Genomic DNA, 219,737 nt, shown 5'->3' on the forward strand with positions numbered 1-219,737 from the left:
AGTAGTTGGTATTCAATATAACTTCATACAATGGTCAAGCACAATGAAAGGAAGTGCAGTGTACAATAATCATAACTCCATCTTCAGTATTTGCAGAGTAATTGCCCTTTATTTTTACCTTGTCTGATGCATAACTTAAAACAAATGTTTATTTAATGCAACTTCATACAATGGCCAAGAGCAATGAGAGGAAGTGCAGTGCTCAAGAACGGTAACTCTATCTGGACTTATTACAAAGTAATTCAATAAAACTTCATCAATGGTCAACGACAGTGAAAGGAAATGCAACATACAAGAACCACAACTATCTTTAATTGCCGACAACCATAACTCTATTAACATTCTTTTACAAGGTATTCTGTTACTAGTAACTTCCTCATTTCATTTTAGAAAGAGTTAAAGTTTTAGTCAATAGGGTATATCACTTACATGTGGGAGGTTCAGTGACAGAAACGCTCAATGAGGTTTTATATTTACATGTATTTAGAAGTATGAAGGAAAAAACCTATGATAATAAACAAAACAAATGATCCATCCTGGATGATAGGCAATCCTAAATATTGCCTGGTAAAATATGTCATGCACCAGTCTTGTTTACAATAACATTTGTAAAAATAATTATGGTAGAAACAAGAACACAAGTTGAATCCTGAACCAATTTTATTACACATAATTGTAAAAATTAAGATTGACATTCTTTAACAAATACAGCAAGGACCAATCTCAAGTGTTCCCTTTTATTAAAAGTAAAAAAGCACACCATAGTGCTAACATTGTGTTGAATTGTTTTCAGAAACTAATTCATGTTTTCTATACAATGCAATCAAAAAAAAAGAAAGATATGTAACGGTTTACATAAAAAAGAAAAGAAATTAGAAGTAAATAAAAACATTATGGTAATTATATGAATACCGGGTATATTCTACGGTAAGTTTTGCATGGTTTTCAATTTTAAGTGCATTGATTAATTTATGTAAGACGTGAAGTCTTTTGATGCTAAGTGGAGCTACTGTAAGTACTCAACATATGGGTATGGTCATTGTCCACTCTCAATAAAAATATTGATTTATAATGTCCAATCTTCATATATCTAATTATCATTACCTTCCTAAACTGGTGGCCCATATATATATAGTCGTGAAATATATATTTATTTATTCCTACCTACATACACTGGTGGTCGACTTTTTTTTATCATATTATGTCTTGATATATCTCATTATAGATACCTACCTACACTGGTGACCCATAACTACCCATAATTGCGTACTATCAAGTCCTCAAATATCTAATAATTAAAACCTATCTACACCGGAAGTTCACTATCAAATCCTATTTAGATTTGATATATCTAATTATTATTACCTACCTACATTGGTGGGGGATTATTATATCATATAACGTCTTAATATATCTAATTAAAAATACCTAACAACACTGGTGGCCCACATTAAATACTATCTAGTCTTGAAATATATATTTATTTATAACTACCTACATTGGTGGGCGATAATTTAATCATATTATGTCTTGATATGTGTCATAATAAATACCTACCTGCACTGGTGGCCCACTATTATATACCATCTAGTCATGAAATATTTAATCATTAATACCTTCCTACACTGGTGGGTCACTATTAAATCCTATTTAGCCTTAACATATATCATTATAAATACCGGCCTGCACTGGTGGGCCACTATTAAATCCTATTTAGCCTTAACATATCTCATTATAAATACCTGCCTACACTGGTGGGCCACTTGTACATACTATCTAGTCAAGAAATATCTAATAATTAATACCTACCTACAATGGTGGGCCACTATTAAATCCTATTTAGCCTTAACATATCTCATTATAAATACCTACCAACACTGGTGGGGCACTGTTACATACTATCTAGTCTTGAAATATCTAATTATTCATACTTACCTACACTGGTGTCCCACTATTAAATCCTATTTAGCCTTAACATATCTCATTATAAATACCTGCCTACACTGGTGGGCCACTATTACATACTATCTAGTCTTGAAATATCTAATTATATAAACACCTGCCAACACTGGTGGGTCACTATACAATTCTACCTATGCTTGAAATATCTAATTAAAAATTCAATGTTTCTCCTAAATTACTCAACGGTTAATCTTTTAGATATCGATATTCACTAAAAGGTGTCCTTACAAGAAGCTATTTTTTTATTTCAATTTTTCTAATCAATTTAGACCATAGATGTACTGCAATACTTTCATTTTAATGCAGTTTGTCTCATTTCTCAAATTACATAGCATTATTCTCTGTTTCTACTTTTTAAATATTGTCATATTTATTGGTTGCACCATAAAAGCACACATTTGACCATCAACATCAGGTAGATCATTGCAGCACCATAACCTAAAACAAAAAAGTTATTATCTTTATCAAGCAAAAGAATTAATGAATCGTCATTACGATAATAAAATAATCATTAAAAAACAAGTACTAAAAGTTAATATTAAGTGAATTAATTTTAACCAAAAGGACGCGGTAATGACATGCCCTACGGTCATCATCAGGAGCATTCCCTACGACAACCAACAGCGGTAAATGATATGACTATGCCTTACGGCCTCAAGAGAGGTAATGGCATTCCCTTCGGCAAAAAGGAGTGGTATGACATGCCCTACGGTCCCCAGCGGCGGTAATGTCACATGTATAAAGGCAACCAGCAGCAGTAATGATGACATGACCAACGGTATTGAAGTATGCTCTGCAGCCACCAGCGATTGGAATGATATGCTCTACGGCCACCTGCTGCGGTAATAACATGCTCTACGACCGCCTGCTGTGGTAATAGCATGCTCTACGACCGCCTGCTACGGTAATAACATGCTCTATGACCGCCTGCTGCGGTAATAACATGCTCTACGACCGCCTGCTGCGGTAATAACATGCTCTACGGCCACCAGTGGCCGTTATGACATGCTTTACGGTCACCAAAGCCTGTAATGACATGCTCTGCAGATACCAGCGGCGGTAAGATGTACCATTCGGGATATTGACGTCTTCTGCAGCCATCAGCAGTGGTGATAACATGCTCTACGCCCACTAGCTGCGGCAATGTCACATACTCTACGGCACCCAGCAGAGGTAATTACATGCCCTACTGCCACCGGCGCCGGTAATGACACATGCTTTACGGAAAACAGCAGCAGTAATTACATGCCCTATAGCCATCTGTGGTGCAAATAACTGCAGTAATAACACATGCCCTATGTCAACCAGAAATGGTAATCACATATTTTACACCAACCAGCAGCGGCATTGACATGCTATATTGCCACCAGCGACAGTAATGACACATGTCTTACGGCGACCAGCAGCGACAATAACAGACCCTACGGCCACCAGCGGTGGTAATGACATGCTCTATGGCAACCAACAGCGGAAATGAAACATGCCTTCCGACAGCTCGCAGCGGTTATGACGTGCCCTACAGCCATCAGCGTCGATGATGATATGCTAGGAAACAAGAAGCGGTAATGACTTTCCCTTAGACCAAAAGCGGCAGTAATGGCTTGCTCTATTGCCACATCGTCGGTAATGACATGGTCTGCAGTCACCAGCGGTGGTAATGACACATGGTCTATGGCAACCAGCAGCGTTAATGACATGCCCTGTGTCATTATGCCTCACGGCAGCCAGCTGCGGTAGTAAGATGCCATGCAGCCATCGGCAATTAATATTTCGTCAAAACGAATTAATATTTCGTAATTACGAATTAATATTTCGTAATTACAAAATATTAATTCGTAATTACGAATTAATATTTCGTATAAACGAGTTAAGTGCCGAGAAAAAAAGTGTCGAAAATGTCACATTAGGGGCTCCGTACATACGGCTGTAAGGACCCTCATAACATATATTCCGGTAAACGAACTCGCTACTGTTCTGGCGTTGAAGTTAATAACGCACATGAAGCCTTTCTTTATAGTTTGTTTTTCGGTATACCTGACACATTTGCCGAACTATATAGCTTCATAAGATACTAGTTTTCGGCATTATGTCTGATTTTTGCACAATTCTGCATTATTTTAACAATTCCGCATTATGGGATATATACGACGATTGTTAATATCGAATCAAAGCCAACTTCTGCATATTTCTTTCCCAAAATATTTCTTTCAGTGAGAGTATAGTTCATCTGAAGTATAAGACCGTTTTTATTTCTCATTTTTTCCCAGTTTTTTTACATTACAACTTGGATTTTGTATACCAGTACTCGCCTGTTCTTTGCAAGAATACGACTTGCGCTTCCATTCTAGACCGCGTATCAAACATATGAATAACGGATGATGTTAATTCAGACTACACTGAAAGAAAATTCTTCCAAATATAAATGAAATTCTAAGAATATTTAAAATCAGCCATCATAAAAAAATAACAACAAAAAAACCCAACGTACATGACGGTATATCTACATGTTTTTCTAATATTTATTCATTTACTTTCCTTTGAACAAATCGTATATTTTATTTATATTAGAAATAGCCTGATCATCTATTTACCGTGAAATTTATTATATATAGAGATAAAGTGTTCCGTTTTTGTGATTAGAAAACCTTTTTTCATCTTCCTCAATATTTGAATATATTATTAATATGTTATGTATTCATAAAACAAATTACATTAAGAAAAATTCCCATCTACAAAGCAGATAACGGTACATGGTAATGTATTTATACAATACCGGTGGTTGACATATTCCGACATATACAATAGGGAATGGCTTAATTTTCTGCGATTTTTAAATCTGCGGTGTCGTTATGAACCGCAGAAAAAGCAGAAATAAAGTTCCCGCAGAAAAAAAACTTATACGGTATCTCGTGCGCACGAGATACTATGTCGTGGCCACGAGATAAACGAGATACTACGTCGTGGCCACGAGTTTCTAAGTCGTGGGCACGAGATCGGTAGATGACACCTAATAATTTTGATGCCACTGGGTCTAAAAATCAAGGTCACAGTGACGCTAAATGTAAAATTATTGACCGATCAATAAACTTTGTATAAATGGCTCTTTTTACAGGCATTGAAAAGGGGGCATCCTTGTAATTATAGCACCAATGCTGGTTAATTAGGAAAATTTATATAAATAGTGTAATCTGATTGGTTATTTATCTCGTGCGCACGACTTAACTATCTTTGTGGCCACAACTTAGTAACTCGTGGCCACGACATAGTTTTCTCGTCCCCACGACATAGTATCTCGTTCCAACGACTTAACTATCTCGTGGCCACGACTTAGTAACTCGGTGGCCACGTCTTAGTAACTCCGAACTCGCGGCCATGACATAGTATCTTGTGCGCACGAGATAAATAAAAACACACACATGTCACCTTTGTGCCACCGTAGTCTTTTGTATAAACACAGTTTAATTGAAATTCAATGAAAAAAAAATCGACAAATTCATTCCGAGAAAATGAAAATACAACTTACTTTTTTGTTCTAGTGTACGTTGTATACACATGATAAGGGAAGCACTTATGTACAAGTAATTTTGCAGTAGAACTCTTCAATGACAGGAAAGAAATATCAACGAAAGAAATATCAAAGTAATTTTAAACAACAGGGCCATGATGGCCCTGAAATCGCTCACCTGAATAAAGAAACTCTCCATGACAATGAAAAAGTAATATTGTAAACAATAAACAAAATTAGATGTAAAACCTAAATCTTAAACTGATATCACAAAGGTCATATTTGTACCTGAAATAGTGAATGTGTAAAAACATTACTGGTTGCTATTGCTAAGGGAAAACAACAGTTCCAAAAGATGTGTACATAAAAGGAAATTAAATGACCCCCACGGGGCGGGGCAAATTTGACCCCAGGGCTTTTATTTGAACAAACTTGATAGACACTCACTAGAAGATGCTTCAAGCTTAATATCATAGCGCTAGCTATTTGGGTTTTTTTAAAAGAACATTTTTAAAGTTTTTCCTAAATACATACAAGGAAAGTCAATGATTCCCCGGGGTTGGGCCAATTTTGACAACAGGACTTTTATTTGAGCAAGCTTGGTAGACACTCCCTAGAAGATGTTTCATGCTTAATATCTTAGCCCTAGCTATTTGGTTTTTTTAAGAAGATATTTTAAGTTTTTCCTATAAACATATAAGGAAAATCAATGACCCCGTGGCAGGGCCAATTTTGACTCCAGGACTATCATTTATTTATTTATGTAAAAAGTTTACCAAAACAACTAAGTATAGTTATACCACGAAACTTATCAGGGTCATAAGCACAAGCCTTGTTTTTAAGTATTTGTAAAAAAGCACCTTTACTCCATATTTCTGGAAACTTTCAAGAATTTAGAATAACATTAAAAAGCTGACAGATAACAGAAATAAAGTCCTGACTGCAACAATGGTCAATTTCGAATTTGGTCATGGTTTGATGATAGCTGACAGAGTTATCCCTCTTGAACTTTGAAAAAAATCAGAAACTTTAAGTGAGTCAGGTAAGTATGTGAGTAATGTTCTTTTTGTATCTGTGTCAGGTCAGTGTGATAGTAGTGTGTTGTTTGTGTCAGGTTTATGATTGAGTAGTGTCCTGTGTATGTCAGGTCAGTGTGTGAGTAGTGTACTGTGTGTGTTAGGTGAGTGTGTAAGTAGTGTCCTGTGTGTGTGTGTGTGTGTGTGTGTGTGTGTGTGTGTGTGTGTGTGTCAGGTGACAGTATTGTGCTGTTCGTGTCAGGTCAGTGAGTGAGTAGTGTCCTGTGTCTGTCAGGTCAGTGAGTGAGTAGTGTACTGTTTATGTCAGGTCAGTGTGTGAGTAGTGTCCTGTATATGTCAGGTCAGTATGTGAGCAGTGTCCTGTGTATGTCAGGTCAGTATGTGAGTAGTGTCCTGTGTATGTCAGGTCAGTGTGTGATTAGTGTCCTGTGTATGTCAGGTCAGTGTGTGAGTAGTGTCCTGTGTATGTCAGGTCATTGTGTGAGAAGTGTCCTGTGCATGTCAGGTCAGTGAGTGAGAAGTGTCCTGTGTATGTCAGGTCAGTGTGTGAGTAGTGTCCTGTGTATGTCAGGTCAGTGAGTGAGTAGTGTCCCGTGTATGTCAGGTCAGTGAGTGAGTAGTGTCCTGTGAGTGTCAGGTCAGTGTGAAAGTAGTAAGCTATTTGTATCAGGTCAGTGAGTAGTGTCCTGTGTATGTCAGGTCAGTGAGTGAGTAGTGTCCTGTGTATGTCAGCACAGTGCCAGTAGTGTCCTGTGTATGTCAGGTCAGTGTGTGATTAGTGTCCTGTGTATGTCAGGTCAGTGAGTGAGTAGTGTCCTATGTATGTCAGGTCAGTGTGTGAGTAGTGTCCTGTGTATGTCAGGTCAGTGTGTGAGTAGTGTCCTGTGTACGTCAGGTCAGTGAGTGAGTAGTGTCCTGTGTATGTCAGGTCAGTGTGTGAGTAGTGTCCTGTGTATGTCACAGTGTGTGAGTAGTGTCCTGTGTATGTCAGGTCAGTGTGTGAGTAGTGTCCTGTGTATGTCAGGTCAGTGTGTGAGTAGTGTCCTGTGTATGTCAGGTCAGTGAGTGAGTAGTGTCCTATGTATGTCAGGTCAGTGTGTGAGTAGTGTCCTGTGTATGTCAGGTCAGTGTGTGAGTAGTGTCCTGTGTATGTCAGGTCAGTGAGTGAGTAGTGTCCTGTGTATGTCAGGTAAGTGTGTGAGTAGTGTCCTGTGTATGTCAGGTCAGTGTGTGAGTAGTGTCCTGTGTATGTCAGGTCAGTGAGTGAGTAGTGCCCTATGTATGTCAGGTCAGTGTGTGAGTAGTGTCCTGTGTATGTCAGGTCAGTGTGTGAGTAGTGTCCTGTGTACGTCAGGTCAGTGAGTGAGTAGTGTCCTGTGTATGTCAGGTCAGTGTGTGAGTAGTGTCCTGTGTATGTCAGGTCAGTGTGTGTGTAGTGTCCTGTGTATGTCAGGTCAGTGTGTGAGAAGTGTCCTGTGTATGTCAGGTCAGTGTTTGAGTAGTGTCCTGTGTATGTCAGGTCAGTGTGTGAGTAGTGTCCTGTAAGTGTCAGTAGTGTGCTGTTTGTGTCAGGTCAGTGAGTGAGTAGTGTCCTGTGTATGTCAGGTCAGTGTTCGAGTAGTGTACTGTGTGTGAGGTGAGTGTGTAAGTAGTGTCCTGTGTGTGTGTGTGTGTGTAGTGTCCTGTGTATGTCAGGTTAGTGAGTGAGTAGTTTCCTGTGTATGTCAGGTCAGTGAGTGAGTGGTGTCCTGTGAGTGTCAGTAGTGATCTATTTGTGTCAGGTCTGTGAGGGAGTAGTGTCCCGTGTATGTCAGGTCAGTGTGTGAGTAGTGTCCTGTGTATGTCAGGTCAGTGAGTGAGTAGTGTCCTGTGTATGTCAGGTCAGTGTGTGAGTAGTGTCCAGTGTATGTAAGGTCAGTGTGTGAGTAGTGTCCTGTGTATGTCAGGTAAGTGTGTGAGTAGTGCCATGTGTATGTCAGGTCAGTGTGTGAGTAGTATCCTGTGTATGTCAGGTCAGTGAGTGAGTAGTGTCCTGTGTATGTCAGGTCAGCGAGTGAGTAGTGTCCTGTGAGTGTCAGTAGTGTGCTATTTGTGTCAGGTCTGTGAGTGAGTAGTGTCCTGTGTATGTCAGGTCAGTGTTTGAGTAGTGTCCTGTGTATGTCAGGTCAGTGTGTGAGTAGTGTCCTGTGTATGTTAGGGCAGTTTGTGAGAAGTGTCCTGTGTATGTCAGGTCAGTGAGTGAGTAATGCCCTGTGTATGTCAGGTCAGTGTTTGAGTAGTGTCCTGTGTATGTGAGGTCAGTGTGTGAGTAGTGTCCTGTGTATGTCAGGTCAGCGAGTGAGTAGTGTGTCAGTAGTGTGCTATTTGTGTCAGGTCTGTGAGTGAGTAGTGTCCTGTGTATGTCAGGGCAGTTTGTGAGTAGTGTCCTGTGTATGTCAGGTCAGTGTGTGAGAAGTTTCCTGTGTATGTCAGGTCAGTGTTTGAGTAGTGTCCTGTGTATGTCAGGTCAGTGTGTGAGTAGTTTCCTGTGTATGTCAGGGCAGTTTGTGAGTAGTGTCCTGTGTATGTCAGGTCAGTGTGTGAGAAGTGTCCTGTGTATGTCAGGTCAGTGTGTATGTAGTGTCCTGTGTATGTCAGGTCAGTGTGTGAGAAGTGTACTGTGTGTGTTAGGTGAGTGTGTGAGTAGTGTCCTGTGTGTGTTAGGTTAGTGTGTGAGTAGTGTCCTGTGTATGTCAGGTCAGTGTGTGAGTAGTGTCCTGTGAGTGTCAGTAGTGTGCTGTTTGTGTCAGGTCAGTGTGTGAGAAGTGTACTGTGTGTGTTAGGTGAGTGTGTGAGTAGTGTCCTGTGAGTCAGAGTACGAAATATTGTAAGTAATTTTAGTGGAGTAGCGGGGGATCGAACTCGCAATCCCTAGATTTGTAGTCAGACAGTGTTACCACTGCACCACAGCGCCCGCTCTGATTTATAACTATTTTAGAATTCCCTATATACATTATCACATTAGTGACCAAGAAATTGAGTAATCATGCTATTGAATTTTCGCACCTAAACAGTAAATATAGCGTAAATGTCTAAAGTGTTTAACAATGGCTGACATTCGTATTCTTGCTCGAGGGGTTATGATAAAGGACTTTACACAAACGAGCAGTAAAAGTTAAATAAGTAAGATTGTTGATAGGAAATTAAAAAGTCCTTTTTCCGTTAAATAGAGCCGAAGTTCTAACATTGACAATAAGTAAGTTAAAACAAATACTTGTTGTTAATGATACATGAAGGTTTGAGACAAGTCTATTAAATCAAGTAAAATATATTTCTGTTCGCGAAAATTAGGTGAAAGAAAAATATGTTAAAGCAGCATACCTCCAGACTCATGCTAGTTTTTATGCAAATTTTGAAAATGCAATGTTAATTAAAAGTAAAATATTTTAAAGTAAACAACAAAAGTTATTTACATAATGCAAACAACACTTTCACGTTAATTACCAAATTAAAGTCATAATATGCAAAAAAAAGTTGTCACTGCATTAGTCACACAAAATAGTTTTATTTTTGTTAAAACTTTAGTAAATTTTTTTCTATTTAAAGTTTTATTTGTAATTAACATTTTATTTCCCATATACATGTAGTAATAACATGTAGTAAGTATTTTCTTTGTTCAGCATAATGTACTAGCAATCAGTATAAAAAGTGAAAACCTTGCCAAAGACCACCCAAGTCAAGACCACTCTACATAATAAATGCCACCCTTAATAAAGGTGCTCCACTGAGGAATGGTCGGATGTCACAAACAAATAGTAAATTTTCACGAACCCTGCATGTTAGGGACATTTAAACAGAATCAGTGATACACTGATATGTGTTCTTTGGCTTGGCAATTCGTTTGAAATATATATTTTCTCCAATGTCGTGGGAAAAGCGTTTAAACGCCTTTCAGTTTGCAAATCTCAAGTCTATAAATAACGGTCACGGGATGAGTCTCGGAATGACTAATAAGCGAAACGGAGAATTTTTTTTTTTTTTGTGTATCGGCAGCAACATAGATACTTTTATTTCCTCCAGAATTGAAGAGCATGAACATATATACAAATTAAATAACAAACATATATGCAAGATCACAAAAAGCAGAAACATTATATATAACATTGAACACATTGGTGAAATATTTTCATTTATCCAACATTGCAATATGCAATGCATTTAAAATATCACTTGTATGCACAAGTTATGCACATATGTTCCTGTAAGAAAAATCATTCAAAAGCAATTTCAATACATTTAAAGCATCATATTGTTGTAATCATGTTTTTTTACTCTGTTACATTGATTTGGCTAAGCCTACGGAGTTGGAAACTGACATACACAACTTTTCAAATATTCTATGTTAAATTGAGTGCTTTCGTGTAATTAATATTATGTATAAACTTTGTTATGGTTAAAATATCAAGATATCTAGGCTAAGACAAATTCTTTTATCAAGACAGTATGATGGGTCCTATTTCAAAGGTCACTTTGGTTTATCTGACAACCGTTCAGAAAAAAACACCGTTATACCTTTTATACAACGAACAAGACCTTGAGTATTGTAAGCATCAAAAAGCACGCGTACACGCACACACACAAAAATGTTATTCCAAAGAAAACGATATTGTTCTCTTCAACTCCGATCAAAGCACTGAAAGCACTGGCTAAATGTAGAATCAACCAGGCCTCATTATAGGACATTTAGGCATCAACTTTACTAGTAAATAATTTTTATATGTGTTAAGCGCATATAGTTAAAATTGTACAAGTAAAAAATCGATGTCCTTAGATAGATCTGAATTTTTTTTAATCATTTTACACACATGCATATTTATCCGCATTCAATGTTTGTTGATCACCAGATTACTACTTTTTTATCTAGACATTCAAAACTATAGGTAATTAATACCTTATTCGTGAAACTAGCACATGGTAAACATTATCATGAAGGTCTGAAAAGAGTAACAATCTGGCTCTATTAATATTATTATTATCATTATTGATTGTTCTGACTTCAATGAATGCTTTAGCAGATATCTTGATAACTTTCTGTATTATTGGAACGCCTCCGAACTAGTGATGGGTCAACTGATCAATGCTTTAATATTATCGATATATTGAAGCTTCCCAATGAAAAAGAAATTGAGAGCGGGATAAGAGAAAAAATGGACTTGAATAAAGATCAACGTTCACAGGACGCATCCCCCGACACACTCCAGCTACCATAGCAGGGTTATTGCCGTGACTAGTGAAATAAACTTAAAACCGATTATATAGTTGTTGGTCTTTAAACCAAACCTTCTTTCAAATTAAACGAACAAACAAACAAAATCATGATATTTGCAAGACAAACGTGAAGGGCAGATAAGTAAAAGTAACTTTAAGAATTCAGTAAGATATTAACAACCATTGCCTAAACTTTGTTTTAAAACACTTCCAACTCCTAGACTGTTAAGAATTCAGTAAGATATTAACCTCATTTTATACAACAACCATTGCCCAAATTTTGTTTTTAAAACACTTCCAACTCCTAGACTGTGTACAAACTTAGAAAAGCGGCGATGCATATCTTAACAAGGGTTTTTACTCATAATAGCCTGTTTTATCATGGCATACTCATTGTTAATAGTTTTGTAAATATTTTGATTTTATAAAAACCTTCAAAGTGTTAAGACACGAGTGACTGGTTTTAAAAAAATGCAATGGATAAATACTGATTGCGTGCATTTGATTGCATAAATAAGTTGGGAAGAGAACCCTACTTTTCCTGCTTTATAGCTCTTAAATATTTACTTTTCCCGTCTTTTAAAACCCTTCTTCTACCTCTTCTTTCTCTCTTTGTTATTCTTTTGTTTTCTTTTTGTTTTGTTATTTGCCACTTGAAAGTCTGAAAGTAATTTTTTATTGATAACTTAGCTGTGGCCCTTTTTTGCTTGGTCGTGTGTGTGTTGCGTTCATTGAATGCTACCATTCCTTGATGGTCTTGTTTTCCTTATATATATTCTGGAGATAAGGTGGGTGGTACTAGTAATTCGAAAATTTATGAGATAGTGTATTAAAGCCTTTGTAAATTGTTTCGGGAGTACAGGATTTCGTTTTAAAAAACATACAGCTACTTACTTTAGTATTTTAAACACATGAACGAAAAATATTACAGTTACATGCATTACAATAAATTCGTAAGTATTTCGGTTATAATGAATATACCGTAATTAAACGTTAAATGTCCCCTAAGAAATTTAATACTACGTGTAAGCACTAAAAAATAAGAGAGATACACCAGATTGCTTACAAAATCTTTATCGGCAGGCTTACTAGGTTCACTAAACATGATTGTTTAGAGTCATGATCATATGAATAGCCTGTTATCGAAAGAGGACACACCTTCGTATTTATACCCATAAACCAGGAAGATTTCAAGTAGCAGACAGAGTGTTCTTAATATTTGAATAGACAAGAATTTGATAAAGCTTTATGAAAGAGAAATCGGGGGTCACTATGCTACTTATTAAATTATTTACCCCTAAAAGAGTGTTTATTTTACTCGTTTAGATAATTTTCAAAAGCAAAAGTCCCCACAAGCAAAAACATAACTAGAACTATCACTAAATGTGATTAATACCCCCACAAGACTGCTTCGGAAATGAGGATGTTACTTGTAAAAGAATTGAAATATAGAGTTATAGTTGTGGGCAATTAAAGATAGTTGTGGTTCTTGTATGTTGCATTTCCTTTCAATGTGGTTGACCATTGATGAAGTTTAATTGAATTACTCTGTAATAGGTTCAGAAAGACAAAGAAAAGGAACAAAGGGCAATAACTCTATAAATACTGAAGATAGAGTTATAGTTCTTGTGCACTGCACTTCCTCTTATTGTGCTTGACCATTGTATGAAGTTGTTTTGAATTCCAACCAGTACGTGTTAAGTTATGCTCCTGACAAGGAAAAGTATCAAAGGGCAGTTACTCTGTATTTTGTCAAAATGGAGTTATGGCTCTTGTGCACTGCACTTCCTTTTAATGTCCTTGACAACTGTATGAAGTTGTACTGAATTCCAAACAGTAGTTTTCAAGTTATGCTCTGGACAAGGAAAAGTAACAAAGGTCAATAACTCTGTAATTAGTCAAGATGGAGTTATGGTTTTTATGCCCTGCACTTCCTCTCAATGTGCTTGACCATTGTATGTAGTTATATTGAATTCCAACTATTAGTCTTCAAGTTATGGTCCGGACAAAAAAAGCAATGGAAAAGCAACAAAGGGCAATCACTCTGTAATTACTTTAGATAGAGTTATGATTCTTGTGCACTGCACTTCCCCTTATTGTGTTTGACAATTGTATGAAGTTGTTTTGAATTCCAACCAGTTGTTTTCAAGTTATGCCCCGGACAAGAAAAAAGTAACAAAGGGCAATAACTCTGTAATTAGTCAAGATAGAGTTATGGTTCTTATGCACTGCACTTCCTCTCAATGTGCTTGACCATTGTATGTAGTTATATTGAATTCCAACTATTAGTCTTCAAGTTATGGTCCGGACAAAAAAAGCAATGGAAAAGCAACAAAGGGCAATCACTCTGTAATTACTTTAGATAGAGTTATGATTCTTGTGCACTGCACTTCCCCTTATTGTGTTTGACAATTGTATGAAGTTGTTTTGAATTCCAACCAGTTGTTTTCAAGTTATGCCCCGGACAAGAAAAAAGTAACAAAGGGCAATAACTCTGTAATTAGTCAAGATAGAGTTATGGTTCTTATGCACTGCACTTCCTCTCAATGTGCTTGACCATTGTATGTAGTTATATTGAATTCCAACTATTAGTCTTCAAGTTATGGTCCGGACAAAAAAAAGCAACGGAAAAGCAACAAAGGGCAATAACTCTGTAATTACTTTAGAAAGAGTTATGGTTCTTGTGCACTGCACTTCCTCTTATTGTGTTTGACAATTGTATGAAGTTGTTTTGAATTCCAACCAGTAGTTTTCAAGTTATGCCCCGGACAAGGAAAAGTAACAAAGGGCAATAACTCTGTAATTAGTCAAGATAGAGTTATGGTTCTTGTGCACTGCACTTCCTCTCAATGTGCTTGACCATTGTATGTAGTTATATTGAATTCCAACCATTAGTCTTCAAGTTATGCTCCGGACAAGGAAAATGCAACGGACGTCTGGACCGACCGACCAACCGACCACCGGGTGACTCCTATATACCCCCCCCCCCCCAAACTTCGTTTTTGGGGGTATAATGATATTTGATATTAAGTAGTAAAAACTGACATATAGAATTCATTTACCTGTGAAGCTGGAGTGAAAATGTGTTACTTAAAATCGCTAGTTTATCCCGTTTTTTTAGTGCTTTCAGCACTTTGATCGTATGTACACGTAAACTATATTATTTTCACCGACAAATCATTAAATTCTTAACAAGTTTCTAATAGAATCATAAACATTTAATATAACATACATAATGACAGAAGTACACTTGAATTTGATGTAATGTTCAAAAATGAGTGTGTTTGGAACATGTATGTATGATACTATCAAGATAGCCCATTGTACTCAGATGCCCGTTTGTGCCAGAATCAATTTTGCAAAGAGGGGCACCCGAGTTCTTTCTCCACCAGTAAAGCTGGAGAGTCGCCATAATGACCTACACTGTTTTTGTGCGACGTAACCGCCCCCCCCCCCCCACACACAAAATCAAATCAAATGAGACATGCTTTTAAATTTATCATTTCTTACAGGATGGAATGTCATTAATTGTATTTGATTTAAATACGAAATAGATAGAGTTATACGTTACAATACAGAGGGTGACAATGCGACAGTGCGATGACGACAATACAATAGTGCGATGACGACAATACGACAGTGCGATGTCGACAATGCGATAACGCAATAGTACGATGACGACAGGACGATAGTGTTATCGCACTGTCGTCATCGCATTGTCGTCACTGGTCAGCACTGGTCACTATACTAATATTGCTAAAATCACTTAAGTAATATCTATAAAATTGTAACAGCTCATCAGTGGTTTTATTGTTTTGTTAGATGTAGAATTTATTTTATTACATACTAATAGATGAAATATTGATGAAATAAAATGCGTATCTCATTTTCCGTATTTTCTCAGTAAAAAAATATTTTTCCCGGCAATGAAACATATTTTCCGTATTTTCACTGGTGTCTTGCTGGACTACTTTCTTCTAAATTGAGCACAATAAACAAAATTCAAGGGAAATCTTCCAAATTGTAATGTTATAAAAAAGAGAGAAATGTATATAATAAACAGAAAATTCAAGTTTTTTTCAATAAATACAGAATTTATTTTCATCTTGTGGCATGAAAATTATCATATTTCACTTGTGACTATCGCCACTCATGAAATATTTATTTTCATACCACTTGATGAAAATAAATCCTGTATTTATAGAAAAAACCGTAATATCATCTATATATAACTAACATTGTAAAATAAAGATAAGAAATTTACGTCAACGCATATTTTTTTCACTATAAGTTTAAATTAACAGCAGATTCTACTGGTCAGCATATTGTACTATAGCTAACTGATTCTGCTGGTGGACATAGTGAGATGATGTATCTATCATTTTACCGTATATCCATTATATTTATTCCGGAAAAATACCTGATTTTTATTGTTGTTTTTGTTTTGTTTTTGTTTTTAAAGGAAAACGTGCAAAATTCGAATTAACAACTACCTGCTGGAAGGTAGTGGAGGGTTAAGAATAACAAACTACCAGCTTGGTTATTCGAATATCCAACTACCTACCAAATTGACGCTCCTTAATATCTAACACGGAGCCATTTTTGTGCTTGGTGAACATAGCGCTTTTATATTTCTTAAAGATAGTTAATAAATATGATTAAATATTTAAAAAAAAACGTTTAAGATATACTAGATTCTGTGTCCACTTGTTTTATACATAGCCAACGTGATTTAACTCAAACCTGAGAAACTGCTAATGTACAGAGGAAAATGATATTTGCCGTGAAATACCTATTTATTTTGCAATGTTAGTAAAAGTTGCTTTGTGATTTATGCCATATTTTCTTCTTATACTATATGGTGTACGGTGCATTAGGTACACATGTATAGAAGAATCTGCTGACCGATTAACCCATTTACCGCATAAGCGTTTTGTGAAAAATGGCTGTTTTCATTGAAAAGCCTCCTGTTACACAAGTTCAATAAATAAAAAATGCTTTAAATACTGATCAAACTTGGCACAAATGTTTACTGGACCATGGCATTTGTATCTTAATTTCCTGTTATCATTGCAACGAGGGGACATTTCAATTTCACCATGTTGTGCTGATTTTTTTCCCATCAAAACTGATTTCAAAGTTCTGCAACTTCTCAATGGATTGGGATAGAGTGAAAGGCTTTTCAGCGTTGTTACACGTTACCTTAAGATCCTGATGCCATTTTGAGTATTTTACAAGTACAATTTTTTCTTAGAGTTGAGTAGGGTGGCAGTCCCCTTTCAAACCCCCATGTAGAAGAGGGCACCCCACCCCCTGGCACTCCCGATGTATCTTTTAGATAAGAAGGCGGCGCTGAAAAAAAAGTGAACCAGCCCGCATAGCTAGTTGGAGCGCGAGACTTGTAATCTTGACATTGTGGGTGGCCACTTAAAATGACTTATCAGTCTTTCGGATATTTTAAATCGAGGTCCCATGTATCACGGGGGAGAATCACGCCGTTCGTTACCCAAACAAACAAGATGGCGGATGCAGCCAAAAAGTAGGTTTTTCCCTTTTTTCTCTGAAATTCGTGATGTTCTGATGTTAAAGTACATATAACAACCTTCTCCACAATTTTTCTGGCACACAGGATTTTATTTCATGATGTTTCGTCCCGTACTTTGTCTGAAATGCGCGTCACCAGATTCGAAGCGAGAGAATTTTCCACCGGTTTGATCGTGGTAATGTACGGCTTGTTCTCTAAAATTCACTGTTTCGTTTACATATGTGTATATTAACTGAAACCACTGACTTTATAAAGTTGTAATATGTCGTCATCTAAGCATTCATGCCCATTTTGGCTAGAATAACCACAGAAAATATTAATATCGGGACATTTTCCGGAAATGATAACGTATGGCGCACAAAATATCAATGATAACGTACGGCGCTTTTTTCTGATTAATTGATTTTCTTTATAATAGAAAGGTTATGTTTACAAAACATAAGAGTATGTGTAGAACCAAATTAAGAAACTGAAATAAATAATATTAGTGTCCAGCTTTATTTGCCACCCAATGAAAGCGTTGTATTTCTTGAAAATTCTTTATGTAAATTTTCATAGAAGAACAAAAGTCGATGATATATCAAAGTCCGTTCATAGCAGCCTTCTATTTTTCATAGTGTGTCATAGAACCGCGTTTGTGCAAATCGACAGTTATAGTGACGAAATAAAGTTAATATTAATGAAGCCAAATAAAGTTTGAAACTAAGTATGTTTGTATTCATCCGTAGCTGTTTTACAGAAATAAGAAATATTCTCCGTCAAAGTTTCTAATTTCTGTAGAACAACACGGATGAACACTTACATATACTTAGTGTCAAGCTTTATTTGGCCCTTAATACGTCACTACGCGGTACTATGAAGCACTATGAAAAATAGAAGGCGACTATGAAAGGATTTCAATATAGTATCGACTTTTCTTCTTCTATGAAAATTAACGCGCAGAATTTTGAAGAAATACAGCGTTTTCATTGGATGACAAATAAAGCTGGACACTAATTTCTGTAGAACAGCACGGATGAACACTAACATATACTTCGTAAACACTAGTTTAAAGCCGCAAAAATCCCTGCCCTGGTAGGGAGAATTTTGTAGGCGTGTTTATCAGATAAATCATGCAAAGGACGCTGTACCTGTGCTAAAATTAGCTGATGTAAACAAACACTATAGCAGACGATTACTGATCAGCAGCTCCCTGCTAGAGTAATATTTCAAGTTTCTACTGGAAAGTTAACACTTCCACGTGTATTTGTTTACAACCTGCAGTTCATGACCCCATTAACTCCGCCCCGGGATTTTCAAATTTTTGACAGTTAACTGATTTTTTTTTTCACAAAGTACATTTAAGTGAATCTTTTGTGATATTTTCTCTGCCATTTTATTTCAAATGTTGCAAAGAAGTTATACAAAAAGTTTTTAGGCAAAATACTTCTTGGTTATTTTACTATTTCAAAAAAGGGCTGTTAGATGTGAAGCATGTCAAAAATACCATGAAAATCTGCCCCAGCGCCATCTAGTGGCTTAAATAGTCAAGTTGCAGGTAGTAGCGTAATAATTTTAAAACCGTTCTTTCATAAAGATAATGACGTCATCTAAGCGCATGAGCGGTGTGGCATTAAAGGTTTCAGGCGGGTTTTCGGCATGGATAAAAACATCGAAATCCAAATCCGATTTGAAACTTTATAATTAACATAGAAATTAATAAGCAAATTCCAATGTCACTCTTTTATTGCTGATACCTGCAATACTTTTTTTTACAGAAATTATTGTTTTTGTTGGGGCGTTTGTGGAAAAAAACGTCAGAATATGATAGGCAAATTCGATCTTGCATGTAATTGTTTTGATCAAATTATGAGGTTTCTTTCATTTACAATTATGAAATCCGCAATTGGTGCGAAGGGACCTTCATTTCATTTTTTTAGGATATGTGTATAAACATATGGTAATTGCGTTTATGTGTTAAAAATCGATTAATATACAACAATTTTGCATTAATGGTTCATGTAATGTATGTTTTTGTATGTATGTATATGTGTGTATGTATATGTATATACAAGAGACTTATAAGTTACTGGTTTAAAGATCAATTTTGAAAATGTTCATTATGTAACTCCTTAAGAAAATTTTGGCTGGTATTTACTTTATCAATCAAAATTGATCTTCTCCAAACTTTTTCATGATTTTTGATATTACGTTTATATGAACTGTTCGTTATTGTGCATGTTTTATGTCATCATCGGCTTTAAAGCCTATTGGAATAAAATAAAATGTCTACTGTCTACTATAATAAAAAAAATGTAAGGCTATGTAGGAGCACATTTGTCTCGGAGCACATTTGTCTTACGTAAGACCGATGCGGTCGCATTTGTCCCACATGATACAAATGGGACCTCAAATGTCTACCCCAAAAAACTCATTTGTGTGACAAATGTGCTCCGATCAAGTTTTTTAAGGGACAAGAAAGCACATTTGTCTCATGTGTTTTTAAGGGACAAGAAAGCACATTTGTCTCATGTCATTTTTTATGAATTTATTTGTCACATATTTCCCCATTTCTTCGTGAGACAAATGTGCTCCGAGACAAATGTGCTCCTACAGGCCTCCGTGGCCGAGTGATTTCTTAAAGTCACTTGCCCCTAACCGCTGTAGGTTCGACACATACACGGGGCGTCGAACTATTCATGCGAGGAACCAGGTCAGGGTCCAAATGCGGAATACATATCAGCGTGCGCATGTAATAGCTATCGCGTATGCACGTAATAGTATCGCGAGGCCACGTAAAAGCTATCGTGTGCGCACGTAATAAATAAGAAAATTTTATGTCCCCTTTATGCCACCGTAGATACTACCTTGTTTTTTGCTTAGATATTTCTAGTGCCATAAATCATTTATAAAACTTTAAGCATTGAAAATAAACGTGTCACAATTAATAACGATAAGAATAGACTTGCTGCATATGTGTTTAGGTTCTGGATGCTACACTTGTAGAAATTTTCATTGTGTCATGCAGCACAGGGATATTCTTTAACTTAATATATGACTCCTATGCAGAGGCAGGAAGTTTTTGACTGCCCGGAAGTGACCTTAAAACGGTATTATTAATACAGAAAACACAGAACAATGGCTGGTAGCCGGCATACAGATGGGCATACTTATTACCTTTTAAGAATTTTATGGAAAAATGTGAGACAAATGTGCTTCGAGTGTCCTTTCTATTGTGTGTCGAACACATCTGTCTCATTTCCGATTTGTCGCAAATATGAATGTTTACGAACACATCGGTCACACTTAGTGAGACAAATGTGCTTCGAGACAAATGTGCTCCTACAAGGCTATGTCGCGTAAATATATCTGATGTCATAGTGGCACAACGTCACGCTAAATGGTAGCGTTTCAAAATTAACCGCCCGTCAAATAAACAGAAAATTTCTTATTTACTAAATTCATTTAAGTTTTTCGCATAACATTATTTTCTAACTCATTCAATAAATTCATTATAGAACCTACATTCATTCATTTTACTCTGTTATATATTTTTCTTTCAATGAGCGACCAGATTGAATAAACACAGGCTCATCTCATCTGGGTGTAAGCTAGTCACAATCAGTTTTCGTTTTGTAAATGTTTGACGGGTTCAAATATTAAGATTACCTTATCAGAAATTTGTTAGGAATTCTTTTAGACTTTTTCTTTAGAAAAGAAAACATATCAAGCCGTCCGTACCTTTTTAACATTTATGCTCTGCTGAATGCGTTTCTTCTTTCTGATAAGGGGATAAGACCATAATTATCGCACAACACTGGCGAAATTTAATGTCAAGACAACACTACACAAATGTTTCTTGAAAGTGGAGGTTTTTCTTTCCATTCTGCATTTTATACAAAACATTCTCAAACTATACACGTATGTTTTAATTGGTATATTAACAACGGATATCTATTATGTCACCAGCTAGAAAGATATTTATATCCGATGGTACGGCATTGTTCAATTAATTATTTCTGACCTGACCAACATTTTTTTCAGATATCTATCATTTCCTACATAAAAATAATTCATTATCAGCTGATTGGACAAATGGAAATCCACCAAATAGTAAAATGCGCCGTACGTTATCATTGATATTTTGTGCGCCATACGTTATCATTTCCTGAAATGCCCCGATATTAATATTTACAGCAGTAAATCTAGTCAGAATTGGCATGATTGCTTACTTGACAACATATTACAACTTTTTAAAGTCAGTGGTTTCAGTTAATATATATATATGTAAACGAAACAGTGAATTTTAGAAAAAAAGCCGTACGTTACCACGATCAAACCGGTGGAAAATTCTCACGCTTCGAATCTGGTGACGCGCATTTCAGATGAAGTACGGGACGAAACATCATGAAATAAAATCCTGTGTGCCAGGAAAATTGTGGAGAAGGTTGTTATATGTACCTTTACATTGGAACATCACGAATTTCAGAGAAAAAAGGGTAAAACCTACTTTTTGGCTGCATCCGCCATCTTGTTTGTTTGGGTAACGAACGGCGTGATTCTCCCCCTTGATGTATAAACACTTGGCACGCTAAAGAACCAGGAGAAGCTTCTGGAATCTTTCTGTATCTGTAATTGCACTATCCTCCAAAAATCTAAAATGACTAATACTCTTCTGGATGACTCGCCCAAATGGGAAACCGGCGGCGAATATAAATATACGCAAATACACACACAAAGTGATCGCTTGTTTAATAACATTTCTCAAACGAATTCAAATGTTTGTGGATTAAATAAGGCATTGTTCGTATAGTGGGGCGGGAAATTGAGAAAATAGTGCAAATGGTGATACAAGCATGAAACTTTCCGGAAACCATCTTTAGACCATGTAGATTTCAAAAGTGAAGTGGGCCATAAAATATCTCTGCTATTTCAAGATGGCCGCCATTTTCAAAATGGCCGCCATATTAATCCGACATACATAATAGCTCATTCATTCAAATTCTTTTTACAGGCCTGAAACTTACACCAAAGCATGGATAAAGTTTCTCCTTTTCAAAAATTTAATCTAACAAAATGTCGCGTTTATACCTCTTCAGAATCCAAGATGGCGTCAAATATGGCCACCGATTTTGTGCAAAACTGTTATATCATTTTTAAAGCATTATTTGTTGCACAAATTATGTTTATTACCATAAAAAAGTGTTTAAACATATCAGAAATAATCAAATTATATGTTAATCATAATGAAAGTTAACTTTTTAAAATTTACTGTCTGAAAAATATGTTTAAAAATATCAAGAGAAAATTCAAATTTTTGCATATTTCTCTAATTTGCTTTTTTAAATTTATGCACAAAATTAAAAAAGAAAGTTACTTTATTTCTTACACTGTATTTGGCATTCAATTAACACCATGTGTTTATTGTAAAAATGTAAGAAAAACATAAAATATGTAGATTTTATATTTTGTGAAAGTGGGTGGGCTAAATTTATCCGTAATTGTAACAGAAAAGAATAGAGAGAAACGGCAACCCTAAAGAACGCCCAAAACGACAAAAATGACAATGTTGCAGGCTCGGTTTGATTGGGCCTGTTCATGGACGGTACTGTCAAGTGCAAACTACCGTCCACGCCCCCTAGCACCGGCTTAAGCAGAATTCAACATTTAAACATGAAACTGATGAAATTTTGAATTTAGAAACATCCGCAGATGTGTTAAAACAACAAAATAAAAATAGGTAAGTTCATTCTATTTCTTTGTTTTTTTTTTACTTTCTATAAATTCTTATGCAAATGTTCCACCTTAAAAAGTACTTTTTATTGGATGAAGGTATTTTTGTGTAAACATTCAGTTTTTTAAATTTGGTTGCCTGGTATTTCTTGTTTCAATATCTTTGATATTTATATTAATTGTTAATTGTTAAGATATATAAGAAGACAATAACTCAACTAAACGTATTTTAAATAGCAAACATGTACATGAATGTAAGGTTAACTCCTTCACAATTTTTATATTTATGCTATTTACACACGACTTAAAAGCCAATACAATTAGAAAATGATTTTTTTATTCAATGTCTGGACATACATTATAGTAAAAATATCAATGTTGATGTCTTAATTAACAAGCAATTATCATAGTATTGCAAGCAATCCATAAGTCCCCTACCGGTAGAACCCCATCAACATTCTGAAGGGCCATTGGCCATTCACTAATGTTTCAATTTTTCTCCATTTTAAGTAAATTTGTTGGAAAAGTTCTTTAAAAGTGATCACAGGAAACAGTTTTTATGAACAGACAGACAGACGGACTGAAGGACACTCTAAAGTTAATATTTGAAACATCCCTGTCACCAAAATATAACATTTTTAAAAGCAAAATTCTTAAAGAGGAGATAACTCTTGAATTAAAGATGCAATTTCATAAAAATTTTCAGCTCTTTTTGGCTAATCACAAATATTGTTATATTTGCCATGTTTTAAGCCTATTTGTTGCCAAGGCAACCAATATTTTTTCAAAATAGGAAGAACAGATAAGACATGCATAATCTCAAGACTGCCATCTACCCATATGTCAAGTTTCATAAAAATATTTCCAGTACTTTTTGAGTTATCACTGGATTCAGTTTATGTGTAAAATTTGCCATATTTTCAGTCTATGTGTTGCCATAGCAACCAGAATTTTCAACATAGGAAGAAAAGAAAAAGACGTGCATAATCTCCAGACTGCCATCTACCCATATTACAAGTTTCATAAAAATATTTCTATTACTTTTTGCGTTAACATTGGATCCAGTTTATGTGTAAAATTTGCCATATTTTCAGTCTATTTGTTGCCATAGCAACCAGAATTATCAACATAGGAAGAAAAGAAAAAGACGTGCATAATCTCCAGACTGCCATCTACCCATATATCAAGTTTCATAAAAATATTTTCAGTACTTTTCAAGTCATCGCGGGATCCAGTTTTGTGGACGGACGGACTGACAGACAGACGGACGGACAGACGGACGGAGGGTAAACCTAAAGTCCCCTCCGGTAAACCGGTAGGGGACTAATAAAGGTGGTAATAAGATCATATTGAGCGTGTCAATTATGTCATAACACACATAATTTGTGAAATATTGTATTAGAAACTTGCCCAATATCTAGTTTCTAAAAATTATTTCTCGCGAGAGGGGGCTTAAAAACCATATTCATATATGAGTCCATATTAACATAGTGACCTCTGATGTTTGGTTAACTTTGACCATCTTGTCCATGATTTATCAAATATTTGTAGAGTTTTACAAAATTACGATGATACATGATAAATGTCTATGATTCGTGTACTGTAGGTTTAGAGAAAACATATTTATTACATAAGTTTGTGTAAATTTAGCGATGCCCATTGCAAATCCATTGCAGTTACATTAGAATGCAGGAGAATCATACAAATTTATGTATGTTATATCATGCTACATAAACCAAATATTTTAGTTGTAGTCATTATAGTTTAGCACTAGATGTTTTTATGTGTTTTCCTATACAAGTCTATAAGCCTGGGTGGCTCAATGAGCATGATTCATTAAATATGCTAATAAAGACACAAGGTGATGCTACATGCTTTAGTATCTTACAGAGCACATTTGTCTCGGAGCACATTTGTCTTACGTAAGACCGATGCGGTCGCATTTGTCCCACATGAGACAAATGGGACCTCGGCCATTTTGAAAATGGCGGCCATCTTGAATGAGCAAGAGATCTTTTTTCCCGCCCCACTAGTAGGGGGGCGGGGTGAAAACACGTCTATATGAGGTAAGGGTTAAACACATAGTAAAATCTATAGACCAGTTACACTTATAGTGAAAACTGTTGGCCAATTAGATATCTAGAGAAGTATTATGTTATTTTGCCAGCAATTTCTTATTTATATAAAAATGTTAGTAAATATAAAAGATTCTACATCTCGCAAACCAATCAAATCACTGCTGAAAAACTAAAATATAAAAGAAATTTTGTTTGTGTGTTTTTTTGCCGTATTTTCTTCTTATTTTATATGGTCAGAAGATTCAACGTACTGTACGTCATGCGAAAAACTGCTAACTACTTAAACGTATTGTAGAATCTGCTGACCAGTTAAACATTTAGAAGAATCTGCTGACCAGTTAACTTAATATTGAAAATTGCTGACCACTTACTAGTATATTAGATATGCAGAGAAAATTAAGTTTACACGTACATATCTTATTTGTTTCACCCTATTAGTAAATATAATAAATTCTACATCTTACATAATATACATGTATATTAGAAATGAAATCCGTATATTTATTTTTTTACGTATTTACACTGTAAAAATTTGTTCTTTACTACAGTGAAACATATTTTCCGTATTTACACTTTTGTCTTGCCGGAGTACTTTCTTCTAGATTCAGCCGGTATACAAAATTTAAGGGCAAGTCTTTCAAATTGTTATGTCAAAAAGAGAAAAAAAGTATATAATAATACCACAACTCACGAAAAACATGTATTTATTTTCATACCACCCGCATTGTCGCCCTCTGGATTAGAAAGTATAACCACGATTGCCCTAACGGTATTCCGTAGTTTTGTCTAGAAAATGTCCATTTCGCTGGCGTTTAATTTTTCAAGACATCAAAATCGCTAGTTTGAATAGCTTTTATACAATTTTTCTTCGTTACACTCAAGTTATATAAACACGAGAGGTTAGAGTGTTGAGAAAAATCAATAGACATTTTGTACATGTAAATCTGTACATGTCTGGGAAAACCAACTTTCATTTATGCATCAAAAGCAAATGTGAAAATGTATTCTATAGCGTAATTGTCCTTAAAGGGTTGGTTAAAATGTAAATTATTGTTATTTTAGTTATAATATTTGTGATATGTATGGAAATTTTTATACATTTTTTTTGGACACAAAATTACCTGTCAGACCTCAGTGGAGCTCTGTAACACCGCACTTTGGGGTCAAACGCACTTTGGGGTCCGACCCCAAAGTGCGCTAAACTTCGCACCGCACTTTGGGGTCAAACGCACTTTGTGGTCAAAATCGAGAAATTGACCCCAAAGTGCGTTAATATGCTACATATCAACGCACTTTGGGTTCCAGAGGTCTAAAGGTGTAATCTGAGTTCTGCTTAAATACTGAGAACTGACTTATTTCCGATCTGCGACATTGAAATATTTGAGGCGGAGTTCAAGATGGCGGTCAATACTTTGATGATGCCTAAGTGATAAAAGTTTCATTAATTTTACCACTTGAAATATCCAAAAATTGTGTTCATATAACAAAATTACGGTGGCATAAAAGTGACATTTGCATTTTTTTTATGAATTTTGCATACATATTTTTATTTAAGTTTTGCATACATATTTTTTTTTTCAGTTTTGCATTCATTTTTTTTTCTTTTCTTTTTTTGAGTTTTGCATTCATATGTTATTGTAGATTTTCGTACATATCTTATTTTTCGTACATATTTTAGCCAACAAAACAGCCCTCACATCTCATAACAATCCATAGTTGAGTATAAAACTAGCACAGTGGTTTGGTCACATTTCGGCCCCTTTCTGGAATCGGTCCAGTCGTTTTTGGCCGCGCAAGTCTGGTTTCGCCCGACCTTTTTCGGCCCATTTTTTAAATCAGTAAATTATTATATGCTATTATAGTAGTGTCTATTTGGAAAGGGCTGTTGATTGGTTATCAGTTATTATTCCATGAATATGCACCACTCAACCCCACTCCCTGAGAATAGCGGGGGCATTGACTTTAAACCAAGCCGACGACTGGTAAAATCTTGGCCCTGCGGGGGATATTCAGATAATAATATTCCTGCCTTATGCCCCGGAACAGTGCATACATCGAAACACGATTCCTTTTTAACCCGCACTCCCCCTGGGGCAAGGGAGGTGGTTACAAATGACTGGTGTATTACAATAATGCACAATAAAAGATCTAAATAGGTCGTTATATTTCACTGATTTAGAAAAAAATATATACATGTATATATATGTATATATACTAAAAAGTGTTGTTATCTTTTTGATACCTCCAAAAATGAAAATGTTGGTATTTGCTTATGGCGTTTGCAAATGGGGTACTGTAATTTACAGATGGTGTTTACAAATGGTGTTTTACAAATGGCGTAATTATCCAAACCTCTACATTGCAATTCAAATTTGGCGTCATGTAAAAATTTGTACGAAAAAAGTAAAAAACAAAATAAAAAATAAAATATGTACAAAAAACTCAAATAAAATATGTATGCAAAACTAAAATAAAATATGTATGCAAAACTAAACAAGAGGGCCATGATGGCCCTGAGGTCGCTCACCTGTATAAAGGCACCCGGAGCGGGGCCAGTTTAAACCCCAGGGCTTTTATTTGAACAAACTTGGAAGACACCCATTAGAAGATGTTTCACAATGTTAAGTTTTTACTACACACATATAATGAAAAACAATGATCTACTACCCCCCCCCCCCCGTCAGGGCCAATTTTAATCCAGGGGCTTTTATTTGAACAAACTTGGTAGACACCAATAAGAAGATGTTTCATGCTAAACATCTAAGCTCTAGCTCATTGGGTTTTTTAAAAGAAGATTTTTTAAGTTTTTACTATACACATATAGTTAAAAACAATGACACCCCTGGGGCGGGGCCAGTTTTGACCCCAGGGCTTTTATTTGAACAAACTTTGTAGACACTTACTAGAAGATGTTTCATGCTTAATATCTAAACTCTAGCTATTTGGGTTTTTTCAAAGAAGATTTTTAAGTTTTTGCTATACACATATAAGGAAAATCAATGACACCCGGGGCGGGGCCAGTTTTGACCCCAGGGCTTTTATTTGAACAAACTTTGTAGACACTCACTAGAACATGTTTCATGCTTAATATCTAAACTCCAGCTATTTGGGTTTTTTCAAAAAAGATTTTTTAAGTTTTTGCTATACACATAAGGAAAATCAATGACCCAGGGGCGCGGCCAATTTTGACCCCAGGGCTTTTATTTGAACAAACTTGGTAGACACCCATTACAACATGTTTCATGCTAAATATCTTAGCTCTAGCTCTTTGAGTTCTTTAAAAGAAGATTTTTTAAGTTTTTACTATATGCATATAGGGAAAATCAATGACCCCCTGGGGCGGGGCCAATTTTGACCCCAGGGTTTTTATTTGAACAAACTTGGTAGACACTCACTAGAAGATGTTTCATGCTTAATATCTAAACTCTGGCTATTTGGGTTTTTTCAAAGAAGATTTTTAAGTTTTTGCTTTACACATATCAGGAAATTCAATGACCCCCGGGGCGGGGCCAATTTTGACCCCAGGGCTTTTATTTGAACAAACTTTGTAGACACTCACTAGAAGATGTTTCATGCTTAATATCTAAACTCCAGCTATTTGGGTTTTTTTCAAAGAAGATTTTTAAGTGTTTGCTATACACATATAAGGAAAATCAATGACCCCTGGGACGGGGCCAATTTTGACCCCAGGGCTTTTATTTGAACAAACTTGGTAGACACCCATTAGAACATGTTTCATGCTAAATATCTTAGCTCTAGCTCTTTGAGTTCTTTAAAAGAAGATTTTTTAAGTTTTTACTATATGCATATAGGGAAAATCAATGACCCCCTGGGACGGGGCCAATTTTGACCCCAGGGCTTTGATTTGAACAAACTTGATAGACACTCATTAGAAGATGTTCCATGCCAAATATCTAAGCTCTAGCTCTTAGGGTTTTTTTAAAGAAGATTTTTTAAGTTTTTCCTATTGGTTGCCATGGCAACCAGAGTTTTTAATGGAATTTAAATTTTTGAACAACTTTGAAAGGGGTCTACCTAAGGATCATTTCTGTAAAGTTTGGTTGCAATTGGCCATGTGGTTTAGGAGGAGATGTTGTTTGAAAAGTTTGACGCCATTTTGTGAAAGACGCACGACGCACAGACGCACGACGGACGCAGAGTGATGACAAAAGCTCACCCTTGAGCACAAAACCTTGAGCACTTTGTGCTCAGGTGAGCTAAAAAGAATATGTATGCAAAACTAAAAGAGAATAATTATGTATGCAAAACTAAAATAAAGTATGTATTCAAAACTAAAAAAAAAATATGTTCGACCACGGATTTATATTATAAATCCGTGGTGCGACAAACAAAAAAAACTCAAAAATATGTACGAAAGAAAAAAGCAAAAAAAAACAAGATTGCATTTGAGAAAAATGCTATGCCACCGCATTAATACAATACTAAATAGTAGTGTAGGAACAGATTTTTTTTTGTTTCTATACAATTTTGAAGATTGTCATAATGTATAGATCCCTGACCTTATAAATAATCTAATTCTTATTATCAGATTAGTGGTTAAATCTGTTGTTAATTTAATAAAAGATCAGAGTAGGAATATATCAATGCACGCGAGTCTAGTGAATTTGGTGGTGAAGGTCATATTTCACACTACCTAAATTTCATGACTACATCAAAGGACAACACAGTAAGACACTGTCAAAATCTAGGTCAGCTGAAATCAAAGTTCACTTTACATCTTAATCTGTGCACAATTTTGGTTCAAATTTCATAGCTGTACATCAAAGGACAAGAAAGTAGGTCACATCATCAAAATCTAGGTCACCTGATATCAAAGTTCAATTTTACAACTAAAACTGTGCACATGGTCAAAATTTCATTGCTGTACATCAAAGGACAAGAAAGTAGGTCACTGTCCCCTTGGGCAATGCAAAATTTTGGACCCAAGGGTTTAATTCAAAACAATCTTGATACAGGTCCACCAAACAACATTTCAAGTCAAATATCTAAGCTGTAGCTTTCTCCCATTCAGAAAACATTTGTTTTATTTTCTGCTTTTACTATGTGTACATAATGAGAATCACTGCCCCCGGGCAGGGCCAATTTTGACACCAGGGGAAAATTTGAACACCTTTGGTAGAGGACCTATAGATGATATTATATAGCAAACATCAAAGCTCTATGTCTTGTACCTTCAGACAAAAATATTTTTTGTTTTTTTACTTTATGTACATAATGAAAATCAATGACCCCCGGGGCGGAACCAATTTTGACCCCATGGCTATAATTTGAACAATCTTGGTAAAGGTTCACTTCGTAAAGTCTCATGCCATATATTTAACCTCTAGCCTATGTCAATTCAAAGAAGAAGATTTTTCAATTCAGAGAAGAAAATTTTTCAAGTTTTTATTTTATACATATAAGGAAAACTATCGCCTCTGGAGCAGGGCAATTTTAACACTAGGGGCATAATTAAAACAACTTTTGTAGAGGACCCATAGATGATATTATATACCAAATATCAAAGCTCTAAGCCCTGTACCTTTAGACAAGAAGATTTTAGAATTTTTTACTATATGTACATAGTGAAAATCAATGACCCCTGGGGATGGGGCCAATTTTGACCCCCAGGGCTTTAATTTGTAAAATCTTGCTAGAGGTTCACTACACAATGTTTCATGCAAAATATCTTAACTCTAGCATTTGTAAATGAAGAGAAGATGATTTTTTAAGTTTTTACTATATACATATAAGGAAAACCTATGGCCCCCGGAGCGGGGCTAATTTTGACACTAGAGACAAATTTGAACAACTTTGGTAGAGTACCTATAGATGATATCATTTAACAAATATTAAAGCTCTAAGCCTTGAACCTTCAGATAATAAGATTTTTTGATATTATGTATATATTGAAAATCAATGACCTCCGGGGCGCTGGCAATTTTGACCCCAGGGCTATAATTTGAACAATCTTGCTAGAAGTTCACTTCTCAATGTTTCATGCAAAATATCTAACCTTTAGCATTTGTCAATTGCTAGAAGAATTGTTTTTAAAGTTTACTATAAGTTTTTACTATATACATATAAGGAAAACCAATGACCCCCGGGGCGGGGCAGATTTTGACCCCAGGGCTATAATTTGAACAATCTGGGTAGAGGTCTACCAGACAATGCCTTATGCAAAATATCTAAGCTCTAGGCCTTTTCAAGAAGGTATTTTTAGTTTTTACTATATGTACATATAGTGAAAATCAATGACCCCCGGCGCAGGCCGATTTTGACCCCAGGGCTATAATTTGAACAATCTTGGTAAGGGTCTACCAGACAATGCCTTATGCAAGATATCTAAGCTCTAGGCCTTTTGGGTCTTTACAAGATGGTATTTTAAGTTTTTACTATATGTACATATAGTGAAAATCAATGACCCCCGGGGCGGGGCCGATTTGGACCCCAGGGCTATAATTTGAACAATCTTGGTAGAGGTCTACCAGACAATGCCTTATGCAAAATATCTAAGCTCTAGGCCTTTTGGGTCTTTACAAGAAGATTTTTTAAATTTATTCTTATAATTCCTTTTGGTTGCCATGGCAACCAGATTTCTGCATGGAATGAAATTCTTTGAACAACTTTGGAAGCCCTTCACCCAAGGATCAATCCTGCCAAGTTTAGTTGAAATTGGACAAGTGGTTTTTCACAAGAAGATTTTTTAAGTTCACTATATAATCTATATAACACACACACACACAAACAAACACACACACAGGTGAATCGCTATATGCCACCGCATCGCAGATGCTGCGGTGGCATAAAAACATCAAAAACAAAAAAAGTTGCAGATGTCACTTTTATGCCACCGTTCAAAATACTCTAGTACAGAAATTGTGTATTCCTAAAGTTAAAAGATGCTGCGAAAAATATCCCGTTCTGTCGGTCATTTACTTGATAACTTTTGGTGCCATGTTGAGCCCCATGTTAAATATGTTGGGAATGAAATAAAATGCAGTTAATATTTTTTTTCTCCAAAGAACTATAAATATACTCTATTGCAATGTTCTGGTGAAACATCAAGTTTTTCGATCGGACTATAAATAGTGATTTTTTACAAATACATTATTAAGCTATCAACACACTTAAGGGTTTTTGTAAGCTCCGTAACAACCGTTCGCCAGAGGCTTTTTTAATAGGAAATCTTACATACTTCTTTAGAAAGAGCAAACATGAATTTTATAATGTTAAAACAATGGTATCAGAGAAATGTAAGATGCTTGTTACCTGAATAAAGTAGCGATAAATGTGAAATTATTTTTCATAAAAATAGTCAAAACAATGTAGTATTTCCATATAAAATACTTATTCACTATAACTGTACTCATCATTGTCAAAAAGCAACAGATGAAAAGGATGGTTCAGGTAATTGACCAATGTGTATTTTTACATCAAAATAAAAAAGCTTTTAAGAAAAACAAATAAAAGCATAATGGGCCTTTAAAATGTTATTTTTAACCCTTGGGGGGGATCGATACCCAACACTCCCCTCTATACCCCCAGTGAGAATTTTACATTATTCTGAAGCTCCGCTCTTAATGTGCGACTACTTAAATAGTTGATATTTTAGTACTGCCTGTACGGACTACTACTTAAAGCCGCATCTACACCTAGTCAAGTTTCTTATGTGTCACATTTAGCTAAATAAATGGCTATTTTAACATATTATCAGGCACTTTTTTTACTGAAATGTCTTACTAAGATTACCCAGAATTTATACCTTTGTCTCTGCTAAGACTATCATATTTCTGTAAAAAGTGTAAATAACAAACGGGAAAATGATGCATTAAGCTAAAAACAATGGAGTTAATGAAAGGTGTACATTCTTTTAAAATAAATGGAAAATTTGAGAAAAACATATTTAAAGCTTATTTGGTGATTTATTTAGTAAAAGTTCTTCAATTACTAATCAAGACCATTTAAACCCCTATTGATTCAGGGCACATGTTTTGTGTCTATTTAATACCTTGTTTTTTGTTTACCATTGGTTTTGACTACACTATATTATTTAAACATAATGAACATAAATTTTCTCTGACCCCAAAGTGCGGTGTTTGCCTGATGTTAAAAAATGCATATGTACCTGGGGTCGAAATTAGACCCAAAAGTGCGTTTGACCCCAAAGTGCGGTGTTACAGAGCTCCTTGAAACACCAACCCAATCTTTAAACATAATAGAGAATCTTCTAGGTAAGAAACACTTGTCTATAAAGGACATGCTATGTTTCTTCTCTGTCAGCCTTGGTCACAGGTTTGACTGTGATTTTATCTCTTGAATACTTGTTTTTCGTGAAGATTTATCAGTTCAGATGACTTAACATAACTTTGCGAAGTTGAAACTTAGATGAAATCACATATAATTATAGCCATTTTCTGTCCAGACTAGACAAATTACATGTTTCCATTTCTGATCAATGTCTTAAGGTCTAGACCTTAAGACATTGATCAGAAATGGAAACATGTAATTTGTGAAGTTGTAATAAAGAAGCAGACCCTGCTTTTTTCAATAACATATATAAGCTTTCAAACTCAACCTAAAACGGCTTTTATACGGTCAATTTTGCTTTCCCTTTTTTCTATATGAATACGCGTCGGTTTCTATCGGAAGATAGACAAGCTAAAATCATGGACGAAGAGCAGAGAATAAATGAAAAATGTCTCACAGATTTACAACTTATTAAAATGCTTTGTTTCACGGAACAGTTCAATAGTTTCATGTGTTCCGTTGATATAAGTCTGTATTAAATCGACAACAAAGAAAAGACAAAAGAAAATGTGATATCTAAGTGAAAAAAAAATCTGTAAAATACAACGTTCTTTCAAGCGTCAATTTGGTAGGTAGTTTGTAGTTGGATATTCGAATTACCAACTGCCTATTAGCTGGTAGTAAGTTATTCGTAATTTCGTGCTATTTAACTGGTTGTAGTTGGTAACTTAATTAGAACACATCATATATTTTTAAACATATAATAATAGAAGGGATCAAGTTGGTTATTCGCACGAATTTCCAACTACCTACTAGAGGGAAGTTGTTTACAGAAAACATTACATGCATTTCTCTAAAAAAGCAACAACAAAAAACAGAAAATAATTTTCAGAAAAAAAAGTAAAAAATATGACATTGCACGCTTCCCCTCAAAACAGAAAGCACTTTCCCGGAATAAATATAACGGATATATAACAAGAAAGATGTGTGTTTTCAACAATGAAACTCCCTGTTTCGCTATGTCCAGCAGGGAATCCAAATGGGTATTCGCGCAAATACTCAAATACATACTACAAGGTAGTTGGTAATTCTGATATTGCATATATTCCTCTATATATTCTTTCTGAAACATATGTTATGCTTATACGAGGGCACCAAGAAAATTGTTGTGTAAATTTATTTCAAAAATGAACCAGTGGTTTAGATGTAGTTAAGATGTTGTTGTTTTCTAATTTAAGCTTTGGCCACCATTTTATTACACAGTCCAGCCTGTCACTAAGTGAGAGGTGAACTAATAAAAAGATGACAGAAAAAGAGAAGGAAAACAAACATTGACCTGGCTGGGGATTGAACTGTCGACTTCGATTCCCTTTGGCCGGGTTAATTTTGATCCTAGGGTTTTTATTTTAACAAACATGGTAGACATACACAAGAACACGTTTCATGCTAAATATCTAAGCTCTACCTCTTTAAGATTTTTTAAGTTTTTAATACATACATGTATATATAAGGAAAATCAATGACCGCCTGGGGCGGGGCCAATTTTGACTCTAAGGCATTTCTTTGAACAAACTTGGTAGAAATCCACTAGAAGATGTTTCATGCCAAATATCTTATCTATAGTGCTTTTGGATTTTCACAAGAAGCTTTTTCAAATTTTTACTATATACATATAAGGAAAATCAATGACCCCTGGGGCGGGGCCAATTTTGACCCTAGGGCTTTCAGTTAAACATACTTGGTAGACAGCCACTAGAACATGTTTTTTGCAAAATATATAAGCTCTAGCTTTTTTGGATTTTCACAAGAAGATTTTTAAAGTTTTTACTATATACAAATAAGGAAATTCAAAGACCCCCTGGGGCGGAGTCAATTTTGACCCTAGGGCTTTTATTTGAACAAACTTGGTAAATATCTACTAGAAGATGCTTCATGCCAAATATCTCAGCTCTAGCTCTTTTGATTTTTACAAGAAGATTTTTTTGGTTGCCATGGCAAACAGAGTTCTTTATAGAATTTAATTATTTGAACAACTTTGGTAGAGCTTTATGCAAGGAACATCCCTGCAAAGTTTCAACAAATTTGGCCAAGTGGTTTAGGATGAGAAGTTGTTTAAAGAAATTAATGACGCATGGACGATAGACGACGGAAAATGGGCCATCACAAAGAGCTCGCCTTAAGGACATTGTCCTTAGGTGAGCTAAAAACCTGACAGACGTATGATTATGTTATTTTGCAGCTACGGCAAATGTGTTTTAAAATGTATGCTGTGCTCTAACATGTCATGCTGGTGATAGTCGATTAAATTACCAACTACCACCTGTTAATAAGTTGAGAATTAGGAATAACATACTACCAGGTATAGTAGGTTGTTGGTAACTATATACCTACCAAATAGACGTTCATTTATGATAAAGTAATGCATGGTTATGATTAAATTTCCGTTTGTCGTGGCTGCAAAACAACATTATCAAACATCTGTCTACTCTCCTGCGCATCGGTCGAATGTTCCACTATCGCTCACTTCTTGGTACACACGTCATCTGTTCAATGAAAATGCGTATAAAGATTTTCGGGTGATTTGGAATTTGGAAAACTTTCATTGGTCGTTCAAAGTTCACTGTAAAGGTCAATATCATGAATCGACGCATTTCAAAGCAGCGGTCTGAAGTACCGTGAGTGTATTCAGTGAGCTGCGAAGGGAGCGTAACATCTGTCACGTTTCATAATAAATTTAAGAGCTCAGTTATAAGAAAGTATGCCGTAAAAAGGACCGAAAAGACTACGGATTATACTGAAATCAATGGATACCGGCTAAGATACATTCTAAAAGAATACACTCGTGTTCATTTTAAAGGCTTATAAATGTATGTTATAGCTTAATAAAGGAAAAGGAACGTCAAAACTATGGTAAATTATGTCTCAGACATGATCGTCATTTTTCATAAAGGAGTGAAGTTTCTGTTTTGTAAGATGAAAATAAAAGTAAGAAGGTCCTCGACTTTTTTCAAGCCAGTAAAGGTGTGACGACTGAAAAAGTCGCACCAGTCAAGTTCTATATCAAACTAATATCAAATTGTCCAAAATCCGTATCACATCCTTTTTGTTATTGAAATAACAAAGTTTTGTCAAAAAGTTAAAAATTGTGGTGCGAAATAAAGAGGTCATTTAACATGGTTAAAAACAATGCTAATTCTATAGGACTACTATACATCTGCAAAACCTTTATAAAACACGGTAAGCGACTCGTCCAATACTATTTGTGACAGCTATGTATTTGTGCAATATAATTCAGTATTGTACTCACCAAAGTACGACTCGTCCAATACAGTTTTTGACAGCAATGTATTCGTTCGATAGAATTCAGCATTGTTCTCAACTATGTATTATCACCTTATAGTACTAGTCAACAATGGTTAAAACCGCTCAAAAAGATTGGCTATAATAGCACAGTATAAAATAACTGTCAACAAAGTAAACATATCACACATTGAAAAATATTTAAAACGAACAAGGGTTTCGTTCTTTCTTCAGAAATGTTTATATCCTAGAGAAAGAGAACACACGTCATTCATTTCTGTAACATATTATTTTATCGACAACAGTAACATTTCAGCAATCGATCCTAAAATTATGCAAAATGACTGAAATAATCATTTTCATACAACATGTACAAGGTATAAAAGAAAGAAAATCTTTACTGAAAATCATGTATTGAGACAATAAAAGCAGAAAAAACCTTTGAGGTTTTAAAATGGACTGCCTCACTGTAACATGTTCTGTATGGGCTATATACTATAATAAGGTACTTGAAACAACCTATTTTTAATGTTCTATATAGGCTATATACTATAATAAGGTACTTGAAACAACCTATTTTTAATGTTCTATATAGGCTATATACTATAATAAGGTACTTGAAACAAACTATTTTTAATGTTCTATATAGGCTATATACTATAATAAGGTACTTGAAACAAACTATTTTAATGTTCTATATAGGCTATATACTATAATAAGGTACTTGAAACAAACTATTTTAATGTTCTATATGGGCTATATACTATATTAAGGTACTTGAAACAAACTATTTTAATGTTCTATATGGGCTGTTTACTATAATAAGGTACTCGAAACAAACTATTTTAATGTTCTATATGGGCTATATACTATAATAAGGTACTTGAAACAATCTATTTTAATGTTCTATATGGGCTATATACTGTAATAAGGTACTTGAAACAAACTATTTTAATGTTCTATATCGGCTATATACTATAATAAGGTACTTGAAACAAACTATTTTAATGTTCTATATGGGCTATATACTATAATCTTTACAGGTACTTGAATCAAACTATTTTAATGTTCTATATGGGCTATATACTATAATCCTTACAGGTATTTGAAACAAACTATTTTAATGTTCTATATGGGCTATATACTATAATCTTTACAGGTACTTGAAACAAACTATTTTTAATGTTCTATATGGGCTATATACTATAATAATACAGGTACTTGAAACAAACTATTTTAATGTTCTATATGGGCTGTTTACTATAATAAGGTACTTGAAACAAACTATTTTTAATGTTCTATATGGGCTATATACTATAATAAGGTACTTGAAACAAACTATTTTAATGTTCTATATGGGCTGTTTACTATAATAAGGAACTTGAAACAAACTATTTTTAATGTTCTATATAGGCTATATACTATAATAAGGTACTCGAAACAAACTATTTTAATGTTCTATATGGGCTATATACTATAATAAGGTACTTGAAACAAACTATTTTAATGTTCTATATGGGCTATATACTGTAATAAGGTACTTGAAACAAACTATTTTAATGTTCTATATCGGCTATATACTATAATAAGGTACTTGAAACAAACTATTTTATTGTTCTATATGGGCTATACACTATAATAAGGTACTTGAAACAAACTATTTTAATGTTCTATATCGGCTATATACTATAATAAGGTACTTGAAACAAACTATTTTAATGTTCTATATGGGCTATATACTATAATAAGGTACTTGAAACAAACTATTTTAATGTTCTATATGGGCTGTTTACTATAATAAGGTACTTGAAACAAACTATTTTTAATGTGCCATATGGGCTATATACTATAATAAGGTACTTGAAACAAACTATTTTAATGTTCTATATGGGCTATATTCTATAATAAGGTACTTGAAACAAACTATTTTAATGTTCTATATGGGCTATATACTATAATAAGACACAGGAACTTGAAACAAACTATTTTTTTTTTGTTCTATATAGGCTATATACTATAATAAGCTACTTGAAACAAACTATTTTAATGTTCTACATGGGCTATAAACTATATTGTTCTATATGGGCTATATACTATAATAAGACACAGGAACTTGAAACAAACTATTTTAATGTTCTATATGGGCTATATACTATAATAAGGTACTTGAAACAAACTGTTTTTAATGTTCTATATGGGCTATATACTATAATAAGGTCCTTGAAACAAACTATTTCTAATGTTCTATATGGGCTATATACTATGATAAGACACAGGTACTTGAAACAAACTATTTTTAATGTTCTATATAGGCTATATACTATAATAAGGTACTTGAAACAAACTATTTTTAATGTTCTATATCGGCTATATACTATAATAAGACACTGGAACTTGAAACAAACTATTTTTAATGTTCTATATGGGCTATATACTATAATAAGGTACTTGAAACAAACTATTTTTATTGTTCTATATGGGCTATATACTATAATAAGACACAGGTACTTGAAACAAACTATTTTAATGTTCTATATGGGCTATATACTATAATAAGGTACTAGAAACAAACTATTTTTATTGTTCTATATGGGCTATATACCATAATAAGACACAGGTACTTGAAACAAACTATTTTAATGTTCTATATGGGCTTTTTACTATAATAATGTACTTGAAAAAAACTATTTTTATTGTTCTATATGGGCTATATACTATAGTAAGGTACTTGAAACACACTCTTTTTATAGTTCTATATGGGCTATATACTATAATAAGACACAGGACTATAATAAGACACAGGTACTTGAAACAAACTTTTTCTATTGTTCTATATGGGCTATATACTATAATAAGGTACTAGAAACAAACTATTTTTATTGTTCTATATGGGCTATATACCATAATAAGACACAGGAACTTGAAACAAACTATTTTTAATGTTCTATATTGGCTTTTTACTATAATAATATACTTGAAACAAACTATTTTTATTGCTCTATATGGGCTATATACTATAATTAGGTACTTGAAACAAACTATCTTTAATGTTCTATATGGGCTATATACTATAATGAGACACAGGAACTTGAAACAAACTATTTTTAATGTTCTATATGGGCTATATGCTATAATAAGGTACTTGAAACAAACTATTTTTATTGTTCTATATGGACTATATACTATAATAAGGTACTTTAAACAAACTATTTTTAATGTTCTATATGGGCTATATACTGTAATTAGGTACTTGAAACAAACTATCTTTAATGTTCTATATGGGCTACATACTATAATGAGACACAGGAACTTGAAACGAACTATTTTTAATGTTCTATATGGGCTATATACTATAATAAGGTACTTGAAAAAAACTATTTTTATTGTTCTATATGGGCTATATACTATAATAAGGTACTTTAAACAAACTATTTTTAATGTTCTATATGGGCTATATACTATAATAAGGTACTTTAAACAAACTATTTTTAATGTTCTATATGGGCTATATACTATAATGAGACACAGGAACTTGAAACAAACTATTTTTATTGTTCTATATTGGCTATATACTATAATAAGGTACTTGAAACAAAGTATTTTTTTGGTTCTATATGGGCTATATACTATAATAAGACACAGGAACTTGAAACAAACTATTTTATTGTTCTATATGGGCTATATACTATAATAAGGTACTTGAAACAACCTATTTTTAATGTTCTATCTTGGCTGTTTACTATAATTATGTACTTGAAACAAACTATTTTATTGTTCTATATGGGCTATATACTATAGTTAGGAACTTGAAACAAACTATTTTAATGTTCTATATGGGCTATATACTATATTGTTCTATATGGGCTATATACTATAATAAGACACAGGAACTTGAAACAAACTATTTTAATGTTCTATATGGGCTATATACTATAATAATATACTTGAAACAAACTATTGTTATTGTTCTATATGGGCTATATACTATAATAATGTACTTGAAACAAACTATTTTATTGTTCTATATGGGCTGTTTACTATAATAATGTACTTGAAACAAACTATTTTTAATGTTCTATATGGGCTGTTTACTATAATAATGTACTTGAAACAAACTATTTTATTGTTCTATATGGGCTGTTTACTATAATAAGGTACTTGAAACAAACTATTTTTATTGTTCTATATGGGCTGTATACTATAATAAGGTACTTGAAACAAACTATTTTTATTGTTCTATATGGGCTATATACTATAATAAGACACAGGAACTTGAAACAAACTATTTTTAATGTTCTATATGGGCTATATACTATAATAAGGTACTTGAAACATACTATTTTTATTGTTCTATATGGGCTATATACTATAATAAGGTACTTGAAACAAACTATCTTTAATGTTCTATATGGGCTATATACTATAATGAGACACAGGAACTTGAAACAAACTATTTTTATTGTTCTATATGGGCTATATACTATAATAAGGTACTTGAAACAAAGTATTTTTTTTTGGTTCTTTATGGGCTATATACTATAATAAGACACAGGAACTTGAAACAAACTATTTTTAATGTTCTATATGGGCTAAATACTACGATAAGGATCTTGAAACAAACTATTTTTAATGTTCTATATGGGCTGTTTACTATAATCCAATAATGTACTTGAAACAAACTATTTTATTGTTCTATATGGGCTATATACTATAATTAGGAACTTGAAACAAACTATTTTAATGTTCTATATGGGCTATATACTATATTTTCTATATGGGCTATATACTATAATAAGACACAGGAACTTGAAACAAACTATTTTAATGTTCTATATGGGCTATATACTATAATAAGGTACTTGAAACAAACTATTGTTATTGTTCTATATGGGCTATATACTATAATAAGGTACTTGAAACAAAGTATTTTTTTGGTTCTATATGGGCTATATACTATAATAAGACACAGGAACTTGAAACAAACTGTTTTTAATGTTCTATATGGGCTATATACTATAATAAGGTCCTTGAAACAAACTATTTCTAATGTTCTATATGGGCTATATACTATAATAAGACACAGGAACTTGAAACAAACTATTTTTAATGTTCTATATGGGCTATATACTATGATAGGGAACTTGAAACAAACTATTTTTAATGTTCTATATGGGCTGTTTACTATAATAATGTACTTGAAACAAACTATTTTTAATGTTCTATATGGGCTATATACTATAATAAGACACAGGAACTTGAAACAAACTATTTTCAATGTTCTATATGGGCTATATACTATAATAAGGTACTTGAAACAAACTATCTTCAATGTTCTATATGGGCTATATACTATAATAATGTACAAAAATGTACTTGAAACAAACTATCTTTAATGTTCTATTTGGGCTATTAATAAGTATTATTAGAGTATATAGCCCAAATAGAACATTAAAAATAGTTTGTTTCAAGTTCCTGTGACATTTTCGGTGTCACATTCGTACAACTCGAATTCGCTATTCCTTTCATTATCTGTTTACATCAATATTGACTTCCATGAAAATAGGGGTGTCGATAATTCTTATATGACAGCATACTATTTATCAACCACCTAATCCATGTAATCAATTACTCTTTTTTTATCAGTTCGGCGTAATAGCGTAGTGGTAGATCGTTTCGTAAGTGTAGAGACCCTGGTTCGAATCCTTTAAAAGGCATTTTTCTTTTATTTATTATTTAGATATTCTTCAACGAACTGGATTTAGTTCCTCGTGAATTTCATTTACATAATGCTATTGAGAACTTTTAGTTTTACACACATTTGCATTTAACAAATTAAAATATTAAAGACAATAACGTCGTAAATAGGGTGATAAATAAGATAGGGTGATAAATAAGAATTGCAACTAACAAATATATAATATTATATACAAATGAGACAAAATTGTTATAAATGTTGCGAATGGAATTCCGAGCTTCAAAAAGAATAAAAATGATAATACAATTCAAACTGTTCAATGCTAGTTAAAAATCAAATACGTTCAATTTTGCTTAACCTTTATAAACTAAACTTTAAATTGTGCAAACATTAAATAAATTACAGGTTGATCAAAATTGAAATAAAGTTACGTATGGAGGACATATTACCCCAAAAATACATCATGCTTGGTGCCATCCTATCTTCATACTTTCTAAATGCAACTTTAGTGTTGCCATCCTAACTTTTTACTTACTTATTGCAACTTTACCAATGTTAACTTTTTACTCTAAACACACAAAAAGCCTACGAATATTTGTTTCAGTTTTTTTTCTTAGTTTGTTTTATTATAAACTTTTATGTGCTCGATGACATCCTATCTTACTGATTACAAAGTGTAAACTCTTTGATGATAACTTTCAGCTGGAGACAATGATAATTTTATGTAAGAAATACGTTGTAAATTGTAATATGTCTCTTGCTTTATGTTAACTGTGTAAGAACTGAACAACTTGCACAGCCCTGTAACACCGCAAAACGTCCGTACCGCAAAACGTACGTGTGTGGACGTTTTGCGGCGCATATCGTACACATGTGGACGCTTTGCGGTGCATATCGTACTTGGTACGTTTTGCGGCGAGAGTGTGCCTTTGCGTCGCATATCGTCCATATTTTCTGTATTAAAATATATTCATTATAAACGTTACTTTTATTGGTTCTGTCACTTTCATATTGTTTCAGGTAAAGATATGACGAAATAAACATTAAAGTGCAATATTTTTGTGATCCTATATAATTCTGACCTTTTTTTATTTAAAAAAAAAAAGAAATATGCTTAAACCGAATTTTTTCGAATAGATCTTTTTATGGAATGGAACAAAGCAGCAGCAGCAGCAGCAGAGATAAAAAAACGATGATATTGAAATAAATGTAATCTTATAGACATACAGAAAAGGACGGCTATACGGACGGACGGACCGGGGATTGGACTGAGTGAATGACAAAAATATTAAAATTAAGCTTTGCTTTGACAAAAGCTTTTCATATAATTGCATCAAGTAGTGGAAATTTATTTTTTGTGTTCTTGTTGACTATGGAGGTTTGGTTCTACCGTTCATTTTTACGGGGGATGGATTGGGGCTTTTGACAGCGTAGTCATATTTGAGCGAGAGAGCTATATTGTCATGTATTGAGATGGGGCCTTTAAGTCGCCTAGTCATAGTCGAGCAAGAGAGCTTTTGTCGGGGGGGATGGTATTGCTTTTAGCCGCCTATTCATATTAGAGAGAGAGAGAGCTTTTGTCGAGGGAGGGAGATTTTAGCCGCCTTGTCATATCTGAGTGATAGAGCTATTGTTGTGATGGGGGAGGGGCTTTAGCCGCCTAGTCATATTTGAGCAAGAGTGCAAATCGTTTTGTTTGAATGCCATAATGTAATTTTATAATTGAACAATGTTATTTTATAATTGAACAAAGCAAAAAGGTCATGGTGGCCTTATATCGCCCACCTGCCTTTAAAGGCATTGAATGTTACAAATAAAAGGCAAGTACATTTTCATGTACTTGGTCAGAATCTGCATGGGTAACTGATATCAGTACTCAATTCTACGTATGAAATGGTCATCAATATCCAAATATCTGTAAATGACAAAGATGTGGTAATTTAAGCAAAAAATATAGTAACCTTGAGGTCAAGGTCATTTCAAGGTCAATATTATAGTTGAACTTTTCAAGATGTCCGTCCTGTCATAAATGTATGAATGACATCTGATCATTGATAACAAAGAAATGGCAGAATATCACAATTCAATAATTTGACTTTAAAATATGTCTTTATTTTTATTATTCAAAGGCAAATAACTCTTGACATATTCAGTCGTTTTAGCTCATAAATGAACTTGATCTAGACCTTATTGTTATACATATTCTGTATAAAAACTTTAAGAATGGAGAAGAAACGAAAGCACTAACAAGGTGAAATATAGTGCGTTTTTGTTGTTGTTTTTTTTTGTTAGATTTAGCCTATAATCTAACTTTGTTGATATTTTATGGTCATAGATATTCTGTTGAAAATTGTCAAGATTGAAGAAGAAATGAAAGCGTTGGAGTGATAACAATGTGAAATATAATAGATATTGTAATTCAAGGGCAGATAACTCTGCACATATCGCTTAGGGTATGTGGATGCTAGAGTGGTAACAAGCTAAATTTGGACGGACAGACAGACAGGCGCATACTCAGGTGAGCTAAAATTAACACACAATAATAACTAATAATAACTGGTTAAAATTAACGAAAATTATATAAACCTCAGAATATGGACGTTATGCGACAGGACCATGCCTTTTTGCCGCAAAATGTACGCCAGAAAAATGTGGACGATATGCGCCGCAAAACGTCCATATACGTACGTTTTGCGGTACGGACGTTTTGCGGTGTTACACAGCCCATTATCTATCATAATGGTACGACCGATTAATGCAAAACTTTACAATAGTAGGATACTTCGTCATCGCGCACCTGCACAATGCTCCCAATCGGACTTTTTACCTGAAAACGGGATAAATTTTGTTTGGGAATCAGAGTCGGCGCATTTAGGAAAAAAGCTTTATCCCGTTTTAAGGATTAAACTAGGCAGTAAAACTTTTTAAACGTTTCTGAAAATTATATCAAGTACTATTTAAAAGCAAGTCTTTGGTGCGCTACATTCTATAAAAGCATATTTTACCTTCATTTTGCAGGTGCGCGATGACGTAGAATATCCTAATTGATTAAGTTTATTTGAACTCAATTCTTGATTTTGTTGGCAATTGTCGGTAGAACAAGGGTCATGTATATCAGAAAACAATGTTGTTATATATTTTACCTCAAGGAAAATAATATAAGTTTTCACTCATCACTCTGATTATTTAAAGATAGAAGCTTCATGATTTTACATCAGTATGCATTTTTATGCATGACGTGTGATTGAACATGTTTGACTAGGTAAAAAATATATATACATATATATACATGTATATGGAATGATCCGTGAAAATGGTGTAAATGAAAAATCAATACTTATTTATGTAAAAATGTAATTTTTTAGGACCTCTGAAAACTTTTCTTCAACACTCACTGTGTACATGTATGTATAGAAGCCGGTGACAAATCGTACAAAAGCAAGAGAACGCATAAATGGACGTATGTTCACCACCGTGAAACATTTACACCTAGCGCAACCCCTATGTTTTGCAGCTTATTGGTTGTGACTCGATGCACTGGTATCTCTAAACAATGGCTTGTTCGTAAGTTTAGAGCTTCTCCTTTACGGCAGTATAAGACAGTTGGTGGTGGCCCCAGAGACAATGCCAGAACCGCATTAACTTTCGTCTTCGCAAAGTTATGTTGTGTCATTTGAACAGATTGAAGCTTCGTGGAAAAAAGTATTTTAAAGTATTATAACTTGAGATAGTATTTACTAAGATTTTAATAAAAATAAAACTATTTTGCGTGACAAACGCATTAAGGGCTTATTTTGCCTATTTTGACGTTTATTTGGTAAATTACGTGGATTGAAAGTGTTGTTTGCAATATGTTAATTGCATTCTTTTTTCACTTGAAAATAATTTACTTTAATTTATAGATCATTTTCAAAATGTTCCTGAAAATTAGCATGAGTCTGGTGGTATGCTGCTTTAACTTTTTTCACCTAATTTCCGCCAACAGAACTATTTTTAATTAGTGAAACTAGATTTAAAAAAATTGACTTGTCTCAAACCTTCTCACCAGGTATGTGTTTTTAATGTATCATGAACAACAAGTTTTGGTTTCAGCTAAACTTATTGTGGCCCATTTTTTGACTATGAAAAATAATTAACGGAACAAGTGGCTAATTTGCTTTTTGGGACCCATACTTGTTTACCATCACGACCTTCATCAACAGACAAGAGGACATAACTCTGTCAAGGTTTTTGACAGAATTATGCCCCTTTTTGACTTAGAAAATACATTGAATATGGGTAAATCCACTTATTGCCTTAAACCCCCTTTGAGAATATTGCTTTGAAACTTTTAATGCTATTTCACATCAATTACCCCCATCTGTACGCAAGAGAAAGGTAACTCTGTCAAGGATTTGTTTTAAAAATTAAGGCTCTTTTATCGACTTAGAATCTTGGTTAAGTTTTTAGTACCCAGTCCACTTTTTGACTGAACTGTTTGAGATATTAATTTGAAAGTTGGAATACTTGTTTACAATCATGATTCCCAAACATGTCCAGGAGAAGGTAATTCTGTAAAAATACCTTATTCTCTCAAAGTGGGTTTAATACTATTAAATTTATTTAAGGCTCAACTCAGTTTTTTTTCTTCTTTCTTACCAGCCCTCTTTTGACTTAAACATTTCAAACTTTGCTGCAGTGTTCAAGGGTATCACACACAATTCAGTAAAATAATTCTTCACTAAATATCTTAATGCTCATGCCATTGTTCACTTTAAAAATACAGAGATTCTTGTATTGCCTTTTACTGCAAAAACTTTTTTTATTGGCAAGCAATAAAAAAAGTCGAGCGCGCTGTCTTACGGACAGCTCTTGTTTTATTGCTTGTCAACAGTCTTACTTATTTTTTATGTACTTGTGAAAGTTTTTTATCATAAACCCTCGAGCAAGGATACGAATATCAGCCATTGTAAAACACTTAAGACCTTATAGCTATATTAAACCATGAGTGTGAAATTCAAATTGTATAACGCATTTTTCTTGGCACTACTAATGATATAATGTCAGTGATAGGGAATTCACTCAAATAGTTATAAACTGAGTGAGCGGTGCGCTGTGGTGCAGTAGGTAACACTGTTGTGGACTCAGATCTAGGGCGGTGCACGAGTACGATCCGCCTCGTATCAATCCCTTATTACTGACACTCATTTTGCTAAAATTCAATAACAACGGACTTTGTAATGGCGAGCGCATCGACACACAGAGTTTCTATGGGAACATTGAACAACAGCTAGGTACTATGGCATCACGATGACTGAGCACCAGCAGAACACATGCTCACAAAATGCTTGACACACACACAGCTACACAAACTTCACATACACTCAGACCTGACATCACTACGCAGAGTACACATAGCTCCACCACAGCTCACATATCACTGACACAAACAGGACACTACTCCAACATACACTAGACATGAAGGGCACACATTGACGCTACACACCAGAGACCTGACATGGCCACACAGAGCTCCTAACTTCACACAACTGACCTGACACACACATGTACCATATACTTCAACACAAACCTGACCTGAACACACACAAGTGAGACATAACTTAAACAGACCTGAATTGAAGACTACATGAACTCAATACTGCACATGTAACTCGACTCATGCAATGACGCACACGGTACGCCTACCTTCACACCAACTGACGTTGCCAACACATGACATTACTTTCAAACACAACTGACCTGAGATACATACATAGAACATCTACACGCCATCCGTACGCACATAGTAACTGTCTAGACACAAACTAAGACATCACTCACAGTACTTAGACTATCAGACAAGACACAACTGACAGACTACTGACACACTAACCTGACGATGACACAACAAGACACATTCTCACACAATGTATCTGACACACAACCCTTAACCTAAGACCAGAGACAACAAGTCACACACAGGATATACACTCGACACAAAAAAGTCACCTATTCACAATCACTTCCCAAAGTGAAACATGACTCACTCGAGTTCACCAGAGCACCTTACTCACATTATAGATCCTACTACTAATACACTAAACTTTCCTAATTACCAATGATACAGCCGAACATGACTCAAACAAGCTTCTCAACCACGTGAAACAGACTACACACTAAACTGTCCACTAAGAAATAGCATGTATTTCCTGAAAATGTTTCGCGGATAACAATAATTTTCGCTTTTTGTCACAAACGTATACACACGGCATTTTATCTGCGGATGACAAATCATAATCGCGGATATGTAGTAAACCGCGATCTAGGCGAAGCTTAAGTCGCTACGCCCTCACATCCAGCAAGTATTTGTGTATAAGAGTATACGCATTTTGTTGCATTTACCTCTTGTCCTTTTGGGTGCTTTTAATTATTTTATTTTTTTGACAAGTCGCACATTTTCAATCTAGTCGAACAAAGGACGGTTGTTTCCGTGAAACACTTTCATATTTCCTTACCTTGTTCATTGTGTAATTATAAGTAAGATTTAGTCAGACCCGTTAGCTTTTTATTCTCATTGAGTCATAACTGACTTTATCTCCAAAATGTCGATACGTATTTTCTTAACATTATCGGACTGATAGTATAGCTTTCATTATAAACAACATAACAGCTGTTTATCAATGTAGCACTTGATCGCGATTGTACTTTTTTACAAAGGATTAAACCTACTCCAAGCAAATGAAAATCCAAGTCATTCAATGTTCGCAATACTGTAAATGCGTTTGTCAACGGGAGAAGCCCAGTATGACTAAGCAAGTGACCGTCAATAAAGCATGTCTAATTACATATAACTTTATTTTCTTATTTCAGTGATCACGTGCAAAAAGCAAGTATCAATAACATACATAAATATTCTTATACACATTTCTTCTAACACATTTGTTTATATGTTGTTTTGTAGTAAGTAGATTATAATAAATATTTCTTCACTTTTTATGTTATATTTGGTTGAAAGCTAGAATGTTCGCGATTTGTTATTAAGTGACAATATTCGCGGCGAATATAAAGTATCGACGACGAACATGCCACTACGCGCGTAAAGAACAGACTAACTTTTTTAACTTGCTCGTCGGAAATCTTATTTCATGGAAGTACAGTACGTTTTTAAACACAGTTTAACAGGACGTCACAACAACACTAACTCACACGTGAAAAACCGTGTGTGTAGCTCACTAACTACTATATGTCACCAACGACCGGAGACACCATAAACCCTGATAACATTGAATCCATAACTGGAAAAACTAACGATTCAAAGTTTTGATATGATCATACAAACATAAGATATTAAGAATGTCTATCTTGAAACACCAAACGGACAACTCCAAGTATGATCAAGAATGCTCACTTTGCGCAGTGATCACAAAGCATAGTGACTCGTGTAATTTTAATTTGTCATGCGAGTTGTTTAAGGTTGTTAAGTGCATCTCTAATATATTGTATTAGTAAGTTGTCAGCCGATGCAGCTATTCATATGTCAACTGTGTGTCGCAAGAACTTTGTCGAGTTGTATAATACGCGCGCGCGCTAGATGTGCATTCCATACTAGTCGAAGTCGATCATCGCGCTATGAGATACTCACAACAGTGTTGTTCGTACGATTTTTATTCCAAATAGATCTCTCTCGTGGGGACTCATAGAGACACATGTGTCTCTCTCAGTGCTGTATATATCAAATCTCGTTATGATATGTGTCCTTGATGCAATTAATACTCATGTGTGGATAATGGCACTTACTTGATCAATGCCTTCAAGTCTTCAAAGGATTTAATGATCATTCTGGGATGATAAAATTATTTTGTATGATAAGTATGATAACAATGTTTGTTCAGTCTTCCCATTGATCGTAGAAGTGGATGCCTTTCCTAAATTAAGTATCAACCCTGAGTCTTCACAAGTAAGTACATTGATGTGAGATATTTATGTAGAGATTCACCACTTCCAGTCGCAATGTTCATGTTTCACAGCTCTCTTGTGTTGCAGTACTACTAAGTAATGAGTATCATTAATTCCGCCTCCCACCTGGTGTCAAGGATTGTAGACTCCGAGCTCAGAGTATGATTCCTCAATTCAGAGTGAAGTATCTCTTCTATTACTTTATATGTGAAGATCATTTCAGATTTTACCGTAGTGCTGAGTAGAGTACGTGCTAATAATGGGTATCAATGTCACTTATTTTTGTCAAGAGTCTGTACTATTGATAAGAGTCATTATATCTCATCTTATAGTTTACTGAATTTGTATCGTTTTAGAACGAAAATTGTGCTTAGATCAAGACATTCCAAGATCACTGGTCGCTCTCTCATTATCTCTTGTTGAGTCATGTGATGGAAAAAATAAAAACTTGAAATGATTTCAACTGTGAGAGTAAGGTCTGATAACAGGATACTGTTTACTGTATTAGTAGGACTTTATTAGTCATGACACTACGCACAGACTATCATGACGCACACAGGTCCCTTCTCACACAACTAAACTGAAACACAGTCATATTTACTCCAAGAGAAAAGTTCACTGTGTTAGTAGTACTTTATGAGTCATATTCACTTTGAGAGTAGTGCTCCGAGAGTAATGTTCACTGTGTAAGTAGTACTTTATGAGTCATATTCACTCAGAGAGTTGTGCTCTGATTGTCATGTTCGCTGTGTTTGAAGTACTCTTTGAGTCATATTCACTGTGAGAGTTGTTGTGCTCCGAGAGTAATGTTCACTGTGTTAGTAGTACTTTATGAGTCATAATCACTGTGAGAGTTGTGCTCTGATACAGATAGTCATGTTTACTGTATTAGTAGTACTTTATGAGTCATGACACTACTCACAGATTGGCATGACGCACACAGGACCCTACTCACAGAACTGACCTGACACACACATGACATTACTCACACTACTGACCTGAGATACAATTGACGATTACTAACCAGACTACTGACGCACATAAACACTTTCTGAACAACTAACCAGAACACACCAGAATTCTGACGCAGACATACACACTCACAGACTAAATACACCCCACTTAACCTGGACGTGACACAACCAAGAACAATTCTCAACAAAATGACCTGACACACAAACCTTAACAACAGAACACTAGTCACACACAGGATATACAACTCTGACACACAAAAGTCACTTATTCACAACTCACACAGTGAAAAAGACTTACACACTAAACATGTGCCATAGAATATTCACACACAATAAACAGGACCCACAAAACAATACTCACACGTGAAACAAAATTCATTGAGACACTACTTACACTGTGCCACCACGGATCACCACATGAACATGACCAACCATGGACCAACTAGGATTATTTAATTTTGTCAATATATAGCATTACCAAACCAACCACAACATTGCCAAGTATGCATTGGGCCAACTGTACTTGTATTTAAGTTGTCGTTGGAGTTAAGTGTATTAGTAGTGCTCTATATGTGAGTAGTGCTCTGTGAGTCATGTTTACTGTGTGAGTTGTGAATCGGGCGTGATGTTCACTATGTGAGTGGTGCTCCGCGAGGACTTCATGTTCACCGTGTTAGTAGTTTTTCATGAGTCATGTTCACTGTGTGAGAAGTGCTTCGTGAGTCGTATTCAATATGTTTGTAGTTTTCCATGAGACTAACTCAATGTGTGGATAGTGCTCTGTGATCATGTTCAATCTGTAAGTAGTACTTTATGAGTCATATTCACTGTGAGAGAAGTGCTCCGAGAATTAAGTTCACTGTGTTAGTAGTACTTTATGAGTCATATTCACTGTGAGAGTTGTGCTCTGATTGTCATGTTCGCTGTGTTTGAAGTACTTTTTGAGTCATATTCACTGTGAGAGAAGTGCTCCAAGAGTAATGTTCACTGTGTTAGTAGTACTTTTTGAGTCATATTCACTGTGAGAGTTGTGCTACGAGAGTAATGTTCACTGTGTTAGTAGTACTTTATGAGTCAAATTGACTGTGAGAGTTGTGCTCCGAGAGTTATGTTCACTGTGTTACTAGAACTTTATGAGTCATATTCACTTTTAGAGTTGTGCTTCGAGAGTAAAGATCACTGTGTTATCAGTACTTTTTGAGTCATATTCACTGTGAGAGTTGTGCTCTGATACAGATAGTCATGTTTACTGTATTAGTAGGACTTTATGAGTCATATTCACTGTGAGAGTTGTGCTCCGAGAGTAAAGTTCACTGTTTTAGTAGTACTTTATGAGTCATATTCACTGTGAGAGTTGTGCTCCGAGAGTAAAGTTCACTGTTTTAGTAGTACTTTATGAGTCATATTCACTGTGAGAGTAGTGCTCCGAGAGTAAAGTTCACATTGTTAGTAGTACTTTATGACTCATATTCACTTTGAGAGAGGTGCTCCGAGAGTAATGTTCACTGTGTTAGTAGTACTTTATGAGTCATATTCACTGTGAGAGTTGTGCTCCGAGAGTAAAGTTCACTGTGTTAGTAGTACTTTATGAGTCATATTCACTGTGAGAGTTGTGCTCCGAGAGTAAAGTTCACTGTGTTAGTAGTACTTTATGAGTCATATTACTGTGAGAGTTGTGCTCCGAGAGTTAAGTTCACTGTTTTAGTAGTACTTTATGAGTCATATTCAATGTGAGAGTAGTGCTCCGAGAGTAAAGTTCACTGTGTTAGTAGTACTTTATGACTCATATTCAATGTGAGAGTTGTGCTCCGAGAGTAAAGTTCACTGTTTTAGTAGTACTTTATGACTCATATTCACTGTGAGAGTTGTGCTCCGAGAGTAATGTTCACTGTGTTAGTAGTACTTTATGAGTCATATTCACTGTGAGAGTTGTGCTCCGAGAGTAAAGTTCACTGTGTTAGTAGTACTTTATGAGTCATGTTCACTGTGAGAGTAGTGCTCCGAGAGTAATGTTCACTGTGTTAGTAGTACTTTATGAGTCATATTCACTTTGAGAGTTGTGCTCCGAGAGTAATGTTCACTGTGTTAGTAGTACTTTATGAGTCAAATTGACTGTGAGAGTTGTGCTCCAAGAGTAAAGTTCACTGTTTTAGTAGTACTTTATGAGTCATATTCACTGTGAGAGTTGTGCTCCGGGAGAAAAGTTCACTGTGTTAGTAGTACTTTATGAGTCATATTCACTGTGAGAGTAGTGCTCCGAGAGTAAAGTTCACTGTGTTAGTAGTACTTTATGACTCATATTCAATGTGAGAGTTGTGCTCCGAGAGAAAAGTTCACTGTGTTAGTAGTACTTTATGAGTCATATTCACTCAGAGAGTTGTGCTCTGATAGTCATGTTTACTGTGTTAGTATTACTTTATGAGTCATTTTCACTGTGAGAGTTGTGACCGAGAGTAAAGTTCACTGTGTACGTAGTACTTTATGAGTCATATTCACTGTGAGAGTTGTGCTCTGATAGTCATGTTTACTGTTTTAGAAGTACTTTATGAGTCATATTCACTGTGAGAGTAGTGCTCCGAGAGTAATGTTCACTGTGTTAGTAGTACTTTATGAATCAAATTGACTGTGAGAGTTGTGCTCCGAGAGTAATGTTCACTGTGTTAGTAGTACTTTATGAGTCAAATTGACTGTGAGAGTTGTGCTCCGAGAGTAATGTTCACTGTGTTAGTAGTACTTTATGAGTCAAATTGACTGTGAGAGTTGTGCTCCGAGAGTAATGTTCACTGTGTTAGTAGTACTTTATGAGTCATATTCACTGTGAGAGTTGTGCTCTGATAGTCATGTTCACTGTGTTAGTAGTACTTTATGAGTCATATTCACTGTGAGAGTTGTGCTCTGATAGTCATGTTCACTGTGTTAGTAGTGCTCTGTAAGTCATAATTCAGATCTGTGTACATAAGGTGGAACACCATATGGATCTCAAAATTGAGCATCGGTAAAAAATATATGTGAATTCTCGGTGCTGCAGATAAGCGCTTTAATTCATATGTGAAGGAGAAAATAGGTCAATCACAGGGTAAATTTTCAACATTTTAAACACTCAAAGCTTATTTAAAAAAATCGAAATGTGAAATTTACTTTCCTGGCTTTCCTCTGTATTTACCCATATTTGTTTGGATTTTTATTTAGTCTTCATCGCGATATTCTTTCCGTCGTGGGTTCTAGTGTGCCCAAAATATGCAATGCTATGAATAATCAAAGTGCTGAAAGCACTGATGGGGGCGCAATATGTTGCATACAAAAATTCGAGATTTGTATAGCGTTCTACTTTAGGTGTTCCAATCTGATATCATTCTTCTTTCAAAGTTGAATAAGTGTCCATTTTGTACACAATATAATAGTATCGCCTCCAAACTCTTGTCAAAATTGAAAATCATGTACCAAGAACATACTAACAAACCCAGGCAAAATGCATAATTGATATCATATATATATCATGAATAAACATTTTAAATTATGACATTGGATTTTGTTGGGAAACTATAGTTGTTTAACCAATTTTCATGTAAAAGTACTTCCTTATGTGAGTGTATAACACATAAATCAGTGTACTTACTATATTTATTCAAGAAATGATTATGCAGATAGAAAATAAACAGAAAATTTAACTGTCTTTAAAATATTTCTAAAATAAAACCAGGACTGTAAGAACAAACTTGTTTTTGTAGAAACCTTTCAAGCACAATAGATAATACATGTGAGAATGTAAATTGGAATGGATACATATAATCAAGTTGGCATTGAAAACAAGAGCCACTATCTAGCCTGGGCCATGCTCGGCTTTTTCTTATATTGGAAGTCAAACACATCAGTAGGAGAATATTGTAATATCTATTAGAGTACTCCTAGAAAACATAATATAAATGTATAAAGTAAATTTCAAATTTGTATAGTAAAGGTCATAGTTGAATGATAATTGTTCTTTTGTCCAAGAATGAATCAAATCATAGACAAAAACAAAGTTATGACAATGTGATCGAATTTCAATTGTTTAACCTTGGAGGTAATGGTCATTTAAATGTCAAAGTTATATCAGAAAAATTCAACATGTTGGGTTTTGTGTTTGTTTGTCCAAGCATGAATCAAATCTGTAAATAATAACAAAGTAATGACAATTCCAGCTAACTCCAGATATTTTATATCAAACAAGCAATTATCATAGTATTGCAAGCAATCCATAAGTCCCCTACCGGTTAGAACCCCAGCAACTTTCTGATGGGCCATTGGCCAGTCAATTTTACCAGTGAATGAATGACATGAATGAACTTAAATCTTTTGAGTTCTAAGTTTGTCTATATCACAGTAATGTGTTAAGTTTCCCTGCCTAGTAAGGAAATTATGTTTATACAACCTTGTCATATTATTACGATGTGGGATTTGAAAGTAAATCCTATAATGAATGAAGAAGTTGGAGTGAAAAATACCAATTTCTCGAAAAAAATCTAAGTTCAAGGGGGACATAATTCTGGAAATAGTCTTGCTAGAGTATTTAACCTTCTCAAAAATGTTGAGTGAGAATAAGAAACATATATATGAAGTTTGAAGTAGATACATTAGGAAAAGCCGTGAAATAAAGAAGTTATTTAAAAAAGACAACATTTTTTTTCATAAAAATTCTAAGTTCAAGGGAGGTAATACTGATAATTTTTGTGCTAGAGTTGTAAACCTTGTCACATATGATGTGGTTGATGACCAGAAACTTATATTTAAAGTTTGAAGTAATCACCTTAAGAAATAAAGAACTTATAGTGAAAAAGCTGAAAAATTTAAATCAGAAATCTTGAAATTCAGGCTATTTGTTGCCATAGCAACCAGAATTTTCAACATAGGAAGAAAAAAAAAAGACGTGCATAATCTCCATACTGCCATCTATCCATATATCAAGTTTCATAAAAATATTTTTAGTACTTTTTGCGTTATTGCGGGATCCAGTTTATGTGTTCAATTGCCATATTTTCAGGCTATTTGTTGCCATAGCAACCAGAATTTTCCACATAGGAAGAAAAAAAAAAAGACGTGCATAATCTCCATACTGCCATCTATCCATATATCAAGTTTCATAAAAATACTTTTCAGTACTTTTTGCGTTATCGCGGGATCCAGTTTATGTGTTCAATGTGCCATATTTTCAGGCTATTTGTTGCCATAGCAACCAGAATTTTCAAACATAGGAAGAAAAAAAAAGACGTGCATAATCTCCATACTGCCATCTATCCATATATCAAGTTTCATTAAAATATTTTATGTACATTTTGCGTTATCGCGGGATCCAGTTTTGTGGACGGACGGACTGACTGACTGACGGACAGACGGACGGAGGGTAAACCTAAAGTCCCCTCCGGTTAAACCAGTAGGGGACTAATAAAGGTCAAGGTCATATATGAACTTGAAGGGCTTTTGTCACAAAAACATGTCTCCCAAAACTGTGTATGGTTCTGATCACTCTTTAGAATTTTGGCAGTTTTACATGTGATAGATTTTTCTTTTTTTAACTCTGGGGCCATTTTGTGCAGAGAAACAGAACATGCCATTGTAGGATACCCACGATTGATAAACATGTCACATAACATGCAATCAATGATGAATGTTAATGGTTCGGCCGTGGGTATCTGACGATGAGAACATGCCAACAATGTGCACAACTAAGGATGGCACTGTACACTCCTGTTTAGTCCTGTTTGAAATCTAACCAGCAGTTTGAACATTACTTTTGTACTTTTATATAAGTTAAAGATAGAAAACATTATCAATTTTAATCCTATACTTATTATAGGTATTTATTGGATTCATTATTCAAAATTAAATGAAAGAGCATGGAACAAAATATTTTCAAGATCTAGTAAAATCTAAATGTTTTTAAAATCTAGTAGAATCAAAACTTTACAATAAATATACTATAAAGTACATTATAACAATACATGTATTTTGGATAATACACTCTCAGCTGAAATACTTTAAATGGGTATAGTATTATAAATGTTTGTAAATATTGTAAGTTATCTAATCAATAAGTCTATTCTTAATAAAAGAAACTTGCACCTTGATATTTTCTGTACAAACTAGAACTGCCATTGTCATGGCGTGAATACCCCCACATACCAATTTGTCAGAATCACACCAGTAGTCATTTACAGCTCAGACAACTCCCAGCCAAATCTGAGGGAAGTAAGCCAGTGCATTGCTAAGTTATGTATTCTACATGTTTTTAGTGGAAAAGATCAAAGTGAACTTTACCTTTGACCTACTGACCTCAAAACTGAAACTGCCATTGAATGACTTCAATAACACCCCCCATTTCATGCAGCCTTGCCTGGAGGTGTTTTATGATGAATATATAAGACCATTTGAGCAGACAAGCTAATTGTAGAAAAAGCCCCTGTGACCTTGACCTTTGCCCCAGTGACCTCAAAATCAATAGAGGTATTCCACTTATCTTGACTAACCTCCATGCCAAATATGAAGACTACGGGTCAAAGGATTCTTAGGTAATTGGGAGGACAAGCTTTAATTAGCCAAGGCCCCTGTGACCATGACCTTAGACCTGGTGACCTGAAAATAAATAGGGGTCATCTACTAATCATGACTAACCTCCATGCCAAAAATGAAGACTGTGGGTCGAAGGATTCTTAAGTTATTGGGCAGAAAAGCTTTCTTCAGTCAAGACCCTGTGACCTTGACCTTTGACTTGGTGTTCTCAAAATTACAAGAGCCATGTCAACATGGCCATCCCCCGCCGAATGTGTTTGCTCATTGGAAGAATGTATATGTAGTAGAGCAGAATAATTCCATTTTAAGAGGTCTTTTGGTAATGAAAACTGATGGCTTTAGTGATTACAGATTTGAAACCTATGTGAATACTGATGGCTGAAAATAACAAAGGGCAATAACTGAAAAATAATGCAGGGTAGGTTATCATTCTTGTGTGCTGCATCTCTCCTCAGTAAAATCTATCCACCTATGAAGTTTCAAGTTGATACCTCAAATACTTTTTGAGAAAAAAATTGAATTGAAAAATTAAGTATGAAAAATAACAAAGGGCAATAACTCAAAAATTATAAAATGTACAGTTATCATTCTTGTGCAGTGCACACCTCCTGAGTGAGATCTATGCACCTATGAAGTTTCATTTTGATATCTCAAAGGCTTTTTGAGTTATGCTCTGGACAAAAATTAATTTTGAAAAATAACAAAGGGCAATAACTCAAAAATAATGCAGGGTAGAGTTATGATTCTTTCGCACTGCACTCCTCCTCAATGAGATCCATCCACCTATGAAGTTTCAAGTTGATAACTCAAATACTTTTTGAGATAAGCTCTGGACAAAATAGCATGAAAAAACAACAAAGGGCAATAACTCAAAAATTGTATAGGGAAGAGTTATTATTCTTGCGCACAACATTCCTCCTCAATAACATCTATCCTTCTATGACATTTCATTTTGATATCTCAAACACTTTTTGAGTTATGCTCCACTCAGGTGAAAAATTAGGTATGAAAAATAACAAAGGGCAATAACTCAAAAATTATGAAAGGAAGAGTTATCATTCTTGTGCACTGCACACCTCCTGAGTGAGATCTATGCACCTATGAAGTTTCATGTTAACATCTCATAGGCTTTTGGAGTTATGCTCTGGACAAAAATCAATTTTGAAAAATAACAAAGGGCAATAACTCAAAAATCATGCAAGGTAGAGTTATCTTTCTTGTGCACTGCACTCCTCCTCAATGAGGTCTATCCACCTATGAAGTTTCAAGTTGATAACTCAAATACTTTTAGAGATATGCTCCGGACAAAAATTTCGGACGGAAGGACGGACGGACGGAAGGTCGGACGGACGGACGGAGACTATTTCTATATCCTCCGCCGAAATTTTTCAGCGGGGGATAAAAAGAGGTCATCTACTAATCATGACTTACCTCCATGCCAAATATGAAGACTGTGGGTCAAAGGAATCTTAAGTTATTGGACGGACAAGAAAAAACTGACAAACTCCCGACGGCCGGACAAGCTGATTCCAGTATACCCCCCTTACAACTTTGTTGTGCGGGGGTATAACAGATTTCAAACATTGATAAGTTAGCTCATCTTCTTGGTGATGAACTGGCGCCTCTATATACAAATGTGGTTCTGTTCATACATAGGTTATCTCATGTTCTTTGTGATAAACTCTCACCTTGAAGTTGATAGAGTTCTGTTCATACATATTTCAAAAATAGATAAGTGATCTTATTTTCCTGGTGAAAAACTGTTCGCTCATTAAAGTTCTACACATATTATGATATTTCAAATATTGGAAAGTTATCTTCATGTTCTTGGTGAAGGACTGGTGACTAGTTTTCTCCTCAATGTCATTTCTTTTTCTTATTAGATTAAGTCAAGTTACTGTATTCGTGAGGCTTTCGACATCACATCATCCAACATTGCAAAGGGCAAGCAGTCTCCTGGTATTCCAATTTCTTTTAAGTTTTGAAAAAACCCAAATATTTCAATTTCTCTAGTAGTGTTTCCGACATGAAGACACATCTACATGCATCTGTCCTTATCACTCCTGCTATTACTGTTCTATCATACAAACGCCACTGTTTTCCTGAAATATTTGGTTAGAAAAAGTTAATTGCAAAATAAAAATGCCATTATTTTTGTTGTTTTGTTCGGGGAGGGGGGGGGGGGGAGAGCAATTTAAAGCACAATTTCCAGCTTTAACTGGTTGAGGAAGACCTTGGTGCACCTATGTGTATGATTTCAGGCACCTGGGTACCATCAATGTTCCATAAATAAGCTGGATAGCTTTCTCACATGAAAATAATCCATAAACCCTTGCAGAGCTCGAACCTACAGCAGTGAAAGGCTTAATAGGTTCAAAGTCAACCAATCCACCACAGACACCCCAAGTATTTCATCTATTTGCTAAACAGCAATTTTTTCAAAATTATTTAAATTTATAAATGTGAGTGATTCTGATAACCTATAGATAGCTAAGTGTAGATAAGATAATCATATATGTCAGATATGTCGGAGTGCTTACTGTGAATATTCAATATTTTAATGTGAATTCTCCTGAGGTGAAAAGGAAAGAAAAGCTGAATTCCTAAATACATGTTACATGTCACAATTTTTCTTGCTATATTTTTGTTCTAATTTCTAGTATAAGATGATATTTAAATACACTGTAATTCCTTTTATAAAATTTGGATTTTATCCAGTGACAGAAGCTCACTGACTTAAAATAAACTGTCCTGTGTCAGCCTTTAAACAAGTCAAGAAAAAAAGCTATTAGAATATAATAATTAAGAAATATCATATACAAAAAAACCCTTTTTTAAAAATCATGTACGTTCCTTTTAAAAGGATGCTACTGAAAAAAAACAAAATTTTTCCCCTTTATTACTGCAAAAGGTTTTTTCCCAAATTTCATTACTTTTAAACCCTTTTTCCCTTGATTTCCCTTCTCATTGACCCCAAACATCCCTTTAAAATCGATTCCCGCCCTTAATTCCCAATTGACATTAAAACCGCCCTCTTTAAAAGAAAATTGGAAAGATTAAAAAAAAAATTATTTTTAAAATTTAAAAATAGTAAATATTATGTTAGTTTATATAAATCAATAATTTAAGGGATGTTGGGAAAAAGGTAGTCCCAGGGCTGATATAATTTCTCCCCGGGGTAAACCCCTTTTTACAGTAAACCCAAACCCCACCAGGCTAAATGTATTTTTAGAGGGAATTATAAACAAAGTTTTTAACAAATGAACGTGCTAGTGAAAAGTTTTTTGGGTGTGAATTTCCCCAAATTTGGTAAATCCGACCAGAAATAGTCGATTAAAACCCAATTTTTACAAAGTTTAAGAAAAATTTTTTAAAAAATTTTCCCAAGAAAAATTTTTATAGTTTCTATAGTATTAAAAGTGTATATACAGAATTACTTTAAAAGTCTTTTTCAATTAACTAATTATGGGCCCGAATTTTTTAAAAAACAACTATCTTTAAAAACCCCTTGTCTAGTTTTGAAAAACCCAAATAAATGAAATTGTTTGGGTTTTTTTATTCTGCCCCAAATTCTCACCAAAAACTTCAAGGCTTAATGAGTGAATCAGGTCCCTTCCCCAAAAGAAATTTTTGCGTACAAATTTGAAGACAAAACCAAATTAAAATAAAAAGTCTAACCCAAAAGCAAAAATCAAAAAATTTTTAAAATTTTTTTTGGAAATTTTTTATGGAGGTCAAGTTTAGTCTGGTCTATTTGAAGGGTTGTTTGGGCAAGTATGAAGACAATACACCCAAGATCTGAAAAGTTATGAAAAAGGTTTAGTTTGTTGACAGCACAAGGGAAAGCCGTCATGACCCTAAATGCAAACTGAAAAGTTCTAGCCTATACACACTGTTGAGGATAAGCCGTTCAGCATTTTTCAATAATAAATAAAAATCAATGCAATGATAAAATCAGTAACTTGCAAGTCTTCTAACATTTTTTACAAAGAAATGAACATATATATTTTTTTCCTAATAATTCTATGATGACGTTCAGCCTTTTATATTATAACAAGATATCGGAAAGATATATCAGAAATGAATTGGCCCGTGGACTTTAATGTCAATCATAGAGCTCTCTTATGCAAAATGTAATGGTAAGCAAACATCCAGCATGAAATTTTCAAGTAGCTAAAAGTGAAATAAAATTATTAAAAATACTTTGTCATATAAATTCAACTACTGTTGGAAATTGACCCAATGTTTGATTACAAATGTATTACATCTATATTGTCCATAGAAATAATAAATTAATTTTAAGTCTCTTTCTCTTTGCGCTTTCACACAGATTTAAATTATTCAACTCCATGATTTTCAGAAGGAAAAAAATCTTCTGATCATCAAACACTAAAAATTACTATACCAACTGTAAATTGCAGTCTGTGCGAAAGACTGTCGGTCCTCGGACCTCGCCAACTAAAAATCAGTAGGGCCGAGATAAATTTCGATACAGTCAGTTGTCATGTCCAAAATAAAATTTCAGCCAGTTTGAAACAATTTTGGCCTTCTAAAATATGCAAAGCTTCCAAGATCAATCTATTTTTTTAATTTTTGCTTGTATTCACAGACCAAGATAACCAAAATCACCGCCAGGATACGACCAGTTTTTTTGCTAAGTAATGTCAGCCACCATCTTGTCTTTGATATTTCCTTACCAAAACATATTTTTTCACCAATCTTCAAAATTAAACCTTTGAAAAGATGTATTGTTTTCTTGTGAATTATGCTAATGTTTTATTAATTATGTTTTCTGTATTTTTTTTTTCATAGTATCTTATAGTTGAGTCTGACAATTCATATATGCTAAATATTTTTCTTTATAATTATATAAATGGCAATATCCCTCCCCCATCCCTACAAAAAAAAACCTTTCAGAGTCCGGGCCGGTAAAAAAATCATCAGGGCCGGAAATAAATCTAAGGATTCAAGTCCTTGCGGCAGGAATTTTTTTTTTGACTTTCGCATTGACTGAAATTGTATTATGATATTCAATAAAATCTTCTTTAGAAAAACAAGTTTGCATATTATTGTTTTAGGCAACTCATTTTTAAAAATGCTGTACAGCTAGCCTCAACAGTGTGTATATGCTAGTCGTATGCGACTCGCATACAGCCAGCACTTTTGTCAAACAATACTGGTTCATACTGCTAGCCACTGCCATGATTAATTATTCCTTCCTCTACCAATTCATAAACTTCCATCAACAAAATTTTTGAATACTATTAGTATAATAATCATATAGATGTTAAAAAATAAAAGTATTTTAAATGATGACTTAATATGATGTATATAAATTCCACTGCTAAAGACAAGTTGTTTTTATTGATAGTTTATATCAACAAAGGTAATGAGGTCAGTTTCATCAGTGTATGATGACTTTTAAATTTTTGTTTAAAGTAAAAATTGATAGTCATCAAATTGTTCAAAATATTACCATACTGTTATACAGAGTTCCAGATAATTTTTTGACACTGGGGGTAATTACTTACCCCCACTTTCCAGAATGTGGGGGTAAATTTAAATAGATCAAAAATCTATCGAGTAAATTTTGTGTGAAAAAAATGTCAATTTGATTAGCCCTTGAAGCAACCATGCACTAATGTGTATTAATAAATCCTTGCAATTATCAAGAAAATAGAACAATTGTTTTATCAAGCACCTAAGCAATAAAGACGTAATTTGACTGGTTTACAGAGAAAAATAGTTGAAAGTATCTTGACGGGTATTAATTGGAAATAGATACACAGTCAACTGTTAATGGAAGCGGTCAATCAGCTGTTTCGAAAATGAAAGTACACACCAAAAACGCTTCAAATTTACATTCTTTGCGTAATAAATTTACAGAGTGCGTAAATGAACGCAACAAATTGGTAACGTTGTACGTTTTTAGTTGATTTTAAAGCGTAAAATACGCCGATACTCACATTATCTGGAATCTGTTATATTTAATAATATAATCAGTAATCTTATTATTATTGACCTGTGGTTTTGAATTTTAATACAACTACTTTTTTCACATAAATGTCTATAAATTTACAAATAAAAAATCTATAAAATTATGGACTAACCATAAATATGAAATCCTACATCTGATGAAGGCAAAACTGTGGAAATCAGATCTACATGTATGAAATAAGTATATCTGAACTTAAGTCATATTGTATTTAACAATTATTATTATTACCAGTCCTTTAAAATTTTGGGACCTCTAGGATAGGATTTTATTCATTACAGGGCTGGGGCAGTACCTCCAGTCGCTTGCAAAAATCATGATCACAAAATTGAAAACTATCATTTTTCACCAATTATAACATTTTACCTGTATACCATGACAAGTTTTGGGCCTATTTTGTTTAGCTTAGATAGCTAATACAGTAAATTGAGTTATAGAGATGTGTTCAAAAAGTAGTCAAAAATGCAATAATAATTTAAGAAAATATCTTTCCATGTTTCTGAATAAGTCCAGATATTAATTATGTGGTTTCAAAAATAAAGAGTGATAAAACAAACCAATATGTTAATAAATTGAAAAGTGGACCGAGTTGAAAAAAGGCCGAGCTGACTCGGGGCCGAGTACGTTTTAGGGCCGAGTTTGTAATGCACTTAAATTTGCAGTCTATCAAGCGAAATATATCAATAGCTTTACCAGATTGTGAAGAAAACTTGATTATACATACGGAATAGATTGCAACCAAAATATCAACGTAATAGCTGGGACTTCGTAATTGATAGCAAATCTTCTCAGCCTTTTCTCGGAATAACTGACCAAGATGGCGATTTCGGGAAAATGACGTCAGAGGGAATATAGTTCGTATTCATACGCATACAAATTTTTACTCTGTCATTCACACTTTTTAACCATTTTAAGTTTGAAAGTTATCTAATATGAAAATCGTATTCCATTTTTCCTGAATTATTGTGTTCTATGATAGTTAGTTAATTTATGACTTGATAAAATTGGCACCAAATGTATGCAAGTACTTTGGCTCTCGTGCATCGGGAACCAGAAGGTAGAACAAATTAACTGGTTCTCATTAAATTTTTATCGACTGCTAGCGTAGTAATATTCAAATCGCGTAAAGCAATGGTATATGTAATTTTGTGATAAAAGGATTTAAAATTTAGTAATAAAATGACCAGTCAATTTCAAAATAGATACGGTATAATGATGATCTGAATATTATGGCAAAATATTGGAACTATTTTTGCTCAGCGCAGCTAGATAGCCTAAACGCGTTCAAAGGGTAGTAAGCTGAATTTATCGTAATTACATTGGGGGCTTGCGCCCCCAAAAACGGAAACAGAATAACGACTAGAATTGCACGTTACTTCTATTCAGCATTCCAATAAAAGTATAGCTTATCGGTGTTGATTATATATTCACTAATGATAATGTTACAATAACAGTTTGCTACCAAAATTATGAATAGATATAAGTTTACCATTGTCATACACATATTTATTTGATTTTGCGTTGTTTACTCGACACGATAATATAATATTTCTTTTGAGGACAGTTTTAATGCAATTCACTGCATGACAATCAATAGGAAATACTTGTACCTGTGAGTAAAAACCTATTTAATACACTTGCGGGATCTTGAAGCGAAGTTTTATCTATACGAATTTAAATAATTAATTTAAAATTATATAAAAATAGCTTTACAGAGATATGGCCCATTTTTGTCAGCCAAGTTACGTTTTCTCAGCGGTGAATTATTCATCATACAAGTATTATTCACGCTTATATTTTTATATTCTCGGTATTGTTTAGATTTTTTGTGTTTATTTATATTACTAGCACCAGATAGTTAGCCTATTGAGGGCGTGATATTTAATAACCAGCACTAGATATTTAATATATTTCTTGAGCATAAAACGAATAAAAATTGTATAAAAACTATTTAAACGTATTGAAAGATAATATAGCACTACAAAACTCCGCGCAGCGGTTACGCTACGGCCAGTAACCACAGCCTTCACAAAAATCACGTGATTTCATGAAATCTGGAGTCAATCCTTTCAGATTTTGCAAAAAATATATATACAATTTTTAAGTAAATTTAAGAGTTTACAGATAAATTAACTCTTGAAATAAAGATGCTAGAGTTATGGACCTTTCTCATTTTTCCTACTGTTTAAGCTTCCTCCTTTTACAAAATCATTATGTAAATTGTAATTAATCAATTTATTCTCTCAGTCATTATGTAAATTGTAATTAATCAATTTACTCTCTCAGTCATTATGTAAATTGTAATTAATCAATTATTTCTCTCAGTCATTATGTAAATTGTAATTAATCAATTATTTCTCTCAGTCATTATGTAAATTGTAATTAATCAATTATTTCTCTCAGTCATTATGTAAATTGTAATTAATCAATTAATTCTCTCAGTCATTCATTTATTGAAATGCTATTAAAATTCTGGTATAACAACGTAAAGGTGAGATTTTTTCTGAACTACGTGTGAGGCCGATTTAGTAAAGGTTAAATGGATGTAAATTCTGGGGCCGAAACGTCTTGGGTAATTTGGTGCCGGAAAATCTTGGGGCCGAAAAGACTTGAAATCACATAAACTTGAAGCCTATTAGCTGACAACAACCCTTAAAGATGAAAAGGTTAGAAAGGGTGGAATGGAGTGAATTTGTCATATCAATCCTCGACTATATGACATTCATCAATGGCTACCATCTTTACATGCTTAGCAAAAGTGTTTCCTTCTGAGTAGTGCATTTCCAAATGTAGTATTCAAAAGAGCCTCAGGGTGTGCGAATACTAGAGAATATTGTCCTTGAATCACATCCTCAATAATATCATCTTCCACAATCTCCGACTCTTCTTCTAAAATGTGTTATGTCAGGTTACATGACTTAATGCCCTTGTGATTAAGTACATGAATCTGTTCGATTTGAATAATATTCAATGGCGCAATAACTAATGCTAGTGGTAGCTCAACGTCTTGAACTTTGGCAACAATAGATAGAGAAATACAGAATCACTAAAGAAAGCCATACACGACAAAATTGAAAATGTTGCAGGCTCGGTTTGATTGAGCATGTTCATGGACGGTAATGGAAAGTGCAAGTTACCGTCCACACCCCCTAGCACCGGCTTAAGCAGAATTCAACATTTAACACGAGAATTTGAATTTAGAAACATCCGCAGATGTATTCATACGGCGGTTATCATGGAACCTTCAATGTGACACAGTAGTGCCATTCCATGAAAAGCGGCGTATGGTCCCCAAGTAAAAGAATGCTTGTACCCTAAACGAGAAAACAATGGGCGGAACTAAATAAAATGGAATTTTGAAAGGGGATCTGAGGTTATAAAGCCTGCATATCACAGAAAAGACGTCAAAAGACAAATTTAAAAAGCAGGCAACATATCCTAAGGGTGATTATACAGTATTCAAATTGAAATACTGGAACCAGCCAAGTTGAAAATGGCCAAAAAGTAAGAACTAAAAGTACCACATGACATGTTTACACAACAATAATGTCGTGCTGAACGATCTTCAAGGATCGAAAATATAACATCATATAAGACTTGGAAAAACCTGGTAGATAAAGTTTTTTTCCGTAGCTCACATGCAGATTAACAATTACGTCTTTCCCAGACAATGCATGGCTGAAACACTTAACCTGTTTGCCTTAGGGTGAGAGTAGAATCGAAAGCATAAATTATTTCTTAAATAATTTCTTTTTCAAAGCGGCCATTGTTTTGGAAATAAACGGTGCGACATTAAAAATTATTCTCATAATATTTATAATATTCAAGTTTTCGAAATTATGTTTTTATTTTAGTTTACATCTAACACATTTTAGTCTTGAAACATTGGCAAAAACGTGTTTACTTTTTAGAATAAATATACAAATTAAAAACAAATTATATCGTCAAAAATCTTGACGAAAATGTTGTGATGGCAGAGATCTAATCCTGTAAGGGGAGATCGCTGCGTGTCGTTATGCTTCCCCATTAATTTCAACGACTGCGCAGATCTCAACAGCAATTCGTCAACGAAGTAATTTTTTTGTTATTCTAAAAGTATGCAGGTCACAGCTGACCATTCCTTCGCAGCCAGTTTACGCATGCGTAAAGCCTCATTTGTTTATTAATTTAGAAATGTTACCTCCCTTTAATAACTAACAAGAGCCGAGTTAACATGGTCATCCCCCGCCGAATGTGTTTGTTCATTGGAAGAATGTATATGTAGTAGAGCAGAATAATTCAATTGTAAGAGGTCTTTTGGTAATGAAAACTGATGGCTGAAGTGATTACAGATTTGAAACCTATGTGAATACTGACGGCTGAAAAAAATAAAGGGCAATAACTGAAAAATAATGCAGGGTAGAGTTATCATTCTTGTGTGCTGCACTCCTCCTCAAAAAGATATATCCACCTATGAAGTTTCAAGTTGATACCTGTAATACTTTTTGAGATAAGCTTCGGACAAAAAGTATGAAAAATAACAAAGGGCAATTACTCAAAAATTATAAAGGGTAGAGTTATCATTCTTGTGCACAGCATTCCTTCTCAATAAGATCTATCCACCTATGAAGTTTCATGTTGACATCTCAAAGATTTTTTGAGTTATGCTCCAAAAAAAATAAGTATGAAAAATAACAAAGGGCAATAACTAAAAAATTATGATAAAAAAGTAGAGTTATCATTCTTGTGCACTGTACACCTCCTGGGTGAGATCTATCCTCCTATGAAGTTTCATGTTTATATCTCACAGGCTTTTTCAGTTATGCTCTGGACAAAAAATTAAGATTGAAAAATAACAAAGGGCAATAACTGAAAAAATAGGCTGAAAAGATTTATCATTTTTGTGCACTGCACTTCTCCTTAATATGATCTATCCACCTTTTTAACTTGATACCTCAAATACTTTTTGAGATATCCTCCGGACAAAAATGTGGGACGAACGGAGACCATAACTCTAATAATAAGGTAATGCCAGCTCAACAGATCCTGTCGTAAAAAGGAACTGGTTTTTAATTAGATGGAAATACGGTTAAATGCATTATCTCGACAATTATCGGCACACAGGTAAGGCTGAAATAATCTAATGTATTACACACAATACAAATCATACGTATTTATACTTTATCCTATGAAAGAAATAATTGAATATAAAACATAATTATATTAATTTGCAAATTGCAACCTTAAGATATAACCAATTTATTCGGCCGAAGGCCGTCTGTTTTCACCTTGACTTCCGCTAAAATTAACAGTAAAGAAACAAGTTTGCTTCTTTAAAAAGAAGCATGCGAGAGGTCTTTTTGCTGCTGTAGACGATTTGTTTAATTCGAAAATATTTTGAGATATTTTTTCATAAACGACACAATAAATGGTTTTAAATTACAATTATTTAACAAAATAGAATTTATTATATATATTGAATATAGTATTATAATGAATGTTTGTTTTACACTTTTTTATTTTTTTTAAATGTTTTGAATGATTATATGCCGGAGAAATGGACTTTTTTCTCGGCGCATTAGGGGTACTTTTTCATAGTACATTGTATCAAAATAAAAGTTTCTAATAAAATTCAATAAGCACATTTTCGGTTAATGTTTTGGCATTTCCTATACATTTTCCAAAACGGGCATAAAGTTTGTTAATCAAACAATTTTAAGTCCCAGATTTACATAAAAAATGTTTATAACATTTGATTGGAATAAACAGTATATAAAGCTGCATGCCTCCAACCACAATATTTGAGGAAAATCTTGAGTAAAGTTTGTGCTATTTGCGCCAAAAAATCTCCGTTGCGCTATTTAGTCATACCGGCTCAAATGTTTAAGGAGCAGCACGATTTCGGTACACGGTTTATTCGGTCATATAATAGTACATGGTGATATTGTACCTGTAATGTTTACTATTACTATTTATCGGAACAAGAAATAGTAAAACGCTATTCAGAAAAACAATACGGTAAACGATTTATACAATATAAAAGATTAAAACGGAATGAAACACCCGCGTAACGCTAAGTAACGTAAATGATATTTTCCGATTTTTTCACTTCGATGTTAATTTTTCGTTTAATTTCAGTCGTATTTTGAAACGGAGCATGCGCAAAACAATTTTTGTAGACTGATTTATACTTTAGAAGAGCTCCCGTTATAGGTAGAGTTCTTTCAAACTGTTCGATTGCCCGATGGCAAGAAGTGTTGGAAGAAGATACGAGTATAAGTCAGAATAAATATAAAAACACAATAATGATATTTTCTTGATGTTTTTAACAGCTTTTCAATAAATATATGAAATTTAATATGACAAATCGCCTTTTTGATACTTTTGCGTTCGATTGGGTTTCTCTTCTGAGCTGTTCTGGTCTCTCGAACCGGGCATAAGACGATTGAAACGAACTTTCGACTAATTTACAGTTGCAAAGTTCTCTGTGGAATTAGTGCATATTATGTACTAAATGTTTTATTATAAATTCCTATTGAAATCAAATTCCATTTTGATTAAAATCAAATAATGTAAGTAATATTGTTTAAATCTAAGATGACAATTAATGGGAAAAACATTGCGGGTAAAATGAATTGAAATAAAAATATTGAGGACGAATAAAATGTTCTGTTTGTGGTTAGCATGGTTAGTGGTAGCTTATCCTATGCAAGTTAACAAGTTTGACTTCGGCCGAGTATCTTTTTTAAAGATGCTTCTTGATTAATCTATCGTCTGCTATTGTTAGCCGACTTAATACATTTGTCCTACTTCATCGCACTTTGGAGTCAAACGCGCTTTGGGGTCCAACCCCAAAGTGCGTTAGGCCCTTTTTATGTCAAAGTTTGAACCCAAAGTGCGTTACACAAGTACATATGCATTTTTAACATCAGACAACCGTCCTCTGGGTTCATAAAAATTAAACCAGTAAGAAATAATTTCAGTGATATTTTAACATCTTAATTGTTAACTAAAAATAAGGAATACATGAACTGTTAAATTCGGTCATATCTTTCTAAAGAATGCGTTTTGTATTGATTATTCTTTATTTGAACAACATATTTATCATATACATGTATGCCCATTAGATGTTTTAGGTACGGAGACTTTAATTGTAGGTACAGAACCAATTTAAAACGAAATGGTTATATAATTGTATATTTATTGCATGTTAGGAACTGATTATAATATTTCATGGATAACTATATATTACAAATTGACATTGTATAAGACAATAATTAAACAAATTTTATTTTATGCTTTCGAGTGGATTACTGAATTATCCGTGAAAATTATATTTGATAATTTCACAGTGAAAATTATCAAAATATAATTTCACACTTTACAATAGCGAAACTACTTTTAAAGATTTCCCCCATGTGGTCCCTCAGTTTTATTTTTTGCTGACAATTCTGACATTGTCAGGGCTGTTTATAGAAAAGCAAAACTGAAATTGATAAATAACTTAAATTTCAAAGGAATAAAAAGAAGGAAAAAAACTTCTATTCATTCAAATAACCAATACCAATCTCGCTAAAGTTTTTGTTTCATTTTTACAGTCTGAAAAATACACTTCCTTCCAAATGCAAAAAACTGCTCTTGATCACACGAGCAATAACTGCCTAATGCAATATGAAAACTTGAAACCAGTCCGATGAATAAGTAAACAACCTATATTATATGTTATTTTTGTTTTGGAGTGATATATGTGGATATATTACCTGTCAAGATTTTATACCACCCGAGCCGTTAGGCGAGGGTGATATTTTATCTTGGCAGGTAATATATCCACATTTATCACTCCAAAACCAAAATAATAATTTTATTACCCTTCCCCTGCCAAGTTAAGACAATTTTAGAACAAATCATTGCTACTTTTAATGAAACGTCGAAATAAGATTCCCTTTAGGGTACCCCTTCACCACAACATGACGTCACATAAATACATGACGTATTTTCTTTCGAACCTAACGAATGTAAACAAGAGAAAAGGAGTAGTCTTTTGAAAGCACTTTTTTGGAATTAATATCAAGCTTTCACAAGGTCATATTTGTTTTCAATACTGATGAGAATATGTATCATTACTCTATTTTGGTAAATATTTATCATTTGACAGTTAAAAAGATTTTGTTAATCGGAATTTACATCGCGTAAAATCAAACCGTACGCGCATCGCCACAGCGCATGTTGTTTACAACGTGGGGTACCCAACGGAGAATATTTAGTGTGTTTATTACCCGTCTGGCTCGGTAGTATCAATTACTTTCGGGTGATCAATATCCAATCAAAAAGGCGGAAAAGATCTGGAAGGGTAATAAACATAAATATGACGTCGCTTTGACTTGGCAAAGCAACGTCATATCAAAATTGCTCAAAAACTCACGTTCAGCAAGAAAATCTGGCGGAACAATTAAAAATAACAACAATTAAGATAGCGTATATTTACATTAATTTTGACCTATTTATGCACAAAAGTAAAAATTAAATACCTTTGAACAATATAATTAAACTGTCACATCCGAAAAAATCCTGATTAAATCATTTAGTTAAATTCCATATACAGCCGATAAAGAAATGACCACTATACAGTGCGCAAAATCTGATTGGCTAATTCAAATGCAAGCGTTTAAACTAGTCAGAAGATTCTTACGGAATATTTTTGAACGAAATAATTGCCCATGCACCGTCAGTGTGTTCGAATATATTTTTCAGTTCAAAATTTGGAATCAATCTGTAAAGCGCTTTACTTTACCAGTATGGCCGATAGACAAAAATAGATTGATGTTTATATTTTATTTTAAATTGATAAGAACGTTGTTTTAGAGGTTTTGTTAATTATTGAGCATGAAGTTGAAAGAAAAGAAGATAAGCTTTTGTATAAAGCTTGGAAGGCAAGACAATAGAAATTTTTGTGATTTGTTTATGATGCTATGCGTTTATTGGCAATAACTATTAGACGTCATGCTTGACCGACATATAAAATATAACAAGCCTGTAACGGCGCATTTTTACACGAACGACCACACAGTTAATGATTTTTCAATAATGGTCTGGAAAAGCTATACGGGAATGACCAATACCGAAAAACAATAAAAAATTTGTGGAAAAATAAATTAAGAACCTAAAGACCATATGGAGTTAATACCAAAGAATAACGCGGCAGACGGCAAACAACGCCTCGACGGGCGTCGTTCATTGACGTTACGTCACTTCCATTGTTTTGTTTTGATATACATGTATTTGTATGTAAAATAAATGCTGCTGATGAAGGCCGCAAGGCCGAAAGCTACGGCAAATTTAAATTAGCGTTTTTGCTTATATACGGCAAGTTATAGATTTTACATATTAATTATATATATAAATAAAACAAATTGAATATCAAAAAAATAACATTACATTTCTGAAACATGCTTGAATTTTAAAAGTTACCTTTGACAATGGAATTGTTATTTTTGAGAAAATCTCCATGTTTTTTAACTTACAAAGATACATAGAACCAGAGTTTATAGTTTTATGAACCACGAATGGTTTAATGATTTCTTACGCAAATGTAAAATTGTGTTCTACCGGACAAATAGTTATACACAAGATGAAATAAACATCGAAGGGCATGTATCACACATATACTAGTATTCAAGATAGCCGAAATTGAAAGTTAAATTTACTTGGAAATGATGCTATTAATATAATCCCCCATGCCAGATGAATTTTCCGAACAGAAACACTTTTACCATTTTCGAGTAACGTTCCATCCAGTCGTTGATATCTGCTATCAAATAAAGAACCGATTCGGACAACTTTTGAATAAAACTGCGTTTCAACACTGTGGTATAAATAATTTACAAAACATTCGGAATAAAGTCCAGAAGTAACCTAAATAGTAAAAAACATGTGAGCAGGAATGATTGACCAAGCTATCCGTCATGAGCGCATTTTTTTTGCGCGGAACTTCTCAATTGATGCATCGCAGTGTGCCCGTTCATACACAATCGTGTAGAACTTACCATGTTCTTACGCGCTGAAAAGCCCGGTAGGGAGAGAAAACATGTTATAACTGATTGTTATATTATTATTATTTGTGTTAATATTTACGGGAAAAAACCCGTGTTGTAAGTAGCGATACTTTAATCATTTGCATATGACAACAGTTTTTGCATATTACTTTAGCAAATATTTGTGCTTTTTTTCACAATCACTGTGGCGCCGTTATATGTCGCAACGCCGCTAAATGTCGCACTTGTCGTTAAATGTCGCACCATTGTCGCTTATAAATGTCGCAACCACCGCTATATGTCGCAAAATCGTTTGCCGTTAAATGTCGCAATGGTAATAGACTGGTCCCCTGCGCACTTCTAAAAAGTACGACAGGAAACCTCCAGCGAATGCAGTTATTTCATTGGTTAATCGATATATGTAAACACATATGGCTGCCGGTGGCTGAAGAGAGTACAGAAATTTAGTTATATTTCTGTTATTTTTATTTTTTCGAGAGGTTATATTTGCGAAATTTATTTTCAAAACCGTAACATGTTAAATAAGTAAGGCATAATAACCATGACTACATGAGAGGACTGTTTGTTTTAGCCTTTGTTGGGAATAATTAAATGTAATCAAAGCCATTGATTAAGATCCGTCCCATTAACGATTCGACCCATATAATTCAAAGATTTTATGAAATAAAATTTTATTTCAAAATGGTTGTGGCCTTTTCAAAAATGGTTTAAATGTATAAAACATCAAGGAAACAGTGTTTTCTCCTCTTTTACATCCATATATAGCATAAAACTCCAGGGACAGTTTCCTGTACATTTTTTTCATCCCCTTATCAAAATTTAAATGTTATTTCCTATGGTTGTCAGTCATCATGAATATGATATACATATACATTACTTATAGGCAAGAAGACTCTACTTCCTTGAACCAACCAGTACTTGGGTCATGATGAAGAAACATGGTTGTGACCCGATAAGTGCTCGAATCCATGATGAGGTTGAAACGTAGAATCCTAAACTCCAGGCCACTGCTCCTCTTATTTTTTTTATTTCTCATTGACCTTTCAAAAAATTAAGTAAATGATTCAAGCTTCAGCCAAAATAGAGAGAAAGGGAGGAACAAGTTTTTGATTTTATTTACCGGTATATGACATTCAAAATTTTGATTTGATATTGAATTACAGGTGAACAGGTACTTCCCCACAAGAAATTATTAACAATATGCCACAATATCAATTTGCCAGAGTTAAATAATAATTCACCATTGTATGATTAAAGCAAAAACTGAGTTAAATTAACTCAAGGAATGAAATTTAAAATGGAAATTAATTAAAAGGATTTCAGCAACAGTTTGATATGCCCCATTATGGACGTGAAAAAAGGCATTTAAACACATGGCGATTTGTTATGTGATGAATTTTTATTGTTGCGAATCGTAAAAGTGTCAAATGGAAGATTTGACCTACAGACTGTATTTGAAGGCAAGCAGTGTTTGCCAACTTCACTTTTTTTCGGAATCCATCATCTTGCTAAGCAACTAGCTATGACTGATAATATAATTCCATGTTATCATCAATAATGGTTTAGGATATTTATGTGCACATGAAACATATTGTTGAAAGTTGCTTTAAATTTATTGTAAACTTGATGTAAACATTTCTTACAATTTCAGATGTATAGAAAGGCAGTATTTATAATATTCACTGTATTTATCATGTTAGGATAATGAAAAGCAACAAACACCGCTAGGCGGAGCATTATATGCCTGAAAGTGATTTTTTAAGTAAAGATGAAGCATTTGTAAGACACATGGAATTAAATAAAGTATTACCTCCTTCAAATAACAATCATCCTATGAAATTTGAATATTGTGGGTCGAATGGAACTTAAATTATGCTCAAGAAACTGTTTTCAATTTCAAAGTAATAGTGACCTTGACCTTTGACCTTATGACCCCAAAATCAAGAGGGGTCTTCTGCCCAATATAGACAATCATCCTATGAAGTTTAAACACTGTGGGCCAAATGGAACTTAAGTTATGCTCCGGAAACTGTTTTCAGTTTTAAAGTAATAGTGACCTTGACCTTTGACCTTGTGACCCCAAAACCAATAGGGGTCTTCTACCCAATATGGACAATCATCCTATGAAGTTTGAACACTGTGGGCCAAATGGGACTTAAGTTATGCTCCGGAAACTGTTTTCAGTTTTAAGGTCATAGTGACCTTGACCTTTGACCTTGTAACCCCAAAATCAATAAGAGTTTTCTACCCAATATAGACAATCATCTTGTGAAGGGCCAAATGGGACTTAAGTTATGCTCCGGAAACTGTTTTCAGTTTTAAGGTCATAGTGACCTTGACCTTTGACCTTGTGACCCCAAAATCAATAGGGGCCTTCTACCCGATATTGACAATCATCCTATGAAGTTTGAACACTGTGGGCAAGATGGAACTTAAGTTATGCTCCGGAAACTGTTTTCAGTTTTAAGGTCATAGTGACCTCGACCTTTGACCTTGTGACCCCAAAATCAATAGAGGTCTTCTACCCAATATGGACAATCATCTTGTGAAATTTGAACACTGTGGGCCAAATTGGACTTAAGTTAGGCTCCGGAAACTGTTTTCAGTTTTAAGGTCATAGTGACCTTGACCTTTGACCTTGTGACTCCAAAATCAATAGGGGTCTTCTACCCAATATGGACAATCATCCTATCAAGTTTGAATATTGTGGGCCAAGTGGAACTTAAGTTATGCTCCGGAAACCCAATTGCTAACGGACGGACGGACAGACGGGCGCCAGGGGGTAAAACATAATATGCCCGAAATTATTTCGGGCATATAAAAATAGTCATATAGACTGTTAACATAATCTTCACTATTTTTTCCAACAGTTTAATACTCATTTAATGATTATGAATGTCAATGTCAATTCGTTGATACCGCATCACAGTTTTTTGTTTTTGTCTATTTTCAAAACAACCTTTGGCTTTCTGAAGGGAAAAATGTATATATAACAAGATAAATCAGAAAAAGGGAAAAATATTAAATAAAATTCCAACAACTATGAATGGAATTCACTTACACATTCAATTAAATTATCAATGCAATTTAACATATATGGCATAGGCTATCTATAACAACTCTCTGTCATTTAATTTTATCAACAAGCTGATAATCATATAAGTCAGCTGCTGTTAAGTCATGGTTCTGGTGAATAATGTGCACAGGGCATTTCAGTTGAAAAATAGCATTTTGAGGAAAAAGTCTTTTTTAGGGGGCTGTAAAATAAAGGAAAATAATCACTGAGTAAACAAATACCAGCCAAAAATACTTTAATTGTATCATAGGTTGGGGACCTTTTGAGTTAAATCGTATACATGTACATGCACAGTGCGTTAACTGGAGTTTAGTTTAATAATATTTTATTGTATAAATATACACACAATATACAATTTCATAATTTTACAGACATGATCAAGTGTACATACAAAAGGGTTGGGCCAAAAGTTCTAACAACATTATCGTGGGCCCTTCCCTGAGGTTAGTCAGAAATAAGTTTATACTATTTGAATAAAGTTGTGTGATATCAAATAATTATCAATTTCAGTTTTAAGTAATTTTCAGGAACTAATTTTCATGAACTAATTTTAACAAATGTTTTATATGTAAATATAAATTAATGAAATGAACATTTAATAGAAAAAAAATATATAAAATAGAAATATAGATAAGCATTATAATAAAATTATGATACTAAGAGTGATTAAATTATTTAAATATTTTAAATGTTTAAAGTATAAGTTTCAAAAGTCAATAGTGTTCCATTTAAAGTTGTTTATGGCTTTTGAAGTATCAAATTTTGAGAAAAAGGAATAAATAATAGAACGAAATAATAAAATTATTGTATTAGTTACAAAAACTGCAAAAAAATACTATTAATAAATAAATAATTACAAAAATATTCACCGCACAAAACCCTGCTTAATCTTAAAGTACTGTTTCAGCAGTAAAAAGTTTGATTTTATTCAATTAAATTTCTTGCTTGATTTAATAAAAGTCTGTACTTCTTTAAAAAGAATTTCATTTTCGGATTCAGATCGCCCTTCTATTCCAAACAAAAGTTTCCGTACACTAAGAGGATGAAAAGAACACTAAGAGGATGAAAAGATCTTGTATTTAAAAAAAATGTTCTTCTTTGTTCACTGTATAATTTGCATTTTAAAAAATAGTGTTCTGAATTTTCAATGTGTGCTCCACATATACAAGATGGACTTGAAACAATGTGATTATCATATAAATCCGAATTAAGGTTACTGCAGTTGTTTCTTAAACGAGTATGATGTACAGAAGAGAAGCGTTCACCTTTAATAAAAAATGAAGGGACCGATGGGGATTTAAATATCTTTTTTAGTGCTGCAGGTATCAGTTACCCGCACTCCAGAGCATGCCCGTTGATTGGCTCTTTTTTGCTGGGGTTTACTTATTGTGACGGCAGAGAAAGGAAAGGCGGCAGAAATATTATATTCAGATGCTCTTTCATTGGTTACTTTTTTCTGGGGTTTCATATTGTGACAACAGGGTACGCGTTGTTATGTTTGACTATGATACAAAAGAGAAAGAACACCAAAACACTTTGTACTGTATTGAAAACTCAATATAATAAACTATTCTAATATTTATTTACAGAAGTATTCACAGAGGTCTTGCTATATTGCATGTATAATGTAAACTGTCTATCAAAGAGGGCTCAGAGAGAGAGTTCTCAGAGTGTGCATATTTAATCAAGTAGGCGGAGCTAATCTCTAAATACTAACAACACTACACACTTGGCAATCTGATTTATACTCGGGGGCTATGCCCCCTCGTACAAATCAGATAGCCTCGTGTTTCGGTGCTCTTCTTATTAGAGATTTACAGCTTGTACGGATAACGATAGCCGGAGACGAACAACGGTCAAAATATTCGGGGGTTATCTCAAAATATTTATCATTCAATTAAATTCAGTAAGAGCTATCACCTTTTTATGGCAAGTAAGATAAGTACAAATATATACAATTGTTTATTTATTCATACACTATAAATTGGTCTGTAACGTTTTATCTCTGCTATAGCGTGATCAAGACATACACAGTATTTTACTATTCTGTTAAGTTTTAGGCACTTTCTCCGTTTAGGCCCCTATTTACGGCGTATTTGAGCTGACGTTTTACACTCGTTGTGAGTTAAACGGGCATGATATATATGGTATACAGTGAAAAAAATCAACAGAGGGCCATAATTCTGACAAATTTGGTCGCAGCAAAAATTCCTTCCTTTACTACCATCTACACATTAAGGTTGTTCATCCCTGGAAGTTTAAGCAAAATCTGCTATCCGGTTTAAGACGAGTTGCGTTCATAAAATTCCTATATAATATATAGTGAAAAAATCAACAAAGGGCCATAATTCTGTTAAATTTGGTCGCAGCAAATATTCCTTCCTTTACTTCCATCTACACATTAAGGTTGTTCATCCCTGGAAGTTTAAGCAAAATCTGCTATCCGGTTTAAGAGGAGTTGCGTTCATAAAATTCCTATATAGTATATAGTTAAAAAATCAACAAAGGGCCATAATTCTGTTAAATTTGGTTGCAGCGAAAATTCCTTCCTTTCCTACCATCTACACATTAAGGTTGTTCATCCCTGGAAGTTTAAGCAAAATCTGCCATCCGGTTTAAGAGGAGTTGCGTTCACAAGATTTCGGGACGTACGGACGGACAGAAGGACGGACAAGTGCAACGCTATATGCCCCCCACTTTGTGGGGGCATAAAAAGTACATCGCATTTCTAAAATAGTGGAAGCGGCATCCTAATAAGCCATGTATATTTCATATTGCTCCATTGTCAACGTTTGTCAATCAGTTTTTGAATTGGTTTTGAAATATAAATAGTTTTAGATTCAAAAATACATCCGGCTATCGGTTTTTACGTGTGTTGCTATTCAATTCCATATTATTTCTGATGTCACGGGCATGTGGGATGACCACCCTGTTTAATCAGTTATTAATATGAAAATGGATGACTTACTTATTCTGCAAGAGTTTGCCGATTTTTCAATGTAATTGTTGACATCTGTCTGAAATATTATAATGTTGTCTGTGGATTCTTTTATGCGGACTTCAAATATGACGTCATTTCCACATTTGTTACCGATCTCAGTTGACGCATCCTCCAGCAAATGACAATCCCAAGGTGTGTAGCGAAATGTGATATATTTGTCTTTCATGGAATCTACACAGTTCGGAACTGTCCTATTAACACAATCAAATAACTCTTGGAGACATCTGAAAATAAGCATTTTATAATTAATAAATCAATAAAATAAGAAATGAAATAAAATATACTATACAAACCATACTAAATAACACATGAAGTTGGCGACAAAGCGGCCAAAAAGCCTGGCGGAGTGAAATTGGCGGTTTAGCGGCCAGATGTTTTTTTTTAAGTACGTAGCGTTCTTTTTCTAATGGCAAACTGTACATGAGATAAATGCCTGAAAATTCGAGCTCTCTCAAGCGCGTTTTTGTCAAACACACCACAACTGATTTACATTGATAAGAAGTTGGAAGACCACTGTATGAACGGTTGGCTCTTAATAATGATTTTTTTTCTCGAAAACAAGAATTTGTAACAAAGGTACCAATGTCCCCCGCCTCGGGGAAGTTTTATATGAAGCATAAAATTGTGCTATTTCAAAAGATTGAGGTATGGATCTAAGGAAATTCAGTCCAAAATTATGATCAATGCTACATCTGCAAATGCAACAATAATTTCATCAAAGAAATAAAATGAAAATCTATCATGTTAAGCTTTGACCTTTAAGTGTGACCTTGACCTTGGAGGTAGGGGTGCAGGTATTGTGCATGACATATCGTCTTATTATTGTAACTATTTGTACCAAGCATTTTCAAAATTCCTTGAACTATGAAGGAGTTATAGATGAGACAAAAAATATACCCTCTCTAACAGACTACCTCTAAGTGTGACCTTGGAGGTAGGGACCCATGTTTTGGGCCTGACATATCATCTTATTATTGTGATTATTTGTGCAAAGTATTTTTAAAATCCCTTGATCTATGAAAAAGTTATGGTCTGGACACAAAATATACCCTATAAGTGACTATGTAAATCTTTGACCTCTACATGTGACCTTGACCTTGGAGGTAGGGACACTGGTGTTACGCATGACTATTTATGCAAGGTATTTTCAAAATACCTTGATATATGAAGAAGTTATGGATGGGACACAAAATATACCATACAACAGACTTTTGACCTCTTAAGTGTGCCCTTGACCTTTGAGGTAGGGGTGCAGGTGTTGTATTTGACATATTGTCTTATTATTCTGACTATTTGTGCCAAGTTATTTCAAAATCCATTGAACTATGAAGAAGTTCTAGATCGAACACAATATATACCCTTTAACAGACTATGTGAATTTTTGACCTCCAAAAATGTGACCTTGACGTTGGAGGTAGGGATGCAGGTACTGCGCATGACACATTGTCTTATTATATAGTGACTATTTGTGCCAAGTATTTTCAAAATCCTTTGATATATGAAAAAGTTATGGACCGGACACAAAATATACCCTATAACTGACTATGTTAATCTTTGACCTCCAAGTGTGACCTTGACCTCAAATAGACAATGTCGACCTTGAATGAGCAAGTGCGAGCTTGACCTTAGAGGTAGGGCTCTGGTTGTTGCGCATGACACATCCTCTTATTATAACAAACATATGTGCCAAGTTATTTCAGGTTCCTTTAATAAATGACAAAGTTATGGACCGGACACGAAAGTGTGACGGACGGACGGAGCCTATTTCTATATCCCCGTTTTTTCTTCGAAAAGGCGGGGGACAATTAACACACTTTATATACAGGAAGAGCAAATGGCCAAGCCATGCGGAAATCTCCTGGACATGTTCCTTGGGTAAGGGCTTTAAAACTTAAAACATGTTAAGTACACTCTCCATAGTTGTTCAACATTTGCAATAGAATTGATCAAATGGTTTTTAAACGGCAGGCTCGTGAAAATGATGTTTTTTCCCAAAATTTACATAGATAAAGAACAAATCGCCGTTGCAAAAATGACCAAGCCATGCGGAAATATCCTATACATGTTCAATGGGTAAGCTTTAAAACTTAAAACATGTAAAGTAGACCTGCCATAGTTGTGCTAAATCGAATTTGAAACGGAATTGATCAAATTGTTTTTGAACAATACGCTCGTGAAAATGATGATTTTTCCGAAATTTATATAGAAAAAGAACAAATCACGGTGCATAAAAATGACCAAGCCACGCGGAAATCTCCTGGACATAAAACTTGGGTTAGGGCTTTAGACCTTATAATGTTCAAAGAAAACCCTCCAAAGTTGTACAAAATCGATTTTGCAACGATATTGGTCGAATGATTTTTCAACAGTTGAAACAAGAATATGATGCTTTTTTTTACGAAAATGATGTTTTTTCCGAAATTTATATAGAGAAAAAACAAATCGAGGTGCCTAAAAATGACCATGCCACGCGGAAATCTCCTAGACATATTACTTGGGTTAGGGCTTTAGGCCTTTTTATGTACAAAGAAGACCCATTAAAAATGTACAAAATCGAATTTTGATTGGAAGTGGTCAAACTATTTTGGAACAATACGCTCGTGAAAATGATGATTTTTCCGAAATTTATATAGAAAAAGAACAAATCACGGTGCATAAAAATGACCAAGCCACGCGGAAATCTCCTGGACATATTACTTGGGTTAGGGCTTTAGGCCTTATAATGTTCAAAGAAGACCCTCCAAAGTTGTACAAAATCGAATTTGCATTGGAATTGGTCAAATGGTTTTTGAACAATACGCTCGTGAAAATGATGATTTTTCCGAAATTTATATAGAAAAAGAACAAATCGCGGTGCCTAAAAATGACCATGCCACGCGGAAATCTCCTGAACATATTACTTGGGTTAGGGCTTTAGGTCTTTTTATGCACAAAGAAGACCCTTTAAAAATGTACAAATCGAATTTTGATTGGAATTGGTCAAATTATTTTGGAGCAATACGCTCGTGAAAATGATGATTTTTCCGAAATTTATATAGAAAAAGAACAAATCACGGTGCATAAAAATGACCAAGCCACGCGGAAATCTCCTGGACATATTACTTGGGTTACGGCTTTAGGCCTTATAATGTTCAAAGAAGACCCTCGCAATTTATACAAAATCGAATTTGCATTGGAATTGGTCAAATGGTTTTTGAAGAATACGCTCGTGAAAATGATGATTTTTCCGAAATTTATATAGAAAAAGAACAAATCGCGGTGCCTAAAAATGACCATGCCACGCGGAAATATCCTGGACATATTACTTGGGTAAGGGCTTTAGGCCTTTTTATGTACAAAGAAGACCCTCCAAAGTTGTACAAAATTGAATTTGCATTGGAATTGGTCAAATGGTTATTGAACAATACGCTCGTGAAAATGATGATTTTTCCGAAATTTATATAGAAAAAGAACAAATCGTGGTGCCTAAAAATGACCATGCCACGCGAAATATCCTAGACATATTACTTGGGTTAGGGCTTTAGGTCTTTTTATGCACAAAGAAGAACCTTTAAAAATGTACAAAATCAAATTTTGATTGGAATTGGTCAAATTATTTTGGAACAATACGCTCGTGAAAATGATGATTTTTCCAAAATTTATATAGAAAAAAACAAATCACGGTGCATAAAAATGACCAAACCACGCGGAAATTTCCTGGACATATTACTTTGGTTAGGGCTTTAGGCCTTATAATGTTCAAAGAAGACCCTCGCAAGTTATACAAAATCGAATTTGCATTGGAATTGGTCAAATGGTTTCGTGAAAATGATGATTTTTCCGAAATTTATATAGAAAAAGAACAAATCGCGGTGCCTAAAAATGACCATGCCACGCGGAAATATCCTAGACATATTACTTGGGTAAGGGCTTTAGGCCTTTTTATGTACAAAGAAGACCCTCCAAAGTTGTACAAAATTGAATTTGCATTGGAATTGGTCAAATGGTTATTGAACAATACGCTCGTGAAAATGATGATTTTTCCGAAATTTATATAGAAAAAGAACAAATCGTGGTGCCTAAAAATGACCATGCCACGCGGAAATATCCTAGACATATTACTTGGGTTAGGGCTTTAGGCCTTTTTATGTACAAAGAAGACCCTTTATAAATGTACAAAATCGAATTTGCATTGGAATTGGTCAAATGGTTTTTGAACAATACGCTCGTGAAAATGATGATTTTTCCGAAATTTATATAGAAAAAGAACAAATCACGGTGTATGAAAATGACCAAGCCACGCGGAAATCTCCTGGACATATTACTTGGGTAAGGGCTTTAGGCCTTATAATGTTTAAAGAAGACCGTCCAAAGTTGTACAAAATCGAATTTGCATTGCGGAATTGGTCAAATGGTTTTTGAACAATACGCTCGTGAAAATGATGATTTTTTTCCGAAATTTATATAGAAAAAGAACATATCGCGGTGCCTTAAAATGACCATGCCACGCGGAAATATCCTAGACATATTACTTGGGTTAGGGCTTTAGGCCTTTTTATGTACAAAGAAGACCCTCCAAAGTTGTACAAAATTGAATTTGCATTGGAATTGCTCAAATGGTTATTGAAGAATACGCTCTTGAAAATGATGATTTTTCCGAAATTTATATAGGAAAAGAACAAATCAAGGTGCATAAAAATGACCAAGCCACGCGGAAATCTCCTGGACATATTACTTGGGTTACGACTTTAGGCCTTTTAATGTTTGAAGAAGACCCTCCAAAGTTGTACAAAATTGAATTTTCATTGGAATTGGTCAAATGGTTTTTTGAACAATACGCTCGTGAAAATGATGATTTTCGACATTTATATAGAAAAAAGAAAACAATCACGGTGCATGAAAATGACCAAGCCACGCAATAATCTCCAGGACATATTACTTTCGGTAAGGGCTTTAGGTCTGATAATGTTCAAAGAAGACCCTCCAAAGTTGTACAAAATCGAATTTTGCATTGGAATTGGTCAAATGGTTTTTGAACAATACGCTCGTGAAAATGATGCTTTTTCCGAAAATTTATATAGAAAAAGAAAAATCACGGTGCATGAAAATGACCAAGCCACGCGGAAATCTCCCTGGACACTATTTACTTAGGTAAGGGCTACGTTAGGCTTCATAATGTTTCAAAGAAGACCCTCCAAAGTTTTGTACAAAATCGAATTTGCATTGGAATTGGTCAAAATGGGTTTTGAACAATAAACGCGCGGTGAAAATGAATGATTTTCCGAAATTTATATAGAAAAAGAAACAAATCACGGTGCATAAAAAATCGACCAAGCACGGCGAAATCTCCTGGACATATTACTTGGGTTCGGCTTTAGGCCCTTATAATTGTTCAAAGAAGACCCTCCAAAGTTGAACAAAATCGAAAATTTGCAAATTGAATTGGTCAAAAGTTTTTGAACAATAAGCTCGTGAAAATGATGATTTTTCCCAAAAATTATATAGAAAAAGAAAAAAATCACGGTTGTAAATGAAAATGACCAAGCACGCGGAAATATCCTAGAGCATATTAACTTGGGGTAAAGGGCTTTAGGCCTTTTTTATGTTTAAAAAACAAAGAAACCGCCTACAAAAAATGTACAAAATTGAATTTGCATTGGGGGAATTTTGGTTTAAATGGGGTTTTTTAACAATACGCTCGTGAAAAAATGATATTTTTCCCAAAAATTTTTATAAAAAAAAAGAACAAATCGGGTGCCTAAAAATGGGCCTGCCACGCGGAAAAATTTCCCAACTATTACCCTTTGGGTTAGGGCTTTAAAGGCCCTTTTTATGACAAAGAAGACCCTTAAAAATTTTACCAAAAAGAAATTTTTTATTGGAAATTGGTTTAAAAAATTTTTTGGGGCAATACGCTTTGTGAAAAATTTATGATTTTTTTCCCAAATTTAAAATAGAAAAAAAACAAATCCGGGTGCCTTTAAAAAAAACCAAGCCACGCGGAAATTTCCTGGGCATATTTCTTGGGTTTAAGGGGGTTTAGGCCTTTTTAAAGTTTAAAACCCCCAAAGGAAAAGGAAATTTTTTAAAAAGGGTTGGTTTTAAAAAAAATCGTGAAAATGATGATTTCCGACATTTATATAGAAAAGAAGCAAATCCACGGTGATGAAAAATGACCAATGCCACGCCGGAAATCTCCAGGACATATTACTTCGGGTAAGGGCGTTAGGTCTGATAATGTTCAAAAGAAGACCCACCCAAAGTTGTACAAAATCGAGGATTTGCAGCATTGGAATTGGTCAAATGGTTTTTTGAAAATCATGCTCGTGAAAGTGATGCTTTTTCCGAAATTTATATAGAAAAAGAACAAAACAAAGGTGGATGAAAATGACCAACCAGCGCGGAAATCTCCTGGACATATTACTTAGGTAAGGGCTTTGGCCTTATAATGTTCAAGAAGACCCTCCCAAATATGTAACAAAATCGAATTTTGCATTGGTAAATTGGTCCAATGGTTTTTTGAAAAATACGCTCGTGGAAAAATGATGATTTTCTCGCAAATTTCACTTATAGAAACAAGCACACAAATCACGGTCGCATAAAAACTCGACGCAAGCCACGCGGAAATCTCCTGGACATATTACTTGGGGTTCGGCTTTAGGCCTTATAATGCTTAAAGAAACTCACACCGCCGCAGTTGAACAAACTCGGGAATCTTGCATTGGAATTGGTCAAATGGATTTTGAAAAATACGCTCGTGAAAAATGATGATTTTTCCGAAACTTTTTATTAGAAAAAGAACAAACTCGCAGTGCCTAAAAATGACCATGCAACGCGGAAAATATCCTAGACATATTACTTGGATAAGGGCTTTAGGCCTTTTTATGTAACAAAGAAGACCCTCCAAAGTTGTACAAAATTAAATTTGCATTGGAATTGGTCAAATGGGGTTATTGAACAATACGCTCGTGAAAATGATGATTTTTCCGAAATTTATATAGAAAAAAAACACTCACTCGTCGCGTGGCCTAAAACTCGACCCTGCCACGCGAAATGTATCCCAGACAATTACTTGGGTTAGGGCTTTAGGGCCTTTTTTTTTGTAAAAAAGAAGACCCTTTTTAATTTTACAAAAAGAATTTTCATTTAATTTGGGGCAAATGGTTTTTTAACAATACGCTCGGGGGAAAAAAGATGATTTTTTTCCCAAATTTATATTTAAAAAAAAAACAAATCAAGGGGTTTTAAAAAAGACCCCGCCAAAGCGGAAATTTTTCCTTTGGGCTTTTTCTTGGGTTTTGGCTTTAGGGCCCCTTTTTAAAGTTTAAAGAAAAAACCCTCCAAAATTGTAAAAAATCGAAAAATTTTCATTGAAATTGGGCAAATGGTTTTTGAACAATACGCCCCGTGAAAAAGGGTGATTTTTTTCCCAAATTTATATTAAAAAAAGGAAAAAAATCCGGGGCCAAAAATGAAACCCGCCACGCGGGAAAACTTCCGGAAAATATTACTTTTTAAGGGGGTTTTGGTCTTTTAAAGGCCCCAAAAAGACCCCCCAAAAATTTTTACAAAACGGGAATTTTTTATTGAAATTTGGTTAAATTTTTTGGGGCAATTTTGCTTTGTTTTAAAATGATTTTTTTTCCGAAAAATTTTTATAAAAAAGAACAAATCACGGGGATAAAATACTAAGCCCCGCGGAAAAACTCCTGGGCATATTTCTTTTTTTTAAGGGGTTTAAGGCCCTTTTAAAGTTTTAAAAAGACCCTCCAATTTTACAAAACGAATTTGCATTTGGGAAATTTGGGCAAATGGGTTTTTGAAAATACGCTCGTTTAAAAAAGATGATTTTCCGAAAAATTTTTATAGAAAAAGAACAAATCCCGGGGCCTAAAATGACCAACCCCGGGAAATTCCTGGGAAAATTACTTGGGTTTGGGGTTTTTTTCCTTTTTTTGTCAACAAAGACCCCAAAATTGAAAAAAAATCGAATTTGCATTGGAAAATTGGTCAAAGGCTTTGTTGAACAATACGCCTCGTGAAAATGATGATTTTTTTCCGAAAATTTATATATAGAAAAAAACAAATCGCGGTTCCTAAAAATGACCATGCCACGCGGAATATCCTAGGACATATTACTTGGTAAGGGGTTTTTTTAGGCCTTTTTATGTTAGCAAAGAAGACCCTTTCCCAAAATTGTACAAAATCGAATTTTTGCATTTTTGGAAATTGGTTAAATGGTTTTTGAACCAATACGCTCGTGAAAAATGATGATTTTTTCCGAAATTTAATAGAAAAAGAACAAAATCGTGGGTGGCCTTTAAAATGACCAAATCCACGCGGAAATATCCAGACATATTACTTTGGGTTAGGGCTTTAGGCCTTTTATGTACAAAGAAGACCTTTAAAATGTACAAAATCGAAAATTTGCATTGGAATTGGTCAAAGGTTTTTTGAACAATACGCTCGTGAAAATGATGATTTTTCCGAATTTTATATAGAAAAAGAAGAACAAATGCGGTGCTAAAAATGACCATGCCACGCGGAAATCTCCTGAGACATATTATTGGGTAAGGGCTTTAGGGCTTTTTATGTACAAAAGAAGACCTCCAAAGGTTGTACAAAAACGAATTTGCATTGGAATTGGTCAAATGGTTTTTGAACAATACGCTCGTGAAAATGATGATTTTTCCGAAATTTATATAGAAAAAGAACAAATCACGTGGTGCCTAAAAATGACCAAGCCACGCGGAAATCTCCTGGACATATTACTTGGGTTAGGGCTTTAGGCCTTTTAATGTTCAAAGAAGACCCTTCTAAATTTGTACAAAATCGAATTTGCATTGGAATTGGTCAAATGGTTTTTGAAGAATACGCTCGTGAAAATGATGATTTTTCCGAAAATTTATATAGAAAAAGAACAAATCGCGGTGCCTAAAAATGGCCATGCCACGCGGGAAATATCCTAGACATATTACTTGGGTAAGGGCTTTAGGCCTTTTTAATGTACAAAGAAGATCCCTCCAAAGTTGTTACAAAATCGAATTTTGCATTGAATTGGTCAAATTGGTTATTGAACAATTACGCTCGTGAAAATGATGAATTTTCCGAAATTTATATAGAAAAAAGAACAAATCACGGTGCTATAAATGACCAAGCCACGCGGAAATCTTCCTGGACATATTACTTTGGTAAGGCTTTAGCGCTTTTATAATGTACAAAAGAAGACCCTCCAAAGTTGTACAAAAATCGAATTTGCATTGGAATTGGTCAAATGATTTTTGAAAATACGCTCGTGAAAATGATGATTTTTTCCGAAATTTATATAGAAAAAGGAACAATATCGCGGTGCCTAAAAAATGACCATGTCCACGCGGAAATATTCCTAGACATATTATTGGTTGGCTTTAGGCTTTTATGTACAAGAAGACACTCCAAAGTTGTACAAAATTGATTTTTGCATTGGGAATTGGTCAAATGTTATTGAAGAATACGCTCGTGAAAATGATGATTTTTCCGAAATTTATATAGAAAAGAAAAAATCGACGGTGCATAAAAATGACCAAGCCCACGCGAAAATCTTCCTGGACATATTACCTTGGGTTACGGCTTTAGGCCTTTTTCTGTTACAAAAAGACCCTCCAAAGTTTACAAAATCGAATTTGCATTGGAATTGGTCAAATGGTTTTTGAACAATACGCTCGTGAAAATGATGATTTTCCGACATTTATATAGAAAAAGAACAAATCACGGTGCATAAAAATGACCAAGCCACGCGGAAATCTCCTGGACATATTACTTGGGTTACGACTTTATGCCTTTTAATGTTTGAAGAAGACCCTCCAAAGTTGTACAAAATCGAATTTGATTGCGAATTGGTCAAAATGGTTTTTGAACAATACGCTCGTGAAAATGATTGTTTTTTCCGAAATTTATATAGAAAAAGAACAAATCACGGTGCATAAAAATGACCAAGCCACGCGGAAATCTCCTGGACATATTACTTGGGTTAGGGCTTTAGGCCTTATAATGTTCAAAGAAGACCCTCCAAAGTTTTGCTAAATCGAATTTGCATTGGAATTGGTCAAATGGTTATTGAACAATACGCTCGTGAAAATGATGATTTTTCCGAAATTTATATAGAAAAAGAACAAATCACGGTGTATAAAAATGACCAAGCCACGCGGAAATCTCCTGGACATATTACTTGGGTAAGGGCTTTCGATCTTATGATGTTCAAAGAAGACCCTCCAAAGTTGTACAAAATCGAATTTGCATTGGAATTGGTCAAATGGTTTTTGAACAATACGCTCGTGAAAATGATGCTTTTCCGAAATTTATATAGAAAAAGAACAAATCAAGGTGCATAAAAATGACCAAGCCACGCGGAAATCTCCTGGACATATTAATTGGGTTATGGCTTAAGCCTTAAGTTCGAAGAAGACACTCCAAAGTTGTACAAAATCGAATTTGCATTGGAATTGGTCAAATGGTTTTTGAAGAATACGCTCGTGAAAATGATGATTTATCCCAAAATTTATAAAGAAAAAGAACAAATCGCGGTGCATAAAAATGACCATGCCACGCGGAAATATCCTAGACATATTACTTGGGTTAGGGCTTTAGGCCTTTTTATGTACAAAGAAGACCCTCCAAAGTTGTACAAAATTGAATTTGCATTGGAATTGGTCAAATGGTTATTGAACAATACGCTCGTGAAAATGATGATTTTTCCGAAATTTATATAGAAAAAGAACAAATCACGGTGCATGAAAATGACCAAGCCACGCAATAATCTCCAGGACATATTACTTTGGTAAGGGGCTTAAGGCCTATAATGTTCAAAGAAGACCCTCCAAAGTTGTACAAAATCGAATTTGCATTGGAATTGGTCAAATGGTTTTGAACAATACGCTCGTGAAAATGATGATTTTTCAAAATTTAATATAGAAAAAGAACAAATCGCGGTGCTTAAAAAAAAGACCATGCCACGCGGAAATCTCCTAGACATATTACTTCGGTAAGGGCTTTAGGCCTTTTTATGTACAAAGAAGACCCTTTAAAAATGTACAAAAATCGAATTTTGATTGGAAGTGCTCAAATTATTTTTGAACAATACGCTCGTGAAAATGATGCTTTTTCCGAAATTTATATAGAAAAAAGAACAAATCACGGTGTATGAAAATAACCAAGTAAAGCGGAAATCTCCTGGACACATATTACTTGGGTTACGGCTTTAGGCCTTATCATGTTCAAAGAAGATCCTCCAAAGTTTACCAAATCGAATTTGCATTGGAATTGGTCAAATGGTTTTTGACTAATACGCTCGTGAAAATGATAATTTTTCCGAAATTTATATAGAAAAGAACAAATCGCGGTGCCTAAAAATGACCATGCCACGCGGAAATCTCCTAGACATATTACTTGGGTAAGGGCTTTTGGCCTTTTTTATGTAATAAGAAGACCTTTTAAAAATGTACAAAATCGAATTTTGATTGGAAGTGGTCAAATTATTTTGGAACAATACGCTCGTGAAAATGATGATATTTCCGAAATTTTTATAGAAAAAAGAACAAATCACGGTGCATAAAAATGACCAAGCCACGCGGAATCCCCTGCACATATTACTTGGGTTAGGGCTTCAGGCCTTATAATGTTCAAAGAAGACCGTCCAAAGTTGTACAAAATCGAATTTGCATTGGAATTGGTCAAATGGTTTTTGAACAATACGCTCGTAAAAATGATGATTTTTCCGAAATTTATAAAGAAAAAGAACAAATCAAGGTGCATAAAAATGACCAAGCCACGCGGAAATCTCCTGGACATATTACTTGGGTTACGGCTTTAGGCCTTTTTATGTACAAAGAAGACCCTTTATAAATGTACAAAATCGAATTTGCATTGGAATTGGTCAAATGGTTTTTGAACAATACGCTCGTGAAAATGATGATTTTTCGGAAATTTATATAGAAAAAGAACAAATCACGGTGTATGAAAATGACCAAGTCAAGCGGAAATCTCCTGGACATATTACTTGGGTTACGGCTTTAGGCCTTATCATGTTCAAAGAAGTTCCTCCAAAGTTGTACCAAATCGAATTTGCATTGGAATTGGTCAAATGGTTTTTGATATGATGATTTTTCCGAAATTTATATAGAAAAAGAACAAATCGCGGTGCCTAAAAATGACCATGCTACGCGGAAATCTCCTAGACATATTACTTGGGTAAGGGCTTTAGGCCTTTTTATGTACAAAGAAGACCCTTTAAAAATGTACAAAATCGAATTTTGATTGGAAGTGGTCAAATTATTTTGGAACAATACGCTCGTGAAAATGATGATATTTCCGAAATTTATATAGAAAAAGAACAAATCACGGTGCATAAAAATGACCAAGCCACGCGGAAATCTCCTGGACATATACTTAAGGACATTGAAAACGCACGGTCGGGATAATTGCATTTTAACAAGTAAATTATATCTCTTTTAAATATTTTTTATCTGTTTCATAAAACCGAATGCATTCCGGTCATTAAGATACCAAAGTTATGAAGAATGGTTGCATTTTAATGAAGTTATTGCATTATAAAGACAGTACCTGAAAAATCAAAAGTAACACTTTTGGCTAATTGTGATAAGATTTCAAAAGAAAAACAGATTGAACCAATTCATGGTTACTTTATAAAATGATTTTTTTTTAAACTGTTAATTATTAACTTGTTTTTCACACCTTTCTAGAAATGTTAGACACAAATGAGTAATTAAAATCTTTATGAAGATGAATATTAAATATTCCAATGGTCAGTTTTAGAAATCGTAAAAGCTCAATTGGATATTGCATATACACACTTTTCCTCTATAAAAGGTGCTAAATTTCAAACACTACTGAAGACTTGCTAGCAAATTGTATGCAAAGTTTCTACAAGGAAATAACCGCTGTGTTGATTTAGGACAGATTCAGTCTGGTCTATCGTACAAAAAAAGCGCCAAGCGTTTTGGTGTCCATCGGTCTACAATTACTCGGCTTCACCAGCGTTTTCGCACTACACTACTGGCCGAATGGCGTCAGATTCCATAGGCGACTATCCGCAACGTAAGGTCTATAAGGCGACGATTTACATCTGTAAGAGACGCTGATGGAGGACATTGTCGTTTCTAAAGATCCCGACGGAGACATTACTAATAGACATTTAGGAGTGACTTTGTTTTCGATTTTCATTTTTGGTTTTTGCCTTTGTTAAGTTTGCAGTACTGTGATGAAAAGTGTGATTTTTGTGATTTTCACATTAGCTTCTTCGATTTACTGCTGTACATTTGATTTCAAACATTTTGAATTATTTTCAGTTATTAAGTTTGCGTTTTGTATTAAAGATATGATATATATCTAATGGAATCGTAAGTGTTTTGTTTTTATGTAATAAAATGCATATAGTGCGGGCGTGCGTTTTCATTGTCCTTAAGTATATTACTTGGGTAAGGGCTTTAGGCATTTTTATGTTCAAAGAAGACCCTCCAAAGTTGTACAAAATCGAATTTGCATTGGAATTGGTCAAATGGTTTTTGAACAATACGCTCGTGAAAACTAGAACTATCACTAAATGTGATTAATACCCCCACAAGACTGCTTCGGAAATGAGAATGTTACTAGTAACAGAATACCTTGTAAAAGAATTGAAATATAGAGTTATGGTTGTGGGCAATTAAAGATAGTTGTGGTTCTTATATGTTGCATTTCCTTTCAATGTTGCATTTCCTTTCAATGTGGTTGGCCATTGATGAAGTTTAATTGAATTACTCTGCAATAAGTCCAGAAAGACAAAGAAAAGGAACAAAGGGTAAAAACTCTATAAATACTGAAGATAGAGTTATAGTTCTTGTGCACTGCACTTCCTCTTATTGTGCTTGACCATTGTATGAAGTTGTTTTGAATTCCAACCAGTACGTTTTAAGTTATGCTCCTGACAAGGAAAAGTATCAAATATCCAGGACATATTACTTGGGTAAGGGCTTTAGGTCTTTTTATGTACAAAGAAGACCCCCAAAAGTTGTACAAAATCGAATTTGCATTGGAATTGGTCAAATGGTTTTTGAACAATACGCGTGTGAAAGTGGTGATTTTTCCGAAATTTATATAGAAAAAGAACAAATTAATGACGGTGCATAAAAATGACCAAGCCATGCGGAAATTTCCTGGACATATTAATTGGGTTAGGGCTTTAGGCCTTTTTATGTTCAAAGAATGTCCTTTAAGAATGTACAAAGAAGACCCTCCAAAGTATTACAAAATCGAATTTGCATTGGAATTGGTCAAATGGTTTTTGAACAATACGCGCATGAAAGTGATGATTTTTCCGAAATTTATATAGAAAAAGAACAAAACAAGGTGCATAAAAATGACCATGCCACGCGGAAATCTCCTAGACATAATACTTGGGTAAGGACTTTAGGCCTTTTTATGTACAAAGAAGACCCTTTAAAAATGTACAAAATCGAATTTTGATTGGAAGTGGTCAAATTATTTTGGAACAATACGCTCGTGAAAATGATGATTTTTCCGAAATTTATATAAAAAAGAACAAATCACGGTGCATAAAAATGACCAAGCCACGCGGAAATCTCCTGGACATATTACTTGGGTAAGGGCTTTAGGGCTTTTAATGTTCAAAGAAGACCCTTTATAAATGTACAAAATCGAATTTGCATTGCAATTGGTCAAATGGTTTTTGAACAATACGATCGTGAAAATGATGCTTTTTCCGAAATTTATATAGAAAAAGAACAAAACAAGGTGCCTAAAAATGACCATGCCACGCGGAAATCTCCTAGACATATTACTTGGGTAAGGACTTTAGGCCTTTTTATGTACAAAGAAGACCCTTTTAAAATGTACAAAATCGAATTTTGATTGTAAATGGTCAAATTATTTTGGAACAATACGCACATAAAAATGATGATTTTTCCGAAATTTATATAGAAAAAGAACAAATGACTGTGCATAAAAATGACCATGCCACGCGGAAATCTCCTGGACATATTACTTGGGTAATGCCTTTAGGCCTTTTTATGTACAAAGAAGACCCTTCAAAAATGTACAAAATCGAATTTTGATTGGAATTGGTCAAATTATTTTGGAACAATACGCTCGTGAAAATGATGATTTTTCCGAAATTTATATAGAAAAAGAACAAATCACGGTGCATAAAAATGACCAAGCCACGCGGAAATCTCCTGGACATATTACTTGGGTTAGGGCTTTAGGCCTTATAATGTTCAAAGAAGACCCTCCAAAGTTGTACAAAATCGAATTTGCATTGGAATTGGTCAAATGGTTTTTGAACAATACGCTCGTGAAAATGATGATTTTTCCGAAATTTATATAGAAAAAGAACAAATCGCGGTGCCTAAAAATGACCATGCCACGCGGAAATATCCTAGACATATTACTTGGGTAAGGGCTTTAGGCCTTTTTATGTACAAAGAAGACCCTCCAAAGTTGTACAAAATTGAATTTGCATTGGAATTGGTCAAATTATTTTTTATTAATACGCTTGTGAAAATGATGATTTTTCCGAAATTTATATAGCAAAAGAACAAATGACGGTGCATAAAAATGACCAAGCCATGCCGAAATTTCCTGGACATATTAATTGGGTTAGGGCTTTAGGCCTTTTTATGTACAAAGAAGACCCTCCAAAGTTGTCAAGTGGCGGCATGGCCGAGTGGTTAACGCGTCGGACTACTAATCTAATGATCGCTAGCCGTATGGGTTCAAACCCCGTCAGGGGCAAGTCGTTGTTTCCTTGAGCAAGAAACTTTACACTCATTGCTCAGTACTGGTTGGTTCCAGGAACGGAATCGAAAGTGTGTCTATAAGCTTATAGTTTCCTACACAATCGAACTAAAATAAATTCTGTATAAACCAAAGTTGTACAAAATCGGATTTCCATTGGAATTGGTCAAATGGTTTTTGAACAATACGCTCGTGAAAATGATGATTTTTCCGAAATTTATATAGAAAAAGAACAAATCGCGGTGGTGCCTAAAAATGACCATGCCACGCGGAAATCTCCTAGACATATTACTTGGGTTAGGGCTTTAGGCCTTTTTATGTACAAAGAAGACCCTTTAAAAATGTACGAAATCGAATATTGATTGGAATTAGTCAAATTATTTTGGAACAATACGCTCGTGAAAATGAAAATTTTTCCGAAATTTATATAGAAAAAGAACAAATGACGGTGCATAAAAATGACCAAGCCACGCGGAAATCTCCTGGACATATAAATTGGGTTAGGGCTTTATACTTTATAATTTTCAAAGAAGACCCTCCAAAGTTGTACAAAATCGCAGTGAAGAAGATCCTTTTAACTAATACAATCTACTAGATGTTTTTTTATTTTTTATTTTATTTTTTTTAAATTTTGTAATGGCAAACTGTACATGAGATAAATTCCTGAAAAAAATCGAGCACCCTCAAGCACGTTTTTGTCACACACACCAGAACTGATTTACATTGAAATGAAGTTGGAAGACCACTGTACAGATAGAGCAAATCGCCGGAAAATGACCTAGCCATGCGGAAATCTCCTAGACATGTTCCTTGGGTTATAGACGCAAGGCTAGCATAACCCCCTTACCCCCCTGGGCATTTTTGACACCTATATAGTATTGAAGGTTAGGGTATGTGCTATCGATTGGTACTTGTTGTTTAGCTGAGCTGAAACGTTTACCATGAATCCGATAGAACAAGTTGATTATCATCCCTTGAATCATATTTTTGCTATATAAGTTTCAGAAGATTTCTTCAGATATCTTCTCTATGACAGAGTAAGTTTGTGATCTAAACATTGTTTTCAGTTGTAAATATATGTTTTATGATTTATACAAAAAGTTTTAGGTTTTAACATAAACTAGAAATGTGTCGTGGACGGTAACTTGCACTTTCCAGTACCGTCCATGAACAGGCTCAATCAAACCGAGCCTGCAACATTTTCAATTTTGCAGTGTTGGGCTATCTTTAGGGATTCTGTATTTATCTATTCCATAGGACACGGATGCCCCAACACGTCACTGTGCTGTCAATCTTATGACTCTAGGTCAAATATTTTTTGGACTACATGTGCCACAAGTTGAAAACTAAAAATCAACAAAGGCAGCATAATTCTGTTAAATTTGGTCGCAGCAAAAATTCCTTTCCTTTACTACCATCTACACATTAAGGTTGTTAATCCCTGGAAGTTTAAGCAAAATCTGCCATCCGGTTTAAGAGGAGTTGCGTTCACAAAATTTCTACATAGTATATAATGAAAAAACATCAACAAAGGGCCATAATTCTGTTAAATTTGGTTGCAGCAAACATTCCTTCCTTTACTGCCATCTACTCATTAAGGTTGTTCATCCCTGGAAGTTTAAGCAAAATCTGCCATCCGGTTTAAGAGGAGTTGCATTCACAAAATTTCTACATAGTATATAGTGAAAAAATTAACAAAGGGTCATAATTCTGTTAAATTTGGTCGCAGCGAAAATTCCTTCCTTTACTGCCATCTACACCTTAAGGTTGTTCATCCCTGTAAGTTTAAGCAAAATCTGCCATCCGGTTTAAGAGGAGTTGCGTTCACAAAATTTCTACATAGTATATAGTGAAAAAATCAACAAAGGGCCATAATTCTGTTAAATTTGGTTGCAGCAAAAATTCCTTCCTTTACTACCATCTACACATTAAGGTTGTTCATCCCTGTAAGTTTAAGCAAAATCTGCCATCCGGTTTAAGAGGAGTTGCGTTCACAAAATTTCTACATAGTATCTAGTGAAAAAATCAACAAAGGGCCATAATTCTGTTAAATTTGGTCGCAGCGAAATTCCTTCCTTTACTACCATCTACACATTAAGGTTGTTCATCCCTGTAAGTTTAAGCAAAATGTGCCATACCGTTTAAGAGGAGTTGCGTTCACAAGATTTCGGGACGTACGGACGGACTGACGGACGGACGGACTGACTGACGGACGGACAAGTGCAACGCTATATGCACCCACATTGTGGGGGCATAAAAATAACAAAATAAATGGTGTCTGCCATTTTAAAATGGCCGACAATTATTGAACAGAATAACAGTTATAATTCATAACTATATTTAATGTGTTTATACCCATTCATAAATAGTTTGATGTAATTATTAATTATATATGATATGCCTAGTGGAACTTACTCTATGCTAGGTAGAATTCTAAATAGTCTGTTCTTGAATATTATTTCAATTTTATGTGAACCATAATTGTTTGGGGTCGATTTGAGCTACCTTAAAAGTTCGATAAGATACTTTTTATCGAATTTCATGCGAATATTGACTTTTTGTCCTCTCTAGAAACTTAATATACTCTCCCGTATATGAGAAACAATTTGAAAAGTTGGGAGTTGACTTCTCCGTTCCATTCCTGCTTCTGTATATCAATATGACTACATTGAATTGTATACTTTACCCGCCGCACCACAATAACTATTTGACAAAAAGGCTGCTCGTTGAGTTCCACCAAAGGAAACTGTTGTTGGCGATGGACATTGTAAAATGTTTTTGCCAATAAAAATTTTGAATCTTGAAAATCTTGAATCTTAGCCTTTAGTTGGTAGTTTTTCATTATTATTATATAATTAATTGAGATTAATGTATTATATTTCATTATCATTGTTACTCCCCTTTAAAAAACATTATAAAGTTACTTCCCATATTTTCATAGCGCCATTAGATAAAAGGCAGACACCATAATAGTATGCTTCTCCCTTTAAAATTAATTGTTTTAGAGTGATTTTGTTGATTATTAAATCTTTATTGAAATGCAACATGGCATATGACAGCATAAGACACTGATGAATCAATGCAGACATTGTCAGTCATAGATTTTGGAGTTTGTAACCTCTGTTCCCCTACAAAAATTCCATTTTTTGTACCGTCTACTGTTTTATTCGTTTACAGCAAACGCATTCTTTTACTGTGAGACTAAACGCCGCTTTTCATGGATTGACACAAACGTGTCACATTCAAGGTTCTATGATTTCCACCGTATGATCACACCTGCGGATGTTTCTCAATCCAATGTTTTATGTCTAAATATAAGACGATGCTCTGGGGCATGGACATGTGTTTATACATTGTCTGTTGTAAAGTTTACAATTACTTCTAAAGTCCATGATCGAGCCTGCAATATTTTTAATTTGGGGTTTTTGGACGTTATTCAGTATCAGTTATTGCAAGGATTGTCTGTATTCTATTTGGTTTGATTGGACATATCTCCAATGTGCTTCGCACTTGTCTACTCTCAGTAATTTTTAACATTATTATTTCTATTTGACCTTTTCTGAGGCCTTGAACTCTTGATACCTCTTGTAGAGTTCAATGACAGAATCATTAGCTAACACATCTTTAAGGAGTTCACATCTTTGATTCTCAGCTAGCACATTTAACGCTTGGTTGATATCTTCCATTGCACTAGGGTTGTAAATTTGGATAACTGCTGATAAAGAGCAGTCTTTCGAGAGCTTCAACACATGAACACATTCACTCTACGCTATCAGGATTTCTTAGAAGCAACTTCCACGAAGCCATTTGCCAATCACACCTAGCAAACGAAAAAAGCCCTAAATGTATGATAGTATCACTGTACTTAGTTGAATGTTCCATACTAAAGAATATGCCTTTTAGTAGCAGCCAAATCATAGGTCACAAATGTGTACTGTTGGTTTACAATTCTTGAATCACTTAAAATTTCTAGAATTTTCTGAACAGTGGCATTTTTTGTACTCATTTTGGGCATGTACTCTTCTGTAGAGGATGTTTGATCAGAGGTTAGAGAGATCCAGCCAGCCCAACTTGGAACAATCTGCTACTCAAGTACACATGAACCAGAGAAAGTCAGATGAAACAGCAAATTCCGAAATATTTCCTTTGTTGAAACTTATAAGTATTGATAAACGGTTCTTATTTCTATAATTAAGCATTCAGCAGCGTTATTTATTTATTGGTCGGAAACCGTTTTTACCTACAAGGTCAATGTGACCTTGACCTTTGATCCCTTGACCCAAAAATCAATAGGGGTCATCTGCTGGTCATGACTAATCATCATACCAAGTTTGAAGTTCCTAGGTCCAAACGTTCTTTAGTTATTGATCGGAAACCGTTTTTACCTAAAATGTCAATGTGACCTTGACCTTTGACCCCTTGACCCCAAAATCAATAGCGGCCATCTGCTGGTCATGGCCAATCATCAAACCAAGTTTGAAGTTCCTAGGCCTAAGCGTTCTTTAGTTATTGATCGGAAACCGTTTTTGCCTACAAGCTCAATGTGACCTTCACCTTTGACCCCTTGACCCCAAAATCACTAGGGGTCATCTGCTGGTCATGACCAATCGCCATACCAAGTTTGAAAATCCTAGGCCTAAGCGTTCTGTAGTTATTGATCGGAAACCGTTTTACCTACAAGATCAATGTGACCTTGACTTTTGACCCCTAGACCCCAAAATCAATAGAGGTCATCTGCTGGTCATACCAAGTTTGAAGTTCCAAGGCCAAAGCGTTCTTTAGTTATTGATCAGAAACCGTTTTTACCTACAAGGTCAATGTGACCTTGACCTTTGACCCCTTGACCCTAAAAACAATAGCTGTCATCTGCTGGTCATGGCCAATCATCATACCAAGTTTGAAGTTCCTAGGCCTAAGCGTTCTTTAGTTATTGATCGCAAACCTTTTTTGGGCCTAAATAGGGCATTTTTTCACAGTTTGAGGCCCCAAAAAGGGGGGAGACAAAAAGCCGTCAAAACACGCTTATATGCGGGAAAAGGTAATGAAAAACCTTGGAATTACCCAAAATCTAGATTTTCCATGTTAACACGTGGCCTTACACTTGGCATTTTTTTACCCCATGAGCATATTGCGAAAAATGGCCGTTTTCATTGAAAAGCCTCCTGTTACATGTTCCAACTGCTATAAAACTATGAAAAATGCTTCAATTATGATGAAACTTGGCACATAATATTATGTTGACTGAACCTTAACCTCTTTGACAACATGCTCAATCTTAAATTTCCTGTTACCATGGCAACGGGGAGACGTCTCAAAATTGCGAAAAATCACTATTTTGCATTCTTTATTTTTCCATCAAAACTGATTTCAAAGTGCTGCAACTTCTCAATGCAATGAGATAGAGTAAAAGGCTTTTCAGCGTTGGTTACACGTCACCTTATGATCGACCTGAGGTCATTTTTAAGCCTGTCACATGTCCAAAATTTTCTTGGCGATGAGGGGGACTACCGCCCCCCTTCAAACCCCCCAAACAGAAGGGGGCACATCCCCTTTCTGGCAACCCCCTGGGCCGTTTTATCAACGCGCTACGACACGTTGTATGCTAGTTATTGTCGCAGACATGTCGCAGACCAGTAAGGACCGTTTTATTAACGTTTGTCGCAGCGTACGACGTCGTAGAAAATGTCGGAGCTCTACGACAGGGTTGGGGCTGACGTGTGACGTCAAGACTGGCGATCACTGTTTGCATGTATGTATGCTCAGCACATTATTTTCATGAATTAACTTCTTTTTTTTTCAGAATGAAAAACATATTTCAATCGTTTTTATTTGTTTGTTTTGCCAAACGCTATATAGGGACTCTACTTATGCGTAAGAAACCGAATATGCAAATTTTATACCTCATAAAAATGTCTAAAATATCGTTCATTTGGAGCAAATATGCCCTTACGGTCATACTCTATTCTATAACTAATGAGTTGGAAAATATAATAAAAAAATTAAATAGCCTGGACAAGAAAATTTCACTTAAATCTACTCACATCTTTTTTATTTCACATTTGGAAAAATCATAATATTTTTTTTGCTTGATTTTACAAAAAAATTAGATATTTCTGTGAAGGAAATCCATATGGTATAAAATAAAGAACACCGGTCATAACTTTACGAAAATATGTCAAATCAGCAATTCACTATTTCGATACATTAGCAATAGTAAATCTATAATATTTATTATATATATTTCTTTCAAACAACGAGAAAGAACAGAACTAGTTAGAAATAGCTTGTTTTTATCTTGTGTGCACTGTATTCCTCAGAAAATGGGCAAAAATGTGCGCCACGCGTTATACTAGAAAAATTCGGTGTCATTTAAGGCATTTATATGTACAAACTTGAAAGAAATTATTGGTTTTATCGTGACAGCTAGCTTTTAATTTACAGTACTTTAAACATAATTTTGGCGTTTCTTGAGAAAGCAGCTTCAATTGTTTCTAACGCGCAAAAATCCTTTCATAAAGGCCAATTAAGCCATATAAATGCTTTTTTTTTTAAAAGCTTTTTATTTATATTTTTCATTTTTTATTTATTTTTTTTCTATTTCCATTAGTTACTTATCGTAATAATATCTGTCATATGTTGCGGCTCGGACCGGAATATCCGTCCCGAGGGGACCCGCCCATTGGGCGGTAACGAGGCTTGCCGAGTTACCGCCCATGGGCGGGTTCCCGAGGGACGGATATTCCGATCCGAACCGCAAACATATGAAAGATATTTTTTCTTGCATATTCTGCCATATTATTTCATATTTAAAATGGTTTACTTCAATATGATATATGTTCATGGAAATTAAAGTCATTTCATCCATAACTATTTTCTTACAATAGCGTATGAACTTACAACTTAAATAACAACGGCGAAATGACGTCATCCTAAGACATATTTCCCTTCTAAAACGACGTCATTTTAACGCGGTTTATTCATAAATGGCGCTAAAATGACGTTGTTGTTTGGCACGCGACTCATCTGGCACCCCCCATGCCAGATGAAATTTCCGGCATGGGTAAAACTCACGGAAACGCCAGTCTGCTATGCAAGAAATCATTATCCTGAACTATCGTTTGCTTCTGTTAATGTTTGGCAATTAATTTCGGTGATAATGATTTAGTAATTTGTATGAAAGCAGTGTTTATTCTAGGGTTCGAAAAACAGGGGGGATTTTTATCGAAAAGTGAGGATTTATTACATTTGTTGATCTTTTTCCTTCTTTCCCTATGTAAAATTTTCCCCCTTCCTCTTAAAAAATAGGGGTGAATTCTCAAAAATATGGGTGAATCCCCCCATCACCCCTCCTAGAATAAACATTCCTGCATAGAAGACTGGCGTTTCCGTGAGTTTTACCCATGCCGGAAATTTCATCTGGCATGGGGGGTGCCAGATGAGTCGCGTGCCAAACAACAACGTCATTTTAGCGCCATTTATGAATGAACCGCGTTAAAATGACGTCGTTTTAGAAGGGAAATATGTCTTAGGATGACGTCATTTCGCCGTTGTTATTTAAGTTGTAAGTTCATACGCTATTGTAAGAAAATAGTTATGGATGAAATGACTTTAATTTCCATGAACATATATCATATTGAGGTAAACCATTTTAAATATGAAATAATATGGCAGAATATGCAAGAAAAAATATTTCATATGTTTGCGGTTCGGATCGGAATATCCGTCCCTCGGGAACCCGCCCATGGGCGGTAACTCGGCAAGCCTCGTTACCGCCCAATGGGCGGGTCCCCTCGGGACGGATATTCCGGTCCGAACCGCAACATATGACAGATATTATTACTGTGAAAGTCAAAATTTTGCTACAATAACAATTTTATTAATTTCACATTCACCACAACTTTCTTCAGAAATACAGGCAAATCAAAGTATTTAATAAGTCTGCACAAACTGCATGATATATTAATAATGTATTTCAATTCTTTTTAAGACTTGAAAAAAATCTAGTATCCGAACTGTTATTACAATGCTGGGAGTAGGCGATTATTTAGAATACTATATGAAATATATGTATAAATACCTATCAACAATTACCTAATACTGAAACAAAAAAAATATATATTTTGTTTCAAACAACGAGAAAGACAGTGACTAGTTCACACCGTATTACCGGCGCCAGTGATGGCAGATCACTGCAGTGATGGCAGATAGCTGAAATTTACCGGTTATAAATTTGATTGGCATTATTATATTACACAAATACGGCCCATTTGAAATCGCGTTGTAGTTTTCCTTTGAATTACATTTACTATGCTAAAATATTAACAACAGTACTAATAGTAAGGTGGACATACAACGCGATTTCAAACATGAAAATTTGAAGAAATGAATCCACGTTGTCGTGTTTTTCAAGAACTTGATAATATAGGAAAATATTTGAACTGTCGATAACATTAACTTTATCTCCATTTTACATTAACATACATTGTTGTATGATACACGGATGTCCACAGATCTTGTCATTTGCAAGGTTAATAGTCTCCCCTTTATTAAATTGATTTAGTAACTTATAATCTGCAGCATTAGCATCGACAAAGTAAATTTCAGCATTTATATGTCATAAAGCGATGAACATTATTATCTCGAGAAAATAAAGTCATATGCTAGCAAATGAATATCCACTTACTGAAGTTACAGCTGTGATATACAAATGGCGTTATGTCTTGAAAATGGAGGGAATTATGCTCTGCTAAATTTAAGATGATATGGTATTGTATGCATGTAACTGACAGACACAACAGATCAAGCACACATGCATGAATATAGAAACATGAATTTATTCATTTTAATTGCTCTATTTATAGTGCAATTTGGTCGTACTGAATCATCACATTTTGTATTGTAACTGCGTGTTGCTAAAAAGCTTTTTCGATGCACATACCGCATTAATAACTTTTCTATATAACTTTTCTAATAGCTTGCGTGACCACAATGGATGAACGTCTATATTAATAACACGAAATCCTGCCATTTGATATTTGAACAAAAAACAGACATTTTCACGCATTTTCTCCGAAGCTGTCACTTTTAACCTGCTCAAAATAGTCTAAAAACAGGGAAAAAAACGAGTTCAAAATTACCTAATAGTATCTCCAGTCAATTGACAATAGTTTCATAGCAATGAAATGGGCCGTATTTGTGTAATATAATAATACCAACCAAATTTATAACCTACCTGTACCGAGCGGTAAATTTCAGGTATCTGCCATCACTGGCGCCGGTAATACGGTGTGTAGTTAGTCGCTTGTCCTTATCTTCGAGTGTGTACATTATTCTTCGGAAAATACTATGAAAAATGACCATACTCGAATGCTTTCGACAACAATAATTCAGATTTTTGTTTTTTAGTTTTTGTATACCGTGGGTAGCTTGTAGCTTGTACACGGGTACTCTGCACCTTATCTCGTTATAATCAGTTGACTAAAAGTAAAGTTAGTTTTAAAAAAAATCATGAATTGGGCAAAAACGTGCGTGCTCCTTATTCTTAAGGTCTCGTGAAATCGGCACACGAATCGCAACTTTTCGGCCCTTTCGTCAGTCTAGAACACAATAGCATTAATAAACAGAACGGATACGGTATTTCGGCCTAACCTACAACATGTGCGCTAAGAAACTAAACATTAAACAATACTAATTTAATGTTGAGAGTTTTTGACAAGTTTATTTCCAATATATCAAGATAAAGTCCACTTAAAATAAGTTAATTCATAGGTACAAAATCAAACAATACATTATATATTTATTGTTATGTTTGTGGAAACCGAAAATACAAAATGCCAACCTGTAGATATTTAGTCAGCTTGTTTAACATTGTACATCAGTGGGCGTATTTAAATTAAAACTTGTTATCAATCATAATTGTACAGAAACAGACTTTATTTTTCTTTTAGATATCAAATATATACATTCGTTTTAAATACATTATCAAAGATTACACTCTCTGTTTTTGTTAACATCTGACACCACAAATAATTTTACATTCACCGCTTCTTTCTTCAAGTGATAAGCAGCTGCATGCTCTAAAATCGTTATTTAAATGTTATTAAACCCGTGTTTGTTCTGGAAAAAAAACTTGCTTTTGAGACATAATGTGCCTTTAGCATCCAGTACAGACCAAGCATTAAGGGTGGAACCGTAGCGTGACATAGTATTTTAAGCGGTGAATCTAGTGCAGGAAATAGTAGCGTTTTTTCTCACTAATAATTGTTCTTTGATTGACACTAAAAGTATTTATCCGTTTTATAATAATCATGTTAATAGTTATCATGCAAATTCCATCAGTACTTTTAGTACTTTGATTTCATATGTGACGTCAAAGCGCGCACTGGCAAGACTGTGTCTCGCGTGAATTATTGTCTACGACAAAGGCTGCGACGTCGCAGAAACACAAAGTCTGCGACACGTTTCATAAAACGGCCGAACGACGTTGTCGTAGACGTACGGCACCGGCAATAAAATGTCGTAGACTAAGACACGTTGATAAAACGGCCCCCTGATGTATCATTTGCTGGGGGGGGGGGGGGGCACGCCGAAAAAGTGGTCACATTTTTAACAACATCTCTCAAACGAAAAACAGTGTTTGGGGCATAAATAGGGCATTTATTCACTGTTTGTGGCCTCAAAAAGGGGGGGGGGACAAAAAAAACCGTCAAAACAGGCTTATATGAGGGAAAAGGTTAAATCGACTAATGGACCTTTCCGGTCTTTCGTAGCGGAACATTTAGCCACACACATTCATTGCTAGGTCAACTGCTCACAACTAGTATCACAATCATAACCACATGTTCTTTTGTGCAAACTAGGTCAACCAGTGACTATGTATTATCTCAGTGTAGCAAATGGATAACAAGTTAGCCAATTTACATAAAACTGTAAACTTCCTTAATTTCTGCCCCCCCCCCCCCCCCCCCCCCCCCCCCCCCCCCCCCCCCCCCCCCCCCCCCCCCCCCCCCCCCCCCCCTTTTTAAAAAAAAAAAAATTTTTTAATTTTTTCCCAAAAAAAAAAAAAAATTTTTTTTGGGGTAAAAAAGGGGGAAAAAATTTTTTTTTTTTTTTTTTTTTAAAAAAAAAAAAACCTTTTTTTAAAATTTTTAAATTTTTTAAAAAAAATTTTTTTTTCCCCCTTTTTTTTTCCCCCCTTTTTTAAAAAACCCCCAAAAAAATTTTCCCCCCCTTTTTTTGGGGGGCCCCCGGAAAAAAAAAATTTTTTTTTTAAAAAAAAAAACCCCGGGGGGGAAAAACCCCAAAAAATTTTAAAAAAAAAAAAATTTTTTTTTTTAAAAGAAAAAAAAAAACCCCAAAAAAAACCCAAACAAAAAAAAAAAAAAGGGTTTTTTTTTAAAATTTTTTTTTAAAAAAAAAAAAAAAAAAAAAAAAAGGTTTTTTTAAAAAAAAATTTTTTTTAAAAAAATTTAAAAAATTTTTTTAAATTTAAGGGGTTTTTTTAAAAAAAAATTTTTTTTAAAAAAAAAATTTTAAAATTTTTTTCTTTTTTTTTTAAAAAAAATTTTTTTTTAAAAAATTTACCTTTAATTTTTTTTTTTTTTTTTTTCCCCCCTTTTAAATAAAATTTTTTAAAAAAAATTTAAAAAATTTTTTTTTTTTTTTTTAAAAAAAAATTTTTTTTTTTTTTTTGAAAAAAAAAAAAACCCCTTTTTTCCTTTAAATTTTTAAAAAAATTTTTTTTTTTTTTTTTTAAAAAAAAAAGGGGGAAAAACCAAAAAAAAAAATTTTAATTTAAAAAAATTTTTAAAAAAAAAATTAAAAATTTTTTTTTTTTTAAAAAAAATTTTTAAAAAAAAAAAAAGGGGGGGTTTTTAAAACCCCCCTTTTGGTTTAAATTTAAATTAAAAAAAAAATTTTCCCCCCTTTTTTATTTTTTTTTAACCCCCCCAAAAAAAAAAACCCCTTTTACCCCCAAAAATTTTTTTTTTTTTGGGGGAAAAAAAAAAAAAAAAAAATTTTTTAAAAAATTTGTTTTTAAAGGGTTTTTTTTTTAAAAATTTTCCAAAATTTTAAAAACCCCCCCAAAAAAATTCCCAAATTTTTTTCCCCTTTTTTTGGAAGGGAAAATTTTTTTTTTTCCCTTTTTAAGGGGGGAAAAAATTTTTAAAAAAAAAATTTTTTTAAACCTTAAAAAATTTTTAAAAAAAAAAAATTTTTTTTTAAAATTTTTTTTTTAAAAAAATTCATTTTTTTCCTTTTTTTTTGGGGGGGGGGGTTTTTTTCCAACCCCCTTTTAAAAAAACCCCCCCCCCCCCAAAAAAAATTTTTAAAAAAAATTTTACTTAAATAACAATTAGCGAAACCCTTTTAAAATTTTTGGCCCCCCGGGTTTTTTTTAAAAAAAAAAACCCCCCAAAAAAAAAAAAATTTTTTTTTTAAAAAAAAAAATTTTTTTTTTCTTTTTTTTTTAAAAAATTTTTTTTAAAAATTTTTTTAAATTTAAAAAAATTTTAAATTCAACATTTTTTTTTTTTAAAAAAAAAAAAAAAAAAATTAAAAAAATTTTTTAAAAAAAAAATTTTTTAATTCATTTTTAAAAAAATTTTTTTTTTTTTTAAAAAATTTTTTTTTTTTTTTTAAATTTTTTTTTTAAAAATTTTTCCGCATTGGGTAATATATTCAAAAAGTGATATTCTGGTTAAAACAAACAGTATTTAATATTTTAAAATGTGACCAAAAAAATCATAAATTCATTCTTCAATTTAAAACAATAATTAAAAAGTTTATGTATTTGCCTAGAATATCATCGAAAAGTATTTAGTAGTTCAGAATTGATCATTTTTATACCTAATTTGAATCTATCTAAGAGGGATATCACTATTTCTGAATAATAAACAAACATTTAATATCAAAAATTTGAAACCAAACTTTCATCCATATTTATTCTTCTTATTAATATAACACATTTTTATTTTATTCAAAATTTGACATAATGATTAAACGGGTTTTTTTATATAGATTTTCCAGGTACAAAAAAATTCTATTTTATTTTCTCCAAACAGCAATCATTATCTTTACTTTTAATCAACAATCCCCATTGTCATTTTTATAATAGTAGTTTAATATAAATAACTAACTAACAATAAACACTTGTTCCGTATTCTTATCCCTTTTGTTAAAACGTGTCTAATATGATTAATTATATAATGTATTCAAACTTATAACTGCATGCGCACTTAGTTGGGGTTAAACCGCCGCCCTAACGCTGCTTATATAAGAAGAAAAAAAAGATATGACAAAATGTAAGATCTACAACATTAAAAAAAAAGTCAACATGAGCCCAAAACTCGCATTAGATGGACACATGGAGATTCGTGCCAAATGTGCTCCTGCATTCATGAACTTCTCATAAATAAAAATATTTAAGGAATAAATATTACTTTGAATAACATTTCTACAACATTAAAATTTTTAGATGTGTGAAGTTGGCGGCCCAGCGGCCTGGCGGCGTGAAGTTGGCGGCCGGGCGGCCTGGCGGCGTGAAGTTGGCGGCCGGGCGGCGTGAAGTTGGCGGCCTGGCGGCCAAAAATTTTTAATGTTGAGGAATGTTTTTTTTAAAAAATAAAACGGGATTTAATTTAAGTTTTAAAAATTTAAATTTTTATTTAAAGGATATATCAAAAAAAAAAATCTTCTATTTTTGTGAAGTTTTGGGGGCCCCGTAACACCGCCCCTTTGGGGGGCCAAAGCACTTTTTGGGCCCACCCCCAAAATGCGTAAGGTTAAATTTGGGGGCCGACCCCTGTTCGTTACGCCCTTTTGGGGGCCCTTTCGCCCCAAAATTTCTTTAAAGGGAAAAATGTTTCTTGCTCAGGGAAACGACCCCCTTTTGGGGTATGAAAATTTGTTTTTATGTTTTAAAAAATTTTGTGTCCAAAACCAAAGGGAACAAAAAACAAGGGATTTAAAAGACCAAAATTGCCCCGAAATTTGTGTTAAAAATTTAAAAATTAAATTAAAAAACCCTTTTTTTAAAGAGGAAATCATTTTTAAAAAAAAATAATTTCCAGGGCCCCCAAAAGGAAAAAATATAAAAATTTCATAAACAAATTTAAAATTAAAAAATGTTAAAAACAGGGTTTTCAATTTGTATACATCAATGCGTGAATTAAACCCCAATATAAGGTTTTAAAATTGGTTAAAAGGTGAAAACGCTTAATATAAACGGGAAGGCCCTTCCAAAAACAAAAATCCAGAAAAAACAAAAAAAATTACGAAAATTTTTCGTAAATTTGGGTTGGGGTTTTTTAAAATTGAAAATCGATGATGGAACCCCAAAAATGCGAGTTGGCTCTGCGTAAAATGAAAAAATTCAATAAAAAGGGGAAAGGGGCCTGATTTTTTGTTTTTTAAAAATCTAATTGCTTTTTTAAAAAAAACCCTCTGTTTAAAAGGGTTTTTCCCCCGGAGTTCAGAAAAAATTCAGCAAGGATGGTTTATAATTTTGTTGTTAGTCCCTTAGCCTCTCTTTTGGGCCTTTAAAGGTTTTTTCTTTAAAAAAAAGTCGTTAAACCCTAAAAATTTTGCAACAATTTTAAACAAAATTTTATAAAATTTCATTGTTTAAAAAATTTTCGTTAAGGTTAAAAGAAAATTTTTTACGTGTTTAAAAGTAAAAATGAGTTACACTTTTTTTAAAAATTTTTTAAAATGGCTTTTCCGACAAATTTTTAATTGTAAAACCCTAATTTTTTTTTCGGCTTTCAAAAAATTTTCTCCCTTTTAATTAAAAAAACAAAGGTTACTTTAATTTTATAATTTCTTTTTGTTTTGAGGGAAAAACTGCCCTTGTTTTTTAAAAATTGGAAAACAAAAGGGTTTTTAAAATTTTTTGTTGTGTGAAAAATTTCCCAAAAAAATTTCCCAAAAAAAGAATTTGTTCTTTTTAAGTTTAAAAAATTTTTTCTCCAAAATTTTCCTTTTTTTTTTTAAAAAAAATGTACACCTTTCATTAAATCTACTGGTTTTAGATAAATGGATTATTTTCCCGTTTTTTATTTATACATTTTTAAGAAATGTAATAGTCTTAGCATAGACAAAGGTATAAATTCTGGGAAATCTTAGTAAGACATTTCAGTAAAAAAAGTGCCTGATAATATTTTGAAAGGGGCCATCTATTTAGCTAAATGTGACATATAAGAAACTTGACTAGGTGTAGATGCGGCTTTAAGTAGTAGTCCGTACAGGCAGTACTAAAAATATCAACTATTTAAGCAGTCGCACATTAAGAGCGGAGCTTCAGAATAAATGTAAAATTCTTTTGGGGGGTATAGAGGGGATTGTGGGGTATTGATCCCCCGAGAGTTAAAATAACGTTTAAGAGGCACATTATGCTTTTATTTGTTTTTCTTAAAAGCTTTTTTTATTTTGATGGTCTTCTATATTATTCAAAAAATACACATTAGCCAATTACCTGAACCCATCTTTTTCATCTGTTGCTTTTTGGCAATGAGTACAGTTATAGTGAAATAGTATTTTATATGGAAGTCAAATACTACAATGTTTTTGACTTCTTTTATGACGAAATATCACACAGTTATCCGCTACCTTATTCAGATAACAAGCATCTTACATTTCTCAGATACCATTATTTCAACATTATAAAATTCATGTTTGCTTCTTTCTTAAGAACTATGTAAGATTACCATAAAAAAGCCTCTGGCGAAACGGTTGTTTACGAGCTTTACAAAAACCCCTTAAGGGTTTGTTGATTAGCTAAATAATGTTTTTTGTAAAAATCCACTATTTATAGTCCAATCGAAAAGAAAAAGCATCAGAACATTTGGCAATAGAGTATATTTATAATTCTTTGGAAAAAGACATTAACTGTTTTTTTTTGTTGTTTTTTTTTCAGTCCCAACATATTTAAAATGGGGCTCAATATGGCACCAAAAGTTATCAAGTAAATGACCGACAGAACGGGATACTTTTCGCAGCATCTTTTAATTCTAGGAATACACAATTTCTGTAGTAGAGTATTTTGAACGGTGGCATAAAAGTGACATTTGTATTTTTTTGTTTTTCGTACATATTTTTGTTTGTTTGTCGTAGATATTTTTTACATGTACTTTTGAATACATATTTTATTTTAGTTATGCATACATATTCTTTTTTAGTTTGCATACATATTTTATTTTAGTTTTTTTGTACATAAGTTATGCATACATATTCTTTTTTAGTTTGCATACATATTTTAATTTAGTTTTTTTGTACATAATATTATTTTATTTTTGTTATTTTGTACATATATTTTTACATGACGCCATTTGCAAAGTAGAGGTTTGGATAATTACACCATTTGTTAAACACCATTTTCAAACACTTCGCCATCTGTAAATTACAGTACCCCATTTGCAAATGCCATTTGCAAATACCAACATTTTTCATTTTTTTAGTATCCGCGGTAACCCAAAGAAAGGTTCTGCATATGGTCTCGTTGTGGTTAACATTTGTCACAAGGTGCCTTAAAATCCTTCGTGGGGTTTCGGAGATAAGGAGCGGACATGAAACCCAAGTCTTTATCCTTTGACCTGTAGCTGTGACCCCGACCTTGAGCCGGCACACCTGGCATAAAGTTCTGTACATAATCTATGTGCTAAGGAATTGACCTAAGTTTCATAATTCTCAATTCTCAGGTGGTGGGGTTGAGTGGTGCATATTCATGGAATAATAACTGATCACCAATCAACAGCCCTTTCCAAATAGACACTAATATACCAGTATATAATAATAAAAAACAATAATTAAATAAAATACATATATTATCAAAAATGGGCCGAAACGGGTCGGCCGAAACCAGACTTGCCCGGCCGAAAACGACTGGGCCGATTCCAAAAATGGGCCGAAATGTGGCCTAACCACTCTGCTAGTTTTATACTCAACTATGGGCTGTTATGAGATTTGAAGGCTGTTTTGATTGGCTAAAATATGTATGAAAAACAAAAATAACATATGTTCGAAAAACAAAAATAATATATGAATGCAAAACTGAAAAAAAAATATGTATGCAAAACTAAAATAAAATATGTATACGAAACTAAAAACAAAAAAATGCAAATGTCACTTTTATGCCACCGTAATTTTGTTATATGAAAACAATTTTTAGATATTTCAAGTGGTAAAATTAATGAAACTTTTATCACGTAAGCATCATAAAGTATTGACCGCCATCTTGAACTCCGACTCAAATATTCCAATGTCGCAGATAGAAAATAAGTCAGTACTCAGTATTTAAGCAGAACCTTTAGACCTCTTGAACCCAAAGTGCGTTGATATGTAGCATATTAACGCACTTTGGGGTCAATTTCTCGATTTTGATCCCAAAGTGCGTTTGACCCCAAAGTGCGGTGCGAAGTTTAACGCACTTTGGGATCGGACCCCAAAGTGCGTTTGACCCCAAAGTGCGGTGTTACACGGCCCAGCGGCCTGACGGCCAAAAATTTTAATGTTGTAGAAATGTTATTTTAACAATAAAACGGCATTTAATGAAGTTTTAAAGATAATTATTGTTATTTAAAGGATATATCAAAAGAAAAAATCACTTTCTGAGAACTTTTTTATTTTCTCATTTTTGTGAAGTTGGCGGCCCAGCGGCCTGACGGCCAACAATTTTAATCTTATAGATATGTTTTTTTTAACAATAAAACGACATATAATGAAGTTTTAAAGACAATTCTTGTAATTTAAAGGATCACTTTTTTTCTTTATTTTATAATTTTTGTGAAGTTGGTGACCTTTTAAAATTTTACAGTTATGGAAATGATATAAAAAATGTTATTGAATGAAGTTTTTGTTATTTAAAAGATATATAATCAAAGGATCAATTTGAGAGATCTTTTATCATTTTTGTGAAGGTAGCGGCGTAAACTTGTTTTATGTATGGTACGCCTGGGATTCAGGCGTTGATATTTTTTGCTTATTCATTACATACATACGCGTTATTTCATACTTGTTCGTGTTTTTGATAATATCGATCAGCCGAACAGAAGCACATAAGAATGACAGACTGGAACGCAGGCTAATATATAGTGTACAATTTCTGTAACAAATATGAATGGTCCTTTATGAAGTTTTAAAACATTTTTTTTCGGGTCCCATCCAATTTATTCTCCCCGTCCCAACCATGAGTATAAGTCAGGTAATCATCCTTTACTGACTTTACAAAATAACTTTTGCTTACCCATTTGTTAACAATAACTCATGATTATAGTATGGGGTTATGGTCATACCCTAAATGATTTCCTCCTTGTTATTGGATGAAACTGAAAGGTTGAATGGTCGGGATCCCGATTGCTAGCACAAGTGTAAATTAGTCGTTATTCGGGTGAAAATGTATTGAATGTTTCCATGCTGTCATTTTAACGCTATTATTTGTTAAAATTCAATATGTGAACTTGTAATTTTTAAACATTGATTTGTTTAAACATTGTTATATGTTGTATGTTGCTTGTAAATGTATGTAATTGTTTAAATTCATGCATCACATGTTTATCAATATATCGTTTTTGCTATTGCTGTACTTCAACACTTCATTCTTATGGTATTGTATATACGGATATTCCCAGAATAAATTTACAGTACCTTTGCTTTTTTATTAAAATTATTAAGGTTTTGCACCCATTTTCGATCTGCATCAACACCGCATGCATTATGGTAAAAAATACATTTTGTTACAATGATGCCAATATTTGGAATAGAATCTTATTTTATAACGGTCATATTATTCTCTAACATATTTTAAAAATAAACAAGATTGCATTTGAGAAAAATGCTATGCCACCGCATGGTTCAAATTTCATAGCTGTACATCAAAGGACAAGAAAGTAGGTCACATCATCAAAATCTAGGTCAAAGTTCAATTTTACAACTAAAACTGTGCACATGGTCAAAATGTCATTGCTGTACATCAAAGGACAAGAAAGTAGGTCACTGTCCCCTTGGGCAAGGCATAATTTTGACCCAAGGGTTTAATAACAATCTTGATACAGGTCCACCAAACAACATTTCAAGTCAAATATCTAAGCTATAGCTTTCTCCCATTCAGAAAACATTTGTTTTATTTTCTGTTTTTACTATGTGTACATAATGAGAATCACTGCCCCCGGGCAGGGCCAATTTTTGACATTTGAACAACTTTGGTAGAGGACCTATAGATGATATTATATATCAAACATCAAAGCTCTATGCCTTGAACCTTCAGACAAAAATTTTTTTTTTTTCACTATATGTACATAATGAAAATCAATGACCCCGGGGCGGAACCAATTTTGACTCCAGGGCTATAATTTGAACAATCTTGGTAGAGGTTCACTACACAATGTTTCATGCAAAATATCTTAACTCTATCCTTTGTAAATTTAGAGAAGATGATTTTTTAAGTTTTAACTATATACATATAAGATAAACCTATGGCTCCCAGGGGCGGGGCTAATTTTGACACAAGAGGCAAAATTTGAACAACTTTGGTAGAGTACCTATTTAACAAATATTAAAGCTCTAAGCCTTGTACCTTCAGACAATAAGATTTTTTGATTTTTTACTATATGTATATATTGAAATCAATGACCCCCAGGGCGGGGGCAATTTTGACCCCAGGGCTATAATTTGAACAATCTTGCTAGAGGTTTACAACACAATGTTTCATGCAAAATATCTAACCTCTAGCATTTGTCAATTGCTAAAAGATTATTTTTTTAAGTTTTTACTATATACATATAAGGAAAACCAATGACCCCTGGGGCGGGGCCGATTTTGACCCCAGGGCTATAATTTGAACAATCTGGGTAGATGTCTACCAGACAATGGCCTTTTGGGTCTTTACAAGAAGGTGTTTTAAGTTTTTACTATATGTACATATAGCGAAAATCAATGACCCCGGGCCGGGGCCGATTTTGACCCAAGGGCTATAATTTGAACAATCTTGGTAAGGGTCTACCAGATGATGCCTTATGCAAAATATCTAAGCTCTAGGCCTTTTTGGTTTTTACAAGAAGATATTTTAAAGTTTTACTATATGTACATAGTGAAAATGAATGACCCCCGGGGCGGGGCCAATTTTGACCCCAGGGCTATAATTTGAACAATCTTGTTAGAGGTCTACCAGACAATGCCTTATGCAAAATATCTAAGCTCTAGGCCTTTTGGGTCTTTACAAAAAGATTTTTTAAAATTATTCTTATAATTCCTTTTGGTTGCCATAGCAACCAGATTTCTGCATTGAATGAAATTCTTTGAACAACTTTGGAAGCCCTTCACCCCAGGAACAATCCTGCCAAGATTGGTGGAAATTTGACTAGTGGTTTTTCGCAAGAAGATTTTTTTAAGTTCACTATATAATCTATATAACACACACACACACACACACACACACACACACACAGGTGAATCGCTATATGCCACCGCATCGCAGATGCTGCGGTGGCATTAAAACATAACTTGTACACGAAATAAATATCTTTATAACCATATCATTACTATATTATAGTACTTATTATGCATGTATATTTATAATAAATAAATTAAAGTATTATTATGGCGAGTGGTTAGCGCGTCGGACTAGTCATTTATGTATCGCTCGCCGTGTTGGCACAAAGCCAGTTAGGGGCAAGCCGTTATTTTCTTGACACTAAATGAATAATAGAATATATCATCCAACTTTCTCCTCATAATCAGAACTCTCTAACCACTACGCTGCTCAGTTGTACGTATCCATATCCACTTTCATTCTTCTATATATCAATAAAATGCAATGTGAAGTAACTGAATAACTTGCACAACCCATTATATCATAATGGTATGACCCGTTAATGTAAACGTTATCGAGTTCAACTTGAACCTTTGTTTTCATAACAGAGCGAAAAAAATATAGAAATGGCGACTGTCTTATATTGTTCTTTTTAAATTTATTTAACCATTTGGATCATATATATAAGTTCACTTCGACTATATATGAATTGAAAACACCTTCTTATTTAACCGGAATCCATTATGTTAATCCACAGTTACAATATATGAAACCATACCGTCAGTGTATGAAACCGAGCTAGCAATATATAAGTTGATTTTCTCAAAATATGATTATATCATAATGGTATGACCCGTTAATGTAAACGTTATCGAGTTCAACTTGAACCTTTGTTTTCATAACAGAGCGAAAAAAAAAATAGAAAGCCATGGCTGTCTTATATTGTTCTTTTTAAATTTATTTAACCATTTGGATAATATATAAGTTCACTTCGACTATATATGAATTGAAAACACCTTCTTATTTAACCGGAATCCATTATGTTAATCCACAGTTACAATATATGAAACCATACCGTCAGTGTATGAAACCGAGTTAGCAATATATAAGTTGATTTTCTCAATATATGATTCCAGTTCTTCAATATATGGTACCAAAATAGCCATGTATTGAATCAGATATCCTTATATGAATCCGAATTATCAATATATCAATTAATTTTTCAATATATGAATCCAGTTTATCAATTTATGAAACCAAAGTAGAAATATATAAGTTGGTTATCACATTATATGATACCAATTCTTCAATATATTGTACCAAAGTAGCAATACATGGAACCAGATGTCCTGATATGAAACCGAATTATCAATATATTAATTCATTTTTACAATATATGAAACCAGTTTATTTATGTATGTAACCGAAGTAGCAATATATAAGATGAGTATCACATTATATGATACCAGTTCTTCAATATATGATACCAAAGTAGCAATATATGGAACCAGATGTCCTTATGTAAAACCGAATTATCAATATATTAAATCGTTTTTACAATATATGAAACCATTTTATCAATGTATTGGACTGAAGTTCCCATATATATGTTGATTTTTACATTATATGGCACCAATTCCTCAATATATTGTCATAGGTTGCTAGTATATGAATCCACTTTTCCAATATATGGAACCAAATGAGCAATGCGTGGAACCACTGACGGGACTTTTTTATAGGCTGTATTGTATCCTCGCACCAGTATTACAGTTTCGCGCCAACTGTCAGCGTGCTTCACTAATGGCAAACTGCACATTTTCTAAATAAGGAAATATTTGAATTTAAAGTCACATTCAATTACTTTGGCCTTAAAATGTGCTGGGCAGGCAAAACTTATCGTTATATTATGTACGAGGTGTATGTAAAATTTCAAAGTCATAATTTAAGCTACTGAGACGTACTGACCATAAACAAGAACATATTTAAACATAAGTTAATCTCGACCTTTACCTTAGATCAAAAATGAGCATGGCCAGTAAGACACATCAAGGTTAATCTATTCACAAAGTTGTAAAAATAACCAGTCAAATAATTGATTTCATGAAAAAGTGTATGCCTTGTAATAACAGAACCCAGTGACCTCGGCCTTTGACTTGTTGACTTGAAAATAGGCTATTTTGGTTCCATATAATGGAAATTGCTATCATATATATAGAATGTAACATCAACTTATATACTGCTTCTTTGGTTCCATACATTAATAAAATGGTTTCATATATTGTAAAAATAATACGGTTTCATATAAGGGCATCTGGTTCCATATATGGCTACTTTGGTACCATATATTGAAGAACTGGTATCATATAAAGTGATAATCAAGTCATATATTGCTACTTTGGTTCCGTACATTGATAAATTGGTTTCATAAATTGTAAAAATGAATTAATATATTGAAAATTCGGTTTCATATCAGGACATCTAGTTCCATATATGGCTACTTTGGTACAATATATTGAAGAATTGGTATCATATAATGTGATAACCAACTTATATATTTCTAACTTTGGTTTCATAAATTGATACATTGGTTTCATATATTGAAAAATGAATTAATATATTGATAATTCGGTTTCATATCAGGATATCTGGTTCCATATATGGCTATATTGGTACCATAAATTGAAGAATTGGTATCATATAATGTGATAACCAACTTATATATTTCTACTTTGGTTTTATAAATTGATAGTTGGTTATATATATTGAAAAATGAATTAATATATTGATAATTCGGTTTCATATCATGATATCTGGTTCCATATATGGCTATTTTGGTACCATAAATTGAAGAATTGGTATCATATAATGTGATAACCAACTTATATATTTCTACTTTGGTTTTATAAATTGATAGTTGGTTATATATATTGAAAAATGAATTATTATATTGTAAATTCGGTTTCACATAACGATATCTGATTCCATACATGGCTATTTTGGTACCATATATTGAAGAACTGGAATCATATATTGAGAAAATCAACTTATATATTGCTAACTCTGTTTCATACACTGACGGTATGGTTTCATATATTGTAGCTGTGGATTAACATAATGGATTCCGGTTAAATTAGAAGGTGTTTTCAATTCATATATAGTCGAAGCGAACTTATATATTTTTCAAATGGTTAAATAAATTTAAAAAGAACAATATAAGACAGCCATTGCTTTCCATAAAAAGGTAAGGCAAGCTGATGCCTTATGAATAAAACACAAAGTAAAACGTCAGATTTTTTGTGCCTTGATAGCGCAGTAGGCAGAGCGGCCGTTTCAGTGTTATATTCATGGTCGAATCATGATTATATATATGTAAGTACTATTACATTTGGCTGTCTTATGTATCTTTTTCTTATTTGGCCGGTTTTGTTTCAAATAGTAACAAATGCATTGGACACGGGTTGATATGCACTTGTGTACAGTTAGCGAAAACGCCACACACATCAGGAGAAAGCATCATCAGAAAAGTAAAAATATAATGTTATATATTGATCCATATATTCAAATTATAAATATTATGTAATCGTAGTGCGTTTAAATATTCTTCATACAGAAATAATTTTTGCGAATCGAACCTGCATTGCATTGTAATTTAACTAGAAATTTAACTAACAGTTTTACCTACTGAGTTAAGTGGACAGTTGGCAAATTGGTAGTTTTTGTTTATTTGTATCGTTAAAAGATGATAAATACAATATGATAACTGTTTTACACCATTATAGTGGACTTGACCACTGCGTCACTAAATAATTATGTTAAACGTACTCAACACATTTACCTATGTATCTGATATATATAATAAACACAAAAAATATTGTTTGAAAATTTTCGTAATATTTGTGGGAAATCACTGACCCGCGAATTGCGTAGCTCATCTACACAACCGCTATCACTTTAATCTTTAAGATACAAACCGGTTTCAAACAACATTAGAACAGAAAAGGTCCTCTATCGGAAATGATGAAGGGGGTTTATAATTTATTATCTCTCAATAATAGATGCTTCTTGATGACGAATCTCATTTTGATATATTTTAATTGAATATTCGGCCAAAATAACCAAATAAGTAGAAAAAGCTTTGTAAACGGTAAACGCTTTTTGTCAACCGACTGAATTCCTTATAAACACTTATATTATGACACTTTCCGACTTTAATATTGATGTGTTTTATCATGATAACCTTGCTTTCTGATGAGGGATCACACATAAACTTGGTCAGTAGAATTTCTGCGGACGTACATAATGCTTTTTAATCATAGAAAGTCAGGCGCCTAAGCCCCCGCTTTTCAAAACTAGGTACGTTGTAATGCGCGTAAGCAAGAAGTTTTACTGATTTCTTGTGTGTCCAGGTGAGTGAGAAAAATTATCAATCATTGGGTTTGATAGAGGATATGGAAATCGCAACGCCAAGGCTCGTTCCATATGGAAAATGACAAGATAAAAAAGTTCTCTGAAAGTGATTTTTTCTTTTGATATATCCTTTAAATAACAATAATTATCTTTAAAACTTCATTAAATGCCGTTTTATTGTTAAAATAACATTTCTACAACATTAAATTTTTTGGCCGCCAACTTCACAAAAATGACAAAATAAAAAAGTTCTCTGAAAGTGATTTTTCTTTTGATATATCCTTTAAATAACAATATTTATCTAAATGCCGTTTTATTGTTAAAATAACATTTCTACAACATTAAAATTTTTGGCCGCCAACTTCACAAAAATGACAAGATAAAAAAGTTCTCTGAAAGTGTTTTTTCTTTTGATATATCCTTTAAATAACAATAATTATCTTTAAAACTTCATTAAATGCCGTTTTATTGCTACAACTTTAAAAATTTTGGCCGCCAACTTCACAAAAATGACAATATAAAAAAGTTCTCTAAAAGTATTTTTTTTTCTTTTGATATATCCTTTAAATAACAATAATTATCTTTAAAACTTCATTAAATGCCGTTTTATTGTTAAAATAACCTTTCTACAACTTTAAAATATTTGGCCGCCAGGCCGCTTGGCCGCCAACTTCACAAAAATGACAATATAAAAAAGTTCTCTAAAAGTGATTTTTTCTTTTGATATATCCTTTAAATAACAATAATTATCTTTAAAACTTCATTAAATGCCGCTTTATTGTTAAAATAACATTTCTACAACATTAAAATTTTTGGCTGACAACTTCACAAAAATAAGAAAATAAAAAAGTTCTCTGAAAGTGATTTTTTTTCTTTTATACCTTTTAAATATTAAGAATAGAATAGTCTTAAGAACTTCATAAAGTCCCGTTTTTATCATATTAGTAAAATTTTCGGCAGCCAGGTCGCTAGTGAAAGAAAACCTTTCTAAATGTGATTTTTTTACTTTTATATGTGATTTTTTTACTTTTATATAACTGTTTAATGATAAGATATGACTCTTAAAGTTAGTCAAGAGTCGTTCTTAAATTCTTTTCCAAACTTTTACAACATTAAAATTTTAGGCCGCCAGGCCGCCAACTTCACAAAAATGATAAAATAGAAAAGTTCTCAAAAAGTGATTTTTTTCTTTTATATAAGTTTTAAATATCAAGAATAGTCTTAAGAACTTCATAAAGTCTCGTTTTTAAAGTAGCAGATTATATTAAATTGAGATTATATAATTAAAAAAATTTAAAGTTCGGACAAACAATATAGTTATAAAGCCGTAACAGATTCGGATTTATGCGCTGCAATATGCCGTCCTGTTCCAGAGTTCCTATGTACTTTCCCCTTCAGAAACTGACAGAAAGCCACAGATTGAAAAAAAAATCACTGCCACCATGATCATTGTTAACCTGTAAAATTTTCAGGCACTGAAATGGATTTGAACCTCGGCCTCTTGATTACAAGGCAGACACACAGCCATGTGGCGTAAAGGTCAACACAACAACAAGGCTGTTGGAAATTATCTATAACTGTACTGGCATGCGATCAGTTCCCGTACAAAAATCGTAGTAACTTTAAACAAGAGGGCCATGATGGCCCTAGATCGCTCACCTGACTTATCAAACTCATCCAAACAATTACCTAGACAAGCATTCTGACCAAGTCTCATGACAGGTGAGTCAAAAATGTGACCACTACAGTGTTAACAAGGATTATCCATATTTGAGCAGTGCGACCTAGTTTTTTACCCAGGTGACACATATTCAAACTTGACCTAAAAATCATCAAAACAAACTTTCAGACCAATTTCCAGGATACTTGGATCAAAACAGTAGTAACTAGATTTTAACAAGATTTTTCTATTTTTAGCTCCGGTGACCTAGTTTCACATGCGATTTTGAACTCATCCAAGCAATTACCTAGACAAGCATCCTGACCAAGTTTGATGATAATTGAGTCGAAAATGTGACCACTAGAATGTTAACAAGGTTTTTCCATATTTGGGCGGTGTGACCTAGTTTTTCATCCAAGATGACCCATGTTCGATCTTGACTTAGAAATCATCAAAACAAACTTTCAGACCAATTAACAGTATATTTGGATCACAACAGTAGCCACTAGAGTGTTAACAAGATTTTTCTATTTTTAGCTCCGTTGACCTAGTTTTTCATCCGAGATAACCCATGTTCGATTTATTCCCAGCAATGACCTAGACAAGTTTCCTGACCGAGTTTGATGACAATTGAGTCAAAATTGTGACCACTAAAGTGATTACAAGGTTTTTCTATTTTTAGCTCCTGTGACCTAGTTTTTCACCCGTGATGACCCATGTTCGAACTCACACGAGCTAGCACCTAGACAAGCATCTTGATCAAGTTTGATGATGATTGATGCAAAAATGTGACCGCTAGAGTGTTAACAAGGTTTTTCTATTTTTAGCTCCGGTGACCTTTTTCATCCGAGATGACCCATGTTCGACCTCATCCGAGCTATCACCTAGACAAACATCCTGATCAAGTTTGATGATGATTGAGGAAAAAATGTGACCTCTAGAGTGTTAACAAGGTTTTTCTATTTTTAGCTCTTGTGACCTAGTTTCTCATCCGAGATGACCCATGTTCGAACTCATCCGAGCTATCAACTAGATAAGCATCCTGACCAAGTTTGATGATGATTGAGGCAAAAATGCGACCGCTAGAGTGTTAACAACTAAATGTGAACGAACGGACGGACGACGGACAATCATCGATCCTAAAAGCTCACCCTGAGCATGCTCAGGTGAGCTAAAAAAATATTTTTTATTTCACTCACTCGCCAAAAAATTGAATGTTACACATCAATATTCGGCTCGTCACAATAATCATGGAAATTCCATTATGTTCTAAACCCATTATTCTAACACGACCCGCATTTTTCCCTATTGAACATAGAAGAACAGAAAGTGTGTCTTATTATGCAACAGATGCACAGTTTGACCTTCTATATTTAGACATGTGACGTAATCATTATACACGTGACGTAACCACTAAAAATCCGACGCGCTGAAAATAAGTACGGAAACAAATCAGGCGCAATTTTGCTTAACTATCAAGTACGGCAACATTTATTTGTTGATGTCGTGTTAGAATCCAAATCAGTGATTTTATCGCTTGATAACATCACTGTTTGTCGTTCGGATGCGCATCATTATATCACTCGGGCTACGCCCTCGTGATATAATTCCTCGCCAGTGATGTTATTGAGCGATAAAATCACTGATATATTATTTCTTAATTAACTCTTAGTTATGAGGCCTCATATGGGGTACCGAAATTATCCATTTTTTTGTATGAAGAGAAGTAGTTCCCGTACATAAAATGTTACCCAATATTATTGTACAATGTTGTAAAATGAGACCTATTTTTCATTTATAATTGTTAAACTGACTATTTTCCCAGAGGTAAATAGATGTAATTCAGGAAATAGAGCGTAGACTAAATGCTGGTATCTATTACCCGATACCGTTACCCTAACGCATTCACATGCAATGGCGTGCCTGTATGCATGATAATTTACGCATTAAAGCCATAAAATTATTTCATATATAGGTAAAATTCTGATAATTAAACAAGTTTTTATACTCTTCTGGTACCGAATACTTTTCCCAATCAATATGCAAAATTTCCCAAACTGTGCTAGGTAATTTTTCCAAAAATGTCTAGGAAAAGGCTTGTAACTGAAATTGTTTAGTTTAAAAATCTACATACTGAAACAGTCCAATACTTGTTCATATATAGTACAGCCTAAAATAAAAGAGTGTCAGTGCATGCTCACAGTTTATTATAGTGTTAGTTAAGAACATACTTAGAATATTTCTGTCAATTAGCATTAAGATACTGCCTATGACAGTCTTTTTCCTTTGCTGAAAATGATCACATGAAATATCATACATTAGTACTTATCAATCCTACAGGGCGTTACAAGGAACTGCAAAATTTACAATATTGTTCTGTTGCCTTGAACAAGACCTCAATATGTATGCAAAATTTACAATACAGTTCATCCTTATGAACTTACATTAATTTGATTATTGTGCCCCCACTTTAGTGGCGGGCATATAGATTTACCCTTGTCCGTCCGGACGTCCATCCGTCCTTTCGTCCGCCCTTCCGTTCTCTTTTGTGTCGCACGTAACTCAAAAAGTATTTGACCTAGAGTCATGAAACCTTACAGGAATGTTACTCAGCATATGTAGTTGTGCACCTGGGTATTTTCGTGTGGATATTTTAAGTATTTTTAGAGTTATTGCCCTTGACTTAGTAAAATTTTGCAATTTTCATCTTGTGTCGCACATAACTCAAAAAGTATTTGACCTGGAGTCATGAAACTTTACAGGAATGTTGATCAGCATGTGTAGTTGTGCACCTGGGTATTTTCGTCTGGATATTTTTAGTATTTTTAGAGTTATTGCCCTTGACTTATAAATTTTTTGCAATTTTCAACTTGTGTCGCATGTAATTCAAAAAGGATTTGACCTAGAGTCATTAAACCTTACGAGAAGGTTGCTCAGCATATCTAGTTTCGCACCTGGGGTTTCGCTTTTGGATTTATCCAGTATTTGTAGAATCATTTCCCTTGACTTAGTAAAACCCGTTTCATTATGTTGTTATTTGTTCCTCGACTGCTTGAGTTAGAATCAACGAACTTTACAGGAATAATGATCAACATCACTAAATTACAGGAATAATGATTCACAACATGCTGTTATGTCACAGACAAAGTTCAAAATGTAAAACCAAGGTAGCGACCCAAATGTTGCGCGCGACACGTCGTCTCAATATGGTGATCATTTCTGTGAAATAGTTGTAAAATCCGACTTCAAATAACGAAGTTATGGGCCGGACAATATTTTGCTGCAAGGTCATGCTGTGACCATGACCTGCAAGGTAGCGACCAAATGTTGCGCGAGACATCGTCTCAATATGGTGATCATTTCTGTGAAATAGTCGTTAAATCCGACTTCAAATAACGAAGTTATTGGCCGGACACGAATTCGGGACGTACGTTTGGGCGGACTGACGGACGGACAACCCTGCGACTATATGCTCCCACGAATTTTTTCGGGGAGCATAATAAGATTAGCATTTTTTGCAAATTATTGAACTTCATATAAATGTTAATGTATTTTTTTAAGGTGGTCAAGCAAATGAAGATTAGCATCACAGTATGTGTGAATATCCAGTTTCCAGATGTTATACAGTACCGTGTGATCATAATTGTAAACTTCACAAAGTGATAGAGACTACTGAGAGGAAGTGCATTGTTCAAGAAACATAACTCTCTACCTTGCTTAATGTTTTAATTATCTGCCTTAAGTTAAAATGCTTATTTGGAGTTTGACTTCCAAACTTTCAATGAAATTACACACAGTTGTACAGACTCGAATTTGTTAAAGTGTCAAAGAACCATAACTACATTCCTTACTTTTTAAATTATCTCCCTTTATAGTACGTGTACTTAATAATGCTTGCCCAGAGAAATACTTAAAAAGAGTTGATGGAATTTGATTAAAATGTTACACAGCGAAAACATTCAAGTGAAAGGAAGTGTAGTTTCAAAGAATCACAATTTTACCTAGCTTAATTTTTACCATTACTAGACGCCGCGTGCACTAAATAACGTGCCAATTAGCCAGTCTATATTCAAAAGCAGGAAATTATCGAGCGGAATATCCTCGCCTATTATCAATATCTCAACAGAAAGGGCCGACAAGTTGCGGTTGAGGAAATTAGGGTATAATCAGCTTAATTCCTTCAATAAAGTGACATGGTGAGCTATTGTGATCACTTTTCGTTCGGCGTCCGTCTATCTGTAAACTTTTACTTTAAACGACATTTACTCATAAACCGCTCAAACTTCACAGGCTGTTCCTTTGGTAGTCAACTTTAAAAATTGTTCAAAGAATTTAATTCCACACAGAACTCTGGTTGCCATGGCAACCGAAAGAAAAGAAAAAACTTCTTATAGAAAACCGAAAGATTTAGAGCCAATATATTAAGCAGGTAACATCATCTAATCAGTGTCTACCAAGTTTGTTCAAATAAATGCCCTGGGGGTCAAAATTGGCCCCAACCCTGGGGTCATTGATTTTCCTTATTTGTATATAGTAAAAACTTTAAAAAAATCTTCATTTAAAAAAACAAAAAAAGCTAGAGCTTATATATTAAGCATGAAAGTGTCTACCAAGTTTGTTCAAATAAAAGACCTGGGGTAAAAATTGGCCCCGCCTTAGGGGTCATTGTTTTTCCCTTTATATATATAGTAAAAACCTTTAAAATTCTTCTTTAATGATACCCAAAGAGCTAGAGCTAAGACATATAGCATGAAACATCTTCTAATGGGTAACTATCAAGTTTGTTCAAATAAGGGCCCTTGGGTTAAAATTGGCCCCGCCCCGGGGTTCATTGATTTTCCTTATATGCGTATAGTAAAAACTTAAAAAATCTTCATTTAAAAAAAAAACAAAAAGCTAGAGCTTATATATTAAGCATGAAAGATCTTAGAGTGGGTGTCTATCAAGTTTGTTTAAATAAAAGCCCTGGACTAAAAATTGGCCCCGCCTTAGGGGTCATTGTTTTTCCGTTTATGTAGTATATAGTAAAAACCTTAAAAATTCTTCTTTTAAGAGAGCTAAGATATATAGAATGAAACATCTTCTAATCAAGTTGGTTCAAATAAAGGCCCTTGGGTTAAAATTGGCCCCGCCCCGGGGTTCATTGAATTTCCTTATATGTGTATAGTAAAAACTTAAAAAATCTTTTTTAAATAAACACCAAAAGCTAGAGCTTATATACTAAGCATGAAATATTTTCTAGTGAGAGTCTATATGTGTATAGTAAAAACTTTAAAAAATCTTCTTATCAAAACCCCAAAGAGATTGAGCTTGGATATTTATCATGAAACATGTTCTAATAGTTGTGTACCAAGTTTGTTCAAATAAAACCCCTGGGGTTAAAATTGGCCCCGCCCCGGGGGCCTATATACAAGTGAGAGATTTCAGGGCCAGCATGGCCCTCTTGTATTATTTCATGATACTTGGTCAGGGAGAGAATTAAAATATTGAAGGAATTTGATTGAAATTTCACACAGTGAAAGAGATTAACAAGCGCAGTGCAGTGTACAAAAGCCATTATCATTTTTAATGACATGTCCACATTCATATAATGTGACCATTTGAGTGATTTCTTGATACTGATACAGAAATATATTTACATAAATATCATACATGATTATTTTTTCATAGATTTGTCTCCCTTTATTATGTCATGTGTTAAAAATAGTCGAGCGTGCAGTTTCCTCTGGCAGCTCTTATTAAGTTGTTGCTCTTGTCAAAAAGGGCCAAGTTTGTGATGGACCTACATGTAACCTAAATATTATGTTTGAACATGTATGTCATAGAATAATTGTATCAACTACTGTTCATTTACTGAATTGTGCTTCTTATATTTATCAACACTCTTCACTCATTGAATTATCTGCCCCCGAAATAGTAAAAAATGGTAATTTTGATCCTTCAAGTACGTCACAACTGCAGTGCCTTCAGAACTTTGATTTTACAGAGGCTCCAATGGGAAAATATACAATCCGTCTCTAACAACATTTGACTCTTTTTTTTTTCGCTTTGAATGTCTATTAATACAAAACATTTATGAAATTGCCATAAAACAGTTATAATATATGAAACTCGTTAGTTACGGGGGTATAACACTGGCTGGGGCGACATCTCGGTATGTTTCTGGAGAGAGAAAAAAATCGTCTCGGCCTAACGACCTCGACATTTTTTAAGCAGAAACATCCCTTGATGTCGCCCCAGTTATATCCTCGACCAGTCGTAACTGCTATAACTATTACATATTATTTGCCTGTACCTTGTGAACTTTATCATGTTTAAAGCCACCCGCTACGCTCTGTCAATCAGGTGTTATTTGAAAAGTCTCGTGTTTTTCGTGGAGTTTCGTCATGTAGATATACTTGTTGAATTGTCACAGAAAATGTAAAAAGAACTTGACGAGACTCTATTATAAACAGGAAAAAGGTAAGATTATTACTTCTAAATAAATATATATTTAATATAACAATTGAAAACATTTTTAAGACTGACATTTGTTGACAAAATGCGTACTTAAAAATATCTTTATAAATAGTTTACATCATGGGACTCGGGACACTGGACCACAGATTGCGGCTCATATTTCCTATCCTAACACCTTTTGGTACCATCCGAATGTACGGACTCTAATTTTTAACACCATAAATTGGGAAATCTGACGGTATAATAAAAACAAGAGGGCTGTCGCTCACCTGTATATAGCCCCCCCCCCACACACCCATAAGAAGATGTTTCATGCTAAACATCTAAGCTCTAGCTCATTGGGCTTTTTAAAAGAAGATTTTTTAAAGTTTTTACTATACACATATAGTTAAAAACAATGACACCCCTGGGGCGGGGCCAGTTTTGACCCCAGGGCTTTTATTTGAACAATCTTGGTAGACAACTATTAGAACATGTTTGAAGCTAAATATCTTAGCTCTAGCTCTTTGAGTTCTTTAAAAGAAGATTTTTTAAGTTTTTACTATATGCATATAGGGAAAATCAATGACCCCCTGGGGCGGGGCCAATTTTGACCCCAGGGCTTTTATTTGAACAAACTTGGTAGACACTCACTAGAAGATGTTTCATGCCAAATATCTAAGCTCTAGCTCTTAGGGTTTTTTAAAAGAAGATATTTAAAGTTTTTTCTTTCGGTTGCCATGGCAACCAGAGTTCTGCATGGAATTAAATTCTTTGAACAATTTTTAAAGGTGACCACCAAAGGAACATTCCTGTGAAGTTTGGATGAAATTGGCCTAGTGGTTTATGAGGAGATGTCATTTAAAGTAACAGTTTACGGACGACGGACGGACGCCGGACGAAAAGCGATCACAAAAGCTCACCCTGTCACTTTGTGACAGGTGAGCTAAAAATGACAAGGTGTGACATACGCCATTCGGCTATGCTCAGAATTTCGCTCCCATAATTCCATCTTCAGTATTTGTAGAGTTATTGCCCTTTGTTCCTTTTCCTTGTTAGGTGCATAACTTAAAAACTAATGTTTAGAATCTAATGAAACTTCATTCAATGGTCAATCGCAATGAGAGAAAGTGCAGTGCTCAAGTAGCGTAACTCTTTTTGGACTTATTACAGAGAAATTCAATAAGACTTCATCATCACCAATGGTCAACCACATTGAAAGGAAATGCAACATACAAGAACCACAACTATCTTTAATTGCCCACAACCATAACTCTATTTCAATTATTTTGCAAGGTATACTATTACTAGTAACTTCCTCATTTCTTAAGCAGTCTTGTGGGGGTATTAATCACATTTAGTGATAGTTCTAGTTATTATTATTACATGTATTATTATTATCATCATCATCATCATCATCATCATTATCATCATCATCATTATTATTATTATTATTAAATATCCGTCATAGATATGGCCGGAATCTATAGAGGACTGTTAATTCGAACCCAACTTGAAATAAGCAAATTCGTTGAATTTATACCCCCGCCGAATACTGGTTATTTCTAACAACAGTAACTGTATACACCAGGCTAAAAATTCAGGGGCCATAACTCCATGATAAAAGGTCTGACCGGGACAGCCCGAAGACATGCGCATCTCCTATTGGTATTGAAGGTTCTCACAAATTTTAATTTAAATCCAAGGAGTACTAGCAGAGAAATACATGTAGTGCGGAAACAAATGTTACTCTGTATACATATTGCATCGTTAATCAGAGCTAAGATTCTATGTTAAAAGGTCCGACCGGGACTGTCCTGGTGTTGCAGGTACTCACAAATTTTCATTGAATTCATCTGGAACATTTCAAAAGGTGTTGTTATAGAGTGGATTCTGCCCAATGGAAGGCCGTTGTAAGAGATCCACCGTATCTTCTTTGCCAAGTCATAGTTTTCCCTTAATTCAAAACAAATACAAACATCAACGAGATATCCTAAAAGTTTTTTTTTCTCCATTTATCATTGTCAAAGTACCAACTGCTTTAGGTTGTACATGTACATTATCTAAATGTATGTCAATAGGAATTAATGTGCTACACCGGTAATCAAATAATTGTAAGAATGGTATTTACTCCGCATGATGTCATGACAGCCATTTTTGAACTAAGATTCCATATTAATACTCGCTTGCTGCTTCGTCTTCGTCTATATAGCATACTGCGTCGGGACCAACAATGCACTATGCTATATGAGGAAACTCGACTTGAAAAACATCATTAAAAAACATTAAAACGTTTTCAATGTATTCAAGATAAGCTTTTTGAAACAAGAGCCGGTAGAACCGGTGATGCTCCCCGAGACCACCTGCTGTGTTTAAAGTTGACATCTCTGGAAGTAGCTTTAAAGTAAAGTATACTTAAGGACAATGAAAACGCACGCCTGCATTATATGCATTTTATTACATGAAAACAAAACACTAACGACTCCATTAGAAATATATCATAACTTTAATACAAAACGCAAACTTAACAACTGAAAATAGTTAAAAATATTTGAAAACAAATGTACACCAGTAAATCGAAGAACCTAAGGTGAAAATCCCAAAATCACACTTTTTCATCACAGTAATGCAAACTTAACAAAGGCAAAAAAAAGAAAATAAAGATCTAAAACAAAGTCACTAATAAATGTCTATTCGTAATGTCACCGTCGGGATCTTTAGAAACGACAATGTTCTCCATCAGCGTCTCTTACAGATGTACATCGTCGCCTCTTAGACATTACGGTGCGGATAGCCGCCTGTGGAATCTGACGTCATTCGGCGGCCTGTAGTGTAGTGCGAAAACGCTGGTGAAGCCGAAAAATTGTAGACCGATGGGCACCAAAACGGTTGGTGCTTTTTTGTAGGATAGACCAGACTGAATCTGTCCTAAATCTACCCAGCGGTTATTTCTTTGTAGAACCATTGCATACAATTTGCTACAAAGTCTTCAATAGTGTTTGAAATTTAGTACCTTTTATAGAGGAAAAGTGTGTACATTTTGTATATGCAATTTTCATGTGAGCTTTTACGATTTCTAAAACTGACCATTGGCATAGTTCAATATTCATTTTCATAAAGATTTTAATTGCTCATTTCTAGAAAGTTGTGAAAAACAAGTTAATAGTTAACAGTTCCAAAAAATACAAGATTTCATTTCATAAAGTAACCATGAATTGGTTTAATCTGTTTTTCTGTTGTGACCTTATCACAATTAGCCAAAAGTGTTACTTTTGATTTTTCGGGTAATGTCTTTATTATGCAATAACTTCATTAAAATGCAATCTTTTTTCATAACTTTGGTATCTAAATGACCGAAATGCATTCGGTTTTATGAAAATGTGAAAAAGTATTTAAAAAATATATATTTTCCTTGTTAAAATGCAATTATCCCGACCGTGCGTTTTCATTGTCCTTAAGTATATGAAAACTACAAAGGGCAATAACTAAAAAATATGTTAGAGAGTTACGTTTCTGGTTCTTGAGCACTGCACCTCTGGACAATGAGATCTATCCATCTGTGAAGTTTTAAGATAGTAGCTTGAATAGTTTTTGACTTATGCTCCGGATAACAGTTCGGACGGACGGACAAAGTAGCCACTATATGCTCTCGGGGAGCATAAAAAAGTTTGTTCGGTCTGTTTGGCTTGGCGTTTTATTCCGCTAAATATTGAAAAATGATTCTATCTGAGGTTTTCTATCATGCAAAATACTAAAAATCCTAGCATTTTAATATCCATTTTATTGATATTTTCAAAATATCGACGAAATGCTGCAGTATGCCATTAAAAATGCTTATGGCATACTGCGTAACCCCTTCCAACGCAGTATGCCATACTGCGGCAGTGAGCCTTTAAAGGTGCTGCAGTACGCCATATAACCTGCGGCAGTATGCCATCTATGAGGCATACTGCCGCATATAGCATACTGCGTCGCGACATAGCTGTATTAAACTTTAAAATGCAGGTACAGTAACTTTTTCTTAAATACCATCTTTTCAATAAAGCATTACCAATTTCTAAAAAAATAATCATTTTTATAAAAATGGTGTAAATTATAATGTCCCTATAATGTACTCAAATTAATTATTTCATAAATATCTCTGAAAATCATGACCTTTAGGCTTACACCAAGCTACATAAAAATTGCATAACATGAATTAGAAATTCCAATGTATGTTGTTTCCTTTCACACAAAAAGATTTAAGTTTTACTATATGTACATAATGAAAATCAATGACCGTGGGGCGGGGCCAATTTTGACCACATGGCTATAATTTGTACAATCTTGGTAGAGGTCGACTACACAATGTTTCTTGACAAATATCTAACCTCTAGCCTTTGTCAATTCTGAGAAGAAAATTTTTGAAGTTTTTAATATATACATGTAAGGAAAACCAATGACCCCCGGGGCTGGGTGAATTTTGACACTAGGGGCAGAATTTGAACAACTTTGGTAGAGGACCTATAGATGATATCATTTACCAAATATCAAAGCTCTAAGCATTGTACCTTCAGACAAGAAGGTTTTTTTATATGTTAATAAATAAGTGATTTGATATTGGCCCTGTTATTTGTCCGAGGGCAGTCGTATTGGCCCAATGCCGAGGGCCAATACGACTGACCTGAGGACAAATAACAGGGCCAATATCAAATCACTTATTTATTGACAATTTTATTAAATAACTACAAGTACTTATAATATTTCACATTTAATCCTCGGATATTTCTTCTTATTTTAATTCTAACATATTTAAATTATAACAAAGAACAACTGTAAAAATTACTACATTTTATTAAATAACTACACGTTATAAGTCCTATAAAAAAAGCACCTGCCACGTTCAATAACACGATGACCTGCCTTAAAACAGGGCCAATATCTATATCACTTTTTCGGCCCCTGGCCGAAAAGTGATATAGATATAAAGCCCGCATTTGGAGTAATTTGATTGGCTAATAAAGCAGGGCCAAAAATGATATAGATTTCTGCAAGAAACTGGGAAATGGCAGCCATTTTGTTTTAACTCGGTTGTATAAATAAAACAAAATATTCTCGGTTTCTAAACATTCACAGTCTGACATTTTGTTGTACATGCACTGTAACACCGCACTTTGGGGTCAAACGCACTTTGGGGTCCAACCCCAAAGTGCGTTACGTACTTTGGGGTCCGACCCCAGAGTGCGTTACGCACTTTGGGGTCCAATTTTAACCCCAAAGTGCGTTCAACATGTACATATGCATTTTTAACATCAGGCAAACGACCGTACTTTGGGGTCATAGAAAATTAATGTTCATTATGTTTTAAATAATATATTGTAGTCAAAGTCAATGGTAAACAAAAAATCAAGGTATTAAATAGACACAAACATGTGCCCTGAATTATAGTAGAATCAATAGGGATTTAAATGATCTTGATTAGTAAGTGAAGAACTTTCACCAAATAAATCATAAAATAATGAATTTGTAACAATTATTAAGATTAAAATATTTTTCTCAATTTTTTTCCATTTATTTTAAAAGAATGTACACCTTTCATTAACTCCATTGTTTTTAGCTAAATGCATTATTTTCCCGTTTTTTATTTTCACATTTTATAGAAATATGATAGTCTTAGCATAGACAAAGGTATAAATTCAGGGAAATCTTAGTAAGACATTTCAGTAAAAAATGTGCCTGATAATATGTGGAAAGAGCCATTTATTTAGCTAAATGTGACAAATAAGAAACTTGACTAGGTGTAGATGCGGCTTTAAGTAGTAGTCAGTACAGGCAGTACTAAAAAGAGAGGTGCTTCAGAATAATGTAAAATTCTCACTGGGGGTATAGAGGGGATTGTGGAGTATCGATCCCCCCCAAGGGTTAAAAATAACGTTTAAAAGACCCATGGGGCGTCCGTGGCCGAGTGGTTAAGGTCGTTGACTTCAAACCACTTGCCCCTCACCGCTGTGGGTTCGAGTCCCGACAGGGACTTTGGATTCTTTCATGTGAGGAAGCTATCCAGCTAGCTTACGGAACGTCGGTGGTTCTACTCAGGTGCCCGTTCGTGCCTGAAATAATGCACGGAAGGGCACCTGAGGTCTTCCTCCACCAGTAAAGCTGGAACGTCGCGATATGACCTATACTGTGACGATGTGACGTAAACCCCCCCCCCCCCCCCCAAAAAAAAAAGACCCATTATGCTTTAATTTGTTTTTCTTAAAAGCTTTTTCATTTTGATGTTCTTCTATATTATCCAAAAAATACACATTGGCCAATTACCTGAACCATCTTTTTCATTTGTTGCTTTTTGGCAATGATGAGTACAGTTATAGTGAATAAGTATTTTATAGGGAAGTCAAATACTACAGTGTTTTGACTTCTTTTATGACAAATAATTTCACATTTATCGCTACTTTATTCAGGTAACAAGCATCTTACATTTCTCAGATACCATTATTTTAACATTATAAAATTCATGTTTGCTCTGAAGTATGTAAGATTAACCATAAAAAGCCTCTGGCGAACGGTTGTTACGGAGCTTACAAAAACCCTTAAGTTTGTTGATAAGCTTAATAATGTTTTTGTAAAAATCACTTTTTATAGTCCGACCGAAAAACTTGATGTTTCACCACAACATTGCAATAGAGTATATTTATAGTTCTTTGGAAAAAAATATTAACTGCATTTTATTTCATTCCCAACATATTTAAAATGGGGCTCAGTATGGCACCAAAAGTTATCAAGTAAATGACCGACAGAACGAGATATTTTTCGCAGCACCTTTTAATTCTAGGAATGCACGATTTATGTACTAGAGTATTTTGAACGTTGGCATAAAAGTGACATTTGTATATTTTTTTTATACTTTTTGTTTTGTTTTTCGTACATAATTTTTGTTTGTTTGTCGTACATATTTTTTCTTTAAATTTTGAATACATACATTTTTTAGTTTTGCATACATATTCTTTTTTAGTTTGCATACATATTTTATTTTAGTTTTGCATACATATTCTTTTTTAGTTTGCATACATATTTTATTTTAGATTTTTTGTACATATTTTATTTTGTTTTTTCGTACATATTTTTACATGACGCCATTTGCAAAGTTTGGTTTGGATAATTACACCATTTGTAAAACACCATTTTTAAACACTTTGCCATCTGTAAATTACAGTACCTCATTTGCAAATGCCATTAGCAAATACCAATATTTTCATTTTTGGAGGTATCAAAAAATAACACTTTTTAGTATATATATAAATATATAGACCGCGGTAACCCATATGGTCTCGATGTGGTTAACATTTGTCACAAGGTGCCTTAAAATCCTTCATGGGGTTTCGGAGATAAGGAGCGGACATTGACATTTCATTGAGACAAACATTCTGACAAAGTTTGATGATGATCCAATCAAAACTGTGACTGCTAGACTGTTAACAACCCAATTGTTAGTGTTAACAAGCTTTTTCTATTTTTAGCTCCTGTGACCTAGTTTTTGATCGGAGATGACCCATCTTCGAACTTGACCTAGATATCATTAAAACAACCTTCCTGACAAATTTCCAGAATATTTGGATGAAAACTGCAGCCTCTAGAGTGTTAACAAGCTTTTTCTATTTTTAGCTCCTGTGACCTAGTTTTTGACCCGAGAATCAAAACTGTGACTGCTAGACTGTTAACAACCCAATTGTTGACGACGCACGACGACGGACGCCAGACATAGCCCCATCACTATACCTCACCTTGACCACTCCGTGGTCAGGTGAGCTAAAAATGGGCCATAGGCGAGTATAAAACTAGCTCAGTGGTTTAGTCCAATTTCGGCACATTTTTGGAATCGGTCCAGTCTGGTTTCGGCCGACCCTTTTCGGCCCATTTTTTATATTATAAGCATTTTATATAATTATTGTTTATTATTATTATATACTATTATATTAGTGTCTATTTGGAAAGGGCTGTTGATTGGTGATCAGTTATTATTCCATGAATATGCACCACTCAACCCCACCCCCTTAGAATTGAGAATTATGAAACTTAGGTCAATTCTTTAGCACATCCAGATAATGTGCCAGGTGTGCAGGCTCAAGGTCGGGGTCACACCTTCAGGTCAAAGGATAAAGACTTGGGTTTCATGTCCGCTCCTTATCTCCGAAACCCCATGAAGGATTTTAAGGCACCTTGTGACAAATGTTAACCACATCGAGACCATATGGGTTACCGCGGTCTATATATTTATATATATACTAAAAAGTGTTAATTTTTGATACCTCCAAAAATGAGAATATTGGTATTTGCAAATGGCATTTACAAATGAGGTACTGTAATTTACAGATGGCAAAGTGTTTAAAAATGGTGTTTTACAAATGGTGTAATTATCCCTCCAAACTTATACTTTGCAAATGGCGTCATGTACGACAAACAAAATAAAATACTGTAGCAAAAAAACAAAAATTATGTACGAAAAACAAACAAAAAAAAGTACGAAAAACAGAAACAAAAAGTATAAAAAAAAATACAAATGTCACTTTTCTGCCAACGTTCAAAATACTATCTAGTACATAAATCGTGCATTCCTAGAATTAAAAGGTGCTGCGAAAAAATATCTCGTTCTGTCGGTCATTTACTTGATAACTTTTGGTGCCATACTGAAGCCCCATTTTAAATATGTTGGGAATGAAATAAAATGCAGTTAATATTTTTTTCCAAAGAACTATAAATATACTCTATTGCAATGTTGTGGTGAAACATCAAGTTTTTCGATCGGACTATAAAAAGTGATTTTTACAAAAACATTATTGAGCTTATCAACAAACTTAAGGGTTTTTGTAAGCTCCGTAACAACCGTTCGCCAGAGGCTTTTTTATGGTTACATACTTGTTTAGAAAGAGCAAACATGAATTTTATAATGTTAAAATAATGGTATCTGAGAAATGTAAGATGCTTGTTACCTGAATAAAGTAGCGATAAATGTGAAATTATTTGTCATAAAAGAAGTCAAAACACTGTAGTATTTGACTTCCCTATAAAATACTTATTCACTATAACTGTACTCATCATTGCCAAAAAGCAACAAATGAAAAAGATGGTTCAGGTAATTGGCCAATGTGTATTTTTTGGATAATATAGAAGAACATCAAAATGAAAAAGCTTTTAAGAAAAACAAATAAAAGCATAGTGGGTCTTTTAAACGTTATTTTTAACTCTTGGGGGATCGATACTCCACAATCCCCTCTATACCCCCAGTGAGAATTTGACATTATTCTGAAGCAACTCTCTTTTTAGTACTGCCTGTACTGACTACTACTTAAAGCCGCATCTACACCTAGTCAAGTTTCTTATATGTCACATTTAGCTAAATAAATGGCTCTTTCAACATATTATCAGGCACATTTTTTACTGAAATGTCTTACTAAGATTTCCCTGAATTTATACCTTTGTCTATGCTAAGACTATCATATTTCTATAAAATGTGAAAATAAAAAACGGGAAAATAATGCATTTAGCTAAAAACAATGGAGTTAATGAAAGGTGTACATTCTTTTAAAATAAATGGAAAAAAATTGAGAAAAATATTTTAATCTTAAAAATTGTTACAAATTCATTATTTGGTGATTTATTTGGTGAAAGTTCTTCACTTACTAATCAAGATCATTTAAATCCCTATTGATTCTACTATAATTCAGGGCACATGTTTGTGTCTATTAAATACCTTGATTTTTTGTTTACCATTGACTACAATATATTATTTAAAACATAATGAACATTAATTTTCTATGACCCCAAAGTACGGTCGTTTGCCTGATGTTAAAAATGCATATGTACCTGTTTAACGCACTTTGGGGTTAAAATTGGACCCCAAAGTGCGTAACGCACTCTGGGGTCGGACCCCAAAGTACGTAACGCACTTTGGGGTTGGACCCCAAAGTGCGTTTGACCCCAAAGTGCGTTTGACCCCAAAGTGCGGTGTTACAGTGCATGTCAGACTGTGAATGTTTAGAAACCGAGAATATTTTGTTTTATTTATACAACCGAGTTAAAACAAAATGGCTGCCATTTCCCAGTTTCTTGCAGAAATCTATATCATTTTTGGCCCTGCTTTATTAGCCAATCAAATTACTCCAAATGCGGGCTTTATATCTATATCACTTTTCGGCCCGGGGCCCGGGGCCGAAAAGTGATATAGATATTGGCCCTGTTTTAAGGCAGGTCATCGTGTTATTGAACGTGGCAGGTGCTTTTTTATAGGACTTATTACGTGTAGTTATTTAATAAAAGTTTTTACTACATGTACATAGTGAAAATCAATGACCTCATAGGGCGGGGCCAATCTTAACCCAAGGGCTATAATTTGAACAATCATGGTAGAGGTCCAATACCCAATGTTTCATGCCAAATATCTAACCTCTAGCCTTTGTCAATTCAGAGATAAAGATTTTTAAGATTTTACTATATATTTATATGGAAAATCTATGACCCCTCGGGCGGGGCCAATTTTGACACTAGAGGCAAAATTTGAACAACTTTTGAAGGAGACCTATAGATTATATCATATACCAATATCAAAGCTCTAAGCCTTGTACCTTCAGACAAGAAGATATTTTAAGATTTTTCTATATGTACATAGTGAAAATCAATGACACCGGGGCGGGGCCAATTTTGACCCCAGTGCTATAATTTGAACAAACTTGGTAGAATGCCTTATGCAAAATATCTAGGCTCTAGGCCATGTGGGTCTTTACAAGAAAATTTATGCCCCCGCCATAAAATGACCGGGGCATATAGTCATTCCGTCCTTCCATCCTTCCGTCGGTTTCCGTTCATTATCTTAGTAACGGTTGCACACATTCAACTCAAAATTGAAATATGGATACGTCAATGGAATGCGCAGGTCAAGTTCGATTTTGGTCATGGGTCGATGATTTTTGGCAGAGTTATGCCCCTTTCACTTTAAAAATAATAAGAAATTTTCAGTTCCGTACATTATCTCCCCAACGGTACTACCCATTCAACTCGAATTTGACATATGGATACATCAAAGGAATGCGTAGGTCAAGTTCAAATTTGATCATGGTTCAATGATTTGTGGCTGAGTTATGCCCCTTTCACTTTAAAAATAATAAGAAATTTTCAGTTCCGTACATTATCTCCCCAACGGTACTACCCATTCAACTCGAATTTGACATATGGATATATCAAAGGAATGCGTAGGTCAAGTTCAAATTTGGTCATGGTTCAATGATTCGTGGCTGAGTTATGCCCCTTTCACTTCAATATGGAATGCCGGTAGGGACATGCCACTTTGCTTATTTGCCAACTAATTAATTGCTTATTTGCTAATTGCTGATTTGCCAATTTGCTTATTTGCCAATTTGCTTATTTGCCAATTTGCTTATTTGCTAATTGCTTATTTGCTTATACATGTATACATAATTTTTTATGCTATTGTCAGGCGACACGTCCGACTCGCTAAGTTCTTGTTTGATATAAAATAACAAGTCTTTGTAGACTTTATTTCAAGCTCATGAACCTATATCATGTTAATATTATGTTTATAAGGTTTTGTTAATTATAACTTGTGACAATTATGATCAATCCATCATTACCTAGAATATATGTAGAAAGACAGATGGATACATTTTAATCAATTTCGAAAAAAATAAATTCAGTTTCAGAAAGTAGTTGTTTTTTTTTAATTATCTTGAGTTTCCGTTTTAGCTCCACTATTCAGAGAATAGGGATGCTATTCTTAGTAACTTGTTTTTGTCATATCTCTGTTACTTTTGCTGATTCATGCATCTTACTGCAACTTTGCATAAACTTTGCGTTACAAGCATGCATACAAAGTACATGATGAAGCTGTGCCCGTTATATACTGAATGTCAAGGTCACCAATGTATTGTACTGAGAAACCTTTGTTTTTCTGTCATATCTCTGTTAGTATTGCGTATATCTAACTGTTACTTCACATAAGCGTTAAATAGGCAGCATGCATACACAATATTCAAAGAGGCTTTGTCCATTATACCCTAGGTCATGATCATGGTCATGGTCACCTGATAGCATGTAAAATGTACAACACGAAGAAATGGAAAAGTGTGACCAAATTTCAAAACCATTGAACCAAAGCAAAATGTTGATGCACACACTGACAGTGATCTCAAAATCTTACAGAGCTAAAAACGATGCCTATTGCTTAAGTGCAAAGACAAACACCCGTGTTAAGCATGCACCAAGTGTATCATTCGTGATACTATGTGTTCGTACCACTAAAATGAGGCCCTCTGTGACAAATCTGCTGAGAATAACGACATTTTATATGCCATAAAATAATAAATAGTTTTGTTTTCAAGTTCTTTTATTTTCAATCTTTAACCAATATTTTTCACTTATATATGACTAATCTTGAGGGTTTTTATTATGCCACCAATCTCTGACTTAAGCTGCACAAACAGATCTATAGCTGCAACACATTATAAGGCATTCTCAAGCACAGATGCTGGCGGGTCAGATCCTGCCCCTAACGTGATACGCGTCTGTAAACACTTTATCAAAACTATTTTAATATTTATTTAAATACAAATTGGACATTTGTTACAACGATAAAACCATTAAGTACTTTATTGAGACTTGGTGGTAAATGGAATTTTTTCATACCGGTATATGTAAAAATTGCTTGAAAACCAGTTTTAACGATGTCCAATTCGTGTTTAGATATCAAAATATTTTAAATAGAGTGTTTACAGGGGCACGTATCACGTTGGGGTACGGGATCTGACCCCAAGCGTCTGTGTTCTCGAGGACATGTCAGCCATCAGTTGTAGACATATATCTGCGTAGGCATCACTGCAACTAAATTCATTGACCAACAGTATTCTTGGAAAAACACTGAATTTACAAGAATACTGTTGGTAAAAGTTAACAGATCTGACTCAACTGGTTGTCTGTAGTCAGATGTTCCATATACTTCCGGCACAGTGTTAACTTTTTCTATTGCAAGAAAGCAAATTAGCAATAGGCAAATAAGCAAATACGTAAACCAGCGGTTAACAAATAAGCAAATTAGCAATTCAGCAATTGGCAAATAAGCAAATTTGTCATTAAGCCTATCAACAGTTGTGCATATTCAACTCAAATTTATCATAATGATATGTCATAAGAATACACTGGTCAAGTTCGAAGTGTGTTATGGTTTGATGATAGCTGACAGAGTTATCCCTCTTGAACTTTGAAAAAATCAGAAATTTTTAGTTTCCATTCATTATCTCCACAATAGTTGTACACATTCAACTCAAATTTTACATATAGATGCATCTTAGGAAGTTTGAATTTGGTCGTGTTTCAATAGTTTTGGACAAAGTTATCTCTTGAATGTTTGAAAAAAAAATGAAATTTTCTGTTCCAGCACTCATACTTTTGTGGAAATGTATGTAGTCATTATTTTGGCTACAAACATGCAATATGCAATTTACAAAAGATTCATACTGAATAGTTACAGTGCCTTGAACTTTGCATACAAATGGTTTGTGTTAACATTGAATAGTTTTAAGGGCTCTGAATTTAGAATGAAAAAAAAATAGTTTGTGCAAACAAATTTGGAACTAAATGTTATAACATTTGAAATTTTGGCTGCATGTAACCGTCTAACATTATCCAAAACAACGTGAAAGTAAAACGGTCACTCAGACAGATATTGACACACTTGTTAATAAGATGTGTAAAGTTAGCCAGTTGGCGGACTTAAACGGCCGGTCTAGCGGCGTGAAGTTGGCGGCCTGGCGGTCATTTTAAAGTGACATAAAAAGAATAAAATCATATTTAGAAAGTCTTTGTTTTCCAGCAGCCTGGGAGCCGGAAATTTTACAGTTGTAGAGATTTTATATAAACAATAAGAGATGGCACTTTATGAAGTTTTTTACAAATATTCATAATACTATTAATTCAAAATATTCTTTCGGTGGGGACCTCAAGGGGGGTATTCCTTGATTTATAAGCAGAAAAAATATATATAAACAGAGATGCAGAAACAACATTGATTTGGCACTCGTGTATTTGACCCTGTAGTCGGTATATTCCGTAAACGTTACGATCTACTTGTAAATCGATATGAATGTAAATATCGAATTGTTAAAATAGTGTAAATTAAAAAAAATCCATATTTGCGCAGTTCGTAAAGGGATTCACTTGAAGGATGTAGACGTAAGCTGGTTGGCTATTTCAGCGATTTATTTTTTATCTTTTATTATGCCCCCATTTTGAAAAAAGGGGGTATATTGCTTTGCACTTGTCGGTCCGTCGGTCCATCGGTCCGTCGGTCCGTAGACCAAATGGTTTCCGAGTGATAACTAAAGAACCCTTAGGCCTAGGAACTTCAAACTTGGTATGGTGATTGGTCATGACCAGTAGATGACCCCTATTGATTTTGGGGTCAAGGGGTCAAAGGTCAAGGTCACATTGACCTTGAAAGCAAAAACGGTTTCCGATCAATAACTAAAGAACCTTAAGGCCTAGGAACTTCAAACTTGGTATGGTGATTGGTCATGACCAGTAGATGACCCCTATTGATTTTGGGGTCAAGGGGTCAAAGGTCAAGGTCACATTGACCTTGGAAAGCAAAAAACGGTTTCCGATCAATAACTAAAGAACCTTAAGGCCTAGGAACTTCAAACTTGGTATGGTGATTGGTCATGACCAGTAGATGACCCCTATTGATTTTGGAGTCAAGGGGTCAAAGGTAAAGGTCACATTGACCTTGAAAGCAAAAACAGTTTCTGATCAATAACTAAAGAACCTTAAGGCCTAGGAACTTCAAACTTGGTATGGTGATTAGTCATGACCAGTAGATGACCCCTATTGATTTTGGGGTCAAGGGGTCAAAGGTCAAGGTCACATTGACCTTAAAAGCAAAAACGGTTTCCGATCAATAACTAAAGAACCTTAAGGCCTAGGAACTTCAAACTTGGTATGGTGATTAGTCATGACCAGTAGATGACCCCTATTGATTTTGGGGTCAAGGGGTCAAAGGTCAAGGTCACATTGACCTTAAAAGCAAAACCGGTTTCCGATCAATAACTAAAGAACCTTAAGGCCTATGAACTTCAAACTTGGTATGGTGATTGGTCATGATAAGTAGATGACCCCTATTGATTTTGGGGTCAAGGGGTCAAAGGTCAAGGTCACATTGACCTTGTAGGTAAAAACGGTTTCCGATCAATAACTAAAGAACCTTAAGGCCTAGGAACTTCAAACTTGGTATGGTGATTGGTCATGATCAGTAGATGACCCGTATAGATTTTGGGGTCAAGGGGTCAAAGGTCAAGGTCACATTGACCTTTTAATTAAAAACGGTTTCTGATCAATAAAAAAAAGAACCCTTAGGCCTAGGAACTTCAAACTTGGTATGGTGATTGGTTATGACCAATCAGATGACCCCTATTGATTTTGGGGTTAAGGGGTCAAAGGTCAAGGTCACATTGACCTTGTAGGTAAAAACGGTTTCCGATCAATAATGAAAGAACCCTTAGGCCTAGGGACTTCAAACTTGAGATGGTGATTGGTCATGATCAGTAGATGACCCCTATTGATTTTGGGGTCTAGGGGTCAAAGGTCAAGGTCACATTGACCTCTTAGGTAAAAACGGTTTCCGATCAATAACTAAAGAACCCTTAGGCCTAGGAACTTCAAACTTGGTATGGTGATTGGTCATGACCAGCAGATGACCCCTATTGATTTTGGGGTTAAGGGGTTAAAGGGCAAGGTCACATTGACCTTGTAGGTAAAAATGTTTTCCAATCAATAACTTAAGAACCCTTATGCCTAGGAATTTCAAACTTGGTATGGTGATTGGTCATGACCAGCAGATGACCTATTGATTTTGGGGTCAAGGGGTCAAAGGTCAAGGTCACATTGACCTTGTAGGTAAAAACGGTTTCCGATCAATTAACTAAAAACGCTTAGGCCTAGGAACTTCAAACTTTGTGTGATGATTGGTCATGACCAGCAGATGACCCCTATTGAGTTTTAGGTGAAGGGGTCAAAGGTCAAGGTCACATTGACCTTTTAAGTAAAAACGGTTTCTGATCAATAACTTAAGAACGCTTAGGCCTAGGAACTTCAAACTTGGTATGGTGATTTGTCATGACCAGCAGATTACTCCTATTGATTTTGGATCAAGGGGTCAAAGGTCAAGGTCACAATGACCTTGTAAGTAAAAACGGTTTCTGATCAATAACTAAAGAACGCTTCGGCCTAGAAACTTCAAACTTGGCATGGTGATTGGTCATGACCAGCAGATGACCCCTATTGATTTTGGGGTCAAAGGTCAAGGTCACATTGACCTTGTATGTTAAAACGGTTTCGATCAATAATAAGAGAACCCTTAGGCCTAAGAACTTCAAACTTGGCATGGTGATTGGTCATGACCAGCAGATGACCCCTATTGATTTTGGGGTCAAGGGGTCAAAGGTCAAGGTCACATTGACCTTGTAGGTAAAAACGGTTTCTGATCAATTTACTAAAAACACCTAGGCCTAGGAACTTCAAACTTTGTATGATGATTGGTCGTGACCAGCAGATGACCCCTATTGAGTTTTGGGTCAAGGGGTCAAAGGTTAAGGTCATGACCAGTAGATACTTTATAACCCTTGTTAATTGTTTGATCACTGGGTCAGAAGTCATGCATAATAACCTTATCACATGACTAATTGGCTGCTGATAGGGGGCATACATGTTTTACAAACATATCTTGTTTTAATTTTAAAATTGCCATTCTCTTAAAACTATTGTAAACCTTTTTGTTGTGTGAACTATCTATGTTGTATTTCGTTATAACGTGTATGCGCTAAAGCATGTACGATTGCATAATGACACAAAGTATAATTATGTATAAAACACCTCTTAAATGTATTCTAAAACCAGGTGTAGTAAAACGATTTCAATTCTTGCAAGTTAATTAAAAAAATCATAACGTGGTGTTGGTAAGGAATCGTACCAGGGACCTTCAGATCGGTAGTCCGACATCTATACCTCTCTGACCAGTGAAGATAGCAAATACAAAATGTATATTGATAGATTCGATAGATATTGGTCAGTGTTTATTCAAATGACCTTAACGAAAGTTAATGAAGTGCCAGGTCATTATTGTTGGATGTTATCTAATAATCTATAATAATCTATAATAATCACACACAAATATATTTTACAAATTTTCGTAATATTTGCGGGAAATCACTGACCCGCGAATTACGTAGTTAATCTACAAAAATGCTATCACTTATTTATTCGGCTTTAATATTTCAGCTACAAACCTTTTCTAACAGAAAAATGCCCTATATCTGAAATGATGCTCGCATGAATAGATATACAAATGAACTGAAATGAAAAACTCTTTTTTCTATATCCGAGTTTTACATTTCATTTGTACATTTCAGGTACAGATAGATATCTATAAGTGTGCCAACGTTTATGTATTGTATGAAATGGAAGATACGAGCTTGTAAATGTGTTGTCCTTTTCCATGTTAAGTCAGTTGTTAAAATCTACATAAATAAAAGCGGGGACCTTCAGTTAAAAGACTGGATTAAGAGGAATATTATTAGCTGTGCACCAATACAATAAAAAATGCTAGACATACCCGTTCGCATTTTCAAAAGTATTTTTCAAAATGAACACTTTACATGTCTGGAATTTTGAATACAACCTGGCAACGATTTTTCACCCAAATAACTACGGAATACCGTTAGGGCCATAGTGATTACAAAATAATCCAGAGGGCAACAATACGATAGTGCGATGACGACAATACGATAGTGCGATGACGACAATACGATAGTGCGATGACGTCAAAACGATAGTGCAATGGCGACAATGCGATAACGTGATGAGGATAGTGCGATAATGCGACAATGCAATAGTGCGATGGGGACAATGTGATAATGCGATGGTGACAGTGCGTTAACACGATGGTGACAGTGCGATTATACGCTTGCGACAATACGACAGTGTGATAGTACTATCCGTGTGCCGTACTGTCGCCATCTTAAAAATGTTGCTTATTATTAATATATAATTTTACTTTAAATTTTAAAATCACGACTACTGCAGCGGTAAATCGGTCATGCATCCTGGTATTTTAACCCTTATACTTTTAACTACTATATCGGTAAAATTAAAAACAAAACGCACTATTGTAAAGTACTGAATAAATGTTTTAATAATTTGGCAAAATATTTTTTTTTTATTTTTGATTATTTTTGATTACTACGCAGCGACCAACTGTGAATGACGGGTCATTAACTGGAACGTTGCCGTTTTGATTATTGCAAGAGGACAACGTAGTCTCACTATCATGAATGTTCTTTTGTTGTTATAATCATTAATAATCCTTAAATATTATTTCTTAAAAAGACAAATAATGAACTGTCGTTTACATCAGAGACATGAATAACTAAAGTTAACTTATTGTACACCATAGGAGGCTGTACGCGGAAAACGCTTACAAACCGCTATCATATAGATGTTGCATACATTTAGATGGGGATGAACATATACATGTAGTTTGAAAACATTATAATTTTTAACCATTGTCGCCGAAAAAAACACTATTTATCTACAAAACACATAAGGACCCTCCTACAAAATTTCAGCACAAGAATACATTTACATAGGCAAAATAAGAATCAAATAATTCATCAATCAAGGCCTTTAACTTAAACTTAACAAAAAAGATAAATAAAAAAGTTTTCTCAAAGTGATTTTTTTTCTTTTTTATATATCCTTAATAACTTAATGACCAATCAATATGTGAAATATGAAGACTTTGTGATACATAGTTTTCAAGATTATGACGGAAACCATTCTGACATTAAAGGTAACTTTGACCTTGACCTTTAACCTAGATCCCAAAATCAATAGGGGTTATCTTATAGTTATGACCAATCAATATGAGAAATATCAAGACTTTGTGGCAACTAGTTTTCAAGAAAACCATTCTGACATATAAAGCCACTGTGACGTTGACCTTTGATCTAGTGACCTCAAATCAATAGGGGTCATTTACTATTTACGACCAATCAGTATGTGAAATATGAAGACTTTGTGATAAATAGTTTCCAGAATAATGAGCAGAAACCATTTTGACATTTAAGGCCCCTGTGACCTTGACCTTTGAGCTAGTGACTCAAAAATCAATAGGGGTCATCTACTAGTTATGGCCAATCACTATGTGAAATTTATTGTGATAAAAAGTTTTCAAGATAATTATCGGAAACCATTTTGACATTTAAGACCCCTGTGACCTTGACCTTTGACATAGTAACCCCAACATCAATAGGTGTCAACTTTAGTTATGACTAATTTCTATGTGAAATATGAAGACTTTGTGATGAATAAATTTTGAGATATTTAAATCAGCGGAAACCATTCTGACAAGCCCCTGTGACCTTGACCTATTGACCCCAAAATCAACAGGGGTTATCTACTAATTATTTATAATCACTATGTGGAATATGAAGACTTTGTGAAAATTAATTTTTAAGATAATCAGCAGAACTATTTTGACATTTTAGGCCCCATGTGACCTTGACCTAGTGACAACAAAATCAATAGGGATCATCTACTAGTTATGACTAATCACTATGTGAAATATGAAGACTTTGTGATAGTTTTCAAGATAATCAGCGGAAACCATGTGGTCTACCGACAGAAAGACCGACCGACCGACCTACCTACCTACCTTTGACCAACCGACCGACCATTATTAGAAAAACAATATACCAATCTTCTTCGAAGGAGGGGAGGGGGATTAAAATATAACAAGATGGCCATCATGGCCCTGAGGTCGCTCACCTGTATATAGGCCCCCGGAGCGAGGCCAGTTTAAACCCAAGGGCTTTTATTTGAACAAACTTGGAAGACACCCATTAGAAGATGTTTCATGATGTTAAGTTTTTACTATACATATATAATGAAAAACAATGACCTCCCCCACCCCCCCTGGTAGGGCTAATGTTAACCCAAGGGCTTTTATTTGAAAAAACTTGGTAGACACCTATTAGAACATGTTTCATGCTTAACATCTAAGCTCTAACTCATTGGGTTTTTTAAAAGAAGATTTTTTAATTTTTTACTATACACATATAGTTAAAAACAATGACACCCCTGGGGCGGGGCCAGTTTTGACCCCAGGGCTTTGATTTGAACAAACTTTGTAGACACTCACTAGAAGATGTTTCATGCTTAATATCTAAACTCTAGCTATTTTGGTTTTTTCAAAGAAGATTTTTAAGTTTTTGCTATACACATATAAGGAAAATCAATGACCCCCGGGGCGGGCCAATATTGACCCCAGGGCTTTTATTTGAACAAACATGGTCAACACCCATTAGAACATGTTTCATGCTAAATATCTTAGCTCTAGCTCTTTGAGTTCTTTAAAAGAAGATTTTTTTAAGTTTTTACTATAAGCATATAGGGAAAATCAATGACCCCCTGGGGCGGGGCCAATTTTGACCCCAGGGCTTTTATTTGAACACACTTGGTAGACAATCATGAGAAAATGTTTCATGCTAAATATTTTAGCTCTAGCTCTTTGGGTTCTTTAAAAGAAGATTTTTAAAGTTTTTACTATATGCATATAGGGAAAATCAATGACCCCCTGGGGCGGGGCCAATTTTGACCCAAGGGCTTTTATTTGAACAAACTTGGTAGACACTCATGAGAAGATGTTTCATGCTAAATATCTTAGCTCTAGCTCTTTGGGTTCTTTAAAAGAAGATTTTTTAAGTTTTTACTATATGCATATAGGGAAAATCAGTGACCCCCTGGGGCGGGGCCAATTTTGACCCCAGGGCATTTATTTGAACAAACTTGATAGACACTCACTAGAAGATGTTATATGCCATATATCTTAGCTCTAGCTCTTTGGGTTTTTTAAAAGAAGATATTTTAAGTTTTTTCTTTTGGTTGCCATGGCAACCAGAGTTCTGCATGGAATTAAATTCTTTGAACAATTTTTAAAGGTGACCACCAAAGGAACATTCCTGTGAAGTTTGGATGAAATTGGCTCAGCAGTTTATGAGAGGATGTCATTTAAAGTAAAAGTTTACGGACGGACGACGGACGGACGATGGACGAAAAGCGATCACAAAAGCTCACCCTGTCACTTTGTGACAGGTGAGCTAAAAATATGAGGCTGTCAACTTTCCAAAAGTGATAAAATTAAAAGTTTTAGCAAATTGATTTTTTTCTTTTTATATCAAGAATAGTCTAAATAACTTCATAAGATGCAATTTTTATTGTTTGTATAAAATTTCTACAAATGTAAAATTTCCGGCTGCCAGGCAGCTGGAAAACAAAAACTTTCTGATCTAATTTTTATGCTTCCCGAAGGGTGAGCATATAGTCGCTGCTTTGTATGTCCGTCCGTTTGTATGTCCATCCGCTTTTCTTGTCCAGGACATGATTTGGAAACCGTAACTCAGCCATGCCTCATTTTTGAATTATTGCCCTTTGTACATTTTGAACTTTGTCCGGGGCATAACTCTAAAAGTATAAGAGATATCAACATGAAGCTTTGTAGGTAGATAGATCTCATTAGATAGAACTGCAATGCTAAAGAACCTAAACACAGCCTTGCCTAATTTTGGAGTTATTGGCTTATTGCCCTTTGTTAATTTTTACATTTTGAATTTTACCCGGGACATAACTCTGAAACTGAAGAGATATCATGACGAAACTTTATAGATAGATACATTGTAGATCTCATTGAATAGAAATGCATTGCAAAAGAACATAATACTTTCCTGTGTCAAAAACCTTCTCGGGGAGCATCACCCGGTTCAACCGGTTCTTGTTTTCTTTTTATGTCACTTTAAAATGACAAGATATGCATTGAAAACTTAATTCAGAGTCATTTTAATTTGTTAGACAAATTTCTACAATTTTTAAATTGAGGCTGCCAGGCCCAACAGCTTCACACCGTCAGGTCGCTGGGCCACCATCTTCATGTCTCCAGGCTGCTAGGTAGCAAACTTCACAACGCCTGACCTCTGGGCATTAGGCTGCCAATTTTAGAGAAAAAAATAAAACATAAATGACTTATTTCAAAATTGTTGTGAAAATTCTTTTGAATTATATATTGATGTTTAAAGAACACTAAAAAACAATAAAAGCCCTGGTGTTGACAAAATTATTAATGAACATATAAAAAGTACAAATGACTGTATGCTAACCTATTTATTGGAAACTGTTTAATCTTATATTATATTTAGCCCTGGACAAGTGGAAACATTATTCCTATTTTTAAACAAAAAGATGACAAAACAATGTTTGAAAATTACAGACCCATTACACTGCTATAAAGCTGTGTTGGTAAACTATTTACAGCTGTTATAAATAGTAGATTGAATAAAGATGTAGAAGAAAACAATGTTATTAGAAACTGGTTTTAGACAGAATCATTCAAGTATAGATAACATTTTTATGCCCCTGGGCATATAGGCATATAGCACTTGAACTGTTCATCCGTCTCTTGGATTTTTATACCAATGGCTTCATACTTAAAGCACTTACTTATCAGCACAAAGTACATGATCTGGGCAAGTTACATAACCATTGCATCCATTTTTACCAAGTAATTGCCCTTTTCAGCACTTGGAATTGAATTTTAATTTTTTTCTTTTGGTTGCCATGGCAACCAGAGTTCTGCATGGAATTAAATTCTTTGAACAATTTTTAAAGGTGACCACCAAAGGAACATTCCTGTGAAGTTTGGATGAAATTGGCTCAGCAGTTTATGAGAGGATGTCATTTAAATTAAAAGTTTACGGACGGACGACGGACGGACGATGGACGAAAAGCGATCACAAAAGCTCACCCTGTCACTTTGTGACAGGTGAGCTAAAAATATGAGGCTGTCAACTTTCCAAAAGTGATAAAATTAAAAGTTTTAGCAAATTGATTTTTTTCTTTTTATATCAAGAATAGTCTAAATAACTTCATAAGATGCAATTTTTATTGTTTGTATAAAATTTCTACAAATGTAAAATTTCCGGCTGCCAGGCAGCTGGAAAACAAAAACTTTCTGATCTAATTTTTATGCTTCCCGAAGGGTGAGCATATAGTCGCTGCTTTGTATGTCCGTCCGTTTGTATGTCCATCCGCTTTTCTTGTCCAGGACATGATTTGGAAACCGTAACTCAGCCATGCCTCATTTTTGAATTATTGCCCTTTGTACATTTTGAACTTTGTCCGGGGCATAACTCTAAAAGTATAAGAGATATCAACATGAAGCTTTGTAGGTAGATAGATCTCATTAGATAGAACTGCAATGCTAAAGAACCTAAACACAGCCTTGCCTAATTTTGGAGTTATTGGCTTATTGCCCTTTGTTAATTTTTACATTTTGAATTTTACCCAGGACATAACTCTGAAACTGAAGAGATATCATGACGAAACTTTATAGATAGATACATTGTAGATCTCATTGAATAGAAATGCATTGCAAAAGAACATAATACTTTCCTGTGTCAAAAACCTTCTCGGGGAGCATCACCCGGTTCAACCGGTTCTTGTTTTCTTTTATGTCACTTTAAAATGACAAGATATGCATTGAAAACTTAATTCAGAGTCATTTTAATTTGTTAGACAAATTTCTACAATTTTTAAATTGAGGCTGCCAGGCCCAACAGCTTCACACCGTCAGGTCGCTGGGCCACCATCTTCATGTCTCCAGGCTGCTAGGTAGCAAACTTCACAACGCCTGACCTCTGGGCATTAGGCTGCCAATTTTAGAGAAAAAAATAAAACATAAATGACTTATTTCAAAATTGTTGTGAAAATTCTTTTGAATTATATATTGATGTTTAAAGAACACTAAAAAACAATAAAAGCCCTGGTGTTGACAAAATTATTAATGAACATATAAAAAGTACAAATGACTGTATGCTAACCTATTTATTGGAAACTGTTTAATCTTATATTATATTTAGCCCTGGACAAGTGGAAACATTATTCCTATTTTTAAACAAAAAGATGACAAAACAATGTTTGAAAATTACAGACCCATTACACTGCTATAAAGCTGTGTTGGTAAACTATTTACAGCTGTTATAAATAGTAGATTGAATAAAGATGTAGAAGAAAACAATGTTATTAGAAACTGGTTTTAGACAGAATCATTCAAGTATAGATAACATTTTTATGCCCCTGGGCATATAGGCATATAGCACTTGAACTGTTCATCCGTCTCTTGGATTTTTATACCAATGGCTTCATACTTGAAGCACTTACTTATCAGCACAAAGTACATGATCTGGGCAAGTTACATAACCATTGCATCCATTTTTACCAAGTAATTGCCCTTTTCAGCACTTGGAATTGAATAATTGGTTAACCTAAAGCGGCCAGTTGGATATATCTTAATAAGTTCTATCCATACTAATTGCTTCATAATTACCACACTTACTTATCAATACAAATTACAAGATATTGCCAAGTTATATAACTTTACCATCCATTTTCCCCAGTTATTCCCCTTATTATCACTTTGAAAATATGGCCTTGTATGGTTAACCTATTCCGGCAAGTTGGATTTATCTTAAATTTCTCCTAATTACTTCATTTATTTAATATCTTTCAAAGTTGGTAGGTGGATACCTTAAATGGTCCTCTATTTTTCATGGAGTGTCTAGGGTCAAGGTCCCTGGTGTAAAAAACAAATTTAAATGTTTTGCTCACACAGCCTTTATTTCTAAGTTGATGTAATTCATGTTTAAACAAACTGCTTAGGGAGGTTCTCTTCCTGTAGGTTTAGTTTAGGTCATTTGGGTCAAGGTCACCAATGACAAAAATAGATTTTTACACGTTTACAGGTGTATTAAACTTATTCTATTGACAGATGTCTCTTATATTTGGTAGGAACTAAAATTGGGGTCTTTTCCTTTGGATTGAATGAGGGACCAGTTTGGTCTAGCTCACCATTTTTTTTTACAATTTTGCAAAGTTGTAAGGCAGGGGTATACTGGAACTGGCTGTCTGGCCGTCCGGAGGTTTTTCCTTGTCAGTCCAATAACTTAAGATTCCTTTGACTCACAGTCACCAGGTCAAAGGTCAAGGTCACTCGGGCCTTGACTAAAAAAATTATCCACCCAATAACTTAAAAATCCCTTGACCAACAGTCCTCATATTTTGTATTGAGATTGGTTATCATTAGTAGATGACCCGTTTTGGTTTTAAGGTCACTGGGTCAAAGTTCAAGGTCACAGGGACCTTGACTAAAAAGAGCTTGTCTGCCCAATATCTTAAAAAATCTTTGACCCACAGTTTTCATATTTGGCATGGAGATTAGTCATGACAATTTCATGACCTCTATTGATTTTCTGGTCACTGAGTCAAAGGTCAAGGTCACACGGGCCTTGCCTAAAAAATACTTGTCCACCCAATAACGGAAGAATATTTTGACCCACAGTCTTCATATTTGTTATTGAGGTTGGTTATCATTAAAAGATGAGCCGTTTTGGTTTTAAGGTCACTGCATCAAAGGTCAAGGTCACAGGGGCCTTGACTAAAAAGCTTGTCCGCCCAATAACTTTAGATTCCTTTGAACCACATTATTCACATTTAGCATAAAGGTTAATCATGACCATTAGATGACCCCTGTATATTTTGAGGTCAAAGGTCAAGTTCACATGGGCCTTGACTTCAAAAAAGGTTGTCCGCACAATAACCTAAGAATCCTTTGACCCAGTCTTCACATTTGGCATGGAGGTTGGCCATGACCATGTTGTTACCCCTGTTAATTTTGAGGTCACTGCATCAAAGCTCAAGGTCACTGGGGCCTTAAGTTTTACTACAATAAGCATGTCTGCTTAAGAATGCCTGTCCACAGTGTATTGACTTTGACATTTTCACATTTTAAGCATATAATTATGTTCTCATATATTCATAATAAAACACCCCAGGCAAAGCTGCATGAATGGGGGAGGGCTATTCAAATCATGCAGTGGCAGTTTCAGTTTTGAGGTCAGTAGGTAAAAGGTAAAGGTCACTTTGATCTTTGCCACTAAAAACATTTAGAATACATAGCTCAGCAATGCATTGACTTACTACCCTCAGATTTGGCTGACTGTGGCAGTTCTAGTTTATTGACAGATGTTTTTCATATTTGGTAGGAAGATAATTTGCATGGTATTATTCCTTTTGATTTTTGAGTGAGTCAAGGTAACAAATAGATTTTTACACTTGCCCATATAGCCTTTACTGATTGACTGATGTATTTCAAATTTGGTAGGAAGATAACATACATGATATTGTTCTTTTTGATCAAGGTAGGGGTCATTGGGTCAAATTCAAGCATGCTTTTTATAGATTTCTACACATTTGCTTACAGCTTTTATTAGTCCCCTACCAGTTTAACAGGAGGGGACTTAAGGTTTACCCTCCGTCCGTCCGTCCGTCTGTCCGTCCGTCCACAAAACTGGATCCCGCGATAATGCAAAAAGTACTAAAAATATTTTTATGAAACTTGATATATGGATAGATGGCAGTATGGAGATTATGCATGTCTTTTTCTTTTGTTCCTATGTTGAAAATTCTGGTTGCTATGGCAACAAATAGTCTGAAAATATGGCAAATTTAACACATAAACTGGATCAAGTGATAACTAAAAAAGTACTGAAAATATTTTTATGAAACTTAAAATATGGGTAGATGGCAGTCTGGAGATTATGCACATCTTTTTCTTTTCTTCCTATGTTGAAAATTCTGGTTGCTATGGCAACAAATAGTCTGAAAATATGACAAATTTAACACCTAAACTGGATCCAGTGATAACTCAAAAAGTACTGAAAATATTTTTATGAAACTTGAAATATGGGTAGATGGCAGTCTGGAGATTATGCACATCTTTTTCTTTCCTTCCTATATTGAAAATTCTGGTTGCTATGGCAACAAATAGCCTGAATTTCAAGATTTCTGATTTAAATTTTTCAGCCTTTTCACTATAAGTTCTTTATTTCTTAAGATGTTTACCTCAAACTTTAAATATAAGTTTCTGGTCATCAACCACATCATATGTGACAAGGTTTACAACTCTAGCACAAAATTATCAGTATTACCTCCCTTGAACTTAGAATTTTTATGAAAAAAAATGTTGTCTTTTTTAAATAACTTCTTTATTATTTTTTAAATAACTTCTTTATTTTCTAATGTATCTACTTCAAACTTCATATATATGTTTCTTATTATCACTCAACATTTTTGAGAAGGTTAAATACTCTAGCAAGACTATTTCCAGAATTATGTCCCCCTTGAACTTAGATTTTTTTCGAGAAATTGGTATTTTTTACTCCAACTTCTTCATTCCTTATAGGATTTACTTTAAAATCCCACATCGTAATAATATGACAAGGTTGTATTTACTAGGCAGGGAAACTTAAAGCAGCACGCCTCCAGATTCACATTAAATTTCATGAAAATTTTGATAATGTATTTGACAGTAAAATATTGTGAGGTGAACAAATAAAGTTATTTACATATTGCAATTGGCACTTACAATCCATGCAAATAACCAAAAAAGAGGTCAAAATATGCAAAAAAGCCCTTACAGCGTTAGTAACGCAGTAGAAATATGATGATAAAATACTGCAAAATCAGTCTTAAATCGCAAAAAACATGTAAACTTCAACATTGATCTTGATTGTTTTTATGTTTTTACCTTTCTTGAAATATTAGTACATTTTTCTCAATTTTCATTTTCTTGAAATATTTTGGCTCATCTGGAGGCGTGCAGCTTTAATACATTACTGTGATATAGACAAACTTAGAACTCAAAAGATTTAAGTTCATTCATGTCATTCATTCACTGGTAAAATTGAATGGCCAATGATCCATAAGAATGTTGCTGGGGTTCTAACCGGTAGGGGACTTATGGATTGCTTGCAATACTATGATAATTGCTTGTTTTTTTACTGATGTATTTTATATTTGGTAGGATGATAACCTGCATGTTCTTCTTCCTCTGGTATGAGAGTAATTAAGGGGTCAAAGTCATCCATGCTGAAAATAGATTTTTTTCACTTTTGCCCATATAGCCTTTATTTCTGGACAGATGTATTTCATATTTCGTTGGAAGATAACTTGCATGTTATTCTTTCTTTCGATTAAGTAGGGGCCTCACGCCCGTTTAACTCACAACGAGTGAAAAATGTCCATCGGTAAAAATGTTGTGAGCAACTTCCGTTCCTCGTTGTGAGCACCCATCTAGGACGTGTGACACGATAAACAAGGTGAGTTTTTCATAATTTTTGATGATTACAGACATTTATGTAAAAATATCGGAATGCAGATAGCTAGCGATGTGTTTTCCGAGTATGCACATGTAAAGATATTGCCTATTGGTCGACAATTTGATATAAATACCGTGCGACGCAGTCACTTGGGATAGCTGGAAAACTGGAGACAACTTCTCTCCGGACCAAATTTAACATTGAAAAACGTCGATTCTGGTGACGTGTTGTGCATTCTAACCTAAAACAGATGCCCACAAGTCTTCAGCGTAAATTATTACATGAAAGTCTTCATAGAAAGGAAGATATACTCTTTTTTGCTTTAATCCTCGTTGTGAGCACCATAACCTCGTTGTGAGCAAGACAAGCGCAGTGCGTGTCTGGTTTTAATATGTAATTCAAGTGGGGAAAATACAATTTTCAATCTACCAAAAGCAATCAAAACGTTTTTGCACAATAGTTTCTCTTTGGAATAGTTCTTCTTTGTCTACATAACTTGGCCAGTCTAACATGAATAAAAATCAGGATAAATACATGCATGTTTATATCACACAGACTGCCCTCTATGTTAACTCTGGCAACACGAAGTATATGCAATTAAATACATAATTTACCTCCCCTTATTAGTTCACCACCATTTGCACAAACAGCAAAACATCTGCAAAATTGTAGGTTTAAGTAGTTTTTTTTGTTTACCATTATCTATTATGCTAAGAATATACTAATGAAGTGTTAAAAGTTACAATACACAAAATAAGTAATCTTCCGCGAAAAACGATAGTCGCATATAATAACAGATTCAATAGTTCTCAGCGTTTGTTTGCTCTGTACACGAGCATTTTTCATGATTTTAGTTGCACTGTCTTTCCTAGAAAGCTCATGACAGTCTGTGTTTGACATTTAAATAGCATTTTCATCATGAAATAGTGGCATTTTAAGAAATCTTCTTGACTTCTTAGGTGTTTCACCATTTTGGGTTAGCTAATTTTACAGTGTGTTTAACTGAAAAGGATGTTTTTGCAAGAGACATGACCAAAACTTTTCTTTTGATTTTTATGCATCACTGACAGTTTTTCTAGTAGTTCTAATATTTTTCAGACCAGGGCAAGTACATACTTGATGCCTCGCTTCGGTCTCTCCTTGAACGACCCCATGTCCAATCACTGAAAAGAATAGTACTGCTGTTGGAAGGCCTTGTCCAAAGAGGTGTTGTGCCTAATTATGAATTAAATTGATTTACTAATAAGGACATTATGGCCAATCTTAAATGTTTTTGGATAATTTGACCTTCAAGGTAAAGGCCATTCAGGGGTCAAGGAAAAAAATACAGGCCCGTAGGAAGGTCTTGTGCTAAGGGATGTTGTGTTCAAATATGAATCAAATCCGTTTACTAATGAGGAAGTTATGGCCAATGTTAAAGTTTTCGGACGGATTGACGGACTGACGGACGGACAGTTCAAAACTAATATGCCTCCCTTCGGGATATGCACAACGTCTTGCAAAGAAATGCTGCTGTGCAAAAACGTTTTAATTGCTTTGGTAGATTGAAAATTATATTTTCACCATCTTTTGTTTGTTTTGGGTTTTACGTCACATCGACACAGTATAGGTCATATGGCGACGTTCCAGCTTTACTGGTGGAGGAAGACCTCAGGTGCCCTTCCGTGCATTATTTCAGGCACGAACGGGTACCTTAGTAGAACCACCGACGTTCCGTAAGCTAGCTGGATAGCTTCCTCACATGAAAGAATCCAAAGTCCCTGTCGGGATTCGAACCCAAAGAGGTGAGGGGCAAGTGGTTTGAAGTCAACGACCTTAACCACTTAGCCACGGACGCCCCCTTTTTCACCATCTGAATAACATATCATATTAAAACCAGACACGCACTGCGCTTGTATTGCTCACAACGAGGTTATGGTGCTCACAACGAGGATTAAAGCAAATGAGGGTATATCTTCGTTTCTATGAAGACTTTCATGTAATAATTTACGCTGAAGACTTGTGGGCATCTGTTTAAGGTTAAAATGCACACAACTTAACCAAAATCGACGTTTTCAATGTTAAATTTGGTCCGGAGAGAAGTTGTCTCCAGTTTTCCAGCTACCCCGAATGACTGCGTCGCACGGTATTTCCATCAAATTGTCGACCAATAGGCAATATCTTTACATGTGCATACTCGGAAAACACATCGCTAGCTAACTGCATTCCGATATTTTTACATAAATGTCTGTAATCTTCAAAAAATATGAAAAACTCACCTTGTTTATCGTGTCACACGTCCTAGACGGGTGCTCACAACGAGGAACGGAAGTTGCTCACAACATTTTAACCGATGGACATTTTTCACTCGTTGTGAGTTAAACGGGCGTGGGCCTGTGGGTCAGGGTCAAGAAGGCCAGTAATCACCGTGGGTAAGCAACTTTGGTCACGGGATCACAGAAGTCAACGTACACGACAAAAATAGCTCGGCTGAGGTAACTTTTTAGTGATTATTTTTCTATCAAGCCGATTTTAATTATGCTACATAGCCTACCGACTGCTGTATTTCCGATGTTTTCTAAAAATGCATTTGGTGTCGTTTAAGTTTTGTTTTTTTAGAGAACATTCAAACAATTCACCAGTGCTAAAAAAAGATTTTTCCACTTATGCCCATATAGCCCATACAGCCTTAATTTTATTGACAGATGTCTTTCATACTTGATAGGAAAATAGTTTTGTCAAGATTTATGGCTCTTGACTTAGTAAAAAATTCAATTTTTCAATTTTTGTCATGTGTAGCTCAAAACGTATTTGACCTAGAGTCATGAAACTTAACAGAAATGTTGGTTAGCATGTGTAGTTGTGCACCGGGGGTTTGCTTGTGAATTTGTACAGTGTTTCACTATTTGTAGAGTAATTGCCCTTGACTTAGTAAATATTTGCCATCACACGTAGCACAATTAAAAAGTATTCGACCTAGGGTCATGAAACTTTACACAGTGTAGCAATACCACGTGACTATGACGTCATTTTCGACATCATTTCCAAGACAAATATTGCTCGATTCGGAAATGAAAATAGCCGTAAATATTTCATTTCTGTACCAATTTCTTTGGGATATGCACCAGTCTACGGGGAAAAATATAAGCTTTCCACAGAATATTGGATCTTCGTCAGTTTATAAGCCGTTTTATCAAACACTTTGCATAACCTTAGAAGTTGCTTGTATTAGAGCGGGCTTCAGTTGCAAGCTTTTTCGTTTTCTGTCGTTATCTGGTCTACGCCATGATTAAAAAGTCAGGTTTACATCAACCGGGACTCTGCCTTAATATGTTCATATTTTTATTATGAATGACATAAATCTTATATTTTTCTTCAATTGTCAATTCTGGCACCAGTTCCAAGTCGAAAAAAAGGACTACAGTTTAAAGCAGATTTTAGAATCCGTGCAAATGCGAAGCAACATGTCTACCGTTCTCTTTCTACAATTTAGTTTTTCATTGTTGATCTTTTACAGAGAGATTGTGAAAAAACTGATTGTTCCTTAAAGCAATAACACTTAGGCCTACTTGTATCGCAATAGTGCACGTCAAATCACGTAGATTAAGTCCTGTCGAAAAATAATATTTTGGTTTCGTTTTGAAGATGTTTAAAGTATTGCTCATCTTATCTTATGTAGTAAAATGTGTTTTATTCTATTTCACAATGGCGAAATTGATAAGAAATATATGTGCTCTCAGTGAGAGAAAGAGTTAAAATAAAAAAAAAAACAACTTTTGTATGCTACGGAAAGGGTTACACTTTAACGTGAGTGTTGTAAAGCTTAAGGTATTTTTTTCAGTCTATTTTTGTGAAGAGTAACTGACAAACACTGACACTCGTGAATATGACGAATAGGTTCTTCTGTTCTCAAAAGAGAGACTTTTAAAAGTATATATTTTTCTGGAATTGCCGTATTATAAATTTCTATAGAGTTCGATAAACGAAATCACAATTTGAAGTACTATGCACATGTATCGGTATTAAAATCATGAATCTAATTGTCACACGCATTAACATGACGTTGACATTTTATGCTTATTAAACTATAAGCACTTTCATCATCAGTCAGATTTTGTTCTTTGTGTAGAACAATTTTAAATATTATTACATATAACTTGGAACTTTGCCGTGTAAACCTGATAGTATTGTTACTTAGTTGCATTACTTATGATTCTCTATTAAAAATGCCCAAAAATAGCCATGAGTCGCCAAGAAAGAACGAGAATGGACGCCATGTGGAGTAAACAAAGTAGAAAATAGTAAACAGATAAATGATTTTACAAACTAACAGCCATCGTCAACAGTCAAATTTCTTGAAACAAAACATTCAAAAAGACGGAAATAACAATGATTATCAATAATTATATAAACATTTACATTAACATCTGTAATAGCAACACAAGCAAGATCTATGACTTGGGTCCATATGACACTGATGCGTCCATTGAATAATTGATAGCTAACATAAGCTAAGTAAAATTACGATTACATTTGAAGAGTACTGTGTATTCATTTTTTATCCTTCAACTGTCAAATGACTTACTTCTTTATTTACATATTAGATAATTCACTTATTTGGCATATGCATTATGTTTATCATGTTTTAGATTTTAATATGTGGCCTTTTTATGCCACCGCAGCATCTGTGATGCGGTGGCATATAGCGATTCACCTGTGTGTATGTGTGTGTGTTTGTGTGTGTGTTATATAGATTATATAGTGAACTTAAAAAATCTTCTTGTGAAAAATCACTAATCCAATTTCAACCAAACTTGGCAGGATTGTTCCTTGGGTGAAGGGCTTCCAAAGTTGTTCAAAGAATTTCATTCCTTGTAGAAATCTGGTTGCCATGGCAACCAAAAGGAATTATAAGAATAAATTTAAAAAATCTTCTTGTAAAGACCCAAAAGGCCTAGAGCTTAGATATTTTGCATAAGGCATTGTCTGGTAGACCTCTAACAAGTTTGTTCAAATTATAGCCCTGGGGTCAAAATTGGCCCCGCCCCGGGGGTCATTGATTTTCACTATGTTCATATAGTAAAAATACCTTCTTGTAAAAACCCAAAAGGCCTGGAGCTTAGATATTTTGCATAAGGCATCATCTGGTAGACCCTTACCAAGATTGTTCAAATCATAGCCCTTGGGTCAAAATCAGCCCCGCACCGGGGTCATTGATTTTCGCTATATGTACATATAGTAAAAACTTAAAAAGACCCAAAAGGCCTTAAAAAAAAAGCTTAGATATTTTGCATAAGGCATTGTCTGGTAGACCTCTCAGATTGTTCAAATTATAGCCCTGGGGTCAAAATCGCCCCGCCCCAGGGGTCATTGGTTTTCCTTATATGTATATAGTAAAAACTTAATAATTCTTCTAGCAATTGACAAATGCTAGAGGTTAGATATTTTGCATGAAACATTGTGTTGTAAACCTCTAGCAAGATTGTTCAAATTATAGCCCTGGGGTCAAAATTGCCCCCACCCTGGGGGTCATTGATTTCAATAAATACATATAGTAAAAAATCAAAAAATCTTATTGTCTGAAGGTACAAGGCTTAGAGCTTTAATATTTGTTAAATAATATCATCTAAAGGTACTCTACCAAAGTTGTTCAAATTTTGCCTCTTGTGTCAAAATTAGCCCCGCCCCTAGTAGCCATAGGTTTATCTTATATGTATATAGTTAAAACTTAAAAAATCATCTTCTCTAAATTTACAAAGGATAGAGTTAAGATATTTTGCATGAAACAATTTGTAGTGAACCTCTAGCAAGATTGTTCAAATTATAGCCCTGGGGTCAAAATTGGTTCCGCCCCTGGGGTCATTGATTTTCATTATGAACATATAGTGAAAAAAAAAATTTGTCTGAAGGTTCAAGGCATAGAGCTTTGATGTTTGATATATAATATCATCTAAAGGTCCTCTACCAAAGTTGTTGAAATGTCAAAAATTGGCCCTGCCCTAGGGCAGTGATTCTCATTATGTTTACGTAGTAAAAACAGAAAATAAAACAAAATGTTTTCTGAATGGGAGAAAGCTATAGCTTAGATATTTGACTTGAATTGTTGTTTGGTGGACCTGTATCAAGATTGTTATTAAACCCTTTGGTCAAAATTATGCCTTGCCCAAGGGGACAGTGACCTACTTTCTTGTCCTTTGATGTACAGCAATGACATTTTGACCATGTGCACAGTTTTAGTTGTAAAATTGAACTTTGACCTAGATTTTGATGATGTGACCTACTTTCTTGTCCTTTGATGTACAACCATGCGGTGGCATAGCATTTTTCTGACAAATGCAATCTTGTTTAAATCTTAAAATGCTAAAACAATCCTGTTGAGGACATCTGCAGGTCATGCCGCGTGCAATAATCCATGCATTTACAGCCAATGACCACATCGATAAGAAATAGTCCCAAATAGCCCTATCGTTTTTACTCAGTTGAAAGAGACATTTATTGTTAAACAAGATTGCATTTGAGAAAAATGCTATGCCACCGCATTAATTCAACACTAAATAGTAGTGTAGGAACAGATTTTCTTTGTTTCTATACAATTTTGAAGATTGTCATAATGCATAGATCCCTGACCTATCTAATTCTTATTATCAGATTAGTGGTTAAATCTGTTGTTAACTCAATAAAAGATCAGAGTAGGAATATATCAATGCACTTGAGTCTAGTGAATTTGGTGGTGAAGGTCATATTTCACACAGCCTAAATTTCATGACTACATCAAAGGACAACATAGTAAGACACTTTGTCAAAATCTAGGTCAGCTGAAATCAAAGTTCACTTAACATCTTAATCTGTACACATGGTTCAAATTTCATAGCTGTACATCAAAGGACAAGAAAGTAGGTCACATCATCAAAATCTAGTTCACCTGATATCAAAGTTCAATTTTACAACTAAAACTGTGCACATGGTCAAAATTTCATTGCTGTACATTAAAGGACAAGAAAGTAGGTCACTGTCCCCTTTGGCAAGGCAAAATTTTGGACCCAAGGGTTTAATTCAAAACAATCTTGATACAGGTCCACCAAACAACATTTCAAGTCAAATATCTAAGCTGTAGCTTTCTCCTATTCAGAAAAGGTTTGTTTTATTTTCTGTTTTTACTATGTGAACATAATGAGAATCACTGCCCCTGGGCAGGGCCAATTTTAACACTAGGGGCATAATTAAAACAACTTAAGTAGAGAACCCATAGAATATATTATAGAGCAAACATCAAAGCTCTATGCCTTGTACCTTCAGACAAAAATATTTCTTTTTTTTTTTACTATATGTACATAGTAAAAATCAATGACTCCTGGGGGTGGGGCCAATTTTGACCCCAGGGCTATAATGTGTACAATCTTGCTAGAGGTTCACTACATAATGTTTCATGCAAAATATCTTAACTCTAGCCTTTGTAAATTTAGAGAAGGTGATTTTTTAAGTTTTTACTATATACATATAAGGAAAACCTATGGCCCATGGGGCGGGGCTAATTTTGACACAAGAGGCAAAATTTGAACAACTTTGGTAGAGTACCTATAGATGATATCATTTAACAAATATTCAAGCTCTAAGCCTTGTACCTTCAGACAATAAGATTTTTTGATTTTTTACTATATGTATATATTGAAAATCAATGACACCGGGGCAGGGGCAATTTTGACCCCAGGGCTATAATTTGAACAATCTTGCTAGAAGTTCACTTCACAATGTTTCATGCAAAATATCTAACCTCTAGCATTTGCTAGAAGAAATTTTTTTACTATAAAGTTTTTTCTATATACATATAAGGAAAACCAATGACCCCAGGGGCAGGGCCGATTTTGACCCCAGGGCTATAATTTGAACAATCTGAGTAGAGGTCTACCAGACAATGCCTTATGCAAAATATCTAAGCTCTAGGCCTTATGGGTCTTTACAAGAAGGTATTTTAAGTTTTTACTATATGTACATATAGTGAGAATCAATGACCCCCGGGTCGGGCTGATTTTGACCCCAGGGCTATAATTTGAACAATCTTGGTAAGGGTCTATCAGACAATGCCTTATGCAAAATATCTAAGCTCTAGGCCTTTTGGGTCTTTACAAGAAGTTATTTTAAGTTTTTACTATATGTACATTTAGTGAAAATCAATGACCCCCGGGGCGGGGCCGATTTTGACCCCAGGGTTATTATTTGAATAATCTTGGTAGAGGTCTACCAGACAATGCCTTATGCAAAATATCTAAGCTCTAGGCCTCTTGGGTCTTTACAAGAAGTTATTTTAAGTTTTTACTATATGTACATATAGTGAAAATCAATGACCCCCGGGGCCGGGCCGATTTTGACCCCAGGGTTATAATTTGAACAATCTTGGTAGAGGTCTTCTAGACAATGCCTTATGCAAAATATCTAAGCTCTAGGCCTTTTGGGTCTTTACAAGAAGATTTTTTTAAATTTATTCTTATAATTCCTTTTGGTTGCCATGGCAACCAGATTTCTGCATGGAATGAAATTCTTTGAACAACTTTGGAAGCCCTTCACCCAAGGATCAATCCTGCCAAGTTTGGTTGAAATTGGTCAAGTGGTTTTTCACAAGAAGATTTTTTAAGTTCACTATATAATCTATATAACACACACACACACACACAAACAAACACACAGGTGAATCGCTATATGCCACCGCTGCGGTGGCATAAAAATTCTACTCGATTTAAATGTTTTCAAACCAAAAATATTCCGTTCCCTTCCTCTCTTTATACAATGTGTATTGGTGAGCTCTCTGATAAAGCTGGGTAAAATGACTGATATAATTAACTAAATTTTTTCAGATATGCAGTTTATCAACAGAAATAAATGCAATAAGAAAATAAATAGTGTTTAGTGTTCTTAAGTGAACGGAGTTATATCCAGTTCACGAAAAACGGTTACCGTGGGTATGAAAACAGGATGTAAAAGTATTTTTTATCAACGAGTGCCACTGTGTTAAAAAGCTAAATATATCATATACTAAAACATTGCTACAGGTCCTTTACCAAGTATATATATGGTTATACGTATAAATAACTCTTTACAAAAGAATAACCTTTGACTTTAAAATTGCCGCGTTGAGGCGTAACCACGAATGGAAGTGATCCTGAATGTGCACTTCCTTGGACAGGCTAGTTAAGTCAAACCGAGCCTGCAACATTTTCAATTTTGCCGTTTTGGGCGATATTTAGGGTTTCTGTTTTCTCTCTATTTTGAATATTCCACGTTTAGTATTGCTACATGACACTTATAGATTTTTCATGGCAATCTCCCTTTTTAAGCCCCGGGGGGTTTAATGCTTTAACTCCACATAAAACACAATATTTCAGAGATGCGACAATAAATTAATAACAACTACCATAATATCGCTTGGGCACACGATCATGTTTATGATACAGTATATACTCATGGTTTTGACCAGTCTTGTTTATTATATATACTCCTGGTTTGGACCCCGGGGTCTAAACCAGGAGTATATATATACTGTGACATCTTCTATATTCTCTGCATTATTTCTCCTAATCTGTAGCTAAATTTATTGAAATGAAATCTGAAGTATTTTGAAGAACATTTTCTTCATTAATTTGGTGAGATAAAAGAAAGATTATATTCAATCCGTTTTTGAAGAGTTAACTGCTGAAATATTTGTGAATTTGAGTTTTCTTGTTTCTTATATATACTCCTGGTTTGAACCCCGGGGTCTAAACCAGGAGTATATATATATATATAACAGAAAAAATATTTTACCATTTGTTCATTCCGTGAAGTGTTTATGTCCGTAACACCTATTGCAATATTATCAATATCGTCAAATGGTTTTATAAACTTATTAACTATAGACATTTTTGTGTCGCCTCTACGGAGTAGTGGCGACATATAGGGATCACTTCTCCGTCGTCTGTCCGTCTGTCTGTCCGTCCGTCCGTCCGTCACAAAACTTGTCCGGACTACTCCTCATAAGCTACTGGTGCAATTTCATCCAAACTTTACAGGAATGATCAGTACCAAGTCTAGTTGTGCATATTGTCAGCATTTTCCGGTTCAATGATTTTTGTCAGAGTTATGGCCCTTTAATAATTTTTAATTTTAAAGTTTGTCCGGACTACTCCTCTTATACCACTAATGCAATTTCAATGAAACTTTACAGGATTGATCTGTAGCTCAAGTCCTTGCGCACATTGCAAGGGTTTTCCGGTTGAATGATTTTTGGCCGAGTTATGGCCCTTTGATAAAAAGGTGTTTTTTTCTGTGATACACAAAAGCTTGTCCGGACAACTCCTCATAAACTACTGGTGCAATTTTATCCAAACTTTACAGGAATGATCAGTACCAAGTCTAGTTGTGCACTGTCTGTCCGTCTGTCACAAACTTTGTCCCAACATAAAATTGGCCATCATGAGGCGACACATGTGATTACTGATCGCTCTTGTTTTTATTCATCATTATATATATATACTCCTGGTTTGGACCCCGTGGTTTAAACCAGGAGTATTTATAATGTAAGTGTAGAGAAATTGTTGATACTTATAAATATACACAAAAGAAAATAATTGCTGGGGAAAAAAGACTTACACTTGTAAGTGACTTCTTCAGGGGAAGTATTTCCTGGAACAGGGTTTTCTTAGGGGGTTCATATATATTGATTTGTTTTTGGGGGGAAATTTGGGGGAGTTTGTATGTATTAACGGAATGAATGACATTTGAAATTTATAAACATTGCGTCTGTATTTACGGAATGAATGCGTCATTTTAATTACTTTTTTATCAATATTTTTTTATGTATTTACGGAATGAATGAGACTGTCTAAAACACAAACCCCTCCGGGGCCTAAACCAGGATATTGCCTTTTTCATAATCATTACCGTGAAAGAACAATGATTAAAGAGCAAATCAATTTCTTGATCAATTTCTTGCAAATACAGACAATAATTTTACGACTTTTAAAATCACTTATAGCGCAGCGAGTAAAAATCATTTAAATATTCATTTGTGTTTATCAACTTTATGTAAATCGTACAGTATAGTAAATAAAATGTTTTTCATGGTTAACATAATTATAGAAAGAGAACGGTAGGCATGTTGCTTTGCATTTGCAACGGATTCTAAAATCTGCTTTAAACTGTAGTCCTTATTTTCGACTTGGAACTGGTGCCAGAATTGACAATTGAAGAAAAAGGCAAGATTTACGCCATAAATAATAAACATATAAACATATTAAGGAAGGATTTTGCTGTCTGTACCCCCGGTTGATGTAAACCTGACTTTTTAATCATGGCGTAGACCAAATAATGCCAGAAAACGAAATAGCTTGCAACTGAAAACCGCTCTAATACATGCAACTTCTAAGGTTATGCAAAGTGTTTGATAAAACGGCTTATAAACTGACGAAGATCCAATATTCTGTGGAAAGCTTATATTTTTCCCCGTAGACTGGTGCATATCCCAAAGAAATTGGTACAGAAATAAAATATTTACGGCTATTTTCTTTTCCGAATCGAGCAACATTTGTCTTGGAAATGATGCCGAAAATGACGTCAATGTCACATGGTATTGCTACACTGTTACAGGAATGTTGATAAGCATATATTATATATATGCAAATGCAAGATTTTACCTTTAACCCAGCGACCCCAAATCTGATCTTACTGCAGTATATAGGACCCGTTGAATAATTTTCAACTTCATCATAAGTCATAAGCTCAGCGAATGATGATAGCAATCATAAGCAAATAACATGCCAACATATATTTTTCACAATTACAAAAGTTTAATATTAACACTTACATTTTCCCTAATGACGACAACACTGCAACACTAGCTTTCGGTAAATCCATATATATATTTAAAATCAAGCTTTGACAACAGAAATAATTCATAAACTTAAAACGCACGTGGTACCGTGAAACATCTAAACACGCATCTCAAGGTGTAAAAATTTCAGTCCACGATCACTCCAAAAACAAAGACTGTCATTTGCCCGATATATGTAAGACAGGCGCCAAAAGCTGGCTATATGAAATAGACATCATTTGATGTTAATTTCAGACTATAAATAGCACATTTAGATGTCAGCTGTTCATCGAAATATATCAGTTATGCTACTCAATAAATTACTTTCATACTGAACGAAAGTAGAAAAGATAAACAAACAATTGATGGTTAATCTATTTTTATGCTCCCCGAAGATAAGCATACTGTATAGTCGCCGCTAAGTCCATCCGTCCGCTTTTTCTTGTCCGAACTATAATATATATTAACATATGAAACTTTGTAGGTGGGTCGGTATGCAATGCATAGGAATCGTAACTCTGCCTTGCCTAATTTTGCAGTTGTTGCCCTTTGTTCATTTTTACGCTTTTAACATTGTCCTGGACATTACTCTGAAACTAAAAGAGTTAGCAACATGAAACTCTAGGTAGATAGATCTCATTGAGTATGCAGTACCAAGTACAGTAACTCTGCCTTGCCTAAGTTTGGAATTATTACACTTTGAACTTTGTCTGGGACATAACTCTGAAACTACAGGTATACTTTTCTTTGTCCAAAACCTAGTCGGGTGGTCATCACCCGGTCCAACCAGCTCTTGTTATGTATTGTGATTGTTCATCTGTATATGACTTGTCATGTTCGTAAGTAGATGCTGTTTTTTTTTACAAGTATTCACTGTATATACCGCATGTTGGTATCATGCATGGTGCACCGAGAGAGATAAAGAATTTGAATTTGAATTCAAAGCTAAATATTTTCTGTACCTGCTGATGAGACTTTCAAATGTAGTTTCCTATATAATTTCATTGTAAATGGAAAAAGGCCACTTTTGATCCAATTGCATAGAGTCTAATAAATTGTGTACAGACCTAAAAGGCAATACATTTTGCAAATTTTCTAAGCTCTTGTATTTGGAGTTTCACGCTTAAAGATATAAATACCCATACTCTTCTGTCTGTAAAACCTTTATATGTAGAATCAGTTTCAATTTGAAAGACCTTGGTAGAATTTAACGTCTATGTCGCGCCTAAACTTTGACTCCATGTATATAAAAGTTTTGTACAGGACCTAAAGGGTATTCTCACACAAACTATCTGAATTCAGAGCATTAGAGAACTTTCCAGTTAACCCTTGGCGTGCTCATGTCAACTGAATCTATCAATTCAACCAGTATATAGACCAAAATCAGCGGGTCTAATCATAGTCTGCACTGTTGGCTATTCAGCAAGTATGTATTTTGAAAATTTCCCAAAAATTGTTCGATGGTTTTGTCAAGATTGGAACATGTTACATTAAAAATATTAGATGAATGTCACAAATGTGACTTTGGGACCCTGTGCTATTAAGTTTCACCCGTTTTTCATTGCAATAACGTCCATTCTCTAATCCGGCAAAGAAGTGCAGAGTCATGGGTTAGTGGAAAACATACATTATTTGTGTAAGAACACGCTCTCAGATTTCCTCTAACAAATATTCACTTTTCATGATTGTAAGGTATTTATTTACCTTTTCAGGTCTGGTCTACTAACACAATGTTATGGCCAGAAAGTATGGCACTTTTATCTGAGTACAAGAAAAATTAAAACAAAAATAATGCATATCAAGGGGAGTAACTCGTGCAAACGTTGCCGTAAATGGCGGATATCACTGCTTTTCTTTTTTCTAAAATCAGTTTAACTGTCTGTAAAATTTACAGGGAAGAACTGAATATAAGAAGAATTTTCAATGGTTATTTTAAATTATAAAATGAAATCGGGGAATCTCATTGGCCTTTCTAAAGCAAAATGTAAAGGATAGTTCTTATCTCTCTATACCCTTTGAAGAAATTTTCAGTTTCAGTTCATTATCTCCCCAACAGTTGTACACATTCAACTTAAATTTACATATGAATACGTAATAGGATTACGCAGGTAAAGTTCGTATTTGGTCATGGTTCATGATTTTTGGTAAATGCCTCTTTAAATGCCTCTTTAATTAACTATGAAAAAAAAAAGAAATTTCAGTTTCCGTTCATTATCTCCCAAACAGTTGTACACATTCAATGGTTCATGGTTTTATATACAAATTATGATGCTCAAATTAAGATTTATCGATATTGTAAGTTTCAAAAAATATTATTTATAAAGATATTACCGAATTTAATATTTCATGTAAATAAAGGGAGGTAATTAGAATTTAGTTTTCTATAAATTCTAAGTCAATTTTTCCAATAAGAAATGAATGCATATAATTTAATGATTACCTTAAATATGTAAAAATATTTGCAATACATGTTTGAAAATTGACAAATTTGCATAATTACATACAAATATAATTCAATGAAGAGTGGTATGCAATCTCAAGGGGGCCTCCGTGGCCGAGTGGTTAAGGTCGCTGACTTGAGATCACTGGTCCCTCACCGCTGTAGGTTCGATCCTGACTCGGGTCGAAATCTTTCATGTGAGGAAGCCATCCAGCTGGCTTACGGAAGGTCGGTGGTTCTACCCAGGTGCACGCTCGTGCCTGAAATAATGCCCGAAGGGGCACCTGGGGTCTTCCTCCACCAATAAAGCTGGAAAAAATCGACGAAAAAATCTCGGCGGGACGCTCTTGGATGGCCCGACTTGAGTGTACGGTCGCCCATATGGGCTCTCCGGCGGCGACCTTAAATTAACGCATTAAAAAAAAAAAAAAAAAAAATATGCAATCTCAATTAAAAAACATGCAGGATCTTTAAAATATAGATACATCATAGGCATTAGCAGGTCAAGTTTAAAATTCGGTCATGGTTTGATGATTTTAGACAAAGTTATTCCTCTTGAACGTTGGAAAAAAAGTTATAATTTTCTGTTTCTTGTACAAATTTATGTATAAGATTGAAATCGCATGTGTGGATATTTAACCAGAAAATTCATGTCAAGTTCGAATTTGATTTTGGTCCATCGACTTTTGACGGAATTGTCCTTCTTTAACTTAGAAAAAATAATCAAACTTGTGTATAGCAACCCCGGGTGGTATTTCATTTGGGCCCCCTGGGGTCAAGGTCAAGATCACCGTTCCTAAAAATAGGGGGGAAAAAGATTCTGGACAATAACTAGAGTAAGGTATTGTATATAGCAAGCTTATATGAAGACGCCGGTTGGTATTGCAATTAATTGAAATAATTCTTTATACACAGTTGATACTTCATTGACTATAGGTTGAGTTTAAATTTTTCTTCTGACCACTTTTTTTTTCAAAAAAAGTCAAAGTTGCTGGTGGGGATATAAGTGATAGCTCTAATTGTTGTTGTTGTCGTTGACAACAATCCGAAAGGCTTGTTGTTTACATTAATATAACCGGAAGTAAATGGAGAAAATTCGGTCGCACGTATAGCACAGTACACACTTCTACACAATATATGCAACATTTGTACATTTTTTATGCTCCCCGAAGGGTGAGCATATAGTCGCCGCTTTGTCCGTGTGTCCGTCCTGTTGTCCGTCCGTCCGCCTTTCTTGTCGGGGACATAGCTCTGTAAAAAAATAGGTATCAACATGAAACTTTGTCGGTAGATTAATGTGCAGTGCACAAGAACCGTAACTCTGCCTTGCCTAATTTTGGAGTTATTGCCCTTGGTTCATTTTTTTATACTTTGAACTTTGTCCGGAACATAACTCTGAAACTATAAGTGATATCAACATGAAACTTTGTAGGTAGTTAGATCTCATTGGGTATAAAGTGTAGTGCAAAAGAACCATAACTCTGCCTTGCCTAAGTATGAAATAATTGCACTTTGAACTTTGTCATAACTCTGAAACTACAAGAGGTATACTTTTCTTTGTATAAAAAAAACCTATTCGGGAAGCATCACCCGGTTCAACTGGTTCTTGACACATACATAATCGTATTTACATTTTTTTGCATAATTATAAGGGGGGTATACTGGAATCAGCTTGTCCGTCCGGACGTCTCCCCGTCCGTCGGTTTTTCCTTGTCCGCCCAATAACTTGAGATTCCTTTGGCCCACAGTCTTCATATTTGGCATGGAGGTTAGTCATGATTAGTAGATGACCCCTAATGATTTTGAGGTCACTGGATCAAAGGTCAAGGTCACAGGGGCCTTGACTAAAAAACCTTGTCCGCCCAATAACTTGAGATTCCTTTGACCCACAGTCTTCATATTTGGCATGGAGGTTAGTCATGATTAGTAGATGACCCCTATTGATTTTGGGGTCACTTGGTAAAAGGTCAAGGTCACAGGGGCCTTGATTTTAAAAAGCTTGTCCGCCCAATAACTTGATATTCCTTCTGCCCACAGTATTCATATTTGGCATGGAGGTTAGTCATGATAAGTAGATGACCCCTATTGATTTTGAGGTCACTGGGTCAAGGTCAAGGTCACAGGGACTTTGACTTAAAAAACCTTGTCCGCCCAATAACTTGAAATTCCTTTGACCCACAGTCTTCATATTTGGCATGGAGGTTAGTCATGATTAGAAGATGACTCCTATTGATTTTGAGGTCACTGGATCAAAGGTCAAGGTCACAGGGGCCTTTACTAGAAAAACCTTGTCCGCCAAATAACTTGAGATTCCTTTGACCCACAGTCTTCATATTTGGCATGGAGGTTAGTCATGATTAGAAGATAACCTCTATTGATTTTGGGGTCACTGGGTCAAAGGTCAAGGTCACAGGGGCCTTGACTTTAAAAAGCTTGTCCGCCCAATAACTTGAGATTCCTTTTGCCCACAGTCATCATATTTGGCATGGAGGTTAGTCATGATTAGTAGATGACCCCTATTGATTTTGAGGTCACTGGGTCAAAGGTCAAGGTCACAGGGGCCTTGACTTAAAAAACCTTGTCCGCCCATTTACTTGAGATTCCTTTGACCCACAGTCTTCATATTTTGTATGGAGGTTAGTCATGATTAGTAGATGACTCCTATCGATTTTGAGGTCACTGGGTCAAAGGTCAAGGTCACAGGGGCCTTGACTACATAAAAGTTTGTCCGCCTAATAACTTGAGATTCCTTTGACCCACAGTCTTCATATTTGGCATGGAGGTTAGTCATGATTAGTACATGATCCCTATTGATTTTGAGGTCACTGGGTCAAAGTTCAAGGTCACAGGGGCTATGACTAAAAAAAGCTTGTCCGCCCAATAACTTGAGATTCCTTTGACCCAAAGTCTTCATATTTGGCATGGAGGTTAGTCATGATTACTTAATGACCCCTATTAATTTTGAGGTCACTGGGTCAAAGGTCAAGTTCACAGGGGCCTTGACAAAAAAAACTTGATTTTAAAATTTTCACATTTGAAGCATGGAGAATACATATCTTAGCCTAGTAACCTCAGATTTGGCAGGGTGGTTGTCTTTGAGCTCTAAATGTTGATTCTGACAAAGTGGTATGCGGGGGTATTCACGCCATGACAGTGGCAGTTCTAGTTATGAAGGAAATCATATACACTTTTTACATGAGTATACTGCAGTTTAGATTGTTAGGTCTGATGATTGATGAACCAGGTCATAAATTACTATTCTATAATCTCATTGATAAAAATAGTGCTTCTACGCGGAGGAATTCTTATTTTGAAAATTATTTCAGTCACCACAAAACAGATATTTTAGCACATATTTTCTACATAAAATTTATTTCCTTATGTTTTACTGGCATTCTCTTGCTCTATATATAAAATCATTACTCCGATTTCACATGATTTGTCGTTCTACTTTTTTTGCTCACGGCTTTGATTCATGAAAAACATGTTTGACTGTACTCCGATCGGGAGAAAAAAAGTACAATTAATTCGATGATTTCTCGTATATGTGATCTTCATTTGTTTGTTTTATTATTCATATAACTAACTTTCTTGTATTTCAACTGAAACATAAAAGCTTTCAACATATCCCGACAGTATGTGTGTGTGCTTTATATGATTACATCTTGTACTATTTTTTAAGGTATTATTTGGTTGGAATCATCTATATTATCGGTTGTTCCCAAATTAAGTGATTTCAGTGAAAGTTCACCAGATTGTTTGTCACAATGCCTTTGTGCATAGTATCTTGATTTTCAGGTTGATTTTCTTTGTAACAGTTATGGTTACAGTTAATAGTCTATTTTCGAGTAAAATAACCTTGTCCATGCTACATCTCCAAAACCACTGGGGGATTTCACTGAAACTTCACAGGATTGTTGTTACCATTCTTAGTTGTGCATTGTGTCCTGATTTTGCCTTAATTATTTTTGGCACAGTTTTGGTCTCTTTATGTTCATTTTCGGGTAATAAACTCGTCCGCCTTAATTGTCAGTTTACAAGTAAAATATGCTTGTCTATGCTTCATCTCCAATAGTTGGGGAATGAGGAAATTTCAGTGAAAGTTCACAGTGTTTATTTGTTGGTATCTTGATTTTCTACGTATAGGTTAGAGTGCATATTGGGTGTTCTTCGTAAATAAGAAAGCTAAAAAGGAGCGGAGCTTTTTGTAGCTTATTGTGAAGTTGCAGTACATGAAAATCGGGCACATGACAAATCAGCACATAAATAAAACATTCTAGTGTTCCGTGGTATACATCTTTTCTACATGTCATACCTCCTTTCCTTATAACAATTAGCTTAAGGTCTTCAGCGTACCCGTTTATATACTGACATGACGTGAACGCTGAAGATAACCCCGTAGGGAAAGTCCACCAATAATCGTGCCATTATTCATCGAACATGCCATGAAGTAAAGTGAAGCATACCTTGATAAAACTATATATAATCTGTTGATAAGCCAAGGATGGACAAATAAAAATCTTAATACGAACATAAACTACCTAATAGTTTCTGACAGGTAAAAATTTCGGCACTTGGCCACCATATTACCAAAATGTTTGACCACGTGATTACGAGATTGACCTTTATGAACTCATGTGCCTCCAATATTTTTATAAATTACTTTTTTTTAAAGATATTGAAAAGGGTGATTTACTGACTTTTATATTCAATAAAATAATATTTAAGTACTAAAAATTAAAGAAAATAAATTAAAACATTATCTTGAAAGACTTGAATAAAAATATCGAAATAATGTCAACAAAATGTTCTAAATATAGTACACGACTCTAATCAAATCTGTTCCCGCGAATGACGTCATACGAGGTCTTGCGTGGCACCTGAATGTCATGGCCGACTGTAGTCGGTGTAAATTAATGTTTTACAGTTAAATAGGCAATTTTAATGACAGTATTAATATTTTGATACTTTAATTGGTATAGAACGATATTAAAATAATTGTTTTATCGTAAAATGCACAAGAATTGATTGGGTCAAGCGTATTTGCAAGTGAAAAACAAGAATAAATCAACTTATGTTATTCTGGTTAGGTTTCGTAACGGGTCTAATCCAAAACTTTAATGCCGCATCAGATGAAAACAAAAATGTTAAATAGCGGCATATAAAGTTTTGGAAGCCAGAACTATATAACAATGAATTTTTACTGCATTGTTATCCATCGCTGGTTTGTTTTTAGCAGAGAATGACCTGTGTATGTTCAAAGAGGGTACCGTTTGAGAATACTTCGCAAAGAGGGTACCGATATGGATATGCACCGTGATATTGTCTGATTTACCTAGACAGAATGCAGGAATAAGCTATGCAAAACACGTGACCCGAAAATGTGTACCGCTACCTCTTCCAAATATGGTTATACACATTTAGGCTATCGTGTGACGTCACGCAGTGTGTTGGGCGGAAAAAAATGGGCGGAGCACTAAGCCGGTTAGAGTGCATATTGGATGTTCTTCGTAAATAAGAAAGCTACAGTCGCTTCGCAAGCTCCGCTCCTTTTTAGCTTTCTTATTTACGAAGAACACCCAATATGCACTCTAACCTATACTAAGCCGATCACCGACGAGGATTTTTCAAATTTTCAGGTTTCAAATCTTAATAGAACAGATTTTATATAAACTGGACGTTTTATATTATAAAACGCAAGTGGGCGGAGCTAAGTTTCGAAGAGCGCTATTTAAAGTGAAATATACGCATGTGCAGAATTCTTGAAGTTTACTCGTACTAATCAATATTTATGATTTTTCCGTACACGCACATGTATATCGTCACTACGGCATAGAATTAAAAAAAGAGGTTCATTGAAATGAAAACAGGCAAAATAACAGTAAAAATGTTTTATTACTTACGGAACCAGTATCATTTTATAATTTCCAAATAAAAAGTTCACTTATTCCAACAAAGTATGTATGTAATATTTCTTACTTTTTATGTAAATATTACAGCCCGTGCCGCTGCAAAACCGAAAGTAGGGTGTTTTTATTAATTATCCCCCGCCGAAAAGGCGGCGGGGGATATAGAAATAGTCTCCGTCCGTCCGTCCGACCTTCCGTCCGACATTTTTGTCCGGAGCATATCTCTAAAAGTATTTGAGTTATCAACTTGAAACTTCATAGGTGGATAGACCTTATTGAGGAGGAGTGCAGTGCACAAGAATGATAACTCTACCCTGCATAATTTTTTAGTTATTGCCCTTTGTTATTTTTCAAAATTGATTTTTGTCCAGAGCATAACTCCAAAAGCCTATGAGATATCAACATGAAACTTGATAGGTGCATAGATCTCACTCAGGAGGTGTTCAGTGCACAAGAATGATAACTCTACCTTTCATAATTTTTGAGTTATTGCCCTTTGTTATTTTTCTTACTTAATTTTTCACCTGAGTGAAGCATAACACAAAAAGTGTTTGAGATATCAACATTAAATGTCATAGGTGGATAGATCTTATTGAGGAGGAATGTTGTGCGCAAGAATGATAACTCTTCCCTATACAATTTTTGAGTTATTGCCATTTGTTCTTTTTCATGCTATTTTGTCCAGAGCTTATCTCAAAAAGTATTTCAGGTATCAACTTGAAACTTCATGTAGGTGGATGGATCTCATTGAGGAGGAGTGCAGTGCACAAGAATGATAACTCTACCCTGCATAATTTTTGAGTTATTGCCCTTTGTTATTTTTCAAAATTAATTTTTGTCCAGAGCATAACTCAAAAAGCCTTTGAGATATCAAAATGAAACTTCATAGGTGCATAGATCTCACTCAGGAGGTGTGCAGTGCACAAGAATGATAACTCTTCCTTTCATAATTTTTGAGTTATTGCCCTTTGTTATTTTTCATACCTAATTTTTCACCCGAGTGGAGCATAACTCAAAAGTGTTTGAGAGGTCTACATGAAATGTCATAGGTGGATAGATTTTATTGAGGAGGAATGCTGTGCACAAGAATGATAACTCTTCCCTGTACAATTTTTGAGTTATTGCCCTTTGTTCTTTTTCATACTATTTTGTCCAGAGTTTATCTCAAAAAGTATTTGAGGTATCAACTTGAAACTTCATAGCTGGATGGATCTCATTGAGGAGGAGTGCAGTGTACAAGAACGATAACTCTACCCTGCATAATTGTTTAGTTATTGCCCTTTTTTATTTTTCAAAATTAATTTTTGTCCAGAGCATAACTCAAAAGGCCTTTGAGATATCAACATGAAACTTCTTATGTGCATAGATCTAACTCAGGAGGTGTGCAGTGCACAAGATTAAAAACTCTACCTTTTATAATTTTTGAGTTATTGCCCATTGTTATTTTTCATACTTAATTTTTCAATTCAATTTTTTTCTCAAAAAGTATTTGAGGTATCAACTTGAAACTTCATTGGTGGATAGATTTTACTGAGGAGGGATGCAGCACACAAGAATGATAACCTACCCTGCATTATTTTTCAGGTATTGCCCTTTCTTATTTTCAGCCATCAGTATTCACATAGGTTTCAAATCTGTAATCAATATACAGTAGCCATCAGTTTTCATTACCAAAAGACCTCTTAAAATGGAATTATCCTGCTCTACTACATATACATTCTTCCAATGAGCAAACACATTCGGCGGGGGATGGCCATGTTGACATGGCTCTTGTTACAATGAATTTTTACTGCATTGTTATCCATCGCTGGTTTGTTTTTAGCAGAGAATGACCTGTGTATGTTCAAAGAGGGTACCGTTTGAGAATATTTTGCAAAGAGGGTACCGATATGGATATGCACCGTGATATTGTCTGATTTACCTTGACAGAATGCGGGAATAAGCTATGCAAAACACGTGACCCGTAAATGTGCTCCGCTCCTTTTTAGCTTTCTTATTTACGAAGAACACCCACTATGCACTCTAACCTATACTTACTTACTTCACTCTAAATGAAACTAACCAATTGAGCATAAAATGTATCAAGTTTTTATACCCTGGGCATATAGAAATTGAATCGACCTAAAACGGCAAGTTGGATTTTTCATAAGTTCTACCAGTACCAATGGCTTAATAATTTACACACATATCAATACAAATTACATGATCTGTACAAATAACATAACTATAGCTTCCATTTTTGTGCTCCCACTATATAGTAGTGGTGGGATTAGATTTACCCTTGTCCGTCTGTCCTTTCGTCCGACCGTTCTAATTTTGTGTCGCACATAGCTCAAAAGTAATTGACCTAGAGTCATGAAACTTTACAGAAATGTTGTTCACAGCATGTTTAGTTGTGCAACTGGGTATTTTTGTGTGGATTTATTCAGTATTTGTCAGAGGTATTCCCCTTGACTTAGTCAAAATTTGCAATTTTCAACTTGTGTCGCACGTAGCTCAAGAAGTATTTAACCAAAGGTCATGAAACTTTACAGGAATATTGTTCAGCATGTGTAATTGTGCACCTTTGGTTTCGTTTGTAAATTTATTCTGTTTTGTCAGAGTTATTGTCCTTGACTTAATACAAATTTGCAATTTTCAAATATTGTCACACGTAGCTCAAAAAGTATTTGGCATACAGTAGGGTCATGAAACTTTACAGGAATGTTGATCAGCATGTGATGTTGTGCATCTGGGGTTTCGCTTGTGACTTAATTCTGTTTTGTCAGAGTTTTTGCCCTTGATTTAATGAAAATTTGCAAATTTCAATTTGTGTCGTGCGTAGCTCAAAAAGTATTTAACCTTGAGTTGGTAAGCTTGTGAAGTTATCCTGTATTTCTAGGGTTATTGCCCTTGTTTTAGTAAAAATTGTTCCATATTGTGTTTTTTGTTCCTTGAGTGCTTTACAGGAATAATGATCAGCATCACTGTGAAGCTATGCACCTGGGGTTTTGCCTGTGGCTTTTTTCCAGTTTTGTAAGAGTTATTGCAATTTTAGTATAAATTTGCAATTTTCAACTTGCTCATGCATATCTCAAAAAGTATTTGACCTGTAGACCTGAAAGTTTACAAGAATGTTGGTCAGCAAGTGTGCTTATGCAAATTGGGTTTGCTTGTGGATTTATTCAGTATTTGTAAAGTTCTTGCCCTTTACTAAGAAAAAAGTTCTTTAGTTTTCAACTTGTGGCACATGTAGCCAAAGAAATATTTGACCTAGAGTCATAAGATTCACAAAACAGTGATGTTTCCCATTGTTTGGGGGCACCCGTGTCCTACATGGGCACATTTGTAGTTCCAAGTTATTTCCCTTTAACTTTCAAAATATGGCTTTGCAATTTTATTTTATTTTTGTGACCCCACTTTAGGGGGGGGGCATTTAGATTTACCCTTGTCCGTCGGTCCATCCGTCCGTCCTTCCGTCTGTCCGTTCTCTTTTTGTGTCGCACTTAGCTCAAAAAGTAATTTACCTAGAGTCATGAAACCTTACAGGAATGTTGATCAGCATGTGAAGTTGTACACCTGGGTATTTTCATGTGGATATATTTAGTATTTTTTGAGTTATTGCCCTTGACTTAGTAAAAATTTGCAATTTTCAACTTGTGTCGCACGTAACTAAAAATATATTTGACCTAGTGTCATGAAACCTTACAAGAATGTTGATCAGCATGTGTAGTTGTGCACCTGGGTATGTTTGTGTGGATATATTTAGTATTTTTAAAGTTATTGCCCTTGACTTAGTAAAAATTTACAATATTCAACTTGTGTTGCACGTAACTGAAAAAGTATTTGACCTGTAGGCCTGAAAGTTTACAAGAAGTGTACTTATGCACCTTGAGGTTTTCTTATGGAATTATTCAATATTTGTAGAATTTGCCCTTTACTTAATAAAAGATTTTTAGTTTTCAACTTGGGCACATGTAGCCAAAAAAAATTGACCTAGAGACATAAGATTGACAAATCGGTGGGCACCCGTGTCCTATGGACACATTTTTTTTTTTAATTTTACATTGTTGGATTTAATTCAGTTTACTTTTTATTGCCAAATGTTTTGATAGTTAGTAGAATAAGAATTGAATTTACTAAAATGATGTACATGTATATGTAAAAGATATTGTTGCAGTATTCTAACTTCCTAATTTTATTTAAATTTTGCCTTGATTTTTACACACTTTTTCCTATCCCAGAAATAAGATTGTATAATTTTATATTTCACATAGAATCCTGATTCAGTGTAGAACCAATTAAATCAGCATTGACCAAAGTACAGGGAGACCAGAACAACAGGCTGGCACAATATGTATTCAAACTGGTAACTATTCTTACCATTATATATTGATGCATAGCATCAAAAGATATTATTTTTGCCAAATAGTTATAATTACAAAACATATGCCAACCTAAAAAGAAAACTTTTAACAGACATTTTGTGTAAGTCTTATAGGTTTTGAAGTAATGCATGGTTTAATAATACAGTTACAATGTAACATTTGTAGAGCGTGACAAAACAACAGCAGAATGGAACTATCATTTTAGCAATTTAACCACCTCTCAACAGCAATCAAAATCTTTGCCTACCAAGGGTGATGCTATACAGAGGTTGTACTGTATACCACCCAAGGGTGATGCTTTACAGAGGTTGTACTGTATACCACCCAAGGGTGATGCTATACAGAGGTTGTACTGTATACCACCCAAGAGTGATGCTATACAGAGGTTGTACTGTATACCACCCAAGAGTGATGCTTTACAGAGGTTGTACTGTATACCACCCAAGAGTGATGCTATACAGAGGTTGTACTGTATACCACCCAAGGGTGATGCTTTACAGAGGTTGTACTGTATACCACCCAAGAGTGATGCTTTACAGAGGTTGTACTGTATACCACCCAAGGGTGATGCTTTACAGAGGTTGTACTGTATACCACCCAAGAGTGATGCTATTACAGAGGTTGTACTGTATACCACCCAAGGGTGATGCTTTACAGAGGTTGTACTGTATACCACCCAAGAGTGATGCTTTACAGAGGTTGTACTGTATACCACCCAAGGGTGATGCTTTACAGAGGTTGTACTGTATACCACCCAAGGGTGATGCTTTACAGAGGTTGTACTGTATACCACCCAAGAGTGATGCTTTACAGAGGTTGTACTGTATACCACCCAAGGGTGATGCTATACAGAGGTTGTACTGTATACCACCCAAGAGTGATGCTATACAGAGGTTGTACTGTATACCACCCAAGGGTGATGCTTTACAGAGGTTGTACTGTAAACCACCCAAGGGTGATGCTTTACAGAGGTTGTACTGTATACCACCCAAGAGTGATGCTTTACAGAGGTTGTACTGTATACCACCCAAGAGTGATGCTATACAGAGGTTGTACTGTATAAACAAACTATAATATGATTACTGAGAGGCACATTACTTGTGTGCAGGCACAAAGTCATTAATTCTTTTAGAAAAGTCTGTAAAAATAAAAACTCTTACAGACTCATGAAATAAGTATTAATTTTGTCACATTGACTGCTTTTCTGTATTTCAAAATGTAAAAATGTTAGACCTATGTGTCTGAATAAGTTCTATACTGTACCGTGCTCTAGCAATTGAAGAATCTACTTCCTTAAAAATAGGTTATGATAAAGAAATTAATTGATGGTGTTGTTTTTTTTTTCTTCAGATTTTGAAGTATATGTATAACCATATAGGGAGACAGACAAGAAAAGGCCATGGCAGATTATATTGTTCAACTGGTAAGTTCATTCCTTTAAAACTTTAAAGAAAAGAAAACACTACTGTTATGTTAATTTGGTGTTTTAGTTGTAGGTCATTGACTAATACCTATTACTCTAACATGGTTTTTAACTGAGTTATTTCCCTTTGTAAACTTTGTGAAATTTCAGGATAAAGTTTTTTAGCCAGTTGTATCTCTACAACTTGTGAAGATATTTGTTTCAAACTTCTGGATTGCAGGTCACTGACCAAGAACCAAAGCATGTATTCTTTGCATCATTCTTTGTGAATTGTTCGTGGATTTAGAAATTTTTTTTATATTGGTTTAAAGAGAAAAGCTGACAAAGTCTTTTTAGTTAAATATGTTGATCTGGCGTTGATAGCTAATCAACATGAGAATTTCATTTAGTTTGAAAGAAATAAGCACTGACAGTTTTTAAGTTTTAACACAGTTATTGAACATATTATGAATTTATGACATTGACAAATATTGCATCTTTTACAGGGTTTACAAAATGAGGGTTTGAGAGATGAGATATATTGTCAGTTATCTAACCAGACATGGAACAAACCAGAGTGTGAACACAGCAGAACGTGTATGGCAGTTGATGGCTCACACTCTTAGTGCCTTCCCTCCAAGTCCAACTCTCTATAAATATCTCCACAAGTATGTATTAAGATATCTTCTCTACATTATGTACACCCCAGAGGAAAAGTAATATCCCCTTGTCTTCATAATTCAGCTTGTTTATGTGCACACCTATATTAAGTGAAAACTGAGTAACACTATTGTTGTGTAGAGAATGTCAGCCTTTTGCATAATTATTGATAAATGCTATTGCACAACCCTGGGTATAAATGGTTTTGTCAACAAAAAGCCTTGCAATGTGCAAATATCGAGCCACAACTTAGTAGAGTCTACCCTCCTTGCCTCCTTGAGTGTAGAGCTGCTCAGAGGAAAGCCTGGCAATATGGCACTAGAAGTTAGATTTGCTGATAGTAAGTCAGTTATTTCCTAGTTGGAATTTAATGAGCTGAAGTTACTTTATTAGATTTACTGTTTTATTGGTCTTTTCTGTTTGTTTTGATTTTAGCTCACTAGAAAAGTGATTGACCCTTTGTGGATCTATCATTGGAGAGCCGGAAAATATCAGCAACATAATTCTGTAATAATATTTCATAGGGCATTATCACATAATAGAAAAAGACATGAATGAATTAGAATAAAAAATCATGAAAATCAATAATTGTTCAAAGTTTTATTTATCATGTGTACAAATAAATCAGTTTTATTTACTAGAAATTTAATTTATTGATATGTAAATTGCAATATTTCCAGATGCTACAATGATTGGTCATGTGGAGTCATGTACTTCAGGGGAGGAGTTTGCCAAGCATTTATTAAACCAGAGAGGTTTACGTGAAAACAACATGGGTGGGACCGTAGTGCTGCAGGAAGACATGGATTACTATGAGTTGATGGGATATGACTACGTCCTTGACCTCATTAGTGAGATGGAAATTCCCCCAGGGTTCCCGGTGTGCAGGTCACGTTTCCTTGTATCCTCTCATAGAACTCAGGAACCACTTTCTCATCAGAGAAACTTCTTCTACAGTGAGTCGTAAGTTGTAGGCAGTCATTATGATGATGGTTACATTTTTGTGCCCCCACTATAGGGGGGGGGGGGGCATTTAGATTTACCCTTGTCCGTCCGTTCTCTTTTTGTGTCGCACGTAGCTCAAAAAGTAATTGACCTAGAATCATGAAACCTTACAGAAATGTTGAACAGCTATTTTTTGTGTGGATATATTTAGTATTTTTTAGTTACTAGTATTGCCCTTGAATTAGTAAAAAAAATCCAATTTTCAACTTGTGTCGCACGTAACTAAAAAAGTATTTGACCTAGAGTCATGAAACCTTACAGGAATGTTGCTCAGCATATGTAGTTGTGCACCTGGGTATGTTCGTGTGGATATTTTAAGTATTTTTAGAGTTATTGCTTTTGACTTAGTAAAAATTTACAATATTCAACTTGTGTTGCATGTAACTAAAAAGGTATTTGACCTAGAGTCATGAAACTTTACAGGAATGTTGATCAGCATGTGTAGTTGTGCACCTGGGTATTTTCGTGTGGATATTTTTAGTATTTTTAGAGTTATTTCCCTTGACTTATAGAATTTTTGCAATTTTCAACTTGTGTTGCATGTAATTCAAAAAGGATTTGACCTAGAGTCATTAAACCTTACGAGAAGGTTGCTCAGCATATCTAGTTTTGCAACTGGGGTTTCGCTTTTGGATTTATCCAGTAGAGTTATTTCCCTTGACTAAGTAAAAACCGTTTCATTATGTTGTTATTTGTTCCTCGAGTGCTTGAGGTAGAATCAACGAACTTTACAGGAATAATGATCAACATCACTAAATTACAGGAATAATGATTCAAATCACTGTGAAGCTATGCACCTGGGACTTTGCATGTGGATTTTTTTCAGTTTTGTTAGAGTTATTGCCCTTGACTTACAGTAGTATAAATTTGACCTGCAGGCCTGAAAGTTTTCAAGAATGTTGGTCAGCATGTGTACTTAGGCAACTTGGGGTTTTCTTGTGGATTTATTCAGTATTTGTAGGCCCTTTACTTAATAAAAGATTTTTAGTTTTCAACTTGGGCACATGTAGCCAAAAAGAATTTCTCAAATTGACAAATCGGTGGAGTGTGGGGGCACCCTTGTCCTATGGACATTTTTCTAGTTATTCTGGAATTTTTTTCTGGCAAATTTATATAAAATTTCTCCTTATACCGGTAATTTCATTTTCAATGGTCCTCTATTTTTAGCTCACCTGTCACAAAGTGACAGGTTGAGCTTTTGTGATCGCTTTTCTTCCGGCGTCCGTCTGTCGTCCGTCCGGCGTCCGTCCATCCGTAAACTTTTACTTTAAATGACATCTCCTCATAAACCACTAAGCCAATTTCATCCAAATTTCACAGGAATGTTCCTTTGGTAGTCACCTTTAAAAAGTGTTCAAAGAATTTAATTCCATGCAGAACTCTGGATGCCATGGCAACCGAAAGAAAAAACTTTAAATACCTTCTTTTAAAAAACCCAAAGAGCTAGAGCTTAGATATTTGGCATGAAACATCTTCTAGTGAGTGTCTACTAAGTTTGTTCAAATAAAAGCCCTGGGGTCAAAATTGGCCCCGCTCCAGGGGGTCATTGATTTTCCCTATATGCATATAGTAAAAACTTAAAAAATCTTCTTTTAAAGAACCCAAAGAGCTAGAGCTAATATATTTAGCATGAAACATCTTCTCATGAGTGTCTACCAAGTTTGTTCAAATAAAAGCCCTGGGGTCAAAATTGGCCCCGCCCCAGGGGGTCATTGATTTTCCCTATATGCATATAGTAAAAACTTAAAAAATCTTATTTTAAAGAACTCAAAGAGCTAGAGCTAAGATATTTAGCAAGAATCATGTTCTAATGTGTGTCTACCAAGTTTGTTCAAATAAAAGCCCTGGGGTCAAAATTGGCCCCGCCCATGGGGGTCATTGATTTTCCTTATATGTGTATAGCAAAACCTTAAAAAATCTTCTTTGAAAAAACCAAAATAGCTAGAGTTTAGATATTAAGCATGAATTATCTTCTCGTGAGTGTCTACAAAGTTTGTTCAAATAAAAGCCCTGGGGTCAAAATTGGCCCCGCCCATGGGGGTCATTGATTTTCCTTATATGTGTATGGCAAAAACTTAAAAATCTTCTTTGAAAAAACCAAAATAGCTAGAGTTTAGATATTAAGCATGAATTATCTTCTAGTGAGTGTCTACAAAGTTTGTTCAAATAAAAGCCCTGGGGTCAAAATTGGCCCCGCCCATGGGGGTCATTGATTTTCCTTATATGTGTATAGCAAAACCTTAAAAAATCTTCTTTGAAAAAACCCAAATAGCTAGAGTTTAGATATTAAGCATGAATTATCTTCTCGTGAGTGTCTACAAAGTTTGTTCAAATAAAAGCCATGGGGTCAAAATTGGCCCTGCCCCGGGGGTCATTGATTTTCCTTATATGTGTATGGCAAAAACTTAAAAATCTTCTTTGAAAAAACCCAAATAGCTAGAGTTTAGATATTAAGCATGAAACATCTTCTAGTAAGTGTCTACAAAGTTTGTTCAAATAAACGCCCTGGGGTCAAAACTGGCCCCGCCCCAGGGATGTTATTGTTTTTAAATATATGTGTATAGTAAAAACTTAAAAAATATTCTTTTAAAAAACCCAATGAGCTAGAGCTTAGATGTTTAGCATGAAACATCTTCTTATGGGTGTCTACCAAGTTTGTTCAAATAAAAGACCTTGGGTTAAAATTGGCCCTGCTGGGGGTGGGGGGGAGGTCATTGTTTTTCATTATACATGTGTAGTAAAAACTTAACATCATGAAACATCTTCTAATGGGTGTCTTCCAAGTTTGTTCAAATAAAAGCCCTGGGGTTTAAACTGGCCCCGCTCCAGGGCCTATATACAGGTAAGCGACCTCAGGGCGATCATGGCCCTCTTGTTTTGTATTGTGATATATATAGTAACAGTTTATATATATAGTAACAGTTGTGTGTGATAATTTATGTAATACATTTTACACTGGAATAATCTGATATATAACTTACTATTTGTTCCTGGGTATATTATTGGGTGATTGTTAGTATATTATCTTTGAAACAGAAGGGTAAAATCTAAGAAGGGTTAGAGTATGATCTTAGGTAGGTTTGGATATGATGTACATGATTAAAAGACTGTGTTATTGTCTATTGATATCTTAGATAAGACTTTTGGAGGGCAAATGTATTGTCTTTGGAGGGCAAGGGCATGATCTTTGGAGGGCAAGGGTATTGTTTTTTGAGGGCAATGGTATGATCATTGTAGGGCAAGGGTATGATCTTTGGAGGGAGGGAGTATAATCTTTGAAGGGCAAGGGTATGATCTTTTGAGGGCAAGGGTATGATCTTTTGAGGGCAAGGGTATGATCATTGAAGGGCATAGGTATGATCTTTGTAGGGCAAGGGTATGATCTTTGTAGGGCAAGGGTATGATCATTGAAGGGCAAGGGTATGATCTTTTAAGGGCAAGGGTATGATCATTGAAGGGCATAGGTATGATCTTTGTAGGGCAAGGGTATGATCTTTGTAGGGCAAGGGTATGATCATTGAAGGGCAAGGGTATGATCATTGTAGGGCAAGGGTATGATCTTTGGAGGGCAAGGGTATGATCTTTGGAGGGCAAGGGTAATGTTTTTTTGGGGGGGCAATGGTATGATCTTTAGAGTGATAAGAATGATCTTTGGAGGAATAGGGAATGATCTTGGATGGCTAGGGTATGATCTTTGAAGGGCAAGGGCATGCTGTTGGAGGGCAAGGGTATGATCTTTGTAGGGCAAGGGTATGATCATTGAAGGGCAAGGGTATGATCATTGTAGGGCAAGGGTATGATCTTTGTAGGGCAAGGGTATGATCTTTGAAGGGCAAGGGTATGATCATTGTAGGGCAAGGGTATGATCTTTGGAGGGCAAGGGTAATGTTTTTTTTGGGGGGGCAATGGTATGATCTTTAGAGTGATAAGAATGATCTTTGGAGGAATAGGGAATGATCTTGGATGGCTAGGGTATGATCTTTGAAGGGCAAGGGCATGCTGTTGGAGGGCAAGGGTATAATCTTTGAAGGACAAGGGTATGATCTTTGGAGGGCAAGGTTGTGATCTTTAAAGGTCAAGGGCATGATCTTTGAAGGTCAAGGGCATGATCTTTGGAGGGCAAGGTTGTGATCTTTAAAGGGCAGTTTCAGTTTCCGTTCATTATCTTCCCAACGAGACAACAAATTCAATTCAAACATGACATATGGATATGTCATGAGAAAATACAGGTCAAGTTTGATTTTGGTCATGGTTCGATGATTTTTGGCAGATTTATGCCCCTTTTACTTTGAAAATAATATGAAATTTTCAGTTTCCGTTCATTATCTCCCCAACGATACAACAGATTCAACTCAAACTTGACATATGGATATGTCATGAGAAAATACAGGTCAAGTTCGATTTTGGTCATGGTTTGATGATTTTTGGCAGAGTTATGCCCCTTTTACTTTGAAAATAATATGAAATTTTCAGTTTCCGTTCATTATATCCCCAACGATACAACACATTCAACTCAAACTTGACATATGGATATGTCATGAGAAAATACAGGTCAAGTTCGATTTTGGTCATGGTTCGATGATTTTTGGCAGAGTTATGCCCCTTTTACTTTGAAAATAATATGAAATTTTCAGTTTCCGTTCATTATTTCCCCAATGATACAACACATTCAACTCAAACTTGACATATGGATATGTCATGAGAAAATACAGGTCAAATTCGATTTTGGTCATGGTTCGATGATTTTTGGCAGAGTTATTCCCTTTTACTTTGAAAATAATATGAAATTTTCAGTTTCCGTTCATTATTTCCCCAGTGATGCAACACATTCAACTCAAACTTGACATATGGATATGTCATGAGAAAATACAGGTCAAGTTCGATTTTGGTCTTGGTTCGATGATTTTTGGCAGAGTTATGCCTCTTTTACTTTGAAAATAAAATGAAATTTTCAGTTTCCGTTCATTATCTCCCCAACGATACAACACATTCAACTCAAACTTGACATATGGATATGTCATGAGAAAATACAGGTCAAGTTCGATTTTGGTCATGGTTCGATGATTTTTGGCAGAGTTATGCCCCTTTTACTTTGAAAATAATATGAAATTTTCAGTTTCCTTTCATTATCTCCCCAACGAGACAACAAATTCAACTCAAACTTGACATATGGATATGTCATGAGAAAATACAGGTCAAGTTCGATTTTGGTCATGGTTCGATGATTTTTGGCAGAGTTATGTCCCTTTTACTTTGAAAATAATATGAAATTTTCAGTTTCCGTTCATTATCTCCCCAACGAGACAACACATTCAACTCAAACTTGATATATGGATATGTCATGAGAAAATACAGGTCAAGTTCGATTTTGGTCATGGTTCGATGATTTTTGGCAGAGTTTTGCCCCTTTTACTTTGAAAATAATATAAAATTTTCAGTTTACTTTCATTATCTCCCCAACGATACAACACATACAACTCAAACTTGACATATGGATATGTCATGAGAAAATACAGGTCAAGTTCGATTTTGGTCATGGTTCGATGATTTTTGGCAGAGTAATGTCCCTTTTACTTTGAAAATAATATGAAATTTTCAGTTTTCGTTCATTATCTCCCCAACGGTACAACACATTCAACTCAAACTTGACATATGGATATGTCATGAGAAAATACAGGTCAAGTTCGATTTTGGTCATGGTTCGATGATTTTTGGCAGAGTTATGCCCCTTTTACTTTGAAAATAATATGAAATTTTCAGTTTCCGTTCATTATCTCCCCAACGATACAACAAATTCAACTCAAACTTGACATATGGATATGTCATGAGAAAATACAGGTCAAGTTCGATTTTGGTCATGGTTCGATGATTTTTGGCAGAGTTATGCCCCTTTTACTTTGAAAATAATATGAAATTTTCAGTTTCCGTTCATTATCTCCCCAACAGTATTACGTATTCAACTCAAATTTAACATATAGATATGTCAATGGAATGCGCTGGCCAAGTTCGAATTTGGTCATGGTTCAATGATTTTTTGCAGAGTAATGCCCCTTTTACTTTGAAAATAATATGAAATTTTCAGTTTCTGTTCAACCTATTCAACTCAAATTAAAGATATGGATATGTCAAAAGAATGCATTGGTCAATTTCGAATTTGGTCATGGTTTGGTGATAGCTGACAGACTATCACTTTTTGAACTTTGAAAAAAATCAGAAATTTTCAGTTTCCGTTCATTATCTCCCCAATGGTTGTACACATTCAACTTAAATTTGACATATTGATTCATCTTTAGGAACAAGCAGTTCAAGTTTGAATTTGGTCGTGGTTCAATGATTTTGGACAAACTTATCTTTCTTGAATGTTGGAAAAAATTTTAATTTTCAGTTTCAGCACTCATACTTTGGTGGAAATGTATGTGGCCATTATTCAGTACATTGTATAAAAATGGTTGTGTTAACTTTGAATAGTTTTAAGGTATTTGAACTTACAATGAAAAATATAATTAGTGCAACTAAATATTATAACATCTGAAATTTTGGCTGCATGCGGGGCCATCCGTGGCATAATGACACAATTCTAGTTCATAATTATTCCTTTTTGGTGCCCCCACTTTGGGGGGGGGGGATTTAAATTTACCCTTTTCCGTCCGTCCGTCTGTTCTCTATTGTGTCGCACGTAACTCAAAAAGTGTTTGACCTGTTTGAAACCTTAAAGGAATGTAGATCAGGATGTGTAGTTGTGCACCTGGGTATTTTCGTGTGTTTTCGCTCTTTGGTAAAAATTTACAATTTTCAACTTGTGTCGCACATAACTCTAAAAAAAGTCTTGAGCTATGTTGATCAGCATGTGTAGTTGTGCACCTAGGTTTTGTATAGATTTATATAGTATTTTATTGCCCTTGACTTAGTAAACATTTGCGATTTTCAACTAGCTCAAAAAGTATTTGACATGGGGTCATGAACCTCTACAGGAATGTTGATCAGCATATGTAGTTTTGCATCAGTGGTTTCGCTTTTTTGTCAGAGTTATTGCCATTGACTTAGTGAAAATTTGCAATTTTCAATTTGTGCCATGCGTACCGCAAAATGTATTTAATCTAGAGTCATGAAACTTAACCGAAATGTTGATCAGCCTATGTAGTTGTGCACCTTGGATTTCGCTTGTGGCTTGATCCAGTTTTTGTAAAGTTATTGCCGGATGGCAGATTTTGCTTAAACTTCAAGGGATGAACAAACCTTAATTTGTAGATGGTAGTAAAGGAAGGAATTTTCTCTGCGACCAAATTTAAAAGAATTATGGCCCTTTGTTGATTATTATAGAAATTTTGTGAACGCAACTCCTCTTAAACCGGATGGCAGAATACTGGTGATTTCTAACAACAGCAACTGCGCACGCAAGGCTAAGTATTTAGGGGCCATAACTCCATGTTAAAAGGTCTGACCAGGACAGTCCGACAACATGCGCATCTCCTATTGGTATTGAAGGGTCTCACAAACTTTCATTGAAGTCCAGTGCGGAAACCAATCTGCAGGGGTTATAATTCTGTAACATGCACATCTTCTCCTGGTGTTGGAGGTACTCACAAACTTTCATTGCATTCATCTGGGACATTTTAAAAGGTGTTGTTATAGAGAGGATTCTGCTTAATAAGAGGCCGTTGCAAAGAGTACCACAATGACAATGAAAAATGGAAAAAGAACTTTTAGGATATCTCATTGATGTTTGTAATTGTTTTGAATCAAAGGAAAACTATGACTTGGCCAAGAAGAAGTCATAGTTTTAGGTTCTATATTATCTATCTAGTATGTCAATAGGAATTAATGTGCTGCACCGGTAATCAAATAATTGTGGGGCATGACGCCATAACAGCCATTTTGGAACTAAGATTCCAGAACTAAGACCCGTTTGCTGCTTCGTCTTCGTCTATATAGCATACTGCTTTGGGACCAACAATGCGCTATTCTATATGAGGAAAGTCGACTTGAAAAACATAATGCGTCGTTAACAAGTATGTGTAAAAAAATTGTTGAGGAAAACCCTTAACCTTTAAAACAGACAATGGAATGACAATTGTAACTGAATTCATTCATTTAAAAACTAAAACGTTTTCAATGTATTTAACATCACACTTTTGAGACAAGAGCCGGTAGAACCGGTGACCACCTCTTGAGTTTAAAGTTGACATCTCTTGTAGTTTTAGAGTAAAGTATGAAAATAAAACAATATTATCAATATTATACTCATTCGATATCCTTTATTATATAGAGCAGAAGTTTAATAACTTTCATGTGGAACATTATGTGCTGAAATATCTTTTGTGGTGACTGAAATTATTAAGAATTAGAAATTTCAAAATAAGCATTAATCCATGTAGACGCACTTTTTTTTTCAATGAGATTATAGTATAGTAATTTCTGGCTCATCGAACAATGCAGTATACTCATGTAAAAAATGTTTGGATATTTAATAGATATTTTCAGGTTTTTTGTATTTAATTCAATTTCCTTTATATGCAAAAACATGTAAATACTTTTAAAAGGAATAACTAAAAAGTGCGACCGAGTTATCTCCATTTACGTCGGTTAAATAATGAAACAATAAACCTTTCGGATTTTGGCAACAGCAACAGCAAAAAAATAAAATAGAATAAACGAAAGCAATGTGTCCGGGCAGTAAACGAAACAGTCGAAGTACATGATCGCGTTTCTTTCACAGGCGGCACAATTTCTTATAACTTCACGGAACGAAAACACAATCCTTTTCACTATAAAATTACAAACCCATACAGGTTATGAAAACATTGAAAATGAGACTTGTTTATTTCAGAGAGAGCGAAATATTGCAATGTGTCATAATAATATTAAAGCTTTTTAAAGTAAAGGACTTTTTTGTATTTCTTTTCGTAACTCTTATTGTAACTCTTTACAAAGATAATATAACGGAATGATGGAATGACGGAACAGGGAAACACTTTATGTAATTCAGTCCTATTTAGAATGTGTTATTGTATAAATTGTTCTTTTGATTAGATCGACAAAAATGTGAATCAAAGCCAAATCTCAGAGGAATAAAATGTAATCAGATTTATCCGGATACATTCAAATATGCCCATTATAAGTCCCTTCAAAGTTTTTATCTTATACAAATTGTATCGTAGTTTGAGGACCTTTCTGTTGCAAATGTGTCAGAGTTAAATCGTATACATATACACTACCAGTGCGTTTACTGGAGTGCAGGTATTAGTTACCCGCACTCCAGAGCATACCCATTGATTGGCTCATTTTTGCTGGGGGTTTACATATTGTGACGGGAGAGAAAGGCAAAGCGACAGAAAAATCATATTCAGGTTCATTGGTTCCTTTTTGCCGGGGCTTCATATTGTGACAACAGGGAACGTGTTTTCATATTTGACTATGATACAAAAGAGGAAGAACATCACCAAACATTCGGCTACGTCCCCTCGTACAAATCAGATAGGACTTCGATGCTCTTTCTATTACTTATTTTCAGTCCCGTCATGCCAAGGCTTACATAAATTTTCAGAACAACTGAAACAAAATGTTTATGTTTTCGGGAGATTACTCTTTGGACTCAAAACATGTAAATGCAATTAGACTTTTGTGAAGTTAAAACGTTCTTGGTTAAAGCTTCGCGACATGTAAATGGTATTCATTTGAAACTATATATAGCTATCGAAAGAAACAGCTGAAACCTCGTCTTGGATTTGAGGTCTATAAAACTTTCTGTCCTATTATGAAATTATTGGTGCAACATGCCTGATGTTTAGTCCTTGTTAACAGCATTTATGCAATTCCCTTTTCATGTCTGTCGCATCTAGTACTTTCAGGACTTCGATTTCATATGTCAAGTGTGATTTTCGCGGCAATGCATAATAGATCCCCGACCTGTCCAGTTCAAATTTTAATATCCATTTTCATGAAATTGAAAAAAACAAAACAAATACGCTAGTAGGTCTTTAACTCTCATAACCAATATTTGCATGGTAGATTATTGTTTTTTTGTACAATAACGCCGCACATAATAGGCTTTCATCATAGTTTGCTTTTCGATTTACAAGCTTCTACAGATCCCGATATAATACTTATTTTCCTCATTAATTAATTTTTTTCCTCGAAGATTTTTTAGTTTTGACTTTTTTTAAGGGTGATTGAAGCGAATTTCTTTGCTTAACCCATTACTTCATGAGCATTTTGTGAAAAATGGCTGTTTTCATTTCATGGTCACTTTTTTTTATCAACATTTCACAATCGAAAACATGTGTTTGGGGCCCAAACAGAAGTATTTGAGGCCTAAAGAACGGCAGGGGGATTCCGAAAGCACGTTGTTTCTTTTAGTGAAGTGTTGACATAATTTTAATGCACATTTATTGCTATCCGCATATTCAAATTGCACAAGGTGTATTTTCAATGTTGTTTTTAATAAAATTAAAATTAAATATAATTATACAGAATTATGTTTAATGACACATGTCTATCAAAAAAGTGAAAAATTAAGCAACTTGATGAATGTACATTTGATCCTTTTATATTATACACCATTTGAAATTTAAATCGTTTATAAATTGCTGCAGGTATCCAAGTGCATACTTAGAATACAAAGCAGACCCATTGAGCCAGTATTTGCGTCATGTGAATAGATTTGTAGAAAGCTATTTCGTTGCACTTATAAAGCCCACCCTCCAAACTAACACACGGAACATAACAATGCACGTGTCCGTCGTGTATTCAGTAGCCTACTAATGTAAGATACTTACTCGCAAACTAACGTTTTATTTTGAATGGTCTCTGCCATGTCAAAGTTCAGACCTGACCTCTTGCAGTCATTTTTAAGTTTGTCGAAGTCTTTATCCCTACAGCCACAGTCCACGAAACAAACTGCAATAGGAACGGAAGCTTATTGAAACCATTTTGACTTACATCTTAGAACTCTACGATAAGAGAAATCACAATGATTCATCTAAGTCATTTTATCTATACAATCGATTCTGAACAATTCTTTAATGGCTTATTTACCACCATCCTTAGTGCATCTGCTAAGAGTCTCTAGTTGTAAAACGACCTCAACAGGCTTCAGAAAAAAAGAGTTATAAACTTAAAGTGACATTATGCCGATCCAAGGGTATATAGTGAGTGAATGGGTGAAGATCAAAATAAGTTTTCATTTTACCACAATTCCTTTTAATTTTATAATTAAGTTCACATAAACAATAAATAACTCACAGATCCAAACGAAATTTCTGTAAATATCCATTACTAAAGCTTAGTTTATAAAAACAGTGGGGCAGTCTTTTTATATTTTAGGCAGATTTATAATTTTATCCTAAACATTTTCAAATATCATCTGTTGGTCAAACACCATTTTAACAGTCAATCTTTTGAAATATACTTGACTATGAAAATATGAGCATAATGTCACTAGAGTTATAAAGTTATATGACAGAAAAATATCAAAAGTAAAAAGTAATGAAAATGTAACTTTCCTTTTTCAAAAAAAAAACATAAATGTTACTATGCTGTGAAGAGTTAAAAGTTTTTATAAATGAAGAATGTAAGCTGTTATTCCTTGATAATGAAAAATCTTCAGAGGAAATAATGATTTTCAATAACAAATTGTTAACAAGTTTTAGGTTCAGTACTACATTTTGCATCGCTATTAATGGGAAAATTAGATTCTGATTTTTAATGATCTTAAACCCTCAACTTGGCTCTACTTTTTGGATGACATGGAAGCATGCCGTCACAATGTATCGCGTGACAATAATTATATTACTGCGCGATGTACAATTGCAGTTGTGTAGTAAGCAAGGGAGTTCGTAACCATTTTTCTTTAATAATGAAATTTAAAAAAAAAGGTTATTTTTCCGTTTTTCGTGAAATATGGTATATATGATAAAATGCCACATGATAAAATGCCACACATTTTCACTCGCCGTCCCGGCTCGTGAAAATATGTGGCATTTAATAATGTTTCTTGAAAATATATCATACAGAGAAACGCCAAATTATTCCGTTTCATATACCATCTTTTCCCCATCTTGGTCAATGAATTAATACAGGATCTTTTATAGTTGTCAGAAAATGACAGAGATTTCATTATCCATTCAACTCTTATAAACGAAACGTGTCGGTTAAAGTAATAAGTGTAACTAACATAAAAAATAAGGAAGAAAAAAGTGTACTCAACACAAAGAGTTTAGTCAGTAGCCAAAGATGATAGGACATGGTTCTTTTAAGCTCTAAAGACATAAACAAGGAAACATTTTTCGAAATAAGTATCTTCTTCAATTTCATCCGCATTACAACAAAATTAAATCAAATGTAAGAATTTACGTCATTCTCGTGATCTAGGGGTCGAAAACGAAATTTTGGAAGGTGTAGGCACACCGCCCTCCTGCTTAATTGATGACTGCCAAACAGCGCCTCCTCATGATCAGCCGTCTTTTTGAGTTGGATGAGTTTGACCATTCCTCGTTCCAGAGGTTGTTGACGTCATTATTTTGACGTACCTTGCGCCAAAGATGATGGTCCCAGAGAAGCTTTATTTGAGATAAATCCGGGATCTGGCGGACGTTGTTTTGCATCAAGAAGTCCCGTGTTACCCTAGCGGTGTTGTGGCCTGGCGTTATCATGCTGCAGGACGTCAGGGTTGCACTTTACGTAGATGATATCTTGTTAATGGTATCTTATTCCCTGCGGTCTGAAGACCGCAGGATATTGGTACGCATATGTATGGAGGATCTTTTCAGTACTTTTACACTGTTCGTTTGTCTGTACTGGACGGTAAATTGTCCGTCCGTTCATGTTCTTGAAAATGGAGGGCGACGTGGTTAACGGTTGATCGAGCGTTGACATTAAGGACGACGTCCTTTGCCGCAGTTTTAAAACTTTTTCTTTAGTCAGGTTTACGACAACACGGTTTGTACCACTTGTAAAATTAAACTTAAAGACACTGGCTGTACAAACATCAGCGTCAGCGTGAAAAGCGCGCACATGTCAAGAGAACACAATAAATCACCAAATAGTGAATAGTTTAGGCGCTCGGCATGATTACAAATGCTAGTATGGCGTGCAATAGAAACAATACATAACAATATCAAAATACTGATTAAACTTTTTGCTTTGAGTATAACTTCACTAGCGGGAGAAACATTCGAAATGCATTTTAATTGAAATTGTACTTTTAGTGACATTATTAGCTAGCAGGTTAAAATCGGGAAAAAAAGAAAAAGCAATTTTAAATAAGATTGCTGCTTATGCAAGCATTGACTATTTTCAGCAAAAAAATAATTCTAAGTAATTATTTGAACATAACGACGTTATCTGCCTAAAAGATGAAAAGATTTTCGAGTCATAAAATGATTGTTTATATATTTTGTTAAGGAGAGGCAATTGTTTGTAGATGATTAGAAACAGATCATTAGTATTATTTCAAAAGATTTACTCCTGCTGGCAAACACTTAAAATGTGGTAAAGCTTGTAAAAAAAATAGTACGATAAGTCTACAAAAAGTATTTGTCTCTTTGAAATGCATTTTAATGGAAAAATTATTACTTGAAATAAAATAGTACGATAGTATTTGCTCAAATGTTGCAATTTTTCACCTGATTAGGGTTAAGTCCTTAGGAATAAAATTCAAATTACATTACACCGATTCAATGACCACTATTCTTTTTTCACAGGTTTGGCTTGTCAAGTCAGTCTATATTACCTTTCACTATATGTGTTCTTGTATATGTCACCAGGATCTCTGGAAAATATATTCTGATTCCAAAAAGTTCTTACCTTTTAACTTTGATATTTTCAGAAGCATTATTTAAGTAGTAGTATTCAAATGATCTTGCTTCTTACGTGCATTCAATATACATTTGAACAGGCATGCCATCTGAATGATTTTTATTATTTATTATCCGTTGAAAAAGGAATTTAATCTACTTAAAATTTTGAAAGATTTGAAATCACCGAAATTACATCACCGTTCGCTCACTCATTTTTGCCTAGGTGCACTGCAGCAAGTGCAATAGAAATATAGCATAAGTATCTAAAAACACTGAAATAAGTACCATTTGATTCTAAAATTAACTATTGGGACGACGGAAAAAAAGTTACAAAAGAACATTCATTAATGATAATAAATAAGAACATTTATGGAACCATTTTAGCATTTTTTTATTCATTTTCTTTTATGACACAAAATAAAGTTGATAATTATCATTTGTTGCAACTTATATAAGCTGCATATCAACGGGATGACATTATTATATTTATTTTCCGCGCTTCTAATAGTACTTACAGTTAGAAATATATACAAATATACAAATATAAATGAAATTTTGAATATATGAAATGAATGAATATTAACGAAGCGTCTTCCCCCGACCTCATCAACATTTTGCTCTCGAATTTTTATGATACATATTTTCATACGTGCAACATGCAAACATGCACACGCACAATAGATGTATAATATTTTAAAAATATTGATCCATCTGTCTTTCATTTACGACAAATGAATCAAACGTTAAAAATTATCTTAAACTTGCGAGGTCAAACGGAATTTCCAAAGTTATGTCTTTTTTATTTAGCTCAGTTTATCATGTTTGTGTACATATTGCCACCATTACATCACGCCATTGTATTAGCTCATGAAAACCTTCAATTTCATTTCACAATAACGTGGCGGACTATTTGAAGAAATGCGCGTTCATGCGACATTTATTATGTCACAATCGTAATGTTTTAACCTGTTTGGAATACTTTCATACCTATGGCAAGCACAAAACGTGTCAACCGCAAGTAATATACCTTGTATATATTGTATATAGTAAAACGGGTGTTGGATAGACATTTTTTTCTTGCTGATCAACGGGTGATTATTTTACTATAATTTGACAATTGGCATGGCAAAGCCTGTGCTGTGACACAGTTAATGCTGTGACACAGCTAGCAGGTTAAAATCGGGAAAAAAAGAAAAAGCAATTTTAAATAAGATTGCTGATTATGCAAGCATTGACTATTTTCAGCATAAAAATAATTCTAAGTATCTAATTTGAACATAACGACGTGCTACAAACATTATATCTGCCTAAAAGATGAAAAGATTTTCGAGTCATTAAATGATTGTTTATATATTTTGTTAAGGAGAGGCAATTGTTTGTAGATGATTAGAAACAGATCATTAGTATTATTTCAAAAGATTTACTCCTGCTGGCAAACACTTAAAATGTCGTAAAGCTTAAAAAGCTTAAAACACTTACAGACATGAGTTCACACGATCTCTCTCGTTCGACAGTTGTGAAGCAGAAATAAGGCGTGATGCATTAAAAGTATCATTTAATATGCAATGATCATGTCATAACATAAATAAATACGTTTTGACAAATATTTATTCTGAACAGTTTTTTTTTGGTCTGCATGCTTGTTGAGATTTAATTTCATTCAAATTTTAAAATATTTTTTTTAAATATGCTCATAAAAATTTACATTCGTAAAAGGAAACGGTAATTTGATTATGATTCGTAGATATTAAGGTGACAACGGAGTCAATTATCACTGAAAATACCTAAAATGAGATTTTTTGCTTAGTATATTTATCAATCTTTTTTTAAAACATTCGTGATTTAATTTTGGAAGCAGTTAGTCCAAAAAATGTGTTTTTAAACGGTTTAAAACGGTACTTATAGGATAGGATATTTGTTCAAAATTAATTATTTACAAAGGCATTTTTTCAAATATGTTATTTTTTTTTATAAATATCAGACATTTAATTGCATTAGATTTAACTAAATAACAATTGTTACTTAAATAAGTTGGTTAAAATGACATTTTTATTTTTATAACGTCAAACAATGTATAAAACGTTTAAACGTTTAAAAATGCATCAAAACGTTTCGCAAAGGTTTCTTGTCGGTCAGTCTTTGTTGAAATATTTATGTTATAACAATGTACATGAATTTCAGAAAAAGTTTTAGATGCATTACATAAGAAACTGAAATGAGACTGTACAGTCTAAATCAAGATTGATAAAAAAATTGCAAAATTTATTTTCACTCTAATTATCTTTTAATGAATAGAGAATATTCAAGAAAGGTATGAAAATAAATATATCGTAAGTGCCAGTAACCATGATATATGACAAATGCCATACCAAAAGATTTTATATTTATAAGTAAACTAAGTTGTAAAGCAGATTTACATATAAATAGTACTTAGATTAAAAGTGTTCATGTTTCTTACCTTCTATAGCTAAAAATGTATAAAATAGTCCTAATTTTATCATTGTAGCTGATCTATGCTTCGATGATTTTAAGATGATTTTAAAATGCGGATTATGAATTTACCTGTATTGTTCAGTACATCGGAGATTTCTTGCGAGGTATTGAATTTGTAATAAAGATATTACCAACAGTTCTCAAAAAGAACACGTTCCACTACTTAAGAACACACATGTTTTTTTCCAGGAGGGATGAATATTGCCATATTGCCATGGGAATCACTTATTTAATGTTCATAGGTTCAGAAGAAAACAATAGGTAAAGACCTATACTGTGTCGGTGTGACATAAAACCCAATCAAACAAACAAACAGAAAGCATTGTGAACTTTTCCAAACCTGTAAACTATATAAAATTGCTATCAAACCAAATATTTCTGCCATCGTTTAAATCTTGTTCTCGATTTTAAGCTACCAAATAAAGACATTCATTAAGATACATCTACCATATAACATGTATATTATAATATTTGTTTCTTAAATGATAATGATCCTACAGTTATGATTACAGTTTTTAAGACTGTTGAAAAAAAACATGTTTTATAACGTTTCGGGTTTCCTTCATTTATTCAGAACCCGCTTTTAGGATTTGAAAAAATGTGCACTTTTTAAAACAGATGTCAGTCCGAAAAAGAGGGTCGGTCGTGGAAAGGATATAGAGCTTATTTTTGACGGGACGCCTCGTTGTTTAACAACGGTCAATTTATATATATAAATATATTGGAAAATGAATGAAAGCAGTGACGTTTTGGTAAGTCTGATAAACACAATGTTATTTTCTAATTTTTTCGAAAAAAAGGGGTTTAATATTTTTTTGATGATGAAAAATATTTATTTTACAAAGGGGTTTTTTTTAGGTTTTTTTTCGGGGGGAATTTACTTTGGCAGGGGGGCAGGGAAGGGACTTTACTTTTAATAATTGGGGAAAAATTTCCCTTTAATAAATCAAAATAAAAAGGGAATTTTTATTTACGGGGGAAAAAAATTTAATACAAAGAAAATTGTTGGGAATCTTTTTAAGAATTTTTGCTAGGGCCTTTCCGCAGGGTTTTTGTTTTTTTTTTAAGATTTTGGCGGGTTTTTGTCTATTTAAACATTCTGACTTTTTAAGTGGGAAAAAGGGCAGCAAAAATTTTGAAAAAAAAGACTAAAAAATTTAAAATTTTATTTTTTTTAAAAGAGAAAGAGAGTTTAAAAGGGTTTTTTTTAAAGGGGGAGATTTTGGAATAACTTAAAAAATAAAAGGACTCAGATGTATTTTCAAAGATTTCTTATGTCTTATAACTTACAACATGGCCATGTTACAATATTCAACAAACTTTGCTTTATAATTAACATATATATACAGTACCATCCATAAATACCTTTAGGAAATACATTTTGGTTGATAATGCCAAGTATTAACTTTTTGTATCAGTTAAATATAAATGAAATATTATAAATACAAAAGAAATTTATTGAAAATTAAGAAAAAAATATGAATTTATGCATATTTACACTTTTAAAGGAAATTGAAATTAGATAAAAATCATGCATTCAGATGCGACTTCTTTCTAATATTCAACAGATAGTATTTTCATTTGATTGTTCATGTTGTGTTACACAAATATTTATTTTAAACATCTCAAATAATCTTGTAGGGTGTGTGCTTTTCAAATTGCATTTTTGGAGAACAAAACGTTTTTGCAAGAGGTTGAATTGGACATCAAAAATATATATTGCATGTATTCCTTTTACTGGGTATGCTGTGTTTTGTGATAATCCATTTAAAGTTGTAGGAGGTCGTATGACACGCCCGGCAAACTATCGCTCCACTTCAAAATTGTGGTGTATTTAAAACGAGCAAAAGGCATTTCCCGGGAAGAAAGAGGGGAAAAGGGCCGTTTTTAAAAACAGAAAAATTGTAAGTTTTTAATTTTTTATTTTTTTGCCCTTGTTTTTTAAATTTAAGTTGTTTTTTTTTTTTAAAAATATCGATAAAATGTTTTCCCCGTTTTAGGATTTTTTAATGCTGTTACAAAAAAAAATTATTTTAAACCCCGGGGAAAAAATTTTCCCCCTAAACCCGAAAAATTTTTGTTAAATGTCAAACTTCCAACTATGGAAACGCTCTGCACTTAGGATTTCTTGAAGTGTTATAAGACAATACCAAAACAGATGACCAAGAAAACTTGATTGATTGCCAATACTTATCATAGTAAATTGTATAAGAAAATAACTCATTTTCATTTACTTCTAAAAGTTTACGTAAATCCTAATAATATGAAGTGAAAGTGTCCATCCAAATATCTTTAATTTCACTAATCTTTACTTCTAAATACGCAATACCACAATACTTAAAAGAAGAAGCCCCCTTAACTCCCATTAACTGATCGTTATTGATCAAATTCTTCTATATCTAAAGAGTAAATATATGCTTGAAAGTTTCCAAGACCAACTTTATAAGTTTTTTGTCTCAATATTGACTTTTTGTTTAATTTTACATTGACACAGCAAGACAAATTCTCTGAAAGTTTCGTAATAAGTATATAATGATATCAGGATTTGGATTTGTTAATAAATTTGTGAATAAACAAGAAAGATTTAGAACTGTGATTCTTCCATTAGAGCTAAATTTCGTTGTATCCAATATTTTCTGCAGTTTGATCATTTTTCCCATATGATTCATTGCCACCAATTAAACCACTTCACGTATTAATAAGACTGGTTTCTTTTAGTTTTCATGCTACTTGAAAGATGAAGTTTACAAATCCTTACAAATCCTTTTGTAAATATGATTTTCATTCTGTATTTTAAATGTTTTCATATTTATATGTCGAAAAAGCATATTGTGTTCCTTCAGATAATCTAAATTTTTCAAAAGCTTGTGAAGTTTGAATTTAATGTTTCTCATTTAACACGCTGGTCCAAATTATCCTTTCGGCATGACTGTGAAACGTTATTCGCTCTGATGAAATAGCTGTAGACTTGTGTGGCATTATCATGTTTTAAAGAGTGATATTGACGACGCGTTTATGGAAATCAAATCAATTAAATGTGATATAAGTAACTTAAAACCAAAAATGTTTTCTTGGAGATAAACACTGACCTTGTTTACAAAATTCATCCTTTTCAATACTTTTCAATATTTAATACTAATACAATTTAAAAATATACAAAACTAACTTTACCTTTCTTGGAGCATTTTGGAAACAGGATTTAGTTATAAGGTGCAGCATAAATTTATAAAGAGTAAAGCAGTATATATAAAGCAGCAATAATTATCTTAAAAAAAAACAAGACTTCATTACCCTGAAATGGTAACGAAAAATTAAAATGCTTAAAACCCTTTTCCTTTTTAAATTTTAAAAACCTTTAACATATTTTTTATCATTCCTTTTTTTTGTTTTAATTTAAAAATTTTCAGTTAAGAAAAATTAAATTTTCTGTAAAAAAAAAAAAAAATAAAAAGCAAAACGAAATGCAACTTTATGTCCGAATAAAAATCGACAAGGTTTTTGTGTTGGCAACACTATTTTTCCCATTATGAGGTTTATAGCTAAATTTTGAAAAAAAAAAGTTTTTTGCTGGAAGTTTTAAAAAATTTTCCCTGTTTTGGGGACTTAAAAATTTAAAATATCAAAGTTGGCACAATCAAGGTTAAAGGTTTCACAACATATCCTTGCACTTATATATTAAAGATTAATTCAATTTTGTGACACCATAAGTTAAATGAGATATATATATATATATATATATGTTCCGAAATTGAAGTTTTTTTTACCAATACGTGTTTTTTTTAGGTACCACTTATATACTTAAAAGAACATCAAATTGGTTACTCTTATATAGTTTGGATCATGATAAAATCTCTTCAGGCAAACAACATTTACACCAGCTCCTGTATATTATATAGATGGATACAGAAAGCCAAAATGAAAAACTGACATATATTGATAAAGAAATGAAAACGATAACTTTGATCTCGACAAAAAATGGAAAACATCCTTTCTAAGAAACTGGAAGGGCGGGAGAGGGAATTACAATAACTCTATAAACGTAAAGCGAAAAGTGAGGAACAATACGTCACCTGAGTGGTAAAAGGTCGTAACTAACATTTTGCCGAAAATCAGATTTAAACATTTCTGTGATACACATTGCAATGTGCATATTCTGTAAAAATATCTTGGCTATATTCCATTCATTGACTTTGTTATTGATTAGAAATCAAAGGCCATAACAACTATTTTTAGATTTTAATGAACGGTAAAAGGTCTTAACTGAAACTAAATTAACGGTAAAAGGGCAGATTTGACAAATATACCCATTTCATTCTCAACTTTTTTTGCAAAACATATGCGAAAACTGACGTATAAGGTAGTATTTGCCAATTACGCCCTTTTCCTTCTAAGCAAAACACTCAATGTGAAACATATGCCCCCTTTATCTGAACAAATTAGCAGTGTTATAGATTATAGAGAATATCATTCAGTATATGATAACATAAGAATTTCACTTATATCATAAACTTTCCACGTTCATTTGTTTATGGAATCATGAAGGAATCATGGATGAAAGAAAATCAGGTTTGTACAATTTCATTAAATTCTTTGCAAAATAATTAATTTGTAAAATAGTTTATATCATATTTTAAAGACAATATTCTAATACTAGTAAATAGCCAGTATAATAATTCTGCAAAATAAGTTGTTCAGTAGTGTGTCTCGTATGTTTATGTGCATGTAACTTAATCAATTGTGTCCAGGTACATATTTCATTGATTACATTAAACTGCCAAATTTTAAAATTGTAAAGTAATACGTATACGCTTTCTAAGTAGGAAGACGTATATTTTGAATGGTCAGATGATGAGATGTACTTTGATATTAATGTGGCTGTCAATAAAGGTAATTGTCTTAAACAATGTGGAAGAAAATAAACTTTGTGACTTGAAATGCTGAACAATATTAACTGTAATGTCTATGGAAAAAGGTGGAGTTTATTAAAGTGCAATTAAACTAAGCATAATCAACATCAAACATAACTAAAAAAGGCCAAGAAAAGTAAAATGTATAAAAATAAAATTTAACAACTGCACAATGGAATTATTATTAAGTAAAGAAATCATTAATGAATTAAAAGGGAGACAAAGAGAATACGTACTAGTAACGATGGTCAACACAGGAACAAACATGAAAAGCAGACCAAAAACAAGGGACAACATTTGAATGAATAGCAGCAGCAGACAAAATGGAAAGCTTCACAGAGACGCCCAACATCAAATTGATCACGAGACTAGAGTGAACTTCGTTTATACTTAGTTTAAACTTAGTTCTTCTGATGACGATATACCACTTTCAATGTTTCTGGAATATAATTTTTAAGGAAAAGTAAGGAAGTCTGTTCGGCGAAAGTTAATCGATACAGATACTGAGTATTCTGATGATTGTAATCAGGACATACCATATGATCTACAAAAGGACATATTAAATTCTACAGATTCAGAGACAGAAGAGTTCCGAAAAATAAAACAGAGAAAAAGGAGACAGTAGAAAATGAAACAAATTACTTGTTGCAGAAACAAATCGTGGAAGAAAAAAAAACATCTACATTTAAATCAAAGTCCAAGAAATTTGTGAACAAACGAAAGAAGGAAAGTCCCCTACAAGATCAATAAAACTTTTAAAAGAAAGAAAAAAAATCAAGAAACTTACAAACACATGATGAATTTAAATAAAGCAGTGAAGTGTAGCAAGACAATTGCATCACTTAAGGCACGGTTAAATCGTCTGCATAAGGCTAGATTAGACCAACTGTTAGCAGTAAATATAAGAAAACGAGTTCAAATTCCCGCAGAATGAAACTGTTTCTTTGCAGCTGTTGCTGAGAGTGTTGCAACAATTTATTTAAGGACGTAGATACATTTCGAAATTCGCTATGTGATCACATTCAACAAAATAAGGATATTTACTTATCTTTCTTGACAAGTATATCATAAAGCGGAAAGCAAAGTGATGTTTTTGAAAGAGATATAAGCATTATGAGACGCAATGGTCACTGGGATGCAACCCTAGCCGATTGCATGTCTCTAGCTGTTGCTAACTATCTAAATTGTGAAGTGCGGATATATTCCAGCTCGACTTCGACTTCAGCCATCAAACTGGAAACAAGATGGACATTACCAGCAAATTGAAATAGCGTATATTGCATTCCGGAATAATGAGCATTATGATGCAACCAAACCAGTAATTATACAACCAGACAATACCGAACTTCCCTCTGATAATACACCAAGAGTTAATAAATGGAACATGGGAATGAAAACCATATTCCTGTTACAGCACACAAACGTGCAGACTATAACAGTCCTAAACAGACGCTAACAATCCGGAAAAAAATGAAATGAAAAAGAGTGGCTTTGTTTGTTTGTTTGTTTGTTTGTTTCATTTTACGCCTTTTTACAACAGTATTTCAGTCATATAGGCGGGTAGTTTCCTAACCATCGTTCCTGGAGAGTTACACCAGTACTAGACTCCCTTCCTCCGCGCTAAACTACCAAAGCATCTCCCGGGGATCGAACCCACGCTAGATAGGTAAATGGATTAGAAGTCATCGACTCTAACCCCTCGACCACGGAGGCGGTGAAAAAAAAGTAATCTGTGAGTAAATTAAACAAACTGCAAAGAAAATCATGCAAATCAAAATCGGGTAAAGCAGTGAAAGGAAAAGGAGTTAAACCAAGTGACTGCTCTAAATGAAGATTCAAATGGAACAGTAACTTCACAGAAACAGAGAGAAAAATATATTTGAAATGTATTATGCACTTCCAACTTATGAGACGCATGGTTGTTTTATATGCGTTGTTGTATCGAAAAGCGACCCGGTTAGAAGCACTAAAAGTAAAAGAAAAGTATCGTTAACTCTCGACTCTCGATATTGGTGAGATGCTGATACATGTACTGTACACTCTTAAAAGAAAAACAAATGGTACATTTCAAGGGACAGATTTGAGGGGTAGGCACACACCCAGTACAAAAATCAATGATGCAAGAGTGAAATTTGTGTACGAACATATAAAAAATTTTCCTACTATGGAATCTCACCACGCTAGAAAAAGTTCTAAGAAGTAATATGTAGCCCATGATTTGAGCATAAAGCGTAAGTGGCAACTCTACAAGGATTGGTGTAGCTCAAAAGGATAATGTGAGAATTTCTTTGCACGAAAAACATTATTCCCGGAGAGTTCCACTCGTATATTGCTAGCTTACCAACAAACAAAAGCAACAAAAACTTCCTTGTATGAAGATGAAGAATGTTAATTGGTGAACAATTTACAATAACTGCTAACATTGTGACAGACGAATTAAAAGTATGTTTTATACATGTATAGAAATTTAAGTGAGAAAAATCTGATTGATTTTATGTTAAAAAGTTGGGATGTATTAGGATGGCATCTTAAAACAGACAATCGTGATTATGTGACGATATGATGGCGGAACTGTAAAAGTTTTATTTTTGTTACCCTTAAAAACGCCTTTATCATTTAATACTTGAACACTTTCAAACGGTTATATAATTTCATTCCATTGCTTATAGGACTGTTTATGCCATTTTAGTAATTGTGACCCAATTATTCTCAATACATATATGAAGAACAAATATATTCAATGTACATTGTATTTTCAAAAGGAATAATTGTTTTCAATTTTATTGTGAATGTGCACGATTTCAGATAAAAGTAAAAGGACAGATATGTCACCCTTAGTATGTGTAAGTTTTGTGTATTTGTTAAGTATGATTTGTCAAATACTACCTTATATGAATGAACAGTTATTCTATTAACTTAAAATCCCTTCGTGGCATAAGGTCATATTTGCCATATGCGACCTTTTCATTCTAATGTCTTTAGCAAAAAGTAGAAGGAGAAAAAGGGCGTATGTACAGTATTGATGATATTGATTGATTGATTAGATATTTTGTATGTTTGTATATAAGAAAATAAAGATGATATATTAACATCTAACATAAGAATAATTGGTTTTCTCTGAATTCAAGTTTTGATTTTTTTATACAGGTATAAACCTTTAAACTCTGTTCCTGAAAATTATGAAAAATGCACTTACGACCTTTTACTTCTTAGGTGACGAATAGTAAAACACACGAATACAAATTACGTGAAAACCGTTTAATGAAAATATGTTGTTGACGAAAAGCAAAGGAATTTGGTTTTGGCTGCATGTACAGATTCTGAAAAAAAAACAACAATAAGCAAGAAGAAAATAAAAACATCAAATTATAAAATGACAAAATAAGTGAGTCCTTAGGCTCGCAAGTGCTATGTATGTCAGCATCACAAAATAATTACTGAACTCGACCTGCTTCATTAAACAAAGAAAATGAATGGTTTTTAAGCATCGCAAATTAAAATTGGTGTGCTACCTCATCGCAAAAGAAAATTGCCAGCTATCTCTGAATCACAAGAATCTCAGTATTTATTTAAAAAGCATTTTGTTCATCCATTACGAACAAAGATTTTAATCAAAATCGTTTGCAAACAAAATAGGTTTTCCTATTCTCATGATTATTGTTCGAAACGATCCCATGTGAATCATCGTATGAAGCTATCAAACGAAACACAAAAATAAATTAACCTGAAAATTTTAACAATTCTATATCCCACGAATCAGTGCGGCAAAATTTAATTATCTCAATAAACATTACAGTCATGGTGTGGAAATAACATGTAATCAAACATGTAACAATATATCTATAATAATAAACAGTTCAAATACAAATATCAAATGAATAATATATTATGTTTAAAATCCTCCACACTACAGATGGTCACAATATGAATATACAGTGTCATTAAAAAAAACTGGCAGAAAAGACCAACTTTACTTGTTCTGTAAAAGAGATCGCAGCGTCTATTCAAGTTAGACAAATGTAGTAGGAATTTCATAGATTTCAATAAATTTCTGTGAATAAAATATTGTGCAAATTAGCAAATACGGCTGTTAACGGTCAATGTTTGAGATGAAATGTGTTGCGTTTCATGGTATTCGATTGACGCGCATGTATAAGTTATGCATGCTTTTATTCAAATTAGACAAATGTAGTAGGAATTTCATAGATTTCAATAAATTTCTGTGAATAAAATATTTTACTCAAGAATGAGCAAAGTATATCTTTAAACGTCGTTTCAATCATTTTTAAAATATAATGTAATATGGTTAACAAATTGCTGATGAAATCTACATCTACATTTAAGACCGTTTAAAGTGAAAAAGAGTCATTTTTTATTGACCCGCCTATAGTATAACGTTAACCTTTAGCGCATCATTACACTTCAATTGCATCATTACACTTCGCGTCAAAATATATGCACGGCCGTGCAATACCATTTTTACGGAGTCGCAAAATCGGCACGGGTATGTGATAAATTGTTTTGTTGAATGAGTTCAATTAATTTAGTATTGAATCTACACGAATATAACAAGAACGGTAAACTTCCATAAACGACAGCCTACTACTCACTGCCTACTGCTAAGTGGACAGTCTGCTGCGCACCGCCTACTGCTAACTGCTTATAATTGACAGCTTAAGTCTATGTATCAGCTACAAAGTATTCCGAATTTACACACAGATACGCCCGCCATTTTGTTGAAAAATCTGCTGGAAAACGATTATTTTATAATTCTAATTCTAATAATTAGTAATTTTGAATTCATTACAATGACTTATGTACGTCCCACCCGTGCATAATAAATTGTCAAATATAGGACTCATTTTAGGGTAATCAACTTTTTAATACATTTGTAAATTATTCAAAAAGAATCTGTAACATTGACGGCTTGAGCCCACCATACCTTGGTTGAGAGGCGGTCATCTGGAGCATCCACTACCTTATTTTTGTCTAGAATTTTATAATATAATAACTTTCATTTGACAATATGGTACAATGTACATTCGTGTCTGTTAATTATCATGTGCGAGATCATTTTGGTTCAGTTTTCATTGGCTGTCAGTTGTAGCGTACAGTTCGTTAAGTTTATATTGATATTTTGATATTTTATGTTGCAAAGATATGAGCTTTGAAGTAAATTTTATTCCAGTACAGAGGATGAAAATCTGGCAGAAACATTTCTATAGGGGTACAGCGTTTACGTAAATCCTACTCTCACTTCACAGACAAGTAACAGAACCAACACATTGAAATTACAATGGAAGATGAAATGTTCTTACTCAGCTCCTGAAAGCATAAACAAAGACAAACCTGGCTGCATTCAAATTGTTTCATGAATTGACATAAGAGTGCAAACATGAACACGCCCGGCAAACTGTCGCTCCACTGCAAAATTGTGGTGTACGGTGAGGCGGAAGGCCGATTTAAACGGATGGATAATTGTAAGTGTTGTTTATGTTTTTGTCTTGTTATTCATTTAAATTGTATTTTTTCGAAAAGCGGAAAATGTAGATGGCACAAATCGTCGTTCACTTCGTCAGGGGGAAAAGTGCTCCTACGCTTGATATAATTTTCTTTATGTAACAGCTTAGATCATTGAAGCCTAAATCAATCTTACACGGAACTACATTTTCCATTTTTCGAAAAAATGTGAATTTATAGATTTTTGATTATTTAAATTGATTGAAAATAAACCTTTGTGTTATACAAAAAAAAAAGATCATGTTAATGTTACAATATCATTTTTGACTTGTTTTTTTTTCTAATCCTTTTTTTTGTATTTTATAATTATCGTGTCTGCTTAGTTTTCACTTAAAAGCGAACTTCTTTATGTGGTTATTTTTTCTATTTCTTTTTACAATTACCGCAGCAAGTCTGAATGATTCTGGCAAATACAAAAGCAATCAAAATTATTACTATTCTTGTCATCTTTAAGCGGTTTGACAACTAAAGTAAACAGTTCTAAGATAGTGTGATATGATATGAAGCATTTTTAAGTTACCTTTCTTATTTCGACTATATAACTTTTTATTAAACCTCAATATATCATTCAATGTAAAAATGTGTAAATGTGTTCTGATTGACTATCACCCTCCTAGGATATATTTCATAGGGGGAATATTTCTTATATCACCCTTGGGGCATAACTCCATAAATGCATATCCAAATTAAATTGTAAAAAATGATGATGTGTATTATATTTATTTCCTTGACTATGTAATAATTGAAGAGCTTTCGGTATAATGAAATAAATAAAACAAGACTGTCGGGGTGATAGAGCATATTGCTTACCTTGAATATACCAGTTCCTGGGTTGACAATATCCTCTATTACCCCGACAGCCGTGTATTATTTATGTAATATTGCAGAGTTTATTTACATTAATCAAATATCATAACAACAGAACTTTTAATTATAATTTTGCTTTTATGTTAATTGTTTTCCCCGAAACTTTGCAAGTACAGTCGTCTCATAATTTTTATTTTAAATAATGGTGTATACAAAAATATTAACTTACAGGTCTCATTATTGGGACAAAACATACTTTTTATGTGGTGTTATAATCAATGAGTGTACTTTGTTTGATATTTTTATTGTAAATAAAAAAACAGTTCATTTTGTTTATGCTTAGCTCCCCGGCAAACAAAATTTTGACAAAATGAAATGACAGGTCTACATTACTGTTAACGCAATTGATGGTTATATATATGTTAACCATAAAGCAAAGTTTGTTTGTTGAATGTTGTAACAATATTCATCACACACCCGTGCCGATTTTGCGACTCCGTAAATATGGAATTACATATATTTTGACGTGACCTCATTAGTGTTATACAAACTTAGTGTAAGTTAGTGCCATAATATAGACGCGTCAATGAAAAATGACTCTTTTTTCTTCATATGGGTAAATAGAATATTAAATTCGTGTGTAAGTTCATTACTGAATTTATTGCACTCGTTGAATAAAATAATATTATGCTCGCCTCTATTTAACATTGTCCTAATTTAAAAAGTGTCTTAGTCCATCAATTTTGAATTCATGGGATCGCATTAGGAAGATGAAAATTATGTCATATGCCATAAGAAATATTTGAAAATACATCTGAAGCTCCAATATCTGGCAAGTTAGCCGAATATATTTCTTCAAATAAAATTTACAAGTTACTCTGAACACTCTTTTCTAAAGACAATGAATCAAAGATAATAAACTGTTTTCTTTAATGCTCTTTTTACCAGTAATAATCAGAATGTAACATAGACAATAATGCAAAATCTAAGAATTCTATTTGGAAGGACTGAAATTTAGGATACTAATTTATAATGCCCACTTAACTCAAAAGATCTTTAAATGATTTTATTATGAATCGACTTCCCTATTATTATACAATATTTGACATGTTAGTCATCATGCTCCTGTCGAAGAAGTATTTTAACATTTACAGTAACATTTTCCTGAGCATTGTCCACTATCACCAGAACAAGTATAAACTTTTTCAGATATAACTAAACGGTTCATTATGATTTGGACCATGTACTCTCAGTACGTTTATAGGACTACACCAACTAGTAATCCAAGAGTCAGTTGTATATATAATTTTGTCTGAAAATCAACAAATATATTATGCACGAATATCTATTTTTGAAGTCCTAGATATAAATATATATAAACCTATTTATAACATTTGTCAAAAAAGGAGTTAGCTTTTGATCAATTTTGATGGAAGTCCGAACTTGTGTTCTGCAATATTCCTACCAAAAAGTTTTAATTTCTTTCTTTCAGATCGAAAGATACAGAGCGGACATAAAATTAAACCAATATTGAATGACTAATTGTGACCTTGAGCTGAGGAAGGTCAAACCTGCACTTTGCACATCGTATTCATTCAATTAAGTAGTTTGAATTTCTTTTGTGTTCAAAACACAAACACAAAAAACAAAACATAAGTCTATTGGGTTGGGACCAATTTTAATTGTAGGAAGTCAGAACTTGCGATCTGCACACCGTCTGAATATATCTGCCTAAAAGTTTTAATTTCTTTCTGTCGGTTCCAAAGGATCAGAGCGGACAGACAATTTTGATATTGAAACAAATGAGTAAGTGTGACCTTGACCTTAACCTGAGAAAGGTCAAACCTGAGATCTGCACATCGTCTCATAATGGTAAAAAAATTCTGCTAATTTCGGATCAATTATGCCCGGGGGCATAAAAATTCACGTGAGCAAAAAAAACTTGCATCACATGAACGCATGGAGGTTCGTGCCAGATGTGTTCCTACACTCATGATATTATTAATTTGAAGTTTCAAATAACCTGTACACTGCCATTTACCAATATATTTTGATGTTTTGTTGCGTTTAACCTCTACAAAGACTACTCTCTAAGACTTTATGCGCTTTATATAGATGCTGGCAGAAATTACCAGAAATGCTGCTTTTTAAATAATATGGTTAGGCTGACTAATTAGTAGTCATTGAAATGGCCCTAAATGTTGTGTTATTCAAAATTGATAGGAAAACTAATTCATACGAAGGTCATTGTTTTGACTGTGATGAAATAAGTATCGTTCAGAATAGTTTGGATCTAATTTCATTGCTTTCACGAAACTATTTAAATCAAGGAATACCCCCACCCCCCCAGTATAATTTTCTTTATGTAACAGAATCTTGTGTATTATTTGAGTAATTATTAAAGTGCCATTATCGTATTTCGATAAAATATTTATCAAATTTGCAGAAAGTAAAAGACAGAAAGAGATATCTGTCTTTTTCGTCATATGTCTTTTTAAAACTTTATATAGAGTCGTTTTAATTTCTTTGACACTTCTACAGTTTAGGCCGCTAGGCCGCCAACTTCACAAGAATCAAGAACGTTTCTCAAAACGATTTTTTCTTTTTATATAACTTCTATCAAGAATTGTCTAAAAAAAAAACCTTCAAAATGAGCCGTTTCTTATTTTTTTATATAAAATTTCTACAGCTGTAAAATTTTAGGCTGCCAGGCCTCTAGAAAACAAAAACTTTCTGAATGGGATTTTTTTTTATAAAACTTTTGAATGACAAGATAATATGTCTTTAAATTTAAGTGTCGTTTTAATTTCTTTGATTTAATTACAAAATTTTAATTTTAATTACAAAAAAGATAATTTCAACATTGTCGCCGTGACAAAAGGTTTTGACAGAGATGTGATTACATATTATAGAACATGAAATATATAACCGGGGTGATCCGGGAAGTATTCATCCTTAGTACGGGTACGGCCTGGGTTACACCGGGGTAGCATTGTAGCTTTGTCAGCACAAACCGAGGATGATCCGGGGTATGATATAGCCGGTAGAGCTATAGTAGAGCCCCGGTGAATGCTGGCAGAGCCCCGGTGAATGCCGGCAGAGCCCCAGAGGATGCCGGCAGAGCCTCGGATGATGACGATGGAGCTACGGTTGATCCCGGTTCCTTTCAAAATAATCACGACAATTTGCGATGATTGCACTGGTTTGTATAAAAACCCCTTCCCATTTCCCGAAGTTCAGGCCACCAATTTTAAAAAAGGGTAAAAAATCAAAAAGTTCTCTCAAAAGGATTTTTCTTCGTTTTACATATCTTTTTAATATAAAAAACTTCACAAAGTGTCGTATTTATTGCTTTTATAAAATCTATACAACTGTAAAATTTTAGGTTGCCAGGCATTTATTCTGCACATGTTTTTTTTTTTATTTAAAATGACTAGATGTGTCTTTAAAACTTGATTAAGAGTCGTTTCAATTTCTTTGACATAATTTTACAAGACTATATAATTGTGCTCTATAATGTAGTGCCAAGTTATTTAAAAAAAATTCAACGGTTTAAAAGTTCTGGAGCGGACACGAAAGTGTTACGGACGAACATACGGACAGTATGAGGGACGGACGGACTAACAGACGGAGGCCATTCCTATAAACCCCTTTCCGCTATGCTATGTCGGTAGGACAGCAACGCTCGACTATTCTTAGTGCTTGATAGTAAAAGAGCCTTGACAATGTAAAATTTTCTAAGTTAACAAAAGGGCAAATTTTTCTTTAAATCCATGTTACAGTTATAGGCCTTGGAGAGAGTCCTATCATGCTCTCAAAGAAGAGTTTAAATTTCAACTTGTTTCAAAGCCAGATGTCAATTGAATATGAAAATATCTGAGGTGGTATGCAAACTTAAATGTAAATTGTAAAAGTTGAAAAACGGGCATTATTCTGCTAAATGCTTCAAAGAGTTACCTTCTCCTGTCTACAGGTTGTGGTCAAGATGGTGAACAAGTGTGCAAAGTTTCAAAGCCATATGTCAGTGGACATACTATTTATAATAAAAAAATCACGATTTTCAAGTATAAAAATAATTAAAGCGATAATCAGTAAAAATTAAGTAGTCCTTCGCTTTGAGATATTTTGCTTCTGGGCAAAGCAACGTCATATCGAAATTGCTCAAAACCCCATAGCATGTTCCGCCAGAAAATCGGGCGGAACGAAAAACAATGAAGACAGCGTGTATTTACATAGTTTTTGACCTATTTATGAACAAAACTAAAAAATAAATACCTTTTGTCAAAATAATTAAACTGTCACATCCGAAAAATCATGATTAAATCCTCTCATGTATTTAAATTCCTTTTACAGCCGATAAACAAATGGCGGCCGTAAAGTGCGCGAAATCTGATTGGCTCATTCAAATGCAAGCGTTTAACTGAGTCAGAACAATCTAACGGACTATTTTTTAACGAAATAATTGCCCATGCACCGTCAGTGTGTTCGAATATATTTTTCCGTTCAAAAATTTGGAATCAATCTGTAAAGCACCTTGCTTAACCAGTATGGCTGATAGACAAAAATAGATTGATGTTTATATTTTATTTTAAATTGATAAGTACATTGTTTGAGAGTTTTTGTGTATGATTGAGCATGAAATTGAAAGAAAAGAAGATAAGCTTTTGAATAAATAGACATAGACAATAGACATTTTTTGAATTTTTTATGATGCTATGCGTTTTTGAGTAATAACTATTAGACGTCAGGTTTGACCGACAAAAACTATAACAAGCCTGTAACGTCTAATATATTGGACTAAGTGTAACCTAAAGGCAAAGGTCAATTTGATATACATGAGGGTCCTGACCTAAATGGTGTTGTGTCTAAAAATGAAGTTAATCCATTTATAAATAACAAATTTATAGCCAGTTCCACTTTGATGGTTTTGTCTCACTCTTTGGGAGGACGGTCTGTTAGAGTGCATTCCCCTGCTTAAAACAAAATGGCGTCAGTGGTCCTAAGGGAAGTAACTTTTGGGGGAGGAATAAGGTCCGTCAGAGTACACTCCCCTGCTTATAGCAAAATAACGTCAGTGGTCCTAAGGGAAGTAACTTTTGGGGGAGGAATAAGGTCTGTTAGAGTGCACTCCCCTGCTTTGCAAAAAATGACGTAAGTGGGCCTTAGGGAAGTCACTCTTGTGGGTAAGAAAAAGATCTGTTAAAAATCACTCCCCTGCTTATTGCAGTGTGCTTAAGGGGAAGTGTGCCAAAGGGAAGTAACTCTTGTGCGGAGGAAAAGTCAGAGTAAACTCCCCTGCTTAATGCAAAATGGCGTCAGTGGTCCCAAGGGACGTAACTCTTTGGGCGAGGAGTAAGGTCTGTTCGAGTGCACTCCCTGCAAATTTTGTTAATGGATCAAATGAACTAATTCATGAGAAAAATATATTTAAAAATGTTTATATGGTGTTGAATGCATGTTTGCAAACCTTCTTAAACTTGGATCAAAGGTGGGAAGAAGACAAAGAATATATAACTTCTTTCTTTTCTGCATTTCTGCAGATTTTCTGTCTTTTTATTCTATCAATAGTTTCCACATAAGAATAATATTATAAAACAAGAGCAGACTATAGAACATCTTCCTATACTTCTAGTATTCCCTGCATGCAATAGTGTAATAATTATAGGCCCTTAACAAGAGCCACCGCTCGACTTTTTACTTTCTCTAAAAGCAAACAAAGAAATGTTTGAACAAAATATTAACGTTTCCTTTTTTATAAAATTAATCATTCTGTTTTGTCACATTAGTTTTGTCTATATATTTTATATATATAAATTTACTAATATATATATAAATAGACACACACAATCGAAGTCACATGGTGGTGTCACATTGTGGAGTCACATGGTAGAGTCACGTGGTGGAGTTACGTAGCGGAGTCACGTGGTGGAGTCACGTGGTGAAGTCACGTGGTGGAGTCCAGTGGTGGAGTCACGTGGTGTAGTCACATTGTGGAGTCACGTGGTGGAGTCATTTGGTGGAGTCACGTGGTGTGGCCACGTGGTGGTGTCATGTGGTGTAGTCAAATGGTGGTGTCACGTGGTGGAGTCACGTAATGAAGTCACGTGGTGGAGTCACGTTGTGAAGTCATGTGGTGGAGTCACGTGGTAAAGTCACGATAAACAACAAGGTCTTGTCTTTAAGTATGTTCTGTTATAATATGAAGTTGATCCCTTCAAAAATAGCAAAGTAACAGCCAGTTACAGCCAAAACAAAGTCAAGGTCATTCATGAGTGAAGGTCAAGGGTTATCCTTGAAGATTATTATGTTCAAGTTTGAAGACAATCCATTCAAAAATAACAAAGTTACAGCCAATAATAGCCAAAAACATGAAAATTTCAATAATTTGACCTTCAAAGTCAAGGTCATTTATGAGTGAAGGTCAAGGTCTCTCGGGTTATTTTTAAGGGTTATCCTTGAAGATTATTATGTTCAAGTTTGAAGACAATCCATTCAACAAGAGCTGTCGGTAGGACAGCAACGCTCGACTATTCTTAGTGCTTGATAGTAAAAAAAATGCTTGATACAATTACCTCCTCCTGTTTACAGGTTGGGGTCATGATGGTGAACAAGTGTGCAAAGTTTCAAAGCCATATGTCAATGGACTTTGAAAATATTTGAACTATTACAAAATCTTTAACGTAAATTCTAAGTCGAAAAAGGGGCATAATTCTATCAAAATGCTTGATAGAGTTACCTCCTCCTGTTTACAGGTTGGGGTCATGATGTTGAACAAGTGTGCAAAGTTTCAAAGCCATATGTCAATGGACTTTGAAAATATTTGAACTATTACAAAAACTTTAACGTAAATTCTAAGTCGAAAAAGGGGCATAATTCTGTCAAAATGCTTGATAGAGTTACCTCCTCCTGTCTACAGGTTGGGGTCATGATGGTAAACAAGTGTGCAAAATTTCAAAGCCATATGTCTATGGACTTTGAAAATATTTGAACTATTACAAAAACTTTAACGTAAATTCTAAGTCGAAAAAGGGGCATAATTCTGTCAAAATGCTTGATAGAGTTACCTCCTCCTGTCTACAGGTTGGGGTCATGATGGTGAACAAGTGTGCAAAGTTTCAAAGCCATATGTCAATGGACTTTGAAAATATTTGAACTATTACAAAAACTCTTACGTAAGTGGTTACGCCGACGCCGACGCGGACGCCGACGCTCAGGTGACTGCAATAGCTCTACTTATTCTTATCGAATAGTCGAGCTAAAAATAACAAAGTTACAGCCAATAATAGCCAAAAACATGAAAATTTCAATAATTTGACCTTCAAAGTCAAGGTCATTTATGAGTGAAGGTCAAGGTCTGACTGGTTATTTTTAAGGGATATCCTTGAAGATTATTATGTTCAAGTTTGAAGACAATCCATTCAAAAATAACAAAGTTACAGCCAATAACAGCATGAACAAGCAAAATCTGGACTTTTAACCTTGAAGGTCAAGGTCATTTATTGATGAAGGTCAAGGTTAGTGTGGTCTACTGAAAGGTCTTGTCCCAAGGGTTGTTGTGGCCAAGTATGAAGACAATACACCAAGAAATAATAAAGTTATGATCAAGGTACACGTTTGCCGCCGCGACTATAACAATACCTCTACTTTTTATTTAAAAAAAAAAGTCGAGCTAAAAACTGTACTGGATGAGTCAATCTGACCAAGTTGTATGCTTTTCTTACACAATTTAGCAAATAAAAAAAGGGCGTCATCATCTCTGCCCTTTAATTTAAACTTTTTGCTTATCTCAAGGGCAAATAATTACTAATCGAAGTTTGCAAGGTTTTACATTTTCTGCTTTTCTTG

At 34.2% G+C, this 219,737-nt stretch overlaps 2 protein-coding genes across 4 annotated transcripts; one reads left to right on the forward strand and one right to left on the reverse strand.

The window, feature by feature from the left end:
- Positions 1–1,134: 1,134 nt before the first annotated feature.
- LOC132740910 (uncharacterized) lies at positions 1,135–200,707 on the reverse strand. Of its 2 annotated transcripts, XM_060728970.1 has the most exons (4): positions 200,624–200,707; positions 195,145–195,265; positions 79,857–80,113; positions 1,135–2,400 (listed from the first exon to the last, which is right to left on the reverse strand). In XM_060728970.1, exons 1-4 carry the CDS (start codon positions 200,664–200,666, stop codon positions 2,333–2,335), a joined length of 489 nt encoding a protein of 162 aa, XP_060584953.1. In that variant the 5' UTR covers positions 200,667–200,707; the 3' UTR covers positions 1,135–2,332. The 2 variants fall into 2 exon arrangements, with proteins under 2 accessions (XP_060584953.1, XP_060584954.1); XM_060728971.1 differs by lacking the exons at positions 195,145–195,265; positions 200,624–200,707 and adding an exon at positions 168,581–169,176.
- On the forward strand, positions 181,174–184,454 carry LOC132740907 (unconventional myosin-XVB-like). Of its 2 annotated transcripts, XR_009627222.1 has the most exons (4): positions 181,174–181,283; positions 182,653–182,725; positions 183,211–183,372; positions 184,045–184,454. XR_009627222.1 is itself a non-coding variant. In XM_060728965.1 (2 exons), the coding sequence occupies exons 1-2, from the start codon at positions 183,677–183,679 to the stop codon at positions 184,329–184,331; spliced, it is 315 nt and encodes a 104-aa protein (XP_060584948.1). In that variant the 5' UTR covers positions 183,614–183,676; the 3' UTR covers positions 184,332–184,454. The 2 variants fall into 2 exon arrangements, 1 of the variants encoding a protein (XP_060584948.1); XM_060728965.1 differs by lacking the exons at positions 181,174–181,283; positions 182,653–182,725; positions 183,211–183,372 and adding an exon at positions 183,614–183,704.
- Positions 200,708–219,737: the final 19,030 nt, after the last annotated feature.

Source organism: Ruditapes philippinarum, unplaced genomic scaffold (genome assembly GCF_026571515.1).
Source record: "Ruditapes philippinarum isolate M1 unplaced genomic scaffold, ASM2657151v2 ctg1221_1_1_1_1, whole genome shotgun sequence".
Classification (NCBI taxonomy): Eukaryota; Metazoa; Mollusca; class Bivalvia; order Venerida; family Veneridae; genus Ruditapes; species Ruditapes philippinarum.

Coding starts and splice junctions, on each gene's coding strand:
- LOC132740907 (XM_060728965.1), top strand. CDS start 183,677: ATGGCACTAGAAGTTAGATTTGCTGATA. Junction 183,705..184,044: donor AGAAGTTAGATTTGCTGATA/GTAAGTCAGTTA, acceptor CAATATTTCCAG/ATGCTACAATGATTGGTCAT.
- LOC132740910 (XM_060728970.1), bottom strand. CDS start 200,666: ATGATAAAATTAGGACTATTTTATACATTTTTAGCTATAGAAG. Junction 195,266..200,623: donor TACATTTTTAGCTATAGAAG/GTAAGAAACATG, acceptor TTCCTATTGCAG/TTTGTTTCGTGGACTGTGGC. Junction 80,114..195,144: donor AATAAAACGTTAGTTTGCGA/GTAAGTATCTTA, acceptor GCTTATTTTCAG/ATGTCTCCAAGAGTTATTTG.